This window comes from Halichoerus grypus, chromosome 6 (assembly GCF_964656455.1).
Source record: "Halichoerus grypus chromosome 6, mHalGry1.hap1.1, whole genome shotgun sequence".
NCBI lineage: Eukaryota > Metazoa > Chordata > Mammalia > Carnivora > Phocidae > Halichoerus > Halichoerus grypus.
In genome coordinates this window covers 51683867-51936253 of record NC_135717.1, presented here as the reverse complement: position 1 = coordinate 51936253, position 252387 = coordinate 51683867, and the positions used below count along the sequence as shown (strand labels likewise).

At 40.5% G+C, this 252387-nt stretch overlaps 5 protein-coding genes and 2 non-coding genes across 13 annotated transcripts; 3 read left to right on the top strand and 4 right to left on the bottom strand.

The window, feature by feature from the left end:
• Positions 1 to 65059: 65059 nt before the first annotated feature.
• Positions 65060 to 122538, bottom strand: CDC123 (cell division cycle 123). Its single transcript, XM_078075137.1, has 13 exons — positions 122397 to 122538; positions 117886 to 117957; positions 102946 to 103003; positions 102660 to 102692; positions 96809 to 96904; positions 94663 to 94769; positions 83279 to 83327; positions 80005 to 80080; positions 77998 to 78120; positions 76578 to 76606; positions 69603 to 69731; positions 65905 to 66042; positions 65060 to 65345 (listed from the first exon to the last, which is right to left on the bottom strand). Exons 1-13 carry the CDS (start codon positions 122468 to 122470, stop codon positions 65319 to 65321), a joined length of 1011 nt encoding a protein of 336 aa, XP_077931263.1. The 5' UTR covers positions 122471 to 122538; the 3' UTR covers positions 65060 to 65318.
• Positions 113104 to 113229, top strand: LOC118520402 (U6atac minor spliceosomal RNA). Its single transcript, XR_004909649.1, has one exon. It is a non-coding gene; the product is annotated as a U6atac minor spliceosomal RNA (small nuclear RNA).
• A 90-nt stretch (positions 122539 to 122628) lies between the features above and the next one.
• Positions 122629 to 147328, top strand: NUDT5 (nudix hydrolase 5). Of its 7 annotated transcripts, none has more exons than XM_036068441.2 (10): positions 122629 to 122767; positions 133679 to 133786; positions 135250 to 135317; positions 139483 to 139532; positions 140699 to 140806; positions 142050 to 142145; positions 142756 to 142857; positions 144397 to 144405; positions 144540 to 144593; positions 147092 to 147328. In XM_036068441.2, exons 2-10 carry the CDS (start codon positions 133724 to 133726, stop codon positions 147199 to 147201), a joined length of 660 nt encoding a protein of 219 aa, XP_035924334.1. In that variant the 5' UTR covers positions 122629 to 122767; positions 133679 to 133723; the 3' UTR covers positions 147202 to 147328. The 7 variants fall into 7 exon arrangements, with proteins under 7 accessions (XP_035924334.1, XP_035924332.1, XP_035924337.1 ...); XM_036068439.2 differs by lacking the exon at positions 122629 to 122767 and adding an exon at positions 122813 to 122969; XM_036068442.2 differs by lacking the exon at positions 122629 to 122767 and adding an exon at positions 122820 to 122973.
• Positions 147329 to 149560: 2232 nt separating this feature from the next.
• SEC61A2 (SEC61 translocon subunit alpha 2) lies at positions 149561 to 176836 on the bottom strand. Its single transcript, XM_078075136.1, has 12 exons — positions 176691 to 176836; positions 174581 to 174648; positions 173454 to 173519; positions 167649 to 167727; positions 162630 to 162761; positions 162397 to 162506; positions 157299 to 157452; positions 156161 to 156321; positions 155626 to 155823; positions 153809 to 154000; positions 153259 to 153335; positions 149561 to 150683 (listed from the first exon to the last, which is right to left on the bottom strand). Exons 1-12 carry the CDS (start codon positions 176695 to 176697, stop codon positions 150497 to 150499), a joined length of 1431 nt encoding a protein of 476 aa, XP_077931262.1. The 5' UTR covers positions 176698 to 176836; the 3' UTR covers positions 149561 to 150496.
• Positions 176837 to 180137: 3301 nt separating this feature from the next.
• Positions 180138 to 235117, bottom strand: DHTKD1 (dehydrogenase E1 and transketolase domain containing 1). Its single transcript, XM_036120991.2, has 17 exons — positions 234844 to 235117; positions 220199 to 220354; positions 216627 to 216838; positions 215616 to 215810; positions 212989 to 213258; positions 206749 to 206920; positions 205078 to 205276; positions 203156 to 203468; positions 201854 to 201938; positions 201235 to 201374; positions 195145 to 195295; positions 193803 to 193909; positions 192563 to 192727; positions 185084 to 185166; positions 184579 to 184748; positions 183140 to 183225; positions 180138 to 182325 (listed from the first exon to the last, which is right to left on the bottom strand). Exons 1-17 carry the CDS (start codon positions 234998 to 235000, stop codon positions 182224 to 182226), a joined length of 2763 nt encoding a protein of 920 aa, XP_035976884.1. The 5' UTR covers positions 235001 to 235117; the 3' UTR covers positions 180138 to 182223.
• On the top strand, positions 208009 to 210287 carry LOC118553818 (nucleolar and spindle-associated protein 1-like). The gene has a single exon (XM_036120992.2). The coding sequence runs from the start codon at positions 208057 to 208059 to the stop codon at positions 209404 to 209406; it is 1350 nt and encodes a 449-aa protein (XP_035976885.1). The 5' UTR covers positions 208009 to 208056; the 3' UTR covers positions 209407 to 210287.
• LOC118553821 (U6 spliceosomal RNA) lies at positions 219153 to 219259 on the bottom strand. The gene has a single exon (XR_004926220.1). It is a non-coding gene; the product is annotated as a U6 spliceosomal RNA (small nuclear RNA).
• Positions 235118 to 252387: the final 17270 nt, after the last annotated feature.

Below are 252387 nucleotides of genomic sequence, written 5' to 3'. Positions count from 1 at the left end.
TTATCATAGAGCAATGGTAGGGGGGATGCAGAGTGAGTGGGATGGGTGTGTTCTGCCAAAATCTCTAGGTAGTATGAGGTGTGTAGTTCAAAACAGCCCCAGGCAATTCTGATACGCCCTTTTCCAGAAGCAGCCCTTGCACAAGAGGATGGTTCCTTACCGTCCCTAGTAGGAGTAAAGACTCTATGATTGTCCCCCTGTGCCCTCCGTATTCTGCCTTCCCCCCACCTTCTGCTTCCACCTCGGTTAGAATCAGGAGCAGTGGTTTATACAACAGACCCCTCGGGCTCTGACCCCATACTTGACATGCTTAGTCACCACAAAAGATTAGTTGAAGCCAAGCTGCAGCCCCCAAAGCCATTCTGCAGCAAAGCAGATCCTACAACAAGCTAATCAGCCATCAAAATGCAACCACTGGAAGCAGCTTTATCAGGAATCTGAGCTGACAGCAGAGGGACGCCCACAGGGCTGTCACTGGCCATCCCTTGTTCCCGGCGGTCCTCTCCCCGGCCCCCTCTCCCCTACAGCCCTTACTGCCGTGTCCTGCCTCAAATTCCAGCCCGTTACCTTATCTGATGTCCCCTGTCACACCAGAAACTTTCTTAAAAGTCCTCACGTTCTGCACATGAAATGGTACCCAGAAATAATTCCGTTCATTCTGGGGGCCCTTCATGGCTTTTAAAGAGTGTTCACACTGTGGAAAGCCTGCAGTTATGAAATGTCGGGTTGCATAGCCTCGGGAGGATCTGGGGATTACACAGAAGTGACTTGCTTTCCATTTAAGCAGTCGTATAAATTTTCCCTGAAACGGTTGGTTGCAGCCCTAAGGAGGAGCACAAAACACATACTCCCCCCACCTTCAAGACTAATTGGTGCCCGGGAGGAATACTAGTCACCCTTCATTGTCTTCAGATGTTCACAAGGTGACTTTGCTGCTACATCACTGTCCATGGGCCACATGCTGCAGTTGGCTTTGCCAGTTTTGAGGACGTTTACACCAACTCTTCCATCCACACCCTCCATCAGCTCCCTGCCTTGTGACCAGTGGCAGACACTTAGAGAATGTCTGGCCACTGACTGAAGCCCTGGAAAAAAGCAAAGCTCCCTGGTCTAGATGTGGCCAGACCTGTTCTTAATGGGTACAGGCCAAGGCAGGCAGGGCTACCTGCCATAGAGCCATCCCTAGCATTTGGCAATTCTGTGATTGCTATGGGCTCAAACAACCAGAAATCACCGTCTGGCAGCCCCTGGGCTCAACCAAACCTATAGAAATGACTTGTTTTGGCCAGAGAGGGTTAGGTTTTTTTGGGGGGTTTGTTTAAGTTGCCAACATTTAAAATGTAGGAGATTTCATACAAAAATCTGGATTCCTTGCTGTTCTTGAAAAATCAGAGACTCTAACAACATTTCTGATTAGCTGTCATCACTTGGAGATGAATAGTCCTACTTGTTTAGATAGGGCATCCCAGTCACCAGAGCCAGGTTTTGTGGGGCCTGAAGCTTATGTAATTTGGGACAACCCCTCTGAGAAAAATAAATCAAAATTATAACTATAAAATTCCTAGGGCCCCTCCAAGGGCCTGAGCGAGTGGTGGGTCATGAAGCTTAAACACCAGGAGCTTCCAGGTAAATCCCCCTCAGGTTCCCACCCGTGGCCTCTCCTTTCACCCCCAGTCCAGGGCCTGCATGCTGCCTGTGTAGGTATCAGAGTCCATGACCTCTTGCCTATATGTTGTGGTCACCACTCCTTATTCCTGCTCCAATTTCCAATATAAACACAGCCCTGTAAAGCAGGCCCCACCTTCCCGACAACTCCGGTAACTAAATGAAGGATGACTTCATTTATTTTAAAAGGTAGTAAAAAGAAGTCTTCAATGTATCATATGACCTCACTGATATGAGGAATTCTTAATCTCAGGAAACAAACTGAGGGTTGCTGGAGTGGGGGGTGGGGTGGGAGGGATGGGGTGACTGGGTGATGGACACTGGGGAGGGTATGTGCTCTGGTAAGTGCTGTGAATTGTGCAAGACTGTTGAATCTCAGATCTGTACCTCTGAAACAAATAATGCAATATATGTTAAGAAAGAAAAAAAGAAGAAGAAGAATGTAGCAGGAGGGGAAGAATGAAGGGGGGGAAATCGGAGGGGGAGAAGAACCATGAGAGACGATGGACTCTGAAAAACAAACTGAGGGTTCTAGAGGGGAGGGGGGTGGGAGGATAGGTTAGCCTGGTGATGGGTATTGAGGAGGGCACGTTCTGCATGGAGCACTGGGTGTTATGCACGAACAATGAATCATGGAACACTATATCTAAAACTAATGATGTAATGTATGGGGATTAACATAACAATAAAAAAATTAAAAAAAAAAAAAAAAGAAGTCTTCATGCTTTACAACTCCCTCTCCTTTGTGAGGTTAGAAGGAAAGGACCGTCTAAGCATCTGCCTAGAGTTAATATAGAAAGTGACTCCTTACCAGCACAGAGATCTAAGAAGAGCAACAAAAAGGAGGGGATGGTCCTAAATGTCTGCCCGGTCTACAGCCTAATTTCCATTCCATTGGGGATGCTCACTGAGATGGTCTATCACCTCTAAATGGCTTTGTTTTGGAGGGTCAGGTGGAGAGGAAACATGCCAAAAAAATACTTTCCCAATGGGTGGCGGACTATACTACCAGAGTTACATCAGGAATGAGATAATCAGCAGTATTTATTGAGTGCCTACTGTGTACTAACTCTACCTCTTATATACCAAGAATTGTACTAGGCAGCACATGGTGGCTCCCTGTGGATTCCTGCAATCTAGTTGTGGAAAAGGACACCCACAGAGGAAGTTAGATAAGAGGGAAATATAATAAAGGTTTGTAGGAATTCAGGCCAAACTGGGAAGATGATCCCCAAGCAGGGGTGAACCCCAGGAGCCTTGGAAATGCAGGGAGCAGCACTGAGGACATTCCCGATGGTGAGAAGGGTTTAGGGGACCAGAAGGTCTGAGTCTGGAGAGCTGGAGGGTTGCAAAGAAACTGGGGACAAAGAAATAAAAAGTAGATAGGGAACCTATCAGGAAGAGATGTGAATTTAAGATAAAGGTCCCTGGATTGTGTGACTCAGTGATAGAGTACAAGAAATAAAATAAAACTGCATGTGGGTGGTGCTTTTCGGTTTACTGAAAACAAGCATTGTGACTTATTCCCATTTGATTCTTACTTAGACTCTGCATTATACGTGTTTTTGTAGAAAACATGGAAATTGGCAAAACTTAAAAACTGTAATTCTATCCATCAGCAAAACCACTATCATTTTGGCATATTTTCCTCCTGTTTTATTTCCAAAGATAATTTTTTTTCAAAAATAGGATGAATGTATCTATTTTCACTAAACATTGTAAGACTTGCCCCTTGTCGCTGAATATTCTTTGAAAACAAGATGCTTACTGGCTACCTAATATTCCATTTTTTGATGTACCATAATGCTATTAATTGCTTTCTGTTGAACATTTATGTTGCTTCCAATTTTTCATTATTATAAATCATACTGCACTGAGTATCCCTGGATATAAATATGGGTCCACACTTCTCCGATTGCTTGGTGATATGCAATTATTAGAGCTAAGGGCATAAATATTTTTAGGACTCTTAATAGATAATGACAAATTGTTTTCAAAAAAAGATTTTACCAATTTGCACATTCATCCAGAGTACACGAAAGGGCTTGTTTCCTGTAGATCTACCCTAGAATTAAGTATTATTTTCCCAGTCTTTGCTGATTTGTTTTTTTTTTTTTTAAGATTTTATTTATTTATTTTGACAGAGACAAAGAGACAGCGAGAGAGGGAACACAAGCAGGGGGAGTGGGAGAGGGAGAAGCAGGCTTCCCACTGAGAAGGGAACCTGATGTGGGGCTCAATCCAAGGACCCTGGGATAATGACCTGAGCTGAAGGTGGACGTTTAACAACTGAGCCACCCAGGCGCCCCCAGTCTTTGCTAATTTGATAAGTGAGAAATTCCATTTCACAGATTTTCATCTAAGTAATCATTTTTGTTACTCATGAGTTTGCATTTTTTACACGTATTTTTCATCTATATGTATTTCTGCAAATTATCTGCACTTTGACTCATTTTTCTATTGGCACAAAGCATTTATCATTTTGCATTTTAAAAGCTCTTAATATATTAGATTGCCATTTGTTGTAATGTGTGTTTTAATTTTGCTTGATACTTTGACCAAAAACTGCCTTACATTTGATATCATTCAATCTGTGGATCTTTCTTTTTTTGATTTCTTCTGATTTTTTTTGTTGTTGTTGTTATAATGTCTTTTTCTACTCTGAGATCACATATTTTCTTTTAGATTTTTTACGGTTTTATTTTCACATTTCACTCTTAACCATCTGGAATTCATCTGGACATGTCTTTACCTCTGATGGTAAAAGTAAATATAACTCGAGACTTCCCAGATAGTCTGTCTTCCAATCAACATTCATTAAATAATTCATTAAATAGATTCATCCCTTTATCACATGATTTGTAAAGCTCTTTTGTCATATACTCTCTATTACATGTTCTGGGATTGGCTTCATGGCTGTCTCCTCTGTTCTATTTATCTGTGTTTTACTCTTTACACCAATAACACACTGCTTTAATTACTGTGATCTTCAATACACATATAGAACTTTCTACTGTTTCATAGATCTTTTATGCATGTGCTTTCATAAATAATTCTACTTGAAAATAAAGACTATCTATTCCTCTCATTTCTTTGTTATTACTCATGTAAAAGACAAATATTCATGTAGAAGACAAACGTTCTGAGGTACAGATGTGTGGACTTAACCTAAGAAAGGGTCTTGCAGTTCTGTGCCTCTCTTTTGGTGGGAAAAAAAACCCATAAACTAAAAAGCATGATCTGATTATTAAAATGGAACACTCACTAAACTGGAAAAATCAAAACAAAACAGGAGTGAAATCTGAAACGAGCTTGCCTTGATTTATTTTTTTAAGTTGAAATTGGGAAACCTGGACTTGTAAAAAGAAAGCCAAGCTTTGGAGGTGGAAAGTTCTCGTCCTCTGAGCTTTCCTTTCCCAAATAGAAACTTTTAAGGATGAGCCGAGAATCCACAGAAGAAGAAATGAATGAATTTCTCCTGCTCTTTAGAAGTGACCCATGAATCACCAGCTTTGTCTGGTGAACTTTGTCTACTGCGGCTCAGATTCTTCTCTAAATAGGGTCTACAGTAATGGGTACGTACACCCTACACGGCACCCTCAGTGTAGGATCAACTGCCAAGGATTTAGGGACACCTGGTTCATCTGGGTATAAAACCCTGCAAATCTGGTTGACTTGCAGCCTTTTCCATCATCACAAGACACGTGACAGCTGAGTTCAGCCAGCTTACTTGATCAAAACATGGTGCCAGTGGGGCTGTGGTCACCGGGCCTCCCTACATTCTGAGTCTTCCCTACACACTCAGCTGGTCTTCAGAAATGAGTGCCCTGGTTCACAAGCAAATTCTGGGTAAGCTTTGAGTCAGTACAACCCATTGCCATCACTAGAAAACAATGAAGATGCTCACCCTCTTAGGTAGAGGTAAGTCAGTCTGCCTCACCTGCTGATTGTGGCTCCCACAGAATGAGCTCTGTACTTTATTTATTGCTCTTCTATAAATAGAAGACATCTGACAATTACTACATGTTTCATGAATGAATGAATGAGTGAATTAGAACATTCAAAAGATAGTCTGTTACTAGGGAATTGAACTAAATTGTAGTCCCTATCAGTTAAACTCACGATCTTAGCAATTTGGACATTTTTACATGGTCCGAATATGTATGTGATTCCTTTTATCTGCGTATTTTGAACAACCCAAAAAGAACATCAAAAAAGATATGTGTCTTCTTGGAGCTTGAGAGGCAGCCCTGCATTTTTTTCTGGAGGTGAATAAATAAGAACCAGATGAGGGAGAGAGAGAGAGAGAGGCCTGTGCACGGGAGCTAATATGCAGATGCCACCATTAAAAACAAACCCTGGTTCAGGAAGACAGACCCATGAGGCATCTGATTTTCCTCGAATTTTCTTTTCAGTTGTGTTTTCAAGGAAATTGATGTTCCTGAGGAATGTCTGAAAATGATGTAGTTGGCTATATCTAAGCTCCTGTCTAGCCCTGAAATTGTATGAATCTGGGACAGCTTATCTTTTGCAGAAACGGCCATGAGAAAACATGGAGTCCTGCACAGTGGAACCAGCGCCCTTCTGTTGGGTTTAGTTGGGTTTTCCTTCATGCACAGAAATTTCCTCATTGCTCTGTGTGCACGATGAGTCTGTACATGACAGCATCGCCCACCAGACGCTGACCATTGCTAAAGTATTGTGGCTACAGAAATGCAAATTTTCAGGGACAATTCATCTCATTAAATCAGAAGGAAGACTGCTCACAATCTGACACAGTCTTAATCCCAGAATTTTATAGAAAAGAATGACAACCTTGTCTAACAAGGCTGCCTGATCAAGGGAATAATATTCCCTCATAGAGGGAACTATGGGGGCCACTTTAATAATCTGGGAATAGGACATGTACCTAATATTTACTATCATCTGGGAAGAAATGCATCTAAGGCATTGAAACTCACCAAAAACTATTTACCTCTAACAGCTCCAGTCCTTGTTTACCTTATTCACTTGTATGATCTTTAAAGAAATTGTTTTGCTAAGTACACACAGGAAAACTTCAACTCAGCTGCTGTTCAGTGGCCGTGAATTCCAAATTAGAAGTGTCTGAACTTAATGAAACTGCATTACAGATTGAAATTCATCATTTTATAATATACCATAAAACTTGGGCACATAGCCCACCTTTGGCTACCCACTTCTACAGCCACAGATTATTGGTTCTATGAGGCTAACTTTTAATTATCCTGGGCTCCCCAGCTTCAGTCTTATATCTTCCCATACCCTGAGCTGTTATAAACTCACAAAATGCAAATTAATTTCAATATTAACCTAAATAAAACAATTAAATCCCATAAATAATTGATTCCAGAAGCAAACAGGAATATTTTTAAGTTTTCTGTTGTTTGAATTAGCCTCACACATACCCCCTTTGCCCCCATAGCGGACCACAAGGCAGCCAGGGGCAGGACAGACTGGTGGTTAGGAAAACAGGATTTGGCACTAGACCAAACTGGGTTTCAACCTCAGCTCTACCTATGGTTGAACTCCTCTGAGTCCCTGTCTCATCCGTGAAATTGGTGAGAATACATATAAAGAGCTGAGCCACTGCCCAGGACACAGACCAAACTCATGAAATAATAGCTTTTCAACCACCATCAATAAAGAACTCCTTATAAGCAGGCACTAAATACCTCCCTTACATTAAGAAGGGACAGAAAAGATGACATTGCTAGTCCATCTCCCTGCTGCTACTATGTGAAAAGAACATGGAAATTGCTCTCCTGCAAGTGACAAGTAATAGTTAAAATATTTGATGACCCAAAGACCCAGCCCGTACATTAGACCTCCCACATGGGGGCCAGCACTTGAAACAGCACGGCTGTCTCTGGAGGGTTATGTGTAGGAAGAAACCACTGAAAACAAGGCCAGTGCAAGTGGAGGATCCAAAAGCGTCAGTGCAAGTGGAGGATCCAAAAGCATCTGGAAGCCTACCAGACCCACTGACTTAGAAGAATGACACCCTGGACGTGTGGGAGATGAACATTTGAGCCCCAGCTCAGTGTGAGGGTGGGGGTGACTACTTTATAACACAGCTTCATCCCACACTTACAGTCAGGAGCCCCACTCCCCACCCATTATCATCAGCCCTGATTTGACAAAGGAACATCGGTCCAGAAGTTCATGAATATGCTGGTTTTTGGAACTCAAAACACACTTTCCTCCAAAAGGTGTTATAAATAGTTGTTAGGTTTGTTTTTTGTTTTTTTGTTTTCCCCTGGTTTGGTTCACAAAGGACTCCACCGTTAAAAATGTCACTGAAGGGGTAGCCCTGAGCCTGACCCCTGGGACTGATGGCTTTCTAAATTGCAACAGCTGGGCAGCAAAGTAAAGCATCCCTGTGCCTCAGTTTCCTCACATGTAAATTAGAAATAGTATTACTTCTATGCATATAAAGCATTTAGATAGTGCCTGACAGGTAGTAGATACACGATAAATATTAGCTGTCATTATGTTTCTCATGAAGGCAATGAGGTCACAGAGTAGGATCTTCAGGAGGTTGACAGCAGGGCATTTCAGCCTCCAAGGAGAGTGAGGATTGTACAAGAATCCTGTGGCAAAGAGGAAGGACTTGGGGGAACCGGTCTCCCAAGGTGGCTGTTTATTAAGCACTTAGCACATCCCAGGCAGTGTGCTGAGAGCTTCCCATGCACCATCTCTTATTCCTCCAAAGCTTTAATGGAATGATGACAGTGATTACCATCACCTCATTTGTTCACAAGGAAACTAGAGCCCCAAAAGGCAGAGGGACCATTTTCTACCAAATTTTGGTCTTTTTCCTCCTGTGACATGTTTTCAGCTGCCTGCCTTCAGGTCTCTGCCTAGAAAATAAGAGCTGCCTTTGTAAGCAGAATGTTTCTCAGTAACTTCCATGTTAAGAAAAACACCAACAATCTTCATGCGCCACAAAAGAAACAGGCTGTAAATATGAGCCCTCAATGATAATCCCTACTTACCCTCTAAGAAATGCTTATTTTTTTTAAAGATTTTATTTATTTATTTCACAGATAGAGACATAGTGAGAGAGAGAACACAAGCAGGGGGAGTGGGAGAGGGAGAAGCAGGCTTCCTTCGGAGCAGGGAGCCCAATGGGGGGCTTGATCCCAAGACCCTGGGACCATGACCTGAGCCAAAGGCAGACGCTTAACGACTGAGCCACCCAGGTGCCCCTAAGAAAAGCTTATGCCCTAGAGCATTTAGGCAACATCTACTGGGAATGGGCCTCTTTTGCCCTCTTCTTCACTAGAACATTCTTTGCATACTGCCACTCTATCTCATTAGTTCCTGGATCCATTTCCAGTACCAAAGGCAGTGGGAACTATGCCAAGGGCACAGGTGGGGTAGCCTGTGTGGTGTCGGAAGGGAAACGGGCACTGAAATGTCTAGTGTTTGTGAAAACTGGGTCTGCTTCTACTTATGACAACAATTCAGATAGGAAGAAGCTTTCGTTGCATGAGAGTTTTCAGAGGATTGGTCATCAATTATTACTATAAGAGATTAGGAATAAACCTCCTAAATGCTGGAGGAAGACAGGGGCAAAGGGGCCCCTAGAGGTGTTCACCAAGATTTCTTAACAATCAGAAACTAGAAAGTTCAGCCAAGGGGCGCCTGGGAGGCCCAGTCAAACATCCAACTCTTGATTTTGGCTCAGGTCATGATCTCGGGGTCGTGAGATGGAGCTCCGTGTCAGACTCTGCACTGGGTGAGGAGTCTGCTTGGGATTCTCTCTCCCTCTTCCTAGTGTCCCTCCCCCTACTCTCATGCTCTACATAAATAAATAAATAAATAAATAAATAAATAAATAAATAAACAAATAAAATCTTAAAAAAAAAGAAAGTTCAGGCAAGAAAAGTTGAATGGAGATGGGGTGGTAAGATGGGCAAGACCATTTGAATGTGAAGGAAAACTCCATCATCTGTAGGGAAGTAGAAGGACCAGTCTCCACCCTCTCCCTGGGGGTTTAGTGTTGGCAAGAACCTCACTGATCAAAGAAGAGAAGTAGGGTAAGGACAGAGAAGTAGCTGATCCACTGAGGACTAAAATGCATCAATAGCTGGTTGGAATCCAAAAATTCAAGAAAGTAAAAATCCTAGCTATTTGGTGACACACAGCACATCTGGTTCACCTGAGTTAGCAAATACTTATTGAACACCTACCACTGGTCCAGCACTTGGAGTGTTAGGAAGAGTTTATTGGCCGTAAACATTGTGATTCATTGAAACGTCTTCACCCTGGGAGAGAGAGAATTTTCTTCACTGGATAGAACAACTCATCTCAAAGTCAAGTTCTGCTTGGAGACAGTGTCCTCTCTAGTCAGTTTCTCAAAAGTCAAAGACGACTTTGCTGCGGAGGTTGAAGTCTTAAAACTACAGATTCTGAGGGGATTCAAATGTTAACAATTGGATATATTGTTTTACTTTTAATAGATATATTATTACTCTTCTCATGGTTTAATTTGCCTTTTAATAGTTTCCAGTTTTGTACATTGTCATGGTTGCAAAGAAAATATCTTTAAATCCTTGAGAATCAAATTAAAGTCAAGTCAGGAAACTTTTTCCTCTTAATATTATAAGAACATTTGTTAGGAAAGTGCCCTGGCACTCAGTCAGAACTCCCCCTCATAAACTGGAGAAGTTTCTTGAGGCAGATTACCATATGTTGGACAATGAAATCTCTACGTCTTGCAGGCTGTTTCTTTTCTTTAATAAGAAATTCTTATTCTTAGATGCACTTTACAAAACTATTACTGGCTCGTAGGCATAAGTGCACCATAAGTCCTGTATATAATACTAACAAAAGTTTTGGATTGGGGTTTTGTTTGTTTTGTTTTGTTTCAGTAAAAAGAGCATATCAAATATATACCCGGTTTATTTAAGATCATTTCTATTGACAAAATATTCTATTCTAGCTGTAATATAATTAATGGAGAAAATCTTTTCTGATGCTTACCTGTTTTTAAGTATTCTGTACACCCAACGTGGGTCTTGAATTCAAGACCCTGAAATCAAGAGTCAAATGTTCTACCGACTGAGCTGACTCCAGTGGAGAAAAGTTTTTATTAAAGAAAATTGTATTTAAATATTCAACATCTCAAGGTTACTCTATCAGATCACCTCATAGCAGCATCAGCTAGGATTTCGGTGAAGAGGGGTCAAAAATAAGGTATAATCCTTGCCCTCAAAGATCTAAATTCTGTACTTGGAACCCCAAACTATTCTAATGAATACAGTAAAATAATATGTACCTTAATAAAAAATACTTCTTGGATTAGTCTCATTGATAAAACAACAGGAGGCCTACTTGGCTTAAAATTATATTTGATTTGGTTTTTTTTGTTTTTTATTTGATCTTTCAAGCAATTGCCCAAACTGGGCATTTTATTGGGTTGAATTGTTGAGTAGATAATTCATCCATTTATCTATTCAACATTTACTGAGTGTTTATTATGGGCCAGGCACCATACTAAGTGTAGAAGATTTAGCAGTGAACAAGTAATCAAACTTAAGGCTCATTCCGATGGGTGGGTTTGCCAGCCCTCTTTGTAATGAAGGTGGAAATGGGAGTAAACAAAACAATGTTAGGATAGTTTCTCTTCTCCCCAACGTAGAGTCAACCATGAATCTGAAAGAATCTGAAAGGTGTTTGAGATGAGGCAGAAATGAGCCTCTTTTCTTTCTTATCAGCTTCCCCCAGGGTTCTTTGACTGAACCTCTTCATACTGAAAGGAGATGGTCCTACTTTTGCCTTTAAAAGCTGTGTGTTCCCTCCTGATGTTTCTGCTCAACAAAATCCCTCTCTGAAGGCCAAATGCCATTTGATAAAGTTTGATGCAAACCAAGTTTAGGATTTTGCAGTTTGGAGCCTTCCACAGAGGAAATTCATGTTGTTCCTTTGGGAATGTGGAAATATCCTGAAGGAGCCTTCCTTAGAAATGGTAGACTCTTTTGGATCCATCTGGTGCTTTCTACCTCCTGGTGCCCACCCCTGTGGTCCTCTTAGTCACTAAAATCTGTTAGCACAGGAACATTCTAGAGCACACTGAACTTATGAGACCCCTCCCCTAAAAGTGAATTGACTCTTACCATTCAAGAGTAGCAACAGACGGCTCCTGCTTGGAGCCTGTGCAGATAAATTACAGTGCCTTCCTTAAGGCACTTAACTCTCTGCTACCCGTTCTCCCATTGGAGCTTTCGTCCAAAGCTCCCAGCTGCCTATCACCAACTCCTTGCAAGCTGATAGTATTGAGCAGCTACTAATGTGCAGGAAGTGTTCAGGGGTTGACGGATACAGAGCCCCAATTAGGAGCGGGTGAAACAAAGGGTGATGTCAGGTGACTTTTTGATAGGTTCTATAATATGAATATATGCTGAGTTCTATGGAGTGAGTGGTTGCCTTCTGAATGGGTCTTAAAGAGTAAGTGAGAATTGGGGAGCGGAGCAAGATGGTGGAGGAGTAGGAGACCTGGATTTCGTCTGGTCTCAGGAATTCAGCTGGATGGGGATCAAACCATTCTGAACACCTACAAACTCAACAGGAGATCGAAGAAAAGAATAGCAACAACTCTCTAAACAGAAAAACGACCACTTTCTGGAAGGTAGGATGTGCGTGCGGAGAAGTGAATCTGAGGCGATATTCGGGAGGATAGATGGCGGGGGAGGAGGCCTCCAGCAGCCGCTTCTGGCAAGTGATAGAGCCGCGGAGCATAAAATCGGAACTTTTAGAAGTCGGCTCCGCTGAGGGACTGCTCCAGTGGCTAAGCGGGGGGTGGAACCCTCGTGGGACAGTGTGGTCTCAGGACCCTCGGGGTCACGAAAGACCGGGGGTGCCTGAGTGCGGCAGAGCTCCCAGGTATCGGAGCGGGGAAGCCGGCTGCAGAACAGAGCCGAGGAGTGGGCTCTCAGCTTGGGGTTGCCATAGACCGTGATCCGGGGCACAGTCGGGCCACTGCTCCTCCAGCAGGGACCCAACAAGCGGCAGATACAGGGAGACTCCCTTTCCTCCCCCGGGAGGAGCGGCGCGGAAGTGCACCGCAGGGATCTGCTGGGTTTGGAGACTCCACACCAAGTCGGGTGCCAGAGATAGAAACGCTCGGTCACAGGCCCGGTGAGCGTGGAGTGCGGCCAGAGACCGGGGAAATGGGAGTGATTGACTGCTTTTTCTGGGGGCTCACTGAGGAGCGGGGCCCCGAGTTCTCAGCTCCTCCGGGGCGGAGATTGGGAGGCCGCCAATTTCATTCTCTTCCTCCAAAGCTGTACGGAAAGCTTGCAGGGAACAAAAGCTCCCGAGAGCAAACCTGAGCAGATTACTTAGCCTGGACCGGCAAGGGCGGGGCAGTTCCGCCTCCGGCAAAGACATTTGGGAACCACGGCAACAGGCCCCTCCCCCAGATGATCAGCAAGAACAGCCAGCCAAGACCAAGTTTCCCGATCAATGAGAACAGCAGAACTCCAGCGCTAGGGGAATACTGCACGTAGAATCCATGGCTTTTTTACCATGATTCTTTAGTCTTTAAAGGTAATTTTTTTTTAACCTTTTTTTTTTTTTGAATTTTTCTTTTTCCCTTTTTCAACCAACATCTTATCAATCCCTTTTTTAAAAAACATTTTTATTTTTCATTTTTAGAGTCAGATTCTATCCCTTCATAGTAGTTACCCTTATTTTTGGCATATATATATAAGTTGTTCTCTCTTTAAAATTTTGAGATAGTTTCTTCTAACAGATCAAAATATACCCTAAATCTCTAGTGTACGGTTTTTTTCTACTCTCCTGCCTGATCATATTCTCTCCCTTTTTTTTTCTTTCTTTTTTAAATCCTCTTCTTTCTTTTTTCAAACAACTTCTTATCAATTCCTTTTATAAAATTTTTTATAATTTTCATCTTTACAGTCATATTCCATCCCTTCATCATATCAACCCTTATTTTTGTACATATATAAGTTTTTTTTCTTTAAAATTTTGGGAGGCACTTTCTTCTAACAGACCAAAATACACCCAAAATCTAGTGTGTGGCACTGATCTATGCACCAGCCTGATCATATTTGATCATATTCTGGTTTTATTGTTTTGTTCTGTTTTTGTTTGTTTTTATCTTTTTCTTTTTCCTTTTTTTTTTTTTCTTTTTTCTTTCTTTCCCTTTCTTTTCCCCCAGCTTCAGGTCTTTTCTGATTTGTTTAGAGTATATTTTCTGGGGACGTTGTTACCCTGTTAGCATTTTGTTCTCTCATTCATCTATTCTCCTCTGGACAAAATGACAAGACGGAAAAAATCACCTCAACAAAAAGAACAAGAGGTAGTACCGACTGCCAGGGACCTACTCAATACGGATATTAGTACGATGTCGGATCTAGAGTTCAGAATCATCATTTTAAAGATACTAGCTGGGCTTGAAAAAAGCATGGAAGTTATTAGAGAAACTCTTTCTGGAGAAATAAAAGAACTAAAATCTAACCAAGTCGAACTCAAAAAGGCTATTAATGAGGTGCAATCAAAAATGGGGGGCGCTAACTGCTAGGATAAATGAGGCAGAAGAAAGAATCAGTGAGATAGAAGACCACATGATGGAAAATAAAGAAGCTGAGAAAAAGGGAGATAAACAACTACTGGATCACAAGGGCAGAATTCGAGAGATAAGCGATACCATAAGACAAAACAACATTAGAATAATTGGGATCCCAGAAGAAGAAGAAAGAGAGAGAGGGGCAGAAGGTATAATGGAGCAAATTATAGCAGAGAACTTCCCTAATTTGGGGAAGGAAACAGGCATCAAAATCCAGGAAGCACAGAGAACCCCTCTCAAAATCAATAAAAATAGGTCAACACCCTGACATCTAATAGTAAAACTTACGAGTCTCAGAGACAAAGAGAAAATCCTGAAAGCAGCTCGGGAGAAGAGATATGTAACCTACAATGGTAGAAACATTAGATTGGCAACAGACCTATCCACAGAGACCTGGCAGGCCAGAAAGGACTGGCATGATATATTCAGAGCACTAAATGAGAAAAATATGCAGCCAAGAATACTATATCCAGCTAGGCTGTCATTGAAAATAGAAGGAGAGATAAAAAGCTTCCAGGACAAACAAAAACTAAAGGAATTTGCAAACACGAAACCAGCCCTACAATAAATATTGAAAGGGGTCCTCTAAGCAAAGAGAGAGCCTAAAAGCAACATAGACCAGAAAGGAACACAGACAATATACAGTAACAGTCACCTTACAGGCAATACAGTGGCACTAAATTCCTATCTTTCAATAGTTACCCTGAATGTAAATGGGCTAAATGCCCCAATCAAAAGACACAGGCTATCAGATTGGATTAAAAAACAAGACCCATCAATATGCTGTCTGCAAGAGACTCATTTTAGACCCAAAGACACCCCCAGATTGAAAGTGAGGGGGTGGAAAACAATTTACCATGCTAACGGACACCAAAAGAAAGCTGGGGTGGCAATCCTTATATCAGACAAATTAGATTTTAAAGCAAAGACTGTAATAAGAGATGAGGAAGGACACTATATCCTACTTAAAGGGTCTATCCAACAAGAAGATCTAACAATTGTAAATATCTATGCCCCTAACAATGGGAGCAGCCAATTATATAAGGCAATTAATAACAAAAGCAAAGAAACACATTGACAACAATACAATAATAGTGGGGGACTTTAACACCCCCCTCACTGAAATGGACAGATCATCTAAGCAAAAGATCAACAAGGAAATAAAGACTTTAAATGACACACTGGACCAAATGGACTTCACAGACATATTCAGAACATTCATCCCAAAGCAACAGAATATACATTCTTCTCTAGTGCCCATGGAACATTCTCCAGAATCGATCACATCCTAGGTCATAAATCAGGTCTCAACTGGTACCAAAAGATTGGGATCATTCCCTGCATATTTTCAGACCACAATGCTTTGAAACTAGAACTCAATCACAAGAGGAAAGTCAGAAAGAACTCAAATACATGGAGGCTAAAGAGCATCCTACTAAAGAATGAATGGGTCAACCAGGAAATTAAAGAAGAATTTAACAAATTCTTGGAAACCAAAGAAAATGAAAACACAACTGTTCAAAATCTTTGGGATGCAGCAAAGGCAGTCCTGAGAGGAAAGTATATAGCAATACAAGCCTTTCTCAAGAAACAAGAAAGGTCTCAAGTACACAACCTAACCCTACACCTAAAGGAGCTGGAGAAAGAACAACAAATAAAGCCTAAACCCAGCAGGAGAAGAGAAATAATAAAGATCAGAGCAGAAATCAATGAAATAGAAACCAAAAGAACAGTAGAACAGATCAACGAAACTAGGAGCTGGTTCTTTGAAAGAATTAACAAGATTGATAAACCCTTGGCCAGACTTATCAAAAACAAAAGAGAAGTGACCCAAATCAACAAAATCATGAATGAAAGAGGAGAAATCACAACCAACACCCAAGAAATACAAACAATTATAAGAACATATTATGATCAACTCTATGCCAGCAAATTAGATAACCTGGAAGAAATGGATGCATTCCTAGAGATTATCAACTACCAAAACTGAACCAGGAAGGAATAGAAAACCTGAACAGACCTATAACCACTAAGGAAATTGAAGCAGTCATTAAAAATCTCCCAACAAACAAAAGCCCAGGGCCAGATGGCTTCCCAGGGGAATTCTACCAAACATTTAAAGATGAATTAATACCTATTCTTCTGAAACTGTTCCAAAAAATAGAAATGGAAGGAAAACTTCCAAACTCATTTTATGAGGCCACCATTACCTTGATCCCAAAACCAGACAAAGACCCCATCAAAAAGGAGAATTACAGACCAATATCCTTGATGAACATGGATACAAAAATTCTCACCAAAATACTAGCCAATAGGATCCAACAGTACATTAAAAGGATTATTCACCACGACCAAGTGGGATTTATCCCTGGGCTGCAAGGTTGGTTCAACATCCACAAATCAATCAACGTGATACAATACATTAACAAAAGAAAGAACAAGAACCATACGATCCTCTCAATAGATGCAGAAAAAGCATTTGACAAAGTACAGCATCCTTTCTTGATCAAAACTCTTCAGAGTATAGGGATAGAGGGTACATACCTCAATATCATAAAAGCCATCTATGAAAAACCTACAGCGAATATCATTCTCAATGGGGAAAAACTGAGAGCTTTCCCCCTAAGGTCAGGAATGTGGCAGGGATGTCCACTATCACCACTGCTATTCAACAGAGTATTAGAAGTCCTAGCCACAGCAATCAGACAACAAAAAGAAATCAAAGGCATCCAAATCAGCAAAGAAGAAGTCAAACTCTCACTCTTTGCAGATGATATGATACTTTATGTGGAATCCCAAAAGACTCCACCCCAAAACTGCTAGAACTCATACAGGAATTCAGTCAAGTGGCAGGATATAAAATCAAGGCACAGAAATCAGTGGCATTTCTATACACCAACAACAAGACAGAAGAAAGAGAAATTAAGGAGTCGATCCCATTTACAATTGCACCCAAAACCATAAGATACCTAGGAATAAATCTAACCAAAGAGGCAAAGGATCTGTACTCAGAATACTATAAAATACTCATGAAAGAAATTGAGGAAGACACAAAGAAATGGAAAAACGTTCCATGCTCATGGATTGGAAGAACAAATATTGTGAAGATGTCAATGCTACCGAGAGCAATCTACACATTCAATGCAATCCCCTTCAAAATACCATCCACTTTTTTCAAAGAAATGGAACAAATAATCCTAAAATTTGCATGGAACCAGAAAAGACCCCGAATAGCCAGAGGAATGTTGAAAAAGAAAAGCAAAGTTGGCGGCATCACAATTCCAGACTTCCAGCTCTATTACAAAGCTGTCATCATCAAGACAGTATGGTACTGGCACAAAAACAGACACATAGATCAATGGAACAGAATAGAGAGCCCAGAAATGGACCCTCAACTCTATGGTCAACTAATCTTTGACAAAGCAGGAAAGAATGTCCAATGGAAAAAAGACAGTCTCTTCAACAAATGGTGTTGGGAAAATTAGACAGCCACATGCAGAAGAATGAAACTGGACCATTTCCTTACACCACACACAAAAATAGACTCCAAATGGTTGAAAGACCTCAATGTGAGACAGGAGTTCATCAAAATCCTAAAGGAGAACACAGGCAGCAACCTCTTCGACCTCAGCCGCAGCAACTTCTTCCTAGAAACATCGCCAAAGGCAAGGGAAGCAAGGGCAAAAATGAACTATTGGGACTTCATCAAGATAAAAAGCTTTTGCACAGCAAAAGAAACAGTCCACAAAACCAAAAGACAACCGACAGAATGGGAGAAGATATTTGCAAATGACATATCAGATAAAGGGCTAGTATCCAAAATCTATAAAGAACTTACCAAACTCAACACCCAAAGAACAAAGAATCCAATCAAGAAATGGGCAGAAGACATGAACAGACATTTTTCCAAAGAAGACATCCAAATGGCCAATGGACACATGAAAAAGTGCTCAACATCGCTCGGCATCAGGGAAATCCAAATCAAAACTTCAATGAGATACCACTTCACACCAGTCAGAATGGATAAAATTAACAAGTCAGGAAACGACAGATGTTGGCGGGGATGCAGAGAAAGGGGAACCCTCCTACACTGTTGGTGGGAATGCAAGCTGGTGCAACCACTCTGGAAAACAGTATGGAGGTTCCTCAAAAACTTGAAAATAGAGCTACCATACGATCCAGCAATTGCACTACTGGGTATTTACCCCAAAGATACAAATGTAGGGATCCAAAGGGGTACGTGCACCCCGATGTTTATAGCAGCAACGTCCACAACAGCCAAACTGTGGAAAGAGCCCAGAAGTCCATCGACAGATGAATGGATAAAGAAGAGGTGGTATATATATACAATGGAATATTATGCAGCCATCAAAAGGAATGAGATCTTGCCATTTGCAACGACGTGGATGGAACTGGAGGGTGTTATGCTGAGCGAAATAAGTCAATCAGAAAAAGACATGTATCATATGACCTCACTGATATGAGGAATTCTTAATCTCAGGAAACAAACTGAGGGTTGCTGGAGTGGGGGGTGGGGTGGGAGGGATGGGGTGGCTGGGTGATAGACACTGGGGAGGGTATGTGCTATGGTGAGTGCTGTGAATTGTGCAAGACTGTTGAATCACAGATCTGTACCTCTGAAACAAATAATGCAATATATGTTAAGAAAAAAAAAAAAGAAGAAGAAGATAGCAGGAGGGGAAGAATGAAGGGGGGGAAATCGGAGGGGGAGACGAACCATGAGAGACGATGGACTCTGAAAAACAAACTGAGGGTTCTAGAGGGGAGAGGGTGGGAGGATGGGTTAGCCTGGTGATGGATATTAAAGAGGGCATGTTCTGCATGGAGCACTGGGTGTTATGCACAAACAATGAATCATGGAACACTACATCAAAAACTAATGATGTAATGTATGGTGATTAACATAACAATAAAAATATTTTTTAAAAAAGAGTAAGTGAGAATTCTATAGGTGGAGGTTGGGGTTGCAACATTAGGCAGAGGGAACATCAAGAGCAAAGAACAAAAATGAGAATGAACGTGATAGTGGGGGGAAACCTCAAATATCTACTGTGTCTAGTTCATTCAGGCTATTCTTACAGAACACCAGAGAAAATTCTCACAGTTCTGGAGGCTAGAAGTCAAAGATCACAGAACCAGCAAATCTGGTATCTAGTGGGGGCCCACTTCCTGGTTCATAGGTGGCTGTCTTCTCCCTGTGGAAGGGGTGAGGGAGAGCTCTCTAGGCTCTCTTTCATAAGGGCACTAGTCCCATTCATGTGGGCTCCATCCTCATGACCTGCTTAATCACCTCCCAAAGGCCCTACCTCCTAACACCATCACATGAGGTTAGGTTCAACATATGAATTTTGGGGGAACACATTCAGTCTGTAGTTTACTGTGACTATGTATAATGTACATCAGGGCATGTCGTAAGAGATGAGAGTAACAAAGATGGTGACAGACCGAAAGACTGTGTATATCATGCTAAGGAAGGATTACATGTCTATTACAAATTGGGAAACTGAGGTTCATGGTCATTACACTTGTCACCTCAGGTCACTCTCACAAGAACAGGATTTGGGGAAGCAATATACCTTTCTCCATCCTGCTAGGGCAGGAATGAGGAAAGAGTAAATACCCAGAGGTGGAAGAGATCAAAGCCTCTGGTGATCGGCTGCATTGTTGCCTCTTGTCCCTGCAGCCTGCTCCTTGCTCAGCAGACTGAGAGCACAACGGCCTTTAAGAGGTTCTTATTCACACACAGCCCAGCCCCATCGCCACAATGGCCTGGAAACCCAGCTGCTTCTTGCTATGGTCCCCATGTAGCTGAGCTAGTTCACAGGTTAAAGCCCATCCTCGTCTACATCCCTGCCCTTCTGCCTCAGTACCTGGGAGGCCCTCTTGGTGGAGAACTGGTGGGATGCACTGCATGACTCTGCAGGCTGGGACCAAAGAGGGCCACTCCCTCTGTGCTGGCCCTCATTCTGGGAAAAAGACCGAACACTTATCAGAATTCTAGAAATTACCCTCAAGTCCTTAGGAGTTTAACCACACTCACATCTGAGTTGAATATAGTAGCCCACGTGGCCTCCTGGAGCCTTGAGAACAGTAGAGTATCATGGACCACTGAGGTTTAACAAGAAATCAGAATTTCATGGGGGTCTCGTCTGGAGGGCCCTTCCATAAGCAAAATTTTTCTTGGTTTTAACCAATACGTGCTGCCAGCATCTGTGACCACCAAGCCACCTCCTGAGTGGGGCTGTGGAAGGCACAGTATCCATATCCTAGCTCTATCCCTGTTTCTCTAACTCTAGATAGTCTGCTAACTATGGATTTCTAGGGAAGTGCTTATTCTTTCTGAACTTCATAGGGCTGAGCTAGGACTACCTCGAGTGGTTTTTGCCAGGAACTCATGAGAGGATTCAGATAAAAGGGCTTGTAAAAATGTCAAACATGATATAAAATGTTAGTCATGACCATTAATCATTATTGCCTATGGCTAATCTCATCAGCACCCAGTGTTTTCAGTTTCCTATGCAGGAAGGGACCCATTCTCATGCTCACGGCTGGAATCCAGAAACATTATAGAAAAGCTTCTCTTGTTTCCAGTTAATGGTCCCAATCTCACATCGGATGGCATTGTCACAGGGTTGTTTACTTTATTTATTTATGTTTTTGGCAGAACTTCTGAGTCCAAAGCACAATTCAGCATAAACAAAGGCCTGGCTCTGACCCAACATATTAATCAATGAATTAATTCTTTCCCCCATCCATTAACCTTGGGCCTGAAGCAGTGACTTAGCATTGGAGGAATCAGGAATTCTTAAGCTATTTGAGATGCCTTGAGGACTAGGGGGGAAAAGCAAGCAGTCCTCAGTCTCCAGAGAAAGGAGTGGCCAAGATTACCTGTGACCTCTCTGCTCTCAGGCCACCTTAGTTTTGTCTAGTCTTCCAGCAGAAAAAGCAATGCTCCTGCTACTAGTTATACACTGGATCTAGGTGTATCTATTATAATACTTATTTTAAGCATTCACTTTCCAGATACGTGCCCCCCTCCCCCACCCTTCCTCCCTTACCTTTCTCAGACTGTGTTTTTATAATTGTGGTTAAAAAAAAAAAAAAGACACACATAACATGAAATTTACCATCTTAACCATTTTAAGTGTACTACTCAGTAGCGCTCACACTGTTGAGCAATGTATCTCCAGAACTTTGTCATTTTGCAAAACTGAGACTCTATACCCATTAAACAAAGCCCCCTCTCCCATCCCCCCTTTCATAGACTTTTAAATCTTTATGATTTCCTTCCAACCACTTTGCTCTTCACAGACTCTCCCACTAGTAGACAGCTCTAGCCTTTTTTTTTTTTTTTTTAAGATATTGTAGCTGGCCTTATTCAACTGCCTTATAAGTTCTAGAATCATCTCTGTTTGACTTTTAAAAAGCACCAACAAGCATATCTTCAGTGGTGAAGCTTTCTCTGTCAGGGCAGCCTGAGGGGTAGCTGACGTTGATGTGGCATGTAAAACTGAGCCACCACAGAGAGGAGAGGACAATTGTTAGTGCTCACTGGAGCCTGGTCTTGAGCATAGCCCTTTGTCTGCTGATTTCTAATAGGCATTATTCAAGAAGTAAAAACTAAAAGGGAGGGGTCCTATAGTCAAATCTTTGGAGGGACCTTGGATGACTCCAAGTTGAAAAGGACTCTTTCCTGTGTGATGGCTCTGATTCTTGGCCATGTCACTGAAGTGAGCAGCGCCCCACGGAGCACCTGGCTCAGGAACACTGCCTGCTAGGGGTCTCCAGAGGGGCTGGCCCAGCACCATGAGAGAGCCCAAAGATGGCAGGCAGAGCTCGAGAGGTAGGATCGCACTTCCTCCTGGGACAGCTGCATATCCAGGGAGTTGTATTTATCAGAAAGAGTCACAGAGACCAGTCCCTCTGAGGGAAGGGAATATAAAGTTAGACTCACCCAGTTTTAGAAATCTGTCCTATCTTTCCCCTTTTCAGAGAAAGGGCAGCAAAAACAGAGTACTGGGTATCAAGTAGGTTGCCCAGAGATACTGTTTGCCCGAGCCAGTTCACATGGCCATAACAAAATACCACAGGCTGAGCAGTTCAGTTTATTTCTCACAGTTCTGGAGGCTGGGAGTCCAAGGTCAAGGTGTGGGCCGCTTAGGTTCCCAGATGGGAGACAGCCGCCTTCTCGCTCTGACCTTTCCTCGTATGTGTACTTAGAGTGCCTTCCCTTTCCCTCTCATGAGGGCCCCACCTCCATGACCTAATCTAACCCACTTTCATGACTTAATCTATTACCTCCCAAAGGTCCCATATCCAAGGACCATCACACTGGGAGTTAGGGCTTCAACATATGAATTTGGAGGGACATGAACTTTCAGTCCATAATACTTTTAATGGCTTTATTGAAAGTATAGTAAAACACACTGTACACTTCCAAAAAGGATTTAAGCCATCTTAAAATAAAAGCAGAGGGATCAGGAACTGTGGAGAAGGCACTCATCATTATACCAGGAACCAGGGGTGGGCAAGTATTGTTATTAAACACTAAATTTAGTTCATTCTGAGCATCATGGGGGATAAAAAGAAATGCGATGGCTCCCTATTCAGATACTAAAAAAGCATTTTTCCACTGAATTAAATTCTAAGAGGAATTTATTATTAAATCTAAACAAGTATGAAAATGCACATTTACTTCATGTGGCTGGTTCTTGTGTTGGTCCTTGATAAAAACAAAGGGCAGCTAAGCAAGGGGGAGGATTCTACAGGTCTGAACATATTCGTGTCTGATGACCAACCTTAATACAACAGGGAGAGTCAGGAGAGATGAAAGCAGGATCTCACAAGTGTGTTTGTGTCCTCCTCACCACCCTACCCCACCCCACATGGAACCTGCACCACCTTCAGCTGAACTGCTGACAATATGTAGATTCTCGGACCAATCCATATCTACTGAATCAGAATATTGGGAGGAGGGGGTTAGAAACTCCCTAGTTTTGAAACTCCCTGGGTGATTCTGATGCCCATGAAGCTCTGAGACACCATGATTTAGAAGACAATGTTGGTAGGGCACCTGGGTGACTCAGTGGGTTAAGCATCTGCCTTTGGCTCAAGTCATGATCCCGGAGTCCTGGGATCGAGTCCTGCATCAGGCTGGGCTCCCTGCTCAGTGGGAAGCCTGCTTCTCCCTCTGCCTGTCACTCCCCTTGCTTGTGCTCACTCTCTTTCAAATAATAAATAAGTAAAATCTTTTTTTTTAAGATTTTCTTTTTTTTGTATTTATTTGACAGAGACACAACGAGAGAGGGAACACAAGCGGGGGAGTGGGAGAGGGAGAAGCAGGCTTCCCGCTGAGCAGGGAGACTGATGTGGGGCTCAATCCCAGGACCCTGGGATCATGACCTAAGCCGAAGGCAGATGCTTAATGACTGAGCCACCCAGTCGCCCAAAATTAGTAAAATCTTAAAAAAAAAGAAGAAAGAAAGAAAGAAAAGAATGTTGGCATGTAGTCTCATAAGCATTTTATTTCATATTGTCTGAATTGCTAGATAGAAAGCATTCCCTGTTCCTCAGTTACCCGAGGCCAGCTACAAAAATTGATGGACTGTTGTGAAGATTAAGGGGTCTGACATATGTTCTCTTTTTGAAAGAAAGGCTACTGTTCCCAAAGCAGCAGGACCCAAATTTTTCTCAACCAAGGACTATGAGCCCACCTAAAACCTCTCGTGAGCATCTAGTTACAGCAGTGTCATGCACCACGAAGTACAGAAGAAATAACTTAGCCTTGAAATTCAGACAGGTGTTAGCAGTCAACTGCCATGATCACAGAATGTTTTCTTGTGCTACCTAACATGCTGTAATATTGATGAGCAATTCCTCCACTGTGCCCATCATAACAAACAGGTGAGAGACAGCTGCGGTCTCGAAATACCAGACTCAAAAGAAGGTTCTCTTGTACGCTTGACAAAGGAGAGTGTTGTTTAATAGTCAGGAATATAGTGAGCCAGCAGTTTAAACTGTTGGTAGCTTGGAATCTGCCACATGTGAGTATTTATACCACAGAAATCAACAGATGCTACAAATCAGGGCTCATTTTCCCTCCTCAGAGAGCTGGTTCACCAGTGTATGACTAGCGCGGGCCAAGGAATGAATCTGAAATGCAGGGAGCAGTCACCTTCCTGAATCCTGTGACAGAGACTCCCTCTTCCCACAAGAACACTCTCTTGTCCTGTGCCCAGTGTTAACTTGGGTAATGGTCTGTGTGGAAGGTTGTGATCCCCCAGGTAATCAAGTGCATTTAACTCTATTTAGACAGGCTCCATGTGGTTGATTTGTAAGGGTCACTACAACAAATAAACAACAACAAAAACCTTTTAGCTGATATATTTCTTTCATTAAGAACTATGCTTTTGAGGGGCACCTGGCTGGCTCAGTCAGTGGAGCATGTGACTCTTGATCTCAGGGTCAAGAGTTCAAGCCCCACATTGGGCACGGAGACTACTAAAAAACAAACAAACAACAACAAAAACTATGCTTTTTTGTGCCATTGGGGATAAATTTTAAATGCAAACGACTAGAAAAATGAGTTCATTGATTTAAATTCATACCTAGGTGGGAATGACTGACACTAGATCTTTCCTGAGTGCAGGCTTGGCTGGGGGGCAAAGGATACAAAAGCAGTAGTGTTGAGTCTGAAAAAAGTGAGAAGAGTGGCCAGTGGGAAGCAAAAGAGCTGCCAGGAGGGAGGCTGGAATGTGCAGGAAACGTGGCTGACGGCTTCCTTAGGTCCAGAGCCTGTCCTATCAAGAAGCGTGTCTTTAGGGCACAAAAGCAGAAATCAGACACTGATTTGCACACAGCTCTGCAGCATTTTACACCAACATCTCCAGGGCACAGCACCTCTCCCAGGACTGCAGACCAGTTCTGGGCTACTCTGTACACCGGGATCTAGTTGTTATTACTACAAAAACACTAGTTCACATCAAAACCAGTAAATGTATCTGATTAAAGTCAAGAATAGTGCCTGTTGTGGGCAAGAAGCTTAGGAATGGACACTTCCGGAGAGCATTTTGGCCATTTGTAGCGTAAGTCTTAAAAGAATGTATACTCCGACCTAGTAAGTCCACTTGTAAGGATTTCTCTTAATATCATCAAACTAGTCACCAAAAATGTATCTGAAGCATGTTCATTGAAGCCTTATTTATTAAGAAAATTTTTTAAAATATTAAAATATTTAAATATCGACCAATGGAAAATCATTAAAATGTTATGGTACCCTCCAGAAAAAGGAATTATTATTAGACATTAAAAATGATGTGGATGACTAATGATATGAAAATATGATTAAAATACATTGATGAGTGAAAAACTTTGTAACAATACGTTTATTGTGACTCCACTCTTAAAAGTTTACATGCTTCTATATATATATATATATACACTCATCCCCATGACTGGAATGCATTGGGTAAAATGGTAGGAGTGGTTATGTCTAGATGATGTGATTTCAAGTAAATGCTTTCTTTTTGTTGCCTACATTTCTAATATTCATGAATTTATCATATATTGTTTGCATAGAAAAGTAATACAGTTTTTAAAAGGAACTTCATCAATGCAAAAGGGAGGAGGGGCAGGACTGGTCTCCATTTATGATTGATTGAGGTTGTCAGTTTTGTCTGTGTTGAACAAAGGAGATTTAGGGTGGGTGTGGATGTGCAGACAGCAAAGTCCAAAGAGAAAGGGCAGCAACTGTTGAGCGTACAGACTTTTAATGCTGGGCTAAGTCTGGTTTCTATTTGTGTCTCATCCATCTGCCCATATGCCCTCTATATTGGTGACATTGATTCATTCCATGTCTAAGAGAAGCAATGTTACCGGAAGAACCACCTAAAATCTTACAGTCACTGTGTATTTGGGGGGAAATGACTAGCGCCATTTCTCATAAAACTGAAAAATTCCACTGCAGACCATCAGCAAAATACACAGAACAATAATGGGCAGCAGCTGTGGTCCAAACAAATGGAGCAGAAATGACCCATGTGGAAAAAAAAAAAAAAAAAGGCCTCTGTTTTTAATCCCATCCTCTTCAAACTTCAGCCAGTTGTCTTTAACTTCGAACAACAAAGGGTAACATGAAGAACTGCTTCTACTGGGGAAGTGCACCCCCAATCTAAGATGTTAAGAGGCATTCTGTATGCGGACAGAACTATTATCACCGTACCCAGCTCACGCTCCTTGGAACATTACTGGGAAGCCCTTGATTCCATTCATTAATACCCAACATATCAAATCTCTGCTCTACCAATGACCAGGTATTTTCATTTTCCCTGTGCTCAGCCCTTATGGAGAATCCAAAGGAAGCTGACGTTAAGCTTCCTGCTTCTGTGAATGACCAGCTAGAGAGTCGATCGGTTAAAAATGCAAGACAGCGTATACGTAGGCACTAAACTGGTGGTTGAGTTAGGGAAATAGAGTCTAATGTGGGCTGACATAATCAGGGAGGGGGTGCTGGGTCATGAAAGATGGTCAGTTGGCTTGGGGAAGGCAAACAGGCTGAGCAAAGGCATGGTGGTGTGCAAGCAAGTGGTGTGAGCGAGGAGATATCCGGAAACTGCTGAGAACAGGCAGAGGTTGATATTGGTAGGTTAGAAAGTTGGGATTGAACCAAAGTAATGAAGGAGGTTGAGAGCCTGGAAAAGAGCCTCAGGTGAAAGCTGTAGCAAAAAGCAGCCTTCGAATGGTAGGCAGGAGTGAGGTCTTGAGCAAGAGGATGATGTGATGCAAGCAATGCTCTTACTAGGTAGCAGAAGTTTCTTAACAAGATTTTAAGTACAGTAATCCCTATGAAACGAGCAAACATGAGAGTATGTTCTCTCTCTCGGACAAGCCTACATTACTTGCTTCACCAAACCTACTCTGGGTTTAAATAATCTAAAACAAAGACTCTTTCTTAGCCCAATCATGAACCAAGTTTCCTTCTTGTTCTTTTTTTTTATTTTTAAGATTTTATTTTTAAGTAATCTCTACACCCAATGTGGAGCTTGAACCCATAACCCCAAGATCAAGAGCCGCATGCTCCACCCACTGAGCCAGCCAGGTGCCCCTTGTTCTTTTTTTTAATCCACTTATATTTGCAACTGCTCCACAGAAGTTGGCTCCCTTGTCCCTCTACCTAGAGAAATACCTCCATCTTTCCCTGTTTGGAAACAAAACTATAGGCCCTGGAGTGTTGCCAAGATAACATGCTGTGTGCTACAAGCCAGGTCAGCCAAACCTTCCAGACTGCTCCTAGGACTACTAACCAGGACCCACCTGGAGGCTGGGTGACCACACCCAAGCCACCACAGGAACCTAAACAGTGGGCCCCATCCATGAGAGGCTAAGGGGACCGCTTAAACTCTTACGTGAGAAAAATCAACACCACCTCCTTCCATACCAGAGCCAGTGTGATTGCAGGGCAACCTTCCTGAGATACTTCTGACCTCAGGGGACCGAAGAAGCTGCTTGTTCTGGAGTAAAACAGCCTGGAGAAAATCCTACCCTGTCTTCTAGGTCATGGGGTTTCTGCCTCAATTCTCTACTTCTCAAAACAGCCTAAATATCACCCCCAAAAATGCCACCCACTCTTTTGAGTGACCATCTTCCAAAGACCAAAATAGGCCCTGGTTTCTATTTTTAAGAGTAAATGCAAAAAAAAAAAAAAATCTCTATGTGGTTTACTGTTGCACTCCCTGCACCCCAAGACCCTCTTACAAGTTCCTGCTCTATTTTCCCATAGGCCCCCCATACCAGTGGTTCTCAATCTTGAGTGTACATTATAATTACCCAGACCTGGAGAGTTTGTTAAACACACAGTCCTGCCCCCACCTCCCACCCCCAGCGGTTTTGATTCAGCATGTTCAAGGTGGAACCAAACTTTGCATTGGTGATGAATTTGTATTGACAACAAATTTCTCTGCTGTAAGATGTTCTCCATCCATGCTTATCTGCACAGATGCTCTTTCCAGTTCAAAGGTAGCTTTCTCCTGGAAGAGAGAGATGTGGGGGCAAAAAGACTTCAAAGGTGAAGGCTTTCTGGGTGGTGTAGCTGCAGTTGGCTGGCTATATTAACAAAGGAAATCACCCAGGCAAAACTGCTCAGAGATAAAAAGGATATTCAGTCAGCAGAACTTTCTGAGGTGAATGAGTTAAAAATTTGGTTCCTAAACCTGTGCTTGAGTCCTAGAACCAACACTTTGTAACCATAAAATCATAGAATCTTAGAACTAGGTGACACCTCTTCGAATTCCCTCATTTTAAATATGACAAAATGTGAGGCCCAGAAAAGTTAACTAAGTTGTCCAAGATCTGAGAGCTAACAAGTAGCAGGAATGGGATTAGAACCCAGGTTTTGTAACTTTTTAAAATCACTTTAACTTGTTTAATGTACAAATGAAAGAAAAGGAAGAGTTTTGCTACCAGTAACTTGCTGTTAATTAACCTTCATGCCAATAACAATTATAAACTCAGAAAAGTTACCAGATAGGAAAAGATGCAGGGAAAAAGTATACCCAAAGGCAAAAGGATGAAAAACAGCTAATAAAAGTAGACCCAAAGATGACCTGTTTGTTGGAATTAGCAAATGAATATGGTAAAAAAAATTGTGAAGGAAAAGATAGATGCAAAGGGGAAAGAAATGGTGAATTTAAAAGCAATATAGAAACAACAACAACAAAAAAGCCAAATGGAAATCCCAGGACAGAAAAAATATCTGAAATAAAATTTATCACCCGGGATTAACAGGAGATTGTTCACTGCAGAAGAAAGAATCAGTGAACCCAGACAGATGAACAGAAATATTCTAAACTAAACAACAAAGACAAAAGAGACTGGGAGAAAGTGAGCAGAGACTCAATGACCTGTAGGACTGCAACAAATAGTCTAAAGTAAATCCTGTGAAATAGCCTGATGAGTATTACAAATTAAAAGAAATGTGCAGACCACTATCCCTCAAGAACAAAGATGCAAATGTTGACAAGATATTACCAAAGCAAGCAATATATGCAATAATAAATCATAACCTAGTGGGGTTTATTCCAAGGATGTAAAGTTGGTTTATCACTTGAAAATCGATGAATATATTTCACCACATTAACAGAATAAATAAGAAAACTCATGGCTAACTCTGTTGATGCAGAAAAAGCATTTGACAATTTCAACACCCATTCATGATAAAAATATCATACTTAAGGTTGAAATATTTAATTTAGTCTAAGACTGAGAATGAGGCAAGGATGTCTGCTTTTACTACTTCAACACTGCTTGTGCCATAAGGCAAAAATTAACTCGTTAATCAGTTAATTAGTGGTATAGAGCTTGAAAATGAAGAAGTAAAACTGTCATTATTTGCTGATGGCATTACTGTCAACGTAAAAAAGCCAAGGAATCTGGAAAAACAAAACAACAAAAACCACTAAAAGAACTAATAAGTGAATTTAGTAAGATTACAGAATGTAAGGTAAATATACAAAAATCAATTGTATTTCTATATGCTAGCAATAAGTATAATTTAAATCACTATATTGTACACCTGAAATTAATATAATTCTGTATGTTAACTCTACTGGAATTAAAATAAAAGTAAATAAATAATTAAATTTTGAAATGATACTATTATAATAGCATCACAACTATGACATACATAGAAGATGTGTAAGATCTCTACATTAAAAAGTGCAAAACAGGAGGCAAGATGGTGGAAGAGTAGGGGAACTCATTTCATCTGGTCCCTTGAATTCAGCTAGATATCTATCAAATCATTCTGAACACCTGTGAATTCAAGCTGAGATATAAGAAGAGAATTGCTGGAATTCTACAAATAGAAAAGTGACCACTTTTTGCAAGGTAGGAGGTGCAGAGGAGTGAATCTTAGGGGATATACTGGAAGATAAATGGCAGGGGGTGGAAGGAGCCTCCAAAAACCTGCTACCAGAAACTGATATAGCCCCAAAGTGCAAAATCGGAACTTTTAGAAGTCTGCTCCAGTGAGAGACAACCCTGCCTGAAAGGTGCTCAGGTGGTAAAGCGGGGCAGAATCCTAGGTGGGACAGTGTGGTCTCAGGATCCCCAGGGTCACAGAAAGAACAGGAGTGCCTGAGCCGACAGAGTCCCCAAGCATCAGAGCAGGGAAGATGGCTGCAAACAGCAAGTCCAGGAGTGGGCTTTCAGCCTGGTGTTGCTATAAACAATGAACCCCAGCACAATTGGGCTCTCCATCTGGGGGCCCTGCAAAGGGAAGAAAGGTGGCAACCCTCCTCCTCCCCACCCAGGAGGATCAGCGGGGGTGTGCTTGGCAGGAGTCTGCAGAGTTTGGCACACACAAAAGTGAAGACTGTTTTTCCCTGAAGGTTTACTGAAAAGTGGGGGCTGCAATCTTTCAGCTATGGGGCTGGAGATTGGGGCACTGTCATTTTTACTTTTGTCCTCTACAGCAGTGCAGAAAGCCTTCAGGGAACAAAACCCACATAGAGCAACCTGAAGCAGTTACAATGAGCCTAGCCCCCTGGCAAGGGGCAGTGCAACTCCACCCAGGCAAAAACACCTGAGAATTAGCACAGCAGGCCCCTCCCCCAGAAGACCAGCTGGAACATCAGGCTAATACCAAGTTTATGGAGCACACAGAACTACAAAACTCCAGTGCTAGGGGAAATTAGTATATAGAATTTGAGATTTTTTTTCTCATGATTCTTTTATTTTTCAGTTTAAAATTTTCCTTTTCTTTTTTTCTTCTTTTCCTTTTCAACTAGTTTCTTATTTTATCAACTCTTTGTTTTTAAGTTTTTTTTTTAATTTTCATTTTTACATTTACATTTTATAGATATACTCTTCATTTTTGGCTTCCTTTCACTGTATTCAATTTTATTTTTGTAAATATATAAGTTTTTCTTTCTTTACAATTGTGGGATCAAGTGTCCTCTAACAGATGAAAATACGCCCAGGACCAAGTGTATCACCCTGTTCTGTCTACTGGTTTGATTATATTCTCTCTTTTTACCCCCCTTTTTTTTTCTTTTTTGGTTTCTGATCTCTTCTAATTCGTCTAGTAAATATTTTGCTGGGGTTGTGGTTGATATTTTTATTTTTATTTTTTGTTTCATTTTTTTCTCTCATTTATCTATTCTTCCTCGGACAAAATAACTATAAGGAGGAATTCACCACAAAAGAAAGAACCAGACTTAATACTCTCTGCCATAGATGCAATCAATACGGATATAAGTAAAATGTCAAACCTGGAATTCAGAATAATGATTATAAAGATACTAGCTGGGACTGAAAAAAGCATAAAAGACACTAGAGAATTCCTTAGTGCAGAAATAAAAGAACTAAAATCTAATCAGGCCAAAATTAAAAATGCTTTAACTGAGATGCAGTCTAAAATGGACACTCTAATAGCTAGGGTAAATGAGGCAGAAGAGAGAGTCAGTGACATAGAAGACAAAATGTTGGAAAGTAAAGGAATTGAGGAAAAAAGAGAAAAACAACTAAGGTATCATGAGGGGAGACTTCGAGAAATCAGCAATACCATAAAGCAAAACAATATTAGATTGATTGAGGTCCCAGAGGAAGAGGAAGAGAGAGAGAGAGACAGAAGGTATATTTGAGCAAATCATAGCTGAGACCTTTCCTAATCTGTGGAAGGAAACAGGCATTCAAGTCCAGAAGGCACAAAGAACCCCCTCTCAAAATCAACAAAAATAGATCAACACCCCAACATATAATAGCAAAGCTTGCAAATTTCAGAGATAAAGAGAAAATCCTGAAAGCAGATCTGAGACAAGAAGTCCTTAACCTACAAGGGTAGATACATTAGACTGGCAGCAGACCTATCCACAGAGACCTGGTAGGCCAGTAAGGGCTGAAATGATATATTCAGGGTACTAAATGAGAAAAACATGGAGCCAAGAATACTTTATCAGCAAGGCTGTCATTCAGAATGGAAGGAGAGATAAAGAGCTTCCAGGACAAACAGAAACTTCAGGAATTTGTGACCACTAAACCAGCCCTACAAGAAGTATTAAAGGGGATCCTGTAAGCGAGGAAAGACCCCAAAAGTAACACAGACCAGGAAGGAACAGAGACAATATACAGAAACAGTGACTTTACAGGTAATACAATGGCACTAAATTCGTATCTTTCAACAGTCACTCTGAATGTAAATGGGCTAAATGCTCCAATTAAAAGACACAGGGTATCATATTGGATTAAAAAAGTAAGACCCATCCATATGCTGTCTACAAGACACTCGTTTTAGACCCAAAGACACCTCCAGATTGAAAGTGAGGTGGTGGAGAATCATTTATCATGCTACTGGACATCAAAAGAAAGCTGGGGTGGCAATCCTCATATCAGACAAATTAGATTTTAAACCAAAGACTAAAAGACTGTGATAAGAGATGAAGAGGGACACTGTATCATACTTAAAGGGTCTATCCAACAAGAAGATCTAATAATTATAAATATTTATGCTCCTAACTTGGGAGCAGCCAATTATATAAACCAATTAATAACAAAATTAAAGAAAAACACTTATAATAATACAATAATAGTAGGGGACTTTAACATCCCACTCACTGTGATGGACATATCATCTAAGCAGAAGATCAATAAGGAAACAAGGACTTTGAATGACACGCTGGACCAGTACATTAAAAGGAGTATTCACCACAACCAGGTGGGATTTAGTCCTGGGTTGGAGGGGTGGTTCAACATCCACAAATCAGTCAATGTAATATATCACATTAACAAAAGAAAGGACAAGAACCATATGATCCCCCCAATTGATGCAGAAAAAGCATTTGACAAAATATAGCATTCTTTCTTGATTAAAACTCTCCACAGTGTAGGGATAGAGAAAACATACCTCAATATCATAAAAGCCATCTACAAAAAGCCCACAGCAAATATCATTCTCAACAGGGAAAAACTGAGAGCTTTCCCCTAAGATCAGGTACACGACAGGGAAGTCCACTCTCACCACTGTTGTTCAACATAGTGCTAGCAGTCCTAGCCTCAGCAATCAGACAACAAAAAGAAATAAAAAGCATTCAAATTGACAACAAAGTCAAACTCTCACTCTTCGCAGATGACATGATACTTTATGTGGAAAACTCAAAAAACTCCACCCTAAAATCGCTACAACTGATACAGGAATTCAGCAAGGTGTCAGGATATAAAATCAATGCACAGAAATCAGTTGCATTTCTATACACTAACAATGAGACAGAAAAGAAATTAAGGAGTCGATCCTATTTACAATTGCACCAAAAACCATAAGGTACCTAGGGATAAACCTAACCAAAGAGGTAAAGATCTGTACTCTAAAAACTACAGGACACTTAAGAAAGAAATTGAAGAAGACACAAAGAGATGGAAAAACATTCCATGCTCATGAATTGGGAGAATAAGTATTGCTAAAATGTCTATGCTGCCCAGAGCAATCTACACATTCAGTGCAATCCCTATCAAAGTAACATCAACATTTTTCACAGAGCTGGAACAAATAATCCTAAAATTTGTATGGAACCAGAAAAGACCCCAAATAGCCAGAGGAATGCTGAAAAAGAAAAACCAAAGCTGGGGGTATCACAATGCCAGACTTCAAGCTCTATTACAAAGCTATAATCATCAAGACAGTATGGTACTGGCACAAAAACAGACACAAAGATCAATGGAACAGAATAGAGAACCCAGAAATGGACCCTCAACTCTATGGTCAACTGATCTTCAACAAAGCAGGAAAGAAGATCCAATGGAAAAAAGATAGTCTCTTCAACAAATGGTGTCAGGAAAATTGGACAGCCACATGTAGAAGAGTGAAACTAGACCATTTTCTTACACCATATACAAAGATAAACTCAAAATGGATGAAAGACCTAAATGTGAGACAGGAATCCATCAAAATCCTAGAGGAGAACACAGGCAGCAACCTCTTCAACCTCGGTCACAGCAAATTCTTATTAGACACGTCTCCAAAAGCAAGGGAAACAAAAGCAAAAATGGACTATTGGGACTTCATCAAGATAAAAAGCTTCTGCACAGCAAAGGAAATCATCAACAAAACTAAAAGGCAACCTACAGAATGGGAGAAGATATTTGCAAATGACATATCAGATAAAGGGCTAGTATCCAAGATCTATAAAGAATTTATCAAACTCAACTCCCAAAAAACAAATAATCCAGTCAAGAAATGGGCAGAAAACATAAACAGACATTTGTCCAAAGAAGACATACAAATGGCCAACAGACACATTAAGAAGTGCTCCACATCACTCGGCATCAGGAAAATACAAATCAAAACCACAAGAGATACCAGCTCACACCAGTCAGAATGGCTAAAATTAACAACTCAGGAAACAGCAAATGTTGGTGAGGATGTGGAGAAAGGGGAACTCTCTTACACTGTTGGTAGGAATGCAAGCTGGTATAGCCACTCTGGAAAACAGTATGGAGGTTCCTCAAGAAGTTAAAAATAGAGCTACCCTATGACCCAGCAATTGCACTACTAGGTATTTACCCCAAAGATACAAATGTAGTGATCCAAAGGGGCACCTGCACCCCAATGTTCATAGCAGCAATGTTCATAATAGCCAAACTGTGGAAAGAGCCAAGATATCCATTGACAGATAAATGGATAAAATAAATGGATAAAGAAGATATGGTGTGTGTATATATATATATATATATACACACACACAATGGAATATTACTCAACCATCAGAAAGGATGAATACTTACCATTTACATCAACATAGATGGAACTGGAGGGATTATGCTGAACAAAATAAGTCAATCAGAGAAAGATAATTGTCATATGGTTTCACTCATAGCTGGAATATAAGAAATAATGTAGAGGATCATAGGGGAAAGGAGGGAAAACTGAATGGGAAGAAATCAGAGAGGGAGACAAACCATGAAAGATTCTTAACTATAGGAAACAAACAGGGTTGCTGGAGGGGAAGTGGGTGGGGAGAATGGGGTACCTGGATAATGGGCATTAAGGAGGGCATGTGATGTGATGAGCACTGGATGTTATATGCAACTGATGAATTACTGAACTCTATATTTGAAACTAATAATTTACTATATGTTGGCTAATTGAATTTAAATAAATAAATAGTACGATAACATTGTTGAGAAGAACTTCTTAAATGCCTAAATATTAAAGAGAGAGATATGTCATATTCATGAGTTGGAAGACTCAATTCGTTAAGATGTTAGTTCTCTTCAAAGCGATCTACAGAGTCAATATGATCCCAATCAAAATCTCAACAGGTTTTGTAGAAATTAGCAGGCTGATTCTAAGATATAAAGACTTAGAACAGCCAAAATAATCTTGGTAAAAAGGAGTACCATATTGGAAGATTTACACTACCCGATTTCAAGGCTTACTATAAAAGTACAAAACAGTTTGGTATTGGTGCAAAGACAGACAAAGAGATCAGTGGAACAGAATAGGGAGTCCAGGAATTGGGTGTGTGTGTGTGTATCTGTGTGTATGTGTAAAATGTGATCAGTTGATTTTCAGCAGAGATACACAGGTAATTCAGAGGGGGAATTCATATCAACAAATCATGCTGGAACTATTGAATATCCATATTGAAATAACAATGTACTTTGACCCCTGCCTCACACCACACACAAAAATTTATTTAAGATGGATCTTAGACCAGGGTGGTTGGGTGGCTCAGTTGGTTAAGCGTCTGCCTCCAGCTCAGGTCATGATCCCAGAGTCCTGGGATGGAGTCCCATGTCAGGCTCCCTGCTCAGTGGGGAGTCTGCTTCTCCCCCTTCTCCTGCTCCTTCTCTTTCTGTCTCTCTCAAATAAATAAATAAAATCTCTAGAAAAAAAAAAAAGATGGATCTTAGACCTAAAAGGAAAAGCCAAAATTATAAGTCTCCTAGAAGAAAACAAAGGGGGATATCTTCATTACTTTGGGGTAGGCAACAATTTCCTAGAACCCAGAAAGTAGTAATCATAAAAGAAAAGACTGATAAACTGGAAATCATCAAATTTAAAACAATTCTGTTCAAAGAACACCATTAAGAAAATTGAAAAGGCAAGCCACAGGCTGGGAGAAATACACAATACATATATCTGACAGAGGTCTTACATCCAGAATATATAATGTATTTCTACAAGTCAAAAATAAAAAGACAAACCCAATTTTTCAATGGACAAAAGACTTTAACAGACATTTCACAAAAGATGATACACAAATCACCAATGAGCACATAGAAAGGTGCTCAAAATCATTAGTAATTATGGAAATGCCAATTAAAACCAGAGTGACATGCCCCTTGACCCCCATTATCAGCTAAAATCTAAAAGACTGACAATATTAAATGCTGGCAAGGAGATGAAGCAACTGGAATTTTCTTACAATGTTAGTAGGACTTTAAAATGGTACAACTACTTTGGATAAGACCTTAGCAGTTTTTTAATAAGACTGAACATATATAACTAGCATATGATCTGCCAACTCCTAGCAATTTACCCAACAGAAATGAAAGTATAGGTCATTGGTGAGCTGAGAGGGATGTTGTTGGTATGATTGAGATGAAATCCAAACTGGAGTGGGTGGAGGTGTGAGTGGGAGGTGAGGAAGTGAAGAAAGAGCAGTAGCTGGGCCGGGAGCTGGGTGGGTGCAGGTTGGGGCTGAGGATTTTTTTGTTTGTTGTAAAACAGCCTTGAGCTTGTCAGGCATATCCATCACACCAAAAACCAGTATAAAATTCAAACAGTATTGCTTAACCAAACAGATTACAGGAAAATAAGATCTTCTTGAAATATCTGGAGAAGCTGGAAGAGATCATTTTGTCTAGAAGCAGTATGTTAAATAAAAAAGTTTGAAATAGCTATATCTGACTACATGAACTTTTGAAAATATGTCAAATGAAAAAAACAATTAAAATGCAAACAGACCAGGAGAGAGATTTGCATCAACTCTAACAAAAGGTTAATATTGTTATTACTAAGAGAAAATCCTTATAACTGACTTTTTAAAAGGTCTCCTGGATAAATGGGAAAAGAACATAAAGCTACAATTCAAAGAACTACAGCCAGTGGAAAAATATATGAAATATTGCTTAATTGTTCTAATGATAAATATTAAAATACTGAATTTTCATTCTGCTATTAGATTAGCAAAACAAAGTTTTAAACTAACATAACTAATGTTAGCAGGATGTAATTTATAGATGGATGGACAAAGAAGGTGATATATATTTATATGCCATTTATATATTACAAATGGGCATAATTATTTTCAAAGTCATTTTGGCACAATGCGTCAACAGTCATTAAAATATTCACATTCTAACTTTGTTATTTAGAGCAACAACATTGCATTTTAGATGGCCTATAGATAAAGATGTTCCTTGTAGGGTTGGTTATAATAACAAAAGAAAAAAAAGAAGTAATTTAAACGTCCACATAGAAAGGAAATGATCAGCACCCTGGTTAAAAGCTCAGGGCCTGGGCAGAACCAGTTCTACCACTCCAGTCCTTCATCTGAAAAAAAAAAAGAGCTGCTACCCTGAAGTTGCAAGAAACAAATCAGATAAACATGGAAAGTTGACTATAATATAAACTGTACATGTTAGATGTTATTATTTCTTCTACTTAACAAAATACCACTTAGCCATAAGAAGCTAAAAGTGTGAAAGTTAAGAGAAACTATCTAGCAAAATGTATATACTAAGTAGGGGGAAAATTCCAATTACAAACATTATATTGGCATTACAATTATAACAGCCCACCTATCTCTAATAAATTATATGTGATGTGCAGGGAGCCCAGAGGTATTTTTGCATCTTCCTATAACCTTGTAATATTATTTTCATATATGAAAATAAATTCACAAAGCAGGATACACCCTCTATCAGACCACAAGTTCTGATTTTAAACAAAGTGAAGTGAAGGCAATCTGTCTGGGCTGCCAGATCCCTTCCTTTCTGTCAGCCTGGCCAGCAGGGCAGGCACTTCTCAGTGTTGAATTTATTGTGCTCCTTTGGGTGGCATCTCCAGATTCTATCTGAAAGGCTCCATCTTTTCAAGCTTTCTAACTGAATGAACGGGCACCATCAACTGTGTCTCTATTGTCCCCACCTTTATAGATTCTGTCTCTAATCTTACTCCACAAGCAGGTGGACGAAGGAACTGTAGGAGATGGGCCACGCTCTGCCTTCTTCAACCTTCACAGACAAGAAAAGCTGTATTTTCCAGGTCTGGTGTTGCCTGGAAGCTTCTTTCCTATTATTCAAAAGCCCTTCAGTCTGTGCCTAATCCACATGATTAAGAAGGGCTTTGCTGTTTAATTGCTTCATGCTCCCTATGTGTGGGTTATGTTCATTCAACACCAGTTTTTAGTAGTACTAGTCCCCAATTCAAACTCAGCTACTGTTTGTGGAAGAGATTTTTCTATTAACTTTTCAATATAAGTAGCTAATGGTAGTTGCAACTAAAACCTGCTTACTACAAACTTGAATTATAGCAAGCAAAAACAGTGATGCCATTCAACTTGGCAGCTGCATGGTAATCAAGTCCACAAACATTTTACTTAGATATATTTTGAGCATCTACTGTGTGCCAGGTGTCATGCTAAGTACTGCAAACATAAATTCCCATGGTTGAAAAAGAACTTACAGATCACATGTTCCAACCATCCAAAAAGTTCTTGGATCTGATTTACAATATCTCCATCAAGACTAAACTAAAGTTCCTATAGTGAATCTGTGAACTCACAGATTCCCAAGGTAGTCCATCCCACTTTTAGCCAGCTCTGAGAGTTAGCAAGTTCTCCCCTGGGTTAATTCATAATTCACAATCATCAATTATGCTGAGGGATTATAATCAGCTATCACCTCTTGCTAAGAACATCAATTACTCCTGTCCTTTATACTGGCATCCAAGTGTCCTAGTTATCTCTCTCCCTGTGACTCAGCAAACATTGCAGATGTTTTTAAGACCAGGAAGTTGGCAATTACCAAACAGGTGTTCTGTACTCTGGCACCCCGTCAGAAATAAGTAGCTCCCTGGTTAGTTAAAATGGTGTCTAGGGGCTAGATTTTAGACATGTAGCTGGCATTCAGCCCAATGCAATTAGAAGACCAACAGGAGTAAATTAATCTCTTAGCCTCTTGGATGATGAGCCACAAATTCCATACAAGGCCCAACTTCCAGCCCCTAGCCCTGAGATTAATGGCTTTTCACCCTGAGTATAAGTGCTTACTACTCTTGAGGCAGATACATCCTCAGAGGGAATTCTGACCAAAAGTTATTACCCCACTCTGGTTATGAGGAAATGCTTTGCCCAAGAAGCAGAAGTTAATAGGGGTGGAGAGGCTTGATGACTGACAGAAATGGCCTCAAAGAAAGCTCTTATTTAAATTTTAAAACTTAAATAATTCTTCTAGTAGACAATGAAGCAATGTGTTCAAATTTTTTATGGGAAGTGGCTCTGAATTTAGAGTTCTCTGTCCACTCAAACTATCAATCAATGTGAAGGAACCAAAAGACACTGCGGGACATGCATGTAGAAACTCAGAAGGTTAACTGCCCATGTACCCACCATGAAAAGGTTACCTGAGAGACTACTTTGGCAAAATAAAAGAGGAATTCAAGAAAGGGAAAGAAATGGGGTACAAGAAAGGATCACTAAATATGACCCAGAAGATGTGCCAAGAGGCTTGACAATTTGAAGAGCCTTCCATCAGCAATGAAATTCTAGAGCCAGGAGACTGGATTGCTGTATCTATAGTCCATTCACACTTCAAGAGAGCCCTTCCTGAATAACTCAAAACTCTCTAAAAATATTTCTCTCCATTAAGCTTAAATTAAGTCCTTAATTTATTTATAAAAAGATTTATTTATTTATAAAAAGATACCCACTTTCACCACTTTTATTAAACATACTACTGAAAATCCATAGCAATCAGACAAGAAAAAGAAATAAGATGCATCCATATTGGTACAGAAGTTAAACTGTCACTATTTGTAGATGACATGATACTATTCATACAAAATCCTAAAGACTCCACCAAGAAACTACTAAAAGTAATAAATGAACTCAGTAAAGTTGTAGGATACAAAATTAATACCCAGAAATTGGCAGCATTTCTATACACTAATAATGAAGTAGTAGAAAGAGAAATTAAGAAAATAGCACCATTTACAATTGCATCAAAAAGAATAAAATATTTAGGAATAAACTTAACCAAAGAGGTGAAAGACCTATACTCTGAAAACTATAAAACACTGATGAAAGAAATTGAAGATGACACAAACAATTGGACAGTCCATGCTCATGGATTAGAATTGTTGAAATTTCCATATTACCCAAAGCAGTCTACAAATTCAATGCAAAATATCAAAATATCAATAGCATTTTTCACAAAACTAGAACAAACAATACTAAAATTTGTATGGAACCACAAAAGATCCCAAATAGCCAAAGCAATCTTGAGAAAGAAAATAAAGCTGGAGGGTGCCTTGGGTGGCTCAGTAGGTTCAGCATCTGCCTTTGGCTCAGGTCATGATCTCAGGGTCCTGGGATCAAGCCCCACGTCAGGTTCCCTGCTCAGCAAAGAGTCTGCTTCTCCCTCTCCCCCTGCCCCTCCCCCCACTTGTGCTCTCTCCCTCTCTCTCAAATAAATAAATAAAATCTTTAAAAAGAAGAGAAAAGAGGGGCGCCTGGGTGGCTCAGTCGTTAAGCATCTGCCTTCGGCTCAGGTCATGATCCCAGGGTCCTGGGATAGAACCCCACATCGGGCTCCCTGCTCCGCGGGAAGCCTGCTTCTCCCTCTCCCACTCCCCCTGCTTGTGTTCCCTCTCTGGCTGTGTCTCTCTCTGTCAAATAAATAAATAAAATATTTTTTTAAAAAAAAGAGAAAAGAAAAGAAAGGTGGAGGTATCACAATTCCAAATTTCAAGATATACTACAAAGCTATAGTAACCAAAACAGTATGGTACTGGAACCAGAATAGACACATAGATCAAGAGAACAGAATAGAGAGCTCAGAAATAAAGCCATGATTATATAGTCAATTACTCTATGACAAAGGAGGCAAGAATATACAATGGAGAAAAGATAGTCTCTTCAACAAAAGGTGTTGGGAAAACTGGACAGCTACATGTAAAAGAATGAAAATGGACCACTTTTTAACACCATACACAAAAATAAACTCAAAATGGATGAAAGACTTAAATGTGAGACCTGAAATCATAAAAATCCTAGAACACAGGCAGTAATTTCTCTGACATTGGCCATAGCAACATTTTTCTAGATATGTCTTCTAAGGCAAGGGAAATAAAGGACAATAAACAATTGGGACTATATCAAAATAAAAAGCTTTTGCACAGCAAAGGAAACCAAGAAAACAAAAAGGCAACCAACTGAATGGGAGAAGATATTTGCAAATGATATATCCAATAAGGAGTTAATATCTAAAATATATAAAGAACTTATACAACTCAACACCAAAAAGGCAAACAATCCAATTAAAAAATTGGCAGAGAACCTGAATAGACCTTTTTCCAAAGACAACATACAGATGGCCAACAGACACATGAAAAGATGCTCAACATCACTAATCATCAGGGAAATGCAAATCAAAACCACAATGGGACATCACTTCATACCTGTCACAATGCTAAAATCAAAAATACAAGAAATAAGGTGAGGATGTGGAGAAAAAAGATCCCTCATGCACTGTGGGAATGTAAATTGGTACAGCCACTGTGGAAAATGGTATGGAGGTTCCTCAAAAATTAAAAAAAGAACTACCATATGGTCCAATAATTCCACTATTTGGTATTTACCCAAAGAAAATGAAAACACTAATTTGAAAAGATATAAGCACACCTATGTTTATTGCAGCATTATTTACAATAGCCAAGATATGGAAGCAACCTATTCATTGACAGATGAATGGATAAGGAAGATGTAGACACACACACACACAGACACACACACACACACAGGAATATTATTCAGCCATAAAAAAAGGATGAAATCTTGCCATTTGAGACAACATGGATGGACCTAGAATGTATTATGCTAAGTGAACAAAGTCAGACTGTAAAAGAAAATACCATATGATTTCCCTCATAGGTGGAATCTGAGAAGAAAGAGAGAGAGAGAGAAAGAAAGAGAGAGAGAGAGAGAGAGAGAGAAAACTACAAGAAATGAATAAACAAACAAAAAGCAAAATTAGACTCATAAATACAGAGAACAAACTGATGATTGCCAGAGGGGAGGGGGTAGGTAGGCTGGGCAAAATGGGTAAAGGGAAGTGAGAAATAATACAGGCTTCCAGTGATGGAATGAATAAGTCACAGGAATAAAAGACACAGCGTAAAGACTATCGTCAGTGATACCGTTATAGCATTGTATGGTGACAGGTGGTAGCTATACTTGCGGGGAGCACAGCATAATGTATAAACTTGTTGAATCACTATGTTGTACACCTGGAACTAATGTAACATTGTGTGTCAACTATACTCAAATTTTAAAAGTTAAAAAAAATCAAATCACAATATTGTTCCAAGGGGACTGACACAAGCAATGCCCAGTCCCAGGCCTGGCAGTTTCCCAAGCGGTCCATCTCTGATCCTCTGGTAGGGGATTTCCTACAGCAAGAAAGAGAGACCTGCTGAATGCAAAGTTCTTGAGTCTGTGGTAACTAATTTTCTGAGCCAGAAGTCAGAATGTGAGACCTTACTGTCAAATCAAAATATACTTAGCTGAACAAAATAGACAGAATATTCAAACCAGACTGTTCTTGAAAATTCAGGATCTATGGCTATCATTGTCGCGAGATGCATGGGGGACAGGGACAACAAGGAAGGCCTAAAAAGCTGAGGTCCTCACCAGTGAGCACTCTGATCATGAGCTTTTCACGTGAACCTCTTCTTATTGTGCTTCTCTTTGAGAAGTCCTCCCAGTGACTGGCAGGTCCTCTCTCCTGGGCAGGGTAAAGACACTCAACACTCGGTGCTCTCACAGGCTTTATGACTGGGCACTCCTTTAAATCTATAGTCTTTAGGGATTTGTTTAATGATTATGACAGTCTGTGTGGGCTTAAGGGATGGGGAGACAGAGAAAATGAAAGTGTCTGATAACTCAGCCCTTCTCTCTGTCCCTAAAAATTTAACTCAGGCCTGACACTGTGTATCCCACTTAGCAAACAAGTTCTCTAGCTAGAAGGCTGCTGGACAGCTTGTTTTCTTTACTCTAGCATGCCCTCAGGAGTACGGCAGGGTGGGGTGCGATATTACCTTCACCTTAAGCCACTCATCAAAGTACTTCTTCTTACCCCTTAGAATATTCTACCTCAGAATTCCGAAAGATAGGATTTTCCATCGCATTACATTTCCACAGTATTTTAGTGTTTCTTACAGATCGAGGCCCCTAACAACCATAGAGCTAAATGGTCTACTCCTCAATGCATTTTGATCACAGGCTCTAGGAAATACTATTACTTCAGGAATGTATACTCAGAAGGTGGACATCTGGGCCTACCCTATCTCCAAGGCTCCTGCAAATGAGCCATTGGTCTTGGCCACCAGAATGTCCCAGTGGCAGCTGAGAGGGAAAGATAAGACCTGGCAAGTCCTCCTTTCCCTCTAGAGTTTGTGTCAGTCAGTGAACTCTGTCACAAGAGAGAGATAAGGGCTGGGTAAGCTCACTTCCCACAGAGATTGTTTCATACCCGGTAGACACGTGCCCCAAATCCAGAGAAGCAGTAGGCGTTTGGCAAATATTTACCTAGCTACATGGCAACAGGGCCATACTAGTTAGAATTCTATTTAACATCAAGGACACACCCTGCACACCATTCTCTCCATACACATAAAAAAGGCTACATCCTTTCCTGTGGCTATCTTTCCAAGTGTTAAAATCCATGTGAATGTTGGACCCTTTTAATTCCCAAATCATCCTGTTATCCAGGATTTGAACACCCAATGGGGAAAATATTAGGTTTGCTTTCATGTGTGAAGTGAATGGCTGTCACTGAGCCTCGAAGTTCAGACTCATCCTTGCATTCTCAGAAATGAGAATCACAAGCCCTGCAGACTTTTCTAGTTCTGCTGCTGATCTTCCACGGATAAATTAAGGAAACCAAGTACTTTGTGCTTAAGGAAATCCACAACAAACACAACAGAGGACCCAGAACATAACCTTCCCATACTTTCCATCACTTGCTAAGGGAAAAACTTAACAAATGCCTTCAGAGGCCGACCTAACTAAGTCACCTTCTCCTCAAAATATGTAACTGTTGACTTCATGCTGTCAAGATAATAGCATGTTATCAGGAGGGCTTGGTTGAAGGGTGGAGCACATATAAAGAACACAAGAGGAAGACTTTAGTCATTAAAAACCCACATAGCAAGACAGACATTTGTCTCTGTATGCATAACATTATCAGATTACCATATGCCACTGCTCTTAAGTATGAGGACCTAATATAAGGTAAACATTATGCACAGGGTAAGTCTTTTTATTAACTACCACTTGCATGGTGCCATCTTGTGGTGAATCCCTTTAGCAACTTGAAAGAAACAAGGCCAACTTTATAGAATTATCAAATTTTGAAGTACTATACAAAATTAAAATGTATAAAATTATAAATTTTATGAAGTACAGTATTTAGACTAGTTTTGACTAGTTTAAGAACAGCTTGAGGGCGCCTGGGTGGCTCAGTTGGTTAAGCGACTGCCTTCGGCTCAGGTCATGATCCTGGAGTCCCAGGATCGAGTCCCGCATCGGGCTACCTGCTCAGCAGGGAGTCTGCTTCTCCCTCTCCCGCTCCCCCCTCTTGTGCTCTCTCTCTCTCTCACTCTCTCTCTCAAATAAATAAATAAAATCTTTAAAACAAAAAAAAAAGAACAGCTTGAGCTTCCACTTCCTAATTAGAAAAAAAAAAAAAGAGTCCTTGATACATTATCCATTGGATTTAAAAGTTAAAGAATACTGATTGAGATTTCCCCAACCCAGTATCAACAATCATAAAGGAAGGAATTTGACTGCTTCACAGAAAAATACATTTTTAAATTATAATTACCTTTCTTTGTGAAAAAAATGTCATGCAGGGATTCAAGCTTTAGACTATGTTGTACTATCTCAGGTCCAAATGGTTTAAAAGGTAAGGGAATTTTTCCAGATGGTCACTGATAGATTGGTTTCAAACAACCTGAAAGGAACTCAAGGTCTGGGCACATGGACTCTGGATTTTTCTATTTACTTTTTTTAATCTTGAGAAAAGGTTAACCAGTGTTGGGGTCTCCCTGAAATTCACATGTCAAGGGTGCAGGGCATCCTGTGCACTTATGAAAACCACACAATTGAATGTGTACCTGCAAAACCGGAACTGAAACAAAGCTTTCCTCACTTCTAGTCCCATGGTCTTCGCTATAGATCTGAGTGCTCAGCTAAAAACCACGTTTTAGGTGGTTACGAGATCAGAGTGACAGACCTGTGGTTGGAGAGTCAAGGGGAGACACCTGAGCAATATGCCCAGACCTGTCAAGCTGGGGACTGGAGATGGCTCAGGTCACATTCAGGACTCTTATGTTGCCTGACCAACCTTATAGTAAACAGACCCCGAAATTCACCAACCTGTCAAACACACCAGCCCCTAAAAGCTTCCCAAATCCTTCTCTTCATGGTGATACCACTGTGCCAAATTCACAGAAAGTGCTCAGTGGACACTCTTGCCCAGTTGACTGCTGATACATCTCATCACAGTGGACATCATAAGAACCCAATGCCTGGAACATAATGGCCACTAAATACCTGACTGTACTTTCAAAAAAATGTAAATCAGAATTCCCTCTTGCTCAAACTCTGAGTTCTTTTGTTCAGATTCAGATTAACCCAACATGTGCTGAATGCCCACTGGTACGTTCCAGGCAGAGTCACAGACATCCCCACTTGTAGCTATGTGTATACAGCCAGCCCTTTTATCCTTTTATCCTTTTGTCCTTCAGTAAACATGCATCTTTACGTTGGGAAGTCACTCCACCGGAAGAAATAAGCAGTGAAGGACAAGAGGTTTCACAATTAGCTTTCAGGGAATGGCGCAATGAGGGTGTGACTGAAAATTATTTTTCCGGGTCAGGAGGGCATCTGAGTTCAGCTCTCAGAAAGCCAGGTGCCAGGCATACCATAAAGAAGAGACAGAGAGGGGCGCCTGGGTGGCTCAGTCGGTTAAGCATCTGCCCTCGGCTCAGGTCATGATCCAGGGATCCCGGGATTGAGCCCCGCATTGGGCTCCTAGCTTGGCGGGAAGCCTGCTTCTCCTTCTCCCACTCCCCCTGCTTGTGTTCCTGCTCTCACTGTCTCTCTCTCTCTCTCTCTGTGTCAAATAAATAAATAAAATCTTTAAAGAAAAAAAAAAAGAAGAGACAGAGCCATAAATGATGCCATCAGTTAGAGAGAGACAGAAGAAGGATGTGGTCAGAGAAAAAGGGAAAGATGAAAAGTGATGTGGTTGGAAGTTTGCCGTCAGGTTCTGAGGAAAGGAGGATCATCAAAGGAGGCCCAATGGCAGAAATTATTCTGGGGAGAATCTTCAAGTGGATCAAAGTGTGTTGACAGGAGGTAAACTAGATGAATGAGTCTGAGAATTTTGTTATCTCCCCAATTTCCTGCCCACTGACATTTCATGGAGGGGAGAAATCAAGGGTCTAAAATGAGAAACATTTGGGGCACCTGGGTGGCTCAGTCAGTTAAGCGTCTGCCTTTGGCTCAGGTCATGATCGCAGGGTCCTGGGATAGAACCCCACATGGGGCTCCTTGCTCAGTGGGGAGCCTGCTTCTCCCTCTCCCTCTACCTGCTGCTCCCCCTGTTTGTGCTTTCTCTCTTTCTGTCAAATAAATAAATAAAAATCTTTAAATAAAATAAAATGAGAAACATTCATTTTTGTTGATCTTCACAGCCCACCGAAAAATGTTAGAAGGGAAAGAAAATTAACACAAATGATTAAGGGAATTGAGGGTATGGTGGTGACAAAGTATGGATTTGGGGTGTCCATTTTCTTCTTGTTCCATTACTACAGTACTCCAGGGACATGTTTGTGATGCACCAACTAGGAAGGAAGGGGAGAGGTCCCAGAAGATAGGGTACAGATGGAAGGAGAAACGCCTAGGGCATAATTAGACAGTGGGAGGCAGGTTGGAGAAGAGAAAACAGTCTTGGGAGAAGCAATGGAAATAGTTGCAAGGCCCCAGAGAGAAGCTGAAAGTAGCACTTAGGAAGTCATCGTGGAAGAGGCAAGGGACAGCCGTGCACAGAACAGGTGAGGAGGTGAGGGGTGATGGGGTGTAAAGCAGTGGGGAGGGGGGTGTAGAAGTGGTGGGGAGGGATGGGGAAAGGAGGTGGGGAGGGCAGACAGGTAGAGAGCTTACAGTGGGAGGGCACCATCACACCCTTGAGTGAAACCTGCTGTTCTGAGGAGACCAATTCCAGTTGCTGTCCACTCCAAAGGCCCCTGCCTTCACCTTTGTCATCAGGCCAATGATTAAATCACAAACTCAGTTTCAGGTAAGGGTAACTGCAGCTAAAACTCATGATATACTATAAGGGAAGACATATAAGGACTCTGCTCCCTATTCTCCCACCTGCATCTCCCAAAGAGAATGTCCATTATCCTGGAGCCATCTTGAATAACAAACTCCAAGGGAAGAGAAAGGGAAAAACAGAAGCAACGCAAAAGTTTTGCTAAGAGCAGAATTTTCCATGAGGCAATAGCCACTACGTTCTCTGCTGTTCACAGCCCATTGTGTATAACACATTGCCTGATGATCTGGTGGCAGGGAAGCCCCTTGGGATGGAGGGATGGCTCTCCCTGGTCTGTTCAAGGCCACTGGGTGTAAGCAGCCTGTGGGAAGTAACCTCTCTGTGGCCTGCCTCTATGCTTCCTGCCTCCATGCTTCCTCCACCCAACTCTCCAACTCCACCCTGAATGAAACACACATCTCCTGTTGCAGATGGGAATAGATAAAAAAAAATGAATGTTTCTCATATTATTTTGAATATTCAACATTCACAAGCACATCCACGCAGTGGGTTTCAAGAAGCTTGCGCCTCTGGCACTCAAAGAGATCCGGAAATTTGCCATGAAGGAGATGGGAATTCCAGATGTGTGCATTGACACCAGGCTCAACAAAACTGTCTGGGCCAAAGGAATAAGGAATATTCTATACCATATCTGTGTGCAGTTGTTCAGAAAATGTAATGAGAATAAAGATTCACCAAACAAGCTCTATACGTTGGTTACCTATGTAGCTATCACCACGTTCAAAAGCCTACAGAGAGTTAATGTGAATGAGAACTACCAGCTGATTGTCAAATAAAAAGGTATAAAACTGCAAAAGAAAGAAAGGAAAGGAAGGAGGAAAGGAAAGGGAGAAAGGAAAGACAGGAAAGGAAAGGAAAGGAGGGAAGGAAGGAAGGAAGGAAGGAAGAAAGAAGAGTATAGAGAGAGAACCTGAATAGACATTTCTCCAAAGCAGATATCCAGATGGTCAACCGATACATGAAAAGATGCTGAACATCACAAATAATCAGGGAAATGCAAATCAAAACCACAGTGAGACATCACCTCACACCTGTCAGAATGGCTAAAATCAGAAAGACAAGAAATAACAAGTGCTGACAAGGATGTGGAGAAAATGGAACCCTGGTGCACTGTTGGTGGGAATGCAAACTATTGCAGCCACTGTGGAAAACAGTATGGCAGTTCTTCAAAAAGTTAAAAATAGAAATACCGTATGATCCAATAACTCTACTATTGGGTATTTACCCAAAGAAAATGAAAACACTAATTTGAAAAGATATATGCACCCCTGTTTATTGCAGCATTATTTACAATAGCCAAGATATGGAAGCAACCTAAATGTTCACCAATAAATGAATAAAGATGTGGTGTACATATATATATATACACACATATATATTCACATATATAAAATGGAATATCTCTCAGCCATGAAAAGGGACGAAATCTTGCCATTTGCGATATGGATGGATCTAGAGGATATTATGCTAAGTGAAATAAGTCAGAAAGACAAATGCCATATTATCTCCTCATATGTGGAATCTAAAAAAAACCAAATGAATAAACAAACAAATAGCAGAATCAGACCCATAAATACAGAGAACAAACTGATGGTTGCCAAAGGAAAGGGGGTGGGGAGGATGGGTAAAATGTATGAAGGGGAATGGGAGATACAGGCTTCCAGTGATAGAATGAATAAGTCACGGAGATAAAAAGTACAGCTTAAGGAATATAGTCAATGGTACTGTAATAGCCTCGTATGGTGGTACATGGTAGCTACACTTACGGTGAGCACAGCATAATGTACAGGGATGTTGAATCACTATTTTGTATACTTGAAACTAATGTAACATTGTGTATCAACTATACTTAAATAAAAACTTTTTAAAGAAATAGCCATATAAATATCTTTGCATTTTCTGCAAAACTATTTAGGTATAAAGGCGTAAAGACATTCTCCATTACACAAATTTCACAATATAAAATCCCAAAATATAATGTATCTCTCCTAATAAATCAGTATGGGTGGTTTTGAATAAAGATAACATTTTGGTGGTTCACCACCAAGGCTACATATGAGAATCACCTGGGGCGGCTTGAACAGTTCTTGGTGCTCTGTCTTTACACTGTACCAATTAAGTCAGAATCCCGGTACATGGGACTCAGGCACTGATGATTTTTAATAAGTACTCCAAGGTATTGTTGTGTACACCTAGGACTGAGAATCCCTCCTATAGTTTATCATTTTACCTCTCTAAAAATATCTTGACTTCTAAGAAATTCAAAGTTAAATTCCTTATAATACTTGCCCAAGATTTTTCATATTGTTCATATCTCATCCTCTATGGTTTATAATTTCTATTTGTCTTTTTAATTATCATTAAACATGCCTTATAAAAGTCACCTCAAATCATTTTTGAAAGCAAGTAGAGAACAAGCTCTCATTTTTTAGGAAGGTCATCCATGGAAATCCTTCTAAAACCTATTTGGTTTTTTTTTTTTTTTTTTTTAAAGATTTTATTTATTTGACAGAGAGAGAGATAGCGAGAGCAGGAACACAAGCAGGGGGAGTGGGAGAGGGAGAAGCAGGCTTCCCGCCGAGCAGGGAGCCCGATGTGGGACTCGATCCCGGGACCCCGGGATCATGACCTGAGCCGAAGGCAGACGCTTAACGACTGAGCCACCCAGGCGCCCCAAACCTATTTGTTTTTTTGATGCTACGGGTTCTTTGGATAACTGGTTCCATAAATTTAGTCTCTGGTGGGGCGCCTGGGTGGCCCAGTCGTTAAGCGTCTGCCTTCGGCTCAGGTCATGATCCCAGAGTCCTGGGATCGAGCCCCGCATCGGGCGGGCTCCCTGCTCGGCGGGAAGCCTGCTTCTCCCTCTCCCACTCCCCCTGCTTGTGTTCTCTCTCTGGCTGTGTCTCTCTCTAATAAATAAATAAAATCTTTTAAAAATAAATAAATAAAATTTAGTCTCTGGTGTGCAAAGTCATGTTAACTTTTAGGTGTTCAAAAACTAATTTCCTTTGAGCTTTCAATGATGGGCCCTAGTTCTAAACTTCCAGGATTTAGTAAGTAAGTTCTGTATCAGTTTTCTATTGCTATGTAAAAAATATCCACAAATTAATGGTTTAAAACAACACACAGTTGTTTCAGCTCACAGTTTCTGGAGGTCAGAAGCACGAGCTTATCTGATTTCTCCCCTCAGGGACTCACCAGGCTGAAATCTAGGTGTTGGTTTGTCTGTGTTCACAAATGGAAGCTTGACTGAAGAAGGATCAGCTTCCAGGTGGTTGCTGGGGCTCCTGGATGAAGGCAGCTTGCATCTTCAAACAGCAGGACAGATAAAAATCCTGCCGGTTTGAGTAAGAGTACTTGAGGAAAGAGCTTACCTGAATTGCACACATAGCCCCCCAGGTGTCAACGTTTCTCTGCTTCGTGTGTGGGGGTGTTTGTGTGTTTCTAGTATCCTTTGTGAAGGCATCCCTGCATTTAGTAACGAACGCATCGGGCTATTGCCTAGGAGGACACCCTACAATGGTGTCTGATTCTGTTAATGAGTGGTATCTGACAGCTCAGAGTTTACAAGTATAATTTAGAGTACCTGCCCCAAATTCATCATTTTAATTTCCCCGCCCCCTTATTTCATGTATTAGTCTGCTAGGGCGGCCATAACAAAATACCACAGACTGGGGGGCTTAAACAATAGAAAGTAATCTTTTTCCAGTTCCGGAGGCTGGAAATCTGAGATCAAGGTGTTGGAGGGTTTGGTTTCTTCTGAGGCCTCTCCGGTTTGCAGATACTCTTCTTCTCACTTGTTCTCAGTTGGTTTTTCTTCTGTGTGTGTGTCTCTCTGTGTGTCCACATTTCCTCTTTTTATAAGGACACCAGTTAGATTAGATCAGGGCTCACCCTAACCACCTCATTTTAACTTAATGACCTCTTTAAAAAGCCCCATCTCCAAATTCAATCCCATTCTGATGTACTAGGGGTTAGTCAACATGTGAATTTGGGAAAGGACACAATTCTGCCCATAACACTTCACTGCCCACGCAGAGGCAACTGAAACATTCTTGGATCGATCTCCATCGACTTTATATGTCATTAGCTAGGAGAGCTTACTAACTGTCTAAGCCTTTTATTCCTGCCCTCGAGGAGCTTGTGATATAATCAAACACCAGAGACAACTAGGAAAAAACACAGTGAAGTAGGGAATTAGCTGCTGGTTTGGACAAAGGGGACTGTAGTTTTCTAGAAGTTCAAAGAAAGACATGGACTGAAGGCACCAGTGGCTGCAGCAGGTCAGGAGGGGCTCAGGAGCAGGATGGGTTTGTAGACACTAGCAGCAAGCCTGAGGTTTAACTAGTTGTGCTAAACTCTCGCAGTACCTTAGAATTATCTGGGGGATCAAGCTGGGTCCTTCACTTAAAAAACAAAACAATGGGGTGCCTGGGTGGCTGAGTCACTTAAGCATCTGACTCTTGGATTTCGGCTCAGGGCATGGTCTCGGGGTTGTGAGATTGAGCCCCACATAAGGCTCCATGCTCAGTGGGGAGTATGCTTGAGATTCTCTCTCCCTCTCCTTGTGCCCCTCTCCCCACCCCCTGCTCACACACTCTTTCTCTAAAATAAATAAATAAATCTTAAAAGAAAAAAAAAAGGCAAAAACAACCCATCTAACCTATGATTAGAATGCATAGCCAGGCTGCGAACTGCTGGTTTGAATGGGTAGATGAGATACAAGAGGGCACCGCAGGTGAGGAGGAGGAGAATACGAGCAGGAGCATGAAAGCAAAAACCTGGGATATCTGAAGGACAAGACCCACCTGCCTGGAGGGGTGGATGTGTTGGGAGTAGTGGAATATAAGTATGCATTGGCCAGAATGAAATTCCTGGAGGGTCTATGGAACCCGTGTACAGACCGGAAAGGCGGGAGGCATGCAGACACCAAGTTAGCAAGCTCAGCTATTTGGGTATTGCAGCTAAATGGGTAAGAGAACGAGGGCTTTGACAAGCAGTGGCACAAACCCAGAAATGCAGACATGGGTTTAAGGCTGGGAAGGACAGATTAGTAGGACTACCTAAGGGGATAAGTCGATAAGAGATATAAATATGGGAGATTAAGGTTAAGAAAATATGAGTTATAAATGATTTCAAGGTTTCGAGGCTGATGGTCTGGGCATATACTATTAACCAAAAGTAAATGCATAAGAGAAATTGCTGTGGAGTAAAGAGCAGAAATTTGGCTACGTCCTGAGCTTCCCTCTAGGAGATGTTAAATCAGAGATAACATCTTATTTATTCACACTTGGCTTGACGACTCTTACGTTTAACAACCGCTCCACACACTGTGGATGACTAGAGTTAAATGAGGTAAAATTGGAACATCGAAGTAGACATCAGGTATGAAACCGCACATGACAGAGAAGAGAAATGAACAGAGAAGAGATAAGAACTCAGGCTCTGATACAGCGGAGGCCTTGGAGCGCGGTCCCCGATCTCCAAAAAGGATTGCTAAGAATCCCGAGCAATGTCTCCACGCAGCACCTTTCCTCTTCCCCATCTCCTGCCCATGTGGAATGAATGGGCCTCTGCTGTTTTGTCACCCAGGACTCCGTGCCTTTGTTGGTTCCTCTTTTCTCTTGGGGAACTTCCCTTCCCCCAAGTGCACGCAGTCTTGCTGGGCCTGTCAATCAAAGTGCTCTGCCCCACCCTGGCTAGGGTTTCCAACCACTACCTACTTGTTAGGCCTTGTGCTTTACATTAAACCCCTCCTCTTCCCTGAGAGCTTCCCAGACCACTGTGCCTACCATCCCCCTCCTCCGCTGAATTTCTAGAGAACTATGCTTCACATTGTTCAAACTAGCAGTAATTTCCCCTTGACCTCAGCTGGGCCCATCAGACTCTCTCCTGGGATTCTGGGTCGTGAGCAGACTAAGAGCAGTAGAGAACCCACATTCTCTTTGGTCACCGAGTCCTGGTGACACTCTCCCCTGGATCTCTGAAATTGCCTGGGTCCCTGTTTATTGAGCTTTGCTGTTAAGTCTCTGAGGTCCCTCAAATCCTTCCAGTTCATCCTTTTTCCTAGAGTTAATCAGAACTAGTTTCTGTTGCTTGCACTAAAGCTTCTTTACTGATTGACCACATTCCTTCCCTTTATTCAAATTGTGTCACAGCTTTATTTTGCATTCCAAATCCAGAAGTGAGTGTAGCGTATCCTAGGATCTTTATCTCTCCTTTTCTTTCTTTCTTTCTTTTTTTTAAAGTAAGTTCTATGCCCAGTGTGGGGCTTGAAATCATAACCCTGAGATCAAGAGTCACATGCTCTAACAATGGAGCCAGCCAGGCGCCCCTGTCTCTTCTTTTCTAAAGCTGCTCACCCCAGGGATTCTCATTCCCTTTTCAAACAACAGATAGTGATGCGCAGCAGCCTTGCACCTTTTCACTTCTCATACCTACTAACATGGGAAGAGGTCCCCATGATCCTTTTGCCCTGGACCGTATTTTAAAGTCGTCTGTTTAAAATGTTGTGTCTTTTCCTACTCCATCTATTTCTCCAACCCTAAATTCCCTTGCAGTCAAGGTCAGACGCCACTGAAGAGTATTTGAGATTATGCCTCTCCATCCCTTCTTTCCCGCATCCCTACACAATGTCCTCTTTCTTTGGGTGACCACTTTATTTTAAAAACTAAGAACAATGATGCTCTCAGCATCCTCGACGCCTGTACAGGAGGCTCTGCTTCTCTTGTGTATGAGAGAAACAGGCTGTGGAAGTTTGGGCTTCCAGTGAGTCTAGAGATAAATGCCTTTTACCATCCTGACAACAAACACTCTTCTAAAAGCGATGTTACTTGGTATCGATGCAACACTTCTCACCTACAAAGCAATTTGTAGACATTGAAGGGTAAGCTGTCAGTTCTTCCCACAAGAATAAATGCATAGGGGCGCCTGGGTGGCTCAGATGGTTAAGCGTCTGCCTTCGGCTCAGGTCATGATCCCAGGGTCCTGGGATCGAGCCCCGCATCGGGCTCCCTGCTTGGCAGGGAACCTGCTTCTCCCTCTCTCTCTCTCTACTGTTCCCTCTCGCTCTATCAAATAAATAAATAAAATCTTTAAAAAAAAAAAGAATAAATGCATAATCCTGGGTATATAGTCCTGTCCAGTTCCTCAGACCCCAACAATGGGCCCCACATATAAATTGTGGCTGCATAAGATGACTTCTTGGGAGGAAAAAGGGGACAAAGGTGGGGGAACAGAAAGAGGAAGAAAGAAAAGAAGACCTACAATTTATCTAGTTAATGTTGTGAGTCTGGCATGATGGTTTGGAGAAAAACCGCCAGTGTTCTGGCCTGGCTCCTGTTTATCCTACTTCATGACCCGCTGAGAAGTTTCCACAGAGGTTGTTTCCAGTCACCTCTCAAGCTGTATTTTATCTTTTGATGAGTCTTCCTTCGTGTCCCTGGCACACGTCCTTATTCCCCCTTCAAGACCTACCTAGCACACCAAAGCAAATCAACTTTAACATTTGTGAGCGCATGTATCCACACATGTGTACATACATAACCTCTGTGCTCTTTCTTGCCTCGTTACCCGCCACCCGCCCCACTCCCTTCTTATTTGGGGCTGGGAACTGGGAAGGAAGGTAAATAATGAACTATGCCTGTTAGCCCAATGTCTTGCAATGATGTGACCGGAAAGAACTCAATGAGATTAAGGATGGGCTTACTTCTTAAGAAATCATCCCATCAAAAGAAAGACGAGCCTCCACCTGCTCAGAGAAATCGTTGGCTGAACTGAGCAGTTAGGCACCCTGTGAACTGCAAATAAATGCAGGGCGTGAAGGCAGGAGCCAAAAAGCCTTTCAATGCTTTGCACACAGGTCTTCCAAAAAGACCACTGTATATCACAGTTTAGGCACCCACATAGTATCCTCTTGTGTCCTGATTCTCCAATCACAACCAGGAAAGTACAATTCCGTCAACAAGCCCCATCTCCCTTCTCAAATACCATCCTATTATGTGTATGAAGCTGTGTAGCATTAAAGAAAACAGATATGCAGCAAACCATATTTAGGACTGATCATTTGATGAATAGGTATTTGTATAATGGGACATAATGGGAGGATTTTTTTTAACTACAAAGTCCTGTTCTCATAAACTCAATAAATTATATTAAACTTTCAATTATAAAATTTCACTTTCCACATCTTATAAAATGAACTATAAATCAAGGCACATCTTCACTTACTATTTGGCTGTTAACACATATGTGTATCCATATATCTTTTCTTGGACATTCTCAAAGTGTGTGTGTCCCTATTTTACCACTGGACTGTAAACCTCCTCAAGGTCAGGGACTATCGCCTCCTACCAGTCCAGGGGAATCAAAAAAAAAGGGAAATCAGAGAAAAGAAATATAGTAACCTAAATCTCAGAAACAAGTGAAAATTCTAAAATACTGCACTGGTCCTGATGCTTATTCCCAGCAGCCACAGATGCATTATGCTTATACGCTGAAGCGGAGAAAGGCAAGAAAAAAGTGCCCAGTACGAACACATAAGCTTTCAGTTTTTTAGGTGTGTTGCTGTTTTCCTTAAAATGTAATGAAAGTTGAGCAATCTATTCAATCACAATCTACTTAGAACAAGAATACAAGGGCACAACACCCAGCCATGCAGCATCACTACTGCTTTAGTAAACGGGATCCCATTAAGCCAAAAGCTTAACTGAGGGCACACAATAAAAATACACACATGGAGCTATGAGTACCGAACTACAGAACCAAGACAAAGCAGAGGGCGCTCATCAAGTCCAGAGCACAGTGCACATGCTCTCTGGCAGGGCTGTCTCCCTGGCTGCCAGGAAGAATGGCTGGCCTCCTGGAATTTCTTCGTGGAACTACAATAAACCAATTTGACTGATTTAAGTGAGCAGTGACAGGTATGGTGGGAGAATCATTAATTCTTGAAACAGAACAATGAAGTCTGTCCTAGAAGTACTAAGGAGATTCCAAGTCTTATTTTGTATGCTTCCAATTTTTTTCCTTTACTTAGAATCTAGTTTGTGAAAATAGGAGCCACTTCTATCAGTGGCCTCCACTAGGATTTTTTGAGAATGCTATATATATTTTACTTGTAGGGGAAAGTTAAAAGGGCCACAGATTAATTAAAGACTGTCTGGATAAACCTGCACAGACTTCAGGTTATTCTGTGATTTTTGTAATAAAACATAGGGTGAATATGGGTTTGAATCATAGGTCTATAACTTACTGCTTATTATCTAGAGCAAATTATCTGAGCAACAGAGGCATTTTCTGTAAAATGGGAAAAACTGTTTAATTCATACAGCTATAGAGTTAAAAATTAGGTAATATCCACAGGCACTTGGCATTCCCTTATCCTAGAATTTTTTACTACCAGGTTAGTCATTTCTTATGTCCCCTGAATGAATGCATTTGTTCTGGTCCCTACTCTGTTGCTTTAATATAATTGCATTTGAAGCATTCCTGATACATTTGTTCTTTTTTTTTTTTTTTTAAGATTTTATTTATTTATTTGAGAGAGAGAAAGAGAGAGAGCATGAGCGGGGTGAGTGGCAGAGGGAGAAGCAGACTCCCAATGCAGGGCTCATTCCCGGAACCCCAGGATCATGACCTGAGCCAAAGGCAGACGCTGAACCAACTGAGCCACCCAGGCGCCCCGATACATCTGTTCTATTCTCAACTAAATGTTTACCCCCCATGCTGCTCCCTCCTGTCCCAGACCAAGTGGAGTGGCTCTGGAAATGCACACACAGACACTCAGGAAATCAGAGTCTTGGGAAGCCGGGTGAATGTTGGTTCCCTTCCCCCAAACACAGGAAAGCAGAAAGCAGAAAGCAGAAAATATTATTGGATTATTATAATATAGAGGTTAACAGCTCACTGAAATCACATGATGACAGTGATATAGTACAGCAAGTAAGAGCTTATATATACCGAGCATTGACTATGATGCCAGGAACTGTCCTACATTGACTTCTGGCAACAACTCAGAAAGGTGCTATTGCCATCTCTGTTTTGCAGACTGGGAAACAGAGGGCCAGAGAGATCCAATACCTTGCCCTGGATCATGCTATCAGCAGGTGACAAAGCCAATTCTAACCCAGGCAGTTTGGTTCCTAGGGCTGTGCTGACATTTGACAACTCACAAGCATAATTTTTCACTTAAATGTAAAACAAAACAAAAACAGAACTACGTCCTAAGAGGTTATCATTCTGAATGACTCTTAAACATGGAAAGCATAGCTCCCTAGGCAGGGGCTACAGTTCTGTCTGGGCCTGCCTCATTCGGAGACAGTGCTCGTTAGTGCTGGGCATGCGGACGGGGAAGGGGTGTAAATGTCTGAAAGATGAAAGGCAAGCAAACATAGAATATACTGAAGTTCTACAGCATTTTTTAGAATAGGCAGAAATAATTACTCAGTTGGTGTCTATTCACAGTTTAAGGGCCAGCACATGCTCTATCATGAATACTGTGGGTTGAGATATCAGCAATAGGTTTTGATGATCTGCTTTAGTTAAGGGAAGACAAGAACTCTAATAACCTTTGGGAGTAGTGATTCTATAACGTGAATAGAAAAGATTAACATATATAATTCAGTGTTGCATTTTTCAAATTGTCGACCTTAAGAGTGATGCATTATTAGCTTGGGTGATGCTCCTGTTGTGGAAAGCGTTTTGGGAACTCATTTTGAACTGCTTCTAAGTCAGAATGCCTTCAATGATGCTAAATCACGTTTCATTTGGCCAAGATAAAGCACCAAACCACTATGAGAAAACAAAGCAAGTACATTATTCTTTTTTTTTAAGATGTTAAGTTTTTTTTTTTGTTTTGTTTTTTAAGATTTATTTATTTGAAAGAGACAGAGCGTGAGCAAGGGGAGGAGCGGGAGGGAGAGGGACAAGCGGACTCTGAGCTGAGGGTGGAGCCCAACACAGGGCTCAATCCCAAGACCCTGAGACCATGACCTGGGCCCAAACCAAGATTCTGACCTGACTGAACTGCCCAGGCACCCCACAAGTACACCATTTTTGTCCTAAGTTTACAATTAGTAGAAAAGATCATGACAGCTACATCCTACAAATACTGCACAGGATTCTAAATGTAAGAGGAACAGTAATATCAGAGTGCTATGAAAATTCCAGCACAAAAGAAAATCTTTGGATAATTTCATGAGGAACATACCACTTGAAGCCAGGCTGTGAAAGCTGGCTTTTAATAACCAGAAGACTGGGCAGGGGGTGAGTGGGGGTCGGGGGGGGGTGGGGGAAGCACAGCAAAGGGAGCAGATGAGAAAGATAAAGACATCCTCAGCTATCTCAAGTAATCTAGGTTGGCTGGAGAATAGTATATGCTGCTAGGATGAAATTAGCCTATAAAGGCAGATTGAGGCAACACTGCACAGGGCTTTGGATGCCCACTGAAGTCTACTTTAACTTGCAAGCAATGGGAAGCTGGCAGGCTGTAAGCATTAGAATGACTGGAATTGTGCTTCAGGAAGATTAATGTCCTAGTGGTGCATAAAATGGATTAAGGCATCTTGAGGCTGACATCTGAATTTTGGAAAAATTCTGAACCAAGTCTGATGAGTAAGAAAAGTGATATGGAACTGTATATCATTTTTGGTCAAAAAAACAAGGTATTGAATAAAATAGTAAGATAGATTTTCTTCTGTGGCTTATAAATGGATCTGAGGGAACTTCCAAAAAAAAAACAAAAAACAAAACTCAAAGGTTTTGGAGTGGCGGCAGCATCACAAAGTAAGTACACAGTCTTCTCTAAAGCACCTGCTTCCAAGGATAACACCTATCCCAGTGAATAAGCAGTTGCTTCTTTAAACACAATCAGAATTATTTAAGTCACACAGTATACTTTTTAAATAGATTATAATCCATCACAGGAATTAGCTTCTAATGTACAATGTGACCTTCTTATCCAGTCTGTGATGGCTTCCAGCAGTTACACAAACACTTTTAACTAGATTCTGCTGCCAAGAAATTTTTGCAGACATAATTAAAGTCTTTATCAATTAACTTTAAATAAGGAAGAATATCATGGTGGGCTTGACTTAACCAGCTGGAAGGCATTAAAAGCTGGGCTGAGGCTTTCCTGAGATTAAGAGATGAAAATCAACCTGTGGACAATAGCTTCGGCCCATGCCCACAAGAGTTCCAGCCTGGTCTACAGACTTCAGACTTGCGTGGCCAGTCCACCTCAACTGCATAAATCAATCCCTTGTAATAAAACCCTTATTTTATTTACACACACAAATGTATGTACTTAAAGGTTTTGTGTGTATATAATGTCTACATACAAACACACATGTAGTGAGATTTTATATACACATCTATATGCATGTACATATGTATCTCATACTGGTTCTGCTTCTCTGGTTGAATTCTAACACACAGTTTACTTTATGAAAGCTGACAACCTGAAATGGATGCATTATAAATGAATTGTAAGAATACCATTGTTAGAAACTATTAAAAGTGCGGTACACTACACATTATGAAATGGCTCCATTCTTAAAACTACAGAATCTTTGGCTTCCAATCTGATTCTACATGGCTTCTGACAGGGATTCTTAATCTGGGATCTATGACACTCTCAGGAGAGCCCGTAGCTTTCACTAGATTCTCAGAGAAATTCATTTCTCCTCAAATTATTAAGAATTGCTGTAGCTTATTTTGAAGGTTATAAGGTTATTTATACTCAATTTCCCAATGATTGCTTTTATATACAACTATAAATGGGTAGTTGACTCTCTGCTTGCCTTGTTCCAAAATTAGTGCTGACATTTTACAGATTTGGGGGAGGGGGGACAGGGCACTTGTAATTTGCAGGAGAAATTCACTTCAAATCTTTCTTTTTTTTAATGTTTTATTTATTTATTCATGAGAGTCAGAGAGAGAGAGAGAGAGAGGCAGAGGGAGAAGCAGGCTCCCCACCTAGCAGGGAGCCCAATGCGGGACTCGATCCCAGGATCCTGGGATCATGACCTGAGCCGAAGGCAGACGCTTAACCATCTGAGCCACCCAGGCGCCCCTCACTTTAAGTCTTTACCTGACTAAAAGTCCATAAATCCACGATGAGATGATCCACCTAAGAACTCTACATATTAAACCCAAGCCTCAAATAGTCAAGAAAATCAGTGATGCAGAAAATATAATTTAAGTCATATTTGGTTCACACTGAGACTTTTAACAAAATTAATGATGATCAATAAGAGAATTTCAAAATAATTATACTGCCATATAGTGTCAACTTCTATTGTGTGAAAATTTATACTTTATACATAAAACTCTGTAAGGAAAAAAAGAATTCTAAATTCACATTAAATACCCACGTTGTCTTTTCTTTAAGATTTTATTTATTTATTTATTTATTTATTTATTTATTTGAGAGAGCGAGCGAGCATGGGGGGGTGGGGCGCAGAGGGAGCGGGAGAGAACCTTGAGCAGACTGCCCTGGAGCCCAACTAGGCCCTCAATCTCAGACCCGAGATCATGACCTGAGCCAAAAACAAGAGTGGGATGCTTAACCGACTGAGCCACCCAGGAGCCCCCCACATTAAGTCTTCTAACAAATTGAAAGACTACTACTCGTAATATGTAAGAACAATTGTTTTGTTTATTGTTCAACTTCCTTGCTGTATCCCACACAGAACAGAGAGCCATCCCTGGATTTCCTTCCGGTGTGCCACGCATGCCTTCCCGACCCACTCCTACCACTCCTTCCACACAACTTATGGCTGAATCCAACTGTGTCTGCACATCTTTGGGTGAGTCACTGGAATCTTCGGTTCTCCGTGTCCAAGACCACTATATCTCGATTTCCCTCCTCTGTTCGTGTTTCCCATTAGACAAACTGCGGTCCCCTTGCGCCTGACAGCTCAAACCCGAGGCCGCGGCTCGGGTGGGCTCCCTGCTTCTCCTTCCCGCCCTGCATCCGGCCCGTGCTCCCCCTCAGCGGCGCCCCCGGCCCGGCCCCCTTGGCTGCCCCCAAGGCCACCCACATGATTGCCACAAGGCATCCTTCTCCCAACCGATTTGCTTTCCACACAAACCAGAAAACCACTTCGAAAACCTAACCCAGACCAGTTGTCTCCCTTGTTTCAACCCCGCACTGGCTTCCCACCTCCCGCAAGAAAGAAATCCCAACGTGTCAGCAGCCACGGGCAGCGCCCCGGCCCTCGCCCCAGCCGCCTCTCCCGCCTCGGGGCCGGCGTGTGCTCACGCGCACGCTCCCGTGGGGCGTCCCTGCCCCCTTCACGTGGCTGGCTTCTCCCCACCTCTGGTCTCGCTTCCCTATCGCCACCTCAGGAGCCCCCGCTCACCAGAGCAGGTGTCTGTGTCCACGGTGCCCACCTCCGCGGCTGCTCGCTCCGGAGCGGTGCCCCCTCGCGCGGTCTGTGCGGCGGCACCGCTCGGACGCGCGCGCGCACAGCACCCAACACCCGCCCGGCCCACAAGGCTCTGCCCCAGGGACGGGTCGCTGCCGCAGCACTGTGGCCCCACGTCTACCCGTCTGTCTGTCCTCACAGCGGTGTTTTGGTTTGGTTTCCCTTGATTGAAAAAAGACGCGTTTGAATGCATTCTCTCTTCAGATAATTAATGCGTGACTCCTTGCCCAACCACTTTATTAGGTCTTACATTTCCTTTTCCTCGAGCCTCTCCATGTGTACACATGACACACCTGTGCTATGTGTGTGGTGAGCTAATCATTCCTTATTTTCTTAGATTACTTACTGAAGCTGTTTTCTGTGAGCCAACACAGGTAAATACAACAATAACCATGAACTAAATAGGAATTTTGTCTTTAAAATGTCTAAAAATGGTTAAGTCACCTCTCAGGATGCGCCTGGTTAATATAAACATGAAACTGAATTAATCTTTCAAAAACAGTTATTTCCTCATTTAATTTCTGTATTTAGTATCTCTTCTCATCTAGTTCTTCCACACAAACGTGAATTTGTACTTACCTTTATTTAAAAAAAAAAATTCCTAGCTACACTTGTAAACATAGCATCGTGTATAAACTTATGGAATCACTATGTTGTACACCTGAAACTAATGTGATGTTGTGTGTCAACTAGTCAACTATACTCAAGAAAAAAATTTTTTTGAAAATTCTATTATTAAAATACTAATTTGTTCTGGTTGAAACTTATCTATAAAAAAGACTAGGCTAAAAGCCCTTAGAGAACAGCATTAGAATAGAAGTTCTTTTGTGGTCCTGATTCCGCTGTAATTTTGGACAAATCTTAACTCCTCTGGGCAGCAGTTTTCTGCTGTGTTAAAATAGGAAGAAAGGACAGGGAGGAAGAAAAGAGGAAAAAAGGAAAAGAAACTGGGCCGAATGATCTCTGAAGTCCTTTGCCACTCAAAATTTTTTTGATTCTATTAAAAAAAGAACTTGCCTTTAATACACAGAGGTCTGCAAAGCAGAATGATAATGATAGCTACTATGTATTGGGGGTTTAGCATGTATGTATTGACACACTATATGAAAAGCATTACATGGGCTCTCATTTAACAAATGCATGAATTTTCGATAATTATTTTCCTAATTTATAGGTAAGAAAACAAACTTAAGCCAAAAAACTCAGTCATGTAACATTTCTGTTTGTTTTTTAACAGCAGAAACAATCCTCAATTACCCTAAGAGAAATGGCTCTGTAGATGGGAAAAGTTTATGAAAATACACATCAAAATGAGACTTAAAAACAGAACTTTTTGGCAGTCTGCTGTATTGGAGGCCCATGCTACATGCCACTGTTCTGCAGGACAAAGTAAACATGTCTGTCCCAACTTGACTAAACCGACTTCAAAAGGTAGGATTTCAGGACCAAGCTAACAAATTCCCTTTCTAAATTCAAGCACAAACATGAAGTACCGCAAAAAAAAAAAAAAAAAAAAAGAACAGATAATGCCAGTAAAATAAAAGGATAATTCAAAACTAATCTTCAGGCAAGCATAAATGATATTTGAATGTAGGAGAATATTTCCTGCACATTGTCCTATATTTACTATTAACATCAAGATAATCAACAAAAATTAAATATACTAGGGAAATAATGTATAAAAATCACATTTTTAAAAGTGAGAGTTGAACTCAATAATGCCCCAGGAAAATTAATGCAAAAATTTAATGAGTTTTATACCAAGAATTGTACTTTTTATAAAATATTTGCCAAATTTTGCTTAAGTCTTTTTATTATTTATAGTCCAATTTTTTTCAGTTGGTATTAAATACATTTTTTTTTTTTTTGGACTGGTGAAGTACCACCTTAACGAAGCCAGCTTCCAAAGCTAAGGTTAAGTCAACTCATGATAATAAATCCCTCTATTATGAGTTAACAGTCAAGTCCCTCAACTGCAGTTTAAAAAACAAAAATATTTCGAAGCACTTCAACTTCAAACAACTGGCCTCAGAAATGGCATATGATATACTGAGTACAAAGATCACAATTTGATCTGTGTATTTTGTTTTTAAAATACTAATATCCAAGTGATTATAACCACACAAAAAGATACGGAGTTTGAGATAACCAAAAAAGAAATCTCTTTCATCATTATGTATAATCTGCCATAACCACACAGAAAGGGGAAATTCTACTCCATTTTTCTATCTTCCTATGTGAGCATTCAAATGTGCACTCCTAAGTTGAAAAACGTTATCTCCAACTATTAAAATATTGATACCACATTAGATAGATGCCCTGGGAAACTGTAATGTCAATTTCTTTAAAAATTTTCCAGGATGTAAAACAATAAACAAAAAGCACACAGGAGAGTGTCTCGGCATATTAAGCTAACTGTAATATACTGGCATTTTCTGGTTATTTGATAGCTTGTGAATTCTGTATTATTTTTAGCTATATGCAAACCAAAGATAAACCAATAGAAAAATTATATGAAAATCTTCTCAAAGTAGGAAAAATATTTTCTATAGTAATAGAAGGTTCTATTTTTTCCATGAAAAAGTAATGATTAAAAAAGAACCCATTTCTGTATAACAAATATAAATTTGCCCACTACCCAACAGGTAGCACAAGAAACATAGATAAATAGCACAAGAAAACATAGATAAATCTCAAAAGACTGAGCCAAGAGTGAGGTATTTCAGAGAAGGTATTTTATCATCAGAACAGTACGGTTTCCTATATTTAAGATCTATTTATTATTTATTTTTACAAGTAGCAAAGTCCCTCCATTTTTTCCCAGCTTAATATATAGGGATATAAAAAGCTATTGATTTCACTCTGCCTCCCACCCCAACCTGAGTGGGGTAACAGGAAGTTGTGAGCTCAGAGCAGGCTCCTGATGTCAAGGTGGTTTCCTCTTTACCTCGGACTTAACTCTGGCACTCTAATCAGTCATCCTCTTGCTGATTTCTTTTCTGTCAAAGGAAACCAAGATACATTATTTGTATATTTGGGATATTTGTTCAGCCAAGATCACTTTTTCTGTCAGCAAGTATAATTTTCTTGGCAACAGATATGGCTGAAAATCATCATGGAAAAACATGCCTTAACTAATTCATCAGACAAGTTTATCACTTTGGCTCCTGGCCACATTATCCTCAGGTATTTGAATACTTCTCTTTCTTCCATTTGTACAAACATTCCCACATAGAAACACACACATGAGTACAAATACACACATTCCCCCTGAATAATACAGCAGAGAGCTGGACCTTCTCTTAGCTCTATTAACAGTATATAGACTCTCTTCAAAAGCACAAGTATTGTGAAAATTATTTAAAAAGCATAATCATAAAACACATTTTCTATCATTCTAAGTAATAAATTATTCCTTCAGCTTACTTTATATTATTTCATTATAAAATGACCTAACCAAATAAAATCTAGGGAGTATATGAGTACAATGAAATATTACAAAGTCAATTTGAAAACAAAGGTGTACACATATGTGTACTAAGTACACATATACTTTACCAGTTTAAGAAAATCTATGAGTTTGTGAGCATCCTCCCCAGTAGACAGGTCTACAAAGTCCTTGGGAAGTCGGTAACTCAGATAGGGACTGGGTTGAACTGTCACTTCACTGTTTGTGCAACGGAAAGCTGGAGAATCCTTTACAAAGAAAAAAAGGGAAAGTCTATGAGAAATTATCTTTTTAAGTCTATTCTTCAAAGTGAAAAAGATACTAGTATAACAATTTCAACTTCATATTCCCTTCTGTACTAGGTAAGGAAGAAAGTAAGATTCTGAAGTAAAAGAAACACCAAGATTTTAAGAATATTTCCACATGTTCACTAGAAAATAAATATACAGTATCTGAAAACAATGTCCTCATGGAGAGCTATGGTCAATCCCTAAATGCTACCAGCCACTATTCACTGCGAATGGGTCATGGGTTCCTTAGTCCTTGAATGGGCCTGAGGCCTGCGCCTAGTTCTCTCTGGCCTTGAGCAATCTCATGCAGGTCAGAGTGCTTTATCAATATTATCATTTTCTACAGGTGCATAGTTGGGAAGTACTGCTCTGGAGAATAAAGTTAATAGTGAGGGCAAGCAAGTGCTTTGAATTCCTAACACTTTTGTGCTTCTCTTAGTCATTTAACTTACGTATTTGTGTATCTCTCTCAGCATCTATGGAAAACTGCAAATTTGAGTATCATATTTAACAAGTCTTCACATTCTTCAATGTACTTGCTTAGAGTCTTGCATTTAAATTTACATGCTGCCTTGTGCCAAAAAGGATTTCAGAGACAGAAGGCCTTGGGTTTGGGCTTCATGGGTGGCAGGTATCTAGGTGAGGGATGAATGGTGTCCAGCAGATGGAGACAGGCCAGGAACTTGAGTGGAACAGGACTGTAGAGCCCTAGAAAGCAGGCCATATCTTATGACAGACCAATCATCTGACAAATACTTAGGAAATACCCATTTTGCGCTGACCTTGTCCTAGGTATAGGAGATCAACTGGTAAACCACACTGGCAGAGAGCCAATAAGTAAGCAAATAAATACAACAGCAAGATCATTTCAGATAGTAATCGGTGTTATAAAAACATAACAGGGTGCTATAGTAAGAGGAGAAAAACACAGGTCACTTCACAGGGGTGGTCAGGTAACACTTTGCTGAGGAGGGAACATGTGGACTGAAAAGTATGATGAAAGCAGCCCAATGAGGCCTGGGAACTCAGATAGGGACTGGGCACAGCTTAGAAGGCAGTGGGCACAACCAGAGCAAAGATCCTGAGGTAGGGCTTTGTAGCTGTGAGAACCAGAAGAAAAGCCAGGTCTCTGTGGAGGGGAATAAGGATGGGGAGACAGGCAGGACATGACTCTGTGGAAAAGGCAGGAGCCTGTTCCTGTTTCCCTGTCATCCCCTGACCTCCAATATAATGTTGTCTAAATTAAAAAGAAAGAAAGGATTTGGATCAGAGTGAATTTTGTACAAACTGTTTCTATCCACTGTGTCCCTCGTATTTAAAAATAACCCTGTGCTGAATAATTTACATTCTCTTTCCTTGACATTCAGATTTAATGGCCCCCAAGTCTAAGATGCCAGCACAAAAAAAAATTCTTTCAGTCATTAATTTAACAAAAAATCAACTGTGCCTGAATTGTGCTAAGCCACACAGCTCTGTGGAGAACATGAGAGATCCGCCCCCTGTGCTCAGAAACTTACAGTCTGGGGCAGGACACAGGCAAGTACAACACAACAGGGCAAGAGCCATGACACGGAAAACAGCCATCTGAGCCAGATCCAGGAAAACAGGGCCAAAGAGGGCCCAGACAGCATAATGATGGAAAGAGCTATTTCTGAGATAAGACAAAAGAAAAGATGCTCACACTGAAAGCAAGGCAGCAGCCAGAAAAGCAGGAAGAAACCCAGGAGGAGAGCTTGTATCACAGAAACCAAGAGAAGATGTGCGGTGAAAACACGGAAGAGGGTAACACGTTCAAATGCCGCCGTGCCTCGTCCAGTGGCGCTCGCGGCGAGCTGGCAGAGTCATTGCCAAGAGCAGTTTCCGTGGAGCGGCAGGGCCGGAGGCTCACTGCGGCGGGCGGAGGGGCGGCCGGAGGAGGAAGCCGGCCGTGAGGCTGTACAGCCACTGAGCAGGTACAGAACAGCGTGAGGGCAGCTAGTATGATCCCATGGGTGTAAAAGTACGTGTGTATACCCACGTCTGGACAAGGTTAACTGAAGGGGTAAGGATGGCAATTTCCAGATGGTAGAATTTCAAGTCTTGCCTCTTTCTTTTTTTTTTTTAAAGATTTATTTATTTGAGAGAGCGAGAATGAGAGAGAGAGAGAGAGAGAGTACATGAGACGGGGGAGGGTCAGAGGGAGAAGCAGGCTCCTCGCTGAGCAGGGAGCCCGATGCGGGACTCGATCCAGGGACTCCAGGATCATGACCTGAGCCGAAGGCAGTCGCTTAACCAACTGAGCCACCCAGGCGCCCCAGGTCTTGCCTCTTTCTAATTTTCTGTTTTTTTTAAATGACTTGTAAAAATAAAAGTATTTTTTAAAAGATATAAAAAACACAAAGATAATACATATGTAGTACAAACTCATTTATTTTTAAAAGTTTATGTGTATGTATACAGGCATGTTATACATACCATAATGTATACCACATACGATTTAGAAAATATAAACCATGGTTCTCAAAGTGGTAGGACTGCAGGTAATTCAGAATGCTCTTTAAAAATGGGCATGTATTACTTTTATAAGCAGAAAAGGGCAACACAAAGGTGTTGTTCAAAGAAAGTTTGGCTGTGAAGGTGAGGAGACAGAGAGAGTTGCTGGCTGAAGACATGAAGTTGAAGGAGGTTTGTCTCTTCAGACAGAAGGTATCTGAACACAGACCTGGCCGGTGGACAAGAAGAGAACCGGAAACAGGAAGGAGTGACTGGCAGCACAGGTATCAGGAGAGACGGTAAGGAACATGCTGAGCAGGTGCAACTGTTAGACGGAGCAGGGGGGACAGAGGGACACTCATAGGTTTGAGGACAATTACACGAAGTCATTTCGCACCAGAGGATTCTCTTCCTGTGAAGAAGGATGTGGCATCATCTGCTGAGGGGAGGAAAGGGATAATGGGCAAGGAGGTCTGAGGGGTTACACAGAGGTGTGGAAGGCCACCATGGGTGGAAGAGAAAGCTGGTGAGGCAAACACTGCAGCAGGGCCCCCTTGATGGGGTCATGACTAGGACTATGACTATGATGAGACCCCGGGCTGGGCACCTGTACAGTTTTCCTCTCTCAGGGGTCAGGAGCCTGGGGCTAGGATCAGGGTCAACATATGAACTGACCCAGGGTCAAGACTCTTCCAGGTGAGGGCGCCTGGGTGGCTTAGTCGGTTAAGTGACTGCCTTTGGCTCAGGTCATGATCCCAGGGTCCTGGGATTGAGCCCCACATCGGGCTGCCTGCTCAGTGGGGAGCCTGCTTCTCCCTCTCCCTCTGCCTGCCACTCCCCCTGCTGTGCTCTCTCTCTGACAAATAAATAAATAAAATCTTTAAAAAAAAAAAGATTCTTCCAGGTGAATCACAATGCACACACCCTTTCTGGTCACCTCCATGAGCTAGTTATCTATTAGTAAATATGTGTTAGTGCCTAAAGAACAAGCGAGCAATTATTTAATGGATTACAAGGTTTCCTGTAATCCTTTTTTACCCTCTTACCTGCTCCAGAGCATCTCCTTCACTAAAATCACCTTTTAAGTTTCTTCCAGATATCAGTTCTTCCCAAGTAAACAGCAGTGAATCAGTTACTTCACCAAACGGATTAAAATCAATCAGCCACACCTTCCCCTAGAGTACAGACAGAAAAATTAGTAAGCACGGAATAAAAACAAACAAGTCTGTCATCTGTCTTATCCAAAAAGATCGTCTTCATATTATTTTACCCAGACAATAATCTTAAGAATCTTGTAATTTATTTCAAAAGACAGTTCCTACAGGTCCCAGCTGAGAAAGGATCACTTATCTAAAGAAAGGAGTGCCAGATCCAGAGGGAAGTCTGCCAGTGCATTCTGCATTCAGAGAAGGGACCTAGGAAAGAAAAGCCCTGACAAAGGCAGATATGCCATCTCCTACCTAAAATCACACAAGAACTCTAAGTCAAAAATCCAAGCAGGAGAAAGGACAATCTCACAGAATGATTCCACCAAAATAGCATGACTGGAATGCTTTCAAGGGTGTCTGCAATTATCTCGCCTGAGGAAGCTAGGTGGAGGCAGGGAAGAGCCAGCAGATCTGAGAGCACCTTCCTTACCCTTGAGAGGCTGATGAAAAGGGGGCTTAAAAAAAAAAACAAAAAACACATGAAAAACGTAGGAAAATTCTCAGTTTTCTTTAATCTTAATGTAGTATTTGCTTTGTCTGTATGATAGTGCTTGTGGCACTTGAAGGGGAAATGAAAAATATCAACCTTTAAAAGAAATTTCTATCTTCTGTTCTGAGTACTGGTGGGCAATCTGACAGGTTCTAGACTCAGTTATACTAGTTATACTGAGTTTGATTAGAATCAGGTGCATCTTAGTACGTAAAGCAATAGAGCACTGATACAACAGACCTGGGGAATCTGTGAAATCCTGCCAAGAGATTAAAGCCATATTTGATCACAAAGATACATGTGACATTTAGTAAATGTTTCCTTGAAACTTTTATCTTTGCTCCTCTTGATTTTTCTTCCTGAAACATTCATAAAATTACACCGTTTTGCTGTTGATGATTTTTTGGGTAAATATGTAATGTCTTGATCAGATTTCAGTGTATAAAATTACATCCACCTAAGGAACTAGACTGCTGAGCCGGCATTATTAATCTCTAGCACTGCTTCTCATCTGGATTAAAAGACAATTTTAAGAAAGATGAAACATCTTACTAGGACTAACTTCAAACATCAGAAACATCTAGTAAGTAGCCAAAAACCATTATAGGAAGTTTGGACCACATATTTTTTGGTAAGTTGCCTATTATATACTACCCCCAACCCAGGAGAAAGCCTATAACTCTTGCCACCTGAGCTGTTTTCTCACATAGATTCCACAACCACTTGTACAGTGTTTGTGTGAAATAATGTCAGCCATTAATCAACTTCTTTGTGTGACGTTAGCTTTGCTTTAGGGTGATTACTAAGATGTCTTTAACATATTGTATGTTACTTTAACAAAACGGTATTTTCTAACCTCCAAACCCTTTCTACTTGAGTTTTTATAACCAATAAAACCACCTCTTTATTAAAAGGGGGGAGGGAAACCCTATCATACTTGTTAGTTGGGGAATACTGAGCTCTATAAACTAAAAATATGCCATACTATAAAAAACAAGCAAAACAAAAACAGATCACCACTGTTGGGACTAATAGCTGGCAGAGTTTGTTCTGTAGTTCAGAAGGCATCCTCTAGTTTACAAAGGAAAAAGAAACCAGCTATAATCAGGCAGGAAACTATCAAGATGAGGATTTTATAGCTCTAACATATTTTTTATGTAACATCTCAGGCACAAGACATCCTGAGAAATTCTGTTTTTACGCAAGCCATCAGATAAGAGTGGGCACACTGACCTTCCTAATACCTAACAACTAACCACCCCACTACCTGCTCAAAGAAATCTCTATGTACCAAACACTACCAGGCATTGAAGCATAAAGACCAATAACACAAAATTTATTCCTTCAAAGAGCTCAGGCCAGGATACACACACACACACACACACACACCCACCCATGTATACAGAACTGTTCACAGCACAGTCTGTAAAAGACCAGAAATAAGCTATGTGTTCGATAGGAAAATGGCTAAACAAACTATATAGTATATCCACAAAACTAAATACTACAGCATTGTAAGAACTAGAAAACTCTCCAAAAATACAATGTTTTAGACAAATGTATATAAAGCAAAGTGCAGAGTATATATCATATACTAACTCTTGTGTATGAAAGATGGAAAAAGACAAGTATATTGCTTGTTTTTGCGTCAAGAAATACTAATTACTAATAAAAGTGTACCTGTAGGAGTATAGAGGAACGCAGGTAAGAGCAAGACTTTCTACATGTATTTTCACGTTGATTTAATTTTTGAGCAATGTGAATATATTCTCAACTAAAAAGTTTAAAACTCAGTAGGTTTTACAGAGCAGTGTTTGCCAGGGACTAGAGTGCAGGGAGGGTCATGAGGAAATTTGGGGCAGTGATGGAGTTCTACATGTTCATTGTAATAGTGGTTATACAACTGGATGTATTTGTCAAAACTCATAGAACTGTACCCTAAAAAGGATTAATTTTACTCTGTGTAAATGATTTCTCAAAAACTCTGACCAAAAAAATTCAGTAGTTTTAAATGATTGAAAATATAGGGACGCCTGGGTGGCTCAGTTAGTTGGGTGTCTGGCACTTAATTTCAGCTCATGTCATGATCTCGGGGTCATGGCCCCACATCTGGCTCTGTGCTCAGCAGGAAGTCTACTTGGGGTTCTCGTTCTCCCTCTCCTCCTGCCCTTCCCCCCCACTTGTGTGTGTGCACACTCCCTCTAAAATAAATAAATCTTTTTTTTTAAATGATTGAAAATAAAAGAAATGAAAACCCTAAAACATAAGATACTATGAAAAAAATACAAAGAACTGAAATTACCAAATGGAACCTACAGATATGAAAAAATATAGCTAATACAACTTAAATTTAGTGAAAGGTTAAATGTATCCAATCGGACACCGCTGAAAGAGAACTAGTGAACCAGAAGACGTATCTGAGAAAATTACACAACACAGTACAGGAAAGAAAGGAGGTGGAAAACAAGAAGCTGAGACACATGAAGATAAAATGAGATGTGCTAACATTCCTCTAAACAGATTTCCAAAGGACAGAAGACAGAAACAAAGAGGTAACATTTGAAAAGATAGCTGAGAGTTCTTCACAACTGACAAAGGAAATGAATTCTTAGACTTAGGAAGTATTCAAAAAAAACAAAAGAAAAGGAAAAAAATCCCGCCAACAACAAAGGAGCACTGTCTTCAATATGCTGAGACAACAGAACTGGTCAACCAAAAATTCTATACCCAGCTAAGCCTGTCATCCATACATGAAAGCTAAACAAGTTTTCCAGCCAATGGCTGAGGGAATTTCTACTAAAGGATATACTACTAAAGAGAAACTGGATCAAAAAAGCAGTGTCTTACCACTGCACTGGTAAGCAAAGAAAGTGAAAATCAACAGTCATGACTAATTTAGGGATATTAAATACAAAGTAGAACTAAAAATCAGAAATCACATGCAGTGAGAATTTGTTCTAAGGTCCTTGTATCATGAGGGCAACAGGAAGTGAGATTAACTTTTGAACTTATTAAATAGCCACATTAAGATTTAATGATAAAAGATTTAATGATAACTACCAAAATAACAAGTAAAAAATAAAACTTCAAAATTTTGGGGGGGGGGAGGGTAGAGTGGAAAGAATAAAGAAAAACCAGTAATATAAATGAAAGGAGAAAACAAAAACATAGAAAAGCAAATTGAAAACTCAAGATAATATGGTGTAAAACAGGGGCCCCTGGGTGGCTGAGATGGTTGGGTGTCTGCCTTCGGCTCAGGTTATGATCTCCAGGTCCTGGGACTGAGCCCCATGTCAGGCTCCCAGCTCGGCGGGGAGTCTGCTTCTCCCTCTCCCTCTGCCTCTCCCCCTACTGTGCTCTCTCTGTCTCTGTCTCTCTCTCAAATGAATAAATTTTTTAAAAATCTTAAAAAAAAAAAGGTGTAAAACATTCAGATATCAAATACAATATATGCAAACTACACTCACTGTTAAAACCAGAAATTGTCAGTGATTAAAAAAACAAAACCCAGCAATATGCCACTTACAAAATAGATGCACACACCTAAAACCTAACAGCTAAAAACAAAAGGAATGAAAAAGGTAAATTCTAAGACCAAAAGAAAACTGTAGTAACACTATTAATACCAGACAAAACATACTTTAATGCAAAAACCACAAAAGCATTCTTAGAGATAGAGATGGTCACTGCCTAGTGGTAAGAATTCACTGGGAAAACAAAACCATTATGAACATATGTTCTTGTCTAAGACCATAACCTCAAGTATGTAACACAAAAACTGACAGAATTCAAAAGCAGGAGATTTTACATTTTAACATACCCTGTTCAATAATTGATAAATTAAGTGGACCAAAAATTAGGGAAGATACAGATTTTTTTTCATGGTTTTTAAAGTTAAAAAAAATTTTGTATGGAAAAGTTTAAACATATACAAAGTAGACAAAATATAAAGAACCCCAAATACCTGTCACTCAGTTTCAACAATTATCTTGTTGAACCCCAAAGCCAATCTTATTACATCTATATCCCATCCATTCCATTCAAACCTGTATTATTTTGAAGGTCTCCTCAGACATCATTTCATTCAAAAGATACAAAAAGATTTTCACAATTATTATTACCAAGGTTAATCTAACAAACATCTACAGAATACTTCACACATTAGTTGTAATTTTTCAAATACACATAGAACAGTCACAAAAATGTGGCCAAGTTGCAAAGCCAATCTCAACAATATCAAAGACTCAAGATCAGAAATGTTTAGTCCTTAGAGCAATGAAATTAGTAACACAACAATAGCCATCACTAAAAGAATACATAAGGAGACTGTAATAATTTTCAAGTCTCTTAAATAGTTATTCTAAATTCTAGTTTTGTGTTGTCATCACTTAAGGAGCTCCTTAAAATACATATACCAAGGCCTCATCCCAGACCTACTGAATGTGTGGGCCATCTCTGACATATGTGATACTTAGAATCTATCAACACTGAGTCAACTTGCCCAGCGGCAGTAAGAAAAGTAGACACATCAAAACATTGCCAAATTCAAACATACTTCAGTTCCATTGCATATGAGAGACCACCATAAAGAGCTCGTTTTCTACAATAGTCATAAAACCATATATTCAACAAAGTACCTAACAAACACTGATGATACAAGTGCCACCAAGTAAATACAAATGTGTTTTACATCATGGTTTAAATCGCTTCTCAGAAACTGTCAGCATGCTTACACTGGCATGTTTCTCACTTTAAAAACATGCAACTACTTTCAGTTCTGTTAGATCAGAGCAGTAATTACATCTGTACATGTCCAACTTCACTTCAGACATTTATGTAACTCTTTCACCAAATTACACATTTGTACTGACCTGCCAGCAATAGTGAATCAAAGCAGATCTGGACATTTTTCAGGGAAACATTGAGAGACCTTGGCAAATTCCAAATTTTTAAATGCCACTAAATATAATTGCATTAAAATATAACGGCTTCAGTTTTAGTATCTATAAAATGAGAATAACACATACCTCACAGGGTTAGATGGATAACTTGAGTTAAATACAAATAAAGTTCTTCTGAGCTGCATATTAGGGTAACAAGCTAGGTTTACTCACTCACTAATTGGCTGATTTGATTCCACTTACAACCAGGCCAATTCCCTGGAATGTTTAAGTCTCAAAGATAAGCTCCTTGTAGGTCAGGAGACCATCTTGTTGAAAGCTTTTTGGTAGAAGCATGGCATCTGACAGGACGGGCTCCCTATAAATGCTGGCTGTGTGAGTGACTGATGTGGCCAGTGTCCATCGGTTAGAAGCAGAGCGGGGACTAGAGCCTAGGCTCCTGTCGATCAGCTCCGGTTTCTATCCATTCCATCACACCAGCTTCCCATCCTTTCTCTAAGGTTTGTTTCCACTAGACTGAAAGTGCAAAGTAACATCCCTCTTCCTTACCACATCTCAATTTATAACTCCTCTTTCTAGCTCTTAATAGACACTCTCACCCTTGAACACATAGAAGTGAAAACAGAGTAAGTGATGTCTTTTGGCTAAAAAGAGGCAAGTCAACAGTTAACAGTTATTTTGGGACATGACCATATGGGCCATATCCTTTTGTCCAAAAAATGATTCAAAGTTATCACAAGCATCACAATAGTGAGGCTGATATGAGCTTGGAGAGGGAATGAGAAATATGTGGGTAACATTTGGAAAACATGGTCACATATTCGGAAAACACACCTGCTGTCTTCTCAACAGCTAAGTCAAGAAGCACTAATCACAGGACTTTTAGTGACCCAAATTTTTTTCAAAAGACTGCATGTCTTGATAATGAAACCTCTGCTTTAGGATTAATGAAGTCAGGTTTTTGTTCTCTTTTGCATTACACAAGTTTCCGTCACTTGTAAGATTTAAAGAATAAGCGAATCCTCATCTTCAGTATAAAGATAAAAGTGATTCCAATCGTGCTAAAGATCTTTTAGTTGACTAAAAATAATTATCTAAATATCAAAAGACAAACTCCTGGCCACACTTAAGTGTGCAAACTGAGCTATTTTAAGCAGGCCCAGACCCCTGACGAAAGTGGAAAGCAGGACATCAAGTAGCCATTTAGCCATCTGTTAAATTAATAAACCCCAATCTATAAAACTATTGAAGATATGTCTCCCAATGTTAAGTATATGTTAAGGGAGATTCTTGACCATTGTGACTTTCAAACACCTTAGCTGGTTTGAGAAAGTACTTTTTAAGCAGTGGGCCCTCACATACATAATGGCTATACACTCTATAAGCCCTGATTTTAAAGCATATCAGATAATTATTACTTACCCTACTGTCTCTATATATATCGAACACAACTGTAAAGGAGAAAAAACTCAAAGTTAACAATGAGCTACTATTTTCATGATCTAAGCCTCCTTTTGAAAATTAAAATGAATCTTATTATCAGTTACTCAAATAGCAGAATGTAAGTACTTTGAGAACTTAATGCTTCTAAATCTCAAAATTTTTAAAAATGATAAGATAGCCTACAATATTTTATTTATACGATTTCGTTTTCCTTTTTTCTACCCTCAGCCATAATCCTTTATACAGTTGATCCTTAACCAATGCAGGGGTTAGGGATGCTGACTTCCCTGCAGAGTTGGAAAATCCACGTTTAAGTTTTGACTTCCCTGAAACTTAACTACTGACAGCCTACTGTTGACCCGAATCCCTACAAATAACATAAATAGTCGATTAACACATATTTTGTGTATTATATACTGTATTCTTACAATAAAAGTAGAAAAAAGAAAATATTAGTAAAATCATAAGGAAAATATATTTACAGTCCTATACTGCATGTATCAGGAAAAAAAATCCACATATAAGTGGATTCATGCAGTTCAAACCTGGGTTGTTCAAAGGTCAATTGTATTTAAAACTTCAAACCAAACACACCATCTCAATGAATTCACCACTATAAACAAATTATATGTACTAGTGAAAAAAACATCAATCACTTAACTCATTTGATGAGGAATAATCAACTTCAGTAAAATCTGTAGTAGGAAAGCATAAAATCTAGCTATGGTTATGGCATGATTAATCTTTTTAAAAATCAAATCTGCCATAGAACCCATGTTTGGCAAGTAGAAATCAGAGTGATTTTAGGATGCACGAAAACTCTCTTTCATATACAATATACTTTCTTAAAAACAAGTCACAAATGTTTACCTTATAACTGATACTATCTGATCATTCAAATAAAAAATCCAGAAAAGTAGATCAGTCAACTGAGCTGATTTAGTCTGAATAACACAAGCATTTTGTTCTCTGTAGATAGACCCTTTGAAATGAGTATCTAAAATGATAGGAGAAATAACTGCCTCAGTATTAAAAAATGACTGATTAAAATAAGGTAAAATTAACATGCCAACCATCAGTAATACCAAATAGTAATACAGCAAAATGCTTAAAAATAGTGTTTCAAATCCAGTTTTAAATCTGCACCACCAGGGTGCCTGGGTGGCTCAGTCGGTTACGCATCTGCCTTCAGCTCAGGTCATGATCTCAGGGTCCTGGGATCGAGCCCCACGTCAGGCTCCCTGCTCAGTGGGGAGTCTGTTTCTCCCTCTGCCCCTCCCCTCGCTGGTACTCTCTCTCTCTCTAATAAATAAATTCTTTTAAAAAAAAATCTGCACCATGAAGTAAGGTTCAGTAATATCATGTACTTCATTTCACCGGGTCAATAAAAAATACTCACAGTCTTCATCCAAGAATTTGTACTGTATGTGTTTCTTAAAAAAGTCTTGTATGCATCTGCAAATCTCTTCCTTTTGTTTAGAAATATGATCATAGTACTGTGTATAGTCCCTTTGAGAAATACCTGACAAGAAAATATTTTATATCCATTGTTATATAACATTCTTTTCAAAAACACCAAAATGTAATTTAAACGTCTTTTTGAGAGAACTATTAAAGTAGATCAGAGGACCAATCAGATGAATATTGCATAATACATGATTCAGCATTTTATAGAGATAAAAAACTTATCAGCTGTAAAAAGTTATCCAATCATATGGATAGATATATCCTAAGTTCCATATTGTCATGCATTCTTACTTTAGAAATATTTTTATTTAGTACAATAGAAAGAACTCAGTCATAAATACGTTTATAATGTAAAAAATGAAAGAAGCAGTTTTAAACCTGCATACATAGTCAATTGCCTCTTCTTTTTTTCCAACAAATTTTCTACAAATTGGTATTCTTTTCCACTTTTCTTTGGGAAACTTAAAATACTCCACGTCTTCCAATTCATATTGTATTTCATAGAAATAGGCTATTTTTCCTGTTCACACATACTACCCTGCCTTCACAAGCCTGATCTTTCAAGCCATGGAAAACTAAACATTCCTTTCTTCAGAGTGACTTGATGATTTTATTCCAAATACACTAAAGGGATTATTGGAAAAACTCCCTCAATTTGCTCTAGGCCTAGGAAAGTTTTCCGCTCTGAAAGAAGGGCTTCTACCCTATTTCTTAATCAATGCCAATATGACTCCCTTCTTTAGCTCTACTTGTATTGTAGTCTCTCCAGGAATATCTAGCAAAACGATAAACTCAAACACCCCAAGTTTCTTTTAGGTAAGTTAACAGATGTCAACATCACATTCACTAAATAGTGCTGATGTGGGGCACCTGGGTGGCTCAGTCGGTTAAGCGTCCGACTCTTGGTTTCAGCTCAGGTCATGATCTCAGGGCTGTGAGGTTGAGCTGTGCATCCGGCTCCACGCTGGGCGTGGAGCCTGCTTAACATTCTCTCTCTTTCCCTCTCTAAAAAAAAATAATAAAAAAAAAATTTTTTTAAATAATAAATTTAAAAAAAATTTTTTTAAATAATAAATTTAAAAAAAATTTTTTTAAATAGTGCTGATAGGATTCTATTCAAATCACGCTTTTCTTGGTTACTGCATGGAAAACATGCAAAGACAAAAAAAAGCAGACGATCTTCAATACTTAACTTGAGTACATTACAGCAAACAAAATAATAATCTGAGAGGAAGAAAATGGGTGGCTTTTTAAGTAATACACTTACTTATCTGTCCACATATTTCCTCTTGCTAGAATAATAAACACTGTTCCAATAATAGAAATAAAGATCCCAAAACTTGGCTTTTTATGATGCTTAAAATAAGTAGTGTGTGTTGCTAATAATTCTTAGGAAAGTCCCAAAGAGAAAGCAGGTAACATGAAAATAGCCTAAACTGGGAATGGCCAAGACCATCACTTTCATCTCCAGAATCCAGACAGACATGATTACTGCACAAGATACTTCTCTGTGGAAACTGAATATGACCTCGGGAGCATTATCAATATAGAATTCCAGAGCGTCACTACCAATTGGCTAGAGGTAGCATCTAAGATAAAAACTGATTACTAGCCTCTCCTTATTACTAGAAATTCACTTCCATCAAAAGCTTCTCTTCTTGGGGCACCTGGCTGGCTCAGTTGGAGGAGCATGCAACTCTTGATCTTAGGGTCATGCGTTTGAGCCCTACCCTGGGTGCAGAAATTACTAAAAATAAATAAACTTTAGAGATGCCTAGCTGGCTCTGTGGGTGGAGCACATGACTCTTGATCTCAGGGTTGTGAGTTCAAGCCCCATGTGTCGTGTAGAGTTTACTTAAAAAAAAAAAGAAAGTAAAATAAATAAACTTAAAAAGAAAAAAAAAATCTTGTCTTCTTTTAATGGGTAAAAAAAACTCACCAATAAGCTTGTTTTCCTTGACAAAACATCGGAACTCAGCCCCAGGAATTAATTCACACCATTTTCGAAGAACAAGCTGTTGAAAGAGGAAAAATGTAACACAACCATGTAACAAGGGAATGTTCACTGGTCTAAAAGACAATTTTATGCCAAGGGTATATTTTAATAATTGCCAATATCAAATAGTTTGGAAGAAAAGGCATCATAAACCATTCTTATCATGAGATGTAGGGGACAGATTTATTAGTCTAGTAAGTGGGGGAAATGCTGTTAAAATTCTTTATGACAAAATGCACCTTTGTCATTTATTTATCACTTTGAGAGTTCTGACATAATATACAAATCCAAGGATGATGAAGTCGAATCCTGTCATCATTGTGTATAGTTGCCCTGTAATTATTTATGTTCTTCACCCCTTTAAGTATATCAAAAAATAAAAGGATATTCTAGTTATCTACCTTAGCACCACTGTGTAATACTCTGATAAAATTATTATAATTTGTCACGAAAAATCACTATAACCCTCCCATGATTTTGCCACTACTTTAAAGGAAAACAATTCTACAACTGGCCCAAGTCATAAATGGGTTCTACTACTATAATTAATTATTATGTACAAATTCTCATATACTACTGAATTGCTACAATTTTATAAATACTATAGTTGACAAATGTATGCTTCTGAGTCTGTTTTTAAAATGTTCTTTGGAGAAAACCAGTCCTACTCTTGTGAAGTATTAATTGTAATAAGTGGCCAGTGCCTCCAGTCTCCCTTATGCTGGCATATACTTCTTTGCCCTTTAAGACCTAAGAGATGGAACTTAAATTACACTAAGCCCCATTCCTGGAATAACCTCCAGTGGGCTCAGTATCCTCCCTTCCCATACCCTGTGCTCCCAGTTTCTTGCACCTAACATTCTATAGTATGCACATACATACCAAGTTGTACTATGATAATTTGATACAAGTCTCTCTTCCCTCCTAACTAGCAACTCAGCAAGGGCAAGGAACTGGGTCTTACTTATCTTTATGTTCCCAGCACAAGTACGTAATACCTAGCAGGTGCTTAAAAAATGTTACAAAACTGTCAATATATAAGATACACAGCCACTAAAAATCCTAATATAAAAAAACAGTTAATGAACTGGAAAAATACTCACACTGTAAGTGAAAAAAAATGGTATGCACGGTATTTTATGAAGAGAGTGTATATATACACACACATATACACTTATTTCAAGAAAGGGAAGTTAAATGCCAAAATGCTAATACTGAGGATATATGTGGGTGGTAAGTTCCTCATATTTTCTTGTACTTCTTAATTTTTGATAATTGCTTTTCTTAAAAAAAAACAAACTTACATTGTTAAAATATGCCTAAGATTTTAAAATGCACTGATTCCAATTTTCAATTTTGTAAGCTCTTAGTCAAGACTTTTATGTGCTGTATTTTTTAAAAAGAACCTAATTATTAAATGAAGAACTAAAAAACTAAAAATGTACACAGTTGTCATCTATTAAAAGCTGATACTGGCAAATATAGTTTTTTAGGGCTACAGTAATTTTTATTTAAGCAACAAAGAAATAAGTAATTGTTGTAAACTAACATTAATTTTTTGGAAAATCTGCATAATCTTTACTGAAATAATATTTTGGACAGGTAACGCATACATTGTGTGGTTGACTGAAAAAACACAAAAGGGTAAAATGTGAATTATCCCTACCCTGACCCTACCCAGTCCCTCTGTCCTCCTCCGCAGAGGTAACCAGTGCTGTCAATTACTCATATAGCTTTCCAGAAGTAATCTACAAATAAATGAGCATGGAGCACATGTATATATCTTTTTAAATACACAAAGAAGGAATACACCGTATACAGGATTCTGCTTGCAACGTTTTTTCATTTTAATTATTCTAAGAATATCACTTTCCTGAGCTTTTAAAAAACTGAGTTTTAAACCCTATGCACTAACATGATAATGGCATAGTCCCAAAAAAGCAATAAAAGAGCAAACTGCTGGTGAAATGAATCTTGGGGATAAAAGATGACATCTCAAACAAAGATTATGGCAAGACTCAAGAAATAATCTTTGTCATTTTGTGTTTTCCAGCACGAAGTGATAAGACACAGCAGGTGTTTAATAGATGTTTGTTCAGTGAAACAATAGATATGAATATAACATATACATATAAAGAATGTTATAAAAATGTTTAATGATTGGGAATATGCTCATGCTATGCTATTAAGTCAAAAAAACCTTCACAACTGGTATGTAAAAAGCTCAATTATAAGTGCTAAAAGATCCAATTTGGTGGCCTGGTAAATAGTAAATGAACTGTTCTACAAACATGGTATGATCACAGACGATATACCAATATACATTCAACACACTAAAAATTTCTTGATATAGAGAGTCAGTGGGCAAGTTTTGAAAGCATGTGTATACAAAGGTGATGAAGCAAACAATGAATTGTTTTTTTAAATGAAGAATTTTTTTTAAAAAAGACCACTGGACTAATTCTAATTGGTGTTACAAATCCAAAAATGCAAATGCTTTGCAATTATGGAGCAGGATGACCACTCTCTTCAACAAATTATGAGCTGTCAAAGTTTTCAAAAGTACTACATTCTGACGATCCAAGTGCAAGAACAACCAGGAGTAGTGATAAGGAAGAGCCTATCAGGGATGTAGCTGAAACCTGGAATCAGATTCACTCGTAACAGTTGATGAGTAGTTACTTGAGTCCAAGAACACTACCCATTTCAGGGAGGCGTATGGGGGTGGGGGGAGGATATACCTTCAAACTAGGAAAATATGGAATACAAATTTGGGTTTGCTATGTTTGAATTCTTATTGCTATTTCTAAAAATGTTTTCCACTATCCTTTCAATCTAACTTCTGATGTAATTTGTAAAATGAGTGAACAACAAAAAAAATAAAAAGGTCCACTGGGCCTAAATGGTAAAATTGGGGATGATTATTTTTCTTCATATACCAAGTTAAAAAGCTTACCCAGCTTAAGCCAGATGATGGGTATAAGGTATTAGTTTTATTACAAAATACGTACATTCTATAGTATGTATATACTGTGTATACATGTGTATATATTCATTTATACATATATTTTTTACATATTTAAAAATTCAGTGGCTCTAGGTTCCCAGAGAAATTGATCCAAAAAATTTTATTCATTTTGCTTAAGAATAGATAGCAATTTCCAACACATCTTCATCTAGGATTATCAATTTCAAGATTTAAAAAATAAATCCTTACCTCATATTCTATACAAGGATCTGGAGAATCATCAGTACAATGAATAAATCTTTAAGAGAAAAAAAGGCAATTGAATTTTTTTTTTTTTTTGGTGCCAGTTTATGTACACACATTACTTATATTCAATGCGATACATGTAAGGTATTACTGGAAGAATCCAGGAACAGGAGACTAATTCAAATCCAATGAACATTTACTAAGCACTATTCAACACCAGATGTTAGCCAAGGCACCCAGAAATGGTATTTCACTAGTCCTCAAAACCACCATATAAGCTACTATTATCTCCATTTTTCTGTCAAAAAACAAAGAAACTTACACCCAGAAACCACCAAATCTAGTGACCAAGCCAGGACTAAAACTCAGATTGTCTAAATACAGATTCCAAATGAAGGCAGGATGGTACTGCTGTTCTCTAACCCTCATTGCCTTCTCTGTGGCTAAACCAGAAGTCTACTTCTCTGCTGACATTACCTCTACCATCTAAAGCCACACAAAGTTAATCCAAACCTTACCCTGCAAGCCATTTAAAAAAATATTTGATAGAACTACTCATTCCTTCATTAAGTATACTGCTTCCCCCTCTAAAAGTCCTCCATTTCATGAACAATTTTTCATATATTTTCTAAATGCCTTTGTTAAATGCCTCCCTATGCCAAGGACTGGCTAGGCACCAGAAATGCTAAAATGACCCGAGTCCCTTGTTCTTTAGGAGGTTAGTCTGGTGGGGAAAGCCTAACAAGTAGACAAAAAAATTCAAACCACTGAAAGCAAATAAAAATACTCTGATAGCACAAAGGAAAAACTGATTAGCTCTCTGTTGTGGGGGGGAGGGGAGGGAAGGTGGCAGTCAAGAAGGCTTCATTCAACAGGAAGGGAAGGGTCCACATTTAAGGCAAAGGGAAGCATGCACTAAAGCAGGACAAGAAATGAGAACTGTCACGCTGTATGCAGGGAACTACGACGGATTTGTGTCGATGGGAGTGTACAGCGCAAGGAGAACCACGGGAAGATAAGGTTAGATCTCACGCACTGTTAGTGGGAATGTAAGCTGGTGTAGCCGCTGTATGGAGTTTCCTCAAAACAGTAAAACTGTATGGAGTTTCCTCAAAACAGTAAAAGTAGAACTACCATATGATCCAGTAATTCCACTAATAGGTATTTGCCCAAAGAAAACAAAAACACTAATTCAAAAAGATTTATGCACCCCTATCTTTATTGCAGCATTATTTATAACAGCCAAGATATGCAAGCAGCCTAAGTGTCCATCAACAGATGAATAGATAAAGCAGATATGGGGTATGTTAAACAAACAAACAAAAAGCAGAAACAGACTCATATTTGTAAGAAAGAGACTCATAAATACAGAGAACAAACTGGTGGCTGCCAGAGGGGAGGGGAGTGGGGGAATGGGCAAAAAAGTGAAGTGGGGTGGGAGATACAGGTTTCCAGTTACAGAATGAGTAAGTCATGGGGATAAAAGACAGCACAGGCAATCTAGTCAGTGGCACTGGAAGAGTGTTGTATGGGGACAGATGGCAGCTATACTTGTGGTGAGCATAAAATACAGACTTGTTAAATCACTATGTTTTACACCCAAAACTAATGTAACATTGTGTTAACTATAATCCAATTAAAAAAAACGACACTGAAGAGAAATTTTCGATAAAGAGGAGTATCCAGATTGTGAAGGGTCTTGTTTGTGTCTCTAGGGAGGCTGTACTTTATTATATACACACTGGGGAGCTAAAAGTTTCTAAACATGTGAGGGCTTCAGGACTACCACTGTGGCAATGGTACTGGATAGCTGGGGGAGGGGGGGTGGAGGGGTGGCAAGTAGGGAGGCAGAGAGACCAGTTAGAAGGCTCGGTCCAATAGCCTTGGGGGTGATAAGGGTCTAGCTGCTGCAGTGGGAGTGGGGGAGGAGAAAAGCACTATATAAAGATATTCAGGAGGCAAAACCAATATTGCCTGGCGCCCTGTTGAAAGTGAGGGATGAGGGAGAGAGGTCGGGATGACTGAGGTCTGGTTTCGATGACTGGCTGGACAGTGATGGGAATGCCATTCACTGAGACTAAGAGAAAAGCAGGTAACAGGGGTGAGGGAAAGATGGGAGAGAATTATGTTTATATGTGGAGAGTTGGAGACATCCTCGGAGAAGCGCACAGAAATGTCTAGGAAGCAACCAGAAATAAGGAAACTCAAAGAGAGGGAGGAGTTGAAGACAATTATCTGGAGGTAGTCACACAGGTGTAAGAGCTGAAGTCAAGGAAGTAAATAGAAGCGTCACCTCAGGCAGATCACAGAACCTTGGAGAATACCAACAATTAAAGAGTGAGCAAAACTTGCAGTCGAGAGACATTTTTATTAAGAAGAAAAACCCCATGCATAGAAAACAAAAAATACTTTTAAAGATCTCTTAAGCAATTTACAAGTAAAACTGAGTTTGAAAAGCTTTTCAATTCCCCTGAATATTTCATTAGGTTGGAATTCTCTATAATCATTTGTAATTTATACTACAAACAACAATTCCAATTTATTTGATTGGCTGAGATTCTCAGAAAAAAACCTTTATTCCTACTAACAACTGGGCATGGGTGGATATAATCTGAATTACAAAGAAAAGTACACCCAACGTGCTTTGTTGAAAACCAATGGGCTTTCTCTGTATTAATGAACATGCACCAATAATCCTATGAGAAAGTGCTATTAATATCAATGTTTATCACATGAGGTTACCAAGGCTCTGAAAGGTGAGAGATCAAGTAAGTGGTAGGGAGGGCACTAAACCCGCAAGGATGGAGGTTCTAGAGCTGCTGTTAGGGGCACCTGGGTGGCTCAGTCAGTTAAGCGTCCGACTCTTGATTTCGGCTCAGGTCATGATTTCAGGGTCATGTGATTAAGCCCCACGCTCAGTGTGGAGTCTGCTTGTCTCTCTTGCCCTCTGCCCCACCCACCACCTTGCGCACGCGTGTTCTCTCTCTCTCTAAAAAAAGAGCTGTTGTTAAAGCTCTCGGATTTCAGCTAAAAAAACAAAACAAAACACCATAAGTATCAGATGCATCTAAAAAAATGTCCTTGATCATCTTTAATAGTTCCACATAATAAATTTTTCATTTCAAAAGATTCCTTGCGCCTTTTTTTCTTAGTTTACGTCTAAACATTTTAATTGTAAAAAACTGCTATTTTATGAATTCTTTTACCCTTAAAACAGATACATACTTTTATTCTGACTTTTAATTTTGAGGAATTAAAAAATACATAAAAGTACAAAGTGCACATGTACTGCTTTTATAAGAAGCCTATTCAAGTTTACTTTAGAATTTAATATTTTGTTTTGTAACATATACAAATATGGAATTACTATGTTGTACACCTGAAACTTAAATATAACATTATGCCAATTATACCTCCATAGGAAAAAAAGGTAATATTTTGGCTTCCAACTAACCATTAGTTCATGATCAATGATAAAACTGAACTGTCTCTCTTTTCTTAATTTAAATGTATCTAAAACATACAGGGAGATGGAAGGAGAGAAATGACTAAGGAACTTGAATAAATAACAGGGCATTATCTTAATGGTTAGTGTAGTAGCAGAACTACTACCATTCTCATATTTGAAATGTGATTTAATCATGTGGGTGCCATAGTTTTTGTAAATCTGGTAACAGAGGATAGTTATTATGATTCTATAAAGAACAAGGCGGATTAAGATTCTATATCTACCTGTTTTTAAAATACTACAGGAAACCCAAAAGGCACAATTCCAAAACACAAATCTTCATTGTCTAATGTTTTTAATGCTTCGATATTCCTACAAATACTGATTTCAGCCCTCGGTTAATCCTCATATTGCTACTTTAAAACAGGTATACATTTTAATGCATATTTGCATTCTCCCATCCTATAACATTTATTTTTTAAGTGTTGATTGGTTTAACATTTAATGTTAGTTTAAAAGCCTGGTTAGTTTCAGAAAGTAGAAGTGAGAATGTCTGTGGTATGTGAGATTATTGTATAAGGCTTTTCTTATTAAGATGATTAACCAGATGGCCCAGTACAGTTCTTGCAAGAGAAGAGTGCAGAGCCAACTAGTTAAGCCTGAATGTAAAGGTCAATGATAGCATTTTCAAGAGCTCAGCTGAAATACTGCAAAGAACGCTGTGTGTGAATATTTAGATTCCATTTACATTCTGGAGAAGGTAGGTTTAAAAAGCAAAAATGAGTAAGATAATCAGGGTACTAACAACACTGGAATTTTTACAATCCTTATACATAAATTAATGGACCTAAAACTTGTTCTAAGAGTCTCAATTCTTTTTATGAGTTTAATTAAAACACTACCTTTATATTATCTTTGAGACTTCTGTTATTTTAAATTTATACAGCTCTACTTCCTCCTCTTGTCTGCTGTCTCACCTCGAGGCATGATGTAGTTTTCTCACGATCTTGTTATTTCTACATAAGCGCCTATTTGGTGCGGCTCATTTCTCTGGGGGTCCCACAGGCCTGGGTTGTGGAGTCTTCCCAGAGCACTTTGTATTTGCATCTTCTAGGTGTCTCAAGGGTAAAAATGACTGGAGGACTGACTTTTACATTAATTTCTTAGTTAATGGGAGCTCTCCAACAGGCAGGTGGTTCAAATTCTGTTTTCCAAAGTTCATAATGAGATATAGGCCTGAGGTTTCAACTTTTTAAAACGAAAAACCCAAAGCCCAAGGGGTTTCAGTCCTGCTTCCCTGTCTCTGTGCCAATGGATGAATTTTTTTTCTTGTTCACCCTTTACTGAAGGTGCAAAAAACAGTCTCTTTTCCAAATCCTCACTTTATTTTGGCTTAATGCTTGTCTTCCAGTCCCATAAAGGGATTAAAAGTTATGTCTCTTATCAGCTCTGATAATGACCCCTAAAAGGCTTACCTACCTAACCCTCTGATTTTCCATCCTCTACATTTCTTGCATCTGGGATTTACCTTTTGTTTCTGTGAATTCAGCTATGCATTTAAATTTCTGTGCTATAGTTTATATTTTACCCAGCATCTCTAGGTAATGTGTAACAAAAGATTTTTCAAGTTATCTTAGCCTGCTACTTAGCTAAAACCAAAAATTAATGATCAGTTTCTTAAAGCTCTTTTATAATTACAAATAAGAACATTTTGAATCTCATTTGAACATCTCTGCCAACCTGAACAGTACTAGCTGTAATTAGTACTTACTAACCATTTTCATGTACACTTATGAGCTTATTGTGTGTGTGTGTGTGTGTGTGTGTGTGTGTCTGTGTGTTTAAATCCCACTTCTAAACTTTTTTTCCTGGGTAAGTATTTTATTATAACTTGGAAGATTTCTTTGAAATTTTCAACAGGTTAACAACATAAAGTAGTATTAAATCAAAGTCACTGCTTTACAGTCTGGATAGAAAGGAGACTCCTATATTGAATTATAATTATAGTTCCTCTAGCTAGCCATTAAAACTCCAAATATACACAAATGTTATTAAATGATGAATGTTACATTATCTACAATGGAAATTACAAACTAAAAAAAATTCTCAGTACAAAAATAGTAAAGATTTTATTTTGGAAAAAAACCAACAAAACCCAAAAGTCTATCCTGATGAAAGCTACTTTGAAATTATACCAGTGCATTTTAAAAACATTTTGAAATTAGCCAGTTAATAGGAATTTTTGAGAGTAATGTTCTAGATCCAAATTTTTAAAAAGAAAAGAAAGGAAAAAAAAATCTTAGCCCCAAACTGCAAGGACTGTGCTCAGCCAGCACTGATCCCTGGCAGGCAGGAAGGCCATCTTTTTTCTTTCATTTCTACTCAAGGTACTGCCCAAATTATTCCCTCAACTTCAACAAGATTGCATTTCCTGTCAGCCACCAGGTCTTAGCATAAACAGACCTATTCGTTATGCCCTAAACCATGTCTTAAGATTGACATACTTTTTTCTGTGAACTTCCTGTGATCAACAAGTTTTTATCATGCTGTTCCAAATATTTCATACATCAAAAGAGAACAAATGTAATACATTCAATGATAAGGATGTGGGTGTGTGGAACAGAGGGGAGCACAATCAGGAAAATATGGATGTACTCTAGTACACAGATGAGGCGGAATGTGTCCCCTGCTTTGTTACAAGGAAAGGAGGAGAGGACCAGAAAAGGATGCATGTGCCTGCACTGTGCTGAGCTGTGCTACAATTCAGAAACAGACTACAAGAAAGAGCTAGATGGAGATGAAAACAGAGACTACGCTAGTGGAAAACTTTTTTTTTTTTTAAGATTTTATTTATTTATTTGACAGAGAGAGACACAGCGAGAGAGGGAACACAAGCAGGGGGAGGGGGAGAGGGAGAAGCAGGCTTCCCACAGAGCAGGGAGCCCGATGCGGGGCTCAATCCCAGGACCCCAGGGATCATGACCTGAGCCGAAGGCAGACGCTTAACGACTGAGCCACCCAGGTGCCCTGCTAGTGGAAAACTTTTAAGTTGAAGATGAAGCCTATGTGTTGGGGCTAAGGGATGAGGTTCTGGCACTGGATGTACAGATTTACAATATTACCTACTCACAGGATATGAGCTGGGCCTCTAATTTGGGCCAGTCACATGGCAGGAGTGGGGGAAGGAGAATCACACTATTGGTATACTCTGAGAATAATACCTACATGAATTTACTCTAGGCAACTTAGATATTACCTAAGTCCATTGGCTGAGATCACAATTTCACCATTTTTATAAGTAGTGAGAAAACATCTTCATTAAAGCTTTCTGAAGTGGCTGTAAACACAATCATTAATGTTTTAAAGTGGCATACCACCCTAGATATTTACTAGGGCACAAGTCTGATTGGTAAGCTTTTTTTAAAAGTTGGAAGGTTACATTATACCTCACTGTAAACACTAAGTATAAGAAAAAGTATAAATTATGGGCAAGAAAAACAAAACGCAGAACCATGGAACCTTAAGCATCAAAGTTCTGGTGGTGTAGACTATTGCTCATGGGGAACCAAGAGAACCAGGTTAAGAGTACTGGTGCACAGATTCCATTCCAGATTTCACTGGTGGTGGAAAAACAAAGATAAAAGTAAAACGATACTGAACTAAGGATCATTGGGTACGTTCATCTGAATTTTCATAGAATTCTTCTTCAAAAAGAGATAAAATATGCTATCTAAAATTAAAACAATCTACAGCAGAGAAAGTGTCATCTCATTAATCACAAGGTAAAGATTCTATCAGGTCCAACTTACACACAAAATTTTACTCCTGAGACTACTTGCTGCATTTTTTAATAACCAGTTTTGTGATAATCTTAAGAATGCATACAAATTACGTCAAGCATAGCTGAGTTAAATTACTAAGACAAGTGAAATTTCCTGACCTCTAATCAAATCTATCTTGTGCGTGACAAATCCCTCAGGGAAACACTTAATGGATTAATTTCTTCACTCGCTCAGCCCTATCTTCTAAGTGCCAATTGAATACCAGGTATTACTTTCTTGCCTTGGCTGACTGAAGTGACATTAATCAATAAAATAATTACTGAAAGCAGCCTTGAGCCTCAACAAGTCTAACCACATAAAATGTTTCTATCTGGGGGCGCCTGGGTGGTTCAGTCGTTAAGCATCTGCCTTCGGCTCGGGTCGTGGTCCCAGGGTCCTGGGATTGAGCCCCACATCAGGCTCCCTGATCAGCGGGAAGCCTGCTTCTCCCTCTCCCGCTCCCCCTGCTTGTGTTCCCTCTCTCGCTGTGTCTCTCTCTGTCAAATAAATAAATAAAATCTTTAAAAAAAAAAAAAAATGTTTCTATCTGGGCAAATAGTTTGCTCAGTGAATCTAGTGCAGACTGTGTTAAATGTGTCATATTGCAACTTCCACTTTTTAAAGCTCCTATGTACAATAACCAGTTGAGGAACAGGAAAAATAAGAGTACTTAATATTCTGTACCAGCTTACAACTCTGACAGATAGTACAGCTTGTCTCCCTCGAGCTATTCCCAACCTTCATCCTTGCTAACACAATTGTGATTGCTGGATCAGGTAGCACTTGTATTCTGCAGTCCCCTCCGGAATCCCAGGGATGCATGTGTTGCTTAATCTAAGCAGTCCTCAAGGCGTGGGCCTGCACAAGCATCATCAGGATAACCTGGGAACTTCTTCGAAATTATATTCTTGGGCCCCACTCCCAGCCTACTGAACCAGAACTTTGGGGAAGGGACCAGCAATCTGTGTTTCATCAAAGTCTTTAGATGATCCTGATGCATGCTAACGTCTGACAGCCCCGGTCTAAACCAGTCATTGCAATTCTGTTCCCTCTGCCAACTGCTGGATTAGGCTGGGTCTCTGTATGACCAATGAGCCTACAGAAGCCTCCTGGGAAGCTTCCAGAATGCTTTACTTGCTCACATACAGAGAGGAGTGAGAGGAAACACACCACCCCTTCTATTTTTGGTTCAGATACTGTCATGTCTTCACGTGCTGCCCAGAACTGTAGCAGCGATCTTGAAACCAGTGGGCGATAATCCCAAATACCACATCAGTAAGCCAAGCATGACCACAGGGGAAAAACTGGAAGAGCCTGGCTCCGTGGAGACCTTGAGGAGCAGCTCAATTAACCCCAGAAATACCCACGCTCCAGAGTCCTTGTTAAGTAATATACTTTTTAAAACTCTGTATGTGTAAAATACTTTTAGTTGGCCTTCTGTTATCTTGCAATCCTGACTGGAATATCTTTCTTTTTTTGAGGTAAGCCCCAAAATAGTATAAACAATATAAAGTCACTTTTATAATATTATATAATCTTATACATATCACAGATAATTATATAATAACTCTATAATGTCTTTTTACATTCTATATTTATACTTACTGTTTTTACTTAAATTTTTATTATATAATAAATTCTTACAAAATTAAATTCTTTATGATATTCTGTATTTTAATTTGAAGCATTTTTAAAAGGAGGAATTTATGACTTTACTAAGTGAAAATATAGAAACCATTTAGAATGGCATTACTGAAATTATATTCTGGTTTTGGTTCTACTAACTAGTTTGTGGGAACAAACGACCAAGCGGATTTAGGCCTCAATTTTCTAGCCTATAGAAGGAAAGAGATTAAATTATTGACACAATCCTGTCTAATTTAAAGAATTACACTCCAAATTTAATCTTTCAGGGGTCCTTAAAGGCCTATGCGACAAAAGTTCATCTTTCACTAAAGATCCCATCGATACAGATTTTTATGGTGACAAGACTTACAGCTCTGCAGCCTCCTACCGACAAATACTTCTAGAAGGGGGTGACTAATTAGAGCCGCCCAGCTGAAAGACTGCAAGCTCGGTACTTGGGGTTTGTTCCTGCCAACTCCCAATTATTTAGACTAGGAGAAGCATGGTATTCTGTGAGTAAACACTCTTAATCCCAGGCCTCAAATTCACTTGCTGACTTAACTTCCCTCCCATGCAAAAGTCAAAGCGCACAGAAGGCCAAATAGCTGACTGCTATTTCGACCTTCTATTGGACTCGTGTTAGATTCAAGCACGACAAAGAGGGAGAGGTGGGCTGGGGAGCAGCAGCAGTTCACCAAGCCACAAAGATGATTTAAAAAACCATCAGCCACAGAGAATTAAAAGCAACTTATAGTAATTTTTGGAAAGGAAAAGATATCCTCATACTCTCACTGCAACTAGTGTTAAAGGTACATGGAAACTCCTATCTGATGAACTAACAGGTCAGAGCATTTTTAATGTAATATATTTTAAGACCTCTTTACTTAAAGCATTAGGTATTTAAAAGCTTTATAATGGACAAAGAAGACAGCGACTACTTCCTCAAATCAGAGGGCCTCTCCTAGAACGGAAATGCCACAGCATTATTACTACAACAGGGGCCGCCAAACACCTAGTAACATCTGTGCCAACGTGACCACAAAAGGTGGACAATGAAATATCAAAACAATATAAAGCTTTTCTCTGTAAATGAACCAGAAATATCAATACTGGTAAACCCCTTTTATAATAAACTTACAATTTAACCAGACTCATTTATTATCACCAAACTTCATTCCCTTCATTCTTATAATACTAAAAACAACGACCAAGCTACACAACTCAGAGGCAAAAGACTAGGTGCACAACTGACATGCAGTGAATTTATTTTTTTGTGCCAGGCTTCTCCTCAAAAAAGGATCTGAAGCTGAAATGGGGTGAATGGGCAGGGCAGACTCCATGGACGGATGGGGAAGAAGTGGCACGTGTACACAGTATTTGCACCCCTATTCACCTGCTTAGTTGCTGGATTTTGTGATATGCTTTACTTTAGAGATCAGTTTAAATATTAGTTTAAGTGTGATAACTGGTTTGCTTACGATGGGTAAGATGGGAAATCTAGAAGAATACCTATTTGGTGACAGAACAAGAGAGCATAAAGAGCTCACCGGCAGGTCAATAGTGCAAGTAGGTTACCTGCCTATGAGTCCTTTAGCTAAAGAGTAACTGGCAAAGAAAGGAAAACAGCAATTCCCCTTCCTGAAATGTATGCTGAGAAAAAAATTAGGAACATGCACAAAAATTTAGCTCAGGGATATTCACTGTAGGACTATATAAAAATAGAAGGCTGATCAAACAAATCATGCTGTAGCTATCCAGTGGAATACCATTAAGGTAATTTTAAACAATGATACATATAAGTATTAAATGACACATAAAGATATTAGCTATATACTGCAGGCCGCTAAGGAATATGAACTACAGGATCCCATTTTTGTCTTAAAATATCACAATATGGTTAGAGACAGGTATATTTATATTATACGTATGCACAGAAAGAATTCTGGAACTACATAAAACCAACTGTGGTGAGATCATGGGTGCTTCTACATTTTCTGTTTTTGTTTAGCTCGAATTCTTAATTTTGTTTTTCTATGATAAGCATATATTGATTTTACAATGAGAAAAAAAGATTACCAAATTAATGGGCAGATACAAAGAAAGCCCTTGATATTTACGAATATTCATTTACTATCAAAGGAAAAGAAATGTTTGCTTTAATAGGTCTTGTTATATGGAACTGCTGTTGTGTTGTTGGTTTTTTTTTTTTTTAAGATTTTATTTATTTATCTATTTGAGAGAGAGAGAGAGAGAGCACACGTTGGGTGGAGGGGCAGAGGGAGAGGGAGAAGCAGACTCCCTGCTGAGCAGTGAGCCGGACGTGGGGCTCAATCCTAGGACCTGAGCTGAAGTCAGACGCTTAACTGACTGAACCACCCAGGTGCCCCGGAACTATTGTTTTTAACGGTACTAAAAGTAATGGGATTTCACCTTCAGCAAAACTCTCATAAGTACAGAAACTACTGACATGGGAGATCAAGAGACATACTTACGGCTGAGTGAAGTCACGAGTGATGAAATCAGAACTCTTGAACAACAGAAAGATGTCGCTGAGGGTTTTACATTTCAGAGAACTGTTCATTGCTATCCAGTATGCATCCTAAATAATAATAATAAAGCACATGCAACTTAGCATATATTTCAAGTCGGTTGCTATGAATGAGGCTCAGGCCTACATACAAAGCTGATAATGCACACTACTTTTAAAGAAAAAGCTCAGGTGAGACATTTTAGCTATACCGTTCAATGTCAAATCACACTTCTGAACGACCGAGAGCAGGGCCACTGCATGTTGCTTGCTGGGTTATGAACACTGAGTTGTTAAGGCCCTCACCTTCCCACTCAGGCCCAAGCACTTCCCTGTGTTTGTCTTACTGATGATGAAAGAGGGGTGAAGACCATATCAGAAGTGCTGACACTTCAGCTAAAAGATTAAGATGTAAAGAAAGAGCCTGACCAGCTACTCTCTAAGAAAAAGGACATCCTTTCTCTCTTCTTGCTCCTGGGTAGTGACAGCCGGGACACCTGAAGTGTGAGGACTGGAGCAGTTCAGACCCATGTCTACCAAATCAGGGAGAGAGGAGATGAGAGATTGTGCACCACTGCAGCTTTCAGTGGTGAATGTCTCCTACCTATGAACCAAAAAAAGGTAAGATAACAGCAGGCACACCAAGCACAAAGCTTAGCAAAACACGCCTAAAAATGACAGAATAATTAAGTCATTTATTAAACATACTTTTCCCACAGATCAGACACAGGGCAGTAATCTAATGTTGAGAAAACAAATGATTGCAAAAAACTACCTAATTAACCACATATGAAAGACAGCCGTGGCACATGGCAGGCACACAAAATAAAATATAAATGAACAAAGGATTAACTTAAAACCACAAATAATCTACCATTCGTAAGTGGAAAGCCCCAGCCCAGCTCAGCAGTAAGAAATGATTCAAATTACTGCTCATGTACAAACTAAAAATGAGTTTTAATAACTTCTTTATAATAACTTTTACAATTTCTCCCAGTGAAAAAGATGATGAACTTCTGGTGGAGAATGGCACACTGACCAGAGATTTAATTCCACTGAAACAACAGCAGCTGCACAGAAAACCGTGAACTCCAGGGAAAGCAAAAGGGTGAACAAGAACACTAAGTCATCCTGTACGGTCTCCATCCGATGTGCGCAGAGTGTCTGCGCTACCAGAGTTGCAGAAACACTGCATCCTGACCTAAGCGAAACGGGACACTACTCGAATGAGGAGAGTGGAATATAAAGCAGCAGGAACGGGAGGTGAGAGGACAGAATCTTCTCGTTCCTGAGGGGGCAGCAATAATGAATATGGACAGCTAAAGGACGGAGCGGTAGAGGAAAATAACGATAGGATGAACTGAAATAGGGACAGCAGCTGCCTCTGGGGAGTGAGAAATGGGGAAGCAAAGGACATGTCAGGACCTGCTGGTTTGGGGAGCAAAAGTCCAGCTCTTTTAAAAATGTAAATGATGTACATGTGGAACTAATTTTAATCAGTAAAAATAAAGGCTAGATTAGGTACAACTTGTCATTCATCTTAGAATAAGAAAAGAAAGGCACATGGGATGATTTTTGAAAATGCAAGTAAGTCTTTGATTCCTTAAGTGAACTTTGCTGCCATAGTGGTTTTCTACTGGATTAGAAAGAAGAGTGAATTTTTCCACAGACCTTGATGTAAAAAAAAAATCTTGTCAACGCAATGTCATAACGATAAAACACAATTTAAGAAAATGTCAGCTGATTTCCCGAATGGCTCTATGTCTAGGTCCTGTGACATTTTAATTCTGATTATTTTTCAATAGAGAAAAATTTCTCTGTTACACTGAACAGCTGAAGTTCTGAAAGGGGCAGAGAATGGCCTTCCTCTGATTCTAGCACGATCAGCAACACAAGAGGTTACAACTGTCTTTTAGCAAAATATATAGTATTTTACAGACTCAGGAAACTGCAAAATCAGGAAAGTAGGAGGGGGAAAATAAAAATAAATACCACAGTGTTTTCCCTAGAATTAGGAATAAAATTCTAGGCCCTCTGTGGGTATATAAAAAGAAATGAATAGCAAAACAAAGAATATTCAAATAGTGAGAGATTTACTGATGTGTTCCTACCCTTGGGGCACTCCAGTTAAGCTTAGGAAATACACTGCCCCCCAGGGAATTGATAGCTTCTTGGACTTTCGTAGTGAACTCGGGAAATTCCGGTGCCTACAGAGAGAAAGGAGAAATCATTTAGACAGGTTGATAACATCACAATAAATACAGAAAACAAGATCAAAATCTCAAACAATTAAGCATGTTAAAAATAAGTTAGAATACAAGTTACTATCAGAATTTCTGAACTGAGCTAAACAAAATCAATGATCAAATATTTACCAGAAAGGGAAAAAAATAACAAGTGCCCAAACGGTATTTTCCAAAAACAATCAAAACCCAGGAAGCTTAAAAGACAGATGTCACGAGGCATCTGGGGATATGAGGAAGGACTGAATGGTTCTCTGAACATCTAAAGACCCAACAGTTATTAAGTGAAGAGACAGATGGAATGTCACCTGCACCCATACTCCAATGCTCCGAAATATCACCTCACATTTAAAGGGCCAGAAGCCTTTCCATCTAGAGGAAAAGATTCTTGGACATATCCCCAAAAGCCTTCAGGAGAATGAGAAATAAATGATGTGCTTAACTGTATTTAAACACTGCTATTTCCAGACAAGTTTTAATATAAACAAAACTCAAAAATAGGATGGTGGTGCAGTTAAAATGTTCTTTCCTTTTTGATTGATTTTAAAATGCACAGTTTATATATGCAAGTAACCAAAACGTCCTAAGTGTCACTTCAACCAGGAAGTAAAGAGAAATTGTGTGAAGAAACACTCTTCTGCACTCTTCTGTGAGCTTTATGTCCCTAGCTAAGGAGCACATGAACATTAGCAGAGAAAAGGGGACTAAGACAATAGGAAGTGTAGCCTGCAAGGGACAGAATACAAAAATATTAACAAGTTTGCTACAGTCACATTATCCCTTTATATCTGCCGCCCCCTACTGGGCAACTGCAAATTTTGAAAAAGTCCAGTAACGACAAGTTCTTCCACAGGGGCAAAAAAGTTAGACTAGGTCTAGAATGAGCCAAACTACACACTGCAAAAATATATCAAATGGCTTCTGTTGATCCCCTTAATCTAATCCAGTTACAACGGAGAGAAAACTGTGTTAAGAAGGGCAACTGGGTGGCTTAGTCGTTAAGCATCTGCCTTTGGCTCAGGTCATGATCCCAGAGTCCTGGGATTGAGCCCCACATCGGGCTCCCTGCTCTGCGGGAAGCCTGCTTCTCCCTCTCCTACTCCCCCGATTGTGTTCCCTCTCTTGCTGTGTCTGTCAAATAAATAAATAAAATCTTTAAAAAAAAAAAAAAAAAGGCCTTTCCCCTTTAAAAAAAAAAAAAAAAAACTCTGTTAAGAGTCTGGGAAACAGGGGCGCCTGGGTGGCTCAGTCGCTTGAGCATCTGCCTTAGGCTCAGGTCATGATCTCAGGGTCCTGGGATGGAGCCCCGCATCGGGCTCCCTGCTCAGTGGAAAGCCTGCTTCTCTCTGTCTCTGCTGTTCCCCCTGCCTGTGTGTTCTGTCAAGTAAAAAAAAGTCTGGGAAACAGACCAAAAAACGTCAGTTTAAAACAAAAGGTGACCTATCCGCCAAACTAGAAACCAGCTTTAAGCAGTAAGCTAGTGAGTAAAGGAGGGAGAGATCACAGCAGACTGGACTGGACGCCCCCTTCCTTTCTGCTACAGATGTCTATGATCTCTAGACAGGTTGGCGGCATCTTTAGTATCTGCCACTGTGTCCATCTTCCGTGTGACATTGTCAGCTTAGACACAGGAAATCAAACAGGAGCCATTCTGAGAGGCTTTCAAAATGAGTAACAGCCTGAGTCCTTTACCTACCATTTGCCTCTCCCCATGAGAAGGAATTATGATCTATGTTAAGCCAATAATTTCCTTATGATCCGCTGAAGTTACTGATGTGGCTCAGCTAGGGTTCTATGCATAAAAACACTTATCTAAAATCTGCATTAGCAATATTTTTGATGAATGGTGTAGTTATACAAAATTTACAACATGAAAGGATTCATTCTTCAAAGACAAAACAATTTAATTTTCCTAACCCATAAAATTTCACATTGCTTTATATTTATGTATTATATTTTGAGAAGTGACAAATTACCTCAAATCCTCAAATTATTCAACTTCAGGAAATCCTGCTATAAGGATCCTAAAACAAATTTAAATTATAAAAAGTTTATGTATTGTGGAGAAAAATGGGTGCTTCAGTGGAAGACTATGTATTATCTACCTACAGCATACCCTCTGGATTATCTGATTCTAGCTAGGTCTATGAGCTGTCTTATAACTTGGCAAACTGTAGGTTAAGTGATAACAATGAAAAGTATTTCTATGGACATAAAAATTCTATCCTGCCTGACAGAGAGCCAGTTGTCTTCCCCCGACACACACACCCTTGAGGGAGGCAAAACCAATTCTGCCTCATTTATGTATTCATTTCAATATTTCTAATCTATAAATGTGTCTGTCCTTTGGATTCTCTTTGGAACCAGTTAAAACATCTGCCTAGATCCCTCATGAGTTAAATAAAACCTTCAACATGTGTTAGAGTTTTATATCAACATGGAATCATGATTCTACCTTTTTCTGAAAATTACCTTTCAACAGATTTAACTAATAGAATTCTTTTAAGCTCATAGCTCAAGGAGTTGATTCAAATATGCAATATACCTCAGTTTTCCAGGAAAAGGTTCCCGTTGTGATTGATAAAATCTACATTTTTTATCGTATCTGGGGACTTTCTGTGACCCAAACCCTCCTGTCTTTCCAACTACACCTACCATACCCATTCTTTTTTTTTTTAATTATGAAATATTTAAAATATACAAAAAAAATATATACACCTGTGTTCCTGGATCCATACATTCAACAATTTGGTATACTTAATCCAGACCTTTAAATTTCCTAAGGGAACAAGGTTACAATATAAAATGAAGCTTCTTACCTCCTCACTCTCCTCCCTAATCCTAATCCTTCCCCTCCCCACAGGCAATCAGCATTACAGACTTGGGCGTATTCTTCCAGAATCATGATTTATACTTAATAATAATATATGCCTGTCCATTAATTATAGCATTTTAAAAATTTAGTATAACTGCTGTCATTGATATGTATACTTTTAGCAAACTGCTCTCACTTTTGAGATTTACCCCCCTCAAGTGAGTTTTCCCATTTTTAATTCCATGTTTCTGTATCTAGATTAATGGACTATTACCACTCGTCAAAGCTTATATTTCCCTCGTTGGGTCTTGGCCCACATTCCTTACTAAGAGTCTTCTGCCATGAATGCTTCCCTGCTCAACAACATCTAGTTCCACCCAGCGAAACCCAAGTCACTTTAGTAACTTTTTATTTTGAAATAATTTCAGACTTTAAGAAGCATTAAAAGAAGAGTAATAAGAATTTCCATATACTTCTCAGCCAGGCGTTTACCACATGTTTTATCCTTCCCCATCCCAAAACTCTCTCTCTTACAGATCTATGCAGATGTGTGCATTTATTTATATATATGCACATATAAAACAAATTTTTTTCTTACATTCTTAAAGTATGTAGAAGTCACGATGCCCTTTTACCCCCAAATACTTCAGTATGTTTCCTAAAAGATCAGTAACATTCTTTTACAGAACCTAGCAAAATTATCAAAGTCAGAGAGCTAACACTGATAGAATACCATTATCTCATTTACAGATCTTATTCAAAATGTACCCATTTTCCCAATGTCTTTTATAGCAGAAGAAAAACATTTTTTTTTTGACTGAGGATCCAGTCTAGAATCGCACCACTGCATTTAGCTGTCATGTCTGCACAATCTTTAATCTGTAACAGTTCTTCTTTCTGTTGTCCTTTATCTTTCATGACCTTGACATTTTTGAAGAGTACTGGCAGTTATTCTATATAATTTCCAAAAAATTGCATTTGCTGGAGGTTTCCTCATCATTAGATTTAGGTTATGCATGTTTGGCAGGTGATGTGTCCTTCTTAGTGCATCATCAGGAGGTATCAGGAGGTACACAATGCAGGTCTGTCCCATCATTGGCAAGGTTAACTTTGATCACTTGGCTACCAGGTCTTTCCACTGTAAACTTACTATTTTCGTCTTTATAATTAATAAGTAATTTTGGTGGAAATATCTTGAGAATATTCAAGTATCCTCTTTCTCATCAAATACTCACCCATGAGTTTTAACATCTACTCCATCAATTATTACTGTGATGGTTGCCAAATGGTGATTTCCAATTCTATAATTCCTTATACATTTGTGAGCTGGTGCCTTTTCTACTATAAAGGGCTTTCCTTTCTGCTCCCATTTATTGAATATAGCCATTTATTTGTCAGTATGGGATCACAGACCACTGATCTTAGCAAATGGCTATACTCCACTAATATCCCTGTTTTGACACTCAGCTATTCGGCCAGTGGGAACCCATTTGAGCTGGCCTCTGTGTCCTTTCTGTCATGTCTGCCTCATTCTTACTTTCTGACACAAGCTGTCGCAAGTTCATCTTCACTTTCCTACCCCCAGCCTTGACTTTCTCCAAGGAGCTTCAATTCCTTTTAGTTGAGAAGGTATCTAGAAACCAAGATCAGGGCACTGGGTATGCTCACTGCTACCATGATGTCACCGTATCACTGCTTCCAGTCCTTAGTGAATGGAGCATGGTAGATACACACACATAAATTATTAATTTCCCTATCTAGTCATCTATTAGAAAGCATGAGTTGGCACTGATAATCCTCACCACTTTTAGGGTCCAGGTCAAATATCATGTCTCCCTTTACCCCTTTCTAGATGACCTCAGTTCTAACTGTTCTCTGTTCTGATGGCACTTTGTCATCTACTCCCAAACTGAGACATCTTTCCCTGGTTTATAAACTCCCTAATGGCAGGAATCAAACCAAATTCATCTTTGTTCAGAATCCACTATAGTGCCCTGAATATAGGAGATAACTAAGATGCATGTTTAACTGAACAGGATTTTCAGAAACGAAGAGTGACTGACTTGCACGATATCCAGAGTAAAATAAACCATGGAAACTTGCCCTTTCTGTATATGTTGGCATGCTTTTTATACAGGAAATATATTGGTTTAGGCATCTCCACTTACTTTTCTTATATCAAGTCTCTTCCATTAAAATAAACAGAAGTATCTTCTTTAGAATTGTATCAGAATATAACCTTCCCTAAAACTAGTTTCCCTTGTGCCTTGTGTATATTTGCAGGGAATTGTATAAAAACCTTTCTCTTTTATCTCAAGGTATAAGAAGTTTCTTCTTATCTACTGTATTCTTAGAAACACATGTTTTACTGCACCATTCCTTTAAAAATATTTTTATTAAAAATATATTTCAAGTTGAATTAGACAACAGCATTCTTATCCTGAAAGACTATAATACACTCAATCAACTTCTACATTTTTATATAAGATATTGGTTAAAGCCACACACTTCTCTACTCTCACTTGAAAGAAACTGTAATTTTCATGCCATTTAAATATAGTTGAATAAGTGACTACGTATTTCACTTTTAGGTTCCAGATATCTGGGAACCTCAAAGTTCAATGTTAGACTTGATTACTTTTTTCAGAGCTCAACAGAAATAAGTCAAAGCACCAACTATGCACTTAAAATATTTCCTTTAAAATCAAAGGGAAAGAAGGGCAGGCCATGTTTGCCTATAAACAATGATTCAAGTTATTTTTCAAAATAATAGATCAAAGCCAACAGAGACACACATTTGAAACAGTGAGTAAAAGGGAATTGAGAGAGATGTGTACTGAAACCCTGAAGCACCTTACGTAGCAGCATGAGGCTGTCCCCACACTGGCATGGCTCTGCTCTTACCGTAAGCGTAGCCGTGTTCTCATCATCCGACCACTGCACAAAGAGGACAGAAACAAAATATTAAATGTGGATAGTGTACTGGGCTTCCAAAAAGCAATGCTCTATCTAAAAATTATACATAAAAGAGAAAGACATCTCTTTCTGAACACAAACTACATGTCAAAGTGAGGTTTTCGTGTAAATTCTCACTTTACCAAATGTATGCTAAGACGTAAATATCAGAACCATTTCAGGGATCATTTAAATTACAATAGTCTATAGAATGGATTTTTTTTTTTGAACCAACCTGTATTTCTTCTGCCTCATCACCACTGTCTGGTTGAGAATGTGTTGGTGGATCTTCCCTAGAAGAACATAAAACAAAAATTAAGCAAGAAAAATGCTTCAGTACCATGTATGTAGTCCTAATTTCAGGTATATTGACTACATATGGAAAAAAAAAAAAAAGCCTCAGACTTGGAGGAGGTTAGGAAAAGTTCATTTTTTGAGGGGCACCTGGGGGCTCAGTCAGTTAAGCATCTGCCTTCAGTTCATGATCTCGGGGCCCTGGGATCAAGCCCCACGTCAGGCTCCCTGCTCAGCGGGAGTCTGCTTCTCCCTCTCCCTCTGCCCCCCATCCCACTCATGCTCTGTCTCTCTCTCTCTCAAATAAATTAATAAAATCTTTTTTTAAAAAGTTCATTTTTTTGAGACAGAAACTAATAAAAGTTGATATAAAATTAATGAGTACACTTCCAATAAGAGACAGCAGAAGAAACACTTTCTGCCCTCTTCTCAGAAATCTCTAGAACCAAGGAAAAGAAAAACTCAAACTCCAGCTCTGAGGACACGAGCAATCATCTACAACTCTGAATCCCAATATATGAGAAAAGCTGCCACAGACAAGGAAGATCAAGTGAGATGAAGAAGCCAAAAGGAATCATCCAAAGAGCTGTTCTACCAAAGAGCTGGAATACCCCCAAAAGGCAAAATCAAGAATCTTTTGCTTATATAGTGAAAACAGAGCATGTGGGCTGGTGTCAAGAATTACCCTGGATCCTGAGGGTTGCTGGAGTGGAGGGGGGTGGAAGGGATGGGGTGGCTGGGTGATGGACACTGGGGAGGGTATGTGCTATGGTGAGCGCTGTGAATTGTGTAAGACTGATGAATCACAGACCTGTACCCCTGAAACAAATAACACATTATATGTTAATAAAAAAAAAAAATGTGTTCCTGAATAAAAATAATGGGTTACCTTAAAATACTCCATCACTGGGGCAAATGGATGGCTCAGCTGGCTGAGCATCCGACTCGATTTCAGCTTAGGTCATGATCTCAGGGTTGTGAGATCGAGCCCTGTGTTGGGCTCCATGCTGGGTGTGGAGCCTACTTGAACAAAGAGGGGGGAGGATTTACCTAAAATACTCCACCATACCCATCTCCCCAAATATGGAAGGGAGAAATGAGACAAAAATAGCAAATTTGATTGTTGATGTAAGCTGAATGATGGGTAGGTGGGGTTTAATCATACTGTTTTCTCATATTGTGTTTGAAAATGTTCAGTGAAAAAGTTAAAATAAAATCTTTCCATGGAGGAAAAAAAAAAGAATTACTCTGGATCTGGACGGGCACCACAGAAAGCTATGGGGGAAAGAGGGAAAGAAAAACTCGGACATGCTATCTTTAAAGAAGCCTGTGAGCAAAGCACATGTTGAAAAGGACCAGCTAGCAGCCAATCTTCATTGCCTAGGGAGGAAGCAAAGGCTGAAAACACTCAAGAGTATTCCCTCTCATCAACACAAAACCACAAATAATTGGCCTATGAAGAACTCACCACATCAATGAAAACAATAATAATCAGAACAAGAACCAGCACAGGATCTGTACCAAGAAACTATAAGAAGGGAGAGAGAGGCTCCTGGTTGGCCATGGGCATTTATCTATCCCTATGCTCCCTCTTGAAACTCTTATTAAAATGGTAGAAAAAAATCCCAAGGAAATAAAGGACCAAAAAGGAGACAACTGCAGAAAAGAGACAGCAATAAAAGTTTGGGAAACAGAAAGCCATTGAGGAGGATAACCCAGAGAGCAACAGGCAGAACCTAGACCTACCACAGATGATGAGATGGAAGCTCTGGGCTACCAACAAGTGACCTGTGTGAAGTCCATAGAAAGGGCAGTAAGACACACACAGCCCTCCTCACCCTGCACACCCTAACAACTAATCCTCCTCCATGAACCAAAGAGGCTAAGGACTCAGGTCCATAATGCCCCAAAGGAAAATGAGGGTGAAATGCTCGAGTATGACGAGAAGCCATGTGAAAATCACACTAACAGCGAGGCCACCAGTCCCCTTCCTCCCACCCTGCTCCCAGAACAGAGATTACATGATTCTTCTCTGTAGAATGTGAACCATCCAGGAGGACAGACCTATAGATAAGCGTTATCTGGAAAACTTCCGTCAATACCTGCTGATTGCTGGCACTCTTAGTCAGCAAGCCCCACCTGGATATATAGTGAGTAAGTGTGAGTGTGAGTGTATGTGTCCTCACTCTTAAATATGAATAAAAGCCTAGAATCATTACAAAACTAAAGAAAGGCTCCAAGATGAAAAAAAAAAAAGTTTTTTAAAAGGAGAGAAAAAAGGTATATATAAGAAATAGACAATAAAGGGACCAGATGAAAAATGTTTTTAAATCATTAATATAAAGATAAAACATAAAGAAGGTAAAAAATAAAAAGGTAAAAGAAGATACTGCATCCATGAGAGGAAAACAGGAAGCTGTAAGAAAGGAACAGAAGAGGGGTTCCTGGGTGGCTTAGTCAGTTAAGCATCTGACTCTTGATCTTAGCTCAGGCCTTGATCTCAGGGTTGTGAGTTCAAGCCCCACCTTGTGCTCCATGCTGGGCATGGAAAGTACTTTAAAAAATTTTTTTTTCCAAAGACGAAAAAGAAAGAAAGAGAGAGAGAGAGAGAGAGAGAGAAAGAGAGAGAGAGAGAGAGAAAGAAAAGAAAGGAAGAAAGAAAGAAAGAAAGAAAGAAAGAAAGAAAGAAAGAAAGAAAGAAAGAAAAGAAAAGAAAAGAAAAGAAAGAAGGAAAGGAAAAGAAAGGAAAGGAAAAGAAAAGAAAAAAAAGAAAGAAACAAATGAACGGGGGACAGGACTGAACCTGCAGAAATGAAAACATGGTAGCTGCTATTTAAAAATTCAATAGAGGGGCACCTGGGGGCTCAGTGGGTTAAGTGTTTGACTTCAGCTCAGGTCATGACTTCAGGGTCCTGGGACCAAGCCCCACGACGGGCTCCCTGCTCGGCGGGGAGTCTGCTTCTTCCTCTCCCTCTGCCTGCCACTCCCCCTGCTTGTGCTCTCTCTCTTTCTCTGTGTCAAATAAATAAATAAAATCTTTTTTAAAAAATTCAATAGAATGAATGGCAAAATTAAGGAAATTGCCCAGAAAGAACTAAGAAGAGATAAACAACAGAGAATGAAATAAAATTCAAAGAATCCAACAAGATCCAGTATCTAAATAACAGGAGTTCAAGAAAGAGAAACCAGAAAATAAGAGAAAATTGTCAAAGATACAGTATTTTTAAATGTTCCCAAACTGAAAAATACATCTCTAGAATGGAAGGGCTCACCAGGTACATAGCACAGCGAACGGTGGGGGCAGGGAAGGACTCAGGCAATGCGCAAAGATGGCCACAATAATTCTTCCCATCTAGTCTGACACGCTCCTCTGTGGGGCAACTTTGCCACTCTTCCCATCAAAAAATGGCATTTATGTCCCCATTCCTTTAATTTAAACTGGCTTCAAGACTCATCGTGACCAACAAAATGTAGCACAAGTGACACCATGTAATTCTAGGTGTCAGAAGACTTTACAGCCTCTACTCTCACACTTGGAATGCTGCCACCTATGTAAAGAAGCTAAGGGTATTCTTCTGAGATGAGAGACCGCATGGAAAGAGAGGCCCAGCATCAACGGCCAGACATGCGAGTAAGGCCACCTTAAAAGCACCCAGGTGTTCAGCAGAACCACCAAATGACAACAGCAACACGATCTTAGCAAGACCAACAGAAGACTCACCCAGTGTCAAGAAGTGTAAAGGCTCTGAGATTTTACCCTACTTGCAAGCTGACAGGTTAGTTGGCCAGTTTCGTGGACTCTGACAGAAGATGTTAAGACTCCTAGGTCAGAAACAAAGGACTCTTTGACTGACAGCACAGCGTGAAGCATGAGCTTCATCTGTCCATCAGTTCCCGCTGGCCCCTCTGTCCCAGGGGAGGTCAAGGAGTGGCCCAGGTTTGCGTCACAACTGAGGAACCCTGAATTTAGGGAACCTCATCTTTTATAACGGGCTGCAGGTGAACCTGTTCAGTCTCTGACCCAAGGGCAGGGCAGAGACACTGTCTTTACCTGTGCCAGATAGTAAATAAACCTGCTCTCTGCTAGGGAGAGAGCCATCATCTCTACCTTCCAAGGCTGTCTGCTATATAAACATCCTGGAAAAGACAATCAAGAACAAGAGCTGTCAGTGCCTCTGCGTGCAACACAAGCGGTAACTGAGACCCAAGAATTGTCTCTCAACACCCACCTGAGCAATCACTGACAAACAAAATGTTTCTTGTTCTAAGTCACTATGTTTGGGCAATTCAGAGGACTATCATGAAGTACAAAAACATGAAAGAGGAATTCTCAAAAACATAAAGAAAACTGGGTCACAATAAAGGAACACACATCAAAATGACAGGGGACTTCATAGCATTCTAGAAGACAGTAGACCAGACCTTCAAAATCACAAGGGAAATTTTCTGCCTAGAATCCCATACTAAGCCAATTCACCCCCCCCAAATCTACAGTATAATAAAAAATTTTTTCAGGTATGAAAAGACTCAAAAGCGTTTCCTCCTATGCATTGTAGAGCATGAGATTCGATAAAACGAGTAACTCAAGAGACCCAAAAATGTGATATCCCAGGGCCAGAAAATCCAACACAAAATAGTGAAGTATCAAGGTGACAACTGTATACCAGACCTGAGAGCTACCAGATTGGAACAGGAGGATGGGGGATTGCTAAAGTGAAATCTCCAGGAACAGAAAATGGAACTCCTCGATTTGGAAGTGTCCATAAGTATTTAGAGAAATAGCTAACAGGTTATGACCTGTCTATTGGAATAGTTACTAGGTATTAGTGACAGCCACATGGGAAACAAAGCAAATTCAAAGAATTTGGTTATTAGTAAAGAAAAGGGAATCATAGTACACAATGTGGCTCAGCAGCCACTATAATGTAATAATACTGTGATCACGGACTACTGATTTAACCAAAAACTGTAATGAAGAGAAGAGACTGCGTAAGAAAACTACATCTTCAAATACTATAACACAAAGTCAAGAAATAATATCTAAGGTGGAGATAATATTAAGAAATAATTAGTCTAAGTATATTGTTAAGAAATACAAAGCTACAGACAGAAGCTCCCTTCAAATCTGTTGAGGGTGTATTATATGGTAAGTGTTACAGTAGCAATCACTGGAAAGGCATATCCTCCTCTATAAATCAAGAAATTGACACACTGACTTGTCAATCATTCAATTAATCAACCTGGTGTAATTCTGGTTAACACGTATCAATTAGTTCCCTAAATTTTCTTTTTTTAAAGTAATCTCTACACCCAGTGTGGGGCTTGAACTCACAACCCCGAGATCAAGAGTCGCATGCTCTACCGACTGAGCCAACCAGGCACCCCAGTTCCTAAATTTTTATCAACCCTTTGCACTCCTAAAGAACTGACTTGCCAGATCCATGAAGCTAAGAACCAGACACTGTGATAATACTAACACACTGTCACTTGTGAATCCCTGTCCAAGGAGCTAGCCTTTCTTTCTCTTGCATCTCTCTTTAAATACCACATATTTTTATTTTTATTTTTTAATTTATTTTTTTACTATGTTATATTAATCACCATATATTACATCATTAGTTTTTGATGTAGTGATCCATGATTCACTGTTTGTGTACAACACCCAGTGCTCCATGCAGTACGTGCCCTCCTTAATACCCATCACCAGGCTAACCCATCCCCCCATCCCCCTCCCCTCTAGAACCCTCCGTTTGTTTCTCAGAGTCCATAGTCTCTCATGGTTTGTCTCCCCCTACAACTCCCCCCTTCATTTTTCCCTTCCTGCTATCTTTTTTTTTTTAACATATAATTTATTATTTGTTTCAGAGGTGCAGGTCTGTGATTCAACAGTCTTACACAATTCACAGTGCTCACCATAGCACATACCCTCCTCAATGTCTATCACCCAGCCACCCCATCCCTCCCACCCCAATACCACATATTTTTAAATACAACATGGTTATCTTTAATATGGCTTATTTAACCTTACAATACAAAAGGTACTCAATGAACTTGAAAATGTATCACTTTGTTAGTATAATGAAATACATTTTTAAAATCATATTTATAGCCAGTGTATCCATACAGTTCTTCAGAAGAATTTATTGCAGTGCCTACTGCAAGGTATGTCCCAAAACCTGGTCACCATAAGTGATGGAGAGTATAAATTTGCAAGTTTACTAGACTGGCTTTCTAAGGTGTATCTCTGAAAACTGAGGACTGAATTGGCCAAAGTATGATGCTAATATTTAAAATATTCTACATTTCCTGTATCACATTCGCACAGAGCTGGAACATTAAGAGCGATGGGAAACCTTAAGAGCACTGGCTTTGGAGGCAGACAGAGCTTGAGTGTGTCCGTTCCAGCACTATCGGTCAAGAGCTGTGCCCCATTATCCCATCTATAAAACCAGGATAGTGGCAGCAGTTCTACAGTCATGAAGATTCAAATCATGAACATACCTAACATGGGTTTTATAGCTGGCGTCTATTATTATTCTGCCTTAAGGGAGACAGGTCAGGAAAGAACAGACTCGGGATCAGAAAGGGACAAGTAAAGATTAGTTCCTGGAAGCAGTGAACCACCTGAGTCAGATCCAACCTGTGAGCCCAGTTCCAGTATCACCTCTACCATAAAAACTTCCTCATCACCCCACTGATTATTTAAACTTCAAAAACATTATCAGAATAACAGATGCTTTTATTCCAAAAAAAACAGCTTCTATTTATTTACATCTTTGACTTGGCTACAAACAGGGACTCCCCGGGTAGGATATCCCACCCATCTTGTTATTTCTGTAGCACACTCAGCACCCATCTCATGAGGGTGGGACACACCCAATAATGTGCAATAAAATGAATCACCGTCTATACCAGAAATGCACGCTACCAACCTCTTTTCCCATACCCACTGTAGGCAATAATAATCGAATCAAGCATTCTTTCTCATTGAGCCCTGGATACAGCCTCAGAACCCTTCTCAACACACCACTCCAAAAAACCATTACCAGTAGATCCGAGCTGGCAAACAAGATAAATCCAGTTATCATCCTTGGTCTGTACTATTCATCTGACTCCATTTAGGCCGCCATGGAAAAGAGTGAAGTAATCATGTTCATTCATTCACTCATTCAACAAATACTTATTGAGCCCAGACTCTATTTTAAGTTACAAGTGTAAACAAGACACCTTATAGAACTGAAAGTCTGGAGTGAAAAAAATGTCCTCTATGTGGAGGTAATGGGAGATTAGGCATGAAGAATCGAGAGCTATGGCAGACCCCAACAGCCACTTCCCCATTTCTCTGTTAATAAAACCTCCAATGTGTTCAGAAACTAAGTGCCCTGTGCCTTATGGACCTCTCCCCCAGCCACGACAGTACATACAGACTAATCTACCACTCATGGCTATTCCATCCCCCTTGCCCGTGAGGGACCCGCCCCTGACCAACAAGGGCGAGAGAGCTCCTGAGAAAGTTTGTCCTGCTCTTAAAGAGGGACATGAAACAGGATCTCTGGATATGATAGTGTGAGGACATGATTTTGAACCGACTAGGGAGAACCTGGACACTGGAGAGGAAAACCAGGAAATTCACAGAGAAGCTGATTTTGAGTCCTAGCATCCCTGAACTACTATACTTTCCCATAACTGTCAGGCCTTAGGGCTCCTTATGAAATAAGTTATTTGCCTCCTTATTTAAGCCATGTTTAAAACCGGATATTGTCTTTGTCTGGGCTACTCTAACAAAATAACATACACCAGGTATAAACAGGAATTTGTGTCTCACAGTTCTGGAGCCTAGAAGTCCAAGATCAGGGTGCCAGCAGGGTAGGTGCTGGTGACAGCCTTCTTCCGGGGTCTGGCCACCTTCTTGCTGTGTCCTTACATGGCAGAAGGGGCAAGGGAGTTCTCTGGGGCACCTTTTATAGGGCATAAAGACCATTCAATGAAGCCTCTGCATGACCTTATCACCTCCCAAAGATCCCGCCTTCTAATACCCAGTATCTTTGGGGGTTAGGATTTCAACATATGAATTTGGGGGCCACACAAACACTTGGAGCACAGCTGATATTCTATTACTTGAGACCAAAATCACCCCAATTGACCCAGGGAGCAAACACAGGGAGTGCTGGATGGCAGGTTAAGGAGATAAAAGGCCACATTCACTTCAGGGGAGATGAAACTGAAGAAATTATATTCAGAGGCTTGGTCTGCCTTTTTTTTTTTTTTTTAAGATTTTATTTATTTATTTGACAGAGAGAGACACAGGGAGAGAGAGAACACAAGCAGGGGGAGTGGGAGAGGGAGAAGCAGGCTTCCCACGGAGCAGGGAGCCTGATGCGGGGCTTGATCCCAGGACGCTTGGATCATGACCTGAGCCGAAGGCAGATGCTTAACGACTGAGCCACCCAGGTGCCCCCTTGGTCTGCCTTTTAATTTCTTTGTTGTAACAACTAACTTGGAAACCTAGAGGAAAGCATTTAATTAAGAATTTCACTTTCTGAGATACGGACCCTAATACATTAGTGTTGAGAGCATAAACTGGTACAATGGTTAGTGAAAGCTATTTGGCAATGCTGGTCAAATGTCTTTTTTTTTTTTTTTTAAGATTTTATTTATTTATTTGAGAGAGAGAGAGGGGACACGAGCAGGGGAAAGGGCAGAGGGAGAGGCAGAAGCAGACCCCTGCTGAGCAGGGAGCCTGATGCAGGGCTGGATCCCAGGACCCTGGGATCATGACCTAAATTGAAGGCACATGCTTAACTGACAGCCACCCAGGCATCCCCTGGTCAAGAGTCTTAAAAATTTTTATAAGCTTTGCCCCGTGACTAGGGCCTGGGATTCTTATTGCATAGAAATAATCTCAGTGTTCCATGCAAAAATATGTTCACTGAAAAGTTACTTTTCAGTAAAGCTGTAAATGACCTAAATGTCCAAAAACTATGAAATTAGATCAGTAGTAACAAGTACATAAACACGAAAATTAAGCAGTTATTAAAAATAATTTTAAAAATTTTCCATTTTAAAAACATGGAAAAATTATGCTATGGTTTCAATGATAAAAGAATAAAAAATCATACATGTAATATGCTCTTAACTTAGACTAAAAACATATTTAAAAAGACTAGAGAAGATGTGCCAATATTTGAACAGCATTTGCTTTTAAGGTGGTGGAACTATAAGTGATTTTTTTCAGCTTCTTTATATCTTCTGTGGTTTTCAAGTTTACCATAATGAGAAAGTATTACTTTGATAATTAAAAATGAGGTGGGGGCTATTTTACACATGATGGAATTTCTAAGCATTCATATTGCTCCCACTCCCTACCATTCCAGAATTTATCTTACCAAACAAAACCAAGTCATACATATTCCCAGAGTCTACGCTAAGGAAAGATGCTTAATCGATCTATCTCAGTATCTACAAATAACGAGTAGTAGTTCACTACTGGTCCACTCACAATAAAAAGAATATTCAGTAACTCTAATTCATTAACTCCACTCTATTTATCTGTAACTGTAATACTGTATTCTTTGGTGCAGGGAAATATTCCATACGGAGCTAAATGTTCACATACTAATAGATGCAGTTATGGTACTCTATAAATAATATTTTAAATACACACTCATTCACCTGTTACTATTTGAACTCAGGGAGAAATTACTGATAGAAACCAACCTGGATTACTCTGGCCTGAACTCAGATCATGTAGGACTTTAATTGCTGAACAAATGAAAACCATTAGGATGTCCTGATCCAAGGCCGTGAGTCCTATTGCTGATATGAAATCTAGAATAGGATTGTGCTGTTATCTGTAGGGTAACCTGCTCTGTTGATCAATAAGTGATGACTGATACTGTGACTAGTGAGTCTAGATTTTAATCACTCGGAGGTTGTTTTGTTCTCTAAAGTCACACCAACCAAAATTGTTAACCAATATCTGCTTAGATTAGGTTAAATGACATTATTTTTGGGTAAATTAAAGCTCCATAGGGTCTTCTCATCTTATTTTTTTATTTGCCCACTCTTCACTGGAAGGTCAAACAGATTAAGATAGCAAGTGTTGTATGAACTGAGAGAAGGTTAGCACTCCCCTTTAAAAGGACGGAAGAGACTCTCAGGCCTAACGACACACATATGGTTAAGGCACTGCCACCTACTTTGAGGCATCTAACCATCTTTTTTCAAGAAACCGACTCTTAACAATAGAGAACAAACTGATGGTTACCAGAGGGGAGGTGGGTGAGGGATGGGTGAACTAGGTGATGGGGATTAAGGAGTGCACTTGTCATGATGGGCACCGGGTGATGTATGGAAGTGTTGAATCGCTATACTATACACCTAAAACTAATATTACACTGTATGTTAACTGGAATTCGAATAAAAACTTTTAAAAAAATAAATATTCATAAATAAAAAAATAAAATAATAAAACAATATAAAATAAAATACCATTGACTCTAAGAAAAAAAAAGATTAGGATAGCAAGGAATATACTAAGAGGGATACACAACCAAGCCCACACACAAAACACAAACACTGAGCTTTAAAAACACACATTTAGGGGCACCTGGCTGGCTCAGTCGGTGGAGCATAGGACTCTTGATCTCAGGGTTTTAAGTTCGAGTAAGTAGAGATTACTTAAAAATAAAATCTTTTTTTTTTTTTTTTTTTTTTTTTTTAAGATTTTATTTATTTATTTGAGAGAGAGAGAATGAGAGAGACAGCACATGAGAGGGGGGAGGGTCAGAGGGAGAAGCAGACTCCCTGCCGAGCAGGGAGCCCGATGTGGGACTCGATCCAGGGACTCCAGGATCATGACCTGAGCCGAAGGCAGTCACTCAACCAACTGAGCCACCCAGGCGCCCAAAAATAAAATCTTTAAAAGAAAAAAAGAAGATGCATTTGAAGAAAGCTACTTAGCAATGAAACACAGCAACACAGATGAATCCCAAAAGCATTATGTGGAGTTAAAGCAGCCAGACACAAAAGAACACATACTATACAATTTCACTTAACATGAAGTCTTAGAACTGGCAGAACTAAGGTATGGAGATATAAATCAGATCAGTGTTTGTCTGGGGTGGGGCGGGGGGAGGTAGGCAGGATCGGCCAAAAAGGTGCAGCAGGGATTTTCCTGGGGAATGGAAATGTTTGGTATTTTTCATGGAAGAGGTGATGAAACAGGTGTATGTATTTATCAAAACTCACCAAACGTTACACTCAGGATCTGTGCATTTTGTAAATGTCCCTCATTTAAATTACACCCATAATTTTCAAGTTTTTACCTAAAAAAGGAATCCAATCTAAAACTACTACCCTTTTCAGGGATGCCTGGGTGGTTCAGTCGGTTAAGCGTCTGCCTTTGGCTCAGGTCATGATCCCGGGGTCCTGGGATCGAGTCCCACATCGGGCTCCTTGCTCAGTGGGGAGCCTGTTTCTCCCTCTGCCTGCCACTCCCCCTGCTTGTGCTTGCTCTCATTCGTGCTCTCTTATTAATAAAATCTTAAATTAATTAATTAATTTTAAAAAATTACTACCCTTTTCAAATCAAAGGCTTTTCTCAGCCTGAGCAAATGACATCTTCATTCATCTAGCTGTTCAGCCGGAAATGAGAGGGTGATTCTTACCACCTCCTTCTCTGTCACCAAGTTCTGAAGGTGCAGCTCCAAGACATCTCAAATCCATTCACTTCTCCCCCTCCAGGGTCACCACCATAGGTCAAGCCACTGTCAGTTCACATTGGATCCAATGCAGTATCCCCCTAACTGGTCTTCAATATCTACATGGCAACCAGTCCTAGTTCAAAACCTGAAATCTGCTCAAGTCACTCTCTTGCTCAGAGCTCTTCAATGCATTCCCACTGACCTCAGAATAAATTCTAGGATCTTTAACAGAACTCCCACACACCCTCTTACCACCTCCCCCATGGCAGCAACCAACTCTTCACCATTCAGCCCTCCACACTCCAGCCACATGACCCCCTTGTAGTGTCCTGCAGGTCAAGACCTTCCATGCCTCAGAGCCCTCCTTAATGCTGTTCCCTCAGCCTGAAGATTCCTCCCTCCACCCATCACCTGACTACCTTCCACCCAAACTTCCTGTCTCAGAGACGCTTTTAAGTTACTTCTTCCGGGTATTCCCTGCAATCCTTAGCCAGCCCACCCCCAGTGATTTAATGTCTCATCACAATTTTCGCTTACACCTTTACTGGTGTGCTTGTTTAATATTCAGACTGAGATCCATGATGATGGTGAGTGCAGTTAATGTTTCCTAATTGCATACAATAACAGTATTGGGTGAGACATTTTACACATGATCTCTTCTCATCTGTGTAACAACCTAAGGTAAGTTCTAGGACATCAGTCACCCCATTTACAGACAGACAGAGAAAATGAGGCACAGAACGCGAGAAATTACAAAGATATGATCTGACAGTAGGCAGTGGGACTGGAGGACCAGCACTATGCTATATCAACTCCCACAAAATAGGAAGCTGAACCATCAACTCCAAAAGGGCTGGGTCCCTCTCTGATTGGTGCATCCCTGTGAAGCAGAGCGCCCCACAGAGCTGTTCAACAGTATTTAACAGGACCGGCCACAAGCTCCCACAAACATCTGGCCAATGAAAACCACCACAGGGGCTCTTCAGTATGCTTACAGTACTTTCTAATGTTAGAAATTATTTTCTTTATAGACCCATTTATATGACCTCATTATTGTTCTATATTTGAGAATAAAATTATGTCTTTAAGTATCCCAAAGTTGAGTCTTGGCTGACTATTCAATATCCTGCAATTATTCCAAGTTAATGAGGCTCTCCATTAATAATTTTCAAGTTATTATGAGGCTGAGAATACCAAAAACAGAAATATAATCCAGAAAGCTACACAGAAAATGCATGACAAGAAAAGGGGGGAGGGTTTTAAAATTAGTGTTACTGTGGGGCACCTGGGTGGCTCAGTTGGTTAAGCGTCTGACTCTTGATTCCAGCTCAGGTCATGATTTCAGGGTTGTGAGATCAAGGCCCACATCAGGCTCTCTGCTCAACGTGAAGTCTGTTTAAGACTCTCTCCCCCTCTCCCTCTGCCCCCCCACTCACGCACTCTCTCTCTAAAATAAAAATACATCTTTAAAAAAATTAGTGTTATTGAAAACACATACAATTCTAATTACATTTCTAAGTTCCTTCATCCAACAAATGTCTATCAGGCACATCTTATGTGTCAGGCACGGCTCCAAGAGCTAGGAACAAAACTGTCTTAAGTCCCAGTTTCATGAAGCCGGCATTCTAATACCTGGACAGTTACGGGAATTATGTCAGATGGAAAGAAGTATTATGCAGAAAAATGAAGTGACGCAAGGGGGTGAAGAGTATGGCACCAAAATGTGCCCACTCATACCATGGAGCAGTATTCAGCTAAAAGGAAGGAAACTGACACACGCCACAACATGGACAAACCCCAATGATATCATGCTGGTAAATAAAGCTGGTCATAAAAGGACAAATACTGCACACTTCCACTCATATGAGGTACTAAGAGTACTCAAAATCACAGGCACAGAAAGTAGAACGGTGGTGGCCAGGGGCTAGGGGGAGGAGGAATGGGGAGCCAGTGTTTCCACGGGGACCGAGTTTCGGCTTTACAAGATGAACAGAGTTCTGGAGGTGGACGGTGGTGATGGTTGCACAACATTATAAATGTACTTAGTACCACTGAGCTGTACACTTAAAAGATAATTAAGATAGTAAATCTTGCACTATGTGTATTTTACCATAATAAAAAATTTTTGTAATAATTCCAAGGGAAAATGATTTCCAACCTAGAATCCTACAAAAATGGAGTACAGTACAGCAAGGGTTCCTGTTAGGCTATTTTAGAAAGGCACGTGAGGGATGAGCACTTAGGTGACATGAACTCTGAGCAGAAACCTGAATGAAAAAATAGGAACTTCATTAAATTCTATGATTCTTAAACTTCTTCAAGTTTACACTAAAAAGACTGAAGCATAGCAATGTTTTCCCTTTATGAACAGAGGAACTACATGAACAGAGAAGGTAGAGGTGGGGTTAACCACGGGGAAGAAAAAGTTAAGGAATTACATGATACACCTAGTGAAGCTGTCTGTTTGTAACGGACAGTTAATTTTTATCTTAAAAGCTGAAGTATTTTGGGGCACCTGGCTGGCTCGGTCAGAAGACCATGCAACTTTTGATCTCAGGGTCATGAGTTTGAGCCCCACACTGGGTACAGAGATTACTTAAATAAACTTAAAAAAAAGGTGAAGGATCTCAAAGGATCATACCATGCCCTCCTCCCCCTGCCACCCTCTCCCTACCTCCAGACAGTAGAGTTATTATCATACCTATTTTCTCAAGGAAAAGATGACAGGAACTGCCCAATTTCATAACCAGTGACTACGAGAGGAGGAAGTACCCAATTCTGAATCTTATAAATTCAGCATTGACAAGAAATACAGGACAAAGATCAGGACATAATTTTAGCTAGGAAAAAAAACAGGAGAAAATGGGGGGCGCCTGGGTGGCTCAGTCGTTAAGTGTCTGCCTTCTGCTCAGGTCATGATCCTGGGGTCCTGGGATCGAGCCCTGCATCGGGCTCCCTGCTCAGTGGGAAGCCTACTTCTCCCTCTCCCCCTCCCCCTGCTTGTGTTCCCTCTCTCACTGTGTCTCTCTGTCAAATAAATAAAGTATTTAAAAAAAAAAACAGGAGAGAATGGTTCCAAAGCTAATGTATTTATTTTACATGGTAATCACTGAGATTCAATCACCACAACATTTCTTCATGATAAAGTTTCAAGAATTTTTTCTGGTATACTTTACCTTCCTGAAACCACCAGAGTTCCATCGTCGAGTAAATAATCCTTCACATTCTGAGGAAGTGGAAGAATGACGCTTAAAAAAAAAAAAAAAAAAGGCATTTACCAAAAAGGCATCATTTTAAAAGACCAACCATAAGCAGAGAGAAAAAAATCCAAACTCCATTAATTTTTTAAATACTTGTTCCCTTTATTTTTAATATAAAATGGGAAATGTTAATGATGTACATTTGGTAGCAGCACATTAAAAATTAGGATTAGGGCGCCTGGGTGGCTCAGTTGGTTAAGCGACTGCCTTCGGCTCAGGTCATGATCCTGGAGTCCCTGGACCGAGTCCCGCATCGGGCTCCCTGCTAGGCAGGGAGCCTGCTTCTCCCTCTGACCCTCCCCCCTCTCATGTGCTCTCTCTCTCTCATTCTCTCTGTCTCAAATAAATAAATAAAATCTTTAAAAAAAATAAAAAATAAAAAAAATAATAATAAAAATTAGGATTAATATGAGTAAATCCTGTGGTAAACTAACTTTGGCTCATGTATTACCACAGTCATGGTAAAGACACAAAACAAGCCAACTACAGAGGACCATACTGAAATTAGAGCATGAAAGGCATTAGCGCAAGAGAATTTTGAGTGAGTACCTGTGTCTTTAAGAAATGAGACACCAGCAGATATTTGCAGCAACACAGGAAATGTAGCAAACAAAGCAGAAACAGCATCTGACCATCTTCTAAGATAGAGGGCAGAAGCAGACTTAAGATCTGGAAACCAATCTTTGTTTGCCAATGAGCACAAAAGGCTAAGAATTCATGATGTCTCTGGGGTGTGTTTTGGTGGCCTTCCGTTCAACTAACTGCTAGAGCTATAAAGCTGCTTTAGTTTATTTTGTTTCAGATAATTAAGGGATGGCAAAGCCATAACTGAAAGTCACTTCAAAATCTCATGGGATCATTTGTTTTTTTACTCTGTAATAAGAAATCATCAAGCAATTCTGCCACAGGTACGTAAAAGCAATGCTATTATTTTGAGGCATATATTCTTTAAAAAGTGAAAAGAAATGATGGCCTGCTTTCACAGAGTCAAGAGAATGTCATCGACTTATGCATCATCTACTTATTTTCTGGCATATTAAAAATGGTTTTTGTGCACAGAAAACATTATTCATGGGCTATTTCAGTTTTAAAGACTAATAGCTGATCTATCAAATTTACAATTTTACATTCAAAAGCCTAGTCCTTCAGGCTTTTAAGGTCAACCACCAGATCTTACTACTCTATTTGTAAATCTGCTAAATTTTAACCAATTTCAAGTGAGCCTTTGAAACTTAAAAGTTGCTCTAAAATTTTTAACTCTTTTATCAAAAGAATCTATTCAATTTTATTTTTAAATATGTCAATTGTCTAATCACAAACAAGACTTCCCAAATATTTACCTCGTAATGAAGCCAGCAAACTAAACCATAAGTGCAGTCAATCTAAAGTTTTTGCACGCATTCCAATACTACCTAAAACCTTGAAAAAATTTCTTATTCATTCTCCAAGAGAATTTTTGAAGTTTATCTTCTCAGGGGCCTGAGCCTGAAAATGCTGGCAGGGATGCCAGTTCCCAGACATCCAGGGTGGTTTTCCTGACCACGATGAGAACACACGGAGCCCTCTTTCCTTAGTCATGTCTCTAAGCCCCAAATCAATGATTTCAGAGTCCACGTCCCTTGTTTTTGAGTTACACTAATTCTCAAGTCTGATTCTGAATCTGTACTTTCCCTCCAGGTTGCATCACCCCTTGACTGGATTCAAAACATCTGTTTACTGTTGGATTCTATTCTGAATTCTTTGCATATTCTTCCTACTGGAGGGTCTTCAACTCTTAAGAGATATTAGCTGACGTCAAGTTAGATTCTGCTTACTTCTCATGGGTCACTGAGTTCTACAGTCCCAGTTATGAAGTCATCCTAATGAGGATATCGTGCATTACGTTATGTAAGTCAAGGAGGATACCAAAGTGATTCCATTACGAACTCAAAGCCTATGACGGGGGAAAAAATACAAAAGAAAAAATCACAGTACAACATGTTAAATGCTGTCCCAGGTGAGGATGTACCAAGTGCTACCAAAATTCAGAAGGAGGAACCGTGCCTGAAAGACTGAGGCCATAAACAAGTCATCGCCAGGCAAGCTTTACACAAAGCTAACGAGGCCCTCAGAGAAGAGCATAAATCGGTCGCTGAAATCCAAGTGCAGGTAAGAATCCAATGAGGCCTGACTGACGGATGTAAAAGAATTAAATGACAAAGTACCTATCCCATTCTATATCCTATTCGATATCTTATATATTCAACATCCTATTCCATATCCTATTCAAGTGAATATAATTATGCACATAGAGACAAGTTATTCTAACACAATTTTAAAGGTAAAAACAGGCTTTAAAAGATTACTTAATATAGCCTTTATGTTTGAGGAAAGTAACAGATTTAGAAAAGTAAAGGGGCCCAAAGTCATCTAGCTCATGATTCTTAAGCCTGAGTCAAAGTTCTAGAACTTGTCAAAAAGTAAACTTGTATTCTTCCCCACCTAATCATCTCTGACCCATGATTAATAAACACTGAAAAATAATGCTGAGTCAATAACAAGAATATGATCTCAGCATTAAAGCTGACAATGACAATGACAAAGCTAATACAACCCCACCAGATTGGCCCAGATGATGGAGGGATATCCTGTCATATGTGAGGTTCCAGTGATATCACCACGGAACTAAACTGAAGAGAGTTTAAAGACAGAGTAAAGAACAGTTTCAGGCCACACAGTTTAGTTGTAGACTGTTCAGAAAATCCCACCTCCTGGTTTATTTTTCATTCTCAGCTTCCAATGAATGGTACACATTCTAAAATATTGTGCTTCAAAGAAGCTTTGATTAAATCCAAAATGTAACAACAAGCAGCATTTCTGTATGTCTACTACATGCCAGAAACTGTGACAAGCATTTTAAATGTTTTATCTCATTTAATTCCCATGACAATCCTATTATTTTCTCAAATTTCCAGATGGGGCTTAGAGAGATTAAGCAATTTGCTCAAGATGCTGGTGGAACCAAAATTCAAAGCCAGGCAGATGGCCCTGATTCCAGAATCTAATTCTTAACCATTGTGCTCTACTGCTGAAGGCAAAGGAAAACTATGCCAGAGGTTGCAAAAGGCACCTGCAGAGATTGCAGTTCAAGTGAACAGCGTGAAATGTCTGGCAGGTTCACAATATACCTTCTCTTACACCAACACAAATAACTCTAGCATCATCTCAGACCCAAAGCCTATCTCAATTACACAAGGTAACAAAGACTGGAATATCCCAAGGGAAGATAACTTCTATGTTAGGATGTACTGTCCACTGCTGCTGTTGAAGCTCTTCCTTTTATTTTGGTGTGACTTCAACCACCTTCAAATGCAAGGATGATCTATCTTCCTTTGAGCTGCTCTAACCTCCAACTAAAAGCAGATTCTATGTATGAATTAACAGGATGGAAAAGAACTGCCCTCTGAATAAATCTCCTTATGCTCTTCCAATCCCTCAGGATTTCAAAACCATTTCCCTCTCTGTATTCACACCCTGCACCCAGAGGACAAAATGAGAAAAGGACAGTTGATACCTAAATACGTGATAATCTAGGCCTAAAGGGTGACCGGACAAAATACAGAAAATCCTGTTCATGAATATGCAGTTCTTTGATTTATCCCTCTTAGTGAGTGAAAGCTTACTCCTTCATCATTCTCCAGATGTCATAATTGCTGTTGAACATTTGGGGGTATTCTCCTAGCTGCCTTGCCTCTATTACCTTGAATGACCCCGTGAAGGATGAAACAGTTACTCCTCTGTTTGACCTGCAAACCAGGGACGGATTCCCTGTTGTAGGCCAGAGAAACAGAAAACAAATACTGTTCTATTCCTTTTCCAGGAATGGCTTCCTCTCACAGTACGTTACCAACCCTAACAATATATAACTACACTAACGCTTTCCATGCACACTATCATATGGGAGCTTCGCAACAGGATTTCAGGGAGGGTCTGTATCACTGTTCTCATTTCACAGCGACTGAAAGCAATTAAGTCCACCGGGGTCAGTGGCAAAGTCCAGACTACCCACTTCTCCTGATCACGTCCCCTCTCTGGCAATTCTAAAAGCAGTGATGGTGAACCCCCAAGCCTTGAACTAGCTTAATCCCCCAGTCACCCCGCCTCTGACCTTCACTGTACCACGACATGCCCTTCTGCCTCCCTTAGCACACCCCCCCGAACGCAACACGAGGCACAGAAAACAAGGATCGACTTCATTAATCCCCCCCACTGAAATACCACTAGGAAGTCGAAATCTCGGCACTGGCGCTCCCATCCAATCGCTATAAGGCCTGCATTTTTTTATTTATTTAATTTTTTTTTTTTTTTTTTTGGATGGAGCTAGAACTCGCCCAAAATGTCGCAGTTCCCTTTTGCCTATCGCCCCGACGTAACCCCTCCTGTCTTACCTCTTGATGGTAAGGCTTCGGAACAGTGGATACCAGGCGGAGAACTGACAGTGCAGCACATGCTCCTTCTTCATCCTCCAGCTGCCGCCGCCGCCGCCGCCGCCGCCTCTCCCTCTCCTTCCAGCACCCTCCCGGAACCCAGGTCTCCCGTCCCGGAAGTACCCGCCGAGCTATTTTGGCTCAAGGACTCTTCCGGTCCATAAAGTAAGGAGGTGGTAGCAGAAAAGAGAGCGAGGAGAATCGCAGGGACTCCTTTTAGTATTCACTCATACACGCACACACGCACAAACACACACAAAGCGTTCGCGTCCCGGAAAAGGAATTCCGGAAGTGTTAAGAAGGGGATTCTAAGACTTGCACCGCCCCGGAAGGTAATTATCTCAGGCGAGGTTACGGGCGGGGGATTCTACGGGTGCCGGGAGGGGCCGAGTGCACATCCTCTTATCACCGCGAGGTGCGGCTGTGCCTGAAGCAGTAGCACCCGGTCTTCTGAGATTGCTGCCTCGGATTCGTGCTTTCTTCTCTCGTCCCCCTCCCCAAAGGAGTACCCTCCCCTTCACCCCACACCTTGGAGTAGGTAACTGGGCGCGGGCCAATCATGTACAATCCCCTCTTTGGGGACGAGGGAGGGCGCACAGCTGGTGCGTGCGGGCAGCCGCGCGCGCGTGTCCCAGTCTGCGGACTGGGCTCGAGTCCCGGAAAGCGAGGGGGCGGAAAGGAGGGCCAGTTTAGAGAAAACCAGAGACTGGGGTAGAAGAGCTTGGGCTCTTCGGAGTAGAGAAAGCAGGAAACACCGCAGTTACCTGTTCATGGGAGTGCAGTGGTTGAAGCATCTGCAAAGGGGGGAATGGCACCTCTTCGTTCGTGGAGGAGGATTATGAGAGAGAAGGAGAGAATCCTGTCGGTCCGCTCCTGGGCAGTTCGACTTTGAAGGTAGAAGGGAGAGATAAATTGGGGGGAAACCGACAAAAAGGGGAGAGGTGACTCCTTTGAGCGTGAAATTCATTTATCCCAGCCCTGCCAAAGTAGCAGCCTGGAAAAATACAGCCAGATTGTATCAGTAGCCGGGCCATGCTGGAATCATAAGACTGGAAGAATTCTAGCCTAGTGCAGTTTGCAGTATCATTCTTTTTCCCTCTTTTCTCCATCACTCTGTTATTTTCCTTATTCCTTCCGTGATGATGTATCAGATGGCAAGCAGACAATAGAATATTTTAAAAGTTCACTTTTGTTTGTTTCTTCAGAAGAATCAGGTTCTAGCTGCTGAGTAACTTGCCTTGGGCTTGTCCCCGTCACGTCTAAGGGCACACATTTTAGGTATCTCGTTAAAACTGCACACTCTCTGGTCCGTCTAAGCAGTTTTAGATTAGAAAGAGGTGGGAACCCCACCGACTACAGGCCTCTTTGGAAAAGTATTCATTAGGATAATTACAGGATCCTCTGCCTATTTGGAGTTAGAAACTCCTCCCCCAAAGAGTTTCATGGTTTTTTTTTTCTCAAAAATGTTACTGGCTAAGTGGTTTAGTTGGGAGCATCGTTTTTAAAGATACATTTTCCAAAGCAGAGGTAAATTACAATGTTGCAGTGTATGCTGGGGGAGGGGCGGCAGTTTTCCTAAGTACTTCTGAGATCCAGGATTATGTAGTCCTTTCTGTTTTTGAGGGGGAAATGAAGCAATATTCCATATATGCTGGGAGAATCGTGCCAGACTGCCAGATCTAAGACCTAAAGCAGGATCACTCCAAATGTCCGTTTTGATTTGACCTAGAAATAAACAGGTTGCTGCTGAAGGAAATGTTAGCACTGATGAGGTGAATTAGGGTAAGGTATTTTCTGTTGAAGACAGGAATTAATAGATGTATAGAAGAAAGTAGAAACTGGGAATATAGTCCTTCTGGAAGGAGTAATATGTTAACAGCCCAGGAAACTTGAGTGTAGAGGTTGAGGCAGCTGCAAAGCATTAATACAGAACTGGTTATTTGTAGAGAAGCAGCCAAGTTTGTAAACTTAAATATAAACACTACAGGGCCAGAATTTATTACAGATGTCTTTTATTCGGGCTGTATACTTTAGAAGTGAGTTCGGTGACTTTTTAGTATTACAGTTGATTTTTAGTTAACTAGTTACACATTTAACTAGCCTCAAATAAATCAACATTACAAACAGATGCTCAGGTATTTTGAATGGATACAGCTAAATTCCCTTTGATTATTTTTTAGCCACCATGTTTGTCTTTTCTTCACTTAGCCATGAAGTGTTTATTCTCAAGTTTCTTCAATAAAACCTTTACAACAATGGAAATAGTTGCTTTTTCTCATGCATGCCTAAAAATATCAGTAGCTAAATAATTGTGGGGGAGGGGTTTATTGGGCAATTCTAAATTAAATAATGAAAAACATTTCCTACCCTGAATCCCACATGACTAATCCTTCTAAATTAATACTTCCATCTACCTGCTGGTTTTATCCACTTGGATATCATGCCAACATCTCAAACTCCCGTGTATCCATATTTGACCACCGTACTACCCCTTTCTCCTGATGCCCCAATGTCCTTTGAGAACATCTTGAAATTAGCTTTGAAAACCCCTTCCCTAGACGCTGGTTTAGGACAAGTAATAAAGTTTCATATGCAAGGAATTAAGTCTGTTACCTTGCCACTGCTATCACCCTAGGCCAAACCTATGGTATCTCTTGCTTGGGCTATTGCAAGAGGTTCTTTACTGGTCACATTACTATATGGCTGTAACCAGTTAACCTTCCCAAGGGTAATTAGTTCACAACCCAAACTAAATGTAATGATTATAAATCACCAAGTAGCATAATTTCAGGAAAATGTTAGTTACCTCTCTGCTCACCCAACCCCATATCTGCCAGAAAAGAAAAGAAACTCGGTGGCTTTCCATAATTAACAAATTACAGGAAGTCTTCATTATCTGAGGATAATTGTCAGCAAAGGAAAGTTCACTTAAAGTAGATCCATTCGATGTGGATACCAAAATTTTACCAGAAGTGGTACAAAAGAAGGAATGATCAAAATATCTTTAAAAAAATTAAATTTTTAAAAGTTTTATGATTATAACCAAGACCATTAAATGTAACTATACTAATTGATTACTTGTTTATTATAACTCAAGTGGCTTTTCTGTGTAATTATTCTGAAAGAATGTGGAATGGCATCTTGGACAGGCCTAAGCATTTAATGCTTGACTTTACATAGTCATAAAGTTATTTTTTGCAAAAATTAATCCTCTCCCACTTAATTTCTTTCAAAATGCCTTATTGGAAATTTCTCAATCCAATTATTAAACTGTTTCAACTGCCTGACTTTGGTCAATCAGAAGCTTTGCTTATGATGTGAGCTTCTACAACTTTTATTTGATTGAGCATAAATGATGTTGACAATACTTTTATCTGGGAGAGAGTAGCCAGCGTGTTATTTCTCGTGATTTTTTGCTTCACTTTGCAATGTCAGCAAACTGCAGGGATTCCAATATGGTAATAACTGAATAATGAGAAGTCTGAGTGCAAACTCCGCTCCCACTTAACCTGAATCCGGCTGTTGTTACTAGGACTGAAATACCCAAGATTGTGGAAAAAAAATCATTTTTCTTCCTCCCTTCAGTGGAGAATTGTAAATGCTATCCCCAAGAGGAAGGAGCTTACATAGTTACAAGAGCTTGCGGCATGCCAGTTAGAGTTGTTGGGTGCTTTATTTGCCCACAAATTTGGGGGGAGGGGGCAGGCATCCAGCCAAATCTGTGTAAGCCCTTAGAAATGTGTTTGCATATGTTGACAACATCCATCATATGGGGTTTGTTCGGGGGGTGGGGGACGATTGAGAACCACAGAGCTTGCCAAACTCTACTATAATTTCTCAACCCTTCCCCTAATTAGTGTCTCTGTTTTTCATGTGGTTCCTTCTTGAAATGCTTTCTATGTCTTCTTGGTATCTAAATCCTATCTTAATATCAAATGGCCTCTTAGTAGTAGCCTTTTCAAAGTCTACTACTTTCCCTGCCCCCCAAGGGGGTGTGATTTGTTGCTCACTTAAAACACCCTGGTATTACATTATCTCTATAATAGGCATTTACCCTTCTGGTCCTTTGCAAGTTGAACTATGAAGTCCCCAAGGGCAGGATTATGGGTCAGTTTGCACTTAGTGTGTGCGTGTGTGTGTGTGTGTGTGTATTTTTTTTCCAAGCATTTGAACTGCCCCTCATAAAGCCAGTTAACCTCCTGTCTACCACTGTATGGCAATTCTAAGAATCCTGTGATGTTTCCCTTACAAGAGTTTTTGGTGCCCTGGAAAAATCATACAGCTAACACATCATAGACCTTCAGTGTTCAGACCAAACTAAAACCACATAAAACAGTTATGTGAGTTAAAACAGTTGAACACAACATTATGTACACAGGTATTATTTTAAGTATAACCTGTACATATTAGCAGCTTAGCAGCAAAATGTAGATGACCTGAAATTCTAGTTAATGAAGTGGATAAAATTTAAATTACACTTTACTTTTAAAATCTAAAAGTAGCATTGAGTCAGCTCAGGAAAGCTCTATCACAGTAACTGAGACAGGAGTGTGCAGCATGCATTGGAGCTTCATTTCTTTCTGCCCTGCCTTACTTGGAGGGACTGGTCCCCAAATGGCACCATTTAGCTTACAGTTTTGAAATGGTGCTAAAAATAATATTCTTTTTCTGGTTCAGTAGTATTTTTGAGATGCTTTTATAATCCTGAACATTTTGGGAATCTCAGAATAAAGAATATATTTTGAAATCACCCTTTAACCACACTTTTTGGTTATATTACACTGTCAGCAGATTGCTACAAAATACTGTTGCCTCTTGGGGCTGATTGCATTCCAAGTAATTACCCTGGAGAGGCCCAGCCCTGCTTGCCACTTTTTTTTTCTTTTTTGTAATTTATGTCTGTAGTTTGTTGTCTTTCTAGCTCTCTAACATTCTAGCTTAAATATTAATACAATCTGTTTGAAACAACTGTTTATAGCTTAACATTTGCTGACCAAAAATCCATCTTCTAATTACTGAGACTGTGTTGTAATGGAGTTTAACTAACCTGGTTAAATGAAGAGTAGTAGATCTGAGGGACCATCCTTCAGAATAGTACTTTTTCACCTTTTGGCCATCAACAATCCCTTTGACAATCTGAAGGAAGCTATAAAGATATAAAGATAAGGGGACCTAGCAGATAATTTAAATGTCTTAAAGTTGTATGTAAATCTGAAGGAGCTAGTGGCCTTCTGCCACCAAAGATACTCACCTGGGGACGGGGGGACAACCTCCATTTTGTCCAGACTTTCTGGGAGTCCAGATTAGGAACCCTTTTAACAGAAAAAGTTACAGATGATCTAACTCTTCTTTTAAGAACTTCAGGTGGTGCATATACTTTTGAGGCCTGCAGTTCTCTGTTTTTAAGAAGTTTGGGTAGGCATCAGAAAAAGTTATTTGGGGTCAAAATACAACTTTTCAAAAGGAGGTCCAAATTTAACTTAATCCAAGCATCTTGCACCTAAATTTTAAACAGATTACGTTGTGCACTAAATGGGGTCCCTTGGTTGCCTAAAAGTTTTCTCTTAAGTGACAGAATTAAAAGCAGAGGAAATATTCCTTCTGTGATGTATATGTTCCTAATAGAAGGGAATGGAAATCTGGAAGATAAAAATCTAGGTAGAGAAAGTTCTTTTATCTGGGTGTGGAGACCACACAGGCAGTGAGCAGTAGCCAACCTTTGATTTAACCCATGGTTAGTTTTCATCTGGGTCAGCAAACTACTTTGATTGCCTCTAACAATGTAAATTATTTGTCATATATAAACCAGTGATAGTTAAAAGTTTACCAGGAATAACGGCCTTTTATGCTATAGGCATATAGTCAATATGCTAAATGACTGGCTAGTCTAAATACCCACATAGCTTACTGTTTTATTACTTTCAAGCCTCTGTTTAGAAGTTACCAGATTAAAGGGGGCTTTCATGATGATGCTCTAAAGATACCAACCCCCACCCCACACCTTCTCTACTCTTCTTATCCTTCTTCATCTTCCTCTGTAAAACTTAGCGTCTCCCACATAAATTTTGTATATTGTTCCTCTGTTTTCTCCCCTTCCTCCCACCAGAAAGTAAGCTCCTGGCGGACAGGGCCTTTGTGCAGTCCGCTGCTGCCTTCCCAGCACCGAGGACACAACTTCACTCCCAGCCCCTCTGCCACAGGGCGCTCTAGCCAAGTTACCTAGATACAGTCGGTGTTCGTTTTTTACGAACATTGATACAGTTTGTGCATACTTCTTCATGGTTTAAATGAGTGTGAAAATGTATACATGTTTCTTTTTCTCATCTTCATTAAGTGGTTTTTACGTCTTTAGCGTAACGTCATTTTTTTCTTCCCTAAGGCCTCAAGTTTTGCTTCTTTGCTGAAATCCTTACTGGAAATTGAATTCCTAGGTTTGCCCACAAAATAACCTGCAAGCAACAGTATTGATTACATCTTCATGATACAACAGAAATACAGTTAATTTTACAACAGAAGTACGTGTTGAGTATCAGGCAAAATATACACCCAGAGGACAGTAAAATGGTCACTTGGGTACAGGAATGCCATGCATACATTACTAGCCTGTTGAGTCCAAAGCAGAGCTCCTTGAACTAGTCTCCTAGATGTGGTCAACCTTTGGACCTAACATGACTTTCAACAACCCAATTATTTGTCTCTTGGGGATTTTAAGACTGCAAAGGTGTTTGTTAATTGAGATGCAATTCACATACCATAAAATTCACGCTCTTAGACTGTAAAATTCTGTAGTTTTAGTGTATTTGCCAGATGGTGTCACCATTACCACTATTCAATTCTAGAACATTTTTCATCAAAAAGAAACCCCATACCCATAAGTAGTCACTCCCTATTCTCTCCTTCCCCCCAGTCCCTTGGCAACCTCTAATCTGCTTTCTGTATCTTTGGATTTGCTCTTCTGGATATTTCATATACATGGAATCTTAAAATATTTGGCCTCTTGTATCTGGCTTCTCTCACTTAGCATATTGTTTTCAAGGTTCATCCATTTTGTAGCATGCATCAGTACTTCATTCCTTTTTATGGGTGAATATTATTCCATTGAATGAAATACCACATTTTATTTATCCACTCATCAACTGATAGTCATTTAGGTTGTTTCCACTCTGGGGCTATTACAAATTATACTGCCATGAACAGATATTTGTGTACAAGTTTTTGTGAGAGTATATGTTTCATTTCTCCTGGGTATACATAGGCATGAAATTGCTGCGTCGTATGGGAATTCTGTCGTTAACCTTTTGAGGATTGTTTCCCAAAATGGCTGCACCATCTTGCATTCCTTCCAGCAGAATATGAGGGTTTCAGTTTCTCTACATCCTCACTGATACGTGCTGTTATGTCTTTATAGTTATAATCATCATAATAGGGGTGAAGTGTGGTATCTCATTGTGGTTTTGATTTGCCTTCCTCTGATGGCTAAAAATGCCCAACATATTTTCATGGGCTTATTGGCCATTTGTATGTCTTCTTTGGAAAAATGTCTATTCAGGTCCTTTGGCTATTTTTAATTAGGTTGTCTTTTAATTATTGCATTTTAAGAGTTTTTTGCATATTTCAGATACAGTTCTATCAGATTTGCAAACTTTTTTCCCATTCTGTGGGTTGTTTTTTCCCTATCTTCATGGTATCCTTTGAAGCACACAAGTTCTTAATTTTGAGGAAGTCCGATTTATCTGTATTTTCTTTAGTTGCTTGTGCTTTATGTGTCACATCTAAGAGATCATTGCCTAACCCAAGATCATGCAGATTTACACGTATGCTTTCTTCCAAGAGTTTTGTAGGTTTGGCTCTTACATTAGCTCTTTAATCCATTTTGAGTTAATTTTTATATACAGTGTTAGGTAGAGGTTCACTTTTTTTTTTTTCCTGAAGATTCCATCTATTTAGAGAGAGGGTGCATGTGCGCAAGCGGGGGGTGGGGGAGGAACAGGGAGAGAGAAAGAAAGAATCTCCAGCAGACTCTGCACTGAGCATGGAACCTGACGCCGGGCCCAATCCCATGACCCCAAAATCACAACCTGAGCTGAAATCAAGAGGCAGACGTTCAACTGACTGAGCCACCCAGGTACCTGTGAGGTTCTTTTTCATTCTCATGAATGTATATATCTAAGCCCAGAACAATCTCTTGAAAAGGCTATCCTTTACCCCCCTTGAATGGTGGCATTCTTGTTGAAAATCAATGGACCATGAATCTGTGGGTTTAATTCTGGACTTTCTATTCCATCAGTTTATATGTCTGTCCTTAGGCTGGTACCCACGCCATCTTGATTACTGTGTCTTTTATAGTAACTTTTGAAATCAGGAAGTGTGAATCTCTTTAACTATGTGCCAAGAAAATTTTGAAATTGAGTTAAACTAAGTTAGTCAAATAAAGACAAGTAGACAAGGAACTATTCTTCAAAATAAGTCTAAGCAGGCCCCAAACTAACCTAATTTACTTAGGAACAGAATGGCTGTCTAGACTTACCCAGCCAGATTCATTTTACTCCTTCCTTCATTTTTTTTTTTTTTTAAGATTTTATTTATTTGTCAGAGAGAGAGAGAGAGAACGCTCAAGCAGGGGGAGAAGCAGGCTCCCCACTAAGCAAGGAGCCCGATGCAGGACTCGATCCCAGGACCCTGGTATCATGACTTGAGCTGAAGACAGACGCTTAACCAACTGAGCCACCCAGGCATCCCACCTTCCTTCATTTATTCAGGGGTGATTTTAGGGAGTTTCTATACCAACACAACTGTGAGCAGTGTTGAACACTGGACAACATAAAGAAAAATCTAATGTCCAGGAGATGGTTTTGGAAATTTCATCCCAGGTGGGAGGTTTTCAGCCAGAGCAGTGATGGTAAGGATAGGACACTCTTAAGAAATGTTGAGACAGAATTTTTAGGACTTATAATGGATAAATTATAAGTGGTGAAGGAGAATAAGGGATTGGAGCTACTTCTATTTCTGGCTTGGGGGTGATGAGTAGATGGGCGGATGGTAAAGGAGTAGACTGCACTGGGCTGAGTAAATACACTCAGTAGTATCATCTGTTCTTTCAAGAAGTCCAGGAAGGCGGAAGGAAAGAACAGGGTTATGAGAAGGTTAAATGTGTTTTGTTGGGTGTGTTTCAGGATGGAGGATGTTTGCCATCTGGGATAAAAATTGCAAATGAGATGGGTAGTTTCATTATTACTTTAGGCCTCAGAAGAAAGAGAGCGGGGCACCTGGGTGGCTCAGTCAGTTAAGTGGTGGCCTTTGGCCCAAGTCATGATCCCAGGGTCGTGGGATCATGGCCCCGCATCGGGCTCCTTGCTCAGCAGGGTGTCTGCTTCTCCCTCTCCCTCTGCTGCCGCTCCCCCTGCTTGTGCGTGCTCTTTCTCTCTCTCTCTCTCAAATAAATAAATAAATAAATAACATCTTTAAAAAAAAAAAATAGAGCAAAGACACTCTTTCCTCCAAGACATTTGGTAGGAGGGTTGATGTTGATACTCTGTATTTTCCCTGTAGCAAACATTAGGAGGTGGGGTAGGTTAGGGAACCACAGATCTTAAGAGTAGGAAAGCATTGGAGTAGCCACTGAGAACTGTAGATAAAATAACAAGGAAACAGAAAATAGGAATGAAAAAGACAAGACAGAGGATCGGTTCAGGAAGTCTAACAGCTAAATATCAGTTCCTAAAAGAAAGAACATAGAAAATAGAGGGGAGGAGATTATCAGTGAAATATTTCAAGAAAAGTTCCCCATAAAGAAGCACAGTATGGTTTCCAGATTGAAAGGACCCATTTGACAAAACAGGGGAAGGGGATTAAAGGTACAGATTTACAGGGGCACCTGGGTGGCTCAGACTGTTAAGCATCCAACTCTTGATTCCAGCTCAGGTCATGATCTCAGGGTTGTGAGATAAAGCTCTGCGCTCAGCTGGGAGAATCTGCTTGAGACTCTCTCTCTCCCTCTGCCCCTACCCCACTCATATGCGGACATGCGTGCTCACTCTCTCTCTCTCTCTCAAAAATAAAGAAAAAACAAACAGAAAAGATACAAACTTCCAGTTATAAAATAAATGAGACATGGGAATGCAATGTACGGCATAGAGAATATAGTTAACAATATCGTAACAAGTTTATATGGTGACAGATGGTACCCAGATTTTCGTGGCAATGACTTCATAATATATGTAAACGTTGAGCCACTATGTTGCACACCTGAAACTAATATAATATAGTATGTCAACTACACTTCAATAAAAAAAAGGAAGGACCCGTTTGAGTTCCCAATACAGTAACATCAACACGAAGACGTGAATAACTACAGGTTTCCAGAGAAAGAAAATAGGCCAGAGAGGAAAAGGATCAGGAATCAGAATGGCTTCAGATGTCACAACAGCCAATACCAGAAGCAAGACAACTGAGCAAGGCCTCCATATTTCCAGTAGAAAGTGATTTTCGGCCCATACTTCTATATGCAGCCAGGTTATTCAGTCCACTTTGAGGGCAGAGAAAGATTTTCAGACACTCAGTACAAAAAGCAGGAGAACAAGCCAAGAAGAGAGACTGGAGTAGGGTACAACACGGGATGGGGCCTGCTCTTTCCGCGACAGAGCTGGTGCTCCCAGTCAACTCCTGCACAACTCTGACTTTTATACATGTTGAAGCTTTAAAGTGAACAGGCCACAACAATGTGAATGTGTTGAATTCCACTGAGCTGCACATTTTAACATTATTAAAATGGTATATCCATTTACCACAAGTTTAAAAAAAAAAAGATATATGGGAGGTAGAAACAGGCAGCTCATACAAGTCTTACAGTTTAGCTGTCAAGGGTAGATAAGGGACAGTGGTGAAGGGGTGGGAATGGGGAGTGGTATACAATTATTGTACTGTTTCCCCCTTGGAAAGTTTTTAAATTTGGAGTCAGAAAAATCCAAGAATGTCTGTGTAAGTGCCCAGCTCCCGCCCAGTAGGAGTTTAGTTAACGTGGGCTGAATCTGACTGGGTTAGCTGCACGTTCTTTCCTGGCTGTTTCCTGGGGCCTTGGCATTGACATTCCATCTGGGGCAGTCCTCCCAGGTTCCCGTGAGGAAAGCAGCATTGATGACATCAGATAAGTTTTTCACCGTTTAAGTACTTTGAGCGATGGCCTCCGGACAAATGTTTAATTCAGAAAAATAAATGTAGCCTAAACAAATCTTATTATCTTACAGCGTGAACTTCCTGCCTGAGGACTGTAAAGACTAAGTAGTTTGAAAATGGAAAACCAAGAACCAGCGGATCCTTCTCAAAATACCAAACAGTCTATTATTTCAGAGGAGGTATAAACTGTTTTTCTCTTCTCTGCCCCCTCCCCACACAGAGCTGAGTTTAAATGAAATGTAGAAACTGTTGTTTCAAATGCTTATATTTAATTCTTTGTGTGTGTGTATTCAATTATTAAACACAGTTTCTTAAACATTGTTCCTACTCCCTTTTTAGGACTCAAGGACATTTTGCTCTTGTGTGGGAGCAATAGTGTATCTCTTAATTATATGTACTAGTGAAGTGTTTTTATTTTTTTATTTTATTTTTTTAAAGATTTTATTTATTTATTTGACAGAGAGAGAGGCACAGCGAGAGAGGGCACACAAGCAGGGGGAGTGGGAGAGGGAGAAGCAGGCTTCCCGCCGAGCAGGGAGCCTGATGCGGGGCTCGATCCCAGGACCCTGGGACCGCGACCTGAGCCGAAGGCAGACGCTTAACGACTGAGCCACCCAGGCACCCCTAGTGAAGTGTTTTTAAAGTGGATTTGGGCTGTTGATACAAAAATTCTCAAAATTTTATTAAAAGTTTCCCTGGGTAGAAGAATAAGTCATACGTGAGTTTTAGGGTTTAGACATTTCATACCTAAGTATCACGTCTTAGTTAGCTGTTTATGGTCTCAATATATATGTTTAAGAACAATAAGAATCTAAGTTGTTAGTTGTAATCTGAATTCCAGAACTAATGTATGTGTTATATGTTATTTGGTTTAGCTTTTAATAAGTCTCTTTCTGCAGGAACCATTGCAGTGGATAAATTTTAAATCCTTCACCTTGGAACTCTGACCTTGACATCTTCCTGCAGTTGTTTATGATTTAAAAATCTTTCCATGTTGTCTGTGAATAGATCTGCTGATAATTATTAGGTTGCTGCTGGCCAGAAGTGAAAGATAGGATAGTGAGAAAAAGGCTACTGCTTTATGTCCGCAGTGAATCTCTTCTGTCAGTTCAGTATAGTGCCATAGGTAAGTTAGTCCAGGTAACCGAAACTCAATGTCTAGGCAGAACAGTCCTGGGCCACCTGTCTTGGATGGGGTGGGAAACCCACGTGTTCCTAGAAATGCGGTTGTTGGACATGGTTTCCTCAGTCAGCCTTCCGGTGTGGTCACTGACTATAAACCACAACTGAGGAGTCTCTACCCACGAAACACACCTCTGTGATGAGCACCCAGCTCAGAGGATAGAACACTAGGTCCCCGAAAACCCCTCACTCCTGGTCCTCCCTCTCCACTTCCCCACACCCCCCGTTTTTCAACTCTCATCTCTTTTCACCTCTCAGTATCACTTCCCAAACTCCAGAAAGAAACTGAACCACCCTTCAGAAAAAAAACTTGCCATACTTTGAACTGAAAACCTTCCTGCAACTACTGGGAGGGGCATGTGAGCACCGGGAGGGCCAGGCAGAGAAAATCTGAAAGAAAACAAACCTTCTAAGTAAAATCCTCAGTTTGAAAATCTCCCAACTTAATGTCTCCTTTTAGTTAATTTCAGAAGGAAAATGGGTCAAGCTTGAAAAAACAACATACATGGATCCTACTGGGAAAATAAGGTAAATGATTTTTTTCCCTTTTGTAAAATGCGCAGTATTTGGGTTCTCAGTCGGGTCTCCATTTAGCATTTGACATAAACTCTGATAGCTTCCTCATTATAAACTTGATCTTAAATGAAAACTCTAATTCAGTGCTTTCTGTCAGAATGTCTGGATCGCTTATAATCTCTGAATAAAATTACATTGTCAGTTTGTTATAATAACTAATCAGGAATTGATTTTTAACACCATTCTCCCTGAGGAGAGTCTTATGAACCTGAAATTTGGGGCCAGCCTCACTTAAGCTGATAAAGCAGCAGAATAATTAGCCATCCGGGCTGCCTCCTTCTGGTCACACCAATTTTTAATTTGTAAATTAGAAGGATTAAGGAGAGAATAGTGCTGGGTTTGAGGTAAAACTTACATCCTTTACACCTTGCTCGTGGAAATGTGAATTGGGGGGAAAAAAAGTTTTGCAAAGCATTTCACTGTATGTACCAGACATAAAGATATGACAGACACCCTTCGACCTAAGTAATCCCATTCCTGAGACTGTTTGGAGTCAGGTTTGTGCCTGAAAAATGTTCATCAAAATTTAAAAAGACAACAAATTGAAAGCACCCTAATCATTTTAAAAACTGGGAAATGATTGTTATAGTGTAACATAAGAGAATATAATGTACAGTATGAGGGAACATAGTCAATGATATTGTAACAACTTTGGTGACTACACTTGCGACTATTTTGTAATGTATATAATTATTGAGTCACTATGTTGCACACCTCAGATACAATATTGTGTGTCAATTCTTCTTCAATCTGAAAGGGGGGAAATAATTTTTTAGTGTATTCATTTGGTAAAATCTCAACAGTCATCTACAAAGCAGATTCTGAAGACAATCTAGCAATATGAGAAAAGTGATTAAGTTGTTAACAACATAGGAAATGGTATATATGCTTTTTAAATTCTTTCCAAATAATATATTTAAGAAAAGGCTAGAAGGAAAGCTGGCTAAATATTAAAGGCAGCTGTGTGGTAAACCTTTTCTGTTTTCCAAATTTTCTGTTTAGAAAGTTTTTGATTTTATAATTATCAGAGAAAAATGTGTTAAAAATAGATTAAGCATTTCCCTAGTGAAATATAAAAAGGAATGAAGTGGTGAATGAGAAAATACAAAAATATAATTAAATTTAGTATCCAGATTACATGATATAAATTAATTAATATAAAAAGTCCATTTGCTAAGTGATCAGATAACAGAGTTTCTTCATGAGAAAATATATCTTATCATCCCTGTGAAAGTATGCGGACTTGTCAGTAATAACTGAAACCACTTTAATTACATTTACTAAACTATTAAAAGTATTAATAAGGGCCAGTGTTGGAGAGCTGCAGGAAACATTAAGCTATCCAAAGCACTATTAAATTAAAACCTCAAAGTAAGAAACTGGGCACACTGCAGTCCAACACAGGGGAAGCATACAGAACACTTATTTACGTGAGTTTGATGTGCAGAACTAAGTAGGAAATTACTAGCGGGTATAGGAATACAGAAATGTGGCCAGGCCCAAGCCTTCAGGAACACAATATGCTCAAATGTACTTGTATTTGTGAAAATGTAGACAGATTAGAACCCAATTTGTAGTGATATGGTTTGACTCTCTTTTCCCTAATAAAGTTGTTTAAGTTTATAACAGATACAACCCTTAACACTAATTGATTGAAAGAGTACGTGTTGGTTTGCACCAGCTCATCTCTTCACCTGACTCATCTTCCTCCGTCAGCATTTCTTAACAGGGATGTGCATCAGAATCACTTGGAGGCTTTTTATCCCAATATTCGCATCCAGGTCTCACCTCCAGGGCGTCTGTCTCAGTATTGAGGGGGGCACCCGAAAGCCTACCAGATACCGTGCTTACATGGCCCTTTATAGCATGTTCACCTCTGTTCTTGCATGTGGACGTCTTCCCCGTGACTTCCAAGGAGCTCTTTCCAGACACATTGACATTTTGTACCAGAATGTCAGGCTTTGCAGAGTGAATCTCTGGACTTTCCCATAGGTCATGATGTATAAACTTATCAAATGTTTTATCTGGTACCTGATACATAAGCATGTTGGTAAGGATGAAATAGCAGCTCGAAAATCCTTTGTGCCACCATGTTATTTGTGGATAAAGATATGGAACTGATTTTAGTTGTGTAAGAATTGCTGGCAGCATCCCCCTTTATGGCCATTCAGGACCGAGCCAAAGTCATCCTTTATTGCCATTCCTGCCTTTTGTGTTTGTTGACTAGGCTAACAATATGTTCTGGGAAAACAGGCTTTCCTATAACAAAGACTCAAAAACTGGAGTAGCTTAACTAGAATCAGAATTCGAAAGCTACAAGAGGCGTTTGAGATAACTTACTCTTAATGCCCTAGTTTTACAACTGAGAACAGTCTCAAGGAGTTTGTGGCTATGGGGTTAGCTGGTAGGCAGGCAGAGACTAAGATTTTCTGACTCAATCAAATGTCCATCTCTCAGAGTCCCTTGAAGATGACTGGAGCTCTCATGGGGCATTCCTGGTCTAGGATTCCTTATAAATGCATTTATATTTCCTTGCTCATGATTCATGGCTTGTTACTGGTTATTTTACTTCATCTTAACCACTGTAATGATGCTACTCTTTTTGTTTCCCTTATTCCTAGTGTTTTTGGGGTGGCACCTTCAGTGTTCCTCAGCACTGTCTTCTTCAGTCTTTACAACTAACCTTAAGAGGTAGCAGAGAGAGCTATGCCAAAAGGTGTTTTGTCTCTTGCAGTCTGTATTATTTACTGATCAGAAATGCTTGTTGGTTGGCTTCTTGTTACTAACAGGAATGTTGGGCAGTTGTGAGTTGTCATAATAGTGTTTGGTTTTCGTAGGTTCATTTTGACACATTTGCCATTAGAATTTGCGTATAATACCGAAAGATTCTACAGTTTACAGAAAGGTTCTTTTTTTTTTTTTTAAGATTTTATTTATTTATTTGAGAGAGAAAACAAGCGGGGGGGAAGGGCAGAGAGAGAAGCAGACTCCCCGATGAGCAGGGAGCCCGATGTGGGGCTCGATCCCAGGACCCTGAGATCACGATCTGAGCCGAAGGCAGACGCTTAACTGACTGAGCCACCCAGGCGCCCCCAGAAAGGTTTTTTTGTTTTGTTTTTTTAACTAGATTAAATAGCTAGATTTTTTCCATAGAAATGTGGCACAGTCCAACCCTTAAGGACAAGCTGGTCAAAAGTGTGAGGGCCCCTCTGGGCAGCCCATCTCCTCAAACCCACTCTTCTGTGGGGAGGCAGACATTGATGCCTTTCTTACCCTAGTCTCCAGCGCCACTCAGATGTCTTACTTCTCTTAGATCCAAAGTTGATCTGCTTCTTCACTCCCATCTCTTAGCACTGCTCCTTTCTGTTTAAGGGATAAGAGAGTGAAGGGGAATTTCCCTCACATGTCCTTCCCCTTCAAACACAATTGACACAATTGTAGCAATAACTGGATTTTCAGGACAGCTTTCCCCAGAAAGAAACAGCTAACCACGGAAAGGGAGCAGGAACCTGCCATTGCTCATCTCACTTTTTCCTCTGTGGACCATTTTCCCCTTAGGTAAAGATAGATCTCACACATGCAAAAGAGAGCACTTACCTAAATTTAATAATTCCTCAATGAATAAATGGAATGGTCCTGCTTTCTTAAATTGTTATTTTAGGTCATGTGTAAATAACATCTCAGGAGTTCATATTATGCAGAATATCTTTTGTTCTTAGCAAAAAGACTGGACTTTTCATAGGGGCGTAATTTGCACAGACCACTCAGTAGCTTTGTAGCTTAATTGACTGCTCACCTGTAGATTTATGATCCAACCTGAAATATTTCCAGTGGACGATTTGGAAGACAGCTCAAGCGAACAACAGGCCTTCTCTTTAGATAGCATCAGAGGGTTCGATGTAGGGCGGCATGTTTTCTTTGCAAAACTCTTCAGGAGCTACAGGAAAGCACAGTTGGCGTTTCCTGCACAGACGTGTATGGCTGTGGTCTTCTTGACCATTATCATTAGTACACTTGCATGCTTTGCATTTGAAAGTTCTGCTTGTGGACCGAAAACCCAAGGACATTCCCCCTCTGTAACACCAGTGATTTTGTTTTTTCTTCTCTGCCTGAACAGAACTTGGGAAACTGTGAAACGTACAACCAGGAAAGGACAGTCGGCTGATGGTAGGAGTGCAAACCTGTTACAGCTCTTCATGAAGGAAGTCACTGCGCATTATTGCAGGAGGCGGGGTTCTTTTTACTTTAACCAAGACCTCAGAGCAGTTCTCTTCAATTATGATCTTTTTAAACCTACTATTGCTTTTTGCATTGCTACATGACTAAATCAGGCTTTCTTTTAAAGATTTATTTATTTATTTGAGAGAGAGAGCATGGCAGGTGGAGGGAGAGAGAGTTTAAGCAGACCCCATGCTGACATGGGGCTTGATCTCACAACCCTGAGATCACAACCTGAGCCGAAACCAAGAATCAAGACGCTTAACCAAATGCACCACCCAGGCATCCCAGTCAGGCTTTCTTTATAAATAATTCTGGCTCCTGTTATCTCGGCTCAGTACAATATTTTGAGGGGCAGGTATACTAATATTTAGAGCCAAATATAAGTCAGTATAACTTGAAGCCACATACTATTGTCTAGATATGACTTTTCGAAATCCTTTGTATTCTCATCAGAGGACCTAGGTGAAAGCCTTTAATTTGGAAAAATATTTGGCCCTACTTTATGATGGACCAGTTGCTTTATAAGCTGATGAGGAAATGGAATTAGGAGACTATTCTATGCATTCATTTCACTGTCCTTTCCACGCACAAATGCTTTGACTGCAAAGATCCTGAAAATCACCTCTGATCTAGGGGATATTGGGCAGTAGGTCTTTGTTTTTCTCTTTCATTTTGTTGTCTGTTTTTACTGAAAGTACACAGAGTAGCTGCAACAGCTGCTGTTTCTGCCTGTGGGGATGGTTGGGGGCAAGGGAGTAGCCAAGAGCTCCCCGTAGGCAATTTGTGTTTTCCAGAACACAGTGGGATTTTGCCTATGTTTTAAGGCCATGCAAAAGGTTTCTCTCTTGGGAGAAAAGGTCCTCAATCCTAAAACAATCAAATCCAGTGTAGCTAGCGTTTACCATAAACAGCAAGACTGACTTGATTCATTGCTTCAAGGACGTACAAGCACACGCAGATGACTGTCCCTTCACCCGCGGTCTGGCTTGCTGCAGGGTGAGAAATGGGCCTCTGCAGAGGTTAGCATAAGGCAGGAATGAGTCCTTGACCCTGTGCTAAATGTTCACAGACATTTCATTAGGGATTCCCTTGGTTTGATCTCCTGCTCACAGGCGTGGCGGTCATTCCGGTGCTGCAGCGGACTCTTCATTATGAGTGCATCGTTCTGGTGAAGCAGTTCCGGCCACCAATGGGAGGCTACTGCCTAGAATTCCCTGCAGGTGAGTCCCTGAACCGAGGGACCGCCGGGTCTGGCGCCGAGCACTGCAGCGCGTGGACCCTGAACACTTTCATCTGTCCCTGTGGTTTTAAGTAAAACAGAAGCATCCCTGCAGCGAGCTGCCCCCGGTCATGTTCTAGTGACGCGCTAAGCCTGAGAGCGAGGCAAGGGTAGTGTCCCAGCTGGCCTTTCCCAGCCACCTCTCAGCAACATTCTAACTTCTCTTTGAGGAATTGCGTTTCCCTAGTTTGTCAACTGAGTTCCATTTTCTATCACTAGCGATCTGCCTCCGACCAGAAACTCACAGTAATAACAAGGTCAGACTCTTTAACTCCAAAAATCATGAAGGGAAAAGACATCTTGATCTTCCTATATGTACACAGGCTAGGGAAACGGTCTTAACTTCCACTAGAATATTCTCTTGAGTTGCATAGTTAAGTAGAGCTATCCAGAATTTGAAGCTCTTATGGCATCATAGGACTTAATTGGGTTGTTCCCATCTGAAGAGATTAGATCTCATTTATTTATCATTAGCAGTATAGGTTTTGTACTTTGAAATTCCAGCCCATGAGAAGGCATACCAACTTTCCTTCTCATTTACCAGCCATTTCACTGAAGAAATTAATAACTTTAAAAGTAACAGAATAGGCTATATTTTCCTTTTTCATCGCGTTATTTCAAGTAAAATAATCCAAGTTCTGCGGTCCTCCCCACTTGGCCTCCCTATCAGCTGCCTCGAGTCCACCAGCCTCCCAGCCTTCTCCCTCGCAGGTGATGCTCATGCCGGCATTTCTGTCCAGGCCCCAGGATCGCTCTGCGAGGGAGGAAAGCAAGTAGGTGACACTGTGACCTGAGGAAACTGAAGAGTGCCAGGCTTCCTGGGAGGGGGCACATAGCTGGGTCCGTCACCGAGGCCAGTGGGCCAACACCACCGAGCCACTTCTCACAGGAATCCGCGTTTTCCGGGCTGCAGAACACAAGTGCCAAGACACTCGTGGGAACAGTTGAGGTCTAAATAAGATGAACAGATGGGAGCTACCGGAACCTATTCGATCTGCCTAGGGTTTTCTCTTTCGCCCTTTTTTCTTAAAAAAGTTTCCAAACCTCAGTCAGTTGTACCTGTACAACCATGTTCCACAGTCCTCTGGTTCTTCTCATGTAGCTCAACCGCAATTATACTAGAAGGAGAGGTTCCAAAACCCTGGATTTCCCTAGCCCACCTCACCAATGGTTTGAACTTCCAGGGCTCATCGATGATAATGAGAGCCCAGAAGCAGCCGCTCTTCGGGAGCTTGAGGAAGAAACTGGCTACAAGGGCGATGTTGCCGAGTGTTCCCCAGGTGTGTATTGCTGTCCAGGTGTGCGCTCGGGGACAGACTCTTGAAAATTAGTCAAGCCGTAGATTCTTCTGTGTGTAAAGGATAATGCGGGTGTTCTTTATGCTCAGGATCCAGATGGCTTCTGTCCTGGCTAATTCACTGACAAGAAATCCTAGTTAGATTGGGTCACCCTCTACCCGTGAGCCTCCCCTCCGCAGGGCAGCCAATTTGACCAAGAAGGCCCTGAAGCTGGAGCAGAAACGTGAAATCCGTTACCTTCCCGAGTTTCCCACGTCCTAAGCTTTATGCTTTCTTACCTCATCCACGTGCCAAGCACCTCACTAGAGTTTGTTTCTTGTTGTGGTGACAGGAGTTGACAGCATGGCAGTACCACCCAACCCCGCAGACTTAGCACACTTAGGAACGCGGGGGACGGTACGAGTGCTGGCTACACGTCCGCTCGGCGGTCCTGCAGCTCCACTAAGCGGATCGGGTCACCCGTCGTTTGCCTGCACGGGTTCTGTGTTAACTAGGAATCACGAGCCCAGGTTTCTTCCGAGGACATTTAAGTAATGAAAGAAGTGGTACGTGACTGGTGTCTGTCAAGGTGATCTGTCGCTTCTCTCCGTAGCTGTATGTATGGATCCAGGTTTGACAAACTGTACCACACACATCGTGACAGTGACTATTAACGGGGATGATGCTGAAAACGTGAGGCCTAAGCCAAAGCCAGGTGAGTGTGCAGTGGATACGTTTAAGGTGCTTCTGTTGCGTTAAAGACCGTTTAACTTGCCACTGATTCGGTTTCTGGCTTGTCAGAACAGGCTTGTAGGTCCTTCGTCAGTACTCCAGGCCCTTTTCCTAATCTTGGGTCCTTTAGCATTTTTCTTTCAACGCTTACTGACCTTTATGCTTTCTTTTATAAAATGTCAAATTAACAATATTTACGTTATTTTCTGTGTGGAGTTTATGCCCACATGGTAATATGAGCCACAAATCTGAATACTAAACAGTGAAAATCTTCAGAATCACTCGTTTCTGTCTTCGTGTGTTTTAAGAATGGCATAAATTATTGTGAGCAGACAGCAGCTGACTAGTCTTCATGGGGTTCCGTACTTAGAGAAGCGTGCAGGAGGTTCCTGGCTCTATTATGAATTTCTCAGCAAGTCTGGACTCGAGCTTTGATGCCTCTGTCTGTCCATGTCGTCTCCCACCCCGTTACAGGTGGTGCTCTCACACACACATACACACACACACACACACACACACACACACACACGGTCACGTGTCACAGCCGTACTCTTCCATTTCTCACCGCCTCACGTGCTCCTGAATGTTCCAGTCCCTTTGCAGCTGATTCTAAATGCTCGGTTCAAACTTGCTAATACAAGAGCCGTCCTCAGAGGTGAACAGGATCACCATTAGCCGGCAGTTCCACTCCTAGGTCTACACTGCAAAGCACTGAAAGCAGGGGCAGGGGCTCGCCCGGACACTTGCACACCAGCGTTCACGTAGCCGCCCTCACGGTACCCGAAAGGTGTCCATTAGCCGATGCACAGCAGGACAGCATCCAGCCCTTAAAGAGACCTGCTGGTGCAGCCCGTAACAGGATGAAGTCTGAAACGCTGTGCCGAGTGCTTAGTGCAGCCAGACAAAAAAGTGTAAATAGGGACACCGGGCTGGCCCAGTCCATAGAGCATGCGACTCTTGATCTCCAGGTCATGAGTTCAGGCCCCACGTTGGGCGCAGAGCTCACTTTAAAAAAGAAAAAAAATTTTTAAGCGTAAATCTTGTGCTTCCACCCATATGACGTTACCTAAAATCCGTGTATTCATAGAGACAGAAAGTAGAATAGAGGTCAGCGTGTATGGGGACGCACTGCTTAGTGGCTACCACGCTTCTCTTTGTGAGGCTGAGAAAGCTCCAGAGAAGGATAATGCTGGTAACTGCACAGCAGCGTGAATGTATTTAATGCCTTTGAACTGTACCTTTAAAAATGGTTAAAATGGTGAATTGTGTGTATTTTAACAACTTAAAAATGCATGTGTGTGTATCCTAGAACATGCTTTAAATGTTGCTATTACACATTTGATTTGGAGAATAATAATTTTGCACTGTTGGAATGCTTTTTACCACGTACCCAGATCAAATTAGTAGAGACCCAGGTTTCTGTTGAATTCTTCCGCCCTTCTCGGTGTGTGTTGCACAAAAGCCTTGCGGTGTTTGACCGCAGCAGGCCCTGCGCTAACGCCGTCCCTCTGTCTGTTTTCAGGAGAAGGAGGTATGTTACCCAGCTAGCAGTGGCTGACCGTGTGTGTGGCTTAGCGCGGTGGAAATGGCTGCAGGCATTTGGTGGTGTTCTGGTAGGCCCTCTTATTCTTCAGCTTTGTTTTCACTTGCACTTTGTTTGTTTAGAATTTGTCGAAGTAATTTCATTACCAAAGAATGACCTGCTGAAGAGACTTGATGGTAAGCATTAAGACTATTCCCCAACTTCCTCAATTTTCCCCATCCTCAGCCCCATCCAGTGGGGCACTAAATAAAATTCCCCTTATGTAATTATAGTCTTCCTCATTAAAGTCAAACACCTAGAAACTTGTACAACTGCAGTTCAACAGTAATTTTCCTTTCTGGGTGGCAGAGAGTTTGAAAATGTGAGCAAAACATTCTACGTCAAGTGAAAGCTTTCAGTAGGGTGGATTTTTTTTTTTTTTTCTATAGAAGAGTCAGGATGATATTCCTACAGATTTGCCAAAACCCTATACCTCAAATCTCTAATCCATGGCAATGCAGAGGCCTAAGTAGGTATCTCTTAGCTGATCCTCCAAGATGCTAACCTGCTGGATGGTTCTCTGTGCAGGGTTGAAGTTAAAGGAGAATTTAACACTATTCCTTCTGCAAAGATGGAGGTATAGGAAGAGCAATATGCTGATATAATGAATCAGACTACCGGTGTGACCCCTAGTAAATCACTGGTCGTGTAATTCCTGGTCAAGCCATCTCCTAGGGATCTGGTAAAAAAATTAAATAAGGTTATGTGGACAAATGTCCCCTGATAGAACCACAGTAGGAGGTACTGTACTGGAGACAGAGGCCCGGCTGGGAGGGCCCCATTCACTCATTTGTAAAGAAACCGATAATCTTCCTAATTTGAATGTTTTAAAATTTTTACTTCGAAAAGTAACTTGAAGCACTGTTTGACCTGAGGCTTTGAGGGCTCTCTCTTCCTCTCCTATAAGAACCAGTGGCTTACAATTTTATTTCTGATGTCTGTGTTGTTTTAGAAGTAAGTATGAGCTTCCAAAAACAACTGTGATTTCAGAATTCCCAGAAACCACTCCTTCCTACTTTACCTTTTTAAAAACCAGACCTGAGGGGTGCCTGGGTGGCTCAGTCGTTAAGCATCTGCCTTCGGCTCAGGTCATGGTCCTGGGGTCCTGGGATCGAGCCCCACATCGGGCTCCCTGCTCGGCGGGAAGCCTGCTTCTCCCTCTCCCTCTGCCCCTCCCCCAGCTCATGCTCACTCTCTCTCTAATAAATAAATAAAATCTTTAAAAAAATAAAGATAAAAAAAATAAAAACTAGGCCTGAGGTAAAAAGCACCAGGGTCTCAGATTAGAAACGCTCACACCGAAGCAAGCCACAGTTTACTCAGAGAAAGCTGTAGCTGCCAGTGACGGACAGCACAACTCAGAGTCTGTCGCGTCTGCCTGGGTCCCCTCAGCCGACCGTGTATCAGTCACGAACCAGAACACGTTTCGCAGCCTCTCCCGGCTTTTCTCCTAAAACAGGACAAGGGGGTAGCCCCCGTCTCTGAGGAGGCAGCAGTAAAATTAAACAAGATAATGTTGGCACTATAGGGCTTAAATGTTAGACGCCGTGTGTCTTACAGAAGTATTCTCTCAAAGAACTAACTTCCTTCTCCCTTCTGTCCAACTTCACCTCCTTCTAGCCTTAGAAGAGGGGAAGACAGAGACAGATCTGTAGAAAGAGGAAGGGGGGAAAAGAACCCTTTTTCCTAGCTTTATTAGAATCAAAATACAGCAATCAAACCATTTATTCAACAAGTTAACATTTGGGAAGGTATTTTGAGTTGTTTGCTCTAAGGAATAGCTTTCAACACTTACCAGGCACCTGCCATGCACAGAGGAGGACCTAACCCTGCCTTCCAGGATCAGCATGTCTCTGAGTGTGTTCCTGCACTAGTGGCTAGGAAAACAAGTGACAGATGCCAAGTCTGATCACCTCCACTAGAGCGACACAGAAGTTCTCGTTAAAGCCCACTGTACAGCGTTAAGATTCTGAGACGTCATTCTTTAAAAAAAAAAAAAAAATTTTCTTTATTTGAGAGAGAGAGTAAGCACCACCGGGGTAAGGGAGAGGGAGAAGCATAATCCCCGCCGAGCAGGGAGCCCAATGCGGGGCTCGATCCCAGGACCCCACGATCATGACCTGAGCCGAAGGCAGACGCTAAACCAACTGAGCCACCCAGGCGCCCCTCAGACCTCATTCTTGCTAGAATTCCAGTCCTATCGGGCACACAGCTTAACTTGTGGATAGAAAATACGTATTCCCTAGCGGTGGAGAAGACAGATGAACCCCTCTTTGAGGGACTGAAGAATCACCACTGAGCCCTAGAACGAGCTATAAATGAACAAATAGATCTACAAACTTAGAACATTGCTGTTTTAACACATAAAATCATCTCGAATGTGTGATCTTCTGCCTTTATGCTTTTTTGTTCTTGTCTCTCGCTGGAACTATAATCCTGCTTATATATCCTTTCATCTTCTATCTCACTAGAGTAAGATCCTTGAAGACAGAAAATGTCTTGTTCACCACTTTACCTCCGGCATCCGGCACAGAACCTGGCACATAGTAGTAGCTCAGTAAAGACGGACTGATTGATAAGGGGCATTGTCCTTGATTAACTTCATTATCTAACTTGTATCCTTTGCTTCCTCTAGCTCTGGTAGCTGAAGAACATCTGACCGTGGACGCCAGGGTCTATTCCTACGCTCTGGCACTGAAACATGCAAACACGAAGCCGTTTGAAGTGCCTTTCCTGAAGTTTTAAGGCCAAAGGACAGTAGCCATGTTTTTATAAATAAGACTACCAGGCCTCCTTCACTAAGACTTTGTATTCAGCTTAGCTTACTGTAGACTTGAAATTAGTTTTCATTAAATAAAAGCAACACAGAATACATGTGGTGATATGGAATTGTAATTACAGGTAGGCTGTAGTCTTCATTTAAATGCTAAACTCCAGCAAATAGTTATGAAAAAGAACATAAATGCAGATACCCACTTTTTAATCCAGTTTATTTTTAAAGTTCAGCTGTTCCTTATCTAATCTACTCCAACAGGTAGGATATTTCTAGAAGAAAAATGACCTGAATTCCAAATTAGGTCAATTATTCCCACCCTCAGCCCCCATATAAACTTCTGTAACTAGGTATGCAAATAACTATCTACTACAAAGTTTTTTTTTTTTTTTTTTTGAAAGACAGACCTATACAGGGACTTTACTGGTCCTCCTAATTATCCGCTATAGCGTAGCAGAGTGTAAAATCAACAGAGAATAACATTCATGAGAAGCAAATGTTTACACTTGGCTAGTGTCCTCCTACCCACCTAACTACTGAAGGTAAACAAGCTGTTAGGTAAAGAAAAATGGTTGATTCCATTCACTTATAACAAGGTTAAGAAGCTAATGAAAATACAGGGCCCTTCCCTCAAGCAGGTGTATATACTTTAGAATTTCACTTCCTATCCTTACCTCAGAAGGTACTTCAAGTTTCTAAAACCAAATTCATTTATGTGGCTGGAGGGCATCCCTGTCTTGGTGTTGAACCCGGAGTGTAGCCAGCAAGGTCAGCAAATACCAGAAACCCAATACAACTACCTTACAGGGGAGAACAGGGGCACTGTCTCCGGCTCGGGCCATGCCTAAAGCCCCCATCATCTAAAAGGTCTACAAGTGGTCCTGGGCCGTTTTCTCATCTTTTGGCTGAGCTCGGCCCTTGTGTTGACTTCTGTGGCCTCCAGCAGCTCCAGAACTATCTTGCTGGATATTCTGAAGAGCCCCCAGTGGAAGTCTCAGAGTGATGCTCCCTGGCCAGCCCTAAATAGGGGCTCAGGCCCCTCAAACCAGATAAAACCAGGATACGAATGCCAAGAATGCTGTAATATAGTTCATTTGTCTACAGCGTCACTGTGTATTCAGTGTATCACTGTGTTCATCTCTGTATGCAGAGATGTTTTTGTGAGCAAAAATACAAGATCTATTAGACTTCCTAAACAAAGGGGTAAAATATGGAACTGGAGAACTGTCTAGATTAAGTCTACTCTGTAAATACTGCAAAAATTAGGCCCCCAACTACTTGCTCTAATAGTAGCCTTCCCCTGTGCCCCTAACCTTTTAAAAAAATCCTTATTTTTAATCCTAGGCATCATGATTCTCCAGAGATCTTACTCCTTCTCCCTGAGCTCCCAAAGGCCAAGTTCTATAATCTCCCCTGTTACTGCCCTCCTTCAAAAATCAAGGAACAGAAGGCATATGGAAAATATACAGACTCGGGCACAGACCAGTCTCCAAACAGACCAGCTCTTCCAAAGCCACTCCCCACAAGAACTGAGAAACCTCCTTTTAAATGTTGGTGGAAGACAGATCTTTATAACCCCTACCTGTCCTTTCTACCTTTTTCTCTTCCCAAGAGTGCAAATTAGAAGTGACAGCTAAATCCTAGAACATACCCCTAATGCCCTTTATGTTAACCTTTAAACGTCTAAGGCTGTACTTGGGAAGTCAGGTCAGTTCGAGAGCCGGCAGTCTGGATGTTTCCCGTGGCTCACACTGGTGATTCAAGAGCATTTGAAAGTTCAAGCTTTCCCATAAAAAGCCCTATTTCCACCTTCTCTTGGGGGAAAAAAAAAAATCATGTATGACAACACTGGGTCCACATTTCTATGGTCACAGTGGTCTGAGGCCCTGAGGAGATGTCCTCCAGATGACCACTGTTCCTGTCCTGCAGGTTCTGTTTTATCTGCCTCCCTGTAGCCATTTGGCTTTGTGATCCTGGCCTAAATAAGATGTACTTCCTGAACTTACTCAGAAAGTAAACAGTGGAAACCCTTACTTCTGAAAAGGATCTTTCAAAAATGAAGTGTGATCTCTTTGTGGCCGACAGAGCACACAGTTTAAAAAATTATAAAGAGCTATGCTACTTCGGATGGAGACTGGGACGTTACCTGAGACTGCTGTTTTCCTATTCTTTCCGGTGTCCGTCGCGTAACTGAGCACCTTTAAGCTGGTCCCTGTACCTCAACAGGTTTAGGATTAAACACTAAATTATAATTACGTTTGACCTCTTGCCACAACCTCTCAGGATGGGTTTTGTAGGATTACGAGGAACCTATACAAATAATCTTAGAAATCATTTCATATCCGATTTTATTTTTCCAACACAACTGAAAGTTTTATTAAATAAAGTTTTATTTTCTACTGTTTACACCCATGTTGCTGCTGTCACGTACAACAACGTACACAAATTCCTAGCATGAATTACCCATTGTTCACCCCCACTGAACCACAGACATTGCGTGAGAATTAGAGCTTTGCTTTAGGGATTTAAAAAAAAAAGAAAAGAACTGGGGCATCGTATCTGGAAAGAGTATTCTCAAGTGATGTGTTGGAATTCGAAGGCATAGCCAATACAGTAAAACAGCACCGACTGCTGTCACTGGGAAGAAAGGAATGAAAACCAGGAGGAGTAATTACAAGCAGGGGTTTCTAGGACCCGCTGGAACTGAAGCCCCACGTGGCCCATGTGGGCTGAGGGGCAGCTCTGAGAGGGGCCAAGTCGGGGGGGGGGGGTGGAGAGGGAGGGTGGGACCGTGGATACGAGGAGTTAAAAAAGTATAAAAAGTTAATTATATCTAAAATACAGATTAGATACAAATGTTCCAGAACTCATTAAATAAGCTCAAAAATACTGGAAAGTGGCAATTTGAACTACATTTATTTTTAAACAAGTGGGGGGAAGAGTGAGTGTTCTGAATGTTGTGTGCAAAACTGATCCACACCACCGTCTGGCCGGCACAAGTGAGCAGGGCACGGCAGCTACACTGCTTTCCAGCATCACAGGCAACACTACACGGACGTTTTCGAACGAATAATGTAAACTTTAGTTTTAAGGCAGCCGGTACTCATGCTGCACACAGGCTCAGCTCGGCGCCCATTTCACAAATGGGCCAGTGAGCACGTGAACACAAACTGTGAGGGAAGAAAAGGGGAACCAGCGTTACTGGACAAAAACAACGTGTCAAAAGTATTCTCCCTTTCACACACACAAGAAGAAATACTGGAACATCTAGAAAAACAAAGCACCCATCCCACCGACTTCAGCCTGTTCCTTGACAAAAATTTCAAAATACTGATAAATAATAGTGACCGCGAGCAGGATGCCGGTGCCGGAGCCGATGGCCCCGAGGAAGTCGGCTAACACCGACAGGGCGCCGATGCACAGGCCACCAAACGCGGCCGCCGTGGGGATGTACCTGCAAGACAGAGCCTCAGTCAGCCAGCGCGGGGACACGGGAGGGGACACGGGATGCTGGTGTGTCATCGGCACACTACACCAGCGGGGGGGGGGGGGTACCATCTGTGGGATGGCGTACGTGTCCCACACAGTGCTGACATGCTGATGGAGACTTTGTGACTCAGGGAAGGACGGGACCCCGGTTTCCAGAAACCAGTCAACAGCCAAGAAAAGCAATACATGATTTTTATGGCAGAAGGCTAGAATCCTCAACAGATTTAAGTATTAAAATGTGTACTGTTTTAAATAGGTCATCTTTAGCTCACTCTTGTAGATGAAGAGTAAATTTCAAAATGCTTTTTAAGTATCAAATTTACGTGACAAGATATGGATGATCCTCTTTTACGGTAACTCAATCTTGGCTGCACGTTAGAATCACCTGAAGAACTCTTAGAAACAATGGGATTGTGTTCAAAATACTCCAGAAAGAAGGGGGGAGAAAGCCTGGGGGAGATGGTGGATGAACAGGAATGGCAGAATGAGGCTAACTACTGAAGCTGGACACAAGCTGGGGACCTGGAGGTTCATTCTACTACTCTCTGCAACCTATGTGCGAAATAAATAAAAAGTTTACATAAAAATACAAGTGCCTTTCAACCAATGGCTCTGGAGCTGGATATCCACATGCACAAAAAGAAATCTGGATCCCTATTTCACACTAAACACAAAACAAATTAGCTCAAAGCGGTTCAAAGACCTGAATGTAAGAGCTGAGACTCCTAATGGAAAACAAGAATAAATCTTTGTGACCTTGGGGTTAGGCGATGGTTTCTTAGATAAACACTAAGAGCAGCACAAAGCAACCAAGAGAAACTGAACCTCATCTAAATTTATAACTTGTACATCAAAGGACACCAAGAAAGTGAAAAGACAACCCACAGAATGGCAATAAAACATTTATAAATCATATACCTGAGAAGAGGCATATCCAAAATATTTTTTTTAAAGAATCTTAGAACTCGGTAACAAAAAGACAATACGATTAAAACAAGCAAAAGATCTGAAAAGACATTTCTCCAAAGAAGATACACAAATAGCTAATTAAACACATGAAAAGATGTTCAACGTCATTACTCATCAGGGAAATGCAAATCAAAGCCACCAAAAAGCTGCCACTTCCTACCCACTATAATCAAAAAGCACAAAGTGGTGCTCGCAAGGATGTGAACAACTGGAAGCTTCATCCACTGCTGGTGGGAATGCGGACCGGTACGGCCACGCTGGAAAATAGCTGCCGGTTCCTCGGTAGTTAAACACAGAGTTACTAGATGACCCAACAAAATTCCACTCCTACAGCAATGAAAACATGGCCACACAAAACGTGTACAAACATGTTCTTAATAGCATTATTCCTGACAGTCAAAAACTGGAAACAACCAAAATCTCCATCAACTGATGAATGGATAAACAAATGTGATTTAGTATATCCGTATGATGGAATATCGTTCACAAATAATGCATGAACCCTGAAAACTTTATGCTAAGTGAAAAAAGCTCTTCACCAAAGGTCACAAGTCCATTTATATGAAATGTCCAGAAGAGGCAAATCTGTAGAGATCAAAACTAAAAAGTTGGCTCGGGGGTGGGAGGTAAGATAGGAATGGGGAATAACCAATAGGTACAAGGTTTCTTTCTGGGTGATGAAAATATTTCTGGTTTGTTTTTTAAGTTGTGTTGTGTTTTGTTTTGTTTTGTTTTTAGTACTCTCTACACCCTATGTTGGGCTCAAACTCACGACCTGAGATCAAGAGTCTCACGCTCTTCTGAGCCGGCCAGGCACTCCGGTGACAAAAATGTTTTTTAAATTACACTGTAATGATTACACACTCTGAATATACTAAAGAACACTAAACCATATAATTCAAATGAATGAATTACATGGGATGTGAATTATAGCTCAATAAAGCTGTTATCAAAAAATAAACTAATGATGGGATCCACCCTAGACCAAATAAATCACAATTCCTAGAAGTGGAACATCAGTACTTTTTGTAAAAGCTCCCAGGGGGCACCTGGGTGGCTCAGTCATTGGGCGTCTGCCTTCGGCTCAGGTCATGATCCCGGGGTCCTGGGATCGAGCCCTCCATCGGGCTCCCTGCTCCGCGGGAAGCCTGCTTCTCCCTCTCCCACTCCCCCTGCTTGTGTTCCCTCTCTCGCTGTGTCTCTCTTTGTCAAATAAATAGATGGAATCTTTAAAAAAAAATAAAAATAAAAATAAAAAAATAAAAGCTCCCAGGTGATTTTATGTGCAGCCAGACAACGAGGACCTCCAATCAGGAATATTTTAAATACTGGGCTGAGCAGTGAAGGGAACACAATTTTAAAAAATAATTTAGATGTCAACTTTGATGGGGAATAATTTTAGAGAACAATTCAGTATTGTGTTAAATTTTGCTTCTTCTGTGTGAAGTAGAAGAAAGATGCTTCATATTCAAACAGGATAACTAACGTGACAATAAATTAAAGATTGAAAAACCAAATACATGTATACGTACACACACACACACATCAAAGATTAAATCTCATGACCTTACCTATTAAGCTCATGAACCATAGAGGTATCTCTGTGGCCCCTCATTACCATTTGCTGTTCTTTAAGCTGCTTAGCTACCTGCCAAGAGAAAAACAACTTATAAAATCAAGCTATAAATATTTCACTCTTTACTACCTACCAGGTTCTGTGTGAAGTGGCTTTCCACACACCAGTAAATCAAATATGAGACCGTTAAGTAGGCACTATCATTCCCATTACACCTGAGGCTTAATGTTGCACACCACCTATTACCCACACATTAAACCAGTGTTTCTCAATCTTTTCTATTTTTCACCTCCCTAAACAGGAATTAAATACTAAGGAATAAGAATTTGTTGGGTAGGGTTCAGCTTTGGAGGGTTCACAAACCACTGTAAAAATCTAAGAATTTTTCCACCTTCCAGAAACCAGTTTTTAACCCCTTAGGGGTGATATTACCTCATTATTAAGAATGTATGACTTAAAAGTTTAAATTACAAAAGTAATTAAAAGTGTTTCAATTACCATTTTGAAAATAAAAACGTTTATTTTCAAATGCAATAAATACTTACATCTTTGGCTGAGGAACCAGACACCTCTATCCATGTCTTAGAAAAGAATGCACATGATCCCAACATGAAGATGATATAAACAACCACATGGACAGGATCCTCAAATATGGCGCCCATGGACTCGGGAGGAGAAAGATAGTAACAAAGGCCCCCCACCGGGTAAGAACGAGCAGGTCCTCCCCCACTGACATCCTACATAACAAGAATAAAAAGGATAGATGGTCAACCCAACTGGTCAAGATACATTTTTATGACTTTTCAAACTCCTCAAAAATTACAACAATACTTTAAGCTCAGAGCACCTACAGCTAACAATTCTATGTAATTTAAAGATTTACTTTTGTGTCTAATATCTTCACTCCTTCAAAATTATATAGTGAGCATCTATTATAAAAAAGACACTGGGAATTTATTACTAACAGAAGAGTGATCTTTTAAAAACCAACATTATAATACATTTACCAAAAAAATCTCTTCTTTTCCTAAAGACAGGAATATCATTACATTTATTGTCAATCTCTGATTACATTTAGAATCTGAGACTTTCTGCACTTTAACTATACAAGAGTATGCTACATATTTTTTCACTTCCAAGTATTCTATGAAGAACACAATCAATGGAAATATTGATGGACGACTAACAACTCACTGCCTAAACTTTATATGTTTTGTGTAAGAAATAGTCCTTTAATAAATATTTATCAGAGGATTTTTAGCCAGACAAACATCTAAGAATTTTTATAGTAGCAGAACTGGGAACAGTGTAAATTCTGGGGTTCAGGCGGTGTGAAAGCAATTTCTGGCTGCAGTGATTACAATGTCTAGTTCCTGAATACATTATTTCAAACTGATTTCTTTACTGTGCCCCTAGAATCACTAATCCCCAATCAAAAGTACTCTTTATAGACATAATTCAATTTCCCAGTAATTCTCTCATTAAAAAGGAACTTAGTTAAGATCACAACACTATCTATATACAGCCACTCAATGCACTTATTGCTATGCAATTATTACAGTAATAATTACTGATGGATTATTAGCTCTCAAAGGGAGGGACCGCATCTTCCCTCATCACAGGCAATCACATTTCCGTTACATAAGCAGAGAAAAAGTACTATGGATAAAGGGAATCCTATTTCCTTCAACTAACACTCAAGAGTACTGTCTTATCCTGTTAAACTTAAAAAAAGGGAAAAAAAAAAGACCTTTAGCGGAAGCAGAAAGATAGGTCACTGTAACTTACAATGTAGTAGGTAGCACATTAAGATAAATGCAAAGAATAAGCACCGTATTTCAGAAATAATGACTATAAAAAATAACGGTGAAATATAAATTGTACAATTACATATTCTGTAAAAGAATAAAGGATCATGGTCTCTTTTAATTCTATAGTTTTAAGGGGGAAAAATACTCCTTGGTCATATGACAATTTAAACCAATTAAAATTCGATCTGACAATAACTCACACTTCAGTAACAATGGGGCTGGACTGCTTTGGAAGAAGCTATGATGACAGGATCTCTAAAGGGAAAGTCAGAAAGTGCTGGATTCTATTTCTGGTAACTCTGTGCTCTCTCCATATAGTAATCACAGGCCTATCTCTAGCCCAGTTAACACAACTAGTTTATTGCCACCCAGGCCATGAAAGATGGGGGTAAAACGTCTTTCCAAAGAATTATAAACTCTGCGACAGGGAAGTGAATCTGAACATGTTATAGCAACTGCTTCAATTATGGCTCATCTCTTTCAGTTAAAAATATAACCATGAAATGGAAATTACAATAAATACGAATGCTTAGAATAAATAAAATACTCACAGCCCACTGTCCTAGTAAATTTACTAAAAAGTTGCCACTAAATCGAACAGACAGCATCTGGGAAATAACATACAGGTTTGACACTAAGGCCGACTGGAGAATAATGGGAATGTTCGAGGTGTAGAAGAGCTTGATGGGATAGCTACTGTACTGTCCTCGATACCGGGCCGACTTGATGGGCAAGTCAACACGAAATCCCTAAAAAATGAAAATGAAGAGGAAGTAAGAGTAAGTGCACAACTCAAGTAAAGAACACAGATGACAGGCAGAACAATACACTGGGGAGTGTGAGAAGCAACGCCAGCATTTTCCCTGCACCCCCCTCCCCCCACACACACACGCACACACGGAGCTCCTGTTCTATGCCATCACCACCAATATTTTGCACCTCAGAGTCGGAAGAATAGAATTATTTGCTTGACTAGACTCTGCAACACTGACCTGTTAGATACTGACATTTCGAATGGCATTCTTTTCTTTAAGAGCACAATAAAAATCCACATTCCACCAATTTCGGTGAAAAAAGTATACATACCTGAAAATATATAACAACGGCAAACACAAAAACCGTAGCAATGAGGTTCATGAGATTGGGTAAGTTCTGACGATAGAAAGCCTCCCTTAAAGCACGGACCTTGTCTGTCCTGGTGGCCAGTAAGTGAAAGAGCGCTATGACTGCACCCTCAAACTCAGTACCTGATAAATCAAGAGAGAAATTCACTGTAGACTCTTTCTCCAAAGCTGTCCCAAAGATCAAACAAATAACCTTGAACCTCCAGTACATGGCAGAAAATAGGAGTCAAAATCATTCATCAATGTTTACTTTATAATACAGCCATGTGTGGAGCTTCCAAAAATCTTCACATCATTGAGGCAAATGTATCTTTTTTATTAGCACAAATCTCAAGTTTTCTCAAGAGACTATTCTTGACGAAAACAGCCAAATAGAATAAACCTAAGCAAATATTTAGGTCATAATGATTTGCCTCTCCTTTACTTTAGGGAAGGGAAAGGAGTATTTTTAAGGAGGGGGGAAAGCAACAGCAAAGCAGAATAAAGATGTCAGACTCAAAAGATCTATGTCACTCTCTCGAGCTGGCTTTTAAGTTTATTTTACCAAGAATACTAGTAAACCATCATTGCTCTTTTCTTAAGGCTGGGATCAGTTTAGACGTTAACCGTTATGGAGCCTGGATGGCATTTGAGATAAACGGAGATGGGTAAGGGGAAAGACAGAATGCAGGATTTCAAAATTTAGTTGCTATTACAAAGCCAAGGAGAATAGCAGCAAAAGTATTAGTGCTCCCTGATGATACAATAAATAATAGCGTTTTCATTTGAAAAATCTTAATCCACTACCTTTTTATCCCCCTGGGAATGCGGAAATAGGTCAATGACTTCTGCAGCAGTGGCTTAAGCAAGTAACATTTTAAAAAGCTGTTTGCAACCACTGAAATTTTCAACGAGCAGAGGCTAAGACTTAGATCTAATTCTTTCTGAAGTATTGTTTCATACTCCACAAATCTCTGCTGCTCAACTCTTGAGCAGTTAGCATCAGGTGTCCCCTGGGACGGCAAACCAGGACGTTTACAGGCACGTCCTGCTCTGTGACGGGTTACTCTCCAGCACACACCCAGCAAAACTCGTGCAGTCGCAGTCACTGTGCAATGTACCTCTGCCAGTGTTAATAGTAGTGGGACTAAAGGCCTTCCAGACAATGGTTTCACAGATGTTGGTGGCAATAAAGAGGGAAATACCAGACCCCAAGCCGTAACCCTTCTGTAGCAGCTCATCTAACAGCAGCACAATCAAACCAGCAACAAACAACTGTGGGGAAAGAAATGCAAGTAAGCTGAAGCAAGAATAAACTCAAGAAAGGGAAAGAGGAACACCATTGACTACTTGCAAAGTATGGGCATTTTTAATATTAAAACCTAATTGTTGCAATAGCACTGTGAGGATTCTGCATCTTTTTAAACCCCACTTTAGTCAGAAGTCAGTTCTGCAAGTCAGAGGGGTGGAAACATTGCTACATCATAAAGCAGACATTTCAACCTTTAAAGCATATTTATAAACCATCTGAATAGTTTCTCTTACAATGTTTAAGTAAGGCCTATTGAAAAGCACACTAAAAAATGTTCAAACTTGTTCAATTTAGGACAGCAAAAAACTGAAAACATTCCAAGCAGTTCCAAGGAAGAGAAAGACCAAATGAAATATGGTATAATAACAAGACACAATTGTATACTGCCACTAAAGGAAAAGTATGTAAACTGTGCTGATACATTAAGGTACTCTATGTAATACTTTAACACATTATATTACATATACAGTTACCATTGAACAACACAGGTTTGAACTACACAGGTCCACATATACACAGATTTTTTTTTATAAATACTATAAATGTATTTTCTCTTCCTTCTAATGTTTTTAATAATCTTTTCTCTAGCTTACTATATCATATAAATATGGTATATAACATACAAAATGTGAGTTAATCAACCATTTATGCTATCGGCAAGGCTTCAGGTAAACAGTGGGCTGTCAGTAGTTAAGGTTTGAGGGAGTCAAAAGGTGTATGTGGTTTTCAACTGCGTGGGGGGTGGTCAGCGCCCCAACACCTGTGTTGTTCAAGGGTCAACTGTAATATATAGAGAAAATAAGTCAAAAAGAGAACAAATTAATATGTATAGAAATTATAACAATGTCAAAAATGCACTCCATACCCACAGCGACAAAGACTGAAGGTAAATGTGAAGTCAAGGATTTGCCAGGTTCTTAAGCTCATCCTTTTTTAAAAAATAAAAGCATACTAAGTTTAATTTATGTGAAATTGAAAATTCTTAATTTTCCTCTTGGAGAAGACATTTCCGTAAAAGTATGCACCAATTAAAAATAATCCATAGCCTGGCAAGTGACCTCCCCAGTCATGTCTTCCCTGCACTGCAGTAACCTCATCAAGAGGGGAAGAAAATATGCTTCTACGCCTCCAACCTCACACCTGTCCCCATTTTAAAAACCCCATCCTACATAAGTAAGGAAATGCCACTTCCAATGCATTCTGCCCAGCTCTGAAGCCTCCCACCCTATTACTTACTCAGTTTGCCTGACATCCCCTGTTACAAAAGAGAGCAAACAAGCTACAGTCCACCATTTTAAGCATGCTTACCTTCCGCAGTGGTTTTTTTTCCTTAACTGTCATTTCAGTGGTTGTACAGAGCCTAAATGGTTTATTACAGTCTTTTAGTTTGATTTTCAAAGGATTGGAAAAAGGGTACAATTCTTCAAACTTCTAAGAGTGCTCATGAATCCTTTACTGTTTGAAAACCAAGTTTAACACTTTGACAAGATAAAAGAGAAGTTAGGCCTTACTACTGAGATTTTACTTTGACCACAATTATGTAATAAGTAAATAAATACTCCCGATCAGAAAACCAACCTTGTGCAGGGAATAGCAGCTGTCCACAAACTATCAGCCCACCAAAAAGTCTGATCATGGGCTTCTGATTAAATGGCCTGTCCAGAGTCATAAAGTCATTCTGAAATACCTGTAATTCTCCAAACCCCCTGTTCAGACCAATAACCATCAGACTACAGGGTGATTCATGTATGTCCTGCAAAAATCAAACTCGTATTTTTCTAACTGGCATAGAGAAGTCTAAATGAGAAATGGTTTCTATAATCAAAAGAATAAGATAAAAGACAGTAAAAAGCATGTGAACTATGCCTCCGAGGCGGGAGACGCTGAGAAACCAGGAAGTTACAGCATCTCGTTGACTACAACAGTGAGAGAGACTGAATGCTACCTGCATGTGCTTGTGGAATGTGCCATACCTATAAATCTCTAAATTAGGCACAAAAATAACTCTTTACATTTCAACTCTGTTTGTGCATGCGTGCGCACACACACACACGCAACTGGACAAAACAATACTTACCTTTCCTATGTGCCATGCACACTGATATTTTCTATTCTGTTATTTTAATCAAGACCCACTATTTAGATTTCAAATCTCACTAGTTCAAAGACATGACCACATGAAGGAAACAAGAATAATTAAGGTGAGAAATACCTTACCTAACAGCATGCAAACAGTTTTCAAAGTCTATGTTTCTGGGTGAAACACACTGATCCAATCATCTCTCTTCAGTGTAGCCACATATTTTCAATGTTAGCAATGCCTTAAAAGACTCACTACCCACCTATGATCAAACACATTTCTCTATACATTAACACTGAAAGGATTAACCACAAGTATTTGTATGCCAGAATTTCTGTAAAAAAAAGTATATATATCCATTTATTTCATTCCTGGAATATAACTATTCCTTGACTTCTGATACTGGGGGGAAAAATTAAAATAGCTTAACTCTGTTTTTATATCAAATTCAAATTTGTAACGACTCCACAGGAGTCAGTGCTTTAACCCACAACTGGTCAGATGAGGTTCTTCAAGAATCCAAAAATACCTTACTAAAATACTAGAAAAATTGTACTGGAGCATAATGTTCTAAGAGCTAGGTGCCAATTCTGTCTTTTAACAATCGGGGTTATTCTGGGGGCGCCTGGGTGGCTCAGTTGGTTAAGTGTCTGTCTCTGGCTCGGGTCATGATCCCAGGGTCCTGCGGTTGGGCTCCCTGCTAGGCGGGGGTCTGCTTCTCCCTCTGCCCCTCCCCCGCTCATTCTTTCTCTCTCTCTCTCTCTCTCTCTCTCTCTCTCTCCCCCCCCCAAATAAATAAATAAAATCTTTAAAATATATATAAATAAAAATCGGAGCTGTTCTGAACTACAAGCTGCATAAAGCAAAGGCTATTATAAAGAAACAAAATAAGACAACAATTGATGCATTGGTATCAACAATGCCAAAAGCATGTGGAGAGATCCTAAGCACTGAAAGACATCCAAATCAGTTTTCAGAGGATCTTCTCTCCCCAAGCCACAGCAACTCTTCTTCTTCTAATTCTCAAAGGTTATAAATTTGCCAATCAGGGTATTTTTTAAAATGGAGAAATAAGGACAACGTTATGGGAACTTACTAGGGCTCAGAAACCTACCAAAGACTGATAATCCATTAAAAATTCCTCACCTGGTCAAAAGACAAAATATTTCCATCTAGTTAGAAGAGCCCCCACCTTGTTGTTAATGACACCAATAAATACTTGAACAACCCAATTCTCCTTGTTCTAATCATACTCACTACATGATCTTACTTTGATCTGCTTCCTATATAAGGTTTCTCATTAAAAAAGAATGGTCAACCATGCCAATCTGAAATGGTCCTATTTCTCAATGTATATAAGTTGGTATTTCACTTTTATTTAAAAATATTTTTCTGAAATTAATGCTTTGACCATTTAAAAAAATGTTCCTGGGGCGCCTGGGTGGCTCAGTCATTAAGCATCTGCGTTCGGCTCAGGTCATGATCCCAGGGTGCTGGGATCGAGCCCGCATCGGGCTCCCTGCTAAGCAGGGAGTCTGCTTCTCCCTCTCCCACTCCCCCTGCTTGGGTTCCCTCTCTCGCTGTGTCTCTCTCTGTCAAATAAATAAATAAATCTTTAAAAAAAAAAAAAATGTTCCTAAGTGAATCCTAATTCCATAGAGTAAGCAAGAAGAGGCATTTCCAAAATAACAAGGACTCTAGATGCTGTGTTTATCAAACTTCTTTTCAAAATCCCATAAATAACTATTACATAACTTAAGTACACTCCATTCTTGGGTAGCTTCTCTAAATGATTTTTAAGGACCGTACATTAGAGAAATATCTTCTAAATTTGACACACTTTGAGATACTTAGTACAGGGATAATTATGTTGGACTTTAAAAGTTTAATTCCAAAGGGTCTGTTTTTAAAAATCCATGGAATATATGTATACAGGTTCATGTATTTTACTAGCTGTGAGATATTATTTGTAATGCCATTATTTTGTATACTAACAAAGTAAAAAAATACTGTTAATTAAACTATGACAATGACTTATCACAAAGAATTTTTATTTTCTATTTACAAAGAAAATATTTTAGACCTACACACAGATTTTACCATCCAGCCTGTTCTGTGCCTTTGCATACACACAGTGACTGTTCCATAACAAACCAGAGACTTTTGCAGACATTTTAAACAGCAACTAATCTCAAAAACATGTTACACCAACAATGCACATAACCAACTGATGCAATGAATGTGTGAACAGCTCTAACAGCTGACACACACATGCAGACAATGACTACTCTCACAACTGCTGCCTGGCTGACAACAAACGTGGGGCACTATCCGCTATACAAAAAAACATCCTGGGCACCTGGGTGGCTCAGTCATTAAGTGTCTGACTTCAGCTCAGGTCATGATACCAGGGTCCTGGGATCGAGCCCCGTATCGGCTCCCTGCTCAGCAGGGAATCTGCTTCTGCTTCTCCCTCTCCCTCTGCCCCTTCCCCTGCTCCGGCTCTCTCACCCTCAAATAAATAAAAATCTTAAAAAAAAAAATCCTGACCTCAGAAACATCAAAAAGTAAAAAATGTACATCTAAGAATCAGTGAAATACAGTTGATCCATAATTCCTTATACTATGCAGCAATCAGGCTATTAAAACAAATTTTAATTTTTTTATATCAACACAATTTATACATGTCACTTCAATAATCAAAATCTTATAATTAAACAATTCAAAAGTAAAAAAACTAATGTATCAACCACTTAAAGAGTTGTTAGAAAAGAAAAAAGGGATCAAACTGTTTTGTTACCTGCAGATGAAAAACTGAATTTCTTACCTGAATAATGATAAGGAGACAGATGCCAGCACCCATTTCAGCAGGATCCCCATACATGCCCGTCATGACATACACAATGGCTTGCCCAATGGTAATGATCATACCAAATACTGACAAAAATTGGGGGAGAAGGAGTACATGCTTACAACCAAAGACAAGAAAGACTAGAAAAATATCTTTACCACAAAATTCTCAAATTTGGAAAAGACTCTTTAAGTGTATTAATAGCTCACGTTTCTGGGCTCCATTGAATAGAGCTCTATCTTTAGGTGTGTCTCCAACTTCAATGATTTTGGCTCCAGCTAACAACTGCATAATCAAACCAGATGTTACAATTGGGGAGATACCCAATTCCATTAAAGTTCCTGTAAAGAAGGAAAAAAATAAATAATCTTTACTATACCCAATGCAGATTAGTTTACAAGTGTTGAAATCCTTCATTATGTCTATTAAAACACATGCTCAAATGTTAACAGGCATATATTCATTCTTTAAACATTGATTTATTAACACATTTATTTACTTTTTTTTTTTTTTTTTTTTTTTTTTTAAAGATTTTATTTATTTATTCATGAGAGAGAGAGAGAGAGGCAGAGGCAGAGGGAGAAGCAGGCTCCCCACGGAGCAGGGAGCCCGATGCGGGACTCGATCCCAGGACCCTGGGATCATGACCTGAGCCGAAGGCAGACGCTTAACCGACTGAGCCACCCAGGCGTCCCTTAACTTATTTTTTTTAAAGATTTTATTTATTTATTTCAGAGAGAGAGAGCATGAGAGGGGGTTGGACCAGAGGGAGAAGCGATGCGGGACTCAATTGCGGGACTCCAGGATCATGACCTGAACCGAAGGCAGTCACCCAACCAACTGAGCCATGAGGCGCCCTATTTACTTCATTTATTAACATAACCTTGCAACAACTCATTGAGTCAAAATTACTATCCCCAAAAAAGGTAAATTTCTGTAAATTCTAAACTTAAAATGTTAAATCCTTTGAAAGAAATCTTCCAAAATTTCTGTCCAAATCATTATTTTTAAAACTTACACTGAACATTTTATTTTAATGCAAAATAAGAAGTACATACCAAGCCTGAGAATTAAATACCAAGTTAATAAAAAAAATGACATTTAAGAATGTTTGTGACTCTTCTAATTCAAATTCTAAAATTACATAGAGAGTCATCTAAATCAATGTTGTAGAACATTTAGTGAGTGGCATGAAAAATGTTCATGACTTAGTGGATAGAAAAATAAAAAATTTGGAAAATAGTATTACAGTTTGATTTCAGTTAATACTTAGGTGGAAAAATAGTTTCCTGATATTTTAGTCAGGTTGTCAAGATATGGTTATTTTTACCCAGTGAGATTATTTTTCTTTCTTTTTGCCTCTCTTAAGTTTTTGGTTTTTTTTTTACAGAAAATACATATTGTACTTATAGTGAAAAATAAGAAAACCAAATATGCCAGTGTACAAGTTAACATGTAAAACAAGTAATTCTACATCATCAAGAATATGTTTCCACTGGTCATTCTGTCATACCACAACCTTAAATCCTGGCTTTTATAAATGTTGAAAAGGTACCCTTAATATGAGAAGAGATTCCATCCTAGGAGGATTCTTCATGTCTTCTCAAATACTTCAACAGTAAAAGGTAACAACAGTTCTATTGTTAAAACCAGTAGGTAGAGAAGTAGGTAGGAAAGTAAACATTTTTTTTTAAATCAAATCACAAAATTTTAACTGTCAAATGGATCTAGTCTGAGAATAAATACAGTCAAACTTTGATGACAATTTCATATAAGAAATATGGCACCTCAAATCAGTAGGAAAAAGGATAAGTGGACCTTACCAAATGACTGGCCATTTATAAAAAATCACGCCTGCATTTCTTACCTCATGACTTACATCAAAATAAAGGCCCAATGTATAGAAAATTTAACCGTAAGAGACAAACGACAAAAATACTAGAAGTAAGTATGCTTATCATCTTGGAAAAGAAAAAAACTTTCTAAGCATGACAAAAAAAACCTAGAGCCCACAATGAAAAAGATAGATGCTATGGTTAGATACAACTACGAAAATTCCACGTGGTAAAACACTGCATAAAAGTTAAAAAAAAAAAAAAAAGGGGGGCAGCATAAAAGTTAGAAGAAAAATACTTGAACACAAATGAGATTTCCTCCAATATGTGAAGAGTTCTTCCAAATCAATTAAAAATGAATAAACCAATAGGAAAAAAAATTTAAAAAGGAAAGAGAGAGAACACAGTATGGCTGCTCCCAATGACGGTCTTTCTCAGGAAATACTGACAGTACAGGACGGGACCCCCACACCCAAATCTGAACTATGTAACCCTGACACTCTAACCAAAGCTCACTGAGCCCGGTGTAAATCCTGTAGTTTTTTTGAGCTAAGAACCGAAGAACCCAGGAATTTGGGGAGCTAAATCCCAAAGAAAAAGTTCCCAATTCCTGCTGCCAATCTAAAGCTGCCCTGGTTTTCTCTCCCAGCCCAGGCTTAGTTGTTCTACCTCCTCTATGGAGTCCAAAAAATAATCACTACCTTTCTAATAAATTCCACTTTTGTGTTTAAACCGGTCAATAATTTTCTATTACTTAAAACAAGTCCACTCAGAAAAAAATTCAAATATTCAATAAAAATAGAAGATGATGTTCAAAGCTCGCCAATACATAAAGAAATACAAATTAAATAACAGATACCAATTTTTACCTGTCCAACTTCCAAAGACTAAAAAGACTAGTAATATCCACTGTTGGAAGAAAAATGTCATTCTCATATACAACTGCTCAGTGTATAAAATAATACAAATCAAATTTTTTGGAAGTTAATTTAGCATTATTTATCAAAAATTTAGGTGTTATGTACCTTGCACAGTTAAACTTCTAGAAATTAATTCTATTAAAAAATGACAGGAGGGGCGCCTGGGTGGCTCAGTCGTTAAGTGTCTGCCTTCGGCTCAGGTCATGATCTCAGGGTCCTGGGATCGAGCCCTGCATCGGGTGCCCTGCTCTGCGGGAGGCCTGCTTCTCCCTTTCCCACTCCCCCTGCTTGTGTTCTCTCTCTGTCAAATAAATAAATAAAATCTTAAAAAAAAAAAAAAAATGACAGGAGATAGCATTACAGTGATAGCATTCATGGTAGCACTGGTTAAAATGATACAAAACTGGGGAAAAAACTAAATGTGTGACAGAAGAGGACCCTAATGGCCTAGAATCACACTTAAAGGACCCTCCTTACTTTGTCTCTAAGCCCTTTATGATCTCTTGGACTCATCTGCAACACCGTGTTCTACCTCATTACTCCTTTCTTTTTTTTCTTCTTCTAGCCACACTGACTCCTCATCCTTCCCTGAACATATTAAGCACGCTCCCATCTCGGCGCCTGAGCACATGCTATTCCCTACAATGTTCCTCCCCCAGATCTTCACATGGCCTTCTCTCTCGTGTCCTATAGGTCTCTGCTCAGATGTCCCTCCCCTCACCCAAAATGTACTTCATGTAGAGGATATCTCCCCAAATAGAATAATATAAACTCCATGACAACGGGGACATTGTCTTGATCACTGCTCTCATCTCAGCACCTAGCACAAAGATTGCCACAGAGTAAGAACTCAAAAAAGACCTGAATGATTAAATAATTCACGACATATCCATAGAATGGAACAGTATATAGCCTGTAAATGAAACAACTCTTTCAAGAAATTGAGTAAACACACTAAGTAGAATAGTTACATAATTTATCTTATTTTTCAGTTTAAAAAAAAAAAAACAAGCACAGGGGCGCCTGGGTGGCTCAGTCATTAAGCGTCTGACTTTGGCTCAGGTCATGATCCCGGGGCCCTGGGATCGAGCCCTGCACTGGGCTCCCTACTCCGCGGGAAGCCTGCTTCTCCTTCTCCCACTCCCCAGCTTGTGCTCCCTCTCTCGCTGAGTCTCTCTCTCTGTCAAATAAATAAATCTTAAAAAAAAAAAAAAACAAAAAAAAAACCACAGTTGACCCTTGAACAATGGAGGGGTTATAGACACTGACCCCCCCCCATGCAGTCAAAAATCCACGTATAACTTTTGACTCCCCCAAACCAAAAACTTAACTACTAATAGCCTACTGTTGACCGGAAGCCTTACCAATAACATTAACAGTCAATTAACACATATTTTGTATGTTATGTATTATACACTATATTCTTGTAATTAAGTCAGCTAGAAAAGAAAATGTTATGAAAAATGTCCTAAGGAAGAAAAAATACATTTAAAACACTGCACTGTATTTATTAAAAAAAAAAAATCCACATATAAGTGGACCACACAGTTCAAACCTGTGTTGTTCAAGGGTCAAAAAAATATAAATTTATATATGTGAATGTATATGCAGAGAAAAGGTCTGGATAGATATTCACCAACCTATTATCTTCCCAGGAGTTACCCCTGAGATGCAAGACTTTCACTTTCAGCTTTATATAAAACTGCATCAAATTTTGGTGCATTTTTTAATGATTAACCATTATTTCTATTTTAATCTAAAAAAATTACCAACAAAACCCCTCATGATCCAGTCCCTATCTCTTTAGCCACTGCCTTATGCACATGGGCTTTTAGCTCAGTCTTCCCTCTCCCATCGCTCCCCATATTGAACTCCAATTCAAATGCTATTCCAGTACTATCGCCTCTGACACTGCAGATCAGGGTCTTTCAGGCCCATGCAAAACCCATGGACCAGACTGCAGAGGGTCCATGAAGCTCCAAAGGTTTACGCAAAATCTGTGAGTGTGAGTGTATATGATTTTTTCTTGGGAGAGTATACATAAATTTAGTTATATTCAACTAATGAATCATTAAACATTATATCAAAAACTCATGATGTACTATACCTTGGCTAATTGAATTTAAATTAAATAAATAAGTAAATAAAGTAATACTATACAAAAAAAAAAATTTGAGTCTCAAAGAAAATATGACCCATAAAAGGATGGAGGACAAAGCTCCAGACGGTGCTATCACTCCATTCTCTGTTGTACATCTACACTCTGTACATATTTCTATTATTACAATACACACAGTGTTTTGTATTTATGTGTTGGTCTCTTTTCCTAGGCAACGGGTTTCTTTTACCATATGCTCCCCACCCCTGTAGACATCAAAATAGTTGTTTCCACATTTTCACATCTACTTGATGTCAATACTAATGTCTCGTATGGAGGCAAAAAAAAAGAAAAAAGAAAAAAAGAAGTACATACCTCTGTTGGATGCAAGAATAACTCTCATCCAGTAGAAAGGATCTGCAGAATCTGATGACATGATTCCAAATAGTGGTATCTATAGTATTACATAAAACCGTTTCTAAAAATGCATTATATAAATTAAGTTGTAACTTAATTCATACTTCTTTTACTTAATATTTGCAATACTTAAAAGAAAAAAAAAAACCACTACTTCTCATGTTCTGTAACAAAACAAGCGTACCCTAAAGGAAGTTTTTTAACAAAAATAAAAACAATAGAAATTACTACTTACACAAATCTACTAGTACACATACCTATCAGGATGAAGATTTGTTGCACAACAATGTGAATACACTTAACACTACTGAACTGTACGCTTAAAAATGACTAAGATATAAATTTTATGTTATTTTTTTTACAATTAGAAAAACACCCCATCAGTAAATTACAGGATATATCCATCCAGTCACAGAATAATTTTGCTAAGCTATGGGTACTAATGACAGCCACAGTCACACTCCAAATGTAAGACTGAAGATTATTTATATATACATATATATGTACATGTATATATATATAGTGGAATATTATGCAACCACTGAAAAGCAGCTTAAAGAAGCTTGTAATAGCACAAAAGAAGTGCTTATGTTGTAATACCAAGTATGACACTGTGGTTCTCAACGTGGGGCAATTCTGCCCCCCAGAGGACATCTGGCAATATCCAAAGACATTTTGGTTGTCACAACTTGAAGGGAAATGCTACAGGCATCTAGTGGGTAGAGGTCAGGGATGCTGCTGAACATCCTACAATGACCCCACAACAAAGAATTAACTGGCCTAAAATTCAGTGCCATTGTTGAGAAACCCTGCTATAAAAAGAAAGGTACAGAATTATATAAATGAAAGTTCAATACTGTAAAAATGTGTAAAAGATAAAACTAAGTGTAAATACATAAAGTCCTGAAGAGTAATTATCTGTAGGTAGTAGGATTATGGCTGACTTTTTCTTTATTCTTCTCAGCATTTATCAAATTTTCTATAATAAGCGCATATTACTTTCTTATCAGAAAGAAAAAGAAACTCTTCACTTCAGAATGTTTCCTATTATATGACCAACGTTCAGGACACAGCACCTGGTCATACCCCTTCCCTCACCATGTGGGGATCAGACACAAAGAAAAGTACATTTCCAATTTCAAAAACCTTCTTTATACAAAGCTGATTTTTTTTTTAAGTTCCAAAAGATGCTGCCAACGATTCTGAACAATCCATCTCGTCAACCTCACCCTTTCTGGACATCTGGATTTATTAGCTGGGTAGCAAAACTGGTGAAGCAAGAAGCATGGATATTTTATGTACCCTAACGCTGCAGACACTCTTCAGCTAGTGTGAGAGACAGGGAGGAAGAAGTTACTGTATAAAAACCAATTAACACTACAGGGCAGTCCACATCACAATATTCCCTAAGTGGGAGAGAGGTCAATCAGTCAAATTACTCTGCTTAATTGCACCTGACAGAGATGGCCATTACCTCCACAATTAGATGATTTGTGGGACAATGAACAAGAAAAAGTCAGCCAACTTCCCCTAAGTAATGGCTTAGACAACAGGATTTTCCTGAAGACAACAGGATTATTAAACTCAGTGTCTGATTTTATTCCTCTCAGTAAAATGCGTAGCTATGGGTTTATGTACAATAATAGTTGAGCAGCAACTCCCCAATGCATAAGAAAACACACTTTTTTTTTTAAAGATTTTATTTATTTGACAGAGAGAGACAGAGAGAGAGGGAACACAAGCAGGGGGAGTGGGAGAGGGAGAAGCAGGCTTCCCGTCGAGCAGGGAGCCTGATGCGGGGCTCGATCCCAGGACCCTGGGATCATGACCTGAGCCGAAGGCAGACGCTTAACGACTGAGCCACCCAGGTGCCCCAAGAAAACACACTTTTTTAAACATGTACAATAGTAGAAGCTAACAAGAGTGAAAAAAGCTAAGGAAAAAAGGGGTGCCTGGGTAGCTCAGTCGGTTGAGCATCCGACTCGATCTCAGCTCAGATCTTGAGATCAACTCAGGGTACTGAAATCAAGCCCCACATTGGGTTCCATGCTGGATATGGAGCCTACAAAAAAAAAAAAAAAAAAAACTAAGGGAAAAGAAAAAAATCCATAAAGCAGCCAAAGAAGAAAAGGGATCGTGAACTTGAAGCACTGGTGGTCATGGGGGCGAGAAAACTTCAGACAACAGAGAAGCAGAGAGCCCAGCACGAAGCTGCTCCAAACGTCAGGATGGGAAGGCAACACAATCCTCACAATTCCCACAACATTCCAAACCTGAAGAAGAGCAGGCTGCACAAATAGCCTTATCTTTTTGCCTCCTTTGGTTAGAAGGGACTAGAAACAGCAGCTGAGAAGAAATGGATGAGAGAAGTGAGTAACAGGGCTCTCTCCTGGTGACAATTACGGGGCCACCGTGAGTTGGGAATGAGGGATGATCTGAGGTAAGCAATGGAACAGCCTTCTTCAGTCACCTGGTGAGAACCACCTCGGAAGAAGAGACAGCTGACCCAGGTAGCAATTACTGCACTTATCATACCATATCTCACCTCCCACCACTCCCTCAAGCTAAAGAAAACTGGGTGAGGGGCGCCTGGGTGGCTCAGTCGTTAAGCATCTGCCTTCGGCTCAGGTCATGATCCCAGGATCCTGGGATCGAGCCCCACATCGGGCTCCCTGCTCCGAGGGAAGCCTGCTTCTCCTTCTCCCACTCCCCCTGCTTATATTCCCTCTCTCGCTGTCTCTCTCTGTCAAATAAATAAGTAAGATCTTTAAAAAAAAGAAAGAAAACTGAGTGAAACAGGAGACCCCAAACCCTTTTAACTGTGGCTGGGAGGGGAAAATAAACCTGTCTGAGATTCAGTGGAAAGAGAATCAAGAAATCACCAGCACTGGGCAGGACTGCCTAAACATGAGAAAGACATGAAACACAGCGTGGCAACTACGCAATTATACTGCAGAAGAAAATAATAAAGTAACATAAAATGCACAAATTAATTCATTGCATGAAACAGTTGTGAGAAATACCACACTTTTTGAGTGACACAGTTGCTATGGTTCTTGGGTTCTAGCAGCCAAGCTTAAAATATTTTACTACCTAGCCCTTCACAGAACAATGTTTGCTGACCCTTAGATTAGAAGATTCAATACTGTCAAGAAGGTAATTTTCTCTAAATTTATCTATAAATTCAAAGCAATACAAATCATAATCCCAGCAAGCTTTCTTACAGAAACTGACAAGCTGATTCAAAAATCTATACAGAAATATGAAGAACCTAGAATAACCAAAAACCACTTTGAAAAGGAAAAACAAAGTTGAAAGACTTTTACAACCTGATTACAGGACTTAATATAAAGCTACGGTAATCAGTGTGACCGTAACAATGGAATATACACGTATGGAACAGAACAGAGTACAAAAATATATCCATACTTATGCAGTTAATTGATTTTTCAACAAAGATGCCAAGATAATTCAATGGAGAAAGAATAGCCTTTTCTGGCTATCCAAACAGAAAAAAATGAACCCCAACCTTACTTACACCATACACAAAAATTAACTTGGACTAGATCACAGTCCAAAACATACAAGCTAAGACTATAAAATATTTAGAATACAGGAGAAAATCTTCACAACCTTAGAAGATAGGAAACAAAAACCATGAACCATCAAAGAAAAAAGACACACTGAACTTCAAAATGAAGGATTTTTGCTCTTCACAAGATAATATGAAAATGAAAAGGCAAGCCATAGACTAGGAAAACATAGTCACAGTACATTTACCTGACAAAGGACCTGTATCCAGAAAATATTTTAAAATGCATATAATTCGGGGCACCTGGGTGGCTCAGTCGATTAAGCATCTGCCTTCAGCTCAGGTCATGATCTCAGGGTCCTGGGATCGAGCCCCACATCAGGCTCTCTGCTCAGCAGGGAGTCTGCTTCTCCTTCTCCCTCTGTTCCTCCCCCCTGCTTGTGCTCACTCTCTCTCTCTCTCAAATAAATTTTAAAAATCTTAAAAAAATGCATATAATTCAATGAGACAATATAATTTTTTTAATGGGCAAAATATTTGAAAAAGAAACTTCACAGAAGATAAACAAATGCCCTATAAGTACATGAACAAATTGCTCAATATCGTTTACCAGGGAAATGCAAATTAAATTTAAAACCACACCCAGGAGAATGACTAATACTAAAATGCTCAACACTAAAATGCTCAACAATACCAAGGGCAGGCAAGGATGGGAAGTAACTGGAACTCCTATACATGACTGGTAAAAATATAAAACGGGACAACCACTTAGAAAAAAGTTTGACAATTTCTTATAAAGCTGAACCTGTAATTACCATACAACCCAGCACTTCTACTCCTAGGTATTCACCCAAGAGAAATGAAAACAAATATTCACAGAAAGTCTTGCCCAGGAATGTTCACAGCAACTTTATTATAGCCAAAATTTGGAAACAACCCAAATGTCCAACAACAAATGAAGAGATGAACAAATGGTGTATAGTCATCCAGTAGAACACTCCTCGGAAATAAGAAGGGATGAATTACTGCTCTACCAATCACATGGACAAATCTCAAAATGCTCATGATAAAGCCAGATGCTAAGGAATGATACTGTATGATTCCACTTAGATGAAATTCTAAAAAAAAACAAAACAAATCAAATTATAGGAACAGAAAGCAGATCAGTGCTTGCCTGACACTGGGGGTGAGGTGGAGACTGACTAAGAGATTACACAGAACTTTCTGGAGTGACAGAATGTTCTGTATCCACTGAGGTAGTAGGTATGTGGGTGTATGCATTTGTCAAAACTCTTCAAAATGTACACTTAAAAAATAAGTGTATTTTACCATACATAAATTATACCTTTATAAATCGGATTTTTTTTTATGGAGGGGAGGGGAATTTCTAAGATGTTAAAAATAGGTGGTAAAAATATGGATGATTATTCTTTTTTTCTCTCTACTTCTCTGTATTTAAAAAAAGTTCTCTCCCCCTGATCACCCAAAACAATTTTAAACTAAGTACGGTTTATCTTAATGACCAAATGACGAAATCACTCTACTCTTCAAAAAAAAATACATTTGGCTTTTCCCCAGACTATGGACTTAATCTGCTCTACCACTTCCTAATATAATTTTTTTTGTACTTCGTTATATGTATTTCAATAGCTCTTCAAAATCCTCAAAAAACTTGCAACTAAATCATCTAATTTAATCCTCACAACAATCCTGTGACAGGGACAGGTCACATTTTATCCTCATTTTGTGAACTTAATCTCTGCAAAATATTAATAAAAAGTATCACTGAGTTCTGTCAATTCATAAATACAGTATATCACTGGGGTTCTAAAATTTGACTTTTTGGGATATTTAAACTAATACATGCTATTTACAACATGATTAAAGGCCAACAAAATAGGGAAAAAATATTTGCAATGTATTATGTCAAAGCTTTAACACTTTCATATATAAAAATCTGTCTTAATACGAAAAAAATCAAGAAAAAATGGGTAAAGATCATTAACTGCACACTAAGAGAAAAAAAGAAAAAAATGTTCAAACCCACTAATAAAAAAAAATACACAGTAGGACAAGATAACCATTTTCATCATCAACTCAGATTAAAAATAACAATGCTCAAAATAATTCAGGATATTTATTATTTTAACTAAAATAAATTTCTCAAATTGCAACCAATCAAAACCCTCCAACAACAGCATAGACACTTAATTAATATTTTGGTTACATACCTGACAACATACTAAGAAAATGAAGAGAGTTATGGCAGTCCATAGTACCTTCTCTCTAAACTGGATCTACAACAAAATAAGGATGATCAATCAAAACCAAGAAATAGCAAATACAAAGCAAAATTCCACATTAAAGCATAACATTCTGCATCATGACAGGTTCCTATTATTTACTATTAAGATACTCTCATCTAGTTATTACCAGCTAAAGCAAACAGCTCAACTTTTCAAACATAATCTTTACTTTTCCAAAAATGAAGTAAATTAAATACAGGCAGGCCTCATCACACTGTACTTTGTTAACTGAAACCAAAAAGGATGAAAAGCAAGACACAGATCCAATATGCATGCATTTCAGTTAACATAGCATTGTGCAAAGCGTGGACTGCCCATGATAATATTACATGAATATTTCATGGAATATGAAAAGCTAGAGCTTCTTGGGATTCCTAACATGTAACTGAAACAACTATTTTTAAAACCTCAAAGCAATTAAAAAAAAAAAAACACTTCTAAATAAAGCAGTAAGTTTAACAAGTTTTACTTATCTCTTTCTACACACCTATTCCTGTTAGTTTTGTGAGATATCAAAAGCACAGAAGGGAATTGGCCAGTGTGGGAATAACAATATTTCTGAATTTAAATACCTGAGCTCCAAAAGTGCACAATGACTGAGGAATAATCTGATGCAGTCATATTATTTTCTGAATGCATTTCTGTGATTTTTCTGTGTATCGAATGATCAAGAAATGGGAGGTATATACTTGCACAATTGTAATTCATTTATGTAAAACAGTCGTATTCATCAAAAGTGACCCAGCAGACTCAGTCATTCACAGTGCAGCGGGTCACTAGAGATAGGAGAATATCTTATCTAACACAGAGGCCAAAGAAACGCTTGGTTTGGAAATGTCTCAACTTAAAGAAAAGTCATTTTTAAAACCAGAAGATAATCTATCTAAACTGGTTTAAACTAGTTTTACTTACTTTGTGCTTCTTGCAAGAAGCAGCAGGTACTATTTTCTCCAAATACACCAGAAAAGGGTTGGGGACAGTAAATCAATCTTGCTAGTTCAGTAGAATAAGTCCTTTAGCTACCCTCTATATTACCAAAATGTTATACTTACTTTCCTTTCAGGTTTCTGAATTTCTGGTAGAACTGCACAGAAAGGTTTGATGACTTCTAAAAATTTGACTGTTAAAAAAAAAAAGAAGAATGTCTGTTACAAAGTTTTTAAAAAGAGATGTACCTTTTTACAGAAACACATACAAACGTTCTCTAACTTTTAATGACGATTCATCCCATTCCTACCTCCAAAAGTAATCACAGCGCTCTCCATTTCAAATATATCGGGGAACAGAAATAATCAGGGACAAAAGAATCCAAAAGATTTAAGGGTTTAGTCAGTAGAAGCAAATACAAACACCCTTCTACCATGATTTTGCTTCCTCATGCTTTTATCCAGCCCTTTTATATATAAAGAAAAAGAATAATTCCATAAGCATCACTACATCAAAAAAAAGCAAATGCAGTCTACTATGTTACCCCCACGACAATGCACTATAGACAAAAATAAGACGTATCAGGGGAGAAATACAGGAGGAAAGTATAATAGGAAATGGGCTGAAATTGCAGGACTTAATTTAGACTGAAAGATGATGAAATGCATAAGTGAGAAAGATCATGGAATCATAGAGAAGTCTGTTTTTTTTTTTTAAGGTATTCAATCTCTACTTAATTTCACTAAGTCAACATTCATTGCTTGGTTGCTCTCCCACATAATGATCTTCAAAGTACTCGTGTATGTAGGATAATCAGCCCAGAAAATGACCATGACATTTCAAGAGAAAGTACTGCTTTTCCAGATAACTCATTATATATCAAAGTAAGACAAACCAAGGTTCTTTAAGGATAGACACTATATTCTGGCATAGCTTAAGTCAATTCCTGCCAAGGAACTGGAGAATGAAGATGATATTCTCTCAGTCTTTGCCAGCGTCTGTAATGTGCAGAAACACAAGAAGGCTGGTTCAACCAGCTAGCTATTAGTTATGATCATCTTCCCCTACAGACGCTGGATTCTGCATCCTAACATCATGACATTGTTTTAAAACTGACCTGAGTAATTACACTTAACATAGTTAGCCAAAAGCTGATCTCATGAAACTTCTCAAAATGATGTCAGTCACCGATGTCTGACAGAAGAATTCAGAAATTCCCATAGGCAGATACTCATTGCCCAAGGGCCATTTTGGACTATTTGGAAAGTAAACCTGAATTATAGAAACATTCCTCTCTAATGCAACACAAATTATCAACCACGTCAGGAAACTTCCTAGACTCCTTACCCTTTTCCATCCCACCTCAATCTAAACCGCCCTCCCAGATTTCTTGGCATTTTAGGATCATCGGTGTTGGAGAGTTCATGCTTCTGTCGGCCACTTGTCTATTCTTGTGTTGCAGAATGTCACCGATTACACTGTGTAAATTCAAGGTCAGGGGTCTCCTCTACTTCCTTTCTAAATGTCCACTAGTTGGCCAAAGGGTGTACCGCTCAGGCTTGCACTTAACCATTCATCCAACAAACATCTGAACAGCTATGTAAGTATATACGTGAATGCATGTGGGGTTGAGTGTTCAGGAGATGGCCCTCAAAGATCGCCATAATTCAAGGCCTGGTCCCTAAGGCTTATACAACCTTACACACAGTGAGTTTTCAGTCAACGCTACAAAATAACTGAAAATTTTAGGGAAAACGCTATGCTGCCAATCGCACTTTCCTCCCCTAAAATACATGCCTTGCATCACTTTTTTAAAAATCGAAATAAGCCAGAGAGCTTTATTCATCACAACTAACATGCCAAGGAAGGGTGACTTGGAAATAAAAATATGAGCTTCCTAAGCTCCTGAAAAATTCGAAGCGGTCCAGGTTTCGCTCGGTTCCCTAACTCCCCGCCCCCAAAACCAATGGCTTCCCCTCGCCGTCCTCCGCTCCCCGCCACCTAGCGAGCGCAAACCCCGCGACTCCGGGCCCGGGTCCCCGCAGCCGGCCCCGGCAAGGCCGCACCGCCGGAGGAGCCTTGGCGGAGGCCCCCGGCCCGCACCCTCCGCAGCGGCCCGGCGCGGCCCGCTCCTCTCCGGCCCCCGGCCTGGGAGACCCCAAGGCGGACGCCAGCCCCACCGCCCGCAGCCGGTCGGGGCCCGGAGCCCAGCGAGAGCGCGCCGCCGCTACTCACTGCCCATGGCGGCGGCTGGGGCGGCCCGGCGGGGCACGGCGGCCTCGGCGCTGCCTTCGCTCGGGTCCCACGGCTCGGGTCTCGCCGCCTGCTCCCGACGCGCTCCTGGCTGGCCCCGCGCAGGCTCCGCCCCGAGCCACGTGACCCGCGCGCCCGCCCCGCCCGGCCCCGCCCCCCAACGAGGGCCCGGCCGTTGGCAACCTGCGCGGCGGACGTCCGCGGGTTGCCATGGTCACCGCCGGCGCTCCTGTGGGCGTGCTCCAGCTCGGCGGCTGAGTCCAGGAGCCTCCGCAGGATCGCCGCGGCCGGGCCCTTTCCTGCCTGAGCTCTTCTCCGAGCTCGCTGTCAAGCAATGCCCGTTTCCTCGGCCTCCTGCTCCGGCCCAGGCGTCCCCGGCCAGGACCCGGCCAAAGCGGCTGCCCGAGGGTCGCGGGCCAGGGTTGCGTCCCTGAGTGTGACCCTAACAGCCCTTTTATTTTGCTCCCCCCTTATCGGAACTTCATGGAAGTTGTCAAAAATGTGTGACACTCTGTCTATAATTAATAGCTTATGAACTCCGCACTATCTCTTACGTGTGCTCTTTCTTCAGCTTCTCCGATAGACGGAGATCAGCATTTTGTCCCCCGTTATGCCTTCTTGAACAGCGTGGCATAAGGGAAAGCAGTCTTAGAAATCAGCCTACATTTTAATCCCTCCTCTCCTTCTTAATGGCTTTGGGCAATTAACCTTTCTGAGCTACATCAGTAAGATAAGGGTAATAGCCACATCCTACAGGTGTGAAAATTAAAGGACGAGATTGACACACAGAAGGCCCTCAAATGTATTCTCCTAACTCAATTTTAAACCCCTGCAATGTAACTTCTGCTCTAACTTCTAATGAAACAAGCTATTTCAAAGGTCACTAATGACCCATAATCACCAAATCCAATGATCTGTTCTAATGCTTCCATCTGTGTCCAAAAAGGAAACCAATGATTCATGTGTGTGTGTGTGTGTGAGAGAGAGAGAGAAAGAGAGAGAGAAAGGGAGGGAGGGAGAGAGAAAGGTTGATTTTCTCCTTGACCAAACTCCAGCCAGGCTCCTGTGAGCCCTTTCTTCACTAAGCCTTACCCTGGCCTATAAAGACTTAAACATAGATTCTAACAGATCCATCCCTAAGGTGACCCTAGCCCTGCCTTAAAGAATCTGCCTGCGAAAACTCAAAGCTGCCAAAAGAATTTACCATTTGTTCCAACGCCTGAAGATAGGGTTTCTGTCTTCCAGCCTCTGTGGAGGGTAGGGGCCTAACTTCCACAAGCTCCAATTAACAAACCCAGATGGGTGTTACACGGACCAATCCCTCCTCCTTCCAGCTTTTTGTCATTTTTCACTTCCTGACTCTGAGCCCGACCCACCCTGTTCTGTCATTCTCCCTTTAAAACTCCAGTCCCCTCCGTATAAATCAAAGTTGAGTTCAGTTCATGCGGGACTCTCTTTTCTACTGCAATAGTATACTGCTGATTAAAATCTGTCCTGACCACTTTACCTGGTGTGGGGCATTATCTTTACACACACACACACACACACACACACACACACACACACACAAGGCAAGCGTAGGCTGGGCAGGCACAGATCTCTGTTCCACTTGGGGTCATCTGGGACAGCTCCAAGACTGGGGACTTGAATGAGTAGAAGGCTCTCCCACTCACAAGTCCAGCATTTGCAGCTGGCTGTCAGCTTCAACATCTCCATGGGGCTTCTTCATGTTGCCTGGGCTTCCTCAAAACATGGCCGCTGGGTGCCAAGGGATGTCCTTGTTAGTGACCCAGCATCACTTTTAGTGCATTATATTGATAGAGGCAGCCACAAAATCCTGCTCAATCTCAAGAGAGAAGGAAAACAGACTCTACCTCTAGGTGAAGTTGTGGCAACATTCTGGAGCAAAATACTGCTCTTTGGGAAAACACAATTTGCCATAGTTAATAACCTCCCATCCTATGACTTCATTCTTACCTCACTCTACTTTGTATTAGTCATTTTTATACTTGTCTAAGCTCCCCTATCCATAAACTTCTAGATGGCAAAAACTTAATTTTTGTATCTCAATTTTGTCATCTATGGTGACTTGCAAATTGTTGGCTTACACACAGTTTTGGCCCTAGGCTGTGAGCTAGTTTCATGAATATAATATCCTTTCAATAAAGATGCAATAAATTGAAAGCCTAATTGACAGAAGAAGAGTTGCCTCCATTTCTCTTTACTTCCTATTTCTGGGACAGCTCCATGTTTCAGGTAAAAGAGCCTGAGAATAAGCTCTGACACGTTAGGTAACTGCTGTGAATTATCCTTCCAACATTCTTCAGTCTTTCTACTACTACATGCTACCCAGGACTTGTCCTTGTGTGACTACAAGATGCCAATTAATCTACATCTATCAGGAATATCACTCTACCTTGACCTCCCACAGTGTTTTAGCACATCCAACAAGAACATTTCTCTCTATGTGTAAAATGCTTTGTCATCTCAAATAGATTGTTAGTCCATTGAGGACAAAGGGCATTTTCTGTTTTACTCCCATGTATTTCTAACGTCCAGAAAAATGCCATATATGCAGTAAGTGTCCAATAAACTACTGGGGAGATACCATCCTACTCTTATAGGGTCATTTCTCACTTTTATTCAATTACAGTTGATTCTGCATATGAGTCAGAGAAGAACAGGGAAGCAACACTAAAGTAACATAATTTTATTAAAAGTTTTCTAAGATCAGGGAGCCTGGGTGGCTCAGTCAGTGAAGCGTCTGCCTTTGGCTCAGGTCATGATCCCAGCGTCCTGGAATCAAGTCCCACATGGGGCTCCCTGCTCAGCAGGGTGTTGGCTTCTCCCTCTGCCCGCTCCTCTGCCTACTTGTGCACTTGCTCTCTCTCTCTCTGTGTCAAATAAATAAATAAAATCTTTAACAAAAAGAAAAAACAAAGTTTTCTAAGATTAACTGATTTTGCAAACGGCAATGGGGAAATGACAGTCTGCTTTAGACTGCGTAGTCAGATTTAAATACAAACATGACAATGAGTTACTACTCCCATTGAATAATTTAGTTGTTTGTTTGTATAAAAGTAGGTTGTAAATATTGAGGATTTAAAAACATTTTGTCCAGATTTCCCCCAAATACGATGGCTTTAGCCTGAAACTTAGGAGAAGCTGAAGATGAAAAGCAAATATCCAAGTACATCCAAGGGAAATGGAGGTGAAGCTTTTGGAACCTCAAGATCCAAAAGTCTTGATTCTTATCTGTGACTTCCTTCCTGTGGAACCTCTAATTTCTTTAAACTGCATTTCCTCAATTTTGTAAAATAGATACTATTTCTATTGTCAGTCAAGGAATTTTTAAAAAAATAAAATTTCAGAGGTAATATAGTCAGGCTAAAAGAAGTTATGCTAAATAGCATGCATATAGAAAACTGGTTCTTAAGGAAGAAAATTTTATTTTACTAAGAATACGTCACATTAGACAAAATCAACATTGTTTTCCATGGTTGTTAATACTTCTCTTCAATGAATACCCAATTTGAGCTCTATTCTTCATTGAATATGAAATTAGCATAGATAGATATAAACAGAATACAAATATCACATTATCAAATTTCTCAGAGGAATACAGTAAGTATTTTTATTTTACTTTGCTATGATATTTTTATCCCCTACTTTATTACAGGAGTATTTGATTTGGTCCCTTCCTACAAAGTAATTCAAAATGCTGACCCATGTTGCAATAGTGATTGAGAGTAAGAAGGTTAAAATACAGAAGACACATTTTTTTTTTTCAGAAGACACATTTCATGGCTCATGGTGGAGAATATATAAGATACCAGAGATATTCAGAGAAATCTAAACTTTAAAAAAAAAAAAAAACCAACCGTAGTTTTCCATCTTTTTGTGCTTAGACTTTGAAATTTTTAACTCAAGAAACCAAGAGATCTGAAAAAAATGACAGGGCTTTCCTGTTTTTCTAGTTCAGTATACAACACTGATAACCGTTTTCATTAAATAGACCTTTGTAATTGTACCGACTTACTTGCATGGCCCCAAGTTACTTGATTTATAAGGCTTGACACAGGAAGGAAGCATTAAGGTGCATAGGAATAAAAGGGCTGTGAATATTACAGAAATATTAAATCAATACACTAATGCATAAATTTAAGATGTGAATCACGAATCTCCTCCTGTGGCCCGAACAACCTACATGTTGATTTTGAAAGATGTCACCAGTTGCCAGGAAAAGTGGAGAGGCCGTTCCAGTGCTCCGCCACTTCTCCATTACTTCTGAGAAAAACTGTCGTGGCACCAGAATGGTAGATGGCCGAGCCTCTGCAGCACCAAGTCATAGAAAGCTACATACACAGCTTGCTGCTGTTTAGTTATGCTTCCATGAAGTTTCAGAAGTAATGCAGTGGGTTGGTGATCTCCATAAACCCCCAAGAACCTGGTGCTGGAAAGTTTCCAGTAAACACCACGAATGAACAACATCACTTCATCACACCTTTTAGCCGCAAGACGGACTAACCAGGAGCTGAAATCCCCATGTCAGATACCGAAAGTCAATTAAAAATATTAAGATATCACTGCAGTAACAATTTAGGGGGAAAAAAGATACTATGACAAAGCAGACCACAAATCAATTTCACTGTAGCTAAAGCTCCTTAATAATACTATGCCAAAAGATTGTACATCCAGAGTTGTCTGTAATGGCGTGGATATTTAAGGACAATAGGTGAAAACAACTCTCTTGAAGAACATGCATCAGGACTAGTATGGCTCTGCTACAGTGTTTGCTGAAACATTTTCCACGGCGGCTGGGAAGCAGCACCTGAGATCACATAAAATGAAAATATTGGTAGTCACAGGACTTTGAATAAAGAACTGCAAAATTAATGAAAATGACATGCATCAGGCAAATTGAGAAGTAATGTCGAGGTGATCTGTGTGTAAGTTCTGTAAATTCAAACTAAAGAATCTTTCCTGGGCACATATAGTTAATGAGAAAACGTAGCCTGACGAAGTCTGGATAAGGCACTAGCTCTCCAACTCACTCAGATCTAAGCAAAACTTAACACTATTGTATGTTTAAGGATAAAGGTGACTCGTCAGATTCATGGATTGATGGATAATTCCCTTGGCTATTCTGCGTATTCCGATTAAACTGTCCTCATCAATCCCAACGAGGAACACAGACTTTTCATGTCACCTAACGGAAGAACACAGTAGAAGAGCTGGCTTTTCTTTTTATGGTTGTTTTCTTTTCTTTTCTTTTTTTTTAAAGATTTTTACTTATTTATTTAACAGAGATAGAGAGCACAAGTAGGCAGAGCGGCAGACAGAGGGAGAGGGAGAAGCAGGCTCTCCGCCGAGCAGGGAGCCCGATGCGGGGCTCGATCCAAGGACCCTGGGATCATGACCTGAGCTGAAGGCAGCCGCTTAACCGACTGAGCCACCCAGGCGCCCCTCATGGTTGTTTTCTTAAAAGGAAGTAATGCTGGTTCAAAGGACACCATCAAGCAAAGGTCTTGGTGAGGACATCTTCATGCTGCTGCAGATGAAGGGTGCCAATTCCTACAGCAGGGGCTGACAGAGGGGGTCGGCTCACAAGACGGAGCTATGATTAGAGCAGAAAAGAAATAAAATGACCTTTTGACCTGATCAGAGCCCTGCTTTATTCTCCCGAGGCAGTGCATGCATTTCTCTTAGCTTGTTTAACCACAAATCACCTTTCTGGAAAAATAACGGGTTACCTAGAATAGACTGGAAGGAGATATTTGTCACAACTAAAAACTAAATTGCAGGCACCATAAGGGAAGATCAATGCTTGAATCTGTCCTATTCTTCAGTAACTATTAGTTGATTTCAGCGGTAGAGTTTCCTAAAGTAGAACAAATGAAAATGATTTGATCCAGCAAACTAGTAACAAATGTGTGAACTGCGTTCTAATCAAAGCAGAATAGGAAGATAAATAGAAGCCCATTTGCTCTTCTCATTGTTCTTCCCCCCCCGACAGTCTAATCAGGAAGAATGTGGCCTTTGATGGACTATGTGCATGAGCTTTGTGCATGAGCCTCGAAGAAGCGTTAGTGGGCACCTCTTCTCCCATATTGTAAAACAAGCCTGCTAGTCACCCTGCTCCCCAGGGCTTGGACTGTGACCTTTAGGACAAGACTAGTGGGAAAGACAGCTGACAGGTAAGGGCTTTTACTTTAAGTATAATCACTTTTTCTTACATGATACTAGCACATACACATATATATCTTGATAAACATCCAGCATTTTATTCCGAAAAAATAGCCTAAGTTAGATTTTATAGTTTAGTTTATCTTTAAAAGAATTGGACTGCTACTAGGGGAGAAAGCCATTTATTGGCATGCCAGGAGAAATAACACACATACACAAAACACTATAAGAGAGAAAGCTATTACCTTGCAGGCCAGTTGCTTTTCAAACCTTGGAGAAACAAAGCACCATGGACCCATGTTCTGAGGCTCCTCCTGACTCCAAATAAAATCTATAGCAGAAGAAATTTCATTTCAGTACTCCAGGTAAACCTACAATACACACACTATATATATACAGTATATATGTACATACATAGACACATTATAGCCCTATGTACACACATATGTACATACATAGTGTATATGTATGTATAGGGCTCTTCAAGTAAATATATGACTTTCCAGTATGGCATGGTGTTGCTTTTTTTTTTTTTTCTTGACAAATGATAGTCATGTATCCAGCACCTCATTCATGATACAGAACAATTCTATCAACCCCCAAAATTCCCTCGTCCTGGCCCTTTCAAGGCAACTTTTCTCCAGCCCCAACCTCTGGCAACCACTGAAGTTTTCTCTCTCCCTATAGTTTTGCCTTTTCCAGAATGTGAGATAAATGGAATTATATGATATGGAGCCTTTGGTTCTGGCTCCCTTGAACTAGCAAAATCCCAAAGGGGGCCCCAAAGCCATAGTTCACTCTCTTTTATTGTTGAATAGTATGCTATTGTAAGGATGTACCCTACATCCTTGTTTATTCATCCACAGGTTGAAGGACATCCTGGTGGCTTCCAGTTTGGGGCAGTTATGAATGCAGCTGCTGTAGACATTTTTCTGTGAACACGTCATTTCTCTTGGGTAAATACCTCGAGTAGACTGGCAACTCTCTGTTGGAACTGACAGACTGTTTTCCAGAGTGGCTGTACCACTTTCCATTTCCTCCTGCAGTGAAGGAGGCTTCCAACTGCTCTGCTTCCTCATCAGCTCTTGATATCGCCAACTTATTGTTTTGTTTTCATTTTAGCCATTCTAATAGGTGTGTAGCCATATCTCATTTTGGTTTCAATTGCATTTCCCTTATCACTACGGGATAAGATGTTGAGCATCTTTTCATATAGTTATTTGTCATCCCATTCTTTGGCTCAAATCTTTTGCCTAACCAAAGGTCATGAAGATTTTCTCCTTTTTCTCCCAGACATTTTAGAGTTTTATGTTTTACATTTAGGTCTGTGATCTTGAGTTAATGTCTGTACCCAGGGCAGTCTGTACCCACATGTTGAAAAGCCTTGCCTTTTACAGTTACATCGATCTATCCTAAGCAATAGTATAGCACTGGTTACCTCCAACCTCTCAAGAAATGACATGTCTTAAAGTGAAAGAAGGGTGGGGGGGCACAGAAAGGGACACCAGAAAAGACAAGGAAACATTGGCTCTAGCATGATTTTTTTTTTTTCATATTTCCAGATTCCAAAAGATTCAGTCTCCTAAGGACCCTCACTGCCCCTGGAACCTCTTTTGATATGAGACGTTGGAATAGGTTTCAGGTATCTAAAACCCAAAGAACCCCACCAAGAACAACGCTGTACCTTTAACATGTTTGTATTTGCTCATCTCTTGCTGTAACAAATCCAGTGGGAAAGGACAGAGTTCCTCTAACCGGATGATGGCAAAGTCATGCTTTTTGGCTTCCAAGGATTCTCTTTGCTTCAGCAGGGCGTAGAAATGTTTGCCGCAGCAGAACACTAGACTCTTGACCCTGTTGGGTAGAATGGAGTGAAGGAGAAATATCTGAAAGAATTGTATCAAAAGAAAGAGGAGACTGCGTAGATGAAAATGCTTCATTACGGAAGCAGGGAGGGGCTCTGCAGTTGGGTTCAGAGACATGCTTTGCCCTGACAAGCCTTCTTCAGCAACACATGCCTCGAAAGCTCAATCTTCCACACGTACTCTAACTTCTGCCCCGTGGATGCAAAGGACTTCTATCAGGATAGAGGAGATGTGGGTCACTTTGGGTTCCTTAACATGAACTAGGTTTCCCACTAATTAAAATTCTACTGCAGAGTATGAAAACAGAGATACACATCAAGTTACTTTTTGGGATCCACAGATGAATCGCCAATGACCGGCTTGAATGTTGTTCCTGGTGCCATTTCTTGAAGAGTTGACACAGCTGCCTAAGGAGGGGGAAAAAGCCACAAATCTATCAACCAAAGAAAGGAGCTGAAGATGCCTTGACTTTTAAGGGATCTTTACCAAGAAATAACATCAAACTTTCCTCCTAGGACTGTAAGTAAACATATGTACTGGTAAACACAGTATCTTTCAAAAAAAATGCCCATTGTGTGTATTTTGGAATAAAATTATTTTTTCAAGATTACGTAAGATTGCCTTTCGTCTGACGCTGCAACAAAATTTTAAGAATCAAAATTTCAGTTTGATCCCACTTTAGTCTCAATAAAAATATGCTTTCATCTGTTGGAGTCAGAAATGACATTTGTGAACACAAACAGCTAAACTAGGACAAGGATTTCTGTCTTTAGGATTTTGACTATAATTTATAAGTGAAACCTAACAAGTCAGAACAAGCAGGAACAATACATGAATATTTCTGTGATGAAAAGAAATTTTATTCATGAGCTCAATTTAAGTAAGTACTTGTCTCAAAGAACTTAGCATAGACAGCTCTAATACATTTCCCCATAGTCTAGTCCCAAATGGGAATACATTTTGACTGGTCTACTGATAGGTAGCCATGCTGATGTGGGATACTGTGATATAATTTAAAAAATTAATATTAGGGGCACCTGGGTGGCTCAGTCGTTTAGCGTCTGCCTTCAGCTCAGGTCATGATCCCAGGGTCCTGGGATTGAGCCCCCCATCAGGCTCCCTGCTCTGCGGGAAGCCTGCTTCTCCCTCTCCCACTCCCCCTGCTTGTGTCCCCCTTTCGCTGTGTCTCTCTCTGTCAAATGAATAAATAAAATCTTTTTAAAAAAATTATTAACTAAAAGAATGAAATAAAAATATGTACTTTATATATTATCTATTGTATATATAATATATATAATCTATTATATATAGATATATATTTATTTTATTATATATCATATATTTTTTTTTCTTATTTTTTATTCTTATTGCTAAATAATGTATGATAGAAGCCATCTTTCTCCATCCTGAACCCTTGGTCAGCTCCCACTTCCTAGGGCAGGAATCAAAGGGAGCTGGAGGGGCGCCTGGCTGGCTCAGTCAGTGCAGCAAGTGACTCTTGATCTTAGGGCCATGAGTTCAAGCCCCACATGGGTGCATAGAGCTTACTAAGAAGAAAAAAAGGAAAAAGGGAATTGGAGTTCAGAGCTGGGTGGAAAATTTGGGTAGAATTTAGGTACCACTTGTCAGGCAAATTCCTGAGTCATGTTTGTCACATGGCAAGTCATCTCTGAATATGCATGGAGAGGGTGGACTTCTGTTCTGCTAGATCACTTGTACCAATAATCTAATTTTCAGTAAGAAATCAGACTTCAATAATGATGGTACTCACAGTTAATAAAAGGACTTACATGTTTAATGAAGATAGTTAGCTACTTAATAAGAGTAGTTTTTCACTTGAAAATCTATAGGATAGCTGTTGTTATTTTTGGGGGGGGACAGAAGGAGGGGAGAATCTTAAGCTCCATGCTCAGTGCGGAGCCTGATGCGGGGCTTCATCTGACGACCCTGAGATCATGACCTGAGCCAAAATCAAGAGTCGTACACTTACCCGTCAGAGCCACCCAGGTGCCCCAGCTGTTGATATTTTTAAGGTTCCAAAGCAAGGCCTCACTTATTTGGTATTTTATATATATTAGACATGGGGAGAGGAGTGGACTATTGGGGCCAGAATGTGAACTCTTATTCTCATTAGAAACAGCAAAAAATTCTCAATAAAATTTCCAATTGTTCACTCAGTACTTAGTTATACATATATATATATTACATTTAATATGATTATACTCCTTTATAGTAACAATTGAGGGAGCAGGTGACACCCTTAGGGGTACAATGAAAGTTGGGTCAAGAATCCCAAACGTACATATTTCTTAGAAATAAATGATAGTAATTTGCATTATGACTTAGCCCCTTTCCACTGCAGTTTCAAAATATCTCTGTCAAAAGAGCCCCATCAGAAAGACTGTGTTAAAGGGATTGCATTAATTTTTCCTGAATGTCCTGTGATGCTGCTGGACCCCCGAGGCCATCTCAAAATGTGCATGGTGGGTTCGAGGAACAGTAGGTGGAGCAAGTGAGAATGAGGAGATCAAACCCGTGAACCCTGCCATGGGTGAGAGAATGGGCAGTGCCTTGCCCCAGTACGGGCTCCCAGGGTTGGCAGCAGGGAGAGGCAGTGGAGAAGCACGGAGGGCAGGATTTAAGGAGGCACCCACTCTGGGCTCAGGCAGGTGCTGACCTCCGGTGGACGCAACTCACTCACCGCTTTCCTCAACACCCCTCGATTCCAAATATACATTCTCAAACCTTGGTGAGAAGCACAAGGAAGTCTTGAAGAGCCAAATCCTGAATGACTTATTTCACCTCATTTGCCTAGCATCCAAATAAGTGCAAAGGTTTTTTGAATGTTAATCCTAATTAAGACTCTCATATAAAACTGGAAAAAATTCTTGCCAATGGGATAAATATATGCTTAGTGATATTTATTATCTTGAACTCTGCATATTTTTGTGATTTTAAAAAACATATTGTGGGGCGCTTGGGTGGCTCAGTCGGTTAAGCGTCCGACTCTTGATTTCGGCTCAGGTCATGATCTCGGGGTGGTGAGATCGAGCCCCATGTCTGTCTCTGCGCTGAGTGTGGAGCCTGCTTAGGATTCTCTCTCTCCCTTTCCCTCTGCTCTTCCCCCTCCTGCTCGCATGTGCATCCTCACTCTCTCGCTCTCTCTCTCCCCCACTCTCAAAAAAATAAAAATAAAAATAAATTAAAAATAAAATAAAAAACATACTGTGTGCTTAACACTTAGTTCAGGTGAACCAAGATAAAATGTACCTTTTTAAAAAAATATTTTATTTATTTATTTGAGAGAGAGCAGGAGAGAGAGAAAATACATACCCTTTTAAATGTTACAGCAATAAGCTATATTGTCATAATGTTTGAAACAGGAGTCTACCCACAGGTAAATCATTAAACAAAAAAAACTCAGTAAAAGCCAATGAATATCACCCTGGTTTTCATCAAAATACTTAGAATTCCCAACTTGCTATGTCAATATAGTACATTAGACCTGGTTTTCTCTGGTTTTGCTTTCAACAGTTTGTGTTACCCACAGTCAACCTAGGTCCAGAAACAGATGATCTTCCTCCTGACATATGGTCAGAAGGTCACTAGTAGCCTCACGCTATGTCACAATGCCTACATCATTCACCGACTTCATCTCATCGCATAGGCATTTTATCATCTCTCTCCATCACAAGAAGGGTGAGTACAGCACAACAAGGTATTTTTAAAAAAGACCATATTCACATAACCTCTATTACAATATATTGTCATGATTGTTATATTTTTAGTTCTTGTTAAGCTCTTACTGTGCCCAATTAAGAAATTAAACTTTATTATAGGTATGTATGTATAGGAAAAGACATGGTGAATGCAGGGTTTAGTACTATCTGCGACCTCAGGCATCCAATGGGAGTCTTAGAATGTATTCCCCACAAATAAGGGAAGGATATTGATGCTTCCACTATTTGCACTTTAAAACTTTTTCTAAAAAATTATTTCGGCTCACAGTGAGACCGAGTGCTCCCTATATCCAAGTTATTCCGGAAAGATTTTTTTTTAAAAGAGAGAAAGCAGTGAGGCCAATTAAAACTAAAAGGATATTTCTGTTTAAATATAATTAGACACAAGGGGAGGTTGGGGAGGGGGGGGATAGGTGAAACAGGTGATGCGGATTAAGGAGTGCAGATCTCAGATGAGCACCGAGTGATGTATGGAAGTGCTCAATCACCATATTGTACACCTGAAACTCATGTAACATTGTATGTTAACTGGAATTAAAATTTAAATTTAAAAAGCCAATAAAATTTAAATAAATAAATAAAATTAGACACAGGAAAGAGAGGAAAGTATGTACAAAAATGACAAAAGGACATTACAGACCAATATCCCTGATGAACATGGAGGCAAAAATTCTCAACAAGATACTAGCTAATTGGATCCAACTGTACATTAAAAGGATTATTCACCACGATCAGGTGGGATTTATTCCTGGGCTGCAGGGGTGGTTCAATATCTGCAAATCAATCAACCTGATATACTACATTAATAAAAGAAAGGATAAGAACCATACAATCCTCTTAATAGATGCAGAAAAAGCATTTGGCAAAATACAGCATCCTTTCTTGATAAAAACCCTCGACAAAGTAGGAATAGAGGGAACACACCAACATCATAAAGGCCATGTTGGAAGACCCACAGCAAATATCATTCTCAACGGGGAAAACCTGAGACCTTTTCCCCTAAGGTCAGGGACACAACAGGGATGTCCACTCTCACCACTGTTGTTCAACACAGTACTGGAAGCCCTAGCCTCAGCAATCAGACAACAAAATGAAATAAAAGGCATCTGAATTGGCAAAGAAGAAGTCAAACTCTCACTCTTCACAGATGACATGATACTCTATGTAGAAAACCCAGAAGACTCCACCAAAAAATTGCTAGAACTGATACGGGAATTCAGCAAAGTCACAGTATATAAAATCAATGCACAGAAGTCTGTTGCATTTCTATATACTAATAATGAAGCAGCAGAAAGAGAAATCAAGGAATCAGTCCCATTTACAATTGCACCCAAAACCATAAGATACCTAGGAATAAATCTAACCAAAGAGGTAAAAGATCTGTACTCTGAAAACCATAGAACACTTCTGAAAGAAATTGAGAAAGACACAAAGAAATGGAAAAACATCCCATGCTCATGGATTAGAGGAAGAAATATTGTTAAAATGTCTACCCTACCTGGGGTGCCTAGGTGGCTCAGTTAATCCTCTGCCTTTGGCTCAGGTCATGATCCCAGGGTCCTGGGATCAAGCCCCAGGTTGGGCTCCCTGCTCAGCAGGGAGTCTGCTTCTCCTTCTGCCCCTCCCCCACCCCAGTTCATGCTCTTTCTCTCTCCCTCTCTGTGTGTCTGAAATAAATAAAATATTTTTTAAAAATGTCTATCCTACCCACAGCAATTTACACATTCAGTGCAATTCCTATCAAAATACCACCAGCACTTTTCACAGAGCTGGAACAAACAATTCTAAAATTTGTATAGAACCAGAAAAGACCCCGAATAGCCAAAGTAATGTTGAAAAAGAACCAAAGCTGGAGGCATCACAATTCCGGACTTCAAGCTGTATTATGAAGCTATATCATCAAGACAGTATGGTACTGACACAAAAACAGACACATAGATCAATAGAACAGAATAGAGAGCCCAGAAATGGACCCTCAGCTATATGGTCAACCAATCTTAGACAAAGCAGGAAAGAATATCCAATGGACAGGACGCCTGGGTGGCTCAGTCGGTTAAGCGTCTGCCTTTGGCTCAGGTCATGATCCCAGGGTCCTGGGATCGAGTCCCACATCAGGCTCCTTGCTCATCGGGGAGACTGCTTCTCCCTCTGCCACTCCCCCTGCTTGTGCTTTCTCTCTCTGACAAATAAAATCTTTTTTTAAAAAAAAAAAAAGAATATCCAATGGAAAAAAGATAGTCTCTTCAACAAATGATGTTGGGAAAATTGGACAGCAACATTCAGAAGAATGAAACTGGACCACTTTGTTACACCATACACAAAAATAAATTTAAAATAGATGAAAGACCTAAATGTGAGGCAGAAATCCATCAAAATCCTACAGGAGAACATAGGCAGCAACCTCTCTGACCTCAGCTGCAGCAAATTCTTACTAGATACCTCTCCAGAGGCAAGGGAAACAAACAAAAATAAATAATAATAATTATTTGGACTTATCAAGATAAAAAGCTTCTACACAACAAAGGAAACAATCAACAAAACTAAAAGGCAGCCTAGGGAATGGGAATAGATACTTGCAAGCGACTATCAGACAAAGGGCTAGTATCCAAAATCTATAAAGAACTCATCAAACACAATACCCAAAAGCAAAAAATCCAGTCAAGAAATGGGCAGAAGACATGAACAGACATTTCTCCAAACAAGAAATACAGATGGCCAACAGACACATGAAGAAGTGCTCAATGTCACTCATCATCAGGGAAACACAAATCAAAACCACAATGAGATACTACCTCACACTGGACAGAATGGCTAAAATTAACCACTCAGGAAACAGCAAATGTTGGCGAGGATGCGGAGAAAGGAGAACCTTCTTAAACTGTTTGTAGGAATGCAAGCTGGTGCAGCCACTCTGGGAAACAGTTTCCTCAAAAAGTTAAAAATAGAGCTACCCTACGACCCAGCAACTGCACTAGGTATTAATTGAAAGGATACAAAAATAGTGATTCAAAGGGGCACCTGCACCCCAATGTTTATAGCAGCAATGTCCACAATAGCCAAACTATGGAAAGAGCCCAGGTGTCCATCAATGGATGAATGGATAAAGAAGATGTGGTATATATATACAATGGAATGTTACTCATCCATCAAAAAGAATGAAATCTTGCCATTTGCAACAATGTGGATAGAACTAGAGGGTATTACGATAAGTGAAATAAGTCAGTCAGAGAAAGACAAATACCATACGATTTCACTCATATGTGGAATTTAAGAAACAAAACAGATGAACATAGGGGACAGGAAGGAAAAATAAAATAAGATGAAAATAAGAGAGAGAAACCAACCGTAAGAGACTCTTAACTGCAGGAAACAAACTGAGGGTTGCTGGAGGGGAGGGGGGTGGGGGGATAGGGTAACTGGGTGATGGGCATTAAGGAAGGCACGTGAGGGGCGCCTGGGTGGCTCAGTTGGTTAAGCGACTGCCTTCGGCTCAGGTCATGATCCTGGAGTCCTGGGATCGAGTCCCACATCGGGCTCCCTGCTCAGCAGGGAGTCTGCTTCTCTCTCTGACCCTGCTCCCTCTCGTGCTCTCTCTCATTCTCTCTCTCGCAAATAAATAAAAAAAATAAATTAATTAATTAATTAATTAATTAATTAAAAAAAAAAGGAAGGCACGTGATGTGATGAGCACTGGGTGTTATATGCAACTGATGAGTCACTGAATTCTACCCCTGAAACTAATAATGCATCATATGTTAACAAACCTGAATTTAAATAAAAATTTTTATTTTTTTTATTTTTTATTTTTTTTAAAGATTTTATTTATTTATTTGACAGAGAGAGACACAGCGAGAGAGGGAACACAAGCAGGGGGAGTGGGAGAGGGAGAAGCAGGCTTCCCGCTGAGCAGGGAGCCTAATGCGGGGCTCGATCCCAGGACCCTGGGATCATGACCTGAGCCGAAGGCAGACGCTCAACGACTGAGCCACCCAGGCGCCCCTAAATAAAAATTTTTTAAAATGACAAAAGGAGAAAAGCTTCCTAACTAGCTTTTTCTACTTACAGGGAACCTGAGTAACATCTTCGGAGAAGCAACGATGAGGGGTTTTCGGAAGTTCCGGACCATCTGTCTCCTGAGCAAGTGGAAATACTGTGCAGGAGTAGTCGGGTGCACCACGAACATGTTCACCGTGTCTCCATCTACCCCCTCTTCAACGCTGTCACACATCTGAGGGAGAAATGGAAGAAAGGAGCAAATGTTCAGGTTATCGCATTCAATCATAATGACCTGGGCTATCCTAAGGGAAAGACATCTGTATACCGATGACTCCCAAACCGTATCTTCTGCATAGATATGTATGGATCCTGTATTTCTTCCCCAAACTGTAGTTTTGTGTTTGCATCACACATAGTCTTTAATTTGCCTGCAATTTATTTCTGTATTCTAATTTTTATAAAATCATTTTTCTGTATTTTTACCTATCAATATAACTGTCCATCTGTCTATCTACTGTTTTATCTACCTTTCTACTGATCTGTCATCTAGTTGTATGTTTTATCTGCACATATGCCAAAATCACTAATGATATTCACATACTAAGGTGATGTGTACAGGTATCTCCATTTACTCTGAAATACATCAGAAGATACTACAGGTTTATAGATAGAAGGATGATAATGAGTAGATGTGATAAAACAAGTATAGTATAATAAAATATTAATGGTAGAATCTAAGGGGTCGGCATATGAATGTTCACTGGAAAATCTTACAACTTTTCTGTATGTTTGAAAATTTTCATAATAAAATATTAGGAAGCCATATGCATAAAAAGACGTAGGTTAATGATCCTTACCAACGAATAACCGTGGATACTTCTGGGTGGTTACTTAAGTTTTTTTTTTAATGATCACGAATCATTTTATAAAAATACTATCACTACTTAAAAAAAAAATTTTAGGTAAAAATACAGATATCTAGGCCCCACCCCGAAGAATCTGATCTGGTGTTGGTCCCTGTATCTCTATTTACAAAAAGCTCCACAGGTGATTCTGACGATCAGCCTGGTTTGGGAACCCCGACCTTTGCCATACAAGAACCACGTTAATGGCCATAAAACCATGACGCTGGTGTACCCAGATATCACGTTGATAAGGAATATTGACGTTGCATTAAATCTGTGTCTCAAATACTCCAAGGTCTTACAGTTTGAGGTGTGCATGAAGTATCTACAGGAGGTAGCTCTATTTCAAAGCACCTCGGAAGCAGGAAGCATTTCTTGGAATCCAGAAGGCATGGGACATACCTGCAGGAACCGCTCTATGCGGCAAGAGGAGTGGTCGGGTCCAGCCCCGTCGTACCCGTGGGGAAGGAGAATAACGATGCCGCTCTGTAGGAGCCACTTGGCCTCCCCTGGAAAAGCACGTGACAGGGAGTAAGAACTCTCTGAAGCAGGAACAGAACAGCCTGATGTGACTTGGGTAGTGAAACAAATTGAGTTTGCTGTCTGATCCCCTAAAATCATTTCCATTCCATGCACTTTCCAGCAGTGTTACGTGCTTCAGAGGAAAATATCCACCCTACTGGCTGAAACCCTATAGGACATGTTCACTGAACGGGCTTTAGCAGATGAAGACAAATTAAAAGGGGAATGTCCCAGTTTCAAGGACAGCATGTGTCTCTGATTCCAGGTGGCTCTTGCCTTTCCTCATGGCACCACTTACAACACAGGTCACCGTCCTCAGCCTGAGGGAGCAGGCACTTGAGGACGGCCTCTGGAGACATGTCAAAGCCCAGTCTCCTCAAGGCACTTTTCTTCCCTTTTTTTTTTTAAGTTCTTATTTATTTATTTGTCAGAAAGAGCAAGTGTGAGAGAGAGAGAGCACAAGCAGGGAGAGCGGCAGGCAGAAGGAGAAGCAGGCTCCCCACTGAGCAGGGAGCCCGATGCAGGACTTGATCCCAGGACCCTGGGATCATGACCTGAGCTGAAGGCAGACACTTAACCGACTGAGCCACCCAGGCATCCTGGCACTTTTCCTTCCTTACAAGTTACAGAGAAACACAGCAAAGGGAGGCCTGAAGTGTACAAATTCCAAGCGTGGTTCCCCCAGAGAATGGGGTGACAGGGACTCACACTTGTACTTTACTACGTACCTTTGAATTTTACAATAAGCAGGTTCTGCTTTTGTAAATGATGATTAAAAACAATAAAGATGCACAACTACCAGCTTTCAGATACTTGAATATCCCTGGGTTGAGGGAAGTGGATTTTCAAAGCCGCCATTTGCTGACCACAAATCCTCACTAATGTCACCATTGCCTGCTTGGTATTCATGTCACAGCTCTTCAATATGCCCCAAGCGCAGACCCGAAAGTCCACTGCCTAGGAGCTGGTGGGTACATGCCCTGCTCCCTACAGCCAAGCACACTCCCCTGGAGAAGGTGCTGCCTACAGTCAGAGTGGCCCCCAGCCCTCTGGCAGCGTTCGTAACCATCCCATAGCTGCCAGGCCCCAAAAGATGGCAGGGCAGCCCCCCAACTCTCCTGAGGGGCTGTGCTACAGCATCTCATAAGCAGCTATGGCCCTGTCCATTCATTTGTCCCCAAGGGGCTAAGGCTGTGCCCCACATGCACATGCCAACACCAACCTCCAGAGATGAACGTGTCAAAAATGATTTGAGCACCATTGAAGAAATCACCAAACTGAGCCTCCCAGAGGGGCAGTAACTTGGGGCTTTCAATGCTCATTCCATATTCAAATCCCAGGACAGCTTCTTCTGACAAGGGGCTGTTGCTGACCTGATGCAAAGGAAGAGAACAGAAATACTGTCATGCAAGGAAAGGTGAGACAAGAATCAGTAAAGCATCACAAACCTCTCAAAAGGGAGGAGGGGCACAGAGGGGAGCTTTCTTTCCATTCATCTCCACATTTCTTTGAGAAAGGAGATCTGCTCTCTGTGAATGACGCATTTGGGGAACGTTGGCACAAAGAGAGAAGGAGGGGAAAGAATGGAATATGGGCATTAATGATTTTCTTTAAAGATAAGCAAAATTAGGGGTGCCTGGGTGGCTCAGTTGGTTAAGCATCCAACTCTTGATCTCAGCTTGGGTCTTGAGTTCAGGGTTGTGAGTTCAAGCCCCATGTTGGGGCCTACTTAAAAAAATAAAAAATAAAAAGTAATTTAAAAATTTTTAAAAAGGGGCGCCTGGGTGGCTCAGTTGGTTAAGCGACTGCCTTCGGCTCAGGTCATGATCCTGGAGTCCCTGGATCGAGTCCCGCATCGGGCTCCCTGCTCGGCAGGGAGTCTGCTTCTCCCTCTGACCCTCCCCCCTCTCATGTGCTCTCTCTCATTCTCTCTCTCTCAAATAAATAAATAAAATCTTTAAAAAAATAAAAAAAAATAAAAAAAAAATTTTTAAAAAGGATAAACAAAATTAACTTCTCAGATAACCTATCTTTATTGCTGAGAGTAAAACTGTGTCATACAAGCTTTAAAAAAATATATCACAAAACAAAGTGGGGGGAAGTTACCAAAAGTAAGCCTACCTTTGGTTAGAATCCACTATTCTAATATCCTATCTGCACAATAAAGCAAAAGAACCATCACGACATGTTAAGATAAAAAAGAAAAACAGAACATAAAATTAGATCTCTGAGGAGGTAAAAAAGACAGGACAATTAAATGCAACACAATTCTACTCAGTCAGAGGATAACATGAGTGGATCTAAGGGTACCATGCTAAGTGAAATAAGTCACACAGAGAAAGACAAATACCATATGATTTCATTTGTATGTGGAATCTAAAAAAACAAGAGAAACGAAAAAACAAACAAAAGCAGAAACAGACCCATAAATACAGAGAACAAATTGGTGATCGCCGGGGGGGTGGGGGGGGAGGATGGGCAAAGTGGATGGAAGAGAGACTGGGAAGTCCAGGCTTCCAGTGATGGAATGAATAAGTCACGGGGTGAAAGGTACAGCACAGGGAATATTGTCAATGGTAGTCGAACAGCGTAAGGTGACAGATGGTAGCTAGACTTGTGAGCACATCATGGTGTTGTACACCTGAAACTAATACAACATTGTGTGTCACTCTACTTCAATCAAAAAAAAAAAAAAAAAAGAGGGGCGCCTGGGTGGCTCAGTCATTAAATGTCTGCCTTCGGCTCAGGTCATGATCCCAGGGTCCTGGGATCGAGCCCCACATCGGGCTCCCTGCTCTGCGGGAAGCCTGCTTCTCCCTCTCCCACTCCCCCTGCTTGTGTTCCCTCTCTCACTGTGTCTCTCTCTGTCAAATAAATAAATAAAATCTTTAAAAAAAAAATCCTTAAAAAAAAGATAAAATAAAAAATAAATAGAAATAAACACAACATGATTCTGAATGGGGTTGGAGGATGAGATGGTAGTCACATTTCAAGGTTCATTTCCTGACGTGGATGGTTGTACTGCGTGGTGGAGGAAAAGGTCCTTGTTTGCGGAAACATGCATTCAGGGCAGGAGGTGAGCAACCTAGTATTTCCAACTTGGTGTCTCAAATGTTTCAGAAGGAGAAAGAGTTCCTTTTGTATTGTACATCGAACTTTTTTGTAATTTCGTCTTTGTTTCAAAATGTTTCTAAAAGATATTTGTAAGTCATGTATTTATAGAATATTAGTTGGCAATAAAAAGGAATGAGGGAGTGACACAGGATACCACTTGGATGAGCCCTGAAAACATGATGCTAAGAGAAAGAAGCCAGTCACAAAAGGCTGCTTATTTATACGATTCTATCTATACGAAAAGTCCAAAATAAGCAAATCAATAGAAAGAGAAAGTAGATTAACGGTTGTCAGCGGCAGAGTGGAGGAAGGAATGGGGAGACTCCTACTGGGTATGGGATTTCTTTCTGGGGGTGATGAAAATGTTCCGAGACTAGATAGTGGTGATATTTGCACAACTCTGTGAATATACTAAAAACCACTGAATTGTATACATTGAAAGACTAAATTCAAAAAGTTGTATCTCAATAAATCTTTTATTTATAAAAGAACTCTTGAGGTGCCTAGGAGGCTCAGTCAGTTAAGCGTCCTACTCTTGGTTTCAGCTCAGGTCATGATCTCAGGGTCGTAAGATCTAGCCCCGGGTCGGGCTCCGCGCCTAACAGGGAGTCTGCTTGAGATTCTCTCTGTCCCTCTCCCTCTGCCCCTCACCCTGAGAGGGCAGATGTGCACACTATCTCTCTAAAAACAAAACAAAACAAAACAAACAAAAAACTCTGTGAAAAAACTACATCTCCACTATGACTACAAGTATAAAAATTTGTGATTTATATGGTTAAGTTACTCAGTGACAATATAGAAAAATAAAAATAGATGATTTATTACCATGGTTAGGATTGTGTATAATTTGTCTTTTCTGATTTCTCTTTTGATTTCAGTTATAATCTGTATGTTACATTAATTTTAGAAGACAGCTACATTTCTCAGATTCCCGAGTGCATTGTAAATGGGGTTTAGACTGGTACCCACACCTTCTGTCTGTCCTCACCTCCTCATCTGTCTTCCTACCTGAAGCTGACATACCCACCCATGTTCTAAATCCATTCTTCCTTTCTGCTTCTTCACAAGCTTCATCACCTAATGCCTGTTTCCTGAACCCCTCCTCACTGGCTTTCCCCTCACAGCAGATAGAAATCAATAGCTCAAAAATGCAACGAGAAACATTCCCCTGACCCATGCTCTACAGCTGTAGCTTCCTTTCACAGTTAAGCTTCTAGAAGAATTATCTAATCCACTTGTCTCCAGTTCTGTAACCCTGTTTACCCATCAAGCTAGTGCAATCCAGCTTCTGTTCTCACCGCTCCATGAAAACAGCTCTATGTGAGGTCGACCCTCGACCTTCCAGTTGCTAAATCCAATGGCCATGCTGTTCTTTCTCATCTATGACTTCTCCCTCCTTCAGTTCATGACACAGCGACTCCCAGTTCTCCTCCTGCCTTTCTGAATGCTCTTTTGGGAAATACTTTTCCTCTGCCAGCACCTTAAAAACTGTTTTTCCCAAGGCCCTATCCCTTGGCCCTCTTCCTGTTCTGCTCTCTCCCAGGGAGATAATCCCACCCTGTGGTTTCAAACATTTCTACACCCTGATGATGTCCAAACGTGTATCTAAAGACTAGATTCCTTAACTCCAGACATAAGTATCTAATTGCCTTTCTGTAATGGACAAAAACTTCTATGTTCTTCAGCCACCTCAAAGGCAAATGTCCAAAACTGAATCCATCATCTTTCCTTACCAAACCCGTTCCCTCTCTTTACTCTATATTTCGGTGAATGCCATCATCATATAGCAAATGTCCGAGTCAGGAAGCAGGAGATAAGCAAGACTAGTCTTTCTTCTCCACTCCCTACATCTACCACTAAGTCCTATAGCTCTTCTCAAATCTGGCCCCATATTCCGTCTGCACTGCTACTGCCCTAATTCAGGTCCCTGCGATTTTCTGCCTAGACAACGAGAAGCCTCCTTAGAAATTGTCCTTACCTCAGTAAAGCTGGGACAGAGAAACTGTCCAAAATTCTCATCCATCTTCAGCTTCCCAAATACCATCAGGAGGGCTCTTTCTGATACAAAAACCTGATCACCTGTTCAAAATTCCTCCAAGGTTTCCAGCTTCCGTTACATTCCAAGTCTTTCACAATGTGGGGAGTCTGGCCAGTCTCCTCTTCCTTGCCCCTGTACCCACTTTGCAGCTGAATCTCCAGTCACATGAAGCTATTTGGAGTTCCTGTCCTCTCACTTCACAGGTTTTTTGTGTACGATTGTGCCCACCTGGAATGTCCTCCCTGCATGCATCAGACTAGGCAACTCCTCATGTCCCTCCAGCCCCAGCTCAAATCTGGCTTCCTCTCCCAAGCTTCTCCTGATTTCCCAAGTAGACTTGCTGCACCTTCACCTATACATTCAATGTACTTTATACACTTGTATATGCATATCTACCTTCATGTCTTAGATTTATTAATGCTTTTATTTATTCCCAAATGCACTTGAGGTGGCTCATGATATACATAATATACAATGTGATAATAATGTAAATGTAAGTAGAGAGAAAAAAGATAAAGACTGAGACACAGAACAGAGGGGACAGACAACCTGGTGACCTACAGACACCAAGGCTACCATGGCCTTCACCCCTTCCTGGGAGCCAGTGCTGACTGGGGAATGCCACACGGTTGCAGAACTCACAGTGCATATACAAGACAAACCACTGCTCAGTGAGCTGCAACCACTCTCAGGACCACGAGCAAGGAGTTCCTCCCAGGGTCTTCATATAAAGGACATGCTATTAGATAATTAATGAAATCTTTGACAGCATCCTCTTAATAGATGCAAAGCATTTACTTGGGGCTTTCTAAATAGTAATAGTCAAAATGAACTGATACTATGTATCAAGTCACAATTCAGAGAAGGACATGGGGGTGGCAGGATACTTCACATTTCAGTATCTAGATCCCCAATCTGACTTGATCCGGGGTAGATTTCAGACTAATGTAAAGAAAAGATGAGCTTCATGTCCTTTTAAGTAATTGTTCTGGAATCTTGCTTCTGACAAGCTAATTTTTTTAAATATTGAGTATCAGTAAACTCAAGATTATACTCAAACAAATGACTAGAATAGGAAGAAAGATTACATGACACTAAGCATACCTTGAAGGTTAATTTAACAAACATCATGTGCCCAGCACTACGCTAGCTATTAGAGAGAGAAAAATGAAAAGACCCAGCCCCTGCCTTTGACTCTAATGAGTAGAGCTCAGTGACTAGCACATAGAAGTATATGGTAATAGATACATTTGTCAAGCCCACTAAACCTTAGAAAATAAGGTAACCTTGAGAAAGCTGGGCATTTTTTAAAAAATAAGCTCTATGCCCACTATGGTGCTTGAACACATGACCCAAAGATCAAGAGTTTCACGCTCTACTGACTGAGCCAACCAAGTGCTCTAGGGCTTTTTAATTTTTTTTAATAGGCAAAAAATGTTGACTTATTATCCACATCTTTGGCTTCCTTTAATGAATTCAGCAACACACAGATTACAACGTCACTTTTGGATTGACAAAATGAACATCCTTTGGACATTTACAAGACTACAGATAAGTAGCTGGAGTAAAACAGCTCTAGTCTACTCACTAGTATGCTCCTTCTATCCCAAGTGTATAGACCTCCATTCTCCACCCATTCAGCACCCTTTATTTCAAAAAGGATTGAACCCATGTTGCTAATGGCAAGATTTCATTTTTTTTTATGGCTGAGTAATATCTAGAGGGTATAATGCTAGGTGAAATAAGTCAGTCAGAAAAAGATAAATACCATATGACTTCACTCATGTATGGAATTTAAGAAATGAACAAAATGAATGAAAAGAAAAAGAGACAAAAAACCCAGACTCAGAGAACAAACTGGTCATGACCAGAGGGGAGGTGGATAGGTGGATGGGGGGATGGAGGGATGGAGGGATGGGGGGATGGGTGAAATACATGAAGGGATTAAGAGTACACTTATCTAGATGAGCACCAGGTGATGTATGGAAATGTTGAATCACTATATTGTATATCTGAAACTAATATAACACCATGTTAATTATACTAATTTAAAAAAAATTGAACTCAAAGTTGCTAACATCTGCTTCTAGTTGCTTTAAGAATCCTGTAACTATAATTATCGGCACCTGGGTTTTACAATAAATTAAAAAGACATCCTACCTCTAGAAACCCCTTCTGATTAGGGTCCATATGGTTCAGAGGGATATAGGTGTCATCGGTCTTCTGGCAAACAACCATTGCGTGCCTCTGACTAAAAGTTCCACGGCCAACATCTTGCCCACTCAGACGCACATCAAAACCTTAAGCAAACAGGTAGGAAAAAAGAAAAATCCAGATTCCCATGAATAACTTAAGTATTAACAAGGCATGGTGACTCTGAATTCTTACACATCAGCTCATCCTGAGATTTTCCTTAGCAAAGAGATTATCCTTATTAAAATAAACCTCTCCTATATTCAAAAGTCTGTGTAAGGTGAGAATATACAAGAGTGGAGAGTCATCATCCACTCTACAATCTTTAGAGGAAAATATCTTTCCAACTCATCCAGCACAGAGCCCTTTGGTTTCCCAGCAAGAAACGTACTGTCATTTATTCTCTAATTAAGGTTACCAACATGACTTATACTAAGATCAAATTATATTGTCGAAAAGTTTAGAACCTCTCTAGTTGATGAAAATGACAGGAGATAGTTCTAATTCAAAACCTCAGGGGTCACATATAACAAATGTCATACAAAGCACTCCCTACCAGCTGTGCAGCTAACCAGAAACTTCTTACCCTGAGCAAGTAATGAACCCAAGGCAAGAGCTTCTGCCGTGGCCCAGTCTAACTTTGTTCCATCCATCACTTTCTCCAGTCTGGACTGCAAAAAATGGAAGGGGAGGAAAAAAAAAAAAGACACTTTTAAGAGTCTACCCCCTTTTTCACACTGAGTCCAAAAAATGTAATGCAACAACAGTAAGTATCAAAAGCACAATGTTAAGTAAAAGAGAAAGTGCAGAAGGAAATGTAAGAGGATGATAGCAGTTCTAGGTTTTCAACCAGGCAAAACAAGCAGGCGCTGGGGTTAATGGTTAACCTGTGCATGAAGGAGAGGAGATGGTGCCAGGGAGGGCACGAGGGAAACTATGTCTAATATTCTAATTCTTCAGATGGATGGTAAGTACATAGATTGTTTTAAGATTGTTTTAAGAGTCTCTATGCCTGGGGCGCCTGGGTGGCTCAGTCGGTTAAGCATCCAACTTTTGGATTTGGCTCAGGCCATGATCTCATGGGTCATGAGATCGAGCCCCTCGAGGGGCTCCCTACTCAGCGGGAGTCTGCTTGGACATTCTCTCCCTCTTCCCCTCCCCTCCCACCTCAAATAAATAAATCTTAAAAAATAAAGTCTCTTTACAGACAATAGTAACCTAAAAAGGAAGTTAGCATTACAAAAATCATCCAGAGGACAGTGCCTCCATTCAAGTTTAAGAAAGGCGAAGGCCTTTGGCTCCTTGCTCCCCCACTTTCAGCACGGAGTCCCACATTCTAGGAAACTCCAAGGCGCAGGCAAACCAGGACTTCAATCTGTATTTAACCTGAGACAATATGTAAAACTGAGACCTGCGTAAGGGTCTAAACGGTCGCCTTTGGGGTATGCGTGTTGACTTTTATTCATTTTTATTTAAGCTACCCCCCAAAATGAAAGTGTTTTCTGCTCACTGGTCAGAAAAATCAAAACAGGTATTCCTGTGCCGCCATATCTATGATAATGGGCACGCAGTCCACATGCATGTGATGTATTAAACATGTACGAATAAATAAATAAATGGAGGGAAATGAGAAGTAGACCAAATCTGCAATGACTCTCAGGACCAAACCATGTGTGTGTAGGAAGGGAAGAAGAAAGAAAAAAGGAGAAGGGGACAAATCGGAGTTCAGTGACTATCAGTACCAAAACATCACCAGGATCGGCTCCCAGAACCTGGCGACCCACAATCAGTAACTCTCAAATTCGTTAGCCAACCGAAAAGACCAGATCAGTGCCGATTTCTTTGCTACACGAGATAAACAGTCACTGGAAATCGTAAGGCTCCCTACCTGAACGTACATCTTCAGAAGGTGACTGTGCATCTGGAGGTCCTCTGGCACCTCCACGGACTTCCCGCCAATAAACCGCAGGAGGTCGAGGGGCACACCCGTGTCCCAGGTGCTAATGCAGGCCGGCGGCTGGACCAGGCCCTGCCAGTGGGCCTGCAGGTTGGTGGCCGGGGGGCTATAGTGTGCCATGTTGGTTAAATGGTTATTTAACTTCGAGTAGTAGGAGGATTTGATTTCCGACACCTCTTCCTGGGTCATGAGTCCATTGGCAATCAGGTGCTCTGCATAGGTGTCCGGGATGCTCTTTCGGGCTCTGTCCAGGAAACAGGGGAGAAAAGTCCATCTGATTTGCAACAATTGAAGAATGACAGACACAGTCATTGTCAAAGGTATCACAGAGCATCATCACCATAAGAAGGCACACAGGGCACATTCTGGAACTAGACAGCGGGGGTGGTTGCACAACATTGTTAAGTGTACTAGATGCCTCTGAATTGTTCACTGTAAAATGATCCATTTTATGTTATGTAACTTTCACTCCAATACCTTATTTTTTGTTTAAGGCAATGGCAAGTAACAACCTCTTGCAAGTAAGCAAGAAAAAAACAAATTCCTCTTTATAAGCTTTCAGCTACATCAAGGTAGAAATAATTAGTAGAGTTTCTCTATGAATTGGTACATTCTGGACAGTTACTTATAAGACTGATCTACACTGTCTATCCCTTTATTTCAAAAAGTATTGAACTCAACGTCACCAACATCTGTTTCCGGTGGCTTTAATAATCCAGTAACTATAATAATCAGTATCTCAGTTTTACAACAGTAATAATGCCACTCTATGTTCACATAATACTTTAAACTACAAAGTTTGCTCACATACTTTATCGTATTTAGTCCTGACAACAGTGAGAGGTAGACCAGATAGATTTTTTTTAATGGGGCCCTGAGCCACACCAAGCCACTCAGCAGCTAAATTCAAAGCTAAACAGAGAACCCAGACTTGTTCTTCCAAGAGCAGTCTGCTACCTATGACCAGAAAGACCTGTAAAATGTCACTCAATTTATTCCTCTGCTTTGATTTATACCTATGAAGAAATAAAGTGGGGAAGGGGCTCTGTTGTACTCTCTAGTATCAAAAAAAAAAAAATTCCAAAGTAACACGTTCCTCTCTGTCACATTAATCTTCTATCCCAGTGCTGTCCAGCAGAAATGTAGTATGAGCCAATGTGTAATTAAAAATTTCTTAGTGGTCACATTAGAAAAGGCTTAAAAAAATAGGTGGAATTAATTTTAATAACGTATTTATTTAACCCAATATATGCAGAATATGGTCACTTCAATACTTTATCAACATAAAAATAACTATTGAGATAGTTTACATTTTTCTTGTCAGATGAAGTCTTTGGAATCTGGTGTGTATATTACACTTACAGCCCCTCTCCAGCAGGACTGGCCACATTTCAAGTGTTCAGTAGCCACGTACGGTAGTGGCCTCCATATTGGATGGCATGGTTCTCAAGATTCCTTACAATCCATCATATTACCTCTTGCCGAGGCACCAAGTGAATCATGGAGGATCTGCTTCTGGTCCTGTCGATGGTATACTAAGCAGCTTCAGGCTACAGGCTCTGCCCAAGTCCTCCTACTTCAGTTTCCCATCTGCCAAGTGGGGTTGGTAAATTGCCTTTGTTTATTCAATGAGCAAACGAGTAGAGTTTGAAGAATATGGGGAGCTTTCCTGGGACCCATAGGGTGACCATCCCAGTTTGCTCAGGACTGTCCCAGTTTTAGCACTGGAAGTTCTGTGTACCCGGCAACCCAGGGAGTTGGTCACCCTACCTCAGAGTGTCTAATAAAAATAGTAAAAATAATGTGAGCACTATGGGGACGAGGGGATCTTCAAAGGAGGTTTAAAATTGTACCTGATGATTTTGTACATGACTGGGTTGGTGAAGAAGGGCTCGTCCAGCTCGTTGTGGCCCCACTGCCTGTAGCATAACAAATCGACAATCACATCCTTCCGGAAATGGCGCTGGTATTCAAAAGCCAGCTGTGTGGCACGGACCACTTCCTCTGGGCTGTCTCCATTGACGTGGATGATGGCACAGCCCACAAGCTTCCCTGAAACAGAGAAGACACATGAAACCAGCCAGCTATCCCCAAACGACATTAGCCCACCTCCAAGTCCTGTTGCCTGTGTGGGGAGGCAGCCCACATACTGAGAGGTGATTTGGCTGGTTTGTTAAGAACCCATACTTTGGAGTCCAGCTGACAGGAAAGGGGTCATGTCCCAGCTCTGCAACTTACTCTGTGACCTTGGAAAAGTTATAAATCTCAGTCTTCTTATCTATAAAACTGAGATAATAGCTCCTACCTCTTAGCAATGTTGTAAAGATTACATGAGTTAACAAAGAGAAGTCCTAGAATGTGTTCCCAGTATCTCTATCAAACTAATCACAAAAAATTCATAGGGACCTCTGGCTGGCTCAGTCGGAGGAGCAAGGGACTCTTGATCTTGGGGTCCTGAGTTCGAGCCTCACACTGGGTATAGAGATTACTTAAGAATAAATGAACTTGGAAAAAAAAAAAAAAAAAAAGAATAAATGAACTTGGGGCACCTGGGTGGCTCAGTCGTTAAGCGTCTGCCTTTGGCTCAGGTCAGGATCCCAGGGTCCTGGGATCGAGCCCCACATCGGGCTCCCTGCTCCGTGGGAAGTCGGCTTCTCCCTCTCCCTCTGCACCTGCTTGTGTTCCCTCTCTCACTGTGTCTCTCTCTGTCAAATAAATAAATAAATAAAATCTTAAAAAAAAAAAAAAGAATAAATGAACTTTAAAAGAAAATTCACACAGATAGCCCCAAAAGGCATCCAGGCCAGGGTCTGGGCGCAAAAATGGAATAATTCCTACCACCTAACAGTTTTTGTAACTCATGAACTGGATGATGGGTAAAAAAGCCCTGCCTTTCTCTTAATTCTGCCCAATTTCCAGGGTAAAATGAGTCAACTTTGCTTCCTCACATCTGATTTCTAACCAAGACCACTTAGCCAAATTCACTGTTCTTGACTAGGGTTTTGGGTACGCCAGGTCTGAATCTCCTAAGACGAGTACCCTGGTGTTCTACCAACTACATTGATCTTTGGTTTTCACCAGATCATTCAACTGGATACTTGGACAATTTGAGATGGCACACTCTCAGTTCTGCTCTTGTCTTACTTCCTTGGATTCAAAGATCACACTCAGACTTTTTTTTTTTTTTAAGATTTTATTTATTTATTTGACAGAGAGAGAGATAACAAGAGCAGGAACACAAGCAGGGGGAGTGGGAGAGGGAGAAGCAGGCTTCCTGCTGAGCAGGGAGCCTGATGCGGGGCTCGATCCCAGGACCCCAGGGTCATGACCTGAGCCGAAGGCTGACGCTTAACGACTGAGCCACCCAGGAGCCCCCACACTCAAGACTTTTAAAGGAATATTAATAACACTGTTGGTAACTACTGACCATATCCGATCCAAAATTTAAAATGGGATAACCAGCGAGATTCACTCTTCCAAGTGAACTAGATGTTTCTCTAGGGCCACCTCCCTGTGTCACGTACCGATATCACTGCAGTATAAGGAAGACCTTCCTCTTTCCGCAGGAGTGGTGTAACCCAGCTGGTTATTGACAATCAGATGGACACTCCCACCAATTCTGAAATGTGGGAGATTAGACAGCGTAAATGTTTCAGGAACAATCCCCTGACCACAGAAAGATGCATCACCGTGAACCTAAATCATGGAGGAGAAAATGAGAAAATGAACATAAGGGGTGTAGAAATTTATGTTTCTAATTGGAATAAATTGTTTTCAAATAATAAACGGAATAAAAACAACCACACTCTCACTGCTCCTCTGCCCTCCCAAAACTCTGCTGGTTCTGTACAGGATTTTCTAGAAGGTTAGGCTGATCTCAAGCAGGTTTCAAAGCCCTTTTCCTCTTGTGGCCACCACCAGCTGATCCATTCTACCCACCCCCACATTATCACTCACACCCATCATTTCTAATATACCCATCAACATTCTAGAACAAACAGCAGCACCACAGAAGGAAGGGCTATTGGAGGTATAGAAGGAAAATCAGCTCCAGCACAGGTTTCACAAAAACAGCCTGCAAGACATGAGGAACAGTGCACAGCTTTGAACCTTCTCTCTTCCCCAGTCATCCTGCCCCTGAAAAGAGTCCGTGTGCAGCTTGCATCCCCTGATCCCCACTGGGTGTGTTGGCCACCGCTGTAAACATAAAGGAGGGTGATGTGACTGCAAAGAAGGAGGCAGGGCGGGCGGGGGGGGGTTCTCACAAGTGGGTGAAAGGATGCTTTGAGGAACCAACAAAATAATACCATACAACGTCTGAAATGTGCTATTCTTCCATTTGAAGTCTGTTAGATCACAACATCATCACAAAACCTGACAGACGGGAAGTGATAGAGAAAAAGTGAAATCTCTTTTAGAAAAGTTGAAAGCAAATAATGAGGGAATTGTAGATCTTAGAAAATCTTAGAAGACATGAGTTTTACTGACTTCAGGCTAAAAGGAGATTACCTGTCAAATCAACATATTATACCCCTTAAACTTATGTAACATTATTGTTAAATATATTGCAGTAAAAAATAAATTAAATAAAAGGCTAATATCAGAAACAGTCAAAATGCCGGAGTAAAAAATAAAATGATCTGAGATGCCCTAACAGTGTGACCATTGGAACTCTAAAAATAACAGAAGTAAAAGACCTAAATAGAAGTGAAGAAAGAATACTTGGAAGTAGATTTTTTTAAAGGACATTAAAAATGTCCTTAAAATAGGGCGCCAGAGTTTTGAACTCGACTGCGGAGGCTGGAGTACGCGTCCTCTGCGTGGTCGCCTGAATGCAGCTTGCCATGGCCGTACCCTCCCTTGAGGAGCTGGACTCCTTCAAGTACAGCGACCTGCAGAACTTAGCCAAGAATCTGGGCCTCCGGGCTAACCTGAGGGCAGACAAGTTGTTAAAAGCCTTGAAAGCCCACCTTAAACACGAGGTAAAAAAAGAAAATGATAATCGGGATGGAAGTCAAACTTCTGCATCGTCTTGTGACGAGGCTGAGATGCAGAGTGGCAGCCAGGAACAAGCTGAGAGAGAGCCGGTTGGCCATGGCACCAAAACCAGGAGAAGGCGCAGGACGCTCCACAGGAACCCTGACTCCCAGCAGGATGATTCAGAGATAAAAATAAATGATCACGCTGAATTGCAGAATCAAGAGAAGCAGGAAAACCAGGATCTCAGAACAGTTGCAGAAGTTCCTTCACCACCAGATGAGAGCCAAGGAGAGGAGAATGCCGTTTCCTCAGGAAAAAGAAGAATAAATGGTAATGAAGATTCAAAGGTACCTTCAGAAAGAAAGAAGCCTCTCTACACAGATGGGTTTTCCAAACTTGGAAAAAGCAAAAGAAATACTACTCCAAACTTTAAGAAGCTTCATGAGGCTCGTTTTAAGGAAATGGAGTCCATTGATCAATATATTGAGAGAAAAAAGAAACATTTTGAAGAACACAATTCATTTAATGAACTGAAGAAGCAGCTGGTCACCAAGGGAGCGGTGGTGACTCCAGTTCCTCTCCGGGGAAGGCTCCCCGCGGCTTGCACTCCCACCAGCCAGCGCCGCTCGCAGGGTCGGCCCCTGGGCACTGCAGGCCGGAGCACCTTGTGTGGGAAGGGCTCCGCCAAGCGATCCGTTCTCTCGGCTACTAAAATGAACGTCAGGTTTTCAGCTGCTACCAAAGATAATGAGCATAAGCGTTCACTGACCAAGACTCCAGCCAGAAAGTCTCCACATGTGACCATACCTGGGAATACCCCAGAAGGCCAGGCTGTGCTCGGGACAGACAAGTTAAAGACCACAAATGGAAATTCTGCCTCTGTTGTTACCCCATTCAAATTGACAACTCAGGCAGCACAGACTCCAGTCTCCAACAAGAAGCCAGTGTTTGATCTCAAAGCAAGTCTGTCTCGTCCCCTCAACTATGAGCCACACAAAGGCAAGCTGAAACCATGGGGTCAATCTAAAGAAAATAATTCTCTGAAGGAGCATGTAAACAGAGTTAGCTTCCACAAGAAAACTTACAAACAACCTCCTCTCCAGACTAGGGAGGAACAACGGAAACAACATGAGCAAAGACGGAAGGAGAAGAAAGCAAAGGTTTTAGGAGCTCGAAGAGGCCTCATTATGGCTGAAGATTAATTTTTTAACATCCTGTAAATAGTATTTTATTCTGAACCCTTTCTTTATTGTAAATATTTTTCTACTGTCTTTCCCACTTTAGTCAAAAGACTTTTTTCTGCTCTTTGTGTTCACTATCTACGTAGTGTTGGTGGTTCTCTTCACATACTACATCCCTGGAAAGTTGTTATTGACCGTAAAGCTCACAAATTCTTTGAAATGGTTTTTATCTAAGTCTCTGTACAATTCAGTTTTCTAATGAGACTCATCCTATAGATTCTTGACCTAGATTTTTAATGTCAAGTTCCCTCTGCTGACAGAACTGGAATCCTCTTCCAGACAGAAGCATTAACCTGATGGTAGGTAGTTCTACCACAACCTTTAGTAGAACCTAAACCACTAACAAGCTGAGAAAGCCACCTCATCCTCCTCCAGAGGATCGAGTCGTCTTAATGAAACAGGGAACCAAATGGGTTGGTAATGGCATAAATATTCTACCTATGTGAAGTGTTTTGTTACCTATGCACGTTTGTTCCAATCACTTGATGGAATTGCCCTCTGTCACTCAATATATTCTTAAAAACTCTATAGCTCATTCTAGCCTTAAAAATATACAGGGCCATACTGAAATCTGAGGATTGCTGCTTCAAGGATTAATATGCTCTGTCAGAGTTACATCTTACTTTATGGAAAAGACTAGAGTTGCTTAGCCTCATAGCCATGTTTGTTGCACCTCAGTGGAGCTTCAGAGCTTTATACTGTTTAAGATTTTCATAAATGTTTTCTCATGGTGGTAGATTCTTTGTAAATAAATTCATGATTGAGTTGACCAAAAAAAAAAAAAAAAAAAATGTCCTTAAAATAGTCTTTTTTTTATGTAAATAGAATATTTTGGCTAAGAAAGGAAGCACTCCTTTGCATAAGCAACATTTCCAGGCCACACCTTCCCTTGGCTAGGGTCTATAGAGATGACTCCCATTTTGGAGTATCTACACCTAGTAATAACAAATACCCTCACATTATCTCCACAGCGTTAATCCACTCAATGGGGGGGGGGGGAGGTGCAGATAAGGAAGTCACTACTGTCCTTTTTACAGATGAGAAAACCAAGGTTCACCAAGAGTGCATATTTCACACTGGAGTAGACACTGGGCCTTCTATGGTACCTCTGGGTTTTTTTCTATGTATTTCTCTACCCCTCCAAGTCTTTCTCCTGGATCAAGGAACTTATTATGTACATGCTCTCATTTAATTCTCAGAACGCTATGAGGAATGTAATATACTCCCATTTACCTATGATATTCAGAGAACACAAGTAACAGAACCAAGCACACCAAGCCAGAAAGCAGCAAAGGCAGGATTTGAACTCAAGTCTTTGTCTTTTCTGCACCACATTACACTGTAAAGTCCAACCCTTAGCCACCAGGTCCAGGGGCTCTGGGCATCTGAACGCTCCTCCTTGATGATGGGATTTCTGAGGGATAGTGGTGTAAGAGGAGTCAGTAAAGCAAGGAAGAGGGAGGGATTTGTGCCTCTTCTGCTCCTTTACAAAAATGTTACAGTAGAGGCATTGATAAGAACATACCATCTGGGGGAGGGGGGCACCTGGGTGGCCCAGTCTGATAAGCATCTGACTCTTGATTTTGGCTCAGGTCATGATCTCAGGGTTGTGGAACGGAGACCCCACCGGGCTCCATGCCCAGCGCTGGGGGTGGAACCTGCTTAAGATTCTCTCTCTCACCCTCCCTTTCCGTCCCTCCCTGCCCCCTCCCTCTCTCCCTCTCTAAAAAAAAAGAGCATAACATCTGGCGTCAACTATACTCAAACAAAAATTTGTCAAAAAAAGAACATAACATCTGCTCATAACCTGCATCGTTTTATCATGGTCTTTGGATTCTTGGCACGAAAGCACACATGTGCCATTTGCTAATTTTATTTTCTTCTTAAATCACAAGAGAAACCACTCCACTATGCCCCATAAAGCTTTTTGGGAGTAAGGGTCCAGAAGCACAAACAAATGCTGAGTGAGGTGGGAGCTACTCAGCCAAACACGGCCAGGGGGTTAGACAGACGTACCCGTCACAAAGGACAATCTACCTTCACCAGGTTCCGGACCCAGATAAACAGAAGACAGGCAGAAAAAGTAGCATCCAGAATCTCACCCACCATGATATTATAGGCTCCAAATTTAGAGTTCCCAGAAGAAATTAGAATTATATCCTTGAACAAGGCAAGACATGTACAGACACAGCAGGGCAAAATAATTTTGGAACACAAAGTAGACAAAAGAGGGCAGTCAGTTTCTCATCACTTTAAAGAAAATGCCATTTTCACCTCTTACTTCTGGAGTCCATGTGAAGACCTGCTTCATGCACTGGGCAAATGTGAATGATAGAAATATTTTAGAGTATCATGAATTAAGTCAAGTGAAAGGTAAAGAGAATGGCTAACAATGTAACATTTCCATTTCAAAATACCATAGTGTAGTCAAAGGCAATGCTGCTACCCCCAATTTACTTACTACAAGTTTCTGGCCCATGAGAAATTAACATGCGATAATAAGATACAGTTGTTATTCGGATAAGTAGCCAAATATTCTCCTGCCTTACAGATTTACCTATTCCTGTGAGGTTTAAAGACCAGTTACTGATATCCAGAATTAATTACTGCCCAGTAGTTAAAAGTTCATATTTAAATGAATACTCGTAGAAAAAAAAATGTGACCCACAGTCCAAACCTCTAGGCTGTTGGGTTACCAAAACTGGGGGTGACTGGGGTGACTGGGGGTGACTGGGGGTGGAGGTGGGGGTGGGTAAAGGAAGCAAGAACCACGCTCATAATTAGTATTGGCTGCATTAATGCCAAAGACCTTTATTTTATTTCATTATTATTTTTTAAGTAGGCTCTACACCCAGCATGGAGCCCAACGCGGGGCTTGAACTTACAACTCTGAGATCAAGACCTGAGCTGAGACCAAGACTCGGATGCTTAACTGACTGAGCCACCCAGGCACCCCAAGACCTTTACTGTAAAACAAGCAAGCCTTGTTAGATATACGGATACCACGTAGTTTCCTAAAAGTAATGACATCTGTCCTCTGAAAAGCATCAGGGATACCAGTCGATACTCCCTTAAATAACACGCACAACTCAAGAAAGAAAAACATAAGACAAACCATAAGAGACTCTTAAGCATAGGAAACAAACGGAGGGTTGCTGGAGGGGAGGGGGTCAGGGGATGGGGTAACTGGGTGATGGGCATGAAGGAGGGCATGTATAATGAGCACTGGGTGTTATATAAGACTGACGAATCACAGACCTGTACCTCTGAAACCAATAATATATTATATATTAATTGAATTTAAATTTTAAAAATGTTTAAAGTGGTTCTTCAAAAAAAAAAAACAAAAACACAGTGAAACCTCAGTCTAAAAAGTCAGTTGCCTTGAGACTAGACCTCATACCTGCTATTAATTTTAAAAACAAGTCCGGAATCTTCTTTTCCCAAAAGTTAATCTCAATTTCATCTTGAACGTCTACCATCTCCCTTCCCTTCCTCCTGCTCTCCTCAGCCTCCGGCCTCCCTTCCTGAAGCTACAAGTACCTGTAAGCAAATGACTTTGTCCCCAGGCTGAGCCAAACTGTCTGGAGAGTAGTCCCCGTCCTGTCTAGACTGCTGCCTTCCTCGAGTCTTCCCCACGGCCACGGGGTTGACGGCTTCCAGGTGTGAGGGGTTGGGCAGCATGGTCACGTGGAGGGGATGGTGCGCGCCGAAGTCCAGGTCAACCGAGGAGGTCAAGTGAGACAGGACATCTCCAGTGGCCGAAACATTTTCCGGAAATTCACTTAAGCCTCTCATTTTACGGAACATCAGCTGTTATGAATAAACATACAAGAGAAAATGTCTTTTATCACAATGGACACCAGAGAAGAGGTGGTTAGTTTAAATTATACAATTGAAAGAAGTTGACACACATGCTTGTATAACTATGATCACCATGCATTCTTTAAAAAGAAAGGCACAAGCTTCTAACTGCTTAAATGCACAGAACTATTTGGAGATCTTCACCATCAAATGAAATACCAACACTTTGAGAAGAGTCTAACATGTCTAGTTAGACATGTAGATAGTAAGATAGTAAGATGTTAGATACTAAGTTACCTCTGCCTTGCAATATGCAAAATAATTTTTCTTAAATACACCTGTTAGAATATATTCTCCAAAAGAACTTTTTATGAATCTTGTTAAAGGTAGACAGGAAGGGGGTGCCAGGGTCGTTCAGTCAGTTAAGCATCTGCCTTCAGCTCAGGTCATGATCCCAGGGTCCTGGGATGGAGCCCCGTGTCGGGCTCCCTGCTCAAGGGGAGAGCCTGCCTCTGCCCCTTCCCCCCTCCCCGTTCATGCTCTCTTTTTCTCTCAATTAAATAAATAAAATCTTTGGGGCACCTGGGTGGCTCAGTCGGTTAAGCATCTGCCTTCAACCCAGGTCATGATCCCAGGGTCCTGGGATCCAGCCCCAAGTTGGGCTCCCTGCTCAGCAGGGAGTCTGCTTCTCCCTCTCCCTCTGCCCCTCCCTGCTTATGCTCGCTTGTGCACGTGCTCTCTCTCTCTCTCTCTGTCAAATAAATATATAAATAAATAAAATCTAAAAAAAAAATCTTAAAAAAAAAAAGAGATAGACAGGAAAATGATAGAATAGAACATAATCCCATTTAGACACAAGATGACATCCAGGATTAGCTCAAGTCATGCCTAAAAAATTCTACTGTCCAATTCTCAAAGGACTTCACTTCATTTTCACAGTCTACCTAGATATAACCATTACTACCCACTTTTAAAATGCACAAGCAAGAGAAATTAACTAAATTGTTAAAGGTCCTTAGCTAGTAAGTAATGAAGCCGGGTCTCAAGTCAAGGTAGTTACCAAAAACAGCATGTTATCCTCATTTATCCAAATGGTTTGAATGACCCAAAAGCTTCTTATTGACCTATCGACAAATAGGAGCACACATACTTAGACAGTATGGGTACATCCATGTTTCTCACAAATATGATCATTTATAATTCAGCATCTTTGAGTCATGTTTTTGTCTGCAATATTTTAGGAATGCAATTTCTGGTTTAGGGATTTCTGCCTGTGTTTAAGCACATTCCTCCATCTGTCAATCACTTTATTCTGTTGTCTGCCTTTTCGAAAATATTTGTCTTTCTTTTTTTTTTTTTTTTTTTTAAGATTTTATTTATTTATTTGACAGAGAGAGACACAGTGAGAGAGGGAACACAAGCAGGGGGAGTGGGAGAGGGAGAAGCAGGCTTCCTGCTGAGCAGGGAGCCCGATGTGGGGCTCGATCCCAGGACCCTGGGATCATGACCTGAGCCGAAGGCAGACGCTTAACGACTGAGCCACCCAGGCGCCCCGAAAATATTTGTCTTTCAAGAGCTGATTATCAATCTCTCTCTCGCATCAGAAAAACTGAGGTATGAGAAACAGTGGTAAAGCTTGGCCCCAAGACATGACGTCATGTGTACTTTCTAGTGGTTTAAGGATAACGCATCCTTCCATGGGCTCTCTTCACTCCTTTAACTCTCACAGTCCCTTTAACACTTACAATTACTTTTAATCTCCTGGCCAAGATCAGTAGTGAGGTTTATCCACGCATAGCAGCCATGATCTGATTAAATAGCAAGTCACTCTGATATTCCCGGACATAAAATCTGCAGCCCTAACTCTCCAGTCTTTTGAGAGACTGAAAGAGCAGCTGAATTGGACGGAACAGGAACACCAAGATCCAATTACCTATAAAACCTCTCATGTGGTGGTCTCCCAGGATAACAATGTATTATTAGTTTTAGTACAGTATGTTAAGTATAAACTCTGCACATAAATGGAAGGTAAAATGGACTTCTTGGAAGGTAAAATTATAAATAATTGCACAGATCTTAATGTTTGTTTGAACGATTTCTATTAAATTAGGAAAGCGTGCTTCAAAGAAAAGAAATTATGTATTCACGTCATCCTTGAGAAAACAAACTAACCTTTAACTTCCCTGAGAAGAAAGAATCCATATAAAAGGACACAGAAAATCAACCCAAATACCAGATCTATCCATCAATTCATTAGGCTACCTCCTGGACCAACAGCGCAGATGTTTACTCGGGTTTCTAAAAGGAATTATTACCATCGGTTCTATTCTGTTACAGCCAATTGTGCATCATAGAAAGTATCTTACCTCTGGAGGGAACTGCAGAAGGCCTGTCAATAAATTAAGCCTCCCTCTGTGGGGCATGCCAATAATGACATCCGTTATCCCGCTGTAGGCTGACATTTTCAGCAACTCGTGGAAAAAGCCCATCATGCTTTCGGCTCCTTCGCCCCCATACCGCTTCACTGTGGCAAACTTGGTGGCCAAAAAGTGGTCAAACTCCTGTGGAACATCACGTCAGACACATTTGTTGCAGGAAGAGAGCCAGCTACTCAGGTCCAAGTCAGACACGTTTATGAGGGTTGTGGGAAGACCCTAAACTATTTCAAGTGGCTGCAGCAATGCCCCTTCACGACATACGCCAGAGACAGGCGTTAACTAGTCCGGAGCATGGCAGGAACGCCTTGCCAAGGACGCCAGGCAGCAGGGGGAATGCAGAGAAAATAACGTGAGTGGTAGAATAACAACCCCAGAGGAAGCCTCTTAGAATTTATTCCTCTGGGGGGAAAAAAAAGGCATGTGTTCTTCCAAAGCAAGGGCTGGGCCTTCGATTCCGCCCCTCCTAGCCCCTGAGTTTTAGTAGCGGGCTCGACAGTACTATCTCATCAAGGCGGCAAACCACCCAACTATCCAAATGACTGGGAATCGTTTTCTCGTCATCTTGACATGCCGGAGCCTGATCCGAGCCCTGACAGATTCACTTCCGTTTATTTGTACCAAGAGCTTTCATGCATAGCTTTCTTTGATCACTCGAGGTAATAAAAAGAGACGATCTTAAGGATTTTGCAGTCTTTTAGAGAGTGAATAGGCAAATATATAAAAAGTATTTTGACTCGGAGGAGAACCAGTAGCTCTGGTGTTTGGTGATCTACTTTTTTCTACTTAGAACCAAGTGGTGTGTGTTATATTGTCTGTTGTGTTGAGGCAAGGGGATAAATGGGGTAAGTAAATGCTTTAATTCTCTCTCTTCAATATTTATGTTATCTTTATAGAAGAGGAGCCATCCTATTCCATTGATATTAGCTGGTACTTTTATACCTGAGATTCTAGCATTAGTTTTGACAGGTGTTTTCGCTCTTCTGTGCTAAAAGTCTCTTTTTTCAGTTCTTCAAATCGCTTGGCAAACCAGTCTTTCTCCTCCTGGCTCTGAAGTTGAGAGGTTTCAATAGAAATTTGCCCACAGTAGATTTGGTTGAGATAGGCCAATACTTCCTCAAGAGAGGCCTCCTCCTTCCCCATGTTCAATAATCCTACAAAATGGAATCAAAGGGATCATTTTAAAAAGTAATGAACCACGTAATTAATTATAGAACATACAAAATATTTCAATTCAGAGCATTTTGTTCTGGATAACTCGGGTCATCATCAATGGCTATCTAGATTTTTCTAAAGGCAAAACTAGAAATATGGTCAAAGGCCATGAAGTAGTCATACTAGGAGAGGGAATTAAATCTTTGCTTCATGCCAAATTTTGATTCTATTGTAATTTCAAAATAAAAATTGGAACCTGACATTCATTTGCTTTATAGCTAGAAATCAGAGGTCCTACCTTTATCTGAAATATCTTTCCAAAGTTCAAGTCTTATTAATAGCTATAAAGCAATTCTACCATTGAACAGTTGGTCTTAATGTGATTTAATATTGATAGCAAAGCAATATTTTAAGGTAAAGGGAAATCTACCCAACCCTCAGTCAAAACAAGGGAAAGTTTGTAATATATCAATAGCTCAGCACCAAATCAATTATCAGTCATTTGCCTAAACCTACAAACCTACTTTATTACTGCTTATGGTTTCTTACAATAAACTTCAGCTCTTTGATACTGACCATTCAAGTTATAGATATTGCTTTGTGTATTGCTTAGCTTCTCTGCCTCACATTTTAATCTATAAAACAGGAACAGTCAAAGCACCTCAGGGGAGAGTTGCTAAGATTACATGAGATAGGAAATAACCCAATGTCCATTGATAGGATAAACCAAATGTGATGTAGCCATACGATGGAATATTATTCAGCCACGTAAAGGAATAAAGTACCAATTTATGTTACAATATGGGTGAAACTTGGAAACATTATGCTAAGTGAAAAAAGCCAGACACAAAAGGCCACATAGTGTGACTTTTATTTATACAGAATGTCAAGAACAGGCAAATCTATAGCCACGGAAAGTAGATTCGTGGTTGCCAGGGACTGGGGAGATGGCAAAATGGGGAGTAACTGCTAAGTAGGCACAAGATTTCCTTTTGGGGTGATAAAAATGTTCTGGAACTAACTTGATGGTTGCACAACACTGTGGATATACTTAATGCCACTGAAGTGTATACTTTAAAATGGCTAAAGCTCTGGGTAGCTCTGCCTCGCAGCGCGGGGAATGCTTGTTGAATGCTTAAAAATCAACAGGAATGTCCTAGGTTCATCAGGTAGATGGAAGGGTATTCCATGCAAAGTTATGGACGTATGAGTTGACACAATATCAGGGACCTGCATGTAGACTCAGCAAGAATAAGGTACAACAAGGGGACAGGGATGACACTAAAACAGCTTTTCCACTCCTGAAGGGCCATTCAAATTATGATAGTAGCATAGATTTTTGTCTCAGAGACCCTGAACTGAGAATTACCTAGCTGAGTCCAGTCAAATCCTAGAACTGAAAGATAACAAAATTGTTGTGCCCTTAAAGATCACTACATTTTGGAATGGTTTATTACACTGCAATAAATTACCAGACATTACTAACTGATGCATGTACCAGAATTTGACACTGGCTTAAGATTAACTTTAAAAAAATGACATGAGGGGCACCTGGCTGGCTCAGTCCTAAGAGCGTGTGACTCTCAACCTTGGGGCTGGGAGTTTGAGCCCCATGTTGGGTATAGAGATTAGTTAAGAATAAAATCTTTAAAAATAATAAATAAAAATTAAAATAATAAAATAAAATAAAAATAAAAGTAAAATAAAATATGACATGAGGTAGGAGCCCAGGATCCTGATGTGTTATCCATCCCCAACTTCAAGTTCCCAGGCTGGGCAAGAAAAAAGGCAGAAAAAGTTCAGGCTGCAGAAATGGAAGGTGATGTGGGTCGTCACCTTACCTCTGCCACTTTCTCGCTATGAGCTGCTTAAGTTCTCTGAGTGTCTGTTTTCCTATCAGTAACTTCTTTAGGTAGTAGGTATGAGAATTAATTGACATAATGGATATAAAGTGCATGGCACATAATGGGAGTCTGACTTTTTTTTTTTATTTCAGGACTTGGAATTTTTTTACTCATTTTTGAAATAATTTATTTTCTTTTGTGGAAAGAGCACTGACCATAAGATCCGTTTTCTTACCAAAGTTTTAAGTATACAATATGATATTGTATACTTGTATACAATTATACACTTGTATAATTGTATTGTTAACTATAAGCCCCATGTTGTATAGAAGATCTTCAGAACTTATCTTTCATAATTGAAACTTTGTACCTTTTGACCCACACCTTCCCTTTCCCACCCCTCCCCAGACCCTGGGAACCATTATTCTACTGGTTCGAGGAGTTTGACTATTTTATTTCATTATTTTTCTTAAATACAGAATGCTTCATGAATTTGCATGCTGTTCTTGTGCAGGGGCCATGCTAATCCTCTCTATATCATTCCAATTTTAATATCTGTGCTGCTGAAGCTAGCACGAGTTTGACTACTTTAGATTCCTCATACAGTGGGATCATGCAGTATTTGTCTTTCTGTGACTGGTTTTATTTCACTTAGCATAATGCCCTCAAGGTTCATCCATGTTGTCCCAAATGGCATGATTTCCTCCTTTTTTAAGGCTGAATAATATTCCATTCTGTACATAAACTGCATTTTCTTTCTTTTTTTTTTTAAGTTGGCTCTACGCCCAATGTGGGGCTTGAACTCATGTCCCCAAGAGCAAGAGTTGTATGCTCTACCAACTGAGCCAGCCAGGTGCCCCTCCACTGCATTTCTTTATTCATTCATCCAATGATGGACATTTTGGTTGTTTCCATATTTTGGCTATTCTAATAATGCCACAATAAACATGAGAGTACAGATAACTCTTCAAGATCCTGATTTCAATTCCTTTGGATAAATACTCAGAAGTGGGATTATTGGATCATATGGTAATTCTATTTTTAATTTTTTGAGGGAACCTCTAAATTGTTTTCCACAGTAGCTATACCTACTTGCATTCCCAACAGTACACGAGGGCTCCCTTTTCTCCACATCCTTACCAACACTTGTTATCTGGTGTCTTTTTAATAGCCGTTCTAATAGGTGTGAGATGATAATATCTCATTGTGGTTTTGATTTGCATTTCCCTGGTGATGAGTGATACTGAATACCTTTCCATATATCTGTTGGCTATTTGTATGTCTTCTTTGGTGAATATGTTTTTAAACTCAGAGGAAATGGGCCCTATTGAAAGACTATTCTAGAACCTCAAGACAGGTCCTCTTAGTGCTTGAATGTGCCCCTCACTGTCACTCACACCCCATGGAAGCCGCAGCTCCAGTTGGCATGTGGATTCTTCAAGAACAGAGAAAGGAGCCCTACCTCATGTTGGCGGTTAACTGTCACATGGACAGTCTAGTGTCAATGAGCTTTACCTGTGGTATTAAAGGGTCCCTGCAGGGTCTGCACAAGAGCTTGGATTTCAGGCACATTCTCCTGCAAGGCTTGTCCACTGAAGAGGGGGTTGATTTTGGCAGCTTTATGACCATGTTCACAGTATACTGTCACCAACCTGGCAAGGCCATGATCAACTAATTCAAGGGGGAAAGAACACAGTACAAACAATTTAGGAAATGCCCACAAACCAAAAAAAAAAAAAAAAAAAAATCAGTTTTTTCAAATAAGTCTTTGCAGGCTTAGACTTTTTTAATGCATTGCTCCTACCCACCACATCTCAGGATTAAAGACTACCATAATCCAAGAAAACACACTTACTTCTTTAAATTTATCTCATGATAGCTAAAGTCACTAGAAAAAAAAAAAAAAAAGGAGACAGAACTATGAGTGTACCTTTGTAAAAACAACTATGCCCATCGATAGATCGTAAAAGGAAATACCTCAAACTGAAAAGAATTGTTAGAAGGCTGAGATTCTGGATAATTATAGTTCTCTTAATTATTATTTGAGATTTTTAAATATTTTACATAAAAAGGGATGCCTGGGTGGCTCAGTCGGTTAGGCTTTGCCTTCCACTCAGATCATTACCAAGTCCAGATCATTACCAAGTCCAGCATCGGGCTCCCTGCTCAGCAGGGAACCTGCTTCTCCCTCTACCTGCCACTCCCCCTGCTTGTGCACTCATGCTCTCTCTCTCTCTGGCAAATAAATAAATAAAATCTTGGGCGCCTGGGTGGCTCAGTTGGTTGGGCGACTGCCTTCGGCTCAGGTCATGATCCTGGAGTCCCTGGATCGAGTCCCGCATCGGGCTCCCTGCTCGGCAGGGAGCCTGCTTCTCCCTCTGACCCTCCCCCCTCTCATGTGCTCTCTCTCTCATTCTCTCTGTCTCAAATAAATAAATAAAATCTTTAAAAAATAAATAAATAAATAAATAAATAAAATCTTTAAAAGTATATATTTTACATAAAAAAATAGAAATAGGTAGAACTACAAAATCAACGTTATATTTCCTTCTCTATTTCTTAAAGGCCAGGTACCTAGTTATTATATAGACTCATGAAATCTTACACTAGAAAAAGATCTTAAAAATGATCTTGTCACTCACATAATACAAACAAACAAACAAACAAACAAAAACAAAACAAAAAAATCCCCTTTATAAAGCCCTAAATGAGTGGTTCCTAGGTCTCGGCTTGGAGGAGAGGCATTATCTCTCAATGAATCCAACTGGTGATTTTATATTGAGCCAAAAACTGCTTTTCTTCTCTTTTTCACATGGAAGTTCTTCCAAATTTTAAAGAAAAAAAAAAATCCTTCATGCCCACACTCAATTCACCTTCAGTTAATCAAGGCAGCCTTACAAACTGAGCGTAAATCTCTGAAGATGAGCAGATCTGCTCTTGAGGGCACACATTTTCTGAACGTTTTTTCAGTTTGTGTTTTTCTTCTCAGAACCCAGAGAAAATTGTTAGCATATTTTGAACAATTTAATGACCATTTCATGAATATTTATTGCCATGCAAGGAGTACACATGTGCTTGGGTTTGTAGTCAGAGGATTGCAAAATATATGTCTTGTTTCAGGCTCACAGGAAAGAACAGAGATGAAATGAATATGTAAAAGATATGTTGCACTAATACAACAGTTAGGAGGTTCCATGCTATGTCTAATAAACTAGTAAACTAATCAATCAGTCCCAGTAAATGAATTGATTTCAGTCTGGAGGGTAGTCATATGAATTGCTATAGGGTTCTATTCTGAATCCTACTGAAGTTCTCAATTGCTGTGTTGTGAAGCAGGAAACCTTCAGATTTGTGGCTAAAATCCAGACAGACCATGTCCAAAGCATTGTCCCCAATGGCCACTCCTTAAAAACACATTGTCCCTCCCCCACCCCAAAAAAACAAAACAAAACACAACAGAACAAAAAAAAAACCCACATTCTTCCCTGGGCTCTGTTTGCAAGATCCCGCTTTTCTTCTAACTCACCGGCTACTCAACCTCAGTCATTTGCAGGGACCTCCTCTTCTTTGCCCATCTCTAAAATATTAGTGCTCTGCAGGTCTGCCTAGAGCCTTCTTCTCAGTCTGTTTTCTCCTGCAGGGTGATCTCCTGCACTTTCTGCAGCTTCTAGTAATGTGTACAAGACTACATCTCTAGCAGGACAAGTCCAATAATAAATATGTAGGGTTATCGTCACCGTTCTCAAATTAGTAGCCCTGTTGAAAACATTCTCGTAGTGAACCTACATCAGCTCACAGAGGTCACTGCTCACTGGACTTTTCATGCTACTCCAAAGCAATGGCGTGGGCATCGGCACACAGGTATGCTGCTCACTCCCAAGAACACATGGCCACTGCTATTCCGCCAGAGCCAGAGAAAGAGGTCCGTCCCCTCCGCACCTCTAGGTACATCCTACATCCATCCTGGCAATCTGTTTTCTCTCGGACCCTCCTTCCATTGTTCTGGTTTCTTCTCGCAGACCCAATCCCGTACACCTTCCCTCTGCCTCCCAGATCCTTCCATTGTCACCTCTGGAATTCTGCTCCATGATTAACAAACCTCTCTGCATTCTTACCCTCTTCTTTAAACTTTCCTTATACCCCTGTCCGAACTGGAACAGGCTTGCCCCCCACCTCCCTAGCCCCCGGAGGACAGGGGAGGTGAAGCTACTCATCACCACACCCACCCCTCAGGTATTGAAGGTGGAGTCGAAGCCTCCTTGTTCCTCACGGTACATTCGCCTATCGTTATTCGCATTCCTGAATTGTTAGTGTTGTTTTGGGTTTTTTTTTTTAAGATTTTATTTATTTATTTGACAGAGAGAGATACAGCGGGAGAGGGAACACAAGCAGGGGGAGTGGGAGAGGGAGAAGCAGGCTTCCCGCCAAGCAGGGAGCCCGATGCGGGGCTCGATCCCAGGACCCTGGGATCATGACCTGAGCCGAGGGCAGACGCTTAACGACTGAGCCACCCAGGCGCCTCGAATTGTTAGTGTTCTAACTCTGCAAACCCCCAGTCCTCTGAGGCACAACAACATAGTGTTGTCAACTAATCTCCATTTGCCAATAGCCATTACAAAACAATGTTGTAGGAGAAGCTTAATGGAAAAGTGTCAGTGTATGTAGATGAAAAAAGACTAACAGTATATATAGCATGAGCCTGTTCTTTGTTAAAATGTATGTGTATAACACATAATGCATATTTCATTATATAGTCTATATAGCATAATATTAGTATCTATATACTTCATATATATGTATGTGTATATATATATTTCATATATGCAAAGGAAATGGACCAAAAACTTAGGGATTATTCTATATTAAAATTCCTGATTTGGGGTTTTTTGCTTATCATATTTACTAAGTTTTCCACAGTGAACATGTAAAGAGCTCTTTAAATTGTATCCATTTAACTGACTTGTTGCCTCCTGCACTCTGAAAGCTTTTTTTTTTTAAGATTTTATTTATTTATTTTGGGCGCCTGGGTGGCTCAGTTGGTTAAGCGACTGCCTTCGGCTCAGGTCATGATCCTGGAGTCCCTGGATCGAGTCCCGCTTCGGGCTCCCTGCTCGGCAGGGAGCCTGCTTCTCCCTCTGACCCTCCCCCCTCTCATGTGCGCTCTCTCTCTCTCTCTCTCTCATTCTCTCTGTCTCAAATAAATAAATAAAATCTTAAAAAAAAAAAAAAGATTTTATTTATTTATTTTGACAGAGAGAGAGAGCACAAGCAGGGGAAGCATCAGACAGAGGGAGAGAGAGAAGAAGGCTCCCCGCTGAGCAGGGAGCCGGATGTGGGACTCAATCCCAGGACCCTGAGATCATGACCTAAGCCAAAGGCAGACGCTTAACCAACTGAGCCACCCAGGCGTCCCCTGAAAACTTCTGATTAGTGGGTTTTCTCCAGTGCACCTGGCACACCTGTCCCCACCAGTGGACTTCTTGCCTGTAAGAATCAGTTATATTTGTTCCCACGGCTGTTGCTGTGGGAGAAAGTAAAATAAATATTAGGGGGAAAATCATAAAAATCTAGAGAGACATTGTATTCAGATTACTTCCGTAAGTGCTCTTAATTTTAAAAACTTGCAAACACAAAAAAATAAATATATTTGTTAAAATACTTAAAGCATCTCTCATTTCTTTATCATACTCCTTGCTTTAATAACCCTTTTTGAAATTAACTGACATGAGGGGCACCTGGGTGGCTCAGTCGTTAAGCGTCTGCCTTCGGCTCAGGTCATGATCCCAGGGTCCTGGGATCGAGCCCCGCATCGGGCTCCCTGCTCGGCGGGAAGCCTGCTTCTCCCTCTCCCACTCCCCCTGCTTGTGTTCCCTCTCTCGCTGTGTCTCTCTCTGTCAAATAAATAAATAAAATCTTTAAAAAAAAAAAAAAAAGAGGGGCGCCTGGGTGGCTCAGTTGGTTAGGCGACTGCCTTCGGCTCAGGTCATGATCCTGGAGTCCCGGGATCGAGTCCCGCATCGGGCTCCCTGCTCGGCGGGGAGTCTGCTTCTCCCTCTGACCCTCCCCCCTCTCATGTGCTTGCTCTCTCTCATTCTCTCTCTCTCAAATAAATAAATAAAAAATCTTTAAAAAAAAAAGAAATTAACTGACATGAAATTAACATGTTTTAGTTTCAAATGCATTGGATAAAAGTGCTTCACCTATATTACTTTTGTAGCAAATAGTGAAATTAAAAGATTTAAAAGGATGCGAGCATCACAATTGAATATATATATTTCTCATAAAAATAACTTCCTATCACTGTATAAATAAACCAAGGGATTACTGTAAAAGAAAAATGACTACCTTCATGTTAGGCATCATACCACCCAAACAACTTAGTACTTAGGATATCTATAGAAGTTCAGAAGAATTTAATTTGGTGTTTAAATCCTTAAGATGCCAGAGAGAATAGGGAAAACAACAGCACATATACACAACTGTTCTTCAAAATGAAATGGAAAATACCGAAGGCAGGCTTCTGGCTCAAGAGACTGGCACAGAGTAGATGCTCAAGAAACATTTGTTATGAACTGAGTGAAGTCCTGAGAGTCAGCGTATTATAAGAGTCACAGAACCCTCGTGATGAAAGTTTCCCAGAGCCCTCAAATGTGCAGTAGAAGAGCTGCTGTGGATCCTTCTTCCTTACTTTGAGTCCCTCTTTTCTGAGAACTGCATCCTCCCATTCCAGGAAGTGGGTTCCCGAGGCCATGTCTACCTCATTCCCTTCTGCCTCCCTCCCAATTAAGGGATTGCAAAGACACCAGAGTCGAGGTGGGTCCGATTTAATCTTTCCAGACTTTATGACTTGGGATTGGGAGATAAGGGTAGTTCACTATGCCTCCAGTTTGTGCAAACAATGTGGTTTATGCTGAACACCTGCTTTCCTTCTGGAAGTCTGGAATTTTGGCACATGCAGAGGATGCTTACATGAACATCTGCTGATAAAAACCTTGGGTGCAGAGCTTCTAATGGACTTCCAGGTTAGCAACATCGCACATCTATTACTGTGTTTATGTTACTTGAAGAGGAGAGCATTCTGTATCACTCCTCATGGGGGAGAGAGTATAAGAAAGCCTGCACAAAGGTGTCTCCACAGCTGCCTCTTCCTGTGCTTTTTCCCATTATGATCCCGCTGTGTATCCTTATTACATCACTGTGATAAATCTGAGCCATGAATACAACTATAGGCTGAGTGCCGTGAGTCTTTCTGGTGACTCTCTAAATGTGGGGGTGGTCTCGAGGACCGCCGACTCACATTATGGGTGGCAGAGGAGCTGAGTACATTAACAGCTGTGCCCTGTGGGCCCACGCGCAGCTTTTGCCAATATTCCCTGAGTTAGTTCTGGTCTTCTTCCCCCCCACTGAGTCTTGGTTGCTACACATATCCTTCGGTTCTGGGAGATACCCTTGTATCTTTCAAATAAAGTCCCCTCTTTGCGTTAGATAGCCACAGTTGGTTTCTGTTGCTTGTGACCAAAAGAACCTAGGCTAATAGGGGAGTGAAAAAAAAATATGACAGGGCTATCTACATCAGTGACTTTATTCTCTCCATAAGCAAGCACAGCAGGGGCACTAAAGGGTTTTGATTTTCAGGAAGGGTTCATATTAACCATCATGAAGTACGCAGGCAGATAAACTAAACTTAGTACTTAAACTTAAAGTCAGTAGAGTTCTTTCTCATCATCCGGTCATAAATAGCCTCCCCCAAAATATCTAGATCACATCCAATAATCTTCCACTCAAGGCAGCATATGCTTATAGCAAGTGGGAATGTTGGATAAAATGACTGAAGACTCCAAGAAAGAGAATTTCATAACTGGAGTCCCTCTGAACCCCATTAAAATGTGATGCCTGCCTCCCAGCTTCAGCTTAGGAACTTCATAGATAACCACATCAAAACCAAGACTTTGTACCAGAATACTATATTCTGTACAGCAAGCTCAGACCGAGGCTGTGCAACCGAGTTCATTTTATATCATACCCTCTCTTTCCATCTCAAACACAGTATCTTTATTAAATAAATTTATTTCACCAGATATTTCTTCCTTAAAAAAAAAAATACTAAACAAAACAACAACAACAACAACAACAACAAAACAAAAAAATCCTTGCTCTGGTCCTTTCTGTTTTTCTCCCAATCCTTTCCTAAATCACTGCCAAGATAGATAAGTGTCACAGATTGATAGTAAATGATAATGAGAACTAACTTTTTTTTAAAAATTTATTTATTTATTTGATGGAGAGAGCAAGCGAGCATGCGCATGCGCAAGCACACAAGAGGGGGAGGGGCAGAGGGAGAGGGAGAAGGAGACTCCTTGCCTAGCAGGGAAGCCGACGCAGGGCTCAATCCCAGGATCCTGGGAGCATGACCTGAGCCAAAGGCAGATGCTTGACTGAGCCACCCAGGCACCCCGAGAACTAACTTTTGCTACACACTGTGCTCAGTGTTTCACACACAGCATCTTACTTAACTCTTACAACACTGAAATAGGTATCCTTAGCTGCAGAAGAGTAAACTGAGGCTCAAAGAGGTTAAGTGACTTGCAAAATGTCACATAGGTAGTAAAGAAGGTAGAATTTGAACTCAAGCATATTTGACTTCAATCCAGTCTTCTTCCATTATACTATATCAAAAATTGAAAAGGAAAGTCCAGAGCCTACAGCAAAAGGGATGAGAGAACTGGACATCCCTGGGACATTAAAAAAAAAAAAAAAAAAGTACAAGAGCTAATGTCATTAGCCTTTTTTGGTCTGCATTTGTATTCCAGAATTATTGAGATTTTTAAAAATCTCTAATGCAATAAGATTTTCTTCAACCACTTTTCCCATGACTCCAGTAGAGGTTCCCGCTATTTCTAATATGCAACATACCCACAACCTCACTTCAACCATTAAAGCTCAATGCCAAGTTCAGTAATCACTCAACACTATTTGGAATCCTATGGCTCCCATCTTCTGCTGGTCCCTAATTTCCGCCATTTTTTGTAATCCAAATCCTCCATAATTAAACTTATACTCATGAATCAGCACTCTTCCATTTTTAACTGGGATTGTTGATAAATAAATTCAAGCTTACCCGAATTGAAGTTTACAGAGGCTAAAGTACAAGCTGTTACTAATATCCAGCTACAAAAAAAACTAATCGTAGGTCAAATTTTAACTAGTGAAACCACTGCCATCTAAGAGGTTATTAGAAGCAAATTCAGTATCTCCTTAAAGCCTTCATGCAATGGAAGTCTTAGAAAATGATGCAGTCGTCCTATGCAGGCACTGATTTTCAGCCAAGATAAATATTTGAAGAAAGAAGGCTGATGAAGGAAGGGCAAAGAGGAGGAGCGAGGCACCATACTTTGATCATACCTCCTCCCACTTCACTATGTCACCTTTGATGTGGGAGGATGCCATGTGTCTATTTTCAGTAGGGCTTGTCCTTTGATTAACTTTGCCAATACCAAAAAGTTGTATACATGATCCATCACACCAACTCAATCATTCCTCTCAACCAAGATGGTACCTTTTAAGACAACTGGCAGGCGTTAATTAAACCATGTACTCCTGTTCTAATTAATAGAACTGACCATAAGCACACACTTAAATGGAACTTAAGAAAAAACCCCAGCAAGTCTTCATTGTGTTCATCAGTAAAAAAGAAATTATTACTTTTTCTAAAACATAGTAATACAGTACATTACCCAATGTATCTCAAAGGTGCTTCCTTTCTTGATACTTGGTGTTATGGTGATAACATGCAAAATTCAATGCACTAAATGTTATACATAAATTGCATATACAGAATCATATTTCCATTTCTTAGTAGGAATAAATCATTTCATAAGTATTCAGTTAACTGTGGAGCTGAGAGGAATGTAGGACAAGGTCTTCACCAGGCAGGATCTTACAATGTGAGCGGATGGTCCCTACACAAAACTGCACAATCACAAAATGTTCAGTAGAGTCCAAGGGGTCCCATACTGAGTGTTGAAGGAGCTCAGATTCGGATAGGCTGGAGTTGTCTGGACAGATGTCACGGAGGAGATGGGAATGGAGATGAGTAAGAAGTGGAAAGGCATATAGGATAAAGAACATGGGGGAATTTATGTTGGAGAGAGGTAAGAAAGAAGGCAGAATGCGTCAGGAAACATGAAGCGCACTGAATATTAAGCTAAAGAATCTGGATTTTATTCTGAGAGGCAAAGTAGAGCCTTTGGACATCTGAGTTAAGAAAATGACTCAAAAAAAGAAAGAAAGAAAGAAAATGACTCAATGAAACCAACGTTTCAGAAAGACTAGACTAAGCCAGACAGGAACTAGGCTACGAATTTTAATACCAGTGAGGCTAGCCGTTTTATCTTTGTGAAGTCATGCATCTCTTTGAGAATTCAATGAAACCTACAGGCTCTCTGCCTAGACACACAGGGAGTTGTGCAAAGTCCACAGACCCTCTGAAACTTTTTCATATGGATCCATGGACCTTGGTTAGGAACACCTGAATTAAACTTTTTTTTTTGGCAGCAGACCAGAATTAAAAGGCCTAGACTAGGATCCCAATAGTGAAAACAGAAAGAAAGCAAGGCTTTGAGAAACACAGTGCTCAAAATTTGATATGAAGTATGAGGTGAAAAAGTTGAAGGTGGGTTGCTTGGATTTCTACAATTCGTCTGTAGCAGAGACTCCTCCAACTCCCAATATCCATTTTCCCTTCTCTTTCATAGTAATAGATATTCGAACATATGGCCACCCAGAATAAAGATACACGTCCCAGCCCCCCAGGCAGCCAGCTGACCACGTAACTAAGTTCTGATGAGTGAGAAGGGAGTAGCACTGATGTCTGCACCTTCTGGGTCTTGTCCTTAAAGGGAGAGGTGTTTTCTTCCCCCTTTCCTCTGTCCTACTGGCCAGACTGTGGATGCGATGGTGACCCATTCCGGACCAGAGTAGAGAGCAACACCCACAGGATGATGAAGAAACAACACAGAAGGTGCTTGAACCCCATATGGCTTTGCACAGCAAAGCAGCTGTAACAGCTCAGACCTTTGGTCATCTTACTTAAGTCACTGTTATTCCAGGTCTCTGACATGGCCCTTGAACTTATCCTATCTAATATACAATTTGGTACCCGAGGTGGGTGGCTACCATAATAGAGCCTAAAATACGTATGATGTTGGCTTAGCAGTCCGACAGTGGGTGCCAGGGACCAGACATTTCGGACTAGAAAGCTAATGAGCACTGTGTTCTGCTGTCTGACAAAACACGCAGTGAAACTGCCCCCTGTGATATCCTGTGGGCAGACTTATGTCCATGGGGCTGTAGCTTAGTAGCGTGTGATCACGGTTTCTTGTCACTTTCAGGAAAGCCCGGGGAGAAAGATGAGGTCAAGGGAGATCAAACAAGAAGAGATGGAGAGAAATTCAGCTCTGCTAACAGGAGGCCCCTGTACCTAGAAGGCAGATCCTGGCAAGTTTGGGAAATTAGAAGCACTTAGAAAAGGCGGTTCAAGGGATACCTGGATGGCTCAGTCGGTTAAGCAAGCGTCTGCCTTTGGCTCAGGTCATGACCCTGGGGTCCTGGGATCAAGCCCCATGTGGGGCTCCCTGCTTAGCGGGGAGTCTGCCTCTCCCTCTCCCCCTCCCCCCAGGTTGTTCTCTCTCTCTCTCTCTCTCTCAAATAAATAAATAAAATCTAAAAAAAAAAAAAAAGAAAGAAAAGATGGTTCAGAAGAGGCTGCCTCAGCAGGAGGTAAGAGAACAGGCAAATCCTTCTTCAAGTACCTTCTAGAAAGCACACTGTTAGACAATGGGAGCCAGCTGAGCCTACAAGGTCCAATAAAGGGTGTTGCCTTCCCACTATTATTTTAGATGGTCTCAAGGTAAGCACATTAAGTTTAGGGAGCTGAGTGGGTAGGGCACAGAAGCAGTAAATAAAAGACCAGAGGTTTCAAGGCTTAAAAAGTAGGTCTAGATAAGATCTTTGACTGAAGGCAATTTGCTCATAGAATGACCACAGGCAAGAAGACTGCAGACCTATGACTGTTACAAGAAAATTGTACTGCTGGGCGCCTGGGTGGCTCAGTCGGTTGAGTGACTGGCTCTTGATTTTGGCTCAGGTCAGAATCTCAGGGTCCTGGGATGGAATCCCGCGCTTAGCAGGGAGTCTGCTTCAGGATTCTCTCTCCCTCCCTCCCTGCCCCTACCCCCTCACATTAACGAATAACCTTAAAAAAGAAAGAAAGAAAAAGAAAATTGTACTGCCAAACAAATCCCCGTTCTGGTCGTAAAAAATGCCTGTAATTGATGACCCCTAAAGTAACTCTCAGGCTCCTAACCTTACCAAAATAAAGTAGGCTATGGAAGGTATGCAGCCCCCAAGGATGGCACACTCCCCAATGCTCACGTCAGAGATGGCCACAGAGGACAGCGGATGAAGGAAGACAGAAGGCAAAGCCAGGGGCCTGTAGTGAACTTACAACAAAGTTCCACATCAAGGAGCTTTTATCATTCCCCTCCAACAGGATTTGATAACTGGTTTGAATAGTGACTGCTGTAGTTCCCTCTTTCCTTTCCCAGATGAGAGTTTTCTTTGTATATTGAATGTGTCAATAGGGTGTGTGTGGCAGTTTATAAAATTCCAGAGCATGAGAAGACCCAGCCAGCCCTGACAGAGAGGACTCTACATTCTCCGGACATAAGGGACCTTGAGATGGAGTCAAGAACCGAATGGAGGAGAAAGGAGGTGAATACATCCTATGTATGGGAAGAAAAGCTTAGGTTATTTGAGTGGTCAGAGGGGTGGAGTGCGGTGATTACTAGCTTTTTTTCCAATATTTTCCCCACATAATTTTTAGCTAGTACCTGGCCACCCTAAATAAAAATTATGCTTTCCAGGGACGCCTGGGTGGCTCAGTTGGTTAAGCATCTGCCTTCAGCTCAGGTCATGATCCCAGGGTCTTGGGATCGAGCCCCGTTTCAGGTTCCTTGCTCAGTGGAGAGCCTGCTTCTCCCTCTGCCTGTTCTGCCTGCCGCTCCCCCCTGCTTGTGTTCTCTCTCTCTCTGACAAATAAATAAATCTTTTAAAAATTATGCTTTCCAGTCTCCTTTGCAGAATATACTGACCAAGTTCTGGCCAGGGAGATGCTACTCGAAGCGATAGACCCAACTCTCCGCCCCCTTTCTCCTACCCAGCCTAGTAGGAGATAGTGATCTACAGAGTCACTACAAAATAATGGAGTAAATTCTGAAACAGAGAGAAGAAAAACCTGCCAAAGATCTGCATGCAACAGTAATTTTGAAGAAAGTTGCAGGGTGGCCCACTTGCCTTTCAGTTTTATTCAGAGTAGTTAAAAGATAAGAAGAATGAAAAGAAAATTATTGCCCTTAGCAACAAAATGCCTTAAGCTAGATCCTATAACCATGCAACAATTGTTCCCAGGCACTGATTTCACTCTTGCCTCCCATTACCACAAGAGGCCACCATTGGCCTGCAGTTCCAACTCAATACTGAACTTTTCAAAGGTCACCAAGCACCTCACAGTAGAGCAAATTCATTACTGGGGGTGGGGACAATTTGGTGATGAAGGGGGAGGAAAGGGTTTATATACAAAATCAACCCCAGAGATAATTTTCAAACCACACCAGCCCAAAGCTCCCAAGATGATTTGGATACAGTCTTCCAGTTAAAAACCACTGGCCCTGGGCGCCTGGGTGGCTCAGTTGGTTAAGCGACTGCCTTCGGCTCAGGTCATGATCCTGGAGTCCCTGGATCGAGTCCCGCATCGGGCTCCCTGCTCGGCAGGGAGCCTGCTTCTCCCTATGACCCTCACCCCTCTCATGTGCTCTCTCTCTCTCTCTCATTCTCTCTGTCTCAAATAAATAAATAAAATCTTTAAAAAAAAAAAAAAAATCTTTAAAAAAAAAAAATAAATAAATAAAAAAAAAAATAAAAACCACTGGCCCATGGGATGCCTCGGTGGCTCAGTTGGTTAAGCGTCTGCCTTTGGCTCAGGTCATGATCCCAGGGTCCTGGGATCGAGCCCCACGTTGGGCTCCCCGCTCAGCAGAAGCCTGCTTCTCCCTCTCCTCCCCGCTTGTGCTCTCTCTCATTATCTCTGTCTCTCAAATAAATAAATAAAAATAAAATCTTAAAAAAAAACCAAAAACAAAAACACTGGCCCAGGTTTTTCCAAGGCAAGGCTGTTTTCAGCTATCAGGCTGTTATTAAGAATCAAATAGAGGGGCGCCTGGCTGGCTCAGTCCATGGAGCATGCAACTCTTGATCATGGGGCCATACGTTCGAGCCCCATGTTTGCATGTGGAGATTACTTAAAAATAAAATCTTAAAAAAAAATCAAATAGAGACCCAACTGTGAGAGAAAATCTTAAACAAGATCACAATAATTGTGCACTGAGTACACACTAATATGATTTTAAATGAAGAAGATATTGTCGAACATGTCCTATATATACATCCCTTAAAACTATTAACAGTATTTGGCCATAGCTGGCTATGGACTTTCTGCTAGAGAATCAACCTGGGATGCCTGATAAAAATCTGTATTTTTGAACCAGATCTCAGACCACTGAATTAGAATCCTGGGGTGGGGGGATGCTTGGGAACTGGCATTTTATTTTTTAAAAGATTTATTTATTTGAGAGAGAGAGAGAGAGAGCACGCTGGGGTAGGGGTAGAGGGAGTGGGATAGCACCTCCAGCAGACTCCCTGCTGAGCTTGGAGCCCCATGCCGGGCTCCATCTCATGACCCTGAGATCACAACCTAAGCCAAAATCAAGAGTCAGATGCTCACTGACTGAGCCACCCAGGCTCCCCAGGAACTGGCATTTTAAAAATCATCTCAAAATGATTTGAATATACACTTAAATGTTTGAGAATAATTGACATATAAAATTCTTGACACTTGATTTGCAAAGTGAAAGAAGACATCAGTAGTCTTACCCTCATGGGATTACTAGTTGGCCAAAATGCTTTCCCTAAAGAAATCCCACTGCATCCAAGAGACAGAAATCAGGTTTACTATTAACGTCCCCTGAGGTCAAGAGCAAAATACTGAGGTCCCAATGCATAATATAAGATTCAAAGTTCGGGTTCTTATATGATGAAGAGATCTTCATTGTTAACCTAATAGCTGGATTGAAGATGCCAAATGACCTTCCTCTAATAATCAGTCTGTATTCATCTTCTACTCTGTGAGGATTAAATATAGACAACTTTGGGGGCACCTGGGTGGCTCAGTCATGATCTCATGGGTCATGGCGCCCCAGGAGGCAGGCTCACACTCAGGAGGAGTCTGCTAGAAGATTCTCTCCCTCAGCTCCTCCCCTCACTCACCAGCGCCAGCAGCATTCTCTCTCTCTCAAATAAATAAATAAATATTTAAAAAAAAAAAAAAGAAAACATAGACAATTTTGCAGCGTAAACCAAATACCCAAAATAGGTCTCTTGCACATGAGCATGCAAAGAGAGGTCTCAAGAACTGATATTCATGTCTCCTAATCCATTAAAAGCACCTGTAACATACTTCTAAATTCAGAAAGGAGTTTAAAACTCTGAAATTAAAGTTAAAGGCTACTTAGGTCAGGGAGACAAATAATTAATACCATGCTGTGGTCCAAGACCACCAACTAACTGCCCCCTTCACCCTCGCAGTACAGTCGTGATCCCCACACATTCTGCTCACACGAGCCTTCGACATGGCCCTGGAAATGTTATCTTTGAGTAAACTCGAGGAGCTGGGAGTTTTTTTTTCTCCGCCGCCCCGCCTTCGCAATGAGCTAAGTTTCCACAAGTTTACATCCAAGGAATAGAAAAGACAAGGCCTACAAAACCAGTCGGAACACGAACGCTGGGAAGATCACCCAAGCGTGGAACCAAGGCCGAGATCTCGACCTCAAGATACCGAGGCTGGACAGACTATGACCCTGACCCTGGCAACACCCATGCCTGCCTCCCTTGGGCCCCTTACCTCCCCTTACTCCCCACCCGGCTGAGCACACTTTGCAGACCCCAGAAGCCCGACCTCCCCCACAACAGCACCCCACTTCAGGCCTGTCGGGGAGGCCCCCTGCCTCCCCGGACCCTGCGCCCACGATCCCGGCCCTATCCCAGACCTGGAGGGCGCGCCAGGCCGCCCCGGGGCTCCCGGCTCTCGGGCTTCCTCGGCCGGTAGCCATAGACGCCCTTCTCCGTCTGGTAACCGCGCCGGAGGAGGAGTGGACGGGCTCGGCAGAAGCCTCGTCTTGCTGCTGCCACAGTGGCCGTGGCCATGTCCCGCCTGGACCTCTGGGTCGGGAGACGAGGGGCACCACCCACCGGGAGCAAAGAAGGGTCGCTTCTGGGCCGCCTGCACCCCGCGCAGCGGGAAGCGAGAGGCGGGAGCCCCGCCCCGGGGACAACGCCCCCGCGCCTGATTGGCCAGGGGCCGGCCCCTGGGAGCCAATCCCGGTCAGCGGCCGACGGGGCGGAGCCTCGTCCCGGGATCCGCAGGGCTCGTGCGGCCCCGGAGGCGGAGGGGAGTAGGGAGTGTTGAGCCGAGCGTCATCTGCTGTCCGGTACAAAACTCGTTATCTCTGTATGATCTAAGGACTCCCGCCAGGAGTATTCACCCACCACCCGTCTGCTGGAAGCCCCAGAACACAACCACACAGACACGAAATTGGTTTTCATACCGAAGGGGAAAATCAGCGACAGGGTGCAAAAAAAGTAGTGGGACGGAGACCAAGGGACGCAAGAAGATAAAGGTCATATGAAGGGGCCAGAAAATCAATATTGCTCCTTTTTTTCTTAAGAAACATTGAGGAAGAAAGTAGAAAATAGTAGAGGAGGAGCCCGTAAGAAGGGGATAAAATAAAAGTGAAAAGAAATTGGGCATGGAAGATTGCAGGCAGTGTGGAGATATTGAGATTCTCCGTTGGTCTATCTCTGATAGATTTGCCCGAACTATTTAATTCCACAACTCACCCTTAACTTTCTCAATGAGGTGGCGGATGGAAGGGCTCTGAATCCTTCCGTAGTCAGTCATCCATCATTCCAGTCAGCTGTGCAGCTATACCCCATACTCCTAAGAACATTACACCTATGCGCCCAAGAGATCTCTCTACCTCACTCACTGAAGCACCGTGCCCACAGAGCACTTCGCTAGGTTCCAAGGATTAATAAGATACAGTGTCTGCCTTTAATCAGTTCCCAGGCCAGTTGCATACTGAACTCAACACACAGTATGAGAGATACTTGGACAGAGGCATGTGCCCTGCAAGCATAGAAAATCAGCATTGAGTACAAACAGGTGTGCCAGGGGAACCTCCTAAGTGGAAAGGACACTAGAACAGAATCCTCAGGGATGAAGCTGGTTATGGCGATTAGGATTTTTTTTTATAATTTTAACACAAAAGAGTCTAGAACACGATTGAAAGATGTTACAAAGTACTAAATCAAAAATACAATATTTGGGAGGGATAATCCAATAGAATGAGGCTGTGCAATGGGAAGGGATAGGATCCAAGCACAGATGATGCTAGAAAGGGAGAAGAGACGTGTTTTTCATTGATTCAGGTGGAAATAAGAGAAGATTGGTGCAAAAGCAATCAGAGTTATAGATTCAATGGTAGAATTCTGAAGGAATTTCTTCTATGTGAAGTATGAGGCTATAGTTTCCCCCCAAAAGAATTATCTGAGAAGGTGCTGGGGAGTGGGGAGGTGAATCAGAGTTGAGAAAGGTGGGGACAGTAGGAAACTGTCATTGAGGAAAATAGTAAAATGTAAAAGATTGTCCTAAAGTTTTGGGAGCCACCCAGTTGAGGTTGACAACCATGAATAGAAAGAGATACCAATTTCTGCTCTTTTGTGATTTTCTTCATTAATGCTCAGCTGGCTTGGCACAGAGAAGGTGGGAAGGATGATGATTGGATCCATTCATGGCTGTAATTTTTCCAGGTAGATGTGATAGAAAGGCCAAGAGACAAAGACGTTCAAGATACTAGTTGGCAAACTATTGAAATTAAAAACAAACAAACAAAAAAACATGGGCTCTATGCTGGAAAAAAAAAAAGGCTAGAAATATAAGAATGGACTGATAAAAGAAGGGAAGGGCCAATGGGTTGGTAGTTCCAATGAGGTTGAAGAATAGGTAAACTAGGGGTGCCTGAGAATCTGACTAGAACAGAAGGTTGTAGAAAGAAAATGGGGTATTTGAAGAAGCTCTTTCGGCCATGGTCCTGTCCCTGTGCTTTAATAAAAACATCTTTTTGTGCTGAAAAAAAAAGAAAGAAAGAAAATGGGGTGTTTGATGTGATGATTGCAGAAGTAATGATAAGGAAGGTTGGTTGGCTAAAGTAGAGTGAGGGAGAATGTCATCAGAGCTGAGAAGGTCAGAACTGAGAGGTCAGATTTTTAGATGAGGTGCCACAGGAACACTCACATCACCTTGGAAGTGGCAGGAATTGAAGTAGAGGAAGACTCTTAGTCATATATTGAAGCCTCTGGTGAATGATGAGGAACAACTAGGAAGTTAGCAGATGATGCTGAGGAAGGGGAAAAGGTGTGGCATAGCCCTATGCATGGATTCAAATCAGCAGGGAAATGGGCAAAAATGTAGGCAGCAACTGGGAATAGAGATGACACAGATCCCATCCCTGGACCCCAGGTACAATCTATCCAAAATAGTTCTCAAATCTATCCACTCTCCTTCATTACTGCCTAGTCCAGGCCATCAGCACCTCTCTCCAGGAGGACCACAGTAGCTTCGTCAATGGTATTCTGGCCTTGGGTCATTCCTTGCCTTGCCATACGTCTTCCACATTGAGTGAGACGTATTTCCTAAAATTAATATCTGATTCACAGGGCTGTTGTCTGAATTAGAATAAGAGCATTCAATTAAAAAAATACATAGCAGACTGTGGGAAAAGAACTATTATAATCTTTACAATATTACTTATGCTGTGTTAAAACCACAGTTTATATAGTTTAATAGTTTTATTATTCCTGGAATACTTAAATGTTTTGTTCTCTTTTCTACTATTATGTTATTTTTACATAGGACATGGATATAGACAGTTATATAGAGAAGGTTCTATATACAGTTTTATATAGATTTCTAGAATTGAAATGCAGTGCTGTGGAAGTTGCACGAGTGCTGTGCTGGGGATCAGGCTACCAAATTCTAATTCCATTTTTTCCATTGATTGGCTATGTGACCCTGAGAGGACACAACCTCTCTATTTCCTCATGGTCTACATGTTCTTTAAAGTTCATTCAAGTTCTAAATGTTTTTTATTCTAAAGCTTAATGTAAAAAGTAAGAGGATATGTATTGGGCCACTAGAGGAGAAGGGGTGAGTGTAGGCCTTACTTATTTGTACAATGGAATGTTATACAGAAATTAAAAATGAATGAACTAGATGTACACATAGAACATAAATAGTTTCCCAGAATATAAAATTGAGAAGAAAAAGTGATAGGAATGATATTCACACAAATTTTAAAAATATATCAAATTAGTCTATGTGTTTTTAATGAATCTGTACATATATAGTAAGAGTATAAATATATAATTAGGTAGGATGCATATCAATTTCAGTAAATTGTTTGGGGGGCATGGAGAGGAATAGGATGGGTGGGGCAGGAGTTTTATGATTTCTACCGTGCTATAGTTCTTCTGAAAATTCTGATATAAATATTTCAAAATGTTAGTCTCTGTTAGCATTTCAAAATGTTAGTATCTGTCAAATTGTGGGTGATGAGAATATGGATATTTGGTTTATGATCCTTTGTATTTTTCATCTTTTAAAAATATTTTACATTTTAGAGGTGCCTGGCTGGTTCAGTCAGTAGAACATGTGACTCTTGATCTCAAGATTGTGAGTTTGAGCCCCACATTGGGTGCAGAGATTACTCAGAAATAAAATCTTTAAAATAAAAAAATATATTTTATGTAATACCTAAATTGGGAAAAAATAAAATAATATATTTTAAATTTTAAGCATTTATAAAATATTTTAAAATTATAACTGAAAATTAGGGGCGCGGCTCAGTCGTTACGTGTCTGCCTTCGGCTCAGGTCATGATCCCAGGATTCTGGGATCGAGCCCCGCATCAGGCTCCCTGCTCTGCAGAAAGCCTGCTTCTCCCTCTCCACTCTCCCTGCTTGTGTTCCCTCTCTCTCTGTCTCTCTCTCTGTCAAATAAATAAATAAAATCTTAAATAAATAAATAAATTATAACTGAAAATTAGAAAGGTCTACCCTGATATCCTTCTTAAAATTGCAACTAACCTCATCACCCTTTATACTTCTGCTCCCCCTTACTCTACTCTTCTTATTTTTATCATTACATATATCATTTCCTAACATACCATAAAATCTGCTTATCATTTTTGTCTATCTCCCTTAACTAATATGTAAGCTCCATAAGGACAAAGGTCTTTGTAGGTTTTGCTCACAGATGTATCTTAAGTGCTTAGAAGAGTGCCTGGCACAAAATAGGTACCCCACAAACATTTGCTCAGTGAATGTATGGATTTTAGAGCCTGACTGCCTGTGTTGAAATTCTAGTTTCTAGCTGTGGGATCATGGCCAAGTTACTTACACACTCTAAGCCTTAGTTTCCCTATCCGTAAAATGGGATTTGTAATAGTACCTACCTAATAGGGTTGGTGTAACTACCTGTAAAACACTTTAGAACAATGCCTGGCATAATGTAAATACTCAATACATATTAGCTATTACTATTATTATTATTATATGGTTATTATAAGGTTTTAATCATGGTAGTGGCCCTCAGCATGATTCCTGGGATTTGATGGTCTTGAGCCTGCATGAGGCCTGATAAGTAAGTCTGTGTGTCAGGGTACAAGACAATTAGCAATGATTGAGTATGAGAAAAGGAATATTCTAGGTATCAACTGAAGGAGTTCGGAGTATGCCACCCCAAAATATGCCTCTCTGGCATAAGGATCATTTTGAGCTGAAAGCAATTGGAAAGAAACAAATATAAGAAGAGCAGGATTATTCTTAATCACTGGAGACAACTATAGACTCTAATCAGCCCAGAGAAGGTGCCAGAGGAATCTACATAACAAACTCATTAAAACAAACCTTATCTTCCATTGGTCCCCCTGTATATTTACCTTTCCACAATTTGCCATCCCTAAAAACCTAAACCCTTTTTCCTTTGTCTCATCTTTTCGGCAAATTCATTGTTCTTTTGTTAAGATGCTATACAAGCCCAAGTTCTAACCACTTCTTTTGAATTACTCATCACTGAATTTCTCCCACGTATGTATGCGGGCAGTGCATGTGTTGATAAACTCTGTTTTTCTCTTGTAAATCTGTCTTGTCAGTCTAATTTGCAGGACCCCAGGCAGAGAGTCTAGGAGGGTAGAGAGAGAAAGTTTTTCTTCCTTTACACAGCTAATTCTGTCTTATTAATAGAATGTTCAAATACGGGAATGGTCAATTCAACAGGCTTATTTTATTTTATTTTATTTTATTTTTGAGAGAGAGAGTAAGCGTAGGGGGAGGGACAGAGGGCGAGGGAGAGAGAGAATGTTAAGCAGGCTCCACGCCTAGTGCAGAGCCCAATGAGGGGCTCGATTTCACAACCCTGAGATCATGACCTGAGCCAAAATCAAGAGTTGGATGCTTAACCAACTAAGTTACCCAGGCCTATTTTATTTTTGAAGAAAGGTCTTTCCTTGGGTTCTTTGCCCTATTATTTGAAGCACTGAGCATGCTAGAATTTATATTTTTGAAGGTAGACAAATTTCTTGCAGTAGCAACTTTCTATTAAAAGGAATTTTCAAATTATCATGATAATGGGGCACATACACACATTGTTCCTTTTTATACATAACCCAAAATTTATCTATTGCCAAAAGTAACTGATTTCATTTTCTTTCCTTACCCCTGCCCACTTTTAATAGAGATGTTAAGAGTAAGGTATACATATAGGCGCCTGGGTGGCTCAGTTGGTTAAGCGACTGCCTTCGGCTCAGGTCATGATCCTGGAGTCCCGGGATCGAGTCCCGCATCGGGCTCCCTGCTCGGCAGGGAGTCTGCTTCTCCCTCTGACCTTCCCCCCTCCCATGTGCTCTCTCTGTCTCATTCTCTCTCTCTCAAATAAATAAATAAAATCTTTAAAAAAAAAAAAAAAAAAGAGTAAGGTATACATAACCAACTATTCTGACCCAGGAAAGTGAGGAGCAAAAAGTGAAATTAAAAAAAAAAAAAAAGGTAAAATTTATTCAAATCAATCCTTTAGGCTAAAAAATAACGTCTTTTCTCTATTGCTGATACTTAATCTCATTTCTTCCCTGATTAATAGAAATTCCTTAAAAAATGACTATTTCTTAATATCTTTTCTTTCCTCTGGCTAGTAGCAAAGATCTTCTCTTTGGGGGCACCTGAGTGGCTCAGTCATTAAACGTCTGCCTTCGGCTCAGGTCACGATCCCAGGGTCCTGGGATTGAGCCCCGCATCGGGCTCCCTGCTCCGTGGGAAGCCTGCTTCTCCCTCTGCCGCTCCCCCTGCTTGTGTTCCCTCTCTAGCTGTGTCTCTCTCTGTCAAATAAATAAAATCTTTAAAAAAAAAAAGATCTTCTCTTTGTTCTCATGAGTTTCCGCCCTACATTGTGAAATATCTAACTTATAAAATATATTTATATAAGTATATGTATATAACATATAACATTAAAAATAATTTTGGTTATTATGGCACCTGCCTGGCTCAGTCAGTGGAGCATGTGACTCTTGGTCTTGGGGCTGTGAGTTTGAGCTCCATGTTGGGTGTAGAGATCCCTTAAAAATAAAATCTAAAAAATAATAATAATTTTGATTACCATCGTATTAGTTGTCTGTTGCTGTATAACAAATTACCCCACAATGTAGTAGCTTGAAACAAGAAGCATGGTATCTCACAGTTTTTGTAGGTCAGTAATCCAGATAAAGCTTAGCTCAGTAGCTGGGGCTCAAGCCCTCTCACAAATTTGCAGTCGGACTGCTGGTTGAAATTTTGATTTCATCTGAAGGCTCACCTGGGAGAGAATCAACTTTCATTTCACCCACGTGGTTGTTGGCAGGATTGAATTCCTCATTGGCTGTTGGCCAGAAGCTTCCCTCAGTTCTTTGCTGTTTGGGCCTTTCCAAAGTGTAGGTCACAACATGGCAGCTGGCTGCCCTCAGGGAGAGAGGGAGAGAGAGAAAGCTCCAAGATTTCATAAACTAGCATTAGTACAAACACACCATAACTTGTGCTGTATTATACTCACTAGAAATAGTCACTAAACCCAGCCTATGCTCAAGGGAAGGGGATTATATGAGGGTGTAAAGACCAGGAGGTGGGCATCCTTGAGTGCCATCTTAAGAGGCCATCTACCACAGCCTGTGACCACATGGCCATTTCTAGAAATGTATGACTGAAGGGTGCACCACACTCATCTTTTTGGCTTGTCACCCATGCATCCTCTCATGTAACTCCTTCACTGGCTACCACAACACTCTGCCTTGTTAGTCCTCTATCTTTTCTGTTTCTATTCCGAATGCTTTTTCAGTCATTTTCCTTTTCCAACTTCTTTTTGTTTTGTTTTTAAGGATTTATTTATTTATATGAGAAAGAGAGAGCATGCATGAGTGGGGGTAGGGGCAGAGGGAGAGGGAGAGAGATTCTCAAGCAGATTCCGCGCTGAGCATGGAGCCAGACATGGGGCTTGATCTCACAACCCTGAGATCACAACCGGAGCCAAAACCAAGAGTTTGAGCCACCCAGGCACCCCCCTTTTCCCTCTTCTGATTTTCATCTCTATACTCTTGCAGAAAGTCCATCTGTCACCATTGAGACTTCCAGCCCAGCTCTCCCACCTGATGTTCTGTGAAACTGCTAACTGATACACCCAAGCTGACCCCTTCCTCTCTTGAATTCCTGTGACACATAGAAGCAGTGTCTTCAGTTGAACATTTTTTTTTTCTCTGCTTATCTTGTCTCCCAAAAGATAAAATGTTTGAGTGGGGATAATGATTTTTTTTTTTTTTTTTTTTTTACTGTTTGCTTGTATATCTTGAGTGCTCTGTGAGAGTACTTCCAATTCTAACATTCTGTAACTCAATGACTCCCATCTCCTACCTAACACAGTAGAAGAATGACATTGTTTTACTTTATTGAAAATCAATCTGGCATATATTCATCTGGTGGAAAGTAATAGGCATTTACTTACTGAATTAATATTTATTGAGTCCCTACTATATGCCAGCATTGTGCTAGATGCTTTGGAATATAGAAGTGAAGAAGTCAGACATGGTTCCTACGTTCAGGAGCTTGCAATCTCAGATAGAAGTTAAGTAATCACACAACTAATTAATTATAAGTATAAAAGAATTGTGAAAGATGGGTATAAGATACTATGAAACTGCATAACTGAGGGGAATGTCATCTAGTCTGGAGGATTATGTAAACTGAAATCTTGAAAATGAAATAGGAGTTAGGCAAGCAAAAAGAGGTGTTGAGGATGGATAACTCAAGGGCAACGTGAAGTTCTAACAAGCTCCTTATCCTCTCCTACTGCTTAGTGAAGGAGGGAGTGTATTCTTAAAGTGCCCTTTTTTAAAAACCATATTCTCTACTTGTGCCATGGTCTTACTTTCACTTTCCTTCCTCTTACATCATTTCATCAGAGTTGTAACAACTCTCATGTCAACATATTGTCTTTAAAACTATTTGTGAATGTGGCTCCTTCAGAAAATGTCTGCAAGGTAAGTGACCCATCCACTGCCCCCCTTCTTTGCTTTGTTTCTGGAGCAACTGAGTTGATGTTGATGCCACTGACTGAGATGAGGAAGAGTGGAAGGGGAGCAAACTTGGCAAAGTTCACTTGGGACATTTGAGTTTTATCTGGGATACTAAGTAGATCTGTCAACGAGGCAGTCGGATGCACCTGTCAGAATTCAGAAGAAAAGCACGGACCGAAAAAAACACATTTGACAGTTTTCAATGTACAGATGTTATTGAGAACCTGGGTATGAATGAGAAGTCCTGGATTTAGAATTCTGAAGAACTCAAAAGTTTAAAGGTTGGGATGAGAAGGAGGAGTTGCCAGCAAAGGAAACGAGATAAAGCCAGAGAATTTTGAGGAAACGGGGCTTTGGAAGGGACACATCTAGGTTCAAATTCTAGCTTTGCCCATTATTAACTGTGTGTCTGCATAGCTAATATTGGTCACATCTCATGGTGGAACACATCTTGCTTTCCATCTGAAAATGGAGATAATTATGCCTATCTTAGAGAAAGCTAGCATAGGCTCATGGCTAAGTAACTTCATCTAAACTGCCTGACTCCAAATCTTGGCTCCGTCACTGACCAGCTGGGAGCATGGGCAGGTTCCCTAATTTCTCTATCCCTCATTTTTCCCATTAGTAAAATGAGCTTAATAGTACTTATGACATTGGATTATTGTGAGGATTAAATAATCAGTGCATGTAAAATGTTTAGAACAATGCCTGACACCTAGTAACATTAGCTGTATTATGATTGCACCGTTTTAAAATTTAAAAAGGAATAGTTGTATAGAACTTGCAAAATAGTAAGTACCAAAAGATGATAGCTGTTATTATTAGTTTATCATCATTATCATCATCATTATTATTTTGAGAGAGAGAGTGCACATATGCAAGTGTAGAGGGAGGGGTAGAGGGAGAGAGAGAGAGAATCCTAAGCAGGCTCCATGCCCAATGTGGAGCCCAATGTGGAGCTCGATCCCACAACCCTGAGGTCATGACCTGAGCTGAAATCAAGATTTGGACCCCTAACCGACTGAGCTACCCAGGCACCCCTTGCTTATTATCATTATTATTAAACTGATAGTGGATGTTGCATATGAAAAATTTAATCCAAAGTGTTTAGATGAGTCTTTCATGAAGATGCAAGGAAGGGGCAAAACACAATGGAATGGCTATTTGTACAGCTTCTATGGGGAAAACTTAGGGAAGTATAATGTATACATAATATGTCTGTAGGACAGAATCTTCCCAAAGAAAACTAAGCTGGAAATTACACCCATTCTTTTACCTTACCCTTAGCAACTGACACAAGAAGGGAAGTGATGTCAGACTCTTCAGGCAGTAACTTTTTTCCCCAGCTCTATTTCTCATTGTGACAATATCGTCCTGGGTTATGAAGACAACCACTTTTCATTTGGATTCTTAAACACTTGGAAGCAGTGACAAGAGGTGTGGCCAAAATTAAATTAAAATAATGAAGTTAGGGATCATAAAGTCTAATCTACTGATTTTTAAAATAAAGCATCTGAGTCACAGGTTTACAAGTGACTTGCCCTAGTTTCATTGTGTTACATGTACTGTAGTAGCCAGGCTCCAAGACCAGACACCGGATGATTGATTTCTAGCCCTTCCTCTTACCTTTGTGTTATCGTGGGTTTAGTTTTAGCAACACACTGGTCTGACCCAGGCAGACATTCTTGTTTTATTATATGTATTGGCCGGTCTTGTTAGAGCTAGGTTATAAAATCATGTCTTTTCTTATTCTATATTCTGTGTAACTGTGTAAAAGGGGATATCGGTATTATTATGTGTGTGGAGTTCAGATATATAAAGTGGGGAAAACATCCTAGAATGGGAAGAAATAATGCATAAGAGCATGAACGTTGGAATCAGAAAGTTCAGACAAGAATGGAGATTCTATTTAGTAGCTATGCCATCCTGGGCACATTATCTAACTACACTAAACGCTAGTTTCCCCATCTCTAAAAGCAAGGAAAATAACCAAATAGGATCATTGGGTTGATTAATGCCTGAAGCACACTAAGAAAGAGGCATCTGTTTATTTCTCTCCATTTATCCAGTGAATCACTCAGTATTAAAAACTTGAATTAGCTTTAATGCAAATCATGAAAAGGAGCATGGAGGCCTATATTTGGGCTGCTAAGCATTGGTATATTGCTTGGTAAATAAAAATGAAACTCCAGTATATGATTGTTTCCTCTAAAATAATGTGTTCTTTTCACTCTAGTTTAATCCTACTTTCCTGCATCAGTACACAGATTTTTCTCCCTCTTCCATAACAGCATTTGTAGAAGAGGGAAAACTTTTCCTCTACCCTCTTAGGTGTGGTATCCGAGGTGTGTGAATTAAACTGACAAAAGACAAATTAAAGGGGGAAATGGTATACACCTTTAATGGATGTTTTTAATTTTACATGCAAGGAGACTACACAGAAAAGAAGTGAAAACCTAAAGAAGTAGATACGGAAGCTTACATTCCATTTTAACAAAGGGTGATAAATTATGGAAAAGTGACTGGACAAGGGGAGTTTGGACTTCTAGGGGCAGCAAGTTGTGGAAAAGTAAATACATGTGGAAACTAATGGAACTTAAGGCTGGTTTTAGTAAGGTTTGTTTGTCCAGACTCATCTTGGTGTCAACTTTCCATCTTCTTCATGGTCACAAATCTCTCAAAGAGAGGATCAATGGAAGTCCTCATTTCATAGAAGTTTATACTTTCAGTCAGATAATGGAAGATCTGAGAAGGCTTCTTTGTGCATCTGTTAATTCTCAATTGCCTTCAGCTCAAAATAATCCATATGCCAAAGTGGCATATTTTGGAGTGGAATATTCTAATCCCCTTCATATTCATTCACTTAATAATTCCTTCTATCAAAATATCATTAAGTGCCTACTATGGCCCCAGGACACAAAGATTAATAAGCTATAAATCATATCTTCAAGGAGCTCACAGTTTTAATGAGAAAACAAATATAAACAAATCATTTCAATATAACATAATGAATGTTATAACAGAAATGTTCAGAGGCTGCTATGGGAACCCAGGGAGGGGCAGGGACCTAATCTGATATACGTGGGGTGCTGGTGATGAAGAATGGCTTCCCTAGGGAAATAATCCTTGAGCTCCTAGTTAGGAAACATTCATGGGAGAAAGGGCATTCTAGACCGAAGCATAATATGGGCACTAAGGAAAGAGGAAGTCCAGTCTATGCAGGTTATCTATTGTGGCTAGAACTTAGACCTGTGGGGGAAGTAGCAGGAAGTGAAACTAGACATATAAGTAAGAGCTATGCATTATTAAGGACTCCTGCTAAAGACTGAATTTTACCCTGTAAGTCAGTGACTTCCAAAGTGGGTTGGCACCAAGGGGTATGTAAAATGATTTCCTTAGGCAAAAATACTGGAACTTCTGTTTTGTTTTGTTTTTTAATTCTTACCTTTTGTATTTGGGAGAATGTACTGTAATGTATATATTTGTGTAGTACACACAATTTGTATCTAAGTAAATATACATGGATTGGGAGGATGACCTCCACCCCTCCCCATATAATTGTATGATCAAGGAGGTTTGGGGAGGATTGCCATTAAGGGGAGTTAAATGATCTAATACTCTCCAAGGTCGGTAGAGGGCAAGAGTAGAAGCAATTAGGAAGGAGAACTAAGAGATGGTTGCCAGCAGTGTGGGTTTGAGTTACGCGGCTGTGAACTAAGGCTGTCGGGGTGGGGCTATGGGTAAGGACCCAGGCAAGATCTTTCTGAGACATATCAATTGCATTTGGACAAGGGATGAGGACTGAGGACTACCTAACTACTGGAGAGGAAAAGCTTTTCCTCTACCCTCCTACGTTCTTCATTTGGAAGTGTGTGAATTAAACTAACAAAGGACAGATGAACAGGAGAGAAGGCACACTATTTTTTATTAATATTTACATGCACAGGCATTCACCAAAAAGAAGCAAAACACAAAGAAGCAGTTAGACTCAGGGTTTACACACCATTTTAACAAAGGAGAAGGGGCTGGGGCCTTAAAGGACAACTAAATACGGGAGTGACTTGGAAATATATGGAGAAGTGATGGAAGATAAGTCCGATCTGTGTATGCAAACCCTTCTGGGTGTTGACTCTCTATCACCAGCGATAAGAGTCCCTCTCTTCTTCCTGACACAGAGGTTGGGGTGGGGGGGCAGACACCTTCACAAAGGGAAATTCATGCACTGCTTTTAGGCAGATAAGGGAAGATCTAGAGAATTCTTCCAGCATCGTTGATTCTCAATTGCCTTCAGCTCAAAATAATCATTATGCTGAAGTGCCATATTTTGGGGTGACATATCCTAATACCCTTTAGCACCATTAACTGAAAGAATAAAAATAAATCATGAAGTAGATGGAGTTGGAGACCAACATGAAGTTCAATTTTGGACATTTTAGGTTTGAAGTATATGTGGAATATTTCATCATAGCTGCCCCACAGCAAAGACTTAGAAATATGGGTTGGGAATTAAATTAAGACAATTAGATGACATAGGTTACTTTCTCACCACTTATCATTAGTCCCCTCCCCCAAATATTGAGATTGGTTATTCTCCTGGACAAACTGAAGTGAAACCAGAATTAGAAATGATGTTTACAAACTTCTGCGTTTATTTGTTACAATAGCTGAGAAATCTCATCCTTTTTTCCCCCTCCCCACCCCCAGCTTTACCGGGGTATAACTGAAAAATAAAATTGTAAAATATTTAAAGTGTACATTGTGGTGATTTGATTTTTGCCCCTTTTTAATTTTCATTTTTTTTTTAAAGATTTTATTTATTTATTTGAGACAGAGAGAATGAGAGAGAGAGAGAGAGAGAGAGCACATGAGAGGGGGGAAGGTCAGAGGGAGAAGCGGGCTCCCTGCTCAGCAGGGAGCCCGATGTGGGACTCGATCCAGGGACTCCAGGATCATGACCTGAGCCGAAGGCAGTCGCTTAACCAACTGAGCCACCCAGGCGCCCCTTTAATTTTCATTTTAAGTTCATTTTCTTAGCACGGATTTCCAGTGCTTGGAGTAAAAGGTTTCAGGCAACTGATGTCACACCAGAGTTAAGGGCTATTGAAGCACTATTTACTTCAACTGCAAAGCCATTTAGATGACTGTGTTTCGTATTTCCAAAATGGTTTAGTAACAGCTAACACAGAGCATACCCTGTGAGCACTGTGCTAAGTGCTTTTATTTGAATCACCTCATTTACTATTCACAAAACCCTATGAAAGGTACTGTTATTGTCAAGATTTTAAAAAAGATTTTATTTATTTATTTATTTATTTGAGAAGGGGGTGGCACGCGAGTGGGGGTCAGGGCAGAGGGAGAGACAGAATCCCAAGCTGACTCCACGCCAAGCATGGAGTCAAGGTGGGGCTCAATCTCATGACCCTGAGATCACCACCTGAGCCGAAATCAAGAGTTGGTCGCTTAACCAATTGAGCCATCAGGCACCTCTATTATCAAGATTTTTTAAGAATTAAAAGCTGTGATCTAAACTGGTTAAAGAATTAGCCAAGCTCAAATAGCTGGTATATTTTGGAACTAGAATTTGAATTCATGTAGTCTGACTTCAGAGATGCATGCATCTTGCTTTCCATGGTGGCTTCTAAACCAGTTCTCTTTTATCCTCTTTCAAAAGCCTCAGCTCCTCTGGATTTGTTCCTTCTGTCTATAGTCCCAGTTACTGCAGCTCTCCAGAACCACATTCTGATGTCCTCATCTGTCCCTTTTAATTCACTAAAGTTTCTGGGTTTGTTAAGAAGAAAAGCACAGGCCCCAAATGGAGTCACTTAGGTTAAAGGCCTCACATCAGCAAAGCAAGACTTAATACCTAACCTAATTACAGTTTCAATTCCCACAGGAACATGGAATTACCTGGTCAGTACCAGAAAATATACCGATAGGCCCCTTCCATTCCCCTCAGGAGGGTTACCTTGCCTAAAACAATGCATTCTTTGCTAATAATTTCCTTTATTCTCCTCTCTGCCTTTAAAAACTGTCCCCTTTCTACAGCTTGATGGAGCTTTTTTCTATTTGCTAGACGGGATGCTGACCAATTCATGAATCATTTAATAAAGCCAATTAGATCTTCAAATTTACTCAGTTGAATTTTTGTTATTAAACAGCTCTTTCATCACCATTTTCTTGGCAACCTCTACTCCTGTCAATCCATTAACCCTATCCTCACTCACACATACACCTCATTCCCCTTAACTTCCCTCCATACCCAGCTGAGATTCCATGATCCTTCATGATTATCATCTTCTTGCAAACACACAATCCCCTTACTCTTCACTTTCTTTTTCATCACGCTCAAGGGGGCAAAAAAGCCACAACCTTGACTAAAACTAACTGTTCATCTCTTCTGGAGAAATTGGCATATGTAGGCTGCATGGTTTTAAATTCATGATCAGAAACACCAAGTAGTGTGTCAGCAGCAATCCTTAGTATGCATCTCCATTGCTTTCACGTTCTTCAAGCCGTCTCTTTCCTATTTTCCCCTCTGTTTTCAAACCTCCCCCAATCTCTCCCTCACCCCACTCTTAGCTGATGATCTTGCCTCCAATTTCATTGAGAAAATAGGAATGATCAAGGTGGAAGTCCTTTACAATCCCCCCTCCAAGTCCACAAGCCTATCTGTCCATGCATTCATCTTCCTTGTTTCCCTCTTAATATCTTGCGGGCACTGCTTCTATCAAAGGCACTCTTTCTTTTTTTTTTTCCTAAGATTTATTTATTTAGGGGGCCTGGGTGGCTCAGTTTGTTAAGCATCTGCCTTCGGCTCAGGTCATGATCCTAGGGTCCTGGGATCAAGCCCCACACTGGGCTCCCTGCTCAGCGGGGAGTCTGCTTCACCCTCTCCCTCTGCTTGTGCTCTCTCTCCCAAATAAATAAAATCTTTTAATTATTTGAGAGAGAGAGAGGGAGAGAGAGTGGAGGCAGGGGGCAGGGGCAGCAGGAGAGGGAGAGAATCTCAAGCAGACTCCATGCTCTGCACAGAGCCCAACGCATGGGCTTGATCTCACAATCCTGAGATCAGGACCTGAGCTGAAAGCAAGAGTTGGATGCTTAACCGACAAAGCCACCCAGGCACCCCTCAAAGGCACTCTTTCTCCTTGTACTTCAGATTCCATTCCTTCTTACCACCACAAGGATTTTGCTCATTGTTACCTGTTTTCTCTCTCCCTGCATCATTAATATTTACCTCCCTATTGGATCATGCCCAGGAATATACTTCCTTTTTATCTCTCATTAAAAATACAAAAAGATACAAATGTAAAAGATACAAATCTAGCTTAAATTAGTCAAGCTAGACATCAGCTTCTAAAAGACGGAGGTGAATTTGTTCAAGGTACAGCACATATTCAGCAGGGCACCAGGCAGTTCATGTCACATGAGCCCTGTTTTTTTTTTTTAATCTAGGATTTATCTTGCCCTGAAATTGTAATCCCTTTCTCTTGCCTTTGCTTTCTAATGCGAAGCAGCATTGTAACTGGGGTTTAAATAGAAAATAGTATCATGTAAATTATATGTATATCAGTTTTTTCTTTTTTCATATGGTATAGTTCTGTCAACTGAAGCAGGCAGAGGAAAAGGCATTTTTTAGAATTTTCTCAAATAATGAAATATCTAGATAGACACTTAAAAACTAAATATAGTGTAGTTACAGGAAATAGTGAAACTTGAATGATCAGAATGCAAAAACGATGACTTCTCCAGAGAAGTGTGTTTCTTCTAGTTAGAGATTGCAACAATAGCCTCATATCAGAAAGCTTTGGTGGCTTTTGACATCTTTCTTTGGAAAGAAAACAATGGGGAGCATTTTCAGTCTATGAAAAAGTATAGGCATTAAGGCAGTGGGATACATCAGAAAAAACTTGGGTTTTTGGAGTTGGACTTGTGTGTAATAGTATGCTTACTAGTTTTGTGATATTGAATTAATCTTTTTGTGACTCAGTTTCTATAAAATGGGGATCATAATACCTACAAGATTATTATGATTATTAATTAAAATAACAAATTTAAAATAAGCAAAAGCTCAATAAAAAGGCTCTCTCTCTTTTTTTTTTGATCCCTTCATTCACAGGATTTCCTTTTAATACCTCATGAAAGGTAAAGATTGACTTGGATAGGCAGATTTATTCATTAACAGCATAGAGGTAAATTTTCTTAAGGTAGGCAGACAAAATGAGGAAAACTTTTGAAAAGAACAGTGGTGGCCATCCCCAGTATGGTGGTTTGGGACAGTTCTCTCCTAATTGTTTTGTTATTGTTGTTTTTAAGTAGGATCCACGCCTAGCAATACTGAGATCCAGACGTGATTATCAAGAACAAAATGCTTAACCAACTGAGCCACCCAGGTGCCTTCCTCCACTTACTTGTTTGTCAGTGGTACAGAATAGCAGCATTTATCTTTCTCTTTCACTACCCTTTAAATGATCAACCTATTAGTAGTGTTTTGAAAAAAAAAAAATCTAAGTACAGGAAACATCAACACTCAATTTGTGAAGGCGATTTATTTGCATGCTACTAATAAATGGAAAGCGAACCACTGAATAGAGGCAAATGGGCAAAAGCTGAATACAAATGAACCTCATGTATTTGAGGTTGGTAGCAGCTCATTTTGTGAGCTTGTATATCGGGTGAGGCGCCACATGTCAAGCAAGAATCAAGACCAGTTTTGCACCCTTGTTCCTTTGGCTCCTGACCAGTCAAAGCCAACCAGTACGAGATGGTTGCAGATCTAAGCATGTTAGCAGATCTAAGCAGTGTTTCGATAAAAATCGGAGGCCAGATACACAAACTCCGCAATTTAAGAGGAGTTAAGTTGTGTGGATAAACTAATGCCCT

What these genes read in the sequence shown, in the direction of transcription:
- NUDT5 (XM_036068441.2), top strand. Translation starts at nt 133,724, where the DNA reads ATGGAAAACCAAGAACCAGCGGATCCTTCTCAAAATACCAAACAGTCT. An exon ending in AGTCTATTATTTCAGAGGAG is followed by an intron (nt 133,787 to 135,249) that starts GTATAAACTGTT and finishes GTCTCCTTTTAG; the next exon opens with TTAATTTCAGAAGGAAAATG. An exon ending in GAAAGGACAGTCGGCTGATG is followed by an intron (nt 139,533 to 140,698) that starts GTAGGAGTGCAA and finishes TCCTGCTCACAG; the next exon opens with GCGTGGCGGTCATTCCGGTG.
- LOC118553818 (XM_036120992.2), top strand. Translation starts at nt 208,057, where the DNA reads ATGCAGCTTGCCATGGCCGTACCCTCCCTTGAGGAGCTGGACTCCTTC.
- SEC61A2 (XM_078075136.1), bottom strand. An exon ending in TATTCTTGCATCCAACAGAG is followed by an intron (nt 162,762 to 167,648) that starts GTATGTACTTCT and finishes CCTTCTTTACAG; the next exon opens with GAACTTTAATGGAATTGGGT. An exon ending in CCGTTGTTATATATTTTCAG is followed by an intron (nt 155,824 to 156,160) that starts GTATGTATACTT and finishes TTCATTTTTTAG; the next exon opens with GGATTTCGTGTTGACTTGCC.
- CDC123 (XM_078075137.1), bottom strand. Translation starts at nt 122,470, where the DNA reads ATGAAGAAGGAGCATGTGCTGCACTGTCAGTTCTCCGCCTGGTATCCA. An exon ending in AGAACACGGCTACGCTTACG is followed by an intron (nt 96,905 to 102,659) that starts GTAAGAGCAGAG and finishes TTCTCTCTGTAG; the next exon opens with GCACCGGAATTTCCCGAGTT. An exon ending in CAAGGAAAACAAGCTTATTG is followed by an intron (nt 78,121 to 80,004) that starts GTGAGTTTTTTT and finishes TTTTCTTGTCAG; the next exon opens with GTATTTCTCAAAGGGACTAT.
- DHTKD1 (XM_036120991.2), bottom strand. Translation starts at nt 235,000, where the DNA reads ATGGCCACGGCCACTGTGGCAGCAGCAAGACGAGGCTTCTGCCGAGCC. An exon ending in AGATGTTACTCAGGTTCCCT is followed by an intron (nt 185,167 to 192,562) that starts GTAAGTAGAAAA and finishes CCCCCTCCTTAG; the next exon opens with GCAGCTGTGTCAACTCTTCA. An exon ending in AAAAGCAACTGGCCTGCAAG is followed by an intron (nt 182,326 to 183,139) that starts GTAATAGCTTTC and finishes CTCTAATCATAG; the next exon opens with CTCCGTCTTGTGAGCCGACC.